At 40.7% G+C, this 288,358-nt stretch overlaps 1 protein-coding gene across 3 annotated transcripts; it reads left to right on the forward strand.

Moving 5' to 3' along the window:
• Nucleotides 1-29,471: 29,471 nt before the first annotated feature.
• LOC124610662 (dosage compensation regulator) lies at nucleotides 29,472-214,189 on the forward strand. Of its 3 annotated transcripts, XM_047140175.1 has the most exons (25): nucleotides 29,495-29,532; nucleotides 29,618-29,783; nucleotides 55,525-55,627; nucleotides 58,340-58,509; nucleotides 78,696-78,893; nucleotides 97,225-97,364; nucleotides 111,549-111,595; nucleotides 122,627-122,856; nucleotides 131,574-131,735; nucleotides 140,509-140,706; nucleotides 140,800-141,013; nucleotides 141,169-141,408; nucleotides 141,515-141,723; nucleotides 150,891-151,005; nucleotides 171,345-171,439; nucleotides 172,369-172,581; nucleotides 172,674-172,848; nucleotides 174,965-175,141; nucleotides 176,733-176,923; nucleotides 179,243-179,404; nucleotides 192,889-192,993; nucleotides 194,100-194,215; nucleotides 200,773-200,976; nucleotides 204,390-204,490; nucleotides 213,680-214,189. In XM_047140175.1, exons 2-25 carry the CDS (start codon nucleotides 29,727-29,729, stop codon nucleotides 213,802-213,804), a joined length of 3,747 nt encoding a protein of 1,248 aa, XP_046996131.1. In that variant the 5' UTR covers nucleotides 29,495-29,532; nucleotides 29,618-29,726; the 3' UTR covers nucleotides 213,805-214,189. The 3 variants fall into 3 exon arrangements, with proteins under 3 accessions (XP_046996132.1, XP_046996131.1, XP_046996133.1); XM_047140176.1 differs by lacking the exon at nucleotides 29,618-29,783 and having other exon boundaries at nucleotides 29,472-29,532; XM_047140177.1 differs by lacking the exons at nucleotides 29,495-29,532; nucleotides 29,618-29,783; nucleotides 55,525-55,627; ... (1 more) ...; nucleotides 78,696-78,893; nucleotides 97,225-97,364 and adding an exon at nucleotides 111,302-111,428.
• The last annotated feature ends 74,169 nt before the right edge of the window (nucleotides 214,190-288,358 follow it).

The raw sequence follows: 288,358 nt of genomic DNA on the forward strand, positions 1-288,358 counted from the left end.
TTGTCTTGTTCTCGTTTCGTTTGTAATTTCCAGTGTATTTGGATGGTTTAAATGTTTATTTTCTGATAATTATTAATTGGTTTTTCCGTTATTATTCCTCATGTACCATAAAGATGTAACAAAAAATAATTATTGATGCAATGTTGATGTCCAATACTGTATTCTAATTTTTACTGTACTTACACGTAAAATTTTTGGTGATCGTGGTCATTGTTCGGTCACCATTTGTAGGAAAATTATTGGTAGAAAGGATTGGGAAATGATAAGAGAAATGTTATTTAAAGGGATAAATGATTCTGTAAGATTATTGTGGAATATATTATCGGATAAGGGGGGGGGGGTTGCGTTAAGCTATCTGAAGTCACCGTCTCTAATGCAGAAAAAAATAATTAATAAGTTTTCGATATGAGCATGTAGATGTAAAAGTTAAAAATATTCTTATGTCCCTTCTTGAGATACTTTCTTATACTTTATGAACGCTGCGGTGACACGTCGGTGTTCCCCTCCATTAGTACTTGGTGTCCCTGCAGGTCGTTACGATCGTCCAAACATTTGTTACGATAGACTTTCTTGGACTAATGAATAAGTATTCAAACAACTTTTTAAAACTGTGATGAACTTATTTTCACACACAACCTTTACACGTAATACATTCACAAGATTAATAATACTTGGCGTGCGTAAATTTTTTACACATGCGTCCAGTTCCTTTCAGATCTCGACACAGACGGACAGAAAGCTACTAATTAATTAGTCCGCCCTCGATTGGTCATTAATAATCGTCTCTTGCCTCCCTGTATTTTATCGTTCTCACAGATGTTATCGCTATCTAGCGGCCAGAGAGCGCGTCTTTGAATCAACTTAAAAATAACTGCCACATCTGCCTCATGCAGTGTGATGTTTACAACGATATGCAGCACACAGTACTTACAGGTAGTTGCTCATTATCCTTAGATAAAGTTTTTGGTTATCACAAAAAATTTACGAATGCAGATATTTCGGGTGAGGCAGTGTGTCATCATTAATAATGTCATACGGGCAGAGCCCGTATTTTTCGGCCTTTTGTTATCTTAATGCTTGATCTGTTCACTCAGAACATCTGGTGATATGTTTAATTAATTATGATGGGAACCAAACACAGGGAAGATTAGGCTACTGTGCAAGTCATTAGAAAGGAAGTATCAAAAGATCTGTGTCTACGACTTACATTAAATTATGCATAATGTTAAATGCATTAGTGAGTATTCTATTACTCTAAGGCACAGGATTACAAGTTCTTAGGAACAAGATAAAACATGTATCAACACCAATGTTTGCTCAATGCAATAAAGTTGAATAACTTTTGAAGATGAACGTAGCTAGTAATAGTCAAAATCTAACAAGCAGTTTGTCTACTAATTTGCTTAATGAATTCCTTTCCTATCCTCTTCTCGTGGGTGGTGGAAATGTTCTTGTACGTATGATGACAGTAACATTCATGATTTTCAGATTCAGCTCGCGGGTTCTCTCTCTTGTAATGACATTTTCTCTTTTTCTGAAAGAAAAAACTGTGATCAATAAACGGAAAAGGGAAATGGTTTTTAGGAAGGAAGTTTACCTCAACACTACCTAGTAAGGTGATGCTAGCTGGAACCTCTAATTTAAATGTAAAAAATACGTAAGATTTAAAAAACTTTAATTTTTCGTAAAAATGTCTGTATGTAAAGCTTGTTTCCAACAATTTTGTACTTAGGTTTAAGTTTCATATGTTTATATACGTATGCAAATTTTCTACGTGAAGTACAAACATCACTGATCAAAACGTGTGAATCAGGAAAGTCATGAAGCAATATAGTGGTAAAGTGCAACGCAATTAAAGTGTTACATATCTCAAATCAATGAGGCACCCACATAGTGAAAAATTATGCGCTCTGTACTGTCAAAAGTACGCTCTTCGAGAGCACAAATCTTATCTGCAAACTGGGAGAAGGAGTCCCTTGAATAACGACGCCAAGACTTAACTAGCGGAACAGTAAGGCGTTGATGGCGAGGGCATGCGGTACTCACCTCAGATACTGGGACAATTACGTCGGGCGTGGATGTTCCGGCTGGTTCTTGAGGCGACGCTGCCGTCGGAGTCTGCGTATTACATAGACAACATTAAGAAGAACCGGTCTCGGACTCCGCGCTGTTACAAGAGCAGTTGGTGTACGGCCTCGCACGGTACCGTGTACGAATGAAGACAATGCCACGACTACTCAAACGGTGAATAACAGCTGGCCTTGGCAATGGCAGTCAAATCCAGAAGTGTACCCAACCAACGGCGCCAACAGGAACAATCGATTTTTTCCTTTCTCCTGCAGTCAATCTTTATTGTGTAATCCCACAATACTAATCGCGAAATTTACAAAACTTAGTAAAGAAAGAACGAGAAACACTTCCACAAGAATTGGATAATCTATTTAGGTAATTAATATCTGATTCTCATTTGTTTATTTTTGTCTTAGTGGTAGAAGCAATATTTGGAGCTAAGTTATGATCAAAGCGGTTCCCATCATAATTAATTAAACATATCACCAGGTGTTCCGAGAGGACAGATTAAGATAACAAAAGGCTGAAAAATAAAGGCTCTGCCCGTATGACCTTAGTAATTATGGCACACTGCCTACCCCGAAGTATCTGCATTTGTGAATTTTTAGTGATAACGAAAAACTTTATCTGTAAGTACTGTGTGCTGCATATCGTTGCAAACATCACACTGTATGAGGCAAATGTGGCAGGTATTTTTAAGTTGATTCAAAGACGCGCTCTCTGGCCTCTAGATAGCGATAACATCTGTGACAACGATAAAAGACAGCGAGGCCAGAGATGATTATAAATGAACAATCCAGCGCGGACTAATTAATTAGTAGCTGTCTGTCTGTATCGAGATCTGAAAGGGGCTAGAGGCATGTGTAAAAAATTTACGCGCGCCAAATATTATTAACCTTGTGAATGTATTACGTATAAAGGTTGTGCGTGAAAATGCGTTCAGCACAGTTTTAAGAAGTTGTTTCAATATTTGTTCATTAGTCCAAGAAAGTCTATCGTAACAAATGTTTGGACGGTCGTGACGACCTGCAGGAACACCAGTAATAATGGAGGGGAACACCGACGTGTCACCGCAGCTTTGAAGAGGTATAGGAAATCATCTGAAGAAAGGGCATAAGAATATTCTTAACTTTTATATCTATGTATTCATATCGAAAACTTATCACTCTTTTTTTCTGCATTAGCTACGGTGACTTCAGATAACCGAAACCTCTCCTTTATCCGATAATATATTCCAGAATAATCTTACAAAAAACTCATTAAATAATATTACTCTTATCATTTCCAATAATTTTCCTACAAATGGCGACCGAACCAGTGGCCACGATCTCCAAAACTTTTACGTGTAAGAACAGCAAAATTAGAATGCAAACTGACTGACTGAAATTCCGTGACGCTGCTTGCACAAACTTCACGTGTCTCTAATTTCGGACTGTGGCGTTTTTAAATTATTCTGAACTTCGGTTATACTGTTAACCCTGTCCACGGTTTCCTTTTGATCTTCAATTGTGGACAAAAACTTCTGAGCTAGCTTATTTAAGTCACTACAAGTCTGTGCATAAATCTCTCGCCAAATCTCCACGCAGAGCCGCGCGTAACTTAGCGTTCAAATCGTCAAACTTCTCTGTTAAGTCATTCTGCGAGTCTATGGGCAAATTATGCATGTCCGTATTTAAATCACAAATAGCTTTTAATATTACTGGCATTTCGGACATCGATGACGCGCTAGCGCCTTGCGTATCTTTAAGATTTTGTTCGCTCGTGATTGGGTTCTGTGTACGGTGACATCCAACAAATAGATTTTTCGGAATACACGCAAGCGCGTCTTCTGCTATTATCTTGGAAAAAATTCTCCCTGGGGTCGCTTGTGAGTTGATTTCATCTACTTTGATAATGTTACATGGCCCATCAGTACATTTCCCTTCCCACATGGGTTGAGTTTTAATAAAATTCATGACTAAAACTCAGTGGCAGGTACAGAAAATCCTCAAGGAGGGGGTGCTAAATAGATTTTGAGTTACTTTTACCGTAATAAAAAATAATCAAGTCACTTGCAAAGTTTAACCCTGCGGCAGGCGCGCTGAAGATTGTTGCGTCAGAGGTCGCGTGCGGCACTCAGTGCCGCCTACATTTAAATTCATAATAAAGCAGTTTTTTTGTATTTTTTGGTGGAATTAATTATTTATTGTTTATAACATTATTCTTAACAGCAACGTTTAATATGATCTGTGTACATATATCCAAGGTGCATGGGAAAATTGAAATTGTTACAGAATATGTGACATATGTTTCCAGGATATTTCCTACGTGCTACTTTAATAACAAATTCTAAATAAATTATAAAAACAGATATGATTCGATTGTTTACTATTGTTAAAGAAAGTTTTACAAAATCTGTAATATGTATAAAAACTTTGTAGTCATAATAAAGAATAATGCAGTCAGTAAATACATATCAAGAATCACACACTTTCTTCCTCCGGAGATGCTCTTTAATCATTGCGTGTGACAACATTGTGGCAATGTTGCTTGCAAACCAATCTTTTGCAGCTATTGCAAGTGACAGAAGTTTTATTATTATTTTTTACCACCACACCAAGATGGCACCTCCCACACCTTCTTACAGTCTCATCGTGATTGGCGGGAATTTATTGATGAGGTGACAGAAATCCTTGAATATCTCATGGTAGAGTAGAGAGCTGAGCCCTTTCTTTCAAATAGCAGTCCATCAGAGCCAAGGCCAGGTTTGTTAGGTAGGTTCTTCTTCTGCACCTTTTCTCTGGATTGTTTGCAAAAAACAAGACCTGGAAATGTATCCCAGCAATATCCAGATAACGCAAAAACAAATCTAATGGCCATCTTCTTGTGGTCCTTTGTGTAGAGTAGGATGTACACATATAATCCACAGTATCGATTCCACCTTTTGTTGCATTGTAGTCCAAATTTATAACAGACTTGCCTGTAGCGGTGTCGATTTCAGCAGTTTCATGCACTGACGACAGGAAAAGAACAGCCTTGTTCCTTTTTGTTTGGCACGAAACAAGACGGAAGTCATATTAAAATCCGAAGTGACAATTTCCAATTTTTCGCGATCTGTTGGGAAAAAATTCCGGAGGAATTTCCTTCTTGTTCTTTTTCAATGTCCCAATGAACGTTAGCCCATTTCCTAAAAGATGCTGGGTTACAGGGTAACTACTGTAGTAGTTGTCCGTTGTTACATTCCTGTGAGTTCCCTTGATTGGCTCAACCAATCTCTTGACAATATCCATTGGCTGGTTAGATGCAACATATGTTCCAGGATTGTGTCTGCCGCAGTATACTTCAAAATTAAAAGTATAAAATGTCTTGCTATCGCACAATGCATACAACTTCAATCCATACTTAGCGGGCGCTATTGGGTATGTACTGAACAAAACCACAACGTCCGCGAAATGGGACAAGCATTTCGTCTATGGTTGTGAACTCCCCTGGATTGTAGTTATTTCTGCAGTTCTTCAGAAATGCTGAGTGGAGATTGCGGATGGCAGCAATTTTATCAGTTGCTAGTCGTTCTTTTCTTGTAGAAGTATCGTCAAATCTGAGTGACCGTAGCAAGAACAGAAAGCGCTTGTAGCTAAATTCTGCCATTAGAATAATCATTCCTGTTCCATTTGATGCCCACAGTTCTAATACATTTGTGCGTCCTCTTTTTTGTACAGCAGTGGGAAACAGTGCTCCTAAAAGAGCCGTTATTTCAGAAGCAGAAGTAGTTTTGCAATCTCTATCCCTTGAGTAATTCACAGATGATCTCTTGTTATTTATGTACTTGTTTGTGTTTGCAACGACATAATCAATTATCTCAGGATCAAACAATTTGGGAAAACTTTCAATTTCAGTTTGAGCTTCTCTACGATTGCACTTCGGGCCAGGTAGGACTTTGATTATATTCTCACATTTTGGTTTCCCTGGTAGTGCTAACGGATTATTTATCCACAAAGTTTCTTGGTCCTTAACAATATAAAAGTGGCAGTCATCATGTGGCATTCCTTTCACTTCATTCCCATCAACGCATGACTGCTCAGACTCGCTGGAATGATCTGCAGTTTCAATTATTTCTGCTTCCTCATCGCTGTCAGAGAAATATGCGTAATCTTCTTCGTCACATGATTGCAGAAGAAGACGCTCAATTTCTTCTGGTGTTAGTCCTTTCCTTCGTGCGGACCTGGGAGACAATAAAATAATTCTAATACCAAAGCAATGTTAATAACTAAATCATCATTCACCCACAGAGTTGTAAAACAAAGCTTCTAATCATCAAAACATTCGACAGTGGTACCGCTACATGTACTTACATTACCAGGCGCGTGCGGTACAGTGCCGTCTCGGTGCAGTCGTCCACTTCACAGGTGAGTCACAGCTGTTATGGTGGGTATAATGACAGCGCAGTTATGCAGTTTGGCACGTGACTAAACAATTGAAGCATATCTAGCACCACTATTGTGTGCTCCCGCGCTGACGTAATTATTGAACGAAAACAAAATTGGCGGCACTGTATGCCGCCACGCGCCCGCCGCAGGGTTAAGAAAGTTTTATTTAAACTGATTATACACATATACACGACAACGCCATCTTATGGTATAAAAAAGTTACAAATATGGTTCTTTTCCTTAAATGATGAATTCTATGCGCCTATTCTTCCTGGCAAATTGGTTAATTACGGCGATGGTGGCAAAGCGGTTGACCCCCACACGTATCCGCCACTGCTAAAACCGCGGATATCCGACAGCTTGTGGTTCACTAGCATTTGTCGTCTGGCTATGCACAGCGACATTTTCTACATCTATGAGTATTTCACTACTCTGAACAACAACTTTACTGACTGGTTCCATATTGACATATTTAAAAAATTCTTCGTTAAAGTATATTACAAATGGCTCTGAGCACTATGGGACTTAACATCTATGGTCATCAGTCTCCTAGAACTTAGAACTACTTAAACCTAACTAACCTAAGGACAGCACACAACACCCAGTCATCTGCCTTCCCTGACCCCGCCGGGAATCGAACGCGGGAACCCGGGCGCGGGAAGCGAGAACGCTACCGCACGACCACGAGCTGAGGACTAAAGTATATTACAAGACTTTTAAAAACTATATCTGCAATTTACACGTTGTCCAGATGGCGACTAATTGTTGCCTGCCTTACGCTCCACGTAATATTGAAACAATTGTTTAGAACAACAATACTACTTCTGATAATAATAATAACCACAGTTCCACAATTTTTAGAACAGGGTATTGTCTGGATTTTGTACTGATAGAGACGCTGCCAAACGTAATCATGCCAGCTTAATAACTGGATGGTTCCTACCATTGTTGTAAAATGGTTGTCTGCATATTCGCAGTTTACCTCCAGTATATTATTAGGATAATTTTCCCCTGTAGCTTTTTTTTTTTTTTTTTCATGCTCGCCTTTACTACTCGTCTCATTCATCCATAGTAGTTGCAAACATGAATCACAGAAATGAAGTACAATTAGTACATTTGCATCGTATGCAATATTCACTTTTATCTACTCACTTATATGTTCATTCAGCACTATCCAGTCACTGGTAGCCAGATGAAGTTGAGGAGACGAAATTTATTTATTTTTTCCTCGCAGTTTGTACAAATAAGGAAGTCTTTGAGGATATGTGGAAAGGGCGACAGACCGAACAGCTGCTATTGTTACATTCACCTGTAACACTGTCAATTATGATAAATGTCTTGTAAAGTAATGTTCGCAGAAGTTACCGCTTTGCCTCATTTCTTCTTAATAGCAGGAACTTCGGAATCTTCTTCTGCGGCCTGCCTTTCTTCTGAACGGGTCACATCGATAAGCCATCATCTTCGTGATACACAATTTGTGAAGAAGGAATGATAATGGATGTTAGTTTCTCCTTGTACTAAATAAAACCCCATTCCAAACTTGTAATAAACACTGTATTAAATACTTTTTGATGAAAGCTTACACTTTTCTCCTCACATAAAAAACGGAGCGTCTCCAAAAAACATCCCACCATGGATGCGTCCGAAACAAGAGAAGTGATTAACGAAAGAAAACTGTTAACAAATGAAAATGAAAAAAATTGAAATTACTGAGATTACATTTATTCTATACCACATGTTATATGTATAATCTTGTTGGCTTGTTTTCCTATAAATAATGAGAAAGAGGGAGACAAACAATTTTAAAAAATTACAGTTTTTTGATATCCCAGTTTAGGTACACTACGAAACACAAACACATTGTAATTGGAGAAATGGACAAATGCCCATTTTGCAACGCAAAAAAATTCCGTAGAAAAACTCCAGGATTCTGTTGCATGAATGGAGACATTCGATTAGCACCACTGGAAGCTCCTCCGCAGGAATTTTTACGTTACATGACCGGTGAAACTCCAGAATCAGAACGATTTCTTCAAAATGGCATCGTTGTGTCACTTCAATCAGCACTAACAGAAACGAAATCGATTACTTTTTTTTTCATCCAAGGACAAATCTATCACAACTTGGTATATTACTACGACTACTCAACGAAGATCATAAATTTCTGCAACTACATTTCATCGGAAATGAAGAAACAGAAATTGACCAACGATGCACAAATACCAGTAGATTGAGATGAGGATTAGTCCAAGGTGTACAGAGGATCTTACCCAAATACAATCAACTGATTCACATTTTCAAAACAGCACTAGACCTAATGGTTTCTGATAACTCTAAAGTTATAATTCGAGACGACAAAAGACCACCTGGAGAACACGTACGTCGATTTAATGCACCTCAGATAGACGAAGTCGCCATCGTAATTGTAGACAATGAAAACACAAGCCGTAATATAATTCTACAACGAAGAAGAGAACTACAACGCATTGCACAATTAAACCGTTCATATGATGCTCTGCAATAACCATTAATATTTCCGCACGGAGAGAGCGGATATCATTTTAATGTGAAACAAATCCAACTGGAAACAGGAGTACAAATAATCAAAAAAGTCACCCCCAAGGAGTTATATGTCTACCACTTAATGATCAGAGGCAATGAAACATACAATTAAATTCTCAACACTCGCCGTTTATTCCAACAATTCTTGGTAGATACATATGTAAAAATAGAAGCGGACGGATGGCCATCTTTAGGTGAATGCCACTGTAGTAGTACTGACGAGTACGCGCTGAGCTCCGCTATTTAAAGCCTTCTGAGGTGACATTGCGCTTGCGCTGCTCAGTGTGCGCGTTCATAACTGCTCCGTGCGCTGCGCCTCGCGCCCTCCACTGTGGAAGCCTGGCGTATCGGTGTCAGGTCGATTTCCATCTTTATGCAGATAACTACGTCGACTACGAAGTTTCTCTATAACAGGATTCCAAGTAGAGTTCAGCTGATAACCGCTATCTCGATTGATGAGAGTCTCGTTGTCAGACAATCTTATTTCCACAGATTCATTGATAATCGAGCTCCAAAAGTTTGATGTATGGGCCAAAATTTTTGTGTCGTTGTAATTCATGGAATGGTCTGTGGAAATACAATGTTCGGCGATTGCGGACTTGGTGGGTTGGAGAAGGCGAGTATGCCGTTGGTGTTCCACAATGCGTTCCTGCACAGTTCGTGTTGTTTGCCCTATATTTGATTTGCCGCATTCACACGGAATTTTGTAAACACCTGGTTTACGCAGGCCAGGCCGTCTTTAACGGATCCCACCAGTGAAGAAATTTTGGAAGGAGGGCGAAAGATGACTCTCACTTGATACTTTCTCAATATTCTGCCTATCTGTGAAGAAATATTCCCAATAAATGGTAGATAAACAGTCGACCTGAAGGCCTCTTCCTCTTCCTTGTTCCGTCGTTTGTAGGTCTTCATCACTCTGTTCACTTGCCTAGGTGAAAAGCCATTCTTCAAAAATACTTTTTGCAGGTGTTCCAGTTCCGCTTGAAGACTGTCGGCGTCAGAGATAGTATGGGCACGGTGGGTCAAGGTTTTGAGAACGCCCATTGTTTGTGCTGGATGGTGGCAGCTAGTAGCTTGTAGATACAGGTCTCTATGAGTGGGCTTTCTGTACACCGAGTGACCAAGTGTGCCATCACTCTTCCGTCGCACCAAGACGTCTAAAAATGTCAGACAACCATCTCTCTCTATCTCCATGGTAAACTTTATGTTTTCATGTATGATGTGATGTAAAAATTCTTGGAGACGGTCCAGACCATGAGGCCACACTATAAAAGTGTCGTCAACGTACCGCCAAAATACTGTCGGTTTAAAAGTGGCAGAGTCGAGTGCTCTCTCCTCAAAATCCTCCATAAAAAGATTGGCCACCAGGGGAGACAAAGGACTCCCCATGGCGACACCATCAGATTGTTCGCGCACGCCTTTGTTCCAACCACAAGTTATGGCAGGACGCAGAGGCAACAAGTTGGCAGCCGCGCTGGATCACCTCATCACTGCCTTGGGGAGCTCCCGCGGCCGCAGGCGACGACAACAGAAGCCGAAGCACAAGCAGCGATCACTGCAACACGTGCAGTGCTACAAGTGCCAGCAGTTGGGGCATGTGGCGGGTGTCTGCCGGAACGCAGTCGCGTGTTTGAAATGCGCGGCGGCACACGACACCCGTAACTGCCCCAAACCACGTGGAGCATCCAACAGATGCGCGAATTGCGGCCGTCCTCACGCCGCCAACTCGCGTAGCTGTAGCTACCGTCGGCAGTACACCACACCAAGTCCTGTGGTGCCTGCCGCCAAGTCGGTCGCACTGCCTCCCCGCTCCGGCGAGGGGCGCGCGCCGTGCCGCGTCGAAGCGGCCACTGACCAAGCGCTGGCCGACTTACAAGCAGCCCTTGCGGCCGAAAGGGCCGCAACGAGGGACGAACTAGTGGCTGTCCACCGACAGCTTCAACAGCTGCGGGAGGAGCTGCGGCTTCTCAAGAACGCGCCGCCTGTGCCAGCTCCCCCCGCCCCTGTGAGGCGGCCATTGGGGGTAGATGCCGCCACCCAGACGTCCACCGACTCGCCTCCTGCAGCAATGCAGGCGGCGTCTCGCATGGAAGTTGACGTCGGGGCGCCTGCACTGTCTTCTCACCTGGAGACAGATGCAGAAGAAGAATTAACCGAGGAAGAGTTGCCGAACGCTTCTTCGCACGATGAAGAATCGGACACCGACGAAGGGCTGCCCCTTCCGCTCCCAGACGAGCGGAGTGTGCAGCCCTACCTGAAGAAGATCGCGGCGTCGCTGAAGGACGGGACGTACCCTCACGGGGACAACCCGTACCCCTTCACGCCGGCGCACGCGAAACCGCCACTTCCTCACGTACCATGCGACCTCCGCCACACGCGTGGCATGTTGCGCGAGGCGGTGGCGAGGAAGGAGCTCATACTGCTGAATAGCCCCCCCATATTCACCCCTTCGGACTGGGACCACATCTATGAGGTCACAGAGAAGTGGGTGAAGGAAGAGTGGCGCTCCGACAGGCGTCAGCCTGCCCCAGAAGACCAAGCAGCAATCGACTACTTCGCTAGACTAAACTCAGCGAGGTAGCCAGAGGCCCATTCCAACGAGAGGCCACACTGACGACAACAGAGCTGACAAAGGAGGCACTGCTGCTTAGCCTCCACCATCTCCGGACAGATCACGTCCGTGATTTAGACGACTGACCGACTGACTGTACTCGCCAGTACTACTACAGTGGCATTCACCTGAAGATGACCGGAAGACTCTGCGCCGATATATCGTGCCAGGAAGTTACTGATATCCGGCAGTTCTCCCGTGTTTTTATGGAACAATCAGTACGCCGGGAAAGCTTTAAACATCACAGAAGACGATCACCCGAAACGGTGGCTTCACAGCAAATATCCGAATACGAGGCAGCACTTAACTGTAAATAGATACTCAATGGATAGTACCATATAACACACTACTTTCCAAAAGGTTCCAGGCACACATAAACGTATAATAGTGCAATTCAGTGAAATCCACCAAATATGTATGTATGTGAACAAAGGCAGTGCCAGAACAGTATTTCAAATAGCCATGGACAGCGAACAACAAAAGAGAAATGACAAGATCCTTATGTACTAAACGGAAAGATACATCAACAGTAACGAAGCAGTGTGGTGGATTTCCTGTTTTCCCATACGCGAACACAAATCATCTTTGCAACATCTAGCAAAACATTTGGAGAATGAACAGAGAATTTACTTTGCAAAAGACGCCGCCAGAAAAATTGCAAGCTAACCACCTCAGAACACAACATTAACAGCTCTCTACCAACTGTGTCACACGGATCCGTTCGCGAAAACATTACTGTATGTCGACATCCCTAACTGTTAGACGCAAAACACAACAAGAAAAATCTTTCAACTGCGAAAACAAGGAATTCCAGTGGAAGACCATCCAGGAATCATGAAACCTGGCGCACTGGGCCGAGGATATACCGCACAGCCAAATAACGCCGAATGTTTCTATCTCCAGTTGTTGCTACACGAAATACGTGGACCAACAAGTTTCACTGATCTCAAGAGTGTTGACAGTTATCTATGCCTGACGTACAGAGAAGCATGCCAACGCTTAGGATTACTGGAAAGCGACAACCACTGGGAATTAACACAAGAAGACTCACTCACAGCCTCATTTGAACAAATGAGAGATTTATTCGCGATAATTCTAACAACATGTAACCTATCGAATGCAAAACAGCTGTGGGACTTCTTCAAAGAAACTATGAGTGATGACATACTGAACCAAATCCGATTAACTCATCCTAAATGTTTAACAATAAACAACCAGACTTTAGTACAGCTTGGGACGCAAGCACCACGAAAAGATGCCATCAGTATGTTTAGCTTCGAAATTCCAAAGGAAAAAACTACATCGACAGACTACTTCAATACATTGTTCACAACAAACCACTCCTGAATGGCAATCAAAAGGAAATTTACATCGTTATTATCAATCGGATCGACAACAACACTGTCGGAATTGCTCGAACAGTCCACGGGTATACTGCCGGTTCATAGTGTCCAACGGGCACAATATTTCGGCGATCTGACATATCGCCATCGTCAGGTGCGCTGACGAACAGAGCTCCTGAGGGCGGGCGGCCGATTTAAATCCCCTCCCCCCGTGTGCCGCTCTCTTCGTCGTCTGCGCCCGCGCGCCGGCGGTCGCGAAGACGTGGGCGTCGGAATCTGTCGTAGCATCGATGTGCTTGCTGCGTCCGCCCTGGTTGCCAGTTCGTACTTCTTGCTGAGAGTCTTGCCTGACGATGGCGACATGTCTGATCGCAGAAATATTGTAACCGTTGGGACACTATGAACCGGCAGTATACCCGTGGACTGTTCGAGCAACAAATACGCCGGGAGAAACTGAAGAATCACACTGTCGTAATTATTTATTTTTACGCACAAGGCGGCACCTGGAAAACGTTTCTAATAAATCTATTGCTGGCGGAAATACCTGCTAAACAACACATCGTTCTTCCACTGACATTATCAGGCGTTGCTGCCACATTTATGTAAGGAGGACGAAAAGCCCATTCCGCCCTACAACTACCGTTGAATATCCGGAGAACAATTTCCGCGTATGTAAAATCTCAAGAGCATCAGGACGGGGTGAACTTCTAAAGCAAGCTTAATTTATCTTCTGGGGCAAATGCACAATGGCACATAAAAGTCACTCAGAGCCATGGACAGAACATCACTGGATTTGCGAGGAAACTCCCAAGTAACGGGAAGAGCTCTACTCATACTATCAGGAGATGTTCGACAAACACTTCCATCTATCCACAAGTCAACACACGCAGATGAGATCAATGCATGCTTTAAAAAATCATATCTCTGGCCAAACACGCAACTACTCTGGCTAACAAAAGATATGAGAGCTGAACTATCGAAGGCGAAACAACAGTACATTTTTCTCAACATCTTCTACAAATAGGTGAAGGCACATATTCTACTGATCGGACGACCCGCCTCTTTAAATTCAACAGCGATTTCTGCAACATAGTTGAGCCGTGGCGCTTGTTACTGGCGCGCCAGTCTCTTGGATGTCCATTATCGATCCTTCGATGTTTCTTATCTTTGCTTGCCTTGTTGTTTCCGCATTCGCGGGCCGATTGGCAGTTGACGTTTGCTCTGGTTACCTGCTGAGACGCCGCGAGGTGCGAGGTGGGAAGCAACCACGTATATGTGGAGTTGGTTGAATGCGGTCTACCCGTTCAGGATGGAGGATATGTGTTGGCTGCCTGCCTGTCTGCTCTCCTGATTTTGCTCGCCATGCCTAGAGACCTCCTAGCTTGGGTTGCTGCCTGGTGTATCCTACACGAGCCATACCGGACGTCCAGCAGAAGTTAAGCAGCCTTGTATTTCTTTTAAAGAAAAGGAGCAAATGTATAAGACTTTTTGTAACCAATTTTGGTGGCCTCTTAAGTGTGTCCTTAGCGTTTACAATGCCTTTGCAGAGAGCTAATTCTTTTAAATTTAAATAGTTGGGGTTCCCTGTCCTTATAATCTTTTGGGGGTATTATTTGAATTTTCTCTTTGGGGTTCCTTCCTTGTGCTTCGTTAAATGTTTACTTGTATGGTGGGAAGTGACTCCTGGTCAAAACTCGGAGAAGGTGTTTGATGTCACTGCGGCCTCCGGCATTCGTCTTTTCAATTAAGTGTTGTCATCCCTTCGAGTGACCTGGTGTCACTCCTCGTTAATTAATGCTGGCTTAAGTGTACTTAATTTTGAATTGGCCATTTGAATTAATATTTTGGAGCGCAGTATAGCACTAAGGCAACCTCATTGTATACCACCTTGTGCCCCAGTCTAGTACCTTAATTTTCAGTGGCACGAGTTAGCTCCACTACCGGTTTTACTGATGTGCTCTCTTCAAAATCTTGTCTTGTATAAGTTTGCCCCAGGTGTGTCTGGGAACATAGAGAAGAGCTTTAGTGTGACTTCAGTACTAGTCAGTTAACGGAATCTTCATTTTGACTAGGCTTCCACTGAAGAGTTTGAGTGGAGCGTAGAGTGTTTGATTTGTTATTCATTTAATTACTGTAAGTTTGTTTAATAATGGGGAGCAAGGCATTTAAAGACTGTTGGTATTAACTCTCCTTGTTGCTGGGTGTTGCTAATTCGTTCCAAATGGCCTACTACATATTCAATGGCAAGGCTGTTGATTAGTTGGTTACTGTGAGTACAAAACCATGCTATTTATTTGTTGCCGAAATTGTTAAAGTGTCTGTGTCATGTTTGACCTAAATTGATATAAACCTTACATTGCCTCATTAAAATTTGTTGCCAGCAGAAACCCTTAAGAGAACTAAGTTTTGTCACTGCTTATGTTAACCTTTATTGGGAACAATATTTCATGTAGTTAAATTTTGTCTTAAAACGTGTATTTCTCTGATGTAATAAACGAGTGATAAAAGAAAAAAGCAAAGGTGCCTGGTCCTTCCTATTGTGTCCGGTTTGTAACACGTATCAATAGTCACTGCTGAAAACGAATTCATCGACCAAATTTATCCAGACACTGTTCACAACCATACCAATCCAGACTGGCTATATGAAAGGGTAATTTTGGCAACTAAAATAATATTGTCATGGATATCGGCTTTAATATTCAAATGAAAATTTCTGGTGAAGAGGGAATATACAAATCGATCGACGTGGTCGTAAACGTTGAAGGAAGTGTGCACTTCCCTATAGAATATCTTAAAAGATCGTAAATGTTCAAGAAAGTATGAACTTCGATACAGAATACCTACATTCTTTGCAAGTACCAGAAATGCCATTAAACTGTCTTCAACTTGAAATTGGCTCTCCGATAATACTACTCAGAAATCTCAACTCAACAAAACTATGTAAAGGAACAAGGATGATCGTAAAACAGTTATTGAATGACACAAAAAAATGGTTCAAATGGCTCTGAGCACTATGGGACTTAACATCTGAGGTCATCAGTCCCCTAGAACTTAGAACTACTTAAACCTAACTAAGCTAAGGACATCACACACATCCATGCCCGAGGCAGGATTCGAACCTGCGACCGTAGGAATCGAACGGCTCCGAACTGAAGTGCTTAGAACCGCTCACCCACCGCGGCCGGCATTGAATGACACAGTCAAAGTCAAACTTATGACTGGAAGGTATGAAGAACACATTATTTATATGCAGAATACCACTGATTGTTACTGAACTGCCATTCCAATATAAAAGACTGCAAATTCCAATCAAATTATCCTACAGTTTTACAGTAACAAAGTGCAAGGACAAGCTTTAAAATATTGTGGCATCAATCTTAAAGACTCCTGCTTCTCTCATGGTAACTATACGCAGCTTGCTCCTGAGTAGTAAATTCCTAAAATTTGTGCATACATACCCCAGATACAAAATGTTGTTCATAAACAGGTATTGTAAATACTCTGAAGCGCCAAAGAAACTGGTATAGGCATGTGTATTCAAATACATAGACATGTAAACAGGCAGAATACGGCACTGCGGTGGGCAACGCCTATATACAAGTTGCTAGATTGGTTACTGCTACTACAATGGCAGGTCATCAAGATTTAAGTGAGTTTGAACATGGTGTTATAGCTGACGCATGTGGGATGGGACACAGTATCTCCGAGGTACTGATGAAGTAGGGATTTTCCTGTATGAACATTTCATGAGTGTACTGTCAATACCAGGAACCTGGTAAGACTTCAAATATCCGACACCGATGTGGCCAAAAAATATCCTGCAAGAACGGGACCATCCACGACTGAAGAAAATCGATCAATGTGACAGAAATGCAACCCTTCCGCAAATTGCTCCAGATTTCAATGCTGGGCCATCAACAAGCGTCAATGTGGGAACCATTCAAAGAAACATCATCGATATGGGCTTTTGGAGCCAAAGGCCCACTCGTGTATCCTTGATGACTGCACGACACAAAGCTTTACGCCTCACCTCTGCCCATCAACACCAAAATTGGACTGTTGATGACTGGAAATATGTTGCCTGGTAGGACGAGTCTCGTTTCAGATTCTATCGAGCAGATAGACGTCTGCAGGTATGGGGACAACTGTATGAATCCATGGACCCTGTTTCTCAGCAGGGGACTGTTCAAGCTGGTAAAGGCTTTGTAATGGTGTGGGGCATGTGCGATTGGGGTGATTTGGGAAGCCTGATGCATCTAGATATGACTCTGATGGGTGACACCTATGTAAGCATCCTGTCTGATCACCTGCATTCAAATTCACGTCCATTGTGCATTCCGACGGTCTTCAGCAATTCCAGTAGTACAGTGCCACACCCCAGACGCCCGGAATTGCTACAGAGTGGCTCCAGGAGCACTCCTCTGAGTGTTACTCCCCAGACATGATCATTATTGAGCGTATCTGGAATGCATTGCAACATGCTTTTCAGAAGAGATCTCCACCCCGTTGTACTCTTCCTGATTTATGGACAGCCCTGCAGGATTCATAGTGTCAGTTCCCTCCAGCATTACTTCAGACATCAGTTGCGCCCATGTCACATTATGTTGCTGCACTTCTGAATCCTCGCAGTGGCCCTACACGATATTAGGCAGGTGTTCCAGTTTCTTTGCCTCTTCAGTGTAGTTAGAAAATGTTTTCAATAAAATTTTATTACCTCTTATACATTAACAAGCACTGTAAATAGTTAGAATATGTTTTCAATAATTTCTTTACCTCTTATACTTTAAATTTTATCCTTTTATTTCAACTACCACACAACCTTATATCAACTCCTTGAATGAAGACAGGTACCCCAGCCAGTTTGTTATAAAAAAAAGACACTTCCTACAACTTCTGCCTGTGCTGCCCATCTTCTGAGTAACCCATCCTACTCAAGTGTCCCACTTATAAAAGCTGGAGTTGTGGAGGAGGTGATCGATCCTCATTATTCCAGAGGGTAGGGGAGAGGGAGACGGGGTTTCCGCTATTTTTAGTACATGTAACACCTATAGAGTTATGTCATGACATTGAATATAAGTCTCACAGTTGCCTATAGGGATTCCCTTGGGTGATCTTGATTAATTCCTAGTGGTTCCATGAGGTAGAGAGAGTGGGGTACCAATGAGCCCAAGTGTATAATCTGACACCAGGCATGTAAAATGACACCAGATGTGATTAGAGTGTTATCTCATGCTGTATATTCATTGTCATCCTATTAACAGCTATCGTAGCTGTGATCACATTTGGTCAACAACTTTTACAAATACGCAATAGCACATATTCCACTGACCAGAAGATTGGCCTCATTAAGCTCAACATTGATTTCTGAAACAGACAAACAAAATAGTATTGTAAAATACCTTCTTTCGCAGTCTCTGTGTATAAGACAAATGTTCAAGTTATAATTTCCTGACAGAGACAGGATCGGATGCTTCCTTTTACCCTCTCAGCATCCTATGAGTTCGAAGGCAACCAACACCAGTACAGTTCTCTACTCAGTATTATGACGTTTGGCGAGAAAACTCTATAACTATTATTTCGACTGAGTAAGAAGTAACAATTAGAGATCAGAAATGATGTCTGTGTACTCGCCAGTGAGTCCTGTGACGTCACCTCGGAATTCGCCAACATCCTGTGCTTGTAAACTCGACTCATGAGTCTCTGCTGCAACCCAATTGTCACTAGAGTCTGTTGGTGGGTACAAATGGATTCCACTTGATCATAAAGGAGAGTGAGTACATGAGTTTGCAATTATAACTGCAGACTTACAGCATTCCCACTGCATATGGAACCGTTTTGAAAGAGATTTCCACCATTAGACTAAACGACTATTTTTTGTAATAGTAACTCAATTTCACTTAATACACTGCAGCCGGATACCAATCTAGGAAAGAAGGACAATTTATTTATTTAGTTGATCACATGTGCACTCCCACAAAATAAATCCCTATATCTAATTTGGTGAGATCTGTGAAATGAATGAATGTATGGTCGTCTGCTAACCGCAGATGGTGAATGTGCAATATATGATCGTCTCTGAGACGGTCCTTTGGTCACCTTTGGTGGAACCAAAGAGCTGAAATTTACCTGAGCTTTGAGCACCTGAAATGTGGCTGACCAATACGGTAGCAAGGTGCTCCCCCACCTTGGCAGAGGTGCGAGATGACCTGAAGAATGCCCATGTTTCAGCACTCTGGCGCTGAATCTTGTGTTGGTAAGACCTGTCTTAGGTGTGCTCCGTAAAGACGAAAGAATTGAGACAATGGTATGCATGTGAAATACTTAAGAGTAGTTTGGAATAATTATTTCTTTATTTCAGGAACTTTTGGGGGGAGAATTAAATGTCAGGCAGGTAATATTAAGGGGATCGTAGTAATCTTCAGAAGTGAGAGAAGTGAGCAACAGTCACAATGAAACCACGTGTAGCAATAAGTTGAAATACTTGCAATTGCCAGTACTAAGTTGAAATACTTCCGAGTGCTAAAGTTAAGCTGAATTACTGGCGTGTGTACTATCAGTTGGAAATATTTAAGAAATGGGGTGTACAGGACTTGAAATTAGAGACGAGCACTTCCACGTGGTGAGTACTGTGTGAGTCTCAATCTGTGTATGAGACAAAGGATAAAGATAAGTACTCGTCCAAGGTATCAGTTGAGGACTCACGTGTGTGACGAATATGTTCGTAATATTACTTTGCGTGTTATGTTTCCGTGTGATGTTAGATTCAAACTCTAATACTCTGAGAGAGAAGCAAGGTGAGTCAGCCGTCTATCCAGCAACGCCACTTGGCTTGCATTGCACAGGAAGACGTGCATATATCTTCCAGAGTTCGTAGTAGAAAAGAAAAGTTACGAAGTGGGGCAGTGTCGTGTGAAACTGGGTTGAATACTAATTGAAGTGGGAAAGCTGAAAGTGAAGTGATTCTAGCGTTGTGACTATTCTCTTTGATGTATTCTATGTTGCCAGTGTGATGTATTTCATGTAATTTAAGCATGTGTGGTTTGCATGGGAGAGTAGCAAGATAGGTTCAGAGGCAGTGGGTTATGCATGTTCCTTTTCGTACTGCTCGGTCTGGAGGAAATTTTCGTGATGATAGGTGTGAGAGTCAGAGCGTGAGATATGGCAAAAGATCCACCATCCTATCCAGAAAGTGCACTGTAGCGTTAGATAATTGCGAGACCATAAGATAGAGAACCACCAATGCAAAGCCATGCCCACTGGGAGGAGTTTCTCATGTGTAATTGTTGTTTAAAATGTAATGGTGTGTTTAGGTTATCTTTGAATCATAATAGAATTTATCCGAATAAAAAAGATAATGAAAAGAAAAAGATATGTGGCCTTGTTCTTCGAATAGTGTGTAGTAATGATATCCATAATTTATAATGTATGCGCCATTCAAATTCAGTGTGATGGCCACGTGTTGAACAAAGAAAATGTGGTATTGCCAGAGCGTAGTGGGCAATCAGAGTTGTGTAAATTACTAATAGTCAGGTTGCGTTATCCGTTTCCGTTGCGTAATATTCAAACAGGAGAATAATTTGTAGCTTAATTGTGGGTACTAGAGCTCATAATCAGTCATTGATATTACTCGAGAAAAAAAAATCCACTCGCTTGGCAGACCACTCATCTTGCAGACCTGACTGCTTGATGCCACAGTATGAGCAAGGCATGTCGGTGCCTCTCAACATATACACACTTTCGAGATGTTACCTAGTTTATTACCACTATAAAACATGACATGAGGATGAAATACAATCTCTAAGTGGTGGTTCACTATTAAAATAAAATATAGAAACGTATCATAAGCTATACAACTCGTCGTTAGTCCATAAAAGCAAGTTTGCATGACCAAATGAATATAGAAATAGTACACTTTTTTGTTGCAGTGATATAACAGTGACATTGCTCTGTGTCCACTATTTGCTTGCTGCAGCACATATGTTTTCTCGTGGTGGGGGTGGAATAAACAAGAATACAATTATGTTGTTTGCATTGGACGAAATTTGTAGGCTTTTCATCTGTATCAAGAACTATAGTGTGGAACTTATTCCGGATATCACTCCACCAGTTATGGAACAAATTTGAATTTGTGTACATTGTGTCAATTAATTTTCATCTTACAAACTACAGTTTTGCAAACCAACCAAATCTACATTACTAAGCCTGTAAAATTTGTGACTGCAGTTGGTACTGTAAACTGGGTGAACTTTACTCCATTAGGGCAACTTTGTGCCACACACAGGAAAGAAAATAAATTATCTTCCTCCAGAAATTATGCTGAAGATGCTTAAAATACAGGTGATCTTTACTCTTTGCTAGTAATCTAAGTCGGTCACACTGTTTTCCAACTGTGTTTTCGTGTTGGGAGCATTGTTACAAGTAATACTCCCTCTCTTGCCATGGTAAAGTAGTGTAACAACTTTCTTATCTGTGAATCACCTTTAAAATTCTAGTAAGTACCAGTTTCTTTCCGTTATTTGAAATAAAACAGCATTATCCCTTTAATAAAGCTTAATTTCTGTGTAGTTTTGTACAACATTTCGAACTTACATTTGATGTTATGAATATGTTATCTTGGATAATTTTGTCCCATGTCAAAATTGTCCCAAATTCAAATAAATACATTTAGGCACGTACTCATGGTGCAAACTTCAAGTGGAGAATATTTTAAGACACTGCTTAAGGATGTGTTTCCAAGCTTGCTTCAAGGCAACGAAGAAAACATTTTAGAGTTTAGATGTGGTATATATCCTTTTGATACAAAAGGAGTTCTGAAAAGATTGCCTGCTACTGAAATGTCTGTGAATGTTAAATGTAACAGTGAAGCACTCCTTGAAATGGTAATTAGTAAGAGAGCAAAGGATACACCTGCTGTAAGAAGAAAAATGATATTGGTAAGAGTGGAGTCTGAAAAAGAAATCACCCTTGCAAATTTGGAACTGCAAGCGCTTGACTCACCTGTAAATAAGAAGAGGACAAAGGTAAGAAGGCTAAGAAAAAATAACTGGTGTATCAGCTCCTTTAATGAGGAGTCTGACTTCAGTGTTCATAATTCTACAAGTGATGAAGTGGACTGTGGTGAGGAGGACTGTGACTGTAATGAGAACCCTACACAAAAAGCCTATGAACCATGGAAAGAAGACCTGAAAGAAAGTAGCTATATTGCTGTCAGAGGTATACTTAGTTGTTGGGTACCACCTGTCTGCTTTGACCCATGACTTAGTTGCACTGTGCCACAGTGTGTTGCACACTGTCATCGAGCCACAGTGTGTTTGTTTTCAAGTGGAAGTGAAATGTTGTAGAGTGCGCAGTGTACAAAGAGGTGGCATGGTCTAGCAGTTCAGTTATGTGGTGGCAATGTGTTTGGGAGATATGTTATTTTGTCACTTAGTATGCTACAGTTGTCATGATGTGGAGTGCACGAAATTGTGTGGTAGCACAATCGAATATATTGTGCAGGATGTTATTATGTAAAACAGAATATTTTATAATATTTTAAGTGTACTCTTAGGTGCCTGCATAATCACTGAGTAAGTGGATAAATGTTTTTAATTAAATTGTGGTAGAAGGTAGGTGGATAAATGTTTATTAATATATCAAACATGTAACTCAATTATTAATAAACAATGATTCACCTATCTTCATCCATATTTAATAGAAACATCAATCCCTCTAGCTTCTCCCATGTTTTAATTAGAAACATTGATCCACTTACCTTCTCCCATGATTTAATTAGAAAAATTGATCCACCTACCTTCTTCCATGATTTAATTACAAAAACATTGAACCATTTGTCATGTTTTATAGAAAACTGCTTTTTCCTGGGTTCTGCCTTCTTGTACTACCCGACTCATCATTTCTCATATTAACTTCCCACCATTAACCATACATACAATTTCTAACTGCAACACACAACACAAAAGCCACCGACACCATAAATGCACTTTTACTGTACAGTTAAGGTATACAGGTGAACTGGAAATTGGAATACCATTTTTAGTAGCTGGGTGGGGAGGGGGGAAGAGGGGAGATTTACTGGCATCCTGGTGTAGGATTGAGCTATGGAGGTGAATTGGAGATGGGGATACTGGCTTTTGTAGCTCTGTGTGTGTGTGTGTGTGTGTGTGTGTGTGTGTGTGTGTGTGTGTGTGTGTTGAGTGTGATTATTGGTATCCTGGTCTAGGATATAGCTATGTATGTGAACTGGTGACCGGGATACTGGATTTTGTATTTGTGGGGAGGGTTTATTGGTGTCCTAGTCTGTACTAGGGTTGAGATGTATAAGTGAACTGGAGATTAGGATACTAGATTTTGTAGTTGTGGAGGAGGGGGTTATTAGTATCCTGATGTATGGTTGAGCTATATAGGTTAACTAGAGACTGGGACACTGTGTTCATATAATGTTTTTGTATGGTTTGTCGTTTTTTTCGCAATTTCGAAAATTTTGTTTTTTTTTTCAAAATGTTGCATCTTGAAAGGTGTTGTTTCTGTAAGTGAATTTTTAGTTTTCCCCTGCCCATAACCCCATTTTTTCCTGCAGTTGTCCCGCAAATTCCATTGCATTTTGTCAGTGTGTTGGTTCACGTGGTATTTTTGTAGGTGTTATGATCGATGTTTTGATTGCCATATTTGATATTCTTGAAATAGGGGTTTTTGGCATGGTGATGGCATCATTGGTCAAGGCAGATGGATGGTTTTGTCACTGAAGATGGAACCAAGAAAGTTAGAGTGATATGCATTGACAAAACTACAGAGTTTTGGAAGTGGCCAGGAAAAGGGAAACAAGATGCAATGACAACGATTTTTCAGATATAAAAAGGAGAATAAATGAACCCAGACCAATTAGGAGAGGATATTACTCTGTTTTGGTACTGGCTAGCTTTATTCTTTACCAAACTCATAAAGATATTTCCCCTGTTTATGTTACAATTCTATGTATAACATTTTCATTCAATAAAATATTCAGTGAAGTACCTGCACATTAACATTAACTGTTCTTTTCCTGCTTTACCTTATCTTAAGGAAATTACATTAATGGTACTTCCTTATAGCTTATGAATAATTTTGATGAATAGATCAAAAAATATTTTCCAAAAAATAAAAGTGTGAAAGTGCTAAAGTTGTGCTACAGTGGGGCAGCATTTGCCCATTTAGGAAAACACAGGTTTTTTTCCAAACAATAATCATTAATCATGCCCTCTGTATCAATACATACACAGAAAACCATCATTTTTACGAAAGAATTTTTTGCATGTTTGGGAGTGAAAAGGAAGGACATAAAAACTTCACTATTTAAAAACCACAAAAAGTGGGCCAAAAGTCGCCTAGTTTATGGCACCAGTTCACAGTTGTCACCAATCTGCTTTGTTAATACAGGGTGTAACACAGAACATGTAGTTATTTTGTAAGTGACATACTATCAGAAACTTTATAATATTAATCAACTAGAGCATAAGTTATAAACTATGACTTCGTTTGAATAAAATATAGAGTGGTAAAAGTTACAATGGTTTAGTGGTAATTTAACATTGCCTCCTTCCCTCTCAAACTTAAGCGTTCTAGGGTTAAAGGCCATCTGATCCCAATAATCAATCATTTCTCCTTGTCAGTGCTATTTCACTGCAGCAAGATCGTGTACTCATCTACAATACTAACAATAAGTCACGACTGCAGTAAGAATGTGAGTCGACGAGTATGAAGCAACTGCTTCGCCGCAGTTGTCAGACGCATCTTTCTCGCAGACTGAAGGAAATGCAGGAAGCCTCTTCGCATTGCTGCAATAGCAGCGCCTTGATCTTTTACGTATACAGCCCGAACATCAGACTTGTACTCTCTCCCTTTCTGATCTTTTATAACTAGAGTTCGGATTTTGCGTATCATTTTATTACAGTACCTGGTGTTTTGTCTTTACGAATTATGATATTTTGGAGGTTCTAGGTTACTTTAAATTCAAATTTAAAAAGCATATATTTGCATATTTTTGGCGTTTGAGCATATTATTGTTATATTTAGAGGAAATGGCCGTAAAGATGCATATTTTTAACATTTAGAGATCATAATGAGGTTCATTTTGTTCCCTGACAACCCAAGGACCTGCCAGAATATTAGGCCAATAAATTCCCAAAATGAGATAGTATGGGACAAGCCATCAGAATAAAAGCCTTTCAGGTAAACGTGGGTAGCTTATGGAGGGACATAGTCTTGTTTTTCCACTTAGTTAGTCTCTTGGATAAGGATGCTAAAGACTTGTGATGGTTCACTGTTGCAAGATGGATTATCAGAGTAGAAACGTGCTTCGGTATTTGTTGCCCCCAGTTAATGTGTGTTCAGGTCGCTCATCTGATCTCTGCAGTGCGCCAACAATGTCCTACTAGTTACTGTTGACATTTCGGAATATGAATCATTCTTGCATGTGTTTCCGCGCTGTTCACATCGACTATTTTCTACCTTCTTCAAATTACGAATATACGCAGGCCAAAAACCAATAATTTATGGAAATGGATTGGGAGCGATTGTGCTTTCACAACAGACTGAAAAATAGTATTCTGCCAACTATGTGAAAAGAAGTAAGATCAATTTTGTTTTTTTCTTTTTCTATAATTTTCCAAGAAATTAAAACAATTATTAAGTTCCTTTGTAAATCTTCGTGCACGTTTCTATGTACAAAAGGGAAGGAACAAAAAAACCTTTAGGACTTACTTTGGGCGTTCTTGCAGATTAAAAAAAAGAAATGTTGAATGTTGTGAGAGGATCGAAGTTCCAATTTTCAGAAACTTATTTGCAGCCTTAATTCACTTTTTTGAGAGACTATCTTGCAGGTACACACTGTTCTCTTACGTTTTTGTACTTATTGATGTTTATTCACTTCTCCAACGCTTTAGGTTGGAAAAATTTTTAACTGGATGAGCATAAAAAGAACAAAGTAACCAAGACACGGTTAAGAACTTCACAGCAACCATTGACCTGCTCATTTTCGAAGCATATGGACGACAAAAATGAGTTCAATGGAGATCTTTGCGGGGCTTTAATAAAAGCAAACATCCCCTTGAATAAGCTGGAGGTCAATACACAGGAAAAGATATTCCTCAGGAGTCAACACTCAGAATGAACTATGTGGACCCATTCTATGAAAAGGTAAGGTTTTCGGTAATTTTTATGAATGTAGGCATGTGAAAGCCAATGGATATAATTTGGCATATACATGGGCCAAAATAATAGTCGTTTAATTTAAAAAAACTCGAAAAATAAATTTAAATTATGTTTGAGTGTTTATTTTGGTACTTGAATGTAAAAAAACTAGGTTTAAAGTGAGTGAAGTTTTTCAAGAAAGGAAAAGACAAATGAAGAAATGACTTGAGAAGGAGCACATCATAGTTGGAACACTCTGCTGACGAGGCTGCACGAGAACACCCACGTACTGTGCAAAGAAGTGGAATGAACGACACACACCACAACTGCATGCACAGCGCAGGAAGCGGTGTGTAAGTTACGCCAATATTGAATAGTTTCAAATAATAGTTTTTCACATCATTTCTCGAGCCAGTAATTAATTTTTCACATCATGTCACGAGCCAATAATAAAATAACAAAAATTTTTTAAAATCTTTTGATTTTCTTTCAAGGTGCGCTCTGGAGAAGTGAAGATCAGAAACGTGGGGAGAACAAGGATTTGGCTATTGTGACCGATTGTATTGTATTGTATTGTATGGTAACCGGGGACCTAGAAACAACGGAGAGGCTTTGACCCCACCGCAGCCGCAGTGGTCCACAACCCCATGACGACTACCACAGTCCAATTCACCCCTCCGCCACCCCACACCGAACCCAGGGTTATTGTGTGGTTTGGCCACCAGTGGACCCCCCCAGGGAACGTCTCACACCAGAAGAGTGTAACCCCCATGCTTGCGTGGTAGAGTAATGGTGGTGTATGTGTACATGGAGAACTTGTTTGTGCAGCAATCGCTGACATAGTGTAACTGAGGCAGAATAAGGGGAACCAGCCCGCATTTGTCGAGGCAGATGGAAAACTGCCTAAAAACCATCCACAGACTGGCCGGTTCACCAGACCTCAACACAAATCCGCCAGACGGATTCATGGACCAGGTGCTCCTTCCCGCCCGGAAAGCCATGCGTTAGACCGCACAGCCAACCGGGCGGGCTATTCTGACAGATAGTGCTATATATATGCTGAAGGCCGCAGAGTGTCTCTGGGTGTTTGGCCCTAAAATTATTCACCTCATGTGTCTGGCTCATGGCATCTATTGAGTCGCTGAAGAGTTCTGAGCCACATTGCAAGAGGTCAACAGCCTTATATCTTCGGCAAAGAAGGTTTTCATCAAGGCACTAAGTCGAGTGATAATCTTCAAGACTTCTCACCTGACTGTCATCTGCCAATGAACCAGTCTTGACGAGGTGGGAAACATGGATTTCAGTTGCAAACTATTATGCAGAAAACCACAGAAAAGTTGAAGAGGCATGGATGCGTCTGTAGTTCTGGATAAATTGAATAAGCAAAGAAAACAAACAACACAGAATTCCATTATTAAGCTTATTTCTCTGTACAGCAGTTTTCAGCTTGAAACCAACATTCACTAGATTACTACTTTCTTGTTCCAGTTCCTAAAGGGCTTTGAAGATAGCGTAAATGTAGCCATACAAAAAGCCAAGGATGCTCTGAAGAATTCCAGCCTATTTTTCATCCGAGTGCACTTGGGTGGCCTTCCAGACCTAATTGAGAAACGTGAGACTAGTAACATGGAAGGCAGTGGCTCTCGTCGAAGGAATCAGGACACAGAGGAAGAGTTGACCAGGTCCGATTGCTGAGAGACTTAGAAGAAAATTGGACGCAGTTCTTCATAGAAATCCTGGTTGGCCTACGATTCGGAAGATCACTCAGTTACTGAAAGGAGAGAAACTCTCCGAAAATCTAAATGGTTTCACGTCGTCTGATGCCGCTGCTCTTTAATTTCTATCTGTAGTGTCATGTGATGTTGAACGATCATTTTCAAGATTGAAAATATTATTATCCGACCACAGAAAAAAATTTCATGTAGAGAATATGGAAAAATGTCAGTAGGTCAAACAAATTCTAGTTTTTAGAGTTTACCAAACAGATCGTGGAAGTACATATGTTATACTTAATTTTATTTATTGATTTATAGCCATTATAGAAAGTAATTGATGATTATTCGTTAATTTTCTCAAGTAAGAGGCTTATTTTAAAGAATTTATCTAAGAGAAACTCATAATTAAAGGATTTTATCTGCATATTGAAAGGCATATACTGGTAGTAAGAGCACCTTTTAACAGCATATTTCGAGGAGTTTTGGCGCATATTTCGTGGGCGTTAAGTGCATATCGATTCGAACACTACTTATAACAATGCGAACTTACTGTAGGAGATAATCATTAGCAATATATCTAATGCTTATCTGAACATCAGCTGTTCTGTCTCATGAAACGATATGACACTCTCTTTCCTCCTGACTATCACAATGGGTCTTCCGCATTTTATTTTGAAAATGTTGGCGATTTTTCAGTTTCACCTTTGATACCTATGTCCAATAACGTTGATGATAACAGCAACAACAATTTTTTTCTAATGTCTGTGTTTTGTATTTACAGTCACTTTAAAATTTTGCTTTTACCAGAGTGTGATTCATACCTATGATCAAAAATCTGAATTTCGAATGCCATACTAAATCTGTGGTAGCTAGTTTGGATTTGTCATTCGATCGCTGTTAATAAAAAGGTGTATTGTACCTTGTGTCTTTTCTTGTGGGAAATTCATTTCGCTGATAAATTTTATTAAAGGAGATTTCGAATGACATAAAATTACAGTAAGGAAAGCGATATATTCGTCTTATTACTTCATTTCGTTCCGAAGACCTTCCTACGAAATTTTGTGTTAAATCTCATGATTTTCGACATTTGACTTATTTATTATGTTTTACATCATGATTCAATGTGAGAGTACGACCTATGTTCAGTTCTGGTGTTCTACGTTGATAAAGGTCAACAAAAACAGGCCTTACAAGGCGGGAAGCCGAATCTCGTTATCCCACTTTGCGACTATTGTTTCTGTTTCTATTCGTAGCTTCATGTGCCGTTATATTCATCAAGTTGCCGTGTTTACATGCCTCCAGAAATAAACAAGTTATGAGTGTACAGAAAATTAAAATTTTACTTAATCGTCGTATGTTCTTCGTAAATACAAAGTTACGGTAAAGAAGACGGGGTTACTGCGTTCGTATTATCGTTATTGTGCTGTAAGACTTTTGAACAAACAATTACTTTAACACTTGCACTACGAAATAAAAATAGGCGTTAAAGGTTTTCTCCTTGCTGTTTATCCTTGATTTCCACCAGTGATAGAGGTAGAGAACATTGGTGACGCATGCGTGTCATCTTTTTTTATGACCTCTTTGAAGTGTGGTGAATTGGTGATGATTGCTGTAGCGTTGTTGCTTGTTAGGTACTGCGGCTTAAGATTGTGATTTGTGTAAGTATTATGTAATTGATATAAACAAATACATCTTTGTGATGGAAGCGGTAGAATTATCATCTTATTAAGTTTATTATTTCAGCTTCTACCATATAAGTCGACAGGTTGTATTGTGAATAGCAGGATCTGCGGATCCGGTCTCCTGTACACTGCTTGATTATTGTTAAGTTACAGGTAAAAATAAACTGTAAATGAGTACATCAGAAGTAAGCAGCAATGAGGGTGCGCCCCAGAAACTTACATCTAAGGTAATTATGTCAGCATTGAGTGGAAGGAAAACAATTGGATGCTAGCCGCTTTCGTGGATTACTGTAGAGGCATTGGCATGACTAACCGAACCATAGCTTATTTTTTTTCTGCCAGAAATTGTATATCCTTATGCTGTAAAGATTTTCAATATTACCTGCCGTTTTTTAACTGTCAGACATTGTAAAAGGAAAGTCTTTCGCGTTGAAATTTAGAGATTTTTTACACTTTCGATACCAATGTTTTACTGTGTGCCAGGCCTTACATTTAAAATAATCAGCCATTTTGTTGTGTTTTTATTGGAATGGGTATATTGGTGTAGGGTACTACTTACAGGTTTTACCCGTTGGTCTAGTTCCAATTTGTACATAGGGCGAGGAAAAATGACTGTATATGCCTAAATCTCACGTCATCCTCCAGAAACCAGTCTAGTGTATATCGGACAAACAGTAATTTGTGCATAATTTCACCTGTTCTCCAAATTTTACGAAAATGCCACATTCTTCCCAAAGATTTTATCTATCCGTCTGTTCACATTTTCGTATGAATTATATTATCTTGGTTTGTTTTTAGAACCATACTTAAACATCTGCTATCATGCATGGTGGTTTAAGAATCCAAACACTGTAGTATTCTATAATTGGTAGCACGTGTGTCCAATTTGTGATTTAGCACTGATGCACTGCACTTTTCTAGAATATTCTCAACAAATTGAAGTCCTTGATTCACCTTCCACGCTAACAGTTTTACTCTTTCATACTATTCCATTTTTACTCTTTCATACAATTCCGTGTTGCGTAGCATTGCATATATGAATCATGTCAAAAGTTCGAAAAGTTAACTGTTTCCAGTCTCATAATCGTGTATAGTTGTCTTCCTAGATGAATAGTGGTTCATCAGATTAAAGGCCTTCACCTTGTTTTTTTGAAAATAAAATTATTTCTCACAAACATTTTCTATATAGACAATGTGTGTACTTGGAACATTTGCCGGAAGGTGTAATGTCAGATGTGGGCGTGTGTCTGCCAGCAACTATAGAATGCACTGAGTGGAACTGGATGCTTATTGTAGCTCTTGTTTGTATGAATCATGCTTGCCTCCTAGTTTCTGATACGATCTTAAATTCCTTTTTACCTATATTGGCAATAACAGTTATTAACAGATATTTGTTTAATGGAGAGCTACCACAGCAGCAAACAATAAGACGTAAGTTTGGCCGTGCCTTTTTGTGTTCAGTGAATTGTCATATCTCTCTGCTACCTCAAAAGCTGGTTACCATAGCCAGTTGCAGGCAACAGTAATGTAACAATGTGATTAGTTGTGATTGTGTTGTTTCTCTGTATGGTGTGTGTGTATTTTGTGCGAGGTAAAGCCTGAAGCTAGTTGCATAAATGTGCAACAGATTGATTTTGATAGAACCTTCCTGGCAAGCAAACTTCATATTGCGCAGTGACAGGAAGCATGTGAATTTATACAGAACTGAAATCACAACTGTTACTGCTGCAACTGTATTGTGCTTACTGGTCAAGGCGAATATCAAATGTCGCCCACTTCCATGTTTGACTGCCAATTACTTTCTTTTAAGCAAGGGATAGAAAGATGGTTGAATGGGTGATGGTAGCTAACGTCATATGGTTCACTGTTTATGGCATCACACTGTGTATCGAATACAGTCCTGTGGTTTGGAGATAAGTATGTTGTAAAGAGGTTCAAATGATCTTGCGATTATATCGGATGCAATTTCTCAAAATGTGTAATTTTGAAGATCAGAGAAAGATTTGCCCTGTTACTCTTGGAAAAGAATGTATATTCTTGCAGATTGATATCATGTTGCGTTCTGTTACTGAAGGTAAACATGTTAAAGTAGGGGTAAACTGAATTGATTTGATACAAGCCATTGGCTTTCACCAGTTATGTCGTAGTTTACTTATAGATATTAATGTCTTTATTCCCGAGCTGTAGATGATAAATCGTTCATCTTCTCTGGTATAGCGTCATCATTGACAATGTAAAAAATGAATATGTTTTTAAAAGATAGGGCTAGATGTTGTGTACAATTTTTGTTGCTTGTATTAAATCATTTGTTCCAATTCATTTGGTACTTATTTTCATTCTTCATGAGTTTGAGATATTTTGGAAGAATTGTTTTTCATTCTGGACAATTTTTACTTTTGTGTTTTTGTTTGTCAGTATGGATTTATCCATTCCTATGAATATGGAAGACTTTAGAAGCATGGTTTGTCAACTGCACTATGGAATACAAATTTTACAGTTGTCGCTTTTTTTTGCCTTCCCTAGCACTGCTATTGCTGAGATATCTTTCAGTTGATACTTGTACTATTGGAGGCGAAAAGACAAACATACTAAAAGTTTGTATCCCATACTTCAGTCAACCTATATAGATTGACAGAAGAATATGATACTAATGCTAGCAAAGATGAAAAAAGCGACATACGTAACATTGGCATCCTGTATCTTAGTTGAACTAAGAAGGTAGTATCCTGTTCTTCATTTGACCTATACAGGTTAACTGAAGTACGAGACACAAATCTTACGTATGTCGCTACTTTCACCTTTGCTAGCAAGATGTAGGTCAACTGAAGTATGGGATACAAATTTTTCTTGCGTCGAATTTTTCACCTTCACTAGGACTAGTATCCTATTCTTCAGTTGACCCCAACTCATATAAGTCAACTAAGGCACACCATGCTAACATTACTTCTGTCCCTATTTTTTTCTTTCTTATTTGCATTAATATCTCATTCTTAAGTTGAGCTATGTAGCTCAACTGAAGTATAGGATACTAGGACTCAAAGAAGCGATATACTTAGTGTTTAAAATATGAATGTACTTGATATGTTTCTACCATCTGATTTCTCTGTCCTGCATTCTTTTGTTTCTCAACACTCATCTTTGCTGTTAAATCTGTACAATACATCATCTGTGGTAACTTCTGACATCATTGGTAAAAGCCGATGGACTTTATCCAATTCTTCAGCAATCCACAAAGTAGGATAGCAGTCGGAAAAGAAAGCAGGCTGAAACCAGAACTGAATAGCAGGTCTCATTCTTGCATTTCTTGGGACATGCGTAAGATCCTGGTTGGATTGTGGCTTCCTTGTTTATGGATCCACACGAGCCTCATACCTCAAGATGCTAGAAGCTGTATGTCATGAGTATCAGGTTGTGACATGTGGCCCACAGACTGGCCCAGTTTTGAATCTGTGTGCAGCGGTTGTGTAATCTCCACTCCAAATGTAGTGATAGCTCCTCGTGGCAAGACAGGCCTCGTAGATACTAGCATTACTTTAGACATTGGTATCAGTTTGTCAATTATTTAGGCTTTGAGCAGTTAAGGAATAGGTCACATATCACCAAGCCATTCAGGATCCGTACTAAAGAATATCTTGTGGATCAGGATTCATCAGACCTCAGGGTAAGGAGCCTGGGGTCGACAGAGTGTCCGATCCGTGTCGGCTTTGACCCATGACGTAAGGGTGTTGTGGTGTGTGACGTCATGACGGTGCGGAGTTTGGTTTGTGAGTGTGGCATGTTTGTAGATGTCATCGTGTTGTGGTTTGTTGTACCCTCTGGTGGTATGTTCAGGGCTTTCGTTTGTGTGGTGTAATGGGCTGTTTGCTCTTTGCTCATTATCCAGAATTGTTCGAGCGTTGGCTGTGTTTGTAGTGGAATTCGTTTCAGTGAGTTAACGATTTTGTGGTTTTGTGTGAAGGTTAATGTAGTGTTGTTCGCTGTACGTCGTGTGGTAATTTTAGTAAAATTAATTGGTTGTTGTTTTTGTTCATGAATGGATATGACGGATAAAATTAATAGTGTGTGTCTGAGGGATATGATGGGGAACACTGCTTTGGAACTGAAAGTTTTTGCAGCTGTTTGGTTTAATTGCCGAGGTCATGACGTGCTCTATTTGTGGTCGAGAAATGAAGTTGGCTAAAGTTCCGGCATCTCGGACCAGGAGACGGTTATATGTGGCGCTGTCGAAAGGATGACATTTGGCGTTCCATACGGCGTGTTTCCTGGTTCGAGAAGTCTAGGTTGGGCATGCGCGAGATTGTTCTGGCGAATTATTTTTGTTATAGATCCCCACACAGTTTTTGCGCACATGAGACTCATGTGAGTGAGAGGAGTGTGCTTGATTGGTTTTCATTTTGCCATGAAGTGTGTTCAGAGTTCATTAAGTACAGGGGTAAGCAGGGGGGGGGGCATGGGGTTGTTGTATAATGTCAAGGGAAGTGTTCGATCCCAATTTATGGGATTGATAGCTGCTGTTGAGCTGTATAGGTCAAGGGAAGTGTTTGATTCCAGATGATATTGTGTTTAGTGGTATTTGGGGAGTTTTGTGATGTCGGTTTTTTCGTCTTTTGCGTGCTTTGGTATGGGGGTGGCTGTCAAAATTTGTTTATATTTAGTTTGTCCCCACCCAAAAAAAACCCGTTAGTGCCATTAGGCTTTTTGTGGAACGTGTGTGTGTTTGTTTTTAATGTATTTTTGTCCTCACAATGTGTACGTAACATCTTTACATGTGCCATATTGGAATTGTGGTTTATGGTCGTTTCCGCCATATTTGTGACGTCATGGGTCAAAGCAGACGGGCGGGGTCGGACCCTTCCGTATTTCCGTAGCCTGGGATGGAAAAAACTCTCATCTTCTTGTCTTCAGAGACCAGAAGTGATTTTTAAACTTGACGGGATGCAAGAAATTTCGTACTCCGGAATACATTTTTAAGCTACTTTTCTTCAATTGTAAGAGATTATCAAAAGTTAGTCACATGTACGGATGGGTCTAAGAAAGGGAATAGACTCATTTGGTGAGCTGTTTTCTCTGGTAGTGTTTTCAAGAGTTTCCTCCCAGAACAGTAACACATGAGGATTTGTCACAGTGCAGATAAGGAGTCATTACAATAGAAAGTTTCTCACCTTCTCTTAATTTTTCGGTACCCTGCAGTTTGTATTAAGATATACTCAGTAGAAAAAATTCAAACTCTCCAACTTGTCTAATGGCAGGTGCAAAACAAAGGCAAGGAGGTGGTCCTCTTCAGGGAACTGTGACTATCAGAATGTGAGGAATTGATGTAGAGAGCTGTGCAGAGAGCTGTTTGCAAGAGGATGTTGATACAGCATGACTGTGCACTGCCTCACTTCAATGAGGATGTCCACAACAATCTCAATGCTGTAGTTCCTAGTCACTAGATTGGAAGGGGAGATCCTATTCAGTGGCATGCAAGGTCATCTGACCTGAATCCCCTTGATTATTTCCTTTGGGAACATCTTAAGTCACTTGTGTATGATAAACCAGTGGATATGGAGATGGAATTAATTGCTGGTATGGGAGCTCCATGTGATATGATATGAAGCACACCAGGGATATTTGTCAGGGTAAATCAGAATCTTGTTTGCCAATGTCATGCTTGCATTGAGGTTGATAGCCATCAGTTTCAGCACATTTTGAAAGACACAGCACAAACGGTACATTCATTGTGTCAATGATGTTATTTGCAGTTAACTGTAACTAACATAAATAAAAAAGTACACAGTAAAGTGATTTTATTCCTATTATCTCTTTAAGTTGGCTGCTCTAACCCTTGGTCCCCAGCCTCAAATTGTTCAATGGAGCATCCTCTACATCCTGTTAAATTTTTGCATACTCTTACGGAAACAACCTGTATAGAGATAAATTAATGGCATTACAGTGTTTATAGCTTCAACTGGTAAACACCGCAGAAATGTGTGTCTAATGTACCCAACTGTGCAGAAAATTTAAAATTTGCCTACTCTTGACTGTCCAGCTGAAACCATTATCTTCAAGTATGATCTTTAGCACAATAGGTATTAGCCTAAGCAACTTGATTCAAATGCACACACCTCTGAGTACTCATCGCAAATTGGCTGTCATTTTATGGAAGTAGCTCCGTAGCAGTTCATTTCTGTGACATCAGAAGATTTTGCATATTTTGACATCCCCTTCCCTGCTTTGCCCATATTACGAGGTGGTTTCCTCCACCCTGTATAGTATCTAGTGATATACAGCATGTAAGAGATAAGTTATGTACAATGAAAAACCGTGGTGTAGCATAAATTGAGGTTAACAATTTGATACAGGGCACTTTTGAGATGCGGACATGGTGGAGGATGGAAAGAATAAGTTGGATGGACAGAGTAAAAAATGAAGAAGTACTGAGAAGAGTGGGAGAGAAGAGACAGTTACTAGATGTAATAAAAAGGAGAAAAAGAATTTGGATTGGGCATATATTAAGAAAGAACGAAGGACTGATAAAAAGAGTTTTAGAAGATTATGTAAAAGGGAAAAGGAAGCGAGTAAAGGAAGAGATTTCAGATACAGGATGACGTGATGGACGGTACAACATACAGCAGCCTTAAGAAGGAAGCAATGGATCGCAGAAAATGGAGACGCAAAGAACCTGCTAATATAGCAGAAAACTGATGATGATGACTACCTGCTACCTATTGAGTTGGGAAACAAGTCTCACATTGACCTGCAAAAGCCACCAAGCTACAGTGCACACTTGCCATGTGAGATTTTCATTATCCTCTTGCTATCTTACACCACCAGATTTTTTGGCTATTTCATTGACATTATTCATCTACAGGTTCCCTGAGTATAATGAAAGAAAACATAATGTTTGTAAATATTACACAAAAACTAATTACATTTACAATGCAATCCAAACATAACCGTGGCTTTAGTGGGCCAATTTTTGACAGTCTCCCTGGCTTGATAGAGCACAAGTATTCTGTATCAATGTGTTCGTCCTTATTTCACCTATGTCACAGTAGTACAGTGTCAACAGTTGTCACTGACACACTGTATATTCCAATATGAATTCAATATTTTGTTACTATTCACCTGATGACAGCTCTAGAGCATGGTCAGTGTCCTTACAGATATCAACAGACAGATCTTGTAGTTTAACAGTGGCTGTTTTCGCAAGCCAAATTGTTGTTGCGATTCCCCACAAGCACACGTAAGCTGTTTCCTTCACAATGCCATGCTATGTCGACATGAATGTGAGGTTCATCACTGATAAAACCAATTTGTCAGCTTGTCGTGTAACCACCAAACATTTCAATTGTATGTCCTTGTAACAATGAAAATATTCAGCTAACTTTTTCACAGTGGGTAGTTAATTAGTGCCTCCACTCACTAGTGTCTTTGTTGCCGAAGAAAACTGCACTGATCTGACATGAGATGCTACTTACTGGAACAAAAATCAATGGCATAAAATTGCTAAAACAACTTGTTACATGTAGATGGCTGTCCACTTAATAAAAAAACAGAGGCCTAGCCCCCTAATCATGGTTCTTGTACATCCTCTGTTCTGCACATTAAGTAGAACACTCAACACATCACAAAATTTTGAATTATTTCTTACACTATTCTGTTGTTTAGTATGGTAGACAGATCTCCAGGCAAGCTGAGGGTTGCTGTTACACCAGCATATGAAACAGTCAAAATATGTTATACAGGAAGTGTATTCCACACATTGGTGAATCACCCTACTATCAAAGGACAGAGTCCTACAATCAAACTGGTGAGCATCACGTCCTTCCATTGGTGTGGCTGGCTTAAATTCACCACATCCAAGTGGTCGATTGGACTGACTGCAGTTAGTGGTTTACCACCTCCAACCACGTTTCTTACCCCAACACATGATTCTTCTCTCAGAAAATGAGATGGCAGTGTCCAAGCAGTTGACACTGAATCACAAAAACCTTAACTACATGCTGTATCAACATCCTCTCGCAAACAGCTCTCTGCACAAACTTCAAGTACAGGTGGCCATTTAGATGGCCAGGTAGAAGATATGGCTGAATGAGATTGTTGCCTACAAGGCCGGGCCAGATATTCACAGCAAAGCATACTTGATGTTGTGACAAAGTGAGAGGGTTTTCCTTATCCACCACATGGATATTCCTGCTATTAGAAATACCGTCACTATCAAATGAAGCTTTGTTGTTGGGTCCGCTGCAACATGTTCCAGCACCACCTCTTCAAAATCGAGTGTGCGAGTGGACCATATATTGCCAGGTCCATTGTTTCTTCTTTCCGATGAACCAGTCTCCCGCATTTATCAATAGAGAGAAATAAAAACTTGTTGTGACAGATGACGCCTGTTAGGAAATCATTACCTGTGCACTCTTTCAGCAGCGAGAGCAGCCTTTCAGCAATGAGAGTGTTGCGATGTACTTCTCCATACACAAGGTGCATGTCATTGGGTTCTGTGAAACTGCGTCAGCACTGCTCCATCACATTGTACTCTACGTCTTTGAATAGCACTGAATAATAACTGGGTCTGTCGTTGATTTGTAGCATGCTCGGTCATGGATGTAATTACGATACAACAGACCACTTTATGGACAAGTAAAGTAAATGAAACGTGCATCATGACTTCCTAGTAATCAAGTCGTCTTCTTCTTTCTTGCGGGAAATAAAGAATGTACATGTAAATAAGCAGCACATGATGTGTTAACTTGTACGCTTGTTTGTTGTAAATAAGCTGGAAATCAGTAATGCTAGACAAAACAGTAGACAAGTTTACTTCCGTATCTCTTTAAGCTGGCTTTTCCAACGCCAGATTCCCCACCTCAGATTCCAGTGGCTCATTCTCTATGTTCTCTTATATTTTTATATGCTCTTGCAGAAATACACTGTATATAAAGGGCAATGTCCTGGACTGACTGACTGACTCACTCACTCACTCACTATCGCCAAGCCTGAACCACTAAGGATAGAAACTTGAAATACGGAGAAGGTCTGGATTTTATACTGCAGACATAGTTAAAGAAGGGATTTTTTGAAATTCGAACCCTAAGGGGGTGAAATAGGGGATGAAGTTTAAAAAAAAATGCTATTAAGGCGATTTTGAAGCTAGACCTACAGAAATTGGTGTTTGGTTTCTTGGTAAGAAAAAAAGAAATACACATTTCAGCATTTTTGGAAGGTTGAACCCATGGGGATGAAATAGTGGAGAAACCTTTTTTTTCTTTTTGAAATATATCATTATTAAAGAACTATTAAAGTATTTTTAAAGCTACATCTATGAACATTGGTTTTTACTGCTTGGTTACAGATTTTTTAAAAAATGTGTTTGTGATTTTGGGAACTGAAACCTGAAGGGGGTGAAATAGGGGATGAAATTTTTATGAAAATATTTTATTGTGAAAGCATTATAAAATCCAAATCTATGAACATTTAAATTTGGCTTCTCAGGTTGAAATTTAAAAAAAAGTGTTTCACTGTTTTTTGGAAATTTAACCCTTGTGGGGGTGAAGCTGGAGCTGAAAGTTTTTATGGAAATATTTCATTGTGATTGCATTTTTGAAGCTAAATCTGTGAACATTTGTATTTGGCTTCTCTGTTAGAAATAAAATGTACACTTACTGTATTTGGAAAGGGGTGAAATAGGGTGTGAAACATCTTATGAAAATATTTCATTGTGAAAGCATTTTCAAAGCTAAATCTTTGAAAATTGGTGTTTGGCTTCTCAGTTAGAGATGGAAAAAACTATATGTTCCACTGTTTCTGGATATTCGACCCCTAAGGGAGTACACTAGAGGGTGAAAATTTGTAAGAAAATATTTTGTTACATTAAAAAAAATGTTAAAGGTAAATTTATGAAAATTATTTTACTTCTCAGTTAGATATAAAGAAATATTTGTTACGAGAAGAAAGGTGCTATGGAAATATCTCCACAAGAATGCAGAAGGCATGATTAACAAAAAGTTTGTACTCTAGCTACCAGAATGGGATTTTGCTCTAAAGTACATTCTGGAAAAGACCGTGCTTATCATGGCCTTAAATAGTGAGGTGTGGCAATTTGTGAAAAACATAAAAACTTGATTAAATAAAAACAAAAAAACCTCTTCAGGTTATACAATCTACATGGCCGCAGCAGCAGGTGCCAAGATAGTTATGATAGGAAGTTGTATTGCAGAAACAATGCTCTAAGAAGATTGCTGACATTTGATACTGTAAGGTACAATGTAGTTGACAGTGAATTATTGTAATTTTTAGTGATGTACAAAGAGAATTAAAACAAGTGAAGATCAGTAAGTGTGAACTAAGACAATGATGGAAAAAGAAAACAAAAATTAAATTTTTAAACACATACTTTCTCAAATCACATTTTTATAGCAAATGCTTGAAATTCCTACATCCAACATTTCTACATCATTGAGAGAAATTACTGGCACACTCTCTTGGAAATTCTGCACTGTAACATGCACCCAAACATGTTTGCTTACTGGACAAACTTTTGCACGCTTGTTATTTTATGGCCATAGTTCCACAATGTTGCATTTCTAACCTGTGTTTATCGGAAAATTTTTCTTTCAAAGTCCTCTACTCTGCTGTAATCATTCTGTAAAGTTTTACATCTACATCTATACTCTGAAAACCACTGAGAGGTGCACGACAGGGGATGTCCCATTTTACCAGTTATTAAGGTTTATTCCTATTCCATTCATGTATGGAGTGTGGGAAGAATGATTAATTGAATGCCTCTGTGCATGCAGTAAATTACTCTTAATCTTTTCCTCATGATCACTGTACGAGTGATACGTAAGGGGTCACAATATATTCCTAGAGTAATCATTTAAAGCCAGTTCTTGAAACTTTGTTAATAGACTTTCTTGGGATAGTTTACATCTGTTGTCAACAGTCTTCCATTTCAGTTCCTTCGGTATCTGTGACTCTTTCCCAGGGATTAAAAAAATAACCTTTGGCCAGAGTGCTGCCTTTCTCTGTTTATGTTCAATATCCCTTGTTAGTTGTATGTGGTACAGGTCCCACACACTTCGGCAATATTTTAGGATGGATCGCACAAGTGATGTGTAAGCAATCTCTTGTTTAGACTGATTGCACTTCCTCAGTATTCTACCAATAAACTGAAGTCTACAACCTGCTTTACCCATGTGATCATTCCATTTCATATCCATACAAAGTGTTACACACAGGTATTGGTATGAGCTGGCTGATTCCAACAGTGACTCATTGTTATTGTAGGATATTATGTTTTTTTGTTTTGTGTAGTGCACAGTTTTACTTCTCTGAACATTTAGTGCAAGTTGCCAATATGTGCATCATGTTGAAATCATCTGACTGAATATTTATGCAGCTTCTTTCAGATAGTAATTGCATCATCTGCGGAAAGTCTGATTTTACTATTAATATTATCTGCAAGGTCATTAATATTCAGCATAAACAGCAAGGGTTCCAACACACTTCGCTGGGGCACACCTGAAGTTACTTCTACATCTCACAATGACTCTCCATCCAAGATAACATGCTGTGTCCTCCCTATGAAAAAGTCCTCAGCCCTGTCACAAATTTCACTTGATACCCCATATGATTGTACTTTTGACAATAAGCGTAGGTGTGATACTGAGTCAGATGCTATTCAGAAATCAAGAAACACTTAAATTACCGGGTTGCCGTAATCCAAAGCTTTCAGTATGTCAAGTGCAAGTTGGATTTCACATGATCTATGTTTTTGAAAACAATGCTGGTTGGCATAGAGGAGGTCATTCTGTTAAAGATACCTCATTGTGTTTGAGCTCAGAAAATGCTCTTAAGATTCTATAACAAATTGATGTGAAGTGTACTGGATGGTAGTTTTGTGGCCAGGGATTCAATTGGGGTGTGGAGTTTCATTCAGTTTTAATGATTTCAACTGTTTCTCAACACTACTGAAACTAATTCTTATTTCATTCATTTTTTCAGTGGTACAAGGGTTAAATTGGGGCAGTTGTCCTGGGTTTTCCTTTATAAAGGAACATTTGAAAAAGGAGTTAAGCATTTCAAGCTTTTGCTTTACTACCCTCAATTTCAGTTCCTGTCTCATTTGCTAGGGATTGGACCCTAACTTTGGTGCTGCTAACAGCCTTTACATACAACAAGAATTTCTTTGGATTTTGTGAAATGTCATTTGACAGTATTCTGGTGCAGTAGTCATTGAAGGCACCAAGCATTTCTCTATTGATAGCCAAATGTGTTTCATTCAGCATTTCTCTCTATAGCCCTACAGTTTGTTCTACACCTATTATAACAGTAATCTCTGTTCTGTAGAGGTTTCCTTACAGTGACTGTATACCGTGGAGATTCCTTTCCATTATGAGCTGTTCTACTGGTACATATCTGTCCAGTGCGTGGTCAGCTATTCTTTTAAACTTGCGCCAGAGTTCCTCTGTGCTCCTGACCTGTGCTGAAAGTTTCAAACCCCTCATTGAGCTATGGCATTACTGATTTTTTATTTAGTTTACTGAACATACATATCTTTCTGCTTGTTAGTTGACCTCCGTCATTGTTGCCCCAACTGCATCATGATCACTGTTACCAGTGTTGATGTGGACATCCTCAAATTTGTTACCATTAGATCCAATATATTTCTATCATGAGTTGTATTCCTGTCTGCCTGTTCTAGTTTTCAGAGAAGGCATTTAATAAAGCTTCGCAAGATGTCTTGTCATGCCCACCACTAACAAAATTGGGATTTTCCCAATTAATTGTAGGATGATTAAAGCCCCCACTGATGATTACAGAATGATTGGAGAACTTAGGTACAGGTGAACTGAAGTTTTCTCTGTCACTTAGTTGCGAACACTTCGGCAGTTTACCATTATGATTTTAATACTCTGATCTGTGGAAGGCGTTTCTTGCAATCTTACACCGATTCTCTTGGATTTTGTACAGCTATTGTTACATGAATTGGGTGGAGGGTCGCTTAATCTAAAACACCGTTGTGTGCACCCAGCACTCGATCTGCTACCTGAGTAGCAGCATCTGATGGGTAGTGCACACCTGACCTATTTAGGGGGCCCTACAGTTCTCAACTCTATGACACAAGTCCAGGAAGTTGCAGCCTAGCTTTTCACAGAACTTTAGAAATCTCTCTTTCAGTCCTTCTACTCATCTCGGAACCAAAGGGCGACGATCAGTTCTAGGGACAATGCTACAAATTTTGAGCTTGTTGAAACTCCACGCGCAAGGCTGATCTTCTCAAACTTCTCTGCCAGTCACTGGAATGACCCAAGAAAACTTTGGAGCCCAGATCCTTCTCTGTCAGTGGTTGCCAGAATAGCATCTTCAGCATGTTGAATGAGGGTGGGTGTACACACTGAGTGCAGCTGGTGTCCTTTACTGTCCTTGTGCCATTTTCTTAAGGGTTACCATCATTCGCCGTATGTTTGAACTGCCGACAATTAATAAACCACTACCTTTTTGCATTTGCCGCCTCCTGGTAGCAGATAAAACAGGTTTCCACTAACCAGGTGAAGTGAGTCCCACTGGCTCAGTTTCAGTGAAAGACACCACCTCAGATTTGTTGGTTAGGGGGTCGGTACAACACATTGAGTTCTCTCTGGTCCCTCTGCACCCTGTAAAGGACGCCTAGATCTACCAGTGACTCTCCACTCACAGTCAGTTGGATGAGCAATGACGGATCCTGTACTTTCTGCAGAGGAGACAGGATCCACAGGAGACGATAGTACTTGAGATATCCCTGGTACAGGTATCACAGGTACACGATTCTTGGGAGCTTTTCAAACATACTGATTCGTAGCAGCTGTCAATTGTCTGACAGTAGCCAGGGCAATTTCCAGATGCTTATGAACATTAACCAGCTCATTCCGTGTTTGAGAACAGCATTAAGTTCTTTACGATATACGTTGCTAACCAGTAGCATCTAGCCCAATGCTCAGTGAACATTCTTGCTCAAGAGCCAGTACTGGCATTGTAGGGTCGCACCTCATGCCACATGTGTACCACTCTTTATTGGTAACTGTGATAAATTAGTGCTTTATGAGCCCCCAATAGACGAGCTATAGTAAGGGCGCTCTAAGTTGGCCACTGACCCCCAAATGCTGATTGTTAAGTCAGCGCCATTCACAACACTTTGCAAAAGTTGTGATACTGTAATTGCTTGATGGTGTGTTATGTTGTTTGTGTGAGCCGATGGCTGATTAATAACAGTAAGTCTGCTTACATTTAAATCCATTATGAAATGTGACACAGAATTACATGTTCACTAAATGTTTTGAATGTCATTTTTCGTCTACTAATTGTGTTTTATTATATAACTAACTTTGTTTACAATTCCTTGGTATAGATAAGTACCACTCTTGAAGATGACCATCTCGGCAAAGTGCATTTATGAATCTACGAGGGTGATTTGTAAAGTTCTTAGAACGTAATAGGAAAAAAGTACTTACATCACTGAAACTTTTTTATTTTTCAATGTAGTCTCGTTGTAGATTAATGCCTTGGTGTCCAATGATGTTCCAGTGTCTTGATCCCACCTTGAAATGAGTTTCCTTCAGGCCTGCAAAATAGTTGTCAACTCTGGCCATCAATTCTTCGTTTGAAGAGAATCTTCATCCACCAAGAAGAAACTTCAGTTTTGGGAAGAGACGAAGTCTGACAGAGCCATATAAGGTGAAAACGGCAGGTGTGGCAACAATTCGTGCCTTAGTTCGTGTAATTTTGCCATGGCGGCATCATGTGCTGGCGCGTGTCAAGAGTCACGCACCCATCTTGCAGATAATTTTTTCATTTCTAATTCTTCAGTTAAAATGTGATATACCCTTTTAGATGACATCTGGCAAGTGTGAGCAATTTCATGCACTTTCAGTTTGTGAGCCTCCATGGCACATTTTGTGCACTCTTACAATGATTTCTGGAATAGTGGGACATCATGGCTGACCACTGCGTGGATCATCATCTAAGCTCTCCTGACCAAATTTAAATTCATTTGTTCACTTGGCAACAGTTGAGTATTAAGGAGCAGGGGCCTTCAGTGTATTCTGGAAATTGGTATGAATGTCCTTTGCTTTCGTACCTTTCTTTATGAAGTACTTAATCATTGCTCGAATCTTGATTTTTATTTTTTTATTTTATTTTTTAACAATCTTTGCAAATCACTACTTAGGAACAACAACAGAGCCAGGTCACTGCCACAGCTCTCTTCCAAGAGCACTGATGTGGCACGTGCTTAACAGGCAACAGTCCAGTGAATATCACATAAAGAACTCGTTGCGCTAGTGCTGACCTTTCATAGGGATTCTGAGAACTTTTCAAACCGCCATTTTATATTAAGTGCGAAATTTTATACCACAGCAGCTGAATACTATGATTTGCACACACTCGTGAATTATTGGTACTGGAAGACAAACAATAAAACATTCCCTCTCTCATATCCTCTAAGCTCGCTGTGGCTGTACTGCTTACCCTTCTGTCCCTGAGATAAATGGTTAACTTTACTTGGCTCATGGCTGAATTCACCAATGTCAATGAAAATTAAGCACGTCTTAAAATACACTACTGGAAAATGAAAATTTTATCAACCCGACAGAAATTGTATTGAAGATGTATACAGCAAATGATCACTCCGACATTCATATGCATCTGAATACAGTCAATAGTGCATATGAAATATCAGTGCTAGTAACCTGTGTATCCTCCTTTGCAATACTGCAGTAATGTGGGATACAGTTCTCCAATGGAGACAATCATAGCGTGACAAATGTAGTCTTGCATAATTGCTTGCAATGCTATTTTCACCTGGTGCCTCAATTGGACCAGATCTCGTCTGTCTTGTCTTGCATATGTTTCATGCAGTGCCAAACAAGCTCAATGGATACATGGATATGGGGATTGTGATGAACAGGGTAGTTCACGTACACCTTGGAGAGTATGTTGGGTGGCATGGAATACCTGTGGACATGCAATGTCATCTTGGAAAAGTATCTCTCCTTGTTGCTGCATGAATGGTAGCGTGATGGGTTGAAGGACATTTTTGATGTACCGTGCACTGTTCAAGGTTTCCTCTCATCACTAGAGGAGAGGGACCATTTTAAGATACGGCTTCTGATGCTGGGCGTTGACTCTTTGTGCTTCTGTCGTATACACTCCGGATGATGGTGCCACACACATGTACAGTCATTATGGCACCAAGGCAAGTAATGACTCTCATCACTGAAGACAACTAGTTTCCATTTGTCCTTCCATAAGCACCTATTGTGACACCACTGGAGGCGGGCTACACTGTGTTGGAGAGTGAGTGGAAGATGCCTTGATGGCATGCAGGATCATAGCCCTGCTTCATGGAAATGGTTGAGAATGCCCCCCCCCCCCCCCTGGTACTGTACAAAATGCACAAGAAGGCAGCATAGCTGTGTGTTAAATTACCATTTCCTGGCTGAATTTGCCCACAAAATTATGATTTATTGCTGGTTATAAATGACCTCTCCAATGAATTTTCTTCCATTTTAAAGAAGTACAACTGTCACCAGATGCATTTGAAAATCTAAACAATAATATATTATTATTCAGCACAAAAGCTGTGTAAGGATACACAAGCAGTGGCTTGTAAGTTAAGAATACCTTTCATAAAAGTTATCTGAAGTTCGAACTTTGGCTAGGGCTTAGGAGGTACAAACTTGGGGCCCATATCTCCTAGAGGCTGTATAAATAGAACCAAAGGAGATATCAAGCAGGAACTTTGTACATGTCCATTCAAGACATTGTGGAGCCTTACCATAAAATTTAATTAGTTTCAGAAATGGTCAAGTGGGAACCCCAGGTCCGCTTGCATGGAATGACCCTAATGCCACGATTTTGGGAAAACAAATGTAGCAAATTCAGACTTCTTAGGATTTCTGGTCAGATTAGTTAGTAAAATTTTACTTTTGAATTCACTGAACATTTTTCACACTGTTCTATGTCCCTAATTTGTTGTCAAGTCATCATGTGGCCTGATGGCAGTTGTGCCAAGTTGTGCTTTTTTTTTCATTTTCCAGTAATGTATCACTGTGTAGTGTATCACTGCAAGTATTTTTGTTTGTTACTGAGCAGGAAAACCACACTGTTACGAAGTTCTCAACATTAGTAGATGCTTATGGATTGAGCTGTTAGTCGCAAATATGGCTGCGAATTGTGGGTCGCTGTCTTGACAACCACTGTGGTAGCCAGTGGTATAGTGTGTAGTTGAGGTTATTTCAGAGTCTAAATGAAAAAGAATCTGAGTGTTGGAAGCATAAAGTGTGGGACAAACATAATAATCAGTTGGTTTTTGTAGACTACCTACCACAGGATCTGTAGTGGCAGAGTACTTACGAGGGAACTTAAAATATCATGGGTACATTTTGTGACAGTGCTGCTTTAATAGGGGGCTGTCCAGCTGACAAGCTGAAGAATGTACAAGCTGAAGAATGTGAGAGACAAGATCAGAACTGGTCCATGTGATGATATACTTTCTCCTGAAAAACACTTAGATCAGCTACACAACTGACTAGAAGGCAGCATCTTATACCTTTCATGTAACTGACAAGGACTTTTTGAAACAGTTATTACCTTTCATGTAACTGACAAGGACTTTTTGAAACAGTTATTGTAGATAATTAGTGTTCATGAGGCAGTTATAACATAATTGTGAGTATAGCTGTTACAAGAAATGTTGAGGTAGGTATTAAAATGTTTTGACTTAGCAAGAGTGGCAGGAAATAATTTGCAAAGTATCTGGGCGACACCATTAAATATTCAGTTGTGGTAAAGATCTTAAGAAGAAACAAGTAAAATTTGAAAGCTATGTGAAATGTGCTATAGCCTGGTATATGCCAAGCAAGATTATCAGGGCTTGGAATGACACACTGTGGTTCAATAAGCTATGTTAAAAAATTGCTCCAGTGCAGTGAGACCTGTGTCAGGCTTTAGGCAAATCAGTCTGGTTGACAAACAATAGCCAAATGAAAGCAAAGTAATCATAAGGAGAGCAGTGTGAAAAATGTTCAGTGAATTCAAAAGTAAAATTTAACTAACTAATCTGACCAGAAATCCTAAGAAGTCTGAGTTTACTAAATGTGTTTTCCTGAAATCGTGACATTAGGGTCATTCCATGCAAGTGGACCTGGGGTTCCCACTTGACCATTTCTGAAACTAATTAAATTTTATGGTAAGGTTCCACAATGTCTTGAATGGACATGTACAAAGTTCCTGCTTGATATCTCCCTTGGTTCTATTTATACAGCCTGTAGGAGATATGGGCCCCAAGTTTGTACCTTCTAAGCCCTAGCCAAAGTTCGAACTTCGGATAACTTTTATGAAAGGCATTCTTAACTTACAAGCCACTGCTTGTGTATCCTTACACAGCTTTTGTGCTGAATAATAATATATTATTGTTTAGATTTTCAAATGCATCTGGTGACAGTTGTACTTCTTTAAAATGGAAGAAAATTCATTGGAGAGGTCATTTATAACCAGCAATAAATCATAATTTTGTGGGCAAATTCAGCCAGGAATTGGTAATTTAACACACAGCTATGCTGCCTTCTTGTGCTTTTTGTACAGTAACCTCTGTCGTCTTCTGTGAAAATGTATGCACCTGCAGATTTGATGAAAACATTTTGCATGTTTCTGGGGGCCCATATCTCAACTGTGTGTTTTTTCATCTTATATCCTGAAAGAGAATGCTTTAAGCTTCAGTATATAGTTAAATTTTAAACACATGCCTCTGTATGGATGACATTACCCCCAAATGGTTTTGTAAATTCATTATTGAATTTTTTTACATTTACAGTGTTGAAAACATTGCCAAAACATTGTTACGCCATTGTTGAAGGAAAGTGTGTTTTCTTTAAACTTCCAAATCCTCTCTGGCGTTCATGTGATTAGATTGCATTTAGGAAGTTTTAAGTGTGAACTAATTTGTGTATTGTTGGTTTTGTAAAATGAATGGAGAAGTGCTGGATGCTTGTTCTTTGGTGGCCAAGATGGCACTGACTGTCATAAGTCTTTGGCATTTTACTGTGTTGCGTGAAAATGCAGAGGCAATTTCCAAAGTGAGTTGGATGTTGGCGTGCTATAGATTGAGGTGACAGTGGATGTTGTGCATCTCTTCTTCACTCTTTGAAAAGGTAACAAAAATGGCATCTACCTACTGAAGACAGTATTTGGGGCAAAACAATACGAACTGGTGGTGTACTGATCCTTCAGCTACTTCCCCAAGGATTTCTACTGCTACTGGTGGGAATGGTGATTCCATAGTTCAACCATTTCTCTGTTCATAAAAATTTTGTTTTCCACTTGAAATAGGTTGTTGCAAGGCAGTGATGCTCAATCTCTCAGATGTCAGAGGTCGTAAATTACTGTGGAGTATTGACAGTCTCCTCTACTGGTACATTTCTGAACATGGGTGTGATGGTGAAGCAAACTATCAGACCAGGATTATAGTGGAGCGGCACAATTTAGCAGATGAAAGCTGTGAGTTGGCAGGTGACACAGTGCTGCTTTGTGCCCAGTTACAGTGGGGTCATGGAGCAGTGTGGCAGCCAGCAAGTTCACATCACTGCGTGGATGGCAAATGTGCAAGCCGGCCAATCAGTGGCCTTTCTCAAACGATATTAATGACACTGCATGGTCAAAAAAAAATTAGTTTCTCATAACTTTATTCATTAGCCTGCACGATGAACTGTGTATCATTTTGTTAATCATCATAGTTACATTAAACTACTGCAAGAAAGCCAAATAGTTTGCATTGAAAAGTAGAGGTTGGTGTGAATTTGCGTTCGGTGCTCATTATGTCATATGTTGCCGTGTACCAAATGTATTTGAGATATTGAACCTATTCTTTATAAACTGTGGATGAAATCTACAACTCACTCCATTCTGGAGAAAATGGATTGCATATAGCACTCCATTCCACTCACATGCCCACACAGTAACACAAGAATGAAATAATCATAACACTTTTGTATCTCATAAATGGTTTGAGGTACTGAAACAAGATTTTGGCAGTAAGGAGAGTAGGTTGCCGTATGGTTACCATGTGTAACTTCCTCACCTAGTGCAGTAAAATGCAAGGTGCTGCAGATGTATGTCAGGATAATGCATTTTTCTAAGGGTCATTGACAGCTGGTGAAATTAAAATTGTTACAGGTTCTTAGAAAGATTCACAATAGGATTCACAGCTGTTGTAAGAATTGTGGAGTCAATTACCAAAGCTTGGGATTGCCTCCACCCACTTCACATGAGAGTGTCTTCTAAAAATTGTTTTCCAAGTGTTGTAAATTATTTATGTAGCATACAGAACTTTCCAGATACAGTCAGTGAAGTTGACAGAAAATACATTTGTCTAATATGCCCAGAAAATTCTGGTATAATGTTATATAGTTATAAATGCTTTCAGTCATATTACAAGTAGTTGCAGGTTCCCACAGGAAATTCATTATAATCGATGTTGGGGGAAGGAAAGCGAAAGTGGTAGATTTCAGTTTAGTGTGTATCATGTGGTGCAAGAAGGGGAACTTTTAATATAAAGCCAGCCTCCCCACTACCAAAGGCATCAGTTGTGTTGCCTTTTGTATACATTAGAGATAAGGCATATCCAGAGATTAGGCAATCCATTGTTGAGGCATTTGTTTCAAATATTACAGTCGACATGGTTTAGGTCTATGAAAGAACATCTCAGCAAATGATTTTCCATACTCCTATAATTAATTGAATATCCCTTTGGACTAATGAGCACTAAGTGGAGCATATTTTGGAAGCCAGTAGAAACTTCACCAAATTTGCTGATGATATTGTAATTCGTGCATGTTCTCTATTACACTGTCATTGACCTAGAAGGATCTGTCAGTGTTGATGAGCAACATACAGTTGAAATCGAGCATGCTATGCAAGGCACTTATCAGACAGAATGAAACTTTTAACAGGGCTTCTATGAAGCTGTCGGAATGAGACGATTTTGAAAACTTTTTCTCAGATAATGAAACATGATTTTCATGTGCATATCAGCTATGTACTGCAACTTTGTTACCACCTCTCGTTTTAAAACAATGAAAGAAAAGAGAGAGTAAGGAAATGTATGTGATTGTAGTTTGTAATTCTGTTGCACCTCATTACATAACTTGTCCAGAATGAATTAGTTGATAATTTTTTCATGGGTTGCACAAAGGATGCCAAGTAAAAGCAGCTGCTATAAAGGCTTCTGCTGATTGCATTTTTTTCAGCAGTACAAGAAAAGAAACACGAGCGCCACAATGGTACTGACTTCAGCAAGAGCTGAATGCTGCCGTTGTTGCGCAAATGCAACCAGAGTAGCCCGAACTCTCTGATCACCACTCTCAGAACTGCACTGCTCTGCTTACAGTACTACTGTAATAATGCACACTTAATAGCACTGATTTGTTATGCCAGTGCTGCTCTGGTAGTGCCATGCCTCTCCACTATAACCACAGCGTAAGGTCCATAGAGGTGACATGCTAGTCTTGTAGAATTAGAATGCAGTGGAGTCCCTAACAAAATGACTTTGTCACTTACAGACCAAGAAATGCATTTCTGCAGGGAAGCATCCATCGTATACACTCCAATAATGATGTCAAAAACAGATGCACTTTTTCATCACAGGAAGATGAAGCAGCAAAGTACTAAAGTTAGACAAGCATTGGACAGTGGTGTTAACATTTCTAGCTATACTCCTAGTGACATTGCCACAGAAATCCTGTCCAAGGGTGAGAGTTTCACCGTAGCATCTAAATGTTTTTCTAAACATGATGATACGTTACCAACTGAATCTTCAATCTTCATTAAACCACCTCTATAGCTGAGGTAGAAAAAGTTCGTCAAGACACTGTGATAATCGTGACTCGCACAAATCTACCAAAGCTACTCTCACAAAAGGAGGCCAAAATGATTATGTGAAACTGACAGACAACTGTGAACAATATAAGGAAAAGATAAATTGCCACTTACCATAAAAATGACGTGTTAAATTGCAGTCAGTCACAATGAAAAGACACTCCCGCATCAGCTTTTGGTGGAAGTCTTTGTCAGAAAAGGAAACACACACACACACACACACACACACACACACACACACACACACACACCCACACCTTCATTCACATAAGCAGGGACACCTCACGCACACATGACCGACATCTCCGGACCGGAATGCATTCTGGTCCGAGTTGCTGGAGATAGCGGTCATTTATGTGTAATGTGTGCTTACTTGTGTGTGTGTGTTCTCATTGTGCCTGTTCGCAACTTAATCTGCCATCTTTGCAGTAAGTAGAAATCTATCTTTCCCTTATATTGTTGATATTCTGACCTGTCATTTACATTTTTTGATATACAACTGTGGTATAGTTATGATACAAGCAGACAAGGGCAACTCTGCCATTGTAATGGGCATGACTGATTACAACATAATTGGGCCTGGTGGTGTAGTGGTAGTGTGCGCTGGAAACCAAAAGGTCTCTGGATCGAATCCCAGTCGGACCACTTTTTTTTGTCTGCCTTTAACCTAGCATTCATTTCTCAATAATGTGGAGATTTGCCAGAAAGGACATATGGTTCAAATTCCATGTTAAAACTGCAGGGCCTCTCTCCTCAAATGGTGACTGGGGTAGATTAGGGAAATGCAAGTCGCAAAAGGGAGACTTGCAACATGCCATTGAAAGTTTATGTTCTAAGCCCATAAGTTTACATCTGCATTCATTGGAATAGAACATGTCTTAACAATCACCGCGCTGATGGTAAAATTTAAACTCCATTGCTGGATCAGGAGGCACCGTGTAGAATATTGAACTAAAATCCAAAAACAAGAACACAGTAAGGTATTGGTGGCAGAATGATGTTTTAAGAGAAATTCTGTAATATTGGGCTTGAAAAAGAAACAGATTGAACTCATGTTAGGTCTAATGACAAGCCATGGGCACTCGACACTTTAGAGAAATAAGCTGGTAAATGCAGACTATGTGGTGTGGGGGGTGAAATTGCACCACATGTAATCTTCCAATGTCAAAAACTGGAGGTCAAAAGACAAAGGAATATTTCGGTCACTAATTCCTGAATAGAATGTGTCTAATAAAGACCTAGTATTGGGTTTCTTACTACTATTAAAGGATACTGGCTGGTTTTAGTAGAATGGCAGAGTGAGATACCGTACAATAAACATAATTTTTGTGCAGGCAACATGGGGCAGGGACCACTGACGACTGTTTTGTGTCCATGATTAAATTTAACCAAACAAATCTATCACATACATGTGGAGACCTACCTGCTGATGATAACACTAACTAAAAAACTCTATCATCTGGTAGGCCTCAATTATTTGTCTGGAACTCGGTCTACTTCATTGCACTTTTGTGATGAAAAGATATGAGAGGTGTTAGAAATTGTAAAGATGCCTCTCAGCAGAGTCTTGTCAACTGGTATTGGCACCAGTCATCTTGGTTGCCAGCAGTAGCACGCCTGTGGACCAACAACATTCGTGAGGTGCCCCACCAATTGCAGTAGTATACGTAGCATCCAAAGGCACATAACATACAAAGTTGTTTCGGATGCCAGCTGCCACCACATTTGTAACACAGTAGTTCAGTGTGGTTGTAGACTTGCGGCTACCAGCCGATAAGAATTAAAATAAAAGTCACTATCAATTAAAGTTGCCAATTCCTGCCTCTGTACAAGTCATCCAATCAAAATAATCCAGTGATCTTCCTGACAAACTGACTCTACCAGAGGAATGAAATTACTCCTATATAAGATGAGCCTGGCACTGACCCAGCAGTAAAAAATACCTGATGAAGGCCACTTGCATGAGTGGCCAGTATGTTAGTTTTATAGACGTGACATAATTACCTACTTGGAAATGTTTTATTCAAGGTAACACATAATTTTGTGCTGGAGGTCAAGGATCTGTTTCTCATCCCTAATCTTCATGTTGACAATGTGAACTCACCAGTCGTTATCAATTTTTTCTTCTACGTAGATAACAGAGTATTCCAAACTGCGTAAAATACGCCATTCTTTGACCTCATGCATGTTGCGGGGTCACTAGAAAAGAAATTATTTCGAAACAGCATCACTTTAATGAAATGTTCTTTCATGGCTGTAGTTGCCCTTGTTTATGTAAATACATACCTTCCCAAATTCTAGGAGGATCATTTTTTCACTCCAGTTAGAATTAATGGAAAATGGTCTCTTGAACATTTTAATATTGCAACCTGTCAATAAGATATGAGCACAATTGCTGTTTCGTAGACCTTAGCATTGCTGCCTTTTTCTATGCTTTATAATAGATGCCTGTTTCTAAATAAATAAAGATTTTTTGTGGCATGAGTTAGGATCTTGTTGTGGTATTTTTTAAGTTTTTATAAGTCTATGAAAATTTTAAGGTTTACAGTTTGAAAAGTGTTCTTCGGAGTTGGATATTGTATTAGTAAAGTGCCTGTGTTTGCCAACAATGTGTTTGATTTAAAGCTGTGACTCTTTAAAACGTTAATGTATTAACAAGTTCTCTTACGGCCATTACAGATTTTTATGAAGTTTTGTATGAACAATCACACATGTTCACTATAAACATTGGTAAAGTTTCATGATCATTAATTCAATACTCATGGATACATAGGCTGCACTATGGGGTCAAACAAATGACTATCAGCATTGAACCCACAAATTTTTAGCCACTGTGAAACATAATGTCTCCAGTAATTTTTTTTATAAATAAACAAAACTAGGTAGTCTTTTACAACTTTTTACACTCTGTTAAGCAAAATAATGACAAATATTCCCTGAGCAATGTGCGTATGGATAATTTGAAGCAAAGTAGGCCACGAAATAATCACTTGGTGGTGGTCTTTTTTTTTTTTTTTTTTTTTTTTTTTTTTTTTTTTTTTTTTTTTTTTTTTTTTGGGGGGGGGGGGGGGGGGGGGACTTCCATTCTTGCATTGCAAAACCAAGTAGCTTTTTAGGTGGGGTAGAACATGGTCTTTCTAATGAAAACTGTTTATAAGAGTTTCCAGAAGACTATTATTTGTAAAAAAATGGGCTAAAAACTGTCATTTGTGACAATTTTTAGAAAACTGTCATTTTTGCCTTCCAGTTTGTAAACTATTGGAAAACAGTAGGAGAATGAAATTTTATATTCTAAGACCTTGTATCAGTAAGTTATTATATACAAAGTTTCATGTGTCTCCCACAATGACTTCCAGAGATATAAAAAGGTAAAGTTCTCAGGTTTTTAGAATGTCTGTTTTTTTAGCCGACTTTGCTTCCAATTATCCGTATGCAAATTGCTCATGAAATATTTAATATTTTGCTTAAGAGAGTGCAAAAAGTTGTACAAGATTACGTAATTTTGTTTCAAGAAAATACTACTGGAGATATTATGTCTCAAAACTCATGGGGGCACTGCTGATAGCTGCGTTTTATAGTAAAAAAAATGGCTGTATCTTAGCTGATATGAAATTGGTGAATGTAAAACTTTCCAATGTTCATTGGGAACAGGTGCGAATGTTCATACAAAATTTCATCAAAATCTGTGATGGTTATGTGGGAACTTTCCCGAAATTAGATCACTTGTCATGTAATGGCCCGGTTGGTTGATAATGATAAGTCATTTGTGTCACCAGGCTTTAGACATAATTCAGTTTGAAGACTGCTAAATGTCTCACTCTTTAGAGCATTTGCTATGTTCAGCAGTAGACAGATTAAAACTGTGATATGTATGCTTATAGATATTTAAAAATCACATTAGTGCTAGTATTGAATATCAACTTGGTGAAAAATTATTTTCTGTGTTTAAGGTTACATTCATTTATCTGTATGATGCATGTTTATGCATGTTAGTGTATGTGACATATAAGAACAGCTGCTGGAACAGCTACATAATTTGGGTCATGACCATTACTAATTGTGCTTTCTCTCTTTTAGGCACTTAAGGCATCTGCAATTGCAACAATGGACATAAAATCCTTTCTTCATCATTTGTGCAACAAGCGAAAAACTGAACCTCAGTTTGAGGTTAGGTTAACAGGTACATACACTCTTTTACACTTACGTTGCTTGTTGAAATTTGCAGAATTACTTTGATTTGATATACTGTAACAAAACAGATCATACGTTGCGTTTTACAGGTAAAGTCTCCTTGCTGCCTAGTAGTTTTATGTAATATCTTTGTTAATTTGAATCTGTTATATTGGTGTAAATCTGAGGAAGGGTTGCTCTTAAGCAAGTTGGGTGAAGGACACAGGTGATTGCTTGATTTGGACGTTAGTGTTATGTCTATACTAGTGACAGAAGACTGAGAATGCGTTAAAACAACTACTGCAAATAAAATGAAATTTGGGAAGAATAACGTTCAAAATGCAGAAAAACATGCATATGTTTCATAAATACAGCGGTACTGCGACCTCCATGTCACCAGATCAGAGGAAACATTGATGCCAACTAAGGACCGGAACAACCATCCCACTGACCATGCCTTAAAGTAAAAATGGCAAAAAACATCTGGGAAAATAAAACAAAGTACAGCGAAAAAATGCGTTTTTATTTCCAAACAAGCAACAATCAAATTTATACCATAGAGCACAAGCTGGTTTGGTTTGTCAGTTCAGTTTGAGGGCGCTAACTATTTGACGCCCAACAATATGATAAATATAATTATAAATTTTCTCACAAAATTTACCCCGTCAAGTGCGCTGTACGCCTCCGTACCTTCCCCCCTCTCCGTACCTTTCCCCCTCCACACCTGCCCCCCCCTCCGTACCTCGCCGACCCACTCCCCAACCCCCCCCCCCCCTCCATACCTGCCCTGTACCTACCCCTTGCTCGGTACCTCCTCCCCCCTCTGAACTTCATCCCTACCTCATCCCTCCATCTGTACCTCCAACACCCTCCGTACTCCACCCCCCCCCCCCCATACCTCGACCCCCATCTGTACCGGATCCCCTCAGTACCTTATCCCCTCCAGTACAGGTTCCCCTCTCCCACCCTGTCTGCACCAGACCCCGTCTGCTGCCCAGTCTGCACCGCCCCTCCATACCTCCGTCCCCCCTCCACCATCACTCCATCAGACCCGCGCCCTCCCCCCATGCCGTCCCTTGCGCCCCCCATGCTGCATCCTGCTCCCCCCACATCTCCCCTCGCTCCCACGCCCTCCTCGCTCCCCCCAAATCTCCCCTCACTCCCACCCCAAAGCCCCCATCACCCCCCAAAGCCCCCATCACCCCCCAAAGCCCCCATCACCCCCCAAAGCCCCCATCACCCCCCAAAGCCCCCATCACCCCCCAAAGCCCCCATCACCCCCCAAAGCCCCCATCACCCCCCCAAAGCCCCCATCACCCCCCCAAAGCCCCCATCACCCCCCCAAAGCCCCCATCACCCCCCCAAAGCCCCCATCACCCCCCCAAAGCCCCCATCACCCCCCCAAAGCCCCCATCACCCCCCCAAAGCCCCCATCACCCCCCCAAAGCCCCCATCACCCCCCCAAAGCCCCCATCACCCCCCCAAAGCCCCCATCACCCCCCCAAAGCCCCCATCACCCCCCCAAAGCCCCCATCACCCCCCCAAAGCCCCCATCACCCCCCCAAAGCCCCCATCACCCCCCCAAAGCCCCCATCACCCCCCCAAAGCCCCCATCACCCCCCCAAAGCCCCCATCACCCCCCCAAAGCCCCCATCACCCCCCCAAAGCCCCCATCACCCCCCCAAAGCCCCCATCACCCCCCCAAAGCCCCCATCACCCCCCCAAAGCCCCCATCACCCCCCCAAAGCCCCCATCACCCCCCCAAAGCCCCCATCACCCCCCCAAAGCCCCCATCACCCCCCCCCCCCCCCCCCCCCGAAAGCCCCCATCACCCCCCCCCAAAGCCCCCATCACCCCCCCCAAAGCCCCCATCACCCCCCCCCCAAAGCCCCCATCACTCCCCCCCCCCCAAAGCCCTCATCACCCCCCCCCCAAAGCCCCCATCACCCCCCCCAAAGCCCCCATCACCCCCCCCCCCCAAGCCCCCATCACCCCCCCAAGCCTCCACACCCCCCTCCCCCCAAGCCGCCATCCCCCTCCATGCTTCCAATCACCCCCTCGCTCTCAGCCCCATGCCCCCTTCGCTCCTCCCCTGCAAGCCTCCCCTCATTCACTCCTCCCCAGCAAGCCTCCCCTCATTCACTCCTCCCCAGCAAGCCTCCCCTCACTCCTTCTCCTCTGCAAGCCCGCCTTAAATCACTTACTTTGGTCCAGAAACGGGTTCAATATTCAGGAGCATACTTTTTCAAAAAATTGGCAGCAACCATTAAAAACTTAGTTTCATGTAAAGCACAGTTTAAACATAGTTTGAAACACTTTTTGGTAGGCAGCTCCTCCTACTCTATAGATGAATATCTTGACAGCAACCCTTAGACCAACTTAAGTAAAAATGTCTTTTGGATATCAGTTTTGACAGCCCTGGTCACAACAGTCAAGATTAGGTATTTTGTGTATGATAAATTTATTGAAAGTGCATAATGTGTTTTATTCTGATGATGTATTACCTCTGTAAATATTAGCAGTTCCAGTTTATGGTAATGTATTCACATATCTTTACTATCTCCTGATCAATGATCAGGGAAGTGTGTATTATATTCAGATGTTTTAAGTTTCTTCTGTTATACTTTCTGATGTTCCACGACCATGCGAATCATCTCACTTTTGGGTCTATAGAATTGAAAGTGAATCTGATCTAATCTGCTTGATGTTTGATGTCTTCCAGGACCTAGGCACCGGCAAAGATTTCTTTGTGAAGTCCGTGTTGAGGGATTTGATTATGTTGGTGCTGGAAACTCAACAAACAAGAAAGATGCACAAGTTAACGCTGCAAGAGACTTTGTACAGTACTTAGTACGTCAAGGAATTGTAAATGCAAAGGATGTCCCTGCAGATGTAAGTATGAGAGCTCACCATGATATTCTTATAAAGAAATAATGAAACAGAGATCAGAGTTTAACAACAACGTTTAAGAACAAGCACACGCATGCCATTCAGGAGGTGGTAAGAATGAAACTAGAGAAGCATTGGTGCAGTGCCTTATTATAATGTGTGTAAACACCACCATTCCTCCAAAACTAAAGTAGCATTAGATAATACCTGGCAAAAGAAATTGAAGACATGGTGTGTTTACACTCTCGAAACAGGGAAGGGAACTAGTAATAGCATATGAGCCCACATTTTTACGAGTGGAACAGTTTTGCATGCACACATTTACATGCCAATTCTGTACATAACTAATTGTAGATGGATACTCACAGTTACTTTGTCAGCATTTGCTGTGCATTAAGTGGGAATCCACATTTTGTCTGAATAAACCACTGACAATTTTAAATCTTACGCTAAATTTTTGATACAAATCTGATGTAGTTTGCCTTCTTTAAAACTGATTCCTCATTCATACATGAAAAACTGTGTATTCCGGCACCTTTAAATAATTTTTTCTTACAATGTGGGGAAAACAACTCGATTCAGGGGATTAGAGGAAGAACTTATTGGTGGTTAGTTTAAAGTGTTGGCTATCTCTCAGTAAAACCATTTACTGTGGTGGACCTTCATACAGGGGACATTCTGAAAAAGCAGACACAATGGTTTACTGACCATCCGTTAAAATGTATTGATCTTTGGAAAGATGAGATAGCCATGAAAGCACGGTATTAGACTGGCATGCTAGGGGTGTTGGGTTCGGCACAAATCGTGTGGCAATTTTTACTTCTGTCAGTTGTGAAGGTATAAGGGCATTTGATGAAATACACAAAATTTTGGACAGCAGTAGTTCCCTCAGCAAGTGTACAGAGTTCAAATTGGGATTCATCACAGTGAAGTTACTTTTTATTAATCGAAATAGTAGTAAGATTCTGGTTTCAGTTGGTCGTATATTTTATGTTTGAGGTATTCCGGGAACTTATTGTGACAACGCAAAGTTTCTATTCGACATGCTTGCAACATCACCAGTACTTCCTTAGTCTGCAATGCCTTATGCTTTGTCATGGAGACCCTGGTGAAATTCTGTGGTTTGGGCTTCCCGACAATAATCAACATGTCTTTGATGTATGTCCCAAGACATGAGACAGTCTGCATAGAGACTGTACAGAATCACCAGATTGTAAAATCTAGTGTAATACTATAAATGAGTTCTCCTGCTGATAGTAAATCCAGTCAGTGTTTGACATTTGGCCTTTCACATTGTAGTCAATTTTATGCTATGGAGTCTGTTCAAAAAGTTCTGGAATATCCGTAATTTTGCACCAGTGGTGTGTTGGAGGGAAATCCGGTTGGCATCCCTGCACACGCCTGTGTTTAATGTGTTAGTGCTGGAAATTTCATTGTTATATGCTGTTAGTTATTGTTCAGTGCTGTATTGAGTAGAATGTTGTGTTGCACTGTTTGTGAATTTAGAGTTGGCAGAGTTAGAGGAGCAGTGCGTCTGCATTATGTTTTGTGTAAAACTCAATAAAACCTTTACAAGGACACACCAAATGATGCAGAAAGCCTACAGTGATGAGTGCTTAAGCTGTACTCTGTATTAAAGTGGCTGGACATACGTTACAGATGCTCCTCATTCAGGACCCCCCTTTAGACATCTACCGATGATGCTTATTCAGGAATATCAACAAAATTGAGGATTTCACTGTCAGAGAGATTGCAGAAGAATGTAACATTTCAGTTGGATCATGTCGTGAAATCCGGATACAGCATCTAAGAATGCATTGTGTTGCTGCCAATACAGACTTTTTTTTATTTCCAAAGTTGGAAAGCATGAAGATTTGCAACCATAGACGAGATAAAAGAAAATTTGCGTACAGTGCTCAGCATAATCCAGCAAGAGGTGTACCAAGACTTCTTACGGAAGTGGAAATGGCATTGGGAGTGGGATATCATTTGTAGAGGAGATAATTTTGAAGTAGACTATGCACAGTAAGTAAAAGGTGAGGGTAGAAAAATTTTATAGACAAAGTCCCGGAATTTTTTTAACAGACCTCATATGAAGATTATCTGGTATTTGCGGAGGTCTTGTCCGACTCAAGCTGCAGTCAGACTTCAGGAAATTTTAAAGGAAGATGGGACTCGTACAGTGTTAAAAAGCATTGGTGTATATGATCAAAAAGAAGGCAGAAGACAGTTGAATGTAGAGAAGAGTCTGGTTTGTGGCAGCAGAATTAATATATGGAAAAAATTACAGAATGTTAATGACATCTGTTTCATTTTAACTGTGACAGCTGGCACTCTAAAAATTACAAGTTACGATATAATAAATAATTAGTCACCTGCTGCTAATTCAATGTGAAATAAATTGTATTTTATTTCTGTGTCAGTTATTTTGTAACCAATATTATGAAAGTGATTATTAGCTGTTACCAAAAGTGAAAATAGAGGAAGAATAAAGATAAAGAATAAAAACAAAATTTTCCTTAGACAGTGTGATTTTACGCCCCTGATAATCCTTGTGTTTGGAGTTTGGGGGGGGGGGGGGGGGGGCGCAGCGTGCATGCCCTTGTTGTGTAGGCTCAGCAAATTGTTGAGAGCACATGTAGTACTAGGCCACAATGTCTTGCTGCAAGTTCACACAAAAGTTCAATAATATTCATTTAAAGCACTGAAATGCAGTAAATAAAATTTACAACCATTGGTTTATTTCGCCAAATATTTACATTCATAAATGATGGCTTTTACAAAACATAAGTTGCTCTGCACTGGTATGTCCTAATACTGACTATGTCCTGCCATTCACTGCTAAAGCCATGCTCCAACTCGGTTGCAAATTATAAATGTAGTAGAATCAATACATAAGAGGGGTTTTGATAAGCGTGGTGAAAAGTAAGAAAAAAATGTTTGTTTCATAAACAACTCACCATACTTCTTGACATGGTGTTTAAGGGATCTGCGCTTAATGCAGTGATCCTCCGGCTTTTTCATCCCATCTGAAAAATAGTTTCTGTTAAACTCGCAAAATACTCATTGGTTGCTACTATCACTAATTCATTTAATGCAAATTTCTTCCCAGGAAGCCAAAGTTTCAAGTTTGGGAACACAAAGTAGTCACTTGGCGGCTGAGTGTGTTCAGTTCAGTGGGTGAGGAACCAGTTCATGCACTTTTCACCATTGTTATTGCTGATGTATGGGATGGTGCATTATCCTGGTGAAAAGTACTTTTTTGTGTGCCAACCTTGGTCCTTTTCTTCCCCTCCAGCCAGTGCAAGTTTCAAATGATCCAACATTGTAGCTTAATAGGGTCCAATAATTGTTCTATCTTTTTCCAAGGAATTTGTAAGGATTATTCTTTGGGACTCCCGAGAAACAGTGGCCGTCACCTTACCAGCTGACAAAACGGGCTTTGCATCGGCCTTTGTCCGTTGTTTTGATTGTCGTTTTGAGTCTGGTGTGTAATGATGGATCCAGGTTCTACCAACAGTCACAAATTGGCTGGAAAAGTCCTGTGGATCGCAAGTAAACATTGCTGACCAGAGTGTTGAAATGTTGTCCTGGATGAGCATTTGGTTTACTGTGAGCAAACACGGCAGCCACATAACGCACACAGCTTCTTTGTAGCCAATTGTCTGTGCAGGGTACTATGCACTTGGATTAGTTAAGATGCCTACTTTCTTAATAATCAGGCAAATTTTTATTCGATGGTGTTGCATTACCATATCATGGATTTTGTGAATGGTTTCCTACGTGGTGACCGCAATTGGATGGCCAGTATGGGCTTAGTCTTCAGTCCTTGTCTGACCTAATTTAAGTTCATTAACTTAAAAGTAAATGGTGCAGAGTTGCACAAACTTCATCCAATTTCCAATTAAAATGTTAAATAACAGCACGAAACTCTGTTTCCTCCATTTTCACTTGCAGTCGACCCACTGACCATCTCATATGGTTGTCAATGAACTGTATGCTGTACATTGTTGAAATTCTTTATACTATCCTAGGATTAATCAAGCTTGCAGAACAGAAGGCGCAACAAAAATGCTCCATTCTTTCTTAACACAATTATTGAGCCATCCTCGTGACTAAAAAGTCCACCTCATGAAACATAGTTACACAGTTCCTTCACCAATGAAGTTACGTTAGTGACAGACCTAGGTCTGGAACCTTTAATTGCATCACCATTCAGTCTGTTCTCCGATTCCCATGCTCAGTGTCATGTGCTCCCGATGTCAGAGTTTATTTGCTAGCCTTGAAGTCATGTTCTATATGACAATCTGTGCATTTTTTGCAAAGTTAATATTTCCTTGCATTGTTATAATATCATAGTAATTGCTGCCTAGTAACACATTTATTTTTCTCATCAATGGCATATTTATTGTGTGCACTTAGCTGCTTTTCAGTTCTACTCATCTCAGCACCATGTCTCTCCTACTGTAATTTGAGGAACATCAACTTACTCAGGTTTAAAATTTTGCTTGCATGTTCCACTTGGATTCACATTTGCATTGTCATTGTTTTCTCCTTACAATTACCAATAAATTTATGTTCATTATCAGCAGGGGATGGGTCTTGGATTAACTGACCAAACCAGAGGTTGTACAGAGTTTTGAGGAGAGCATTAGGGAACACTTGACAGGAATTGGGGAAAGAAGTATAGTAGAAGAAGAATGAGTAGCTCTGAGAGATGAAATAGTGAAGGCAGCAGAGGATCAACTAGGTAAAAAGACGAGGGCTAGTAGAAATCCTTGGGTAACAGAAGGAATATTGAAAAGAAGACAATATAAAAACGCAGTAAATGAAGGAGACAAAAAGGAATACAAACGCCTCAAAAATGAGATCGACAGGACGTACAAAATGGCTAAATGGGGATGTCTAGAGGACACATGTAAGGATGTGGAGGCTTATCTCACTAGGGGTAAGATAGATACTGCCTACAGGAAAATTAAAGAGACCTTTGGAGAAAAGAGAGCCACTTGTATGAATATCAAGAGCTCAGATCGAAACCCAGTTCTAAGCAAAGAAGGGAAACCAGAAAGGTGGAAGGAGTATATAGAGGGTCTATACAAGGGCGATGTACTTGAGGACAATATTATGGAAATGGAAGAGGATGTAGATGAAGATGAAATGGGAGATACGATACTGCGTGAAGAGTTTGTCAGAGCACTGAAAGACCGGAGTTGAAACAAGGCCCCAGGAGTAGACAACATTCCATTAGAACTACTGATGGCCTTGGGAGAGCCAGTCTTGACAAAACTCTACCATCTGGTGAGCAAGATGTATGCGACAGGCGAAATACCCTCAGACTTCAAGAAGAATATAATAATTCCAATCCCAAGGAAGGCAGGTGTTGACTGTTACGCAACTATCAGTTTAATAAGTCACAGCTGCAAAATACTAACACGAATTCTTTACAGACAAATGGAAAAACTGGTAGAAGCCGACCTCGGGGAAGATCAGTTTGGATTCCGTAGAAATATTGGAACACGAGAGGCAATACTGATCTTACTACTTATCTTAGAATCTTAGAAGAAAGATTAAGGAAAGGCAAACCTACGTTTCCAGTGTTTGTAGACTTAGAGAAAGCTTTTGACAATGTTGACTGGAAAATTCTCTTTCAAATTCTAAAGGTGGCAGGGGTAAAATACAGGCAGCAAAAGGCTATTTACAATTTGTACAGAAACCAGGTGGCAGTAATAAGAGTCGAGGGGCATGTAAGGGAAGCAGTGGTTGTGAAGGGAGTGCTACAGGGTTGCAGCCTGTCCCCGATGTTATTCAATCTGTATATTCAGCGAGCAGTAAAGGAAACAAAAGAAAAGTTCAGAGTAGGTATTAAAATGCATGGAGAAGAAATAAAAACTATGAGGTTCGCCGATGACATTGTAATTCTGTCAGAGACAGCAAAGGACTTGGAAGAGCAGTTGAACGGAATGTACAGTGTCTTGAAAGGAGGATATAAGATGAACATCAACAAAAGCAAAATGAGGATAATGGAGTGTAGTCGAATTAAGTCGGGTGATGCTGAGGGAGTTAGATTAGGAAGTGAGACACTTAAAGTAGTAAAGAAGTTTTGCTATTTGGGGAGCAAAATAACTGATGATGGTCGAAGTGGAGAAGATATAAAATGTAGACTGGCAATGGCAAGGAAAGCGTTTCTGAAGAAGAGAAATTTGTTAACATTGAGTATAGATTTGAGTGTTGGGAACTTGTTTCTGAAAGTATTTGTATGGAGTGTAGCCATGTATGGAAGTGAAACATGGATGATAAATAGTTTGGAAAAGAAGAGAATCGAAGCTTTCGAAATGTGGTGCTACAGAAGAATGCTGAAGATTAGATGGGTAGATCACGTAACTAATGAGGAGCTACTGAATAGAATTGGGGAGAAGAGGAGTTTGTGGCACAACTTGACTAGAAGAAGGGACCGGTTGGTAGGACATGTTATGAGGCATCAAGGGATCACAAATTTAGCATTGGAGGGCAGCGTGGAGGGTAAAAATCGTAGAGGGAGACCAAGAGATGAGTGCACTAAGCAGATTCAGAAGGATGTAGGTTGCAGTACGTACTGGGAGATGAAGCAGCTTGCACAGGATAGGGTAGCTTCGAGAGCTGTATCAAACCAGTCTCAGGACTGAAGACAACAACAACAACAGCAACAACAACAACAACAGGCTACTGCAATTGCCGATGAAGGTATTTTCCCATGATCACTTTTCATACTTACAGTGTCACATACATAACGGTGCACATGACTTTGAACTGGAATGAGGCTGTTGAGCAACTGGATAAGTATCCACTACAGCTGAATATTCAGTTTGCTTTATTGAGTAATGCAGGATGTTCATAAATTGCCTTTACATACGGTTTTAGCTTTAAATAACTTTAAGACTATACTAGGCGCCAACAAATCAGACATCTTGTCCGAAAACTTGTCATTCAGAAATTGATTCTTAGAGACCAGTGGTGTGGTCCCCATTCGGTCTGAATATGATGTCAGGTTGCTCGTGTTAGTTATGACACAGCAAACTCTTGTAAGGTAGACCTGCTGTAAAAGAATGGACCAGTGATACTGTACAAAAGTCTAACAACGCAAGGATCTTTGGACTATTTTTCCATGTAATGAGTAACATGAGAACACACTGGTCCGCATATGCAGACTTCGAGGGCTGAGTTTCCTGGTTTCCTGGATACTTGAAAATTGACTCATCGGAGAAACTTATCTTCCCTAAAAGTTATTGTTCTTATTAATTGTGGCTAGCACACTTTTTGCATTGAGTCTTACCTGTTGGATTTAGTGCACGCTGCAGCTGCATCTTGTAGAAATAAAAATGTGTTACTTTGTGCACTGTTCCTTATCACATTTATAATACTGTGGCTGCCATATACACTGATTTTGATAAGCTGCACTCAAATCTCTGCTGCATCTTGTCCACATTGGCATCCGAAACATTTTCATGCTTGTTGTTCATGGAGAACACTACCTGTTTCCATAAATGTTGTGTGCTAAGCTTGAATAGTTGGCTGGGATTGGGGTCTCCATCCTTTCTCTGTCTCAATAATGTGAAGTGCTTAGGTATCAGAGACTTTAACACTGGACACTTGAGCTTCCTCCTGTGGCATCCACCTTTTTAGTCAAATCCATGGTACCTCTAAAATAAAAAAGTTCCCACATGTAACCCAGTTAATTCCTTCCCCTCCCCTCTTTTTCCTTCCCCTCCCCTCTTTTTCCCTTCCCTTCCCCTCCCCTCTTTTTTCCTTCCCTTCCCCTCCCTTCTTTTTCCCTTCCCTTCCCCTCCCCTCTTTTTCCCTTCTCTTCCCCTCCCCTCTTTTTCCCTTCTCTTCCCCTCCCCTCTTTTTCCCTTCTCTTCCCCTCCCCTCTTTTTCCCTTCTCTTCCCCTCCCCTCTTTTTCCCTTCCCTTCCCCTCCCCTCTTTTTCCCTTCCCTTCCCCTCCCCTCTTTTTCCCTTCCCTTCCCCTCCCCTCTTTTTCCCTTCCCTTCCCCTCCACTCCACTCTTTTTCCGTTCCCTTCACCTCCCATCTTTTTCCCTTTGCCTCCCCTCTTTTTCCCTTCGCCTCCCCTCTTTTTCCCTTCGCCTCCCCTCTTTTTCCCTTCGCCTCCCCTCTTTTTCCCTTCGCCTCCCCTCTTTTTCCCTTCGCCTCCCCTCTTTTTCCCTTCGCCACCCCTCTTTTTCCCTTCGCCTCCCCTTCCCCTCTTTTTCCCTTCGCCTCCCCTTCCCCTCTTTTTCCCTTCGCCTCCCCTTCCCCTCTTTTTCCCTTCGCCTCCCCTTCCCCTCTTTTTCCCTTCGCCTCCCCTTCCCCTCTTTTTCCCTTCGCCTCCCCTTCCCCTCTTTTTCCCTTCGCCTCCCCTTCCCCTCTTTTTCCCTTCGCCTCCCCTTCCCCTCTTTTTCCCTTCGCCTCCCCTTCCCCTCTTTTTCCCTTCGCCTCCCCTTCCCCTCTTTTTCCCTTCGCCTCCCCTTCCCCTCTTTTTCCCTTCGCCTCCCCTTCCCCTCTTTTTCCCTTCGCCTCCCCTCTTTTTCCCTTCGCCTCCCCTCTTTTTCCCTTCGCCTCCCCTCTTTTTCCCTTCGCCTCCCCTCTTTTTCCCTTCGCCTCCCCTCTTTTTCCCTTCGCCTCCCCTCTTTTTCCCTTCGCCTCCCCTCTTTTTCCCTTCGCCTCCCCTCTTTTTCCCTTCGCCTCCCCTCTTTTTCCCTTCGCCTCCCCTCTTTTTCCCTTCGCCTCCCCTCTTTTTCCCTTCGCCTCCCCTCTTTTTCCCTTCGCCTCCCCTCTTTTTCCCTTCGCCTCCCCTCTTTTTCCCTTCGCCTCCCCTCTTTTTCCCTTCGCCTCCCCTCTTTTTCCCTTCGCCTCCCCTCTTTTTCCCTTCGCCTCCCCTCTTTTTCCCTTCGCCTCCCCTCTTTTTCCCTTCGCCTCCCCTCATTTTCCCTTCGCCTCCCCTCATTTTCCCTTCGCCTCCCCTCATTTTCCCTTCGCCTCCCCTCTTTTTCCCTTCGCCTCCCCTCTTTTTCCCTTCGCCTCCCCTCTTTTTCCCTTCGCCTCCCCTCATTTTTCCTTCGCCTCCCCTCATTTTCCCTTCGCCTCCCCTCATTTTCCCTTCGCCTCCCCTCATTTTCCCTTCGCCTCCCCTCATTTTCCCTTCGCCTCCCCTCATTTTCCCTTCGCCTCCCCTCATTTTCCCTTCGCCTCCCCTCTTTTTCCCTTCGCCTCCCCTCTTTTTCCCTTCGCCTCCCCTCTTTTTCCCTTCGCCTCCCCTCTTTTTCCCTTCGCCTCCCCTCTTTTTCCCTTCGCCTCCCCTCTTTTTCCCTTCGCCTCCCCTCTTTTTCCCTTCGCCTCCCCTCTTTTTCCCTTCGCCTCCCCTCATTTTCCCTTCGCCTCCCCTCATTTTCCCTTCGCCTCCCCTCATTTTCCCTTCGCCTCCCCTCATTTTCCCTTCGCCTCCCCTCATTTTCCCTTCGCCTCCCCTCATTTTCCCTTCGCCTCCCCTCATTTTCCCTTCGCCTCCCCTCTTTTTCCCTTCGCCTCCCCTCTTTTTCCCTTCGCCTCCCCTCTTTTTCCCTTCGCCTCCCCTCTTTTTCCCTTCGCCTCCCCTCTTTTTCCCTTCGCCTCCCCTCTTCTTCATTCCCTTCGCCACCCCTCTTCTTCATTCCCCTCGCCTCCCCTCTTCACACCCAATAAACTCCGTGCCATTAAGGAGACGACGACTGTGTGGCGGTCATCCATGCGAGCCAACCGCAGGGACTCAGTCGTCTTTTGTCGGCTCCGCATTGGCCACTCCCGGCTATCACACAGTTATTTACTCCGCCGGGAGGACCCTCCTGTATGTCGCTGTGGGGCGGCTTTGACAGTGGCCCACATTCTGTTGGCCTGCCCCCTTTTAGCTGTGGTCAGCCAGACATTTGCGCTGCCTGATACGCTCCCTGCCGTTCTATCTGATGACCGTGTTATGGCTACCTTAGTTTTACGTTTTATTAGGGAAGGGAGTTTTTATTCTTTAATCTGAGTGTTTCTGTTTTATTTTATTGTTTTGTGTTGATTCTGGCCTTTGGCCTACAGTTTTAAACTAAGTTTTTAATGTGTTTTTGGTGGTTAGCTTTTCCATTTTTTTTTTGTTCCTATGGTCGGCCAACCACCATCACACTCCGTGTGATTTTATTTTGTTTTGTCTGGTCCTTGTCGATGTTTCTTTTGTTCTGTGTCGTCTGTCTCCTATTCTGTTGAACATATTTTATTCTCTGTGGGTATTTTTAGTATTTTGGAAAAAGGCACCGATGACCTCTGCAGTTTGGTCCCTTTAATCCTTAAACCAACCAACCAACCATCTTTCTTCCCCCCCTCTCTTTCTTCCCCCCCTCTCTTTCTTCCCCCCTCTCTTTCTTCCCCCCTCTCTTTCTTCCCCCCTCTCTTTCTTCCCCCCTCTCTTTCTTCCCCCCTCTCTTTCTTCCCCCCTTTCTTTCTTCCCCCCTCTCTTTCTTCCCCCCTCTTTCTTCCCCCCTCTGTTTCTTCCCCCCTCTCTCTTCCCCCCTTGCTCTTTCTTCCCCCCTTGCTCTTTCTTCCCCCCTCTCTCTTTCTTCCCCCCTCTCTCTTTCTTCCCCCCTCTCTCTTTCTTCCCCCCTCCCTCTTTCTTCCCCCCTCTCTCTTTCTCCCCCTCTCTCTTTCTCCCCCCTCTCTCTTTCTCCCCCCTCTCTCTTTCTTCCCCCCTCTCTCTTTCTTCCCCCCTCTCTCTTTCTTCCCCCCCTCTCTCTTTCTTCCCCCTCTCTCTCTTTCTTCCCCCCCTCTCTCTTTCTTCCCCCCTCTCTCTTTCTTCCCCCCTCTCTCTCTCTTTCTTCCCCCCTCTCTCTCTCTTTCTTCCCCCCTCTCTCTCTCTTTCTTCCCCCCCCCCCTCTCTCTTTCTTCCCCCCCTCTCTCTCTCTTTCTTCCCCCCCTCCCCACTCTCTCTCTTTCTCCCCTCCCCACTCTCTCTCTTTCTCCCCTCCCCACTCTCTCTCTTTCTCCCCTCCCCACTCTCTCTCTTTCTCCCCTCCCCCACTCTCTCTCTTTCTCCCCTCCCCACTCTCTCTCTTTCTCCCCTCCCCACTCTCTCTCTTTCTCCCCTCCCCCACTCTCTCTCTTTCTCCCCTCCCCCACTCTCTCTCTTTCTCCCCTCCCCCCTCTCACTCTTTCTCCCCTCCCTCCCCTCTGTCCATTTCTTCCCCCCTCCCCTCTGTCCCTTTCTTCCCCCCTCCCCTCTGTCCCTTTCTTCCCCCCTCCCCTCTGTCCCTTTCTTCCCCCCTCCCCTCTGTCCCTTTCTTCCCCCCTCCCCTCTGTCCCTTTCTTCCCCCCTCCCCTCTGTCCCTTTCTTCCCCCCTCCCCTCTGTCCCTTTCTTCCCCCCTCCCCTCTGTCCCTTTCTTCCCCCCTCCCCTCTGTCCCTTTCTTCCCCCCTCCCCTCTGTCCCTTTCTTCCCCCCTCCCCTCTGTCCCTTTCTTCCCCCCTCCCCTCTGTCCCTTTCTTCCCCCCTCCCCTCTGTCCCTTTCTTCCCCCCTCCCCTCTGTCCCTTTCTTCCCCCCTCCCCTCTGTCCCTTTCTTCCCCCCTCCCCTCTGTCCCTTTCTTCCCCCCCCCCAGGGGGTCCACAACTCTTTCGTGGATACGTGCGTGGCGAGCACGGGGCCCCGAGCCATTGCAGCCTTCTTTCTCTCCCGGGCTGCATTTCCTTTCCCTTCCCCTCCTTTCCCCTCCATACCCCTTTCCCCTCGCCATCTCCTCTCCCTCTATTGGTGTCCTTGCTTATGTTGGCCCCCGCTATCCTCCTGGTTCTGTTGGTTTTACACTCTGGCTTTGTTGCGTAATCATCTCCTCCTTTTGGCATTCCTTGGTCCCCCTCTGGGGTTTGACCTCCATTCCAAAATTTCTCTTCCGTAGTGTGAGCCATTTGGGGAAGAGCACCTTACCTAGTGTCTCCGACGTGTGCCCTCCTAGTATATTCCACCTTTTCTTCTACGTCGTTGTCTGATGCTAGGGTGCATAGCCAGCACGGTAGCCAGCCCGTGTGGTGGGGTCGCTATGTACCCTTTTGGTTGAGCCCCCTGAACACACAGGGATCACACTTCTGATACCTGAGCTGTGACCTCCTCATGCATGCCTTGGAGTGGTTGCTCGTCATCCTGGAGCATCGGAACTCCCGGCAATGGCCGCCGTGCCAGACGGCCCTTGCTGTGGCTGGGTGGCGCCTGTGAGGAGAGCCCCTGATCGGAGTGGGTGGTATCAGGGCGGACGCTATGCAGATGAAACGCATAAGGGTCCAAACCTCTGGCCGCTCTTCTGCGGCCGTCTCTCTGCGTGGTACTGATTCCTCAAGTGCTGCTTCTCTTGCCCCTTCGGCCTTCCCTTCCGTGGCTACCCCCTGGGAGGAGGGTCAGGCCCGTCGTCTAGGGGCAAAACCTTTCCCCCGTTATCTAGTTTGCACCAGGACTGATGGAGATACTTTCACCAGTGTCAAACCTTTATTCTTTGTGGAACACATTGAAGACAAGTTCGGCGAAGTGGACTCCCTGAGCAAGATGCGGTCGGGTTCATTACTGATAAAAACTGCTTCGGCTGCCCAATCTGCGGCCCTTCGTGCCTGTACCCATCTTGGCACAATTCCCGTGTCCATTACCCCTCACCAGTCTCTAAATATGGTACAAGGTGTGATTTTTCACAGAGACCTCATCCTTCAAACCGATGAGGAACTTCGGGACAATCTCGGACGGCGGGGTGTTCACTTTGTTCGGCGTGTTCAGAAGGGTCCTAAAGATAATCGTATTGATACTGGTGCCTTTATCCTGGCCTTTGAAGGGGATACCCTTCCTGAGAAAGTTAAGATTATGGTCTATCGCTGTGATGTGAAGCCGTACATCCCACCTCCTATGCGGTGTTTTAAGTGCTTGCGTTTTGGCCACATGTCTTCTCGCTGTACCCAGGACCCTCTCTGTGGTGACTGTGGACGTCCACTCCATGAGGGGAGTCCCTGTGTTCCCCCTCCTGTATGTGTAAATTGTCATGGTAGTCATTCTCCACGTTCAGCAGATTGCCCAGTCTATAAGAAAGAAAAAAAGATACAGGAGTATAAGTCTCTTGATCGTTTAAGCTACACAGAGGCCCGTAAGAAATACGCACGATTGCACCCTGTGTCCATGACATCTAGTTACGCCTTGGTTACATCTTCATCCCTTCCTCCCCCTTCCTTACCCCCATCCCGGACCCCTCTCCTTCCCCCCTCCCCTGCGGCTCCCACACCTTCTCCTCTGGGCGCCGCTCCTCCTCCCCAGCCGGAGAAGTGTCCCACTCCTTCGGCGTCTGCCGGTCAAGGGCGCCTCTCCCGGGATGCCCCTCCCCGGCACCTTCCAGGTCAAAGGTCTGCTGCAGCGCGGCGACCGCGAGAGCCGCGGTCTCTCGGCCCCCAGGTCGCCCGGTCTCTTTCTGTTCCTGATCTTGCTGCAGCTGGCTCCATTATGCCACACAGCCCTCCTCGATCTCAGCCTGAAAAGAAGAAGAAACATAAGTCCCGGGACAAAGAGCCTCTGGTGTCACCGGAGGTCCCTTCCCCGGCTTCACAACCGGATTCTGACCTGTCGTTTATGGATGTCGCCCCCTCCTTGTCGGTGACGGGTGGGGACCCGGCGGTATGACTGGATTTAGCGTGTTCAGCCCTCATTTAAACCATCGTTCTGTGGTTCTCCAATGGAATTGTAATGGCTACTATCGTCACCTTCCGGAATTGAAATCCCTTCTTTCGTCCTACTCAGCAGCTTGTGTGGTTCTCCAGGAATCTCATTTTACTGATGCTCACTCACCGACCCTCCGTGGGTTCCGTGTTTTCTGTCGAAATCGGGTCGGACCCTTGCGGGCTTCTGGCGGCGTTTGTACGTTGGTCCGTACAGACATTGCTAGCACGTGGATTCCTCTCCACACTACATTGGAAGCAGTTGCTGTTAGGGTCCACCTAGACTCTGCAGTCACAGTATGCAATCTTTATCTCCCTCCTGATAGGTCTCTTACACCTGCTGCCTTAACCACCCTTCTTCAGCAACTTCCTCCTCCCTTCCTCCTCCTTGGGGATTTTAATGCTCATCATCCTTTGTGGGGCAGTGCCTTTCCATCTAGACGAGGTCTTCTTATCGACCAATTTATTGCAGACCACGACCTGTGCCTTCTTAATGATGGCTCCCCTACTCATTTCAGTGCTGGTCATGGTACCTTTTCTGCCATTGATCTTTCTCTTTCTTCTCCCTCTCTCCTCCCTTCATTACACTGGTCGCCACACGACGACCTTTGTGATAGTGACCATTTCCCGTTGATTATCACGCTCCCTTCCCGCTCCCCGATGGAGAGGTTACCTCGTTGGTCTTTCCACCGCGCCGATTGGCCTCTATATATTGCACAGGTCGAGTTTTCTCCCTCTTTGTCGGGTTGTATTGATGACGTCCTACGTGACGTGTCTGACGCGATTGTTCGCGCTGCTAACCTTGCTGTCCCGCGCTCATCTGGACAATTTCGTCGTCGGCAAGTCCCGTGGTGGAGTACGGCCATTGCCATTGCCATCCGTGATCGCCGTCGAGCTTTGCAACACTTTAAGAGGCACCCATCTGTAGCCAGCCTTTCTACCTTTAAGCGCCTTCGCGCTAAAGCCCGTTATTTAATCAAACAGAGCAAGCGGATATGTTGGGAACGATTCGTTTCTTCCCTTGGTTCCACTGTCCCTCTGTCACGGGTATGGGCTACACTTCGCTCTCTCCAAGGTTGCCATCGGCAGTCCACCCTCCCAGGCCTTCACCTCCCAGATGGCATTTGTACGGACCCATTAGTTCTCGCAGAACATCTTGCGACCCATTTTGCAGTGGCATCAGCGTCGGCCTCCTATCCAGCTGCTTTCCTTCATCAAAAACAGCAGGCTGAAGCTGTCACCTTATGTTTCCCCACTTGTGAGTCAGAATCTTACAACGAACCTTTCACTGAATGGGAATTTCTTTCTGCTCTATCTGCTTCTCATGATACGGCTCCTGGCCCAGATTCCATTCATAACCAGCTGCTTCAACATCTCAGTGCTCCACAACGGCACCATCTTCTTCGGGTGTTTAACCGTATCTGGCTCCAGGGTGACTTCCCTTCTCAGTGGAGGGATAGCATTGTGGTTCCTGTCCTTAAGCCTGGTCAGAACCCCCTATCTGTTGACAGCTATCGGCCAATTAGTTTGACCAATGTTGGTTGTAAGTTACTTGAACGGCTGGTAGCCCGTCGGCTCACTTGGGTCCTCGAATCTCGGGATCTATTGTCCCCTTACCAGTGTGGCTTTCGAGAGGGACGATCTCCAATCGATCATTTGCTTCGCTTGGAATCCGCAGTTCGGCAGGCTTTTTCCCAGCGCCGCCATTTGGTTGCAGTGTTTTTTGACCTTCGCAAGGCCTATGACACGGCCTGGCGCCATCACATCTTACTAACCCTTCATCAGTGGGGTCTTCGGGGCCCACTCCCGATTTTTATCCGCCAGTTCCTGATCCATCGGTCATTCAGAGTTCGAGTTGGTACTGCTTTTAGTTCTCCACGGACCCAGGAGACGGGCATCCCACAGGGTTCTGTCTTGAGTGTCCTTCTTTTCCTCATTGCTATCGATGGACTTGTGGCCTCTGTCGGTCCCTTGGTCGCCCCTGCCCTGTATGTGGATGATTTCTGCATTTGGGTTAGTTCCTCCTCGATGCCATCTGCAGAACGGCAGCTCCAGGTGGCTATACGGCGTGCCTCTGCATGGACCCTCTCCCACGGGTTTCAATTCTCTCCTTTAAAATCGCGGGTGGTCCACTTCTGTCGCCGTACTACGGTCCACCCTGATCCAGAGCTCTATCTCGCTGCACAAAGATTGCCTGTGGTTCCACAGTTTCGTTTCCTAGGTCTTCTTTTCGACAACAAGCTCACTTGGCTGCCCCATATCAGACTCCTGAAGGTAGGATGTTTCCGTAAACTCAATGTCCTTCGCTTCCTTGCCCACTCCTCCTGGGGTGCGGACCGTTCCCTCCTCCTCCGTCTTTATCGTGCTCTAGTTCTGTCACGTTTGGACTATGGTTGTCAAGTTTATGGTTCAGCTGCTCCTTCCACGCTGCACGTGCTGGATCCAGTCCACCATCGTGGTATCCGTTTGGCCACCGGTGCCTTCCCTACTAGCCCTGTTGATAGTCTCCTGGTTGAAGCTGGGATCCCCCCCCTTTCTGTTCGGCGGTCCCAGCTTCTGGTGTCTTATGCCCTTACTATCCGTTCTTCTCCCGCTCATCCTTCCTCTTCTATCCTATTCCCAGACCATGGACGTCGCCCGCCTGACTCCCGCCCTCGGGCGGGTTTACCGGTTGGGCTGCGCCTTGCGTCTCTTACCCGTGATTTTCGGCTTCCTTCTTTGTCCTGTCTTCCTCGCTCCCTCCCCTCCACCCCTCCTTGGTTAGTTCCTCGGCCTCGAATTCGGATGGATCTCCGCCGCGGTCCTAAAGATTCCATCCCCCCGGTGGTGTTCCGTTCCTTTTTCCGCCAAATTTTATGGGAGTTTCGGGATGCTGTTGTTTTTTACACTGATGGTTCTAAATCTGCTGATCATGTTGGGTATGCCTTCACGTCCTTTGTTGGAATGGAAAATCATCTACTGCCACCCTCATGTGGGGTGTTTACTGCGGAATTGATGGCAATTTCCCGGGCCCTTACCTTTATTAAACAATCCCAACACAACCGCGTTTTGTTATGTACGGACTCGATGAGTGGCCTTCTTGCTATTGACCGGTGTTTTTCGCGCCATCCCTTGGTCTCTGCCATCCATGACCATCTCGCTGATCTTCACCGTGCTGCTTGTTCCATTGACTTCCTATGGGTCCCGGGCCATGTGGGTATCCCGGGTAATGAGCTCGCTGATCGTTTGGCTGGGGGAGCAGTTACTTACCCCCCGTTTTCTGTAACCCCTCCTGCAGCGGATTTACGGCTTCACATCAAATCCCACTTTGCACAGTCATGGGCCAATTCTTGGGAGGCTACTCCACTGTCTAATAAACTTCGTGCCATTAAGGTGAATACAGGCCCATGGCGTTCTTCCTTTAGCCTCTCCCGCAAGGACTCGACCACACTGTGTCGTCTCCGCATTGGCCATACCAGGCTGACCCATGGTTTCCTTTTGCGTGATGAGCCACCCCCGCTATGTGGTTGTGGAGCCTTCCAGTCAGTGGCCCACATTTTGGTTGAATGCCCCCTTCTTTTGGCTCTGCGTGCTAAGTACAGACTCCCCCACACTTTACCTTTGATGTTGGCTGACGATTCCCGGATGGTCTCTCTGGTTCTAGGTTTCCTCCGGGAGAGTGGTTTTTATTCTCAGTTTTAAAGTTTTTAACCTCCCTCTGGTGTTGGGGCAGGGCGGTGAGTGTTTGGGTGTCTCCCACTGTAGGCAGTGTTCAGAGATTCCCGATTCACCTCCCTGACCGGAATTCTCTTTTCTTTCCCTTTTACTCTGTTTTTACCCCTTCTTTTTAAGGCTTGGTTAGTTTTTCTATTCCCATACATACTTTCTGCATTATAGCAGTTGTACCTTTTAAGTCACAGGTGGTCTTGCCTATGCTGTTTCAGCATAGTGTTGGGTTCGTTCTCTTGCCAACTTCCCTCATTTGTTTTTACTAATGACAACGTGACTGCCCTTTTACGTTTCCCCTTTATCCGTTTTATTTTTCTGACTATACTGAGATGTCCCGTTAGCAGAATGGAGTCTATTTGAAACAAGGGACTGATGACCTTGCTGTTTGGTCCCTTTAACCTCAAACAACCAACCAACCAACCAACCCTTTCTTCCCCCCTCCCCTCTGTCCCTTTCTTCCCCCCTCCCCTCTGTCCCTTTCTTCCCCCCTCCCCTCTGTCCCTTTCTTCCCCCCTCCCCTCTGTCCCTTTCTTCCCCCCTCCCCTCTGTCCCTTTCTTCCCCCCTATCTTTCTCTTTCTTCCCCCACTCTTTCTCTTTCTTCCCCCACTCTTTCTCTTTCTTCCCCCACTCTTTCTCTTTCTTCCCCCAGTCTTTCTCTTTCTTCCCCCACTCTTTGTCTCTCTTCCTGCCCCACTCTTTGTCTCTCTTCCTGCCCCACTCTTTGTCTCTCTTCCTGCCCCACTCTTTGTCTCTCTTCCTGCCCCACTCTTTGTCTCTCTTCCTGCCCCACTCTTTGTCTCTCTTCCTGCCCCACTCTTTGTCTTCGTTCCTCCCGCCCTCTTTCTCGTTCCTCCCGCCCTCTAACTCTACCTTCGCGTCCCCTCCCCTCTCTAACTCTACCTTTGCCTCCCCTCTTTCTCTCTCCTTTGCCTCGCCTCACCTCCCCTCCCCGTGTTTCCTATCCTTCCCTGCCTATCTCTTTCTTTTACCTCCCCTCCTCTGCCCCTCCTTTTACTTTACCTCCCATCCCCTGCCTCTCCTTTTACTTTACCTCCCATCCCCTGCCTCTCCTTTTACTTTACCTCCCATCCCCTGCCTCTCCTTTTACTTTACCTCCCATCCCCTGCCTCTCCTTTTACTTTACCTCCCATCCCCTGCCTCTCCTTTTACTTTACCTCCCATCCCCTGCCCCTCCTTTTACTTTACCTCCCAACCCCTGCCCCTCCTTTTACTTTACCTCCCAACCCCTGCCCCTCCTTTTACTTTACCTCCCAACCCCTGCCCCTCCTTTTACTTTACCTCCTCTCTCCTGCCCCTCTTTTTCCTCTACCTCCTCTCTCCTGCCCCTCTTTTTCCTCTACCTCCTCTCTCCTGCCCCTCTTTTTCCTCTACCTCCTCTCTCCTGCCCCTCTTTTTCCTCTACCTCCTCTCTCCTGCCCCTCTTTTTCCTCTACCTCCTCTCTCCTGCCCCTCTTTTTCCTCTACCTCCTCTCTCCTGCCCCTCTTTTTCCTCTACCTCCTCTCTCCTGCCCCTCTTTTTCCTCTATCTCCTCTCTCCTGCCCCTCTTTTTCCTCTACCTCCTCTCTCCTGCCCCTCTTTTTCCTCTACCTCCTCTCTCCTGCCCCTCTTTTTTCTCTACCTCCCCTCCCCTGCCCTGCCCCTCTTTTTCCTCTACCTCCCCTCCCCTGCCCTGCCCCTCTTTTTCCTCTACTTCCCCTCCCCTGCCCTGCCCCTCTTATTCCTTTACTTCCCCTCCCACGCCCCTCTTTTCATTCCCCTGCCCCACCCCTTTTTTCCTTATCATCTATTTTCCTCTCCCTTTCTCCCTTTTGTGAGTTAATGCTATGCAAACTTCCACAATTGATAAAATGTTCAAATATATTATGCCATGTTTGAACGGATTTTGCTTAAACCCCAACATTTCGTCCTCGTCTGTTGAAAAGGATAAAATGTTGAGTTTTAATGTGAAATCAATTTAATTGTGACATTTGCGATGGTGCAAGTTTCCATTTTATACGTAATTTTCCTGCATTAATTCATTGCCTCAAGGACACCTCACTTTAGAACACAAAATGTTGGTATACTCATAGAATTCTTTATTTCTCTTGATCTCTGTGATAAGCATGATTTATGTTTGTTGTGCAACATGCATGTCAGTTCACAATGCATGAGAAAATTAAGGAACCCAGAATACAGAAAATGACAAATATCTTACACCATAAGGCTGTCACTGACAAATGCTTAAATTCTAACAAAATCTACATGTGTGGTTTTTTACTACATTCAGTTATATGCTAATATTTTCCCCCTTAAAACATTGCCAGATTACTTGGTTCTCAATATTACATACATAATAAAAATCAAGGTTTTTCATTTTTCTTAAAGTTAGACGGTTTAGAAAGTTCGTTGTAATTTCTGAATTCACATTTTAATATTTTCAGTAAAGTAGAAACTGCACACAGTACTGATTACCACAAAGTTAATTTGGTTGATGACATATAAACTACCAGAATCATCTTCAAAATTTATTTTGAATGGAAAATTAATGTATTCAAATATTAATGGGGGACACTTTAATTGGTAAAGACATTTCAGAATAATTCTTTAAATTTCACACACCAGAAATACCATCTACTTTTTTATTACTCGTATGTCTCATTTCAAACACTTAAAAATATAATGATGCTCTTCAATGGACTGTAAATTTCATCATTTAACTTTGTTTTCTAATAGCTTTGACAATTTATTGATCAACTTTAGGTTGGCCTTCCTGCAGCAGCAGCAGCTGCAGAGGTGAAGGATGAGGCTGATGGACAGAAGCAGCCTGCTGGTCCAGTTCACCAAGTTTTCCAGCCAGGAATGGGTCCAAGTGAGTTTGGAGAGGCTTACAGGCCGTACAACAGGGAAGGTCCTTTCACTGTCATTGACAGGATAGCTGAGCAGAAAAAAGTTGAAGAGGTGAGTTCATTTTCTCCATTGTCATGAAATAATTTTCAAGTGTCGCACACAATTTTATAAAAACCATTATTATTTTGACAAAAGTTTACAGCACAGTTATTCTACACACATTGCAGTGAGTGATAATGTAATGATAGTTACTTAACAATGTGTGGTCACTATTGTGTGTGGAGGATGAAAAGACAGAGGATTTGCCAGCTTATGTGGAGCATGCGTCAGTTTCAAGTAAAAGAGGCATCATGTTAGAGGAGTTAGTATATATGATGGTAAACAACAGTCTTACAAGATTGTGAGGGTGTCACAGGCTAGGTTGTGCTGAGAAATAATATTACGAAAAAAATTTGATACATTGTGCCATTTCCAAGCTGAAGTTGCTTAGTTACATGTGCAAATTCGAGTGGCTCTCCAGATACATAAGATGTCAGGTGTTATCATAGCATAGATGATAGCATACTTGACTTTTCAGCATCTGGTTCAGGTGTGATCCTTGTCACCGTCCACTGTCCAATTTTTGTATCTTTTCTTGTTTGGTTTTAGAAAGCCAAGTACAGAACTTATTTGACGACACTTTCTCTGATAAGTTGCTTCTATCACAAGAGTACAGTCCACCATCCTACAATATCTGTCAGACCGTTAACAAGAATGGCTATCCAGATAGCAAGTACAATGTGTTCTCCTGACAAATAGAAGATTACAGTGTAAGGCAAACATAACATTAAGATCATATTCTTCGTTAAAGACCTATAAAGTCAACTGGCAACTTACATTTACAGTATTGGATACAAATATGACTCCCAGTACATAGGCAACACAAAACACTTCTGATTAGTAGTGCATCAGTGAACAATATGGTTTGCAGAAACACCCCTCTCACCCACTACCACATCCCAACCACTGATTATGCCAGTAACTTTTGAAATCGAGGTATACTCCATCTGCAACTCCCTTGGAAAAGAAGGGATGTGATCCAGAGTCCACATAAATGACAACCCACAGATTCAGCTGAATGTAACAAGTAAAAAAAACTTACTGGAATAGTGCTCGGCAATGATACTCGCTTGGGTAATATCCAGAGTGATTGCATCAATTGTTATTTGTTCTTCGATCAGACTAAGCTTGATGCTTCAACAGAACATGAACATAGAGATGATATTTTTGTTGTGCAACTGTAAAGAAAAGTGTAGGTAAGATATTGACATGGAAGTTACATATCTTGAAATAGAAATGTGGCTTGTTATTAAAATACAATCAGAAATATCCATGAAAAATGCATTTCAGAACTATCAATTCCAATGAAAAACAAATTAAAGAAGTCATTTCATAAGAATTAATGGGTTTGGAGGCACAGGTAATAGTCACTCGTTCTCTACCAGTAGTCCATGTTAAGTGTTAGCTCAGTAACTTTAAATCATTTCATTACTTCAGTGAAATGAGAAAAATGAAATGAGTCTCCTTATTCAAGATCAAATCAAAACCTGAAAAAGAAAAAAATTAGCAGTTATTCACTGTGCATTGGGCTTTTAACTTCACAGTCTGTAGTGAACTGGTTATCAAAAGTTATAAGAGGAACTCAAGCCAGTTGTTCCCTGCTACATATACATGAGTTTTTATAAAAATATGTTGTTGTTATGTTGTTACGGTCTTCAGTCCAGAGACTGGTTTAATGCAGCTCTCCATGCTAGTCTATCCTGTGCAAGCTTCATCATCTCCCAGTACCTACTGCAACCTACATCCTTCTGAATCTGCCTAGTGTATTCATCTCTTGGTCTCCCTCTTTGATTTTTAACCTACACGCTGCCCTCCAATACTGAATTGGTGATCCCTCGATGTCTCAGAACATGTCCTACCAACCGATCCCTTCTTCTAGTCACGTTGTGCCACAAGCTCCTCTTCTCCCCAATTCTATTCAATACCTCCTCATTAGTTATGTTATCTACCCATCTAATCTTCAGCATTCTTCTGTAGCACCACATTTCAAAAGCTTCTATTCTCTTCTTGTCTATACTATTTATCGTCCATGTTTCACTTCCATACATGGCTACACTCCATACAAATACTTCCTGAAACGACTTCCTGACACTTAAATCTATTCTCGATGTTAACAAATTTCTCTTCTTAAGAAACGCTTTCCTTGCCATTGCCAGTCTACATTTTATATCTTCTCTACTTCGACCATCATCAGTTATTTTGCTCCCAAATAGCAAAACTCCTTTACTACTTTAAGTGTCTCATTTCCTAATCTAAGTCCCTCAGCACCACCACCTTTGAAGACACTGTCCATTCCATTCAACTGCTCTTCCAGGTCCTTTGCTGTCGCTGGCAGAATTATGTCATCGGCGAACCTCAAAGTTTTTATTTCTTCTCCATGGATTTCAATTCCTACTCCAAATTTTTCTTTTGTTTCCTTTACTGCTTTCTCAATATACAGATTGAATAACATCAGGCCTAGACTACAACCCTGTCTCACTCCCTTCGCAACCACTTTCATGTCCCTCGACTCATAACTGCCATCTGGTTTCTGTACAAATTGTAAATAGCCTTTCGCTCCCTGTATTTTACCCCTGCCACCTTTAGAATTTGAAAGAGAGTACTCTAGTCAACATTGTCAAAAGCTTTCTCTAAGTCTACAAATGCTAGAAATGTAGGTTTGTCTTTCCTTAACCTTTCTTCTAAGATAAGTCGTAAGGTCAGTATTGCCTCTCGTGTCCCAATATTTCTACGGAATCCAAACTGATCTTCCCCGAGGTCGGCTTCTACCAGTTTTTCCATTCGTCTGTAAAGAATTCGTGTTAGTATTTTACAGCTGTGACTTCTTAAACTGATGGTTGGGTAATTTTCACATCTGTCAACACCTGCTTCCTTTGGGATTGGAATTATTATATTCTTCTTGAAGTCTGAGGCTATTTCACCTATCTAATACATCTTGCTCACCAGATGGTAGAGTTTTGTCAGGACTGGCTCTCCCAAGGCTATCAGTAGTTCTAATGGAATGTTGTCTACTCCCTGGGCCTTGTTTCGACTAGGTTTTTCAGTGCTCTGTCAAACTTTTCACGCAGTATCATATCTTCTATTTCATCTTCATCTACATTCTCTTCCATTTCTATAATATTGTCCTCAAGCACGAGGGCTATCCACAAACTACATTTTGTTTTCGTTTGTGTCCGTTAGGGGCGGAGCTAGTGCGGCCATCTTGGTGTCATGGCATTCTGCCGCTCAGTCGGCATCCTGCCGTGCTAGTGAGAGGTTCGTGCTGTACTCTGTTGAGTTTCTGTGACAGTTTGAAATGTCAGCATTAATTGAAAATGTCGTGAAGTGTGAAGTGCGTGCTGTAATAAGGTTTCTGACTGCAAAAAACTGTACACCGATAGAAATCTATCAGCTGCTTTGTGAAGTGTATGGGGACAACATAATCACCGAAGGTGGAGTCCGTCAATGGGTCATAAAATTTAAAAATGGCCGAACTAACGTTCACGACAAGGAGCGAAGTGGAACACCCAGCATAGTGACTGCCGAACTTGTCGAAAAAGTCGATGCCTCAGTCCGTGAAAACCGTAATTTCACAATAACGGAACTCTCTATGAGTTTTCCACAAATTTCACGAAGTTTGTTGCACGAAATCATTACCGAAAAGCTTGGTTACCACAAGTTTTGTGCAAGATGGATACCAAAAATCTTGACAGAGATTCACAAAAATCAGCGAATGGCTGCAGCGTTAAAGTTTTTGGACACTTACGAGAAAGATGGCGACTCATTACTCGATCGCATCGTTACTGGTGACGAAACATGGGTTAAGCATGTGAACTGCGAGACAAAATTGCAGTCAATGCAGTGGGGACACACAAATTCCCCCCAAAAACCCAAGAAATGCGTGCAGACAATGTCGGCAAGGAAGGTGATGGCGACTGTCTTTTGGGACAGAAAAGGTGTGATTTTTGTGGATTTCCTGGAAGCGCAGGGGAAAGTTGGGCTCAAAGATCTTGCTGATTCACTACAATGCCCGGGCTCACACGGCAAATGCCACTCGTGAAGTTCTCGAATCTTTTAAGTGGGAGTTGTTTCCTCATCCTCCGTACAGTCCCGACCTGGCACTGAGCGACTTCCACTTATTCCCAGCAATGAAGAAGTGCCAGAATGAGATTTTCACTCTGCAGTGGAGTGTGCGCTGATATGAAACTTCCTGGCAGATTAAAACTGTGTGCCCGACCGAGACTCGAACTCGGGACCTTTGCCTTTCGCGGGCAAGTGCTCTACCATCTGAGCTACCGAATTACGACTCATGCCCGGTCCTCACAGCTTTACTTCTGCCAGTATCCATCTCCTACCTTCCAAACTTTACAGAAGCTCTCCTGCAACCTTGCAGAACTAGCACTCCTGAAAGAAAGGATACTGCGGAGACATGGCTTAGCCACAGCCTGGGGTATGTTTCCAGAATGAGATTTTCACTCTGCAGCGGAGTGTGCGCTGATATGAAACTTCCTGGCAGATTAAAACTGTGTGCCCGACCGAGACTCGAACTCGGGACCTTTGCCTTTCGTGGGCAAGTGCTCTACCATCTGAGCTACCGAAGCACGACTCACGCCCGGTCCTCACAGCTTTACTTCTGCCATATCCGTCTCCTACCTTCCAAACTTTACTGAAGCTCTCCTGCGACCTTGCAGTTCTAGCACTCCTGAAAGAAAGGATACTGCGGAGACATGGCTTAGCCACAGCCTGGGGGATGTTTCCAGAATGAGATTTTCACTCTGCAGCGGAGTGTGCGCTGATATGAAACTTCCTGGCAGATTAAAACTGTGTGCCCGACCGAGACTCGAACTCCGGACCTTTGCCTTTCACCGGCAAGTGCTCTACCATCTGAGCTACCGAAGCACGACTCACGCGCGGTACTCACAGCTTTACTTCTGCCAGTATCCATCTCCTACCTTCCAAACTTTACAGAAGTTTACTTCTTTCAGGAGTGCTAGTTCTGCAAGGTCGCAGGAGAGCTTCTATAAAGTTTGGAAGGTAGGAGACGGATACTGGCAGAAATAAAGCTGTGAGTACCGGGCGTGAGTCGTGCTTCGGTGTCTCAGATGGTAGAGCACTTGCCTGCGAAAGGCAAAGGTCCCGAGTTCGAGTCTCGGTCGGGCACACAGTTTTAATCTGCCAGGAAGTTTCATATCAGCACACACTCCGCTGCAGAGTGAAAATCTCATTCTGGAAACATCCCCCAGGCTGTCTGTGGCTAAGCCATGTCTCCGCAGTATCCTTTCTTTCAGGAGTGCTAGTTCTGCAAGGTCGCAGGAGAGCTTCTGTAAAGTTTGGAAGGTAGGAGACGGATACTGGCAGAAGTAAAGCTGTGAGGACCGGGCGTGAGTCGTGCTTCGGTAGCTCAGATGGTAGAGCACTTGCCCACGAAAGGCAAAGGTCCCGAGTTCGAGTCTCGGTCGGGCACACAGTTTTAATCTGCCAGGAAGTTTCAGTGAAGAAGTGGTTGGCTATGCAGCGTTTTGATGACGACGCACAGCTTCAAGAAGAGGTATCCACGTGGTTGAAGGCGCAGGCGGCCGAATTTTACAGCGAAGGAATTTCCAGGCTCATCCATCGCTACGATAAGTGCCTTAAATTAAATGGCAACTATGTAGAAAAGTAGTATTTAAGTGTGGCTTTCATCTATATGTGATAAAAAATTTTCCGAACTTTATTTATTTTTAATTCCAAAACGTAATGTACTTTGTGGATAGCCCTCGTACATCGCCCTTGTATAGACCCTCTATATACTCCTTCCACCTTTCTGCTTTCCCTTCTTTGCTTAGAACTGGGTTTCCGTCTGAGCTCTTGATATTCATGCAAGTGGTTCTCTTTTCTCCAAAGGTCTCTTTAATTTTCCTGTAGGCAGTGTCTATCTTACCCTAGTGATACATGTCTCTACATCCTTACGTGTGTCCTATAGCCATCCCTGCTTAGCCATTTTGCACTTCCTGTCGATTACATTTTTGAGTGTTTGTATTCCTTTTTCTCTCCTTCATTTACTGCATTTTTATATTGTCTCCTTTCATCAATTAAATTCGATATATTTTCTGCTACCCAAGGATTTCTACTAGCCCTCGTCTTTTTACCGAGTTGATACTCTGCTGCCTTCACTATTTCATCTCTCAAAGCAATGCCTCTAGTTCTGTGAGTTTATGCAGGTCCCATCTCCTTAAATTCCCACCTTTTTACAGTTTCGTCACTTTTAATCTGCAGTTCGTGACCAAAAGATTGTGGTCAGAGTCCACATCTGCCCCTGGAAATGTCTTACAATTTAAAACCTGGTTCCTAAATCTCTGTCTTACCATTATATAATCTATCTGAAACCTACTTGTATCTCCAGGCCTCTTCCATGTATGCAAACTTCTTTCATGATTCTCGAACAAAGTGTTAGCTATGATTAAGTTCTGCTGTGTGCAAAATTCTACCAGGCGGCTTCCTCTTTCATTCCTTACCGTCGTTCCATATTCACCTACTACATTTCCTTTTCTTCCTTTTCCTACTACCGAATTCCAGTCACCCATGGCTACTAAATTTTCGTCTTCCTTCAGTATCTGAATAATTTCTTTTATCTCATTATACGTTTCATCAATCTCTTCGTCATCTGCGGAGCTAGTTCTCATATATACTTGTAATACTATGGTAGGTGTGGGCTTCATATCTATCTTGGCTACAATAATGCGTTCACTATGCTGTTTGTAGCAGCGTACCCGCATTCATATTTTTTTATTCATTATTAAACCTACTCCTGCATTACCCCTATTTGACTTTGTATTTATAACCCTGTATTCACCTGACCAGAACTCTTATTCCTCCTACCACCGAACTTCATGAATTCCCACTATATCCAACTTTAACCTATCCGTTTCCCTTTTTAAATTTTCTAACCTACCTGCCTGATTAAGGGATCTGACATTCCACACTCCGATTTGTAGAACACCAGTTTTCTTTCTCATGATGACGTGGTCCTGAGTAGTCCCCACCCGGAGATCCGAATGGGGGACTATTTTACCTCCGGAATATTTTCTCCAAGAGGACGCAATCATCATTTAACCATACAGTAAAGCTGCATGCCCTTAGGAAAAATAACGGCTGTAGTTTCCCCTTGCTTTCAGCCGTTTGCAGTACCAGCACAGCAAGGCCATTTTGGTTAGTGTTACAAGGCCAGATCAGTCAATCATCCAGACTGTTGCCCCTACAAAAACAAATAGGAATAAAACTAAGGAGCATATAGAGTGGTGCAATCAAAAGTTATTGATAAATCAATAATCACAAGACATGCCATGTGAATATATACTGGGTGATCAGAAACAGTCTTAAAAGCTGATGAGTGTTGCAGGCCTGGTTGTGTTGAGAAGTAATTGTTAAGAAAAAAAATGTGGTGTGTTGCACCATTTCAGAGTTAATTAGCATTGAAGTTAGCCTATCAGGTCATTGTGTACTCAAATACAAGCGACCTGCCAGACACAGTGTCGCCAAACATGTTCTGTAAACTCCATCACCACCACCAGTTGTGCACCCCAACACACCTACAGCACCTGTGTGAAACTGGTGACAGTAATGATTGTGTGGAGATAACAGTGTAACGTCATAGCCAAATAGTACTGTCATTCTTGTTGTATACAATACTATGGAAGAACAAAATTGCTAAGACCCTGGATTAACACATCATTGACAATATTTCACAGAAAGTTCAAGATCAAGGACAGCTACACCAGATGCAACACTGGGAGGGGGAAGGGAGTGGTAAAAGTGAGGAGCACAGAAGGGTGAAAGATCGACGGATGTGTTGGAAGGGAGCAATGTACAATGAGGGTGAGGGGACATGAATTGGGAGGAGGTGATAGGACAGAGGGGGTGGAAACTATTGGATGGAAATGATGGGGATTGTAGGTTACTCTAGGTTGCAGCTGGGATAATTTCAGGTACAGGGATGTGTCATAAGGATCAGTCCTGTCTGCACAGTTCAGAAAAGCTGGTAGTGGAGGGGAGGATGCAGATGGCCTGGGTTGAGAAGCAGCCATGGAAATCAAGCATGTTGCAGTTAGCTGCATGTTGAACCACAAGTTGGTCCACTTTGCATTTGGCCACAGTTCAGCAATGGCCATTCATCCTGGTGGACGGCTTATTGCTAGTCTCTTCAGTACAAAAAGCTGTGCAACGATAGCAGCGGATCTGGTATATGATATGGCTTTACATGTGGCACGGCCGGTGATGGGGTTCGAAATGTTAAAATTTATTTGTAGTTCTTTTTATGAATCTGTGAAATTTAAATAATAAACTAGGAAGATTGTGTCAGGACTGGAATAGGAAGTGCTGGGTGGATAGATTGTGCAGGTCTTGCACGTTGGTCTTCCATAGGGATATGATCCTTGTGGCAATGAGTTGGGATTGGGGGTGGTGTAGCAATGGACTAGGATGTTATGGAGGCTGCTTGGGCAATGGAAGACCACTTTAGGGGAGGCGGTAAGTTTCTTTGGCAAATATCCCCCATGTAAATCAAAGCCCTGATGAAGTGTGTGGTTCAGTTGTTTCAGTGTGGTGTGTTACATTGTGTCATAGGGGGCGCTCCTTTGTGGCTGGTTCTTGGCGGTGTGTGGGGACTATGTTTGTGGACTAGATCTGGGGTATAGTGCCTGTCTGTGAAGGCCTTGGCGAGACCTTCAGCATATTGGGTGAGGGAGTTTTTGTCACTGCAGATTTATTGTCCCTAGGTGGACAGACTGTATGGGCGGGACTTCTTTGGTATGGAAGGAATGGAAGCTGCCACAGTCCAGTTACTGTTGATGGTTGGTGGGTTTAATGTGGACAAAGCTGTGAATGGAGCCATCAGAGTGGAGATGGTCAACATCCTGGAAGGGGGCACACTGGGTTGAGGAGAACTAGGTGAATCGGATGGGAGAGCAGATGTTGTGGTTGTGAAGGAATGCAGATAAGATGTCTTTTCCTTGAGTCCAGATCACGAAGATACCAGTAGACCTGAACAAGATTGGGGGTTTGGGGTTTGGGGAGGGTAGGAAGATTTTCTCTAGATGGCCCATAAATAGGTTGGTATAGGAGGGATTGCTGTAGGGTGCCCATGGCAATACAGTATGGTGTACGTGAGAAATGATGTAGTGGCTTTGGAGTCTGAAGGACATTGGCAGAGGTATTGTTCAACATTGTGAGCATGAACAGTGTTGGTGTCCAGGGAGTGAAGGGGTGGAGATTCAGTGGAGGAAGTTCTTGGAATATTTGGCATATTTGTGCGTGTTCTTACATATTTGTGCATTTTTATGTATTTGTACATATTTCTGCATGCCTGTACGTATTTTTACATGTCTTTCTCTGTTATCCAGCTTCCCTCACAACCACCTAATTCTTTCATTTGCACATTTCCTACGTAATTTCCCTTTTCCCCGGTGCCATACCTGCCACAATGGACGTCTGCTCCAGCTTTCTGCAGAATGACCCGCTTCCTAATTCTGTATGTATGTCACAAATACTGACTTGTAGCTATCAAGCTTTTGTGCTTATTGCTAAGTGTATTAACAGTAATTAGCATGGTCCTAATGGTAAGAGATAGTAGTGAATTCAAGTTGTTAATATTTGAATACAGCAGAGCTGCCACACTCTCAGTTCACTTTTACTCTGCTACTACCCTCGCCATTGTGCAACATTAACTATGTGCCACTTGGACCTTGCTGTTGTTGTTGTGGTCTTCAGTCCTGAGACTGGTTTGATGCAGCTCTCCACGCTACTCTATCCTGTGCAAGCTTCATCATCTCCCAGTACCTACTGCAGCCTACATCCTTCTGAATCTGCTTAGTGTAGTCATCTCTTGGTCTCCCTCTACGATTTTCACCCTCCACGCTGCCCTCCAATACTAAATTGGTGATCCTTCGATGTCTCATAACATGTCCTACCAACCGATCCCTTCTTCTAGTCAAGTTGTGCCACAAGCTCCTCTTCTCCCCAATTCTATTCAGTACCTCCTCATTAGTTACGTGATCTACCCATCTAATCTTCAGCATTCTTCTGTAGCACCGCATTTCGAAAGCTTCTATTCTCTTCCTGTCTAAACTATTTATCGTCCATGTTTCACTTCCATACATGGCTACACTCCATACAAATACTTTCAGAAACGGCATCCTGACATTTAAATCTATACTCGATGTTAACAAATTTTTCTTCTCCAGAAACGCTTTTCTTGCCATTGCCAGTCTACATTTTATATCCTCTCTACTTCAACCATCATCAGTTATTTTGCTCCCCAAATAGCAAAACTCCTTTACTACTTTAAGTGTCTCATTTTCTAATCTAATTCCCTCAGCATCACCCGACTTAATTCGACTACATTCCATTATCCTCGTTTTGATTTTGTTGATGTCTATCTTATACCCTCCTTTCAAGACACTGTCCATTCCGTTCAACTGCTCTTCCAAGTCCTTTGCTGTCTCTGACAGAATTACAATGTCATCGGCGAACCTCTAAATTCACTTGCGTGTACTTTTCGACCGTTACTTGCCAGTATTTACCTAAGGATTAAAGCACACTTCTAACCAGACTATGACCCAAAGAGCTGTGATGATTGAATGTGTTTGATCCACGGCCTACAGCGCCCTACAGTTCACATGGAAACACTGCCTACCTGACCCACTTAACTTTGTAGTGAGCTTCAGTATCCAATGATCACTGCTAGCAGCAGTGGGTAATCCTTCCAGCACGACGAGAGCAGCAGACTTACCGTCAAAGCCTCCTGAAAATATATAAAACTATGGTCGCCAGCTCTGAAGGAGCAAAAGAATAAATCAATTTTGTGCTAGTTTCAAAGTGAAACGGCTTGAGTTAAATTTAAACTTAATTTTGAATATTTCTATTACTGATCAGTCAAGATGAATCAACAAAGCAAATACTCTTTCAATTTCTGCTTGTTGACTTGATAATTACTACCATGGAAATTTATACAGCTTGGCTTAGCAAAATTCTATCTTTCAATATTATGTAATGATTTTGGATATTACTCTTGGAACAGTTAATATAGAATTATTTAAGAAAAGTTGCTTGAAAAGTTACTCAGAAAAATTTAAGTCAACTATAAAGTGGTGACTACGGTTTACCCTTCCACAAATTTATCAAAATCATTTAGTGTTTAAGCAAATTATATCTATTACCCTGGAGTTAATACCAGTCGTAATGATTCACCAACTAGTGCTTAACAACATTAAATTATACAGTAATAACTTACAATTAACAACAAAAAGAATACATTTGAGTCTGAGAGCTTACCGTACTTACTCGAATCTAAGCCGCACCTGAAAAATGAGACTCGAAATCAAGGAAAAAATATTTTCCCGAATCTATGCCGCACCTGAAATTTGAGACTCGAAATTCAAGGGGAGAGAAAAGTTTTAGGCCACACCTCCAAATCGAAACAAAGTTGGTCCATTGTAATATGACACACAATTTAGGTCGAACGAATGACGATGGAGCTACAGTAGTTTGCTTAGAGTCGTAAGCTTAGCAGTTAAGCTTTACCAGGTAGCCATTGCTATGCGTCAGGCGCTCCATCTGTATTTTTACGGGTACCCTTCCTTTTTCACATGCTTCATCTGGTTTGAATTGATTGCTTATTTTTCTTCGATCTGATAAGTGCCGTTGTCTTTATTATAGGTGTTTGTCACTCTAAGCTGAAAATGCATTACTGTACTGTGTCATGCATTGTTTGTCGCATTCTGATAATGAGTGTTTACGGCCTGTCGCCGCTCGCGGCATGGCTTGCTTTTGTGCGCGCTACCATCATCATCATCTTGGACAGTTTCCAGCCACTGGCTGGGTCTGTCGGGAACACAAGCCTCTCCATCGTGTTCTGTCTTTCCACCATTCCCCCTCTTCCACCTTCGTCCAGTTCTCTCCTCTTCTCGTCACACATTCCTTCACTCCCTTCACCCATCTATCTCTTGGTCTTCCCCTGGGCCTCTTCCCCTCCAGTTGCAGATCAAACATCCTCTTTGGAATTCTTCCCTCATCCATTCTCTTCATGTGTCCATACCACTGCAGTCTTGATTTTTCTATCCTGTCCTGTACTGGTTCCTCCTTTAGTCTTTCCCTCACATACACATTTCGCAATCTGTCTCGTCTTGTTACACTCAACCTGCTCCTCTGGAACTTCATTTCACTAGCTTATATTCCACTTTTGTCGCTTTTGTGCATTACCCATGTCTCACTTCCGTATGCCAATATGGGGACAAAGTAGGTTCGGTATATAATTCCCTTGGATTTCTGTGGCACCTCCTTGCTCCAAATAAGCCCCCTAATGCATTTGAAGAACTGCCCTGCTTTTCTGCACCTTTCATTTATTTCCATTGCGTTTCCCCCCTTACTTTCAATCATGCTTCCCAGGTACTTGAAGTTCTCTACCACTTGTAGTTTTTCCCCTCCACAAGTTATATCCACATTTGGCCTATTCTTCTTCCTTGTTGTGACAATTATTTCACTTTTCTTTGCAGAGAAATGCATTCCATATTGTGCTGCCGTTGCCTCCCATACATCTAACTGCTCTTGCACCTCCTTCTCGCAATTTCCCCATAACATCAGGTCATCGGCAAAAAGCACTGCTTTCATTTTATGATCTCCAATTGCATCTGATACTTGCTGTAGGATTTCATCCATAACAATAATAAACAATAAAGGCGAAAGTGCACTTCCCTGTCGCAGCCCATTTTCCAGCTTGAACCATGCAGTACGTTCCCTCCCCACTTTCACACAACTCTCACTTCCCTCATACATTTTTCTGACTTTTCGTGTTATCTCTTCATCTATCCCTTTTGCGTTCAGCACATCCCAGAGCTTGTCCCTATAGATACTGTCATACGCCTTCTCAATATCTAAAAAGGCCATGATTAAGTCCTTCCCGTACTCATAGTGCCTTTCCTGCAGTTGCCTTACCGCAAATATGAGGTCCATTGTTGATCTTCCCGGTCTGAAACCATACTGCTCCCCTTGCAGTCTACTTTCAATACTGCTTCTTATTCTCTTCTCCAGGATCTTTTCATAGATTTTTCCACAGTGGCATAGCAGGGTGATTCCTCTGTAGTTCTCACATCTCCTTTTATCCCCTTTCTTGAAGATCGGGACTATAATTCCTTTCTTCCAATCCTCAGGAATTCTGTTCTCCTTCCACACCACCCTCAGCACTCTGTATAGCCACTGGGTTCCTACTTCTCCTGCTGCTCGTATCATATCCACTGTTACTTCGTCCCAACCTGGTGCCTTGCCCCCTTTCATCCTCTTTATGGCTTCTTCCACTTCATTCCAAGTTAGATTATCAATTTCCCCACTATTATAATCATCTGCTGCCTTAGGCTCTCCATCGCTGTTAGTTACTCGCTTGACGGCATTCAACAGATCTTCAAAGTACTCCTTCCAAATCTTTTTGAGCTCATGCATTTCCTCCGCAACTCTTCCATTATTATCCATGATCCTCAGGCACTCGCTTCTGTCGTTCCTCTTATTTCTTACCATGGTGTAAAGTACTTTTTTGTTCCCTTCACTGTCCTCTTCTAACATTCTTGTCCATTTTTCCATCCACTTCTTCTTCTCCGCCCTTACTATGGTCTGTGCCGCTTTCTTGCTTCCCTTATATTTTACCCTAGCTTCCTCTGTTCGGGTCTGGAACCATTCTCTGAAGGCTTTGTTCTTTCGAAGTACTGCCTCTTTACATATGTTGTTCCACCATGGGGTTTCCTTACTTCTCCTCTTTGTGCTAGTTCTTCCACACACAGTCTCAGCTGCCTCAACTAGAGCCCTCTTAAAATCTCCCCATTCTTCTTCCACTGTTCTCTGATCTTCGTTTGGCAGCTTCTTCCTGGTCAGTGTCTGGTACTGGGTCCTCCGTTCATCCTCTTTCAGCATCCATGTCTTCAACCTTTTCTCCTGTATGTCTGTTGTCCATATCTTTTTTCTCTCTCAGGGTGGCTACCAACAGCCGATGGTCACTGTCTAAGGCCTCAGATGGAATGACCTTAACATCTGTGAGGCTGCTCATCATCTGCCTATCCACTAGTACATAGTCTACTACTGAAGTTTGGGACCAGTCTCCACTGTACCAAGTTATTTTGTGGCTACTTCTCGTCTTGTACCAGGAATCTGCGATCGCCAGCACATTCCTCTTGCAGAATTCCAGCAACAATTTTCCTTCTCTATTTCGGTTCCCCCAGCCCTCTGGTCCCATTATCTCCTCGAATCCTTTCCTGTCTGTGCCAACATGTGCATTGAGGTCCCCTATTATAATCTGATTACCTCCATTTAGCTGCTTTTGCATGTCATCTTCAAATTTCTCCTTCTCCTTTTTTGTACACCCCACCTGTGGGGCATATGCTTGGATGATTTCAATGCTTTTTCCTTTCACTCGTACTCTGGCTTTTATCATTCGATCATTGGTACCTTCCACCTCCTCCTGCAGACCCTCTCTGACCACTATTGCACTCCATTTCTTCCCCTCTCATTCCCTATCCAGTACAGTTTACATCCTTTACTTAGTGGTTTTTCACCAACTCCTCTCCACCTAGTCTCAGCAAGTCCCAAGATGTCCAATTTCCTCCTTTCCATCATTTCTACAATTTCTTCTAACTTCCCAGTTAGAGTCCTTATGTTTAAGGTGCCCAGTCGTAAACCATCTCATAATCCTTTTCCATTGCTTGGTCGGTTTCCTTTAAATCCGTTCCGTGATCCGAGGCATGTTCCCTTTTTGAAAGCAGTTGATTTATCCACTACTGGCTTGCTAGGCCTATCGCAGCTTCACCAGAGCCCCGTTAGCCGTCACGTTTCAGGGTTCCCATAGGGCCTTCCCAGCTACCGTAGCGGTCCTGGGGCACACGAAGTCCCCGCTGTACATCGCCCCTATAGGCAGTCCCCTACTTTGTGTGCGCACTACCGCCGCTTACAATAAAAAAAAGAGAGGAATTGTCTCATGAGCGAAACAATGGCAAGAGACTGCTATTTGTTGTTACTTACACTGCTGCTTTCTTTGATAATGATCAACAAGAACCAAGTAATAGACTGCATATGATAGAAGATGTTCTGAATGAGTTCAGAGAAAATTTTTCTCTGTTTGAAAATCTTTGCAAACGCCTCTTTAGTACATTACATTCTACACAGGAATTAGTGTCATCTCAGATTTAAAAATCTTGTCAATTGCCGTGCTTCATTTCTGGCTGTATCACTATTAGGCATAAGAATAATATGAATATAAACATGACATGATATGTATATTCTTCCACGTTTGATGTTGTCTCACTCTACTATAGTTTCGTAGCTTATTAGGCAGACAGGATTTAAATGAGATAGCAGCAAACACGAAAGAATACATGGCAAAATGTTTATATTCGTATTATTCTTATGGTGAAGAGAATACTGCATGTGCTTCACAATTCATAAAATTTCCTATTAGCAACCATCTCTTCTCACAGGTAGGAAACAATTCAGAACGTAAAGTTGGCCATATTGACAAACATCCCAAACGGTCTTGCCAGTCGGATTTTCGTAGTACATTGAAATGCTGCTACGTTCGAAGATGGACAATACAGAATTTGTATTTACTTCTTTGGATAATGTATGAAAATGCAGTGGTCGATACTCGGGGCGGAGAAAAAAGCTCGTCTTCCACCTTCATATTTTTTTTTACCGATGCAGAGGTTTTGGCGCCAGTATTTATCTTTGTGCTTGCAAAGCATGCCTGTGTAGCGCTACATATATTCGACGGCAGAAGTTAGGTGTGGCGGCACCTACCAACATTTTTCAGAACTTTCGCTTACTTTGCACTCAATTCTAAGCCGCAGGCGGTTTTTTGGATTACAAAAACCGGAAAAAATGTGCGTCTTAGATTCGAGTAAATACGGTAGTGTGTTGGCTGACAGATAGCGTGGCAATGCTTTTTTGCTCGTTCTCGCTGGCCTCAGCTCGCACTAATTCCAGGTTTCGCCAAGAGATGGCATCAGGATGCACGCCCTGGCCATCTCATGCCAGCGCACTCGCTTTCGACGCGCGAGACTCCAAATTACTGGCAGTCTACGATCATTTCAGTTCTGTTAGTCACTTCATAAGAATGCCAACCTTTCAGTACAAGAAAGAACAGTCATACACAGCCTGAAAATAGATCCTGACCCAATCATCCTAACTGTAGACAAAAGTTCCAGCACTGTAATTATGAATCACAGTGTAAGAATATTTTAACTTTGGTGATTAATATCAGTTTGGTTGCGAACTTTAAAAATCACAGTGCCTGCAGTTACAGATCGTTTTATGGATATTCGAACTCAGGTTTACTTTGTTTACTCTTTCTTTCTTTCTTCTCAATATTAATTTGTGGATCTTTCTTTTATTCTTCTCGTTGTTTATTTTATGATGTAGGCTCTCAATTTAAAATTATTCAAATCATTAATAATTCGAATAGAGCCACACTATTGATATTTGCCAGCTAATTTTATGTTTCTTGGGAATTCAAACTACCATGGCAACACAGTATTCCCCCATCCCACCCCTCCCCAAACAAAACATATAAATTTGGCTGCACAAGTTGAAATACAGTTCCTTTTCATTTTAGCTACAGTCTTCAACTAGATTTTTTCTGAAAAATGAATAATAAAAGTATTCTATTCAAATGAATAATAAAAGTATATTATTCAACTGGATAATAACAGTATACTATTCAGAGCACTACTTTTGCCCTACTAAACAAAAATTATACGAGGGCTATCCACAGAGTACATTACGTTTTGGAATTAAAAATAAATAAAGTATTGGAAATTTTTTTATTATATACAGATGAAAGCCACACTTACATACTACTTTTCTACATAGTTGCCATTTAAATTAAGGCACTTATCGTAGCGATGGATAAGCTTGGAAATTCCTTCGTCGTAAAATTCGGCCGCCTGCGCCTTCAACCACGTGGTTATCTCTTCTTGAAGCTGTGCGTCGTCATCAAAATGCTGCGTAGCCAACCACTTCTTCATTGTTGGGAATAAGTGGAAGTCGCTCGGTGCCAGGTCGGGACTGTACGGCTGATAAGGAAACAACTCCCACGTAAAAGATTCGAGAACTTCACGAGTGGCATTTGCTGTGTGGACCCGGGCGTTGTCGTGAATCTGCAAGATCTTTGAGCCCAACTTACCCCTGCGCTTGTTTTGTATTGCTCTTCTGAGGTTGTGCAGAGTTTGGCAATACCTTTGAGAGTTTATTGTAGTGCCTCTTTCCAGGAAATCCACAAAAATCACACCTTTTCTGTCCCAAAAGAGGTAACCACATGGTTGAAGGTGCAGGCGGCCGAATTTTACGACGGAGTAATTTCCAAGCTCATCCATCGCTACGATAAGTGCCTTAATTTAAATGGCAACTATGTAGAAAAGTAGTATTTAAGTGTGGCTTTCATCTGTATATAATAAAAAAAATTTCCTATACTTTATTTATTATTAATTCCAAAACGTAATGTACTTTGTGGATAGCCCTCGTATCTGTTACATTTCAACTTTGATCCGGCTACTCTCTTTTCAAGCAACATGACTCTTGTTCAAATGAAATTTCTCTTGTGTTATCCACTTAACTTGGGCTTGGAAAAATGCTGTTATTTGGTATAATTTGTCCTAAAATGCAGCTGCTTTCTGAACATGTGCCAGTTCTGGATGGCAGATAAAAGCCAACTCTTTGTGTTACTAAACAAAGGAACAACACTTTTTTTTCCTCTTTACAATGGCAGACATAATTTCATAAGCATTTACAGTGATGTTTGAGGGCAGCTTTATTATTATTGTTATTTTTCTTTTCATAGCAGGATGAATTATTCTCTGAAACTTGGAGGCTACCGTAATTACAGCTCACTTTTCCCTACTTTAGGTGGCTCTGTTGCTAGTCAGATGATGTCATCTCGTGTGCCGCTCTGTTCTTGTTTTCATCTCTAATGAAATACAAAAGTAACAAATTACGTAAACATTTATACATACTTTGAACATTACTGAATCTTTCTGCATTCTTTTTCCATTACTGACAGTGAGATAAAAAAAAACATTAAGAGCCCTTTTAAAACATGAAAATGAGATGTTATAACTTTCATGCAGATAAGATACTGGTATTTATCTGCCCAGCACACTTAAGCAATGAAAAAATACTGAAATAATGTTTAATGTTAGAATTTTACACTTTAATGGCTTCGGGAAATGTTTTATTTGCCAGCTTTTAAGTCATCAGTTTTTAAATTATGTAAATAATATTTTTATTTTTATTGTTAGGTATATTTGTTGGAAAACTTATTGCATTGAATAGTGCTGAAAACCATATTTGTATGTCACAGGCCGAGGAATTGGATGTCAATGCCAGCATACATGGGAACTGGACTCTGGAAAATGCAAAATCAAAACTTCATCAGTTTTTGCAGATGAATCGACTTCAAGCAGACTATAAATATACTCCTGTAGGACCAGATCATACAAGGTAATACATACATTATTTCAAGTGTTTCCCTACATAGTGTTCAGCAGGTTCAGGACTCCTTAATGACTAACTGCAGTGCAACACCATGATAACGAATTTATTTAAACATAATCCAGCAAGTGTAGAACTGCTGGGTCATGTTGCAATTTGTATGACATACTCATTGCATTTCCAGCCCTTCAGCAGAGTCGCTGGAGGGATGGAAACAGTCTCATAGATGTGTTAATTCTGTTTGTTAGCATGCAATGTAAATGAAAATTTTTCAATTGACACATGATGTTAATCGTACACAATTTCTTAGCCTATAATGATCAGCTGTGACCATCTTTTAATTTTGTAGACCAGATATTAGTTCATTAAAAATTTGTGTTTGATTTGTCATTTGCTTCTCTCTCTCTCTCTCTCTCTCTCTCTCTCTCTCTCTCTCTCTCTCTCTCTCTCTAGCATTACTCAAACACCGTATCACAACACATTGATAACTAACAAATAAATAGTAGGTGTGTCATGAGAGTTTGTTTTATGTTCCTGCAAGAGTAAGTTTCTTTTATTTCCTGGCCTATGTCCATAAGTTCCTTTTCAAGAGTCTTACGTACTAAATTTGAAAAATTTGTTTATCATACTCATTCCACAATAAAAAATGTACATAATTCATGTGTTTGCTTTTTGCGTCTAGGGAAAAAATCACATGTAGGGGTGTCGAGAAAATTTGAATCATACTTTCGTGTGCCTTAAAGGGGAAAAATTGAGAAATTTGGCTCTAACTATTGCACTAAAAAATAGGAAAGAAATCTCCTACTAACAGACTTAAGTAGAAGCTGATTAAGGACCTTTGCTAATGACATTACAATGTTTACATTGGGTCAGTAGCTTAGTGAGTAATAAATGCAACTCTAATGGAGTGTGTTTTAATCTCATGTAGGTGCTATGATTTTTTGGTCTGTTATTGCTTCTTTGATATGACAATAATTTGTTAATACGAAAAAGCCAGGTTGCACAACGGTTTGGACTTCTCTACTTGTAGGTGGGTGAGCAGTCAGTTCAAAAGATTTAAAGGAGAGATGGAGGCAAAAGCATACTATCTCCAATAGGATCATGTGTAGTAAAACTCTGCATTGTTCAAAAAAGTATTGGATTTAGGTCAGCTTTGCTGTTACTTAATAGTAGTCAATTTATTGAAGTGTAGTTCATTGAACATAATAAAACTTTGACAACCAAATAATTACATTTCAGCAGTATATGTGATCACTATTATGTCTCATACAGTTTATTATACTGCCTACCATACAATCACAATTAACAAAAGCATGAAGTAGTCCTTAAACAATGTGTGTATATTTCAAAACCACTGGAACTGATTTGACAGCAGTTGAGAATGTTGTATCATCAGTACTTGCGTCATATACAAAGGCCACATAATTACTTGAAATCACCTTTATGCATTTTAGGGGGCTGATGTGACTCTAGCCACATATCACAATTCAGTGCTCATATTATCTGTTATTTTTCACTTTTCTTTGCAAAAGGTTTCACTTGTAGCGGAACAGCAGAGAGAAAAACTTAACAGAAAACAGCATTCGCACTACCTTTTGACCACTAGCTTTTTTCTAGCAATAGTGGTACACACACACACACACACACACACACACACACACACACACACACACTACCATGGCCATGATAAGACTGAAGTACATGTATTTTACTAGTAGTGCCTACAGAAATTGAGTTTTTTTATTGTTGGTAGAAAGCAGTCTGGAAAGTTTCTTGACTCTGCTCAGTAGTAAGTTGAACAAGCAATCACATTAAATAATACAAAAACATGAATCCTAGGTCTTTGATGATCTACTTGGGAGAATTATTCATTGTAGAATATTTTGACAACTCTGGTTTTTCCTGTACAGTCCTTGTTTTAAACTGGCTATAGTTTTTGACTTTTTCATGTTCTTTTCTGCATGGAATAGTTGCTGTTGGATCATAAATTGTGTTTGATACTTTCATATGTTGTTGCCTTTGTGATGTGTAGTCTCCAGAGTACTAAATGTGCACCCATCCAGCAAGAAGCCTACATAAAGTTGCTTGGTTGCTTGATATACGATATGTAGCTTCCAACCATTGCATACTTACAGTTTCTTTCCATTCCCATTATTAGAAAAAAAATGATTGCATTGAAATGAAATTTAGCTGGCCATTAAATCTGTGACAAAGTTGTGAAGGATATCATTGGTACAGTCTGTATGTGTTCATAACTACCCGTAATCTTTCCACTGCTTCATGCCTTATGTGAAATTCATCACCACAGAGCTGGATATATACTGAGATATCAATTATAAAAGTGCTGCATGCTGTTGCACAATAATGGTTTTATATTGCAATTATTCCACATGGATTACAGCTGCAAAATATTTGTGTACAAGTAATCAGTAAAATATTTGCTACAGTTTATCTTCACTATCAGTATTTTTGCTTGGTGAAGTGGTGCTATACTTCATTACTCAAATCTACACTACTGCAATTTTTGCAGTTCTTGTGCTTAAATGATGTATTTTCTTTGCTGTTTGGTAGTTAATTTTCTTGTTATTAAATGATCATCTTTGTGAGGTAGTTCTCTCTTAAATATGTTCACATGACTCCATAAAAAGATCTTCTGTTGTCTATATTAGTTTATTTCAGTTTCTCTTCCCATTTTTAAGTGAGTATTTTTCCTAGGTAATTCCATTGATAATGATTGTGGTATTGAGGATTTTGATCAGTGAATGATCTTTGAGCCAGCAAAAATGTTGTCAAGGAGTTTGACATTGATATAAAAACTTTTCTTTTTGTATGTTGCCAAAAAATTAGGTAGTTCTTTGTACAAGATAATATTAACACGGGAATGTAAAGCAATCGTCAACCTGAACATCTGTTTGAACTGTGCAGTGCTTTACTAGGTCTAATCCCATTAGAGGTTGTGATGCTACCGCTTCTTTTCTGTTGTTTCATTCATTCCAAATTAGTAATGATGTTGACTAGACCGTGGGGCATCAGATAGAAACACCAATAATCACAGGTTGAAATGTCATGCTGCAGTTTGTATCGTATGTTAGAGTATAACAATATTGTGAAAAGGAAAATTGCATATCACCATATAGTGGAGATGCCAAGTCACAGAGAGACACTCTCAATATAAGCTTTCAGCTAACAAGGCCTTTGCCCATTCAACAATGCGCCCCTCCCCCCACTCTCTCAATGCGCCCCCCCCACTCTCTCTCTCTCTCTCTCTCTCTCTCTCTCTCTCTCTCTCTCTCTCTCTCTCTCTCTCTCTCTCTCTCTCTTTTTCTCTGAGTGTGGCTCCAGCTGTCAAAGGCTGTAGTCGTGTGTGTGTGTGTGTGTGTGTGTGTGTGTGTGTGTGTGTGTGTGTGTGATGTCACATTGTCCTGCTGGAATTGCCCAAATCTGTAGGAATGCACAATCGAATGAATGGATGCAGGTGATCAGACAGGATGCTTATGTATGTGTCACCTGTCAGAGCCATATCTAGACGTATCAGGGGTTCCATATCACTCCAGCTGCACACTCCATGCACCATTACAGAGCTTCCACCAGCTTGATCAGTCCCCTGCTGACACGCAGGGTCCAGTGAATTATGAGGTTGTCTCCATAGACATACATGTCCACCCACTCGATACAATTTGAAACGAGACTTGTCCAACCAGGCAATATGTTTCCAGTCATCAACAGTCCAATGTCAGTGTTGATGGGCCGAGGCGAGGCATAAAGTTTTGTGTTGTGCAGTCATTAAGGGTACACAAGTGGGCCTGTGGCTCCAAAAGCCCACATCGATGATGTTTTGTTGAATGGTTCGCATGCTGAAACTTGTTGATGGGCCAGGATTGAACTCTGCAGCAATTTGCAGAAGGGTTGCTCTTCTGTCACAGAGAACAATTCTCTTCAGTCGTCTTTGGTCCCATTCTTGCAGGATCTTTTCCCACCTGCAGTGATGTCGGAGATTTGATGTTTTGCCAGATTCCTGATATTCACGTTACACTGGTGGAATGGTCGTATAGGAAAATCCTCATTTCATTGCTACCTTGGAGATGCTGTGTCCACTGCTCGTGCGCCGACTATAACACCACGTTTAAACCCACTTAAATCTTGATAACCAGCCATTGCATCACCAGTAACCAATTTGACAACTCCACCAGAAACTTGTCTTATATAAGCGTTGCCGACCACAGTACCGTATTCTGCCTGTTTACATATCTCTGTGTTTGAATACGCATGCCTTACCAGTTTCTTTGTTGCTTTAGTGTAGAATATAGTCCAGGCGGAGGATTGAGATTAGTTCACTAATTGAAGAATGCAGTCTGTTAAGTAAAATCGTGGTGAGATTAATCTATAGAAAAAATGTATTCGACAACAAACTAAAATGTATACATAACGTCATATAGGAATAAAAGAAAAATACAATCACAGTAAATAGTAAGTCCAGTCAGCAGCAGCATCAATAATAGCTGACACCTCTGAGGGGTGCTTGAAACCAAGTTTTCCCCGTATTTGCATGGAAGAGACCTTCAAATGCCTCAAATTTACAGTGACAGCAGTTTCATAGCGAATTTTGCTTGTGTTCATTTTTTCCACATTTGGAGTCAATTTACTGATTGAGCCACATTCTTCAAAAAATCATCCACATTTTTAACCAATTTATAGCGTGTTACCAACTTTTATACAAATGACTTTGATTCCCCATATGTTTGGACACGGTGGCATGACTCAATTTTGGATCTTTGGGGTGGTTACAGAGAAACACAATCTCAAAATGCAATGCATAAGGTGCGCTCGTATGTTTTCTTGTGTATCTCAGTCAAGGATTCAAAGTAAGCTAATGCTTTATGGACATTGCAAGAACAACAAAGTTTCCCTCTATTGGACTGTGAAAGAACTAAGACGATATCTTTTACCATCTGTGTGTAATACCAACCACACTCTTACTTGACAGGTTGTAAGAACACATAGCAGAAGCACTTTTCACATAAATAACAGTGGTCTGTAAAAAAGTTAATTGGCTCTATCATTTACAAAAATAGTTTCAACCAAATTGTCTGTTGTTTTAGTGCGTGTTAGATATAGTGTGATTGTGTGTGTGTGTGTGTGTGTGTGTGTGTGTGTGTGTGTGTTTTTGGTCAGTTTGAATGCATGAGATTTTATCCGCATTCATTTGTTTCAGTGCATGTAAGGGCGCTGATAACATCGCTGTTGTGTGCCCATAAGCTTTACACACACACACACACACACACACACACACACACACACACACACACACACCAAATTGAGGTTGAAAAATGAGAATATGACGCCAGGAATTGTGTGTTAGCTCTTGGTTCAAAATCATTTATATTTACACATTCGTGTTTATAACATCTTGCCTTGGTCTCTTACCTATTTAGTTATTCACTTGAGTGTTTCTGTGTTTTGTTTTTGTTTGTAATCTACTTCTGAGACATCTCTTACAACATTCCAACATGTCTGCTCGTGTAGGTGAGTTCCAGTTGTCTTGATATCCTCTTCCCACCAGTGAAATGTTGTGACGAAAGTGCTCTTCATGCGCATTTTTCACAACCTACAATTGCATGGAAAGAAGTCAAGATGAGAGTTCAAGAAGTGGATCTTGAGTGACTTATTACAACCTAGCTCGTGGTACATCCTCAGAAGTTCATTAATAGCTGAAATGTAATTTTCAGTTCTTCGATTTTCCAAGAAATTGTGAACAACATTTTTGAAGGCTTGCCGAGCTGCTTCATTTTGTCCTTCAGTGACCCTATTAAAAATTCTATCTTTAGATAGTTCTCGGCTCTGTGGTCCAACGAAGATTCCCTCTTCGGTGTTATCATCTCTGAAATTTGGGAATTTTCTGTTCAGTACTTAAGAGCATCTCCTTGATTCATCACTTTAAGTACATTCTTCGAAGTCCTAATTGCATGTGTGAAGGTGGCAAGAAGATTTTTGTCATGGGAAAGGGAGTGTAGTGTATATTCTTTTGCCCAGACTCCATCATTTTCCTTTCAGGCAGATTTTTTGTTTGTGGTGTGATTTTCTGTCACTACTGTCCCACTTACGAATTAATCAGGAATATTTGGTATGTCCTAACCACATTTTGAGTATGATATTAATGACCTTTAGATCCGCACATTTCTGCTGTTGATAGATTTTATAATTTAATTTTTAAGAAGCAGTTTTACATTTTCATAGCTCTTCTTCCTATGTACGGTTTGATGTACAGGCACAGGTGTCACTGTTTATCCATTGTGTTACAAAACAGCTTTTAAGCTTCACTTAGAGGAGTCAGTGAAAAGTCTCCAGTCTTTCAGATTATCCTCCAGTCTCAAAGATGCTGTAAGACCATTTTCATCATGTCACGCAAAAAGGTTGTTTTCCACTTCAAAGAAGGGTGTTACATCTCTCGCTCGATGTCTATATACAAGCATTTCACATTTTTTCCTAGGAGTTTCCACTGCTGACACCTGGAGCCAAGAAGTTTGACCTTGCTTTTTGGTAACTCCAGATCATGAATTAAATCATTAAGTTGTTTTTGAGAAATTTTGTTTGGTCTACGGGGCAAGATCGATGCTGATCTATAGTCCGGATTTTGCTGTAGACTCAGACTGTTATTTGCATTTACCCTGCACACCTTAATCATATTCTTGGACATAACATCACAGAGGGATGGAAAGAGAGATCTGCTCCATGTGGTACTGATCATGTAGCTTATGTCAAACTTGGATATGCTGTGGTCCACCTCTTATTTCTTGACATCTCATTTTAAATAAGAGGCACCCCCACTCAAAAACAACATTCACTGATACGGTTTGAAGGTTCTCACTATGTCATGAGTACTGTGAGTGGCACTGAGTTTACCGTTTTGTTTAACTAACAACAGAGATTTGAGGCCCATGTATTACAGCAAATATTAGGTGCCCAGGATTTATCCTCATTTATTTTACAGTAAAAATAATAGTAATGTGCTGTTTGTATTGATGGAGTAAATTCACGTAATTGAGAAGCAAGTCACTTCTGTGCACGTATAGCAAAAGTTACTTGCACTGTTAACATATGTATGTGGCATGTTAAAGTTGAATTAACCTGAAATGTTAACAAAGTAAATTTGTTTAAGAAAATTAAGATTATGAATATGCACCCATGAAGGTAAATGAATGTTTGTGTTTTAGTTCTTACTTAGCAGTGGAAATTTAACTGCAGACGCAGAAAATAGCTAGAAAGTTGAGCAGATAGATTCTTGAAGCACAACAAGAGATATTTTTGTAAACGCTGTGGCTTCTCTAGGAACAAAATATGGCACACTCAGTATTGACAGCCTTTATATGTAACAATAAAGAAATTACCAACATTGCAAGTAAACATTTCAAAAATTATATTTGTTCATTTCACATCAAAATGAATAATTCTATTTTTAACTTGGATAGATTTTGAATTTAACCAGTGTAATTACTGAAACCAGGATACACATGTTAGAGCGAGCTTGGCTTTACAATTCAGGAGTACTTAACTTTGCGTAGTAATATTCCGTGAACAATTCACCTTTCAACACTATTTTTATTATAATAATACTGGAGACCTGTTACATTTTTATCTTGCACTACAAAAATCTACCTGCTGCATCAGCTTCAACATTTATGAGTCCAGTATATGTGATTCCACAAAAGTCAATGCTTCCTTTGTATGGTTAACCAGTAACTTTACCAGCACAATCTGTGGCGTCCATATCAGCATTGTGGAAGTTGGGTATTAAGTAATTGTGGGATACTTGGTCACTGTTATATGCAAGGATGACATAATTCTGCATCACTTCTAGTGGTACGAAAGTAGCATTTTACGCAACTGTAGGTAAGATGATTCCTTCAAGAGCCATCTCCATAATTGCATATTACACACACAGTGCCTGCCCTGCCCCTGCCCCCCCCCCCCCCCTCCCCTCTCTCTCTCTCTCTCTCTCTCTCTCTCTCTCTCTCTCTCTCTCATACATTTAGGTGTTTTTACAACACAATATTTGTTTCCACCACAATTTAAGTACTAAATCATTTCTCAGTTAATAAACATACTTTCATGCATAATAGTCTTTATGTAATAACGTTAATTTTAAGATGTGTACCTAGACTCAAAATTGGCAGTTTATCATTTACAGCAGTCGCTCATAGATGTCACCAGCTTACAAGAGCTTAGAGCTCTCGTTTCAGACATTTGCACATGGTGTCTCTATTGTGGTACAGTAACTCGGTTGTTATGAATTTTATAGCATTGCAAATTTCGTATATTATTAATGGGCTATTAAGTATATTCTTTTAAGGTGGTATGCCATTGTCCTTTATCTGACTCAACCATCCATTTACAGGGACCTACAGTTCAACATGGACTCTGAACCAAGGTGCAAATACAAACACCCAATAGATTGCTGAAGTGGGGGCTATGGGGCACAATCTTCCTTCGGATTTAGAAAAACATTAACACACAAGGAGAGTGCAAGGGTGTGATGGGGATAGGATAGTGGGCTGCTAGGTGCATTGTTGGCAAGCAGGCTGTACTGGGGGAGGGGGAGGGGAGGGCCCCTATTCTGTATCGTTCATACCGATCGGTGTAGTTGGTTAGTCTCTGTAGTGACGTAATTTTTGGTTCTTTACCGAAATATCCTATTCAGTAAGCTTCTGAGACCCATTACGGAACAGTCCTCCCACCGATTTTACGACAATTGTACCGAGAGGTTTTGGAGTCAGAAGGTGTGTGTGTGTGTGTGTGTGTGTGTGTGTGTGTGTGTGTGTGTGTGTGTGTGTGTGTGTGTGTGTGAGAGAGAGAGAGAGAGAGAGAGAGAGAGAGAGAGAGAGAGTTAGGAAGAATCTGTACAGCAGGGGCTGTGAAGCAGTCGGTCATTGAAGTGAAGCAGTCGGTCATTGAAGTGAAGCACACTGTGACACCAACTATTCCCTCTACTGACTCTCCACAGTTCCCATCCCTGTACGTTCCGGTGCTTTGCTTGTCACAGTTGATACCATGTCTCTTTGTCCTAACGTCTATAATATCCATGGCGCTGCCACCCTAAGCACTGCCTTTCCCATGCTAGTTTAATGTATGTGTAAAATATACAAGTAACTGGTAACCAAACATTGCTCAGTGTTGGCATGTATTTGATTTCAGTGAATTCAGTAGCATCATATAGTCTTGAGGGGTACTTCAGCAATATCTGTCTCTGCAATATGTGAGGGTTATTTGGATAGTAAGATATGAAACCAACCGAACGTCGCACACACATTGAAATGTGCATGCGCACAGACTCCCGGCATGCCTTGCTCGTCAATGCCATCTGCATTGGTATTGTAGCAGTGTGCTGTTCACAATGTCAGTTCAGTATATTTAAAACTATTGATCAACCCATTGACTGTGAAATTTGCTCAGTAATCTGGGTTTTGGCTGTGGAGAATGTTGCAACAGCAGAAATTGACAGATTAGTTAGGTGTATGGCACCATTGCGATGACGGAGCAAAGTGCTTAAGTGAGTGAGAGTTTCCAAGGGCAGACAGGAAAATGTGCATGATGAACAGCAATCAGTGACCTCAGAATATTTGGTCAAAGATGTGAAAACAGACAATTTGCAATTTCAGCTTCAGCACTGGAATATCTGAATGTGGGTAGAACAACATTACACAAAATTGTCTCAGAAAAGTTGCATTTCCACAATTGTGTGCACTTCGTGTTCCCAGGCTACTTATTGAAAAACGCAATATGGAAAGAACAACTTGTGCTCTTGATTATTTAGACCCAAATCATAAGGAAGGTGATAAATTTTTAGAGAATATAATCATAGGGGACAAGACGTCAGTTTCCCACATGACTGCAGAGTCTTAAATGCCATCAGTGGAATAGTCACACAACGTCGTCAAAGTCAAGGTCAAGCAAACAATCACAACACACAAAGTTATCACAATGAAGTTTTGTGATAGACATGGAGTCTAGTTAGTAGAGTTTATGCTGCAAGGGATAACAATACCATTTTCCTTACTGCACTGCATTGATTAAACTTACTTGTGCAATATGGAATAAGCAACATGGCCTGCTGATGTCTGGAATTTGTTTGCTGTATGAAAATGCCAGATCCCATTCTAACATTAACACTCAAAATCTTATCAGATGTTTTGGATGGGAACAGATTGTTCACCGATTGTAGAATCCAGACTTGGTGTTGAGTGATTTTCACTTGTTCTCCTGCTTAAAGTAGGTTCTCAGCAGCAAGTGCTTTGCAACAGATGACGAATGAAAGAAGCAGTTACAGACTGGTTATCCTCACAAGAGAGAGACATCTATGACTTACAGATGCAAAAGCTTGTAGAATGCTATGACAAATGTTTAAGCAATCATAGAAATTGGAACTACGTAGAAAAATGAAGATGTAAGGCATTAAATAAAAACTTTTTTTAAAAAAATCTGTGGTGGTTTATGTTTTATAAGAAATTGGATCTTACTTTCTGAATAGCCCTTGTAGTTTATTATTATACTCTGCCAGTGGTTTGTTTTTATCCAGCCCCACCCCCACCCCCTCCTGCATAGCATTTTCAGATATTGTGGTCATGGGGCTGAAATGAGAGGTGAGTTGTTGAGATTAAAGTTAATTCTTCACAAGAACATTGGTCTGGCAGGTTCATTAAAAAATTATACATTGGATCTGTATTATAAAATCTGTTTTAAATAAACACTGTTGTGACCCTGTATGTCAACCAAACTTATAAGTACAGAAATTTACTGCATATAGCAATAGTAAATGCTGTATTATGCTCATTTCTGTTTGCAGTAACACGCTAACCAGGTCAGAATTTGTGACAGATTAGTAAGACAACTGTGTCTGGTTAACAAGCTACTAGGAGGAACACAAAGTATGGTAAATAGCTGGCTCTATTTTTATGTAATGCAAATAAGACCTTTGAGTGGATCTTTCCAGTTAAAAGATGTAATAATGTTAGCTCATTTTGTGAATTCAATAAATGTCTGCTGCTCTTGTTTGCCTGTATAAACATACATTACAATTGCCTGTATAAACATGTGTTACAATTGCCTGTAACTGTAATAGGTTCCATTCAGCCACTTGTGTATGTGCAGTGTTACAGGTAACACAAAGAAGATAGCAATTAACATTTTTGTTCATACCAAAACAACAAACAAACAAAAAAGTTACCTTGGAGCCAGTAGATAACACTAAATAAGTGTCTAATAAGTGTATAATGAAAATGGCACTTAAGAAATGGACCAATAAAAGTATATGACCCAAAGGTTTTGAGCAAACTGACTTCCAAAACAGTTTAGACTTCCATTGTGAGCTAAAGATAATGGCTGGAAAAGAGTGGTAGTGTACTGCATAATACTAGAGTGAGTGAAAGTAAATTAGAGCTTGGTCTCGACACCAGTACAAGAAACACAATTTTGGAGAGAAGAAAGATTGCTTCTTGTAATAGTATCCATTTGTGTGTGAGAGCTATAGTCAACATCTACCCAGTTAGTGCTCTACACTCTTGTGAGACCAAGTTAGGGAGACATGGCTCTTCCTCTAGAGCTATATTTTGCACTAAAGCCCTCTTACATAATTGCTGTAAAGCAGTCATTGTTGCTACCAGTGCTTCAAAGTTTTTGAAGTCTGTGTCTCACACATTGCCAGTAATGACACACATTTACATGGTTCTCACTTCGTAATTATGTGAAATTTTTTCATACAGCCAGTCATAAAGTGTAATGGATGAACTCCACTAATAGTGGAAACAGTATGCCATTCTGTGGTATTTATGAATTACTTAGTTAGTTTTTTCAAAGATAAACATTTACTTCTCTGAAATAATCACAACCACCACCACCACCTTTGTGTTTTTAAACTTTTGTCTGTTTTCACAGATTTTCCATGAACTTCTCTAACCACAGTTTATTATTATAAAATTTTCCTACCAAAATTTTTTCACATCTTATAGTTCAATTTTCTGGTGAGCAATTCTTGCTCACTCATTATATCTTCTCTTCACTTGTCTGTAATCATGATTTTCATTAGAATTTTTCTACTTTTCCCATTTTTTTGCTTGGCTTCCTTTTTTCACCTTCTGCTTTAGTTTTGCTGCTGCAACCATCTCTAATACTCCAAACCTCCTCTCTTGCCACGATAGTTCTTCCTTCTCATCCCATCTGGTTAGTGTCCTTTTACCTAGAGTTCTGGGTGACTCTTCCAAACTCTCTCCATTTCCGGAACCTTGCCAGTCTTCTTCTTCTCCCTCCTTGCTTCAACCCTCGTGCCAGAAAAAGAAGCCACTGGCTCTGAAAGATTGCAAATTTCCTTAACTTTTATACACTGAAGCGCCAAAGAAAGTGGTACATCTGCCTAATATTGTGTAGGCCCCCTGTGAGCATGCAGAAGTGCCACAACACAACGTGGCATAGACTTGAGTAATGTCTGAAGGGACACCATAGATCCGTAAGAGTATGAAGGGGTGGAGATCTCTTCTGAACAGCACATTGCAAGGCATCCCAGATATGCTCAATAATGTTCATGTCTGGGGAGTCCACTCTGTAGCAATTCTGGACGTGTGGGATGTGATGCAGGTGATCAGACAGGATGCTTATGTATGTGTCACTTGTCAGTTGTATCTAGACATATCAGGGGTCCCATATAACTCCAACTGTACACGCCCCATATCATTACAGAGCCTCCACCAGCTTGAACAGTCCTCTGCTTACACGCAGGGACCAGGGAATCAAGAGGTTGCCTTTATTCACTTACACGTTTATACACTCAATACAATTTGAAACGAGACTTGTCCGACCAGGAAACATGTTTCCAGTAATCAACAGTCCAATGTCAGTGTTGATGGGCCAGGCAAGGTATAAAGTTTTGTGTCGTGCAGTCATCAAGGGCACAAGAGTGGGCCTTTGGCTCCAAAAGCCCATATCAATGATGTTTTGTTGAATGGTTCGCACGCTCATACTTGTTAATGGCCCAGCATTGAAAACTGCAGCAATTTGCAGAAGGGTTGCACTTCTGTCACATTGAACGATTCTCTTCAGTTGTTGTTGGTCCCATTCTCGCAGGATCTTTTTCCGGCCGCAGTGATGTCAGAGATTTGATGTTTTACTGGATTCTTGATATTCATGGTACACTCGTCAAATGTTATGCGGGAAAATCCCCACTTCATCGCTACCTAGGAGATGCTGTGTCTCATTGCTCGTGCGCCGACTATAACACCGTGTTCAAACTCACTTAAATCTTGATAACCAGCCATTGCAGCAGTAGTAACTGTGCCAGACACTTGTTGTCTTTGGCATTACTAACTGCAGTGTCATATTCTGCCTTTTGACATCTCTCTGTATTTGAATATGCATGCACATATCAGTTTCTTTGACACTTCAGTGTATATGTGTGTTTTTTCCTGCTGCGGCTTTGTGATTTTTTATCTATCCAGTTACATTTATTTTCACTGTATCATGAAATATTTGGTATTGCAGCAATGTTTTGTAGCAAGTGTGTAGGATTCACTTCAGAATAATCACTGTAGCAATGCGAAAGATACTAGAGAGTAAGTATTGTACTTAATGTCAAAAGAAAAGAATTTCTTGAACAGCTAGTACAGATTTTTTTGTGTATTAATAGTAACAGTGCCCAGTTTTGAATTTAGAATGCACGCTTGCATGTGCGCGCGCGCGCGCGCGCGCACACACACACACACACACACACACACACACACACACACACACACACACATATTTTGCAGCATCTTAAATTAACCAGTTGTCATACATTTGATATGAATCTGACAAGTTACATATTGCAGAAACCACACAGAATATTTCTTTATAAGTAAAACTTGTACCAATAAATGTTATTTTGAAATTGCAGTTAACTTGTAACTTCATTCTCTTTTTAAGTACAGTTAAATTTTCCAATGTTATCCGTATGAAGATATACCAAGTATTTTCATGGTGTTGCACTGCAGTGATCAGGAGCTTCAGTGCTATACAGCCTGAACCTGGCTACTGATAACCACTCCAAAATTTATGGTAAGTGTTTTGTTTTCACTATATTTCTTCAGATGTTGATTCTTTCTTCAAAACTTTATTTCATCCCATTACAAATTATGAACCTGAATAAAGTATTAATTGCATTTTTCTATTTTTTAGGAGTTTCGTTGCTGAGATGAGCTTTTACGTGAAGCAGCTTGGCCGAAGTAAGTTCATTAAATTCTATTGGCTTATCTGTGTTTGCACGTAGGAGTGAGGCGCTTTGGTTGGCTTATCATTATTAGTCAATGCGTAATTGGGGTTGGTAGCATATGCACTGCAGGTCTGAAAGCATTGACAATGTGATGTGTTTTCCTTGTTCACCACTGTGCTTGTTTACTGTAACCACAGAATGTTTCCGAAAATGGATGAGGGGGAATAATATCATGGTTGAGTGGTAAATGACACCTATTTTGTTATCAACTTTTGTTGATACTGCTAAGGCAGTTGATATTTCTGTGGTGTTACTAATAGGTATTGAGTCTGAAGCACACTTTCATTTTAAGTGGCTTAGAAAGTTTTATGTTGAATTTTTACATTTCTTAATACAAGTAATGTTTGATGGAAAGTTCAGACACATTGCCACAACACATTTTGAGTTCCAACTTTCCAATATGAAACCTGAAAAACTTGCTATTGAGTAATGTCAGTGATAGTGGTGAACCATATTAAGACTGGACTATAGTGAAAAATCCCCTTTTTACACTTTTCAAGGAACTTTTAAAAATGGTGTAAATATAGGAACATATGATTGGTGGAAATTAATTTTTAAGCATGTCCTTTTTAAATTATATAAATTGGGTTGACATTTAATTTGAAACCCGTGGTCTTATATAAGTGTTACACTTCATGACTACATGGTTAGTTCATACTTTTTTAACAAAAATCCTAGACATGTAGTTTTTCAATTTCCTGTGGTAATTGTATTCCAGTTTGTGTTTGTCGAGATTAGAAGTGTGGCCTTATCTTCAAATACCTGCATGCCTTCACCGAAGGTGCATACCAAAAGTTTTTGGTACTTATGTCTCATGTGTTACCTACAGTTCCTAAACGTATTCTAAAGATGCCTCAATAAGGTGGAAGGTGTCAATAAAGGTTCTGCTGTAATTATTGCAACCTAGACTGTTTTTCCAACTGAAAACTTAATGTTTATCATTGGCAACTTACCACCTGTTCAGACTAAGCCCTACCCAACACCTTGGTCAGTGATGTAACTACGAACCACACTACACACAACAGTTGTTGCCAATGATGCAACTATGATCCACGCTACACACAACATAGTTATTGTTAGATATACAGTGTAAGAAGACAAAGCACTAATGACATGAATTGTTCTGACGTTTAATGACTTCTTATGGTTCAGAACTAGGGAGCCCAGGGTTCAAGAAAGTTAATTACATGATGTTTGTAAACACTAATTGAAAGCCAATATCTTGCCACTGTCAGTTTAAGTCAATTAGATTGTTCTTGTTTTCCTATCTCTCCATTAGAATTGTTTCATTAAGTGTAAATGGCAGCAAATTTATAATTGTCATAATTCTGAAACATGTATGAATTAACATTATGAATATAGATGATTTGAAGGGACTGCTAGAAGGAAAACATCAGTTTCAACATTGTAAAAGCGAGTTCATTCTATCCTTCATCTAAACAGCTGGAAGGCATTGACTATTACCAAGCATCCAATTCATTAATTTGTTAACTTATTTTGTAGCATTACGGATATGAGAGAACTGCATAATTGCAGCAAAAGAATCCATTAGCAGTAACAGTACTTCTGCTTGTTGGTGGGGCTGGGTTTTCTGTGGGGCAGGGGAGAGTGCTAGCAAGTACAAATCAGTTGAATTGGACTGTGTCAGTGGTACAACTGCTAAGGCTGTTTTCCTATGAAAAACTTCTATATGTGTTATATTGTAAAATAAGTATAACTGCTCAACCTGTAGGTATGTTGTTTGTATTTCACAGAGCTGTACTAGGGTGGTTCTATTGGAGGTAGTATGCCATTGTCTGCCTCAGTCATTAGAACTGACTGATGCAACATAAGTAGGGGTGTCTACAGTTTCACATGAACATGGAAAATTAGTGCAACTAGACATTTTTCATGTTAAAAAAAATTACTGTAGGCATAGTGAATAGAAGAGAAAGTGTGCACACCCCTAGTTCACCAGTTCTACTGTAAGATGTCAGTTATTCTGCTTGTGACCTGTGTTACGCAGCACACAGACTGACTCATTCTTGAAATTTATATAATGAAATGAAAAGTATGTGGACTTAATTAGCTTACCACATGGACATCAGTTGTCAGCTAGTTTAGATAATTTCTGCACAGTTTTGGAAATTTTTGAAGATTTTGGCTCCTTTTGAATTTTTTTAATGCCCGTGAAAAAACAGAATTTCATGTAATGAAGAATCGGTTCGGGAACAGTGTCCGATATACGATCTGTGCAGCATCCAATGTTTGATATTTCCAAACTATTCGAATGTTCATAAAAGATGTTGCCCCATAAACTGCCATCAAGGAGCTTACAGTGCCAATATTTTCCACCTGCCTAAGAACATGGAAGGTGGTTACATGAGCAATTTCTTTCATGTAGAATAGCCATAATATCTAACAGATGTAAGCAAAGATGTTGGCACGTCAGATGAATTGCCACTTCAAAGGCACGAACATTTGGGGCATTTTGTGACTCATAATACTTTATGTACCACATAACCTGTCAGATATAAAATAAATATTACATTGCTGAGATGCTTCCAAGACTCTGCAGCATCCATTGGGTTGAGCCTGTGTGATGTTATGTTGGCCACAGAATTTTTTCAATTAGGTCTTCCAGTTCCAAAACACTCTTCTTTTGGTGCAAATCTCCATCTAACACAGCGTTTGGCTTATGTATGATGTCGAGGAAAATCCATTTATGTTCAGAGTTTCCATAGAAGATAATGAAAGTTTAACAGGAACGTAAACAGTTTAACAAGAACGTAAACACACTGTAACGTGCAAACTGAGGAAGTCTGTTACTGATGGATGGTCATTGCAACTCAGAGATTTTGTGATGCTGAAGTGACATTCAGGTTTCTCCTGATTAAATTTTTCTGAAACCTCTTTCCCCACTCGTATTCAGATATTACTAATGTACTTTCAATGGTTAGTTTTAGAGACTGGAGAGTTCTTTTGGAAGCAAAGCTGTTAGTTTTCTCGGCATGAATGCATCTCCATTTCAGCAGCTTGTAGTGTGCCTTTGAGTTTTTGTGCAAAATACCCTTCGGAAATTAGGAGTTAAGTCCATCCACTAAATTGTTCATACATCTAGAAATGATTCCACTGATTCATTGCCTTTGCATTCTATCCCTTAAATTTTTCTGAAAAATTTTATTCCTTTGGGTACTGTGTTACTGAATAACTGCAGAACTAATCTTACATTCATTTGTTAAAATGACATCAGATCCAAGCGGGTGGAAGTTAACATGTGGCAAAATTTTAACCTGGTTACTTCTGGAGAATTATCTAGTTGATCGGCTTTTCTGTAAAAATTATAGTTGATCTCATCATTATAAAATACAGCATGAGTTTTATCACAAACATTATTTCTTATTCATTTTATTACATGGATTGCAACTGAAAGTGCCCAAATCCTTGAGGTTCGTCAATTGGATTCGATTTAGAGCAAGTAACTTGACTTTTATGCCACTAATTCCTAGACATTGCCAGACCTTTATATTTGGTGGTCTGCGATAATTCTTGTTCGGGCTTACCCAAGCTGGATAATTGCTTGAGATATCTGCGAGATGGTGTCACCAGGAGTTGTATTGCAAGTTGCACACACAGCGGCAGGTTGGATCCAGTTACGCAGCAGAGGAACAAACATAAGCACAAGAGCATGGTTTGCAAATTTATTCTTTTTGTCTGGAATATATTTTCCTAAATAGATGAACCCATCAACCTCCAGTGAAGTGTTATTGAAATGCAGTTCTTCTTGGAGCTTAATTATCTACATCAAAAATCAGCACACCTAATTGTTTTTTATTTTGTTCATTCCAAAAATAATTATTAATTGCTTTTACAGTGTGCATATTCATTCCACATGAGCATTTGAGGTTTTTATTAAGTTCGAAAATTTTTCGGAAGGAAATAGCAATAATCCACACTTTATACAACAACAGTATCCTTTGGATGACTTAATTTTTAAGAGCACATTCTCCGTAAGAAGCTTGTTAGTGTACCACATTCCTCTATTATTTTTCAATGGGCATTTCTGTATCATAGTGTCTTTTACTTTTATCTGTTTCTTACTGAGTTGAGTGATGTGGGGGATTTGATCAAACTCGTACAGTTTTTGTCTGAGAGCTGCTTTCACAGCAGATTGATTTCATAATTTTCTGTTCTTCATTTATTATGTAATTACACAATTTCCAGTTTCTTACAACTCAATGCTCTCTTCAATGAAATTACTGCTGCATCCATTATAAATTAATTTCGTACATTTTCCTTGACAGAAGAAACACTGGGAGATGATGTAACTTTTTGTTTGTCGTTTTCTTTGTCAGGACTTCAGTGACTGCTTTACTGGTGATTTTCTTTCTTGTAATATTTTTAATCAATATTTTGGTAAATTGGGAAATAATAACAAAACCACTATTGCATTGAGAGACCACACTTCTCTTGGAATTTTAACTTGTTCATCATTGATGACAAACAGGTCTGCTCACCGAAATGTGAATGGCACAGAAAACAATTGAGTCAGATCTCTGTCTTTCCAAGGAATTGCTGTCACCAATTTTTAAAATTCTACTTTGTTTTTATGGAGTTCTAAAAAATGGTTATTGCATTTATTGTTGTTCTTATTATGCCTTAAATATTAGTCATACTTCTCACTGCAGGCTTCAACTCTTCAAGATTTACCCACATTGTCATAATCAAACTCACAAAATAAACTAAGACAATAGCAACACACACCTTCCGATGCAGCAAAATCATGTCAAATTGAGTCTCAAATGACAGTGCTGTTCATAGTTCGTGGGAACACCACCTGTCCTATGCCATCTGCATTAATATGTCAGGCTTCAGCACACTTTGTCTCCTGCTTGCTATGCCATAAGTGAAAGAAGTGATAAGTGACAGAAAAAATGTGCACCAACCAGAGATCGGACCACAGATATTTCAGTATGTAGGCAGCCACTTGCACAATGAGCCACCAAGCCACAGTTTCGTGTAAAGCATTATTAAATTATTTATGAAACAGAAACCACATTGAGCGACAGGAACAAACAGTCCTTACACGCAAGAGAATGCCAATCAAGAAGTAAACAAGAATGTGCAGTGGTAGTCTGCATTATTCATTAGTTAAAATTACTAATAAAGAATAATAAATAATTATGTTCATAAAGATGAATAAGACCTTTATTTTTGAATAAAGTTTTTAGATTTAACTATTTATTCAAATAATCTCCTACATAAAATTTTATTAGGATAATGCCCCTACCGGTTGGTGTGCCGTTGTGTATACAACCTGATCATTTTTGGTTTGCTTAGCTCTTAGTTTAAATAGCAGCCACTTCATTTGATGTTTTGAAGGCCATTGGATGTCCTCTATCTTACAGGCAGGACTCTGGGCCATTACCTTTCAGCAACATAACACAGTGTTGCCTGTAATGTCCTGACCTATCTTAACACAATGTGTGTTTCACTGTTACCCTGGCAAGCAAGTTGTCCAGATCGCTCGCCCATTGAAAACATTTGGTCATGGATTGCTGAGAGACTATCGCACCACGCCTACTCACTACTGCATGTGAAAAACTCTGGCACGAAGTGGCATGGATTAATTCAACAATTTGTCATGCAAGCTCAGTTTTACTCAGTGCCAGGTGGGCTAGAGGCATTAGTGGTGCCTTAGGTAACAGCTCTGTGTACTAAATTTCATACCTGGTCTACTTTAAATCACCTACAAATTTAATCATGTATTCTTCCAACTATAGTGTATATGCACAGTAAGTAATATTTTGTTACTTGCTATCCTTCCTGGTGTTGTAATTTTAATATCCAGCAGTGTACTTTCAGTAATTACTCAAAAATATTGCAGTCCATGTCGTAAAAATTAAGAAACACAGCTATCTGGGTTTATGACCCCCACATACGTACTCTTCTCACAGGCTATTTGAAAAGCTTTAAATTTAAATAATTTAGCTGTTTCCAGAACGAGATTTTCACTCTGCAGCGGAGTGTACGCTGATATGAAACTTCCTGGCAGATTAAAACTGTGTGCCCGACCGAGACTCGAACTCGGGACCTTTGCCTTTCACAGGCAAGTGCTCTACCATCTGAGCTACCGAAGCACGACTCACTCCCGGTCCTCACAGCTTTACTTCTGCCAGTATCTTGTCTCCTACCTTCCAAACTTTACAGAAGCTCTCCTGCGAACCTGTAAAGTTTGGAAGGTAGGAGACGAGATACTGGCAGAAGTAAAGCTGTGAGTACCGGGCGTGAGTCGTGCTTCGGTAGCTCAGATGGTAGAGCACTTGCCCGCGAAAGGCAAAGGTCCCGAGTTCGAGTCTCGGTCGGGCACACAGTTTTAATCTGCCAGGAAGTTTCATATCAGTGTACACTCCGCTGCAGAGTGAAAATCTCATTCTGGAAACATCCCCCAGGCTGTGGCTAAGCCATGTCTCCACAGTATCCTTTCTTTCAGGAGTGCTAGTTCTACAAGGTTCGCAGGAGAGCTTCTGTAAAGTTTGGAAGGTAGGAGACGAGATACTGCAGAAGTAAAGCTGTGAGGACCGGATGTGAGTCGTGCTTCAGTAGCTCATAGAGGAAGATCAGTAGATGAATTCAGTAAGCAGATTCAGAAGATAGTGGGTTGCAGTAGTTTTTTGGAGTTGAACTGCTCCCACAACTATCAGACTCAATGATATTCGTTATCATACTACACTAATTATTTTGATAGATCACCTGTGAACAACAAGGTCTTTTGGGAGTGTATAAAACATTATCTCATGGCACTTTTTTTTTTATTTAGTGTATCTATCTTACAGCAAGGATTGACTGGACACTCCCCACTCTGTAGTTTGGTAACTTGGTTCTTTTTTGATGTCATACAGCTTTCAAAATCTTCCTCTTTGTCTTATTTTGACTGTTCATTGGAGGTGATTTCTTTGCAGTACTTGCCATAGTTATTTTCCTCATTCTTATCATTTTTTATCTCTCGCATTCTCAGAAATACTCTTCATTCATCACTCTGTCAGTCCATTTCATTTTAAACATTTTCCTCCACAACCACATTTCAGAATTACCCAAGTATTTCTCCTCTTTCTGTCAGTGTATGGTTCACTGTTGTATAATACTAGACAAAATATTCACAGAATGTTTTTCTTATTTCTGTTGGAATTCCTTTTGCTGTAAACAGATCTCTCACACCCTCAAAAGCTCCTTTATCCATATATAGAGGGTGTACAAAATACGGAAACACCAAAACCGCAACACAACACATGACCATGCCTGTTACAGTGTAGGAAACCCGCTAGCATTCAAAACAGCTTCCAGTCATCTTGGAATGGATAAATACAGGCACTGTATGGTTCTCAAGAAAATCTTACACCATTCTTCCTGAAAAACAGTGGTAAGTTCAGGTAACAATGATGGAGGTGGATAGTGATCGCACATCTTTTTCTCCAAAGTAAACCACAAAGGCTCAATAACATTGAGATCTGGTGACTGAAGGCTGCGGTAGAAGCAACAATGTACACTCGTTCTCACAAAGTCAGTATGGTACGATGTGAGCTGTATGAACAGAGGCCATATTGCCTTGGAAGACTAGAGTCACAATTAAAGAACAAACATCGTACCATGGTATAGACCTGATCAGCCAGAATGGTCACATAATTGATGGCAGTAATGCAACCTTGCAGTGCAACAATGAGGCCCATAGAATACTGTGATATGGCTACACAAATCATCACCGAACGCCCACAATGCTTCACTCTTGGGACATAAACTCAGCCAGAAGTTGGAAACAGTGTGGAACAAAACTCATCCAACCAAATATGACTTCCTTCCATTACTCCACAGTCCAGGTTTTATGGCTTAGGTACCACATTTTCCCATTATAGGCATTTTCATCACTGGTGAGTTGTTTTGGGATTACAGCTCGTCCTGCATTTCCCTGCTTATGGAGGTTCCTGCATGTTGTTTTGGTGCTGACAAGGTTCCATAGTGCAGTATTCAATACTGCAGTGACTCTTGCAGCTTCCATCCCCTTATTTTTCATTACAATCCTCTTCAATGTCCAACCCTCATGCTCACTCATAAGAGACTTCCGTCTGTGTTGTGGCTTAGTAGATGTTTTTCTGCTTTCCGTGCATGTAGTTTAATTCTTTGATTTAGTGCCTCTTGAAACACCAAACACTTGGGCTACCTTGGTTACAGAAGCACCCCCAATATTGGCTCTGACAATTAGCCCATATTCAAATTCAATTAGCACTAACATAATGCACTCACAAAGACACAGAACACTATTCCAATAATGAATGACACTTGCAACGTCTTTAGGGCATTGCACAGGTGTCGTTTGTGTTGTGAACAGTGAATCGGAAGGCTTGGCTTGCATCTGTATATAAAGTTCAGTCACAGGAGTAAAAGGGAACATACTACAGCCTGTTTGAAATCACTGTTTTATTGAGAATTGCAGTTACATGGAGATATGCACGAGTCCACACATGACAACATTCTTGGCTGATCTGGGCTTTTTCTCCAGTTGTCCTGAAAATCCAGTTAGCAGACGAATTAAGCATGGCTGACAGTCAGACATTTGTTGGAAGACTGGAGTGAAAGAGATGTATTCATGGAACAAATTTCCACTATTCAGTTCTTGAGTGTGCTTAAAGCTATATATTATTCATTAACCCAGACCCAGAGAAACACAGCCAGCCTTCTCAGTCTGAGAAAGGCTAAGGACAGAGTATTGAGATGTGTAGAAATTCAGTGAAAATAATTATGTGACAGCTAATGGATAGTTTGGAATCCATGTTGTGGTTCAATTTACTGTCCCTCTAAATGCAGTGATATTGCTGTTGATGTGTAGGGCCATGTGTCATTGGGAATGTGAGTTGCTGAAAGTATGGGACTGAAGGCTGAAGATGATGTGAAGCTAACAGCCCAGCAATGACAAGCCTTCTTTCAGGCCCCCTCTGGTGAGATTAAATGTCTTATCTCAATAGGTACTGTACCTTGAAGTCTGTCTCCCAACAAAAGGATCCACCAATGTACGAAGTTTGTATAACACTTTGGTATGCTAAACTTTGGTTGAATACAATTGGGGATCAAAAGTATCTGGGCACGTGGCTGAAAATAACTTAAAAGTTCATGGTGCCCTCCATTGGTAATGCTGGAATTCAGCATAGTGTTGGCCCACCCTTATCCTTGATGACAGCTTCCACCCTCGCAGGCATACATTCAATCAGGTGCTGGAAGGTTTCTTGGGGAATGGCAGCCCATTCTTCACAGAATGCTGCACTGAGGAGAGGTTTCGATGTCGGTCGGTGAGGCCTGGCTCGAAGTCGGTGTTCCGAAACATCCCAAAGGTGTTCTATAGGATTCAGGCCAGGACTCTGTGCAGGCCAGTCCATTACAGGGATGTTATTGTCGTGTAACCCCTCCGCCATAGGCCGTGCATTATGAACAGGTGCTCGATCATGTTGAAAGATGCAGTCGCCATCCCCGAATTGCTCTTCAACTGTAGGAGGTAAAAAGGTGCTTAAAACATCAATGTAGGCCTGTTCTGTGATAGTGCCATGCAAAACAATAAGGGGTGCAAGCCCCCTCCATGAAAAACAAGACCACACCGTAACACCACTGCCTACAAATTTTTCTGTTGGTCCTACATACACTGGCAGATGATGTTCACTGAGCATTCATCATACCCACACCCTGCCATCAGATCGCCACCTTGAATACCGTGATTCGTCACTCCACACAATATTTTTCCACAGTTCAATTGTCCAATGTTCACACTCCTTACACAGAGTGAGGTGTCGTTTGGCATTTACTGGCATGACGTGTGGCTTAAGAGCAGCCAGTCGACCATGAAATCCATGTTTTCTCACCTCCTGCCTAAATTGCAGTGGATCCCGATGCAGTTTCGAATTCCTGTGTGATGGTCTGGATAGATGTTAGCCTATTACACATTATAACCGTCTTCAACTGTCGGCGGTCTGTCAGCCAACAGATGAGGTCGTCCTGTATGCTTTTGTGCTGTACATGTCCCTTCACTTTTCCACTTCACTATCACATCAGAAGCAGTGGACCTGGGGATGTTTAGGGAGTGTGGAAATCTCGTGTACAGACGTATGACACAAGTGACACCCTATCACGTGACCCCGTTCGAAGTTCGTGAGTTCCGTGGAGCGCCTCATTCTCGTCTTTCACGATGTCTAATGACTACTGAGGTCGCTGATGTGGAATACCTGGCATTAGGTGACAGCACAATGCACCTTATATGAAAAACGTATGATTTTGGGGGTGCCCGGATATGGTGTAGAAGAATCCTAGGCTGTCACACTTACATGGTGTATAAGAATCCTAGGCTGTCACACTTACAGGAGCTGCATGAACAGAAATACAATTTTTCTTTATACATCATGATGTGGCCTCACACCAAGAAGGATGTCAGGAAATGCCAATTGGTGGCCAGTCCATAGTTACTTAGGGACTAGTTATTTCAGATGGCAGCACAGTTATGACAAGTATGTTATAAATAGAAAGTAATACAAATATAACGGCATGTAGGGTTTTCTCTCTTAATATCATTTTTAATAAAGGAAGAAGAAATACATTTATAATAACAACAACGGAGAATTCATGTAGAACATATTACACGTGTGAAGATAGATTGATCCTTCTCACCAAATAGAAAAAGTTCTGTGTGGTGGATGGACAGCAATGTTTGTTTTGTTATTGGGCAAAAAGTTGTCTTGAATCAAATTAATTTATTGTCATTTGTACAAACCGGGTGTCTCTGCAGCAGTTCTTCAATTGCGTGACTGCTGATCTATCCTCACACACATTACAGTCATTAACAATTGTGTATACTCATTATAATTCTATTAAATTTTTTAGTCAACATCTTTATTATGAAATAAGTCAAAATAACATCAAGTTGTTGTGCAAGAATGTAAAAAGGGTTTTAATAAACTGATGTGTATTTTAGCTGTTACAGGAAGAGAGACAGGATCAAACAAACAGTCGGCTTCCAAAAGCTGTGCCTTGTCTATTGTGCGGCAGCTATTCCATTTGGGTGTGATCGAAGCATTCAGTGGGACACTTAAAAGAAATAAAGAAACAGAACAATTACCACCATATGAAGTTAATATCAGTCCTGAGCTGGAATCTCAGATCTTTGATGTTCTTGATGGATTAAATATAAAACCAGTTAATTTAGTAAGTACGCATTATTTATTCGGTGACCAATTAATTACTACACAGAAAACTGTGAACTAGTATGAGCAGCATTAAAGCATTATCTTAGTCAAGATAGATACAAGTTGTCAGTAGTAAAAGCTTATACACTTATTAGCTCCACAGATGAAGAAATTGAAAGAAAGTATGACAAGATAGAAATAAAGTAGTCTGCCATGGTGGTGTACAGCATGTACTATGAGCAGGGATAAGTGACACAGAGGAGAAACTTGTAAAAGAAATTAAAGCTGGGGGAGAAGAAATGAGTCATTATACAGCAAATAACTGCTTTTATATCTATTTTTATTTATGCTGTATGCATTTGGTTGAATTGGTGAAATGCATATTTAAATCTTCAGTTAGAAAATCATTAACAACATCTGACTACAGTTCAATGTTCAGCTGCTTTCATATTCTCCTGCCCCAGTCTTCAGTGTTTATAATCGTGGCACAAACCCTTTTTCTTTGTATGTTGTGCAAAACCAGCACAGAAACTGTTACTGAAAAGGTGTAAGGTTCCAGAATGAAATTTTGACTCTGCAGTGTAATTAAAGCCATGAGGACGGGGCATGAGTCGTGCTTGGGTAGCTCAGTTGGTAGAGCACTTGCCCACGAATGGCAAAGGTCCCGAGTTCGAGTCTCGCACACTCCGCTACAGAGTGAAAATTTCGTTCTGGAAACAACCCCTAGGCTGTGGCTGAGCCATGTCTCCGCAACATCCTTTCTTCCAGGAGTGCTAGTTCTGCAAGGTATGCAGGAGAGCTTCTGCGAAGTTTGGAAGGTAGGAGACGAGGTACTGGCGGAATTAAAGCTATGAGGACGGCGTGAGTCGTGCTTGGGTAGCTTAGTTGGTAGAGCATTTGCCCGTGAAAGGCAAAGGTCTCGAGTTCAAGTCTCGGTCCGACACACAGTTTTAGTCTGCCAGGAAGTTTCAGGTGTAAGGTTTTCCAATTGCATTCCATCCTGTCAGACAGTAAAGGATTTGGAAAATTAGTTGAATAGAATATAATGTGTCTCGAAAAGAGATTATAAAATGAAGATCTTCTTTCTTATTCTTTTACCTGAATTTAAACCCATGTCTTCACATGATTCGCTTGTTATTCTTGGTTTTTCCTTTTTAGTGGCCTGTTGTCCCTTCTATCAGAACAAAGTGAGATAGTGCATGCATTGCTTAAGAACCTGCACTTACATTCAGGAGACTAAGGGTTCAGATCCATTTCTGCACATACAGTTGTAGGTTTTTTGCAGTTTCCATTAATTGTTCTAAGAACATTTTTTTTATTTTACAACTTCAATAGATTCTATTCCTTTCTTGTCTAATAAACGATTAGGATGAATACATAACTGGGCACTATTGCATAAGCAACTAACCTGTGCTCAGACAACCAAAATTACTATAACTTATCTCAGAAAAAGATATTTGTGTATCCTGCATAGAATGTGGGTGCAACTTTTTTATTTGTGAACCAAATTTAATCAATTTGGTGTCATTGAAAAGATAAAATGGTCAACTATGATATAGTGTGATTAATATAATGGAAGGAAACATTCCACGTGGGAAAAATTATATATAAAAACAAAGATGAGGTGACTTACCGAACAAAAGCGCTGGCAGGTCGATAGACACACAAACAAACACAAACATACACACAAAATTCAAGCTTTCGCAACAGACTGTTGCCTCATCAGGAAAGAGGGAAGGAGAGGGGAAGACGAAAGGAAGTGGGTTTTAAGGGAGAGGGTAAGGAGTCATTCCAATCCCGGGAGCGGAAAGACTTACCTTAGGGGGAAAAAAGGACAGGTATACACTCGCACACACGCACATATCCATCCACACATACAGACACAAGCAGACATATGTGTCTGCTTGTGTCTGTATGTGTGGATGGATATGTGCGTGTGTGCGAGTGTATACCTGTCCTTTTTTCCCCCTAAGGTAAGTCTTTCCGGTCCCGGGATTGGAATGACTCCTTACCCTCTCCCTTAAAACCCACTTCCTTTCGTCTTCCCCTCTCCTTCCCTCTTTCCTGATGAGGCAACAGTCTGTTGCGAAAGCTTGAATTTTGTGTGTATGTTTGTGTTTGTTTGTGTGTCTATCGACCTGCCAGCGCTTTTGTTCGGTAAGTCACCTCATCTTTGTTTTTATATATAATATAGTGTGATTAAATTTTTTCCAAGGAATTTTTCACCAAAATCAAGTTTCACCCTCTTAATTTGTGTGTCACTTAATCCATATTATCATATTATTCAACATTAAAAAATGAGAAATTTAGTAGAATTTTTGTTAAAGAAAAACTCCACAAATACTTAATGTTAGCACCAACATTAGCATCAACTGCATAGAATATAGAAGAATCCTATATTTTTTAATCCTACTGAATATATGATAAAGAAGTTGCGGGAACTACTAAAAAATAAGATGATGGTATTTTGTCAAAAAGAAACTATAAAATGCGGAGCAGAATAGGTAAGGCTGCAGAAACAAATATCCAGACTGTTATTAGTGTGATGATAATATAAGTTGAATTTCTGTTAATAAAACAGACATCTATCTGTCCCTTCAGAAAATTGCAAAAGAGTGTATGAGACAAAAAGATTAAAGTTTCCTTCTGATAAAATTGGTTTATGAAAGTTTTGTGAGCCTCGCCCAGAAGAATGTCACAGTAAGCAGTCACAGATTGCATAGCATATGTGTATGCATTTTTTGCTAAAATGTAAAACTGATTTTGCACGCTGTATATGGAAAAGGATCATATACTGACTCTTTACAGAAATTTGTTTGCAATCTGGAAAATGAGGATCATATGCTGCACCTCTGTTCTGACAAGGGAACCTCCCCATCGCACACCCCTCAGATTTAGTTATGAGTTGGCACAGTGGATAGGCCTTCAAAAACTGAACACAGATCAATCAAGAAAACGGGAAGAAGTTGTGTGGAACTATGAAAAAAATAAGCAAAATATACAAACTGAGTAGTCCATGTAAAACATAGGCAACATCTAGGAGAGGGTGAGCTCAGGAGCGCCGTGGTCCCGTGGTTAGCGTGAGCAGCTGCGGAACGGGAGGTCGTTGGTTCGAGTCTTCCCTCCAGTGAAAAATTTTATTTTTTATTTTCAGACAATTATCAAAGTTCAGGCACTCACGTAACTTCGCTCTCCAAAATTTCAGGACATGTTCAGATTTGCTTGGACATATGCAGGGTTTGACGGTCTACACACGGAAAAATTTGAAAACGTTAAAAACATATGTTTTGACAGAGCACAGGGAAAACTGTGCGACTGTGAAACTGTTGCATTCATTTGTTGCAGTTTATGTGACAAACTCTTATGTTTTCATCACTTTTTGTGAGTGATTATCATGTCCACAAGAAAACCTAAATCGGGCAAGGTAGAAGAATCTTTTTACCCATTCGCCAAGTGTACAAGTTAGGTGGGTCGACAACATATTCCTGTCATGTGACACACATGCCGTCACCAGTGTCGTTTAGAATATATCAGACGTGTTTTCCTGTGGAGGAATCGGTTGACCTATGACCTTGCGATCAAATGTTTTCGGTTCCCATTGGAGAGGCACGTCCTTTCGTCTACTAACCGCACGGTTTTGCGGTGCGGTCGCAAAAGACAGACACTAAACTTATTACAGTGAACAGAGACGTCAATGAATGAACGGACAGATCATAACTTTGTGAAAATAAAGTAGGTAAACTTTTCACTCGAGGGAAGACTTGAGCCGAGGTCACCTCGTTCCGCAGCTGCTCACGTTAACCACGGGACCACGGCACTCCTGAACTTCCACTCTCCTTGATGTTGCCTATGTTTTGCACGGACTACTCAGTTTGTATATTTTGCTTATTTTTTTCATAGTTCCACACAACTTCTTCCTGTTTTCTCGATTGATCTGTGTTCAGTTTTTCAAGGCCTATCCACTGTGCCAACTCATAACTAAATCTGAGGGGGGTGCGATGGGGAGGTTCCCTTGTGAGTGCCGCAAATAATGTGAAATGCTTCAGTTTTTACTGGAGCTGAAATCCTTCCAAGATTTTGAAAATGTTACTGTCAAGCATTGGACCTTCATTACGCATAAAGAATAAATGTTCATTGCCGCTATCTGCAATAACCAATTCTGCTGTTGGAAATTTCTTGAGATGCAGAGATCAAATCCCTGAGACCAAGTGGACTTTTATTAGTTTGTGGTTATTTCCTGGTGATGGGTGCTGGATTCCATCTGAAAGTATTATAATGACCTTGCCTGATCGTAGCACAAGCACTAATCATTTATATACTTTCGGATCAGATTCTGTATTCTCCATTGATAACTTCTTTAAAACAATGAACACTTCTTAGGATGTTACCGGTATATTTTATGTGAACTGAAAGTAATTTCTTGTACACTAGCTAAGAGTCACAAAATGAAATGAATATTCTTTTATGTTCTTTGTTTGAAATTACTAAACAGAACAAACCACTTTCTCATATTTCTATGTTGAAAATGGCAGTAGGCATTATGTGAAACAGAAATTAAGATGGTGAAACTCGGCAAAAAAATTCCTGAAATTTGAAAAAAAAGGGGGGGGGGGAGTGCAGAAAGAAATTTTAGAAACCAACCCACCTTTGCTACCAACGCCAGTTCATGAAGACAAATTCAGGAAAAAATACTTTTAACTTTCATTACTTCTTACACCAATTTTTCAAAAACATCTGTGGCGTGAGGGCAACAAGATTTCCTTATATGCAATGATTTTATATGGAATGAGCTGGAATGGAGCATGGCTCCCATTGTGGTGCCACATTACAATTCATTCTCCTCTTTCTTAATAAGTCCCCATGTGCACATCTCTGTTGCTCACTGAAGAAACCTCGGTTATTTAATATTTCTTGCATTTCCTCGGTTATTTAATATTTCTTGCATTTAAATGTTTTACAACCACAAATCAAAACTGCTTACACTAATAATGTAAGCTTTCTTTTTCAACCACATCATAAACTTAGCTTTGAAAATAGTGTTCAGTTATCCAAAAGTACTGCATGCTATAGTTACTCTTCCAGTTAACTCTGTAACTGCCCCTGTAGGGGCTGAGTTGAAATGACATAAAAGTAGATGCTCATCAATTTATCTATGAATACCTTGTTAACTTGTACATATTTTATTTTTGTGTGTTAGCTATAAATTACTTTAATGTTACTGTAATTGATTTTCAGATATGCTTTCAAAACTATTTTATTGAGTTATGGATATATTGTTGAAAGTTTTTCTGCAGTAGATGTAAACAGTAAAATGTTACCAGCAAAACAAAGGTAGTTCAGGCATATTCCATTAAGATGAATTCCTTCTTTTTTTCCAGCTAAAAGGTCTGCAAAATTCATTTACAACTGCTGCAAATAGTTTTCATGGTGGAACCCCTTAGTCTGACTGCTCTTTCAGTTCTAAATTTCACATAATTTTTTCATTTATCAGTGCAGAACAATACAATATAATCTTAAAACTATGATCTAATATTAATGATGAAGAGAATTCACACTTTGTGAGTCAGATGTTCAGCAGTCAGAATGACATGGTCATTCACTGAAAACGATTCTTCCACATCATAGGCTTCCCTTTGATTACTCCAAACCAACTAGTGTTCACAGCCCTGCCTTGCCCCACATTCACAAAGTTCATTACTGATACCCCATTACTTCAAAGTTAATTTTACACTTTATCACTGCTATTGTCAGTCTGTCGAGGCTCTTTCGAGTCCCTTATTACAGATGACAGCTGGTTGGTTGCTTCCTTTTTGCTGTCTGTAATCCTTCACAAGACATTGTCTCCACATCTCAGTTTGATGGAGTTCTGCTATAGTTGGAATTAGTGCTGTTGTAAGAAGGAAGCTTTTTCTGGGTTTCAGGCATGATAGGAAAGCAAGAGTGCCGCTGTGAATCTGTTTCTTGCTACTTCCTTTTGATCTCTAATGCTATGTGACATCATACGTCTTGAAGTGCTACCACCAATTGAAAGATATTATTTAGGGGACTTTGTCTTAGGCACTCTGCGACTATGTAGCCTTTCTCATAGAGAGCCATAACAACTTGACTAGAATGTGCAGAGTTCCTCCAGACAGGAGCGACATACTCATTCTTATTGTTTAATGAAACTCTTGCCATCTGTTTAATAGCTGCCTCGTTCTGTTCAGTATTTTATTTTACTTTGCTCTCTGTATATGTACATCATTTTTGGCTGTTTGCACCAATGCAGGGTATTTATAAATTACTTATACAAAAGTAACCATTAATTGTGGAAAAGGTAAATAACTTGCAGAAATGTTTGGTACAGCACTGAATGTAGCATATCTTCAAGTTTTATTTACAAATATTGTATGTGGCTACATTTTGTAACACAATAAATATCCAGTCTGTGATCAGTTTCCTTCCATATCCCAAGAAGCAAGTTTTGATGTATGATAACTGCTTGTGTTACCCATTGTCACAGCCTATCGATATTTTCCGGAAGTTGAGGAACAAACACACTGTCTTTAATGTAACCCCCTACACAGAAGTCAATTGGGTTTAAACCAGGTGATTATGGTTGCCAGGATATTATTCCACCATGTCCAGTCAAAGTTGGCACATCCCTGTGGAGATACATGACAACTTGATGATGACGTCATTAATAACAGTGTCTTTGAGCTGGTGGCTTGTATGTAGTCCTGAATCGTCTATAAACTGTAGTAGTGGATTTGGATTCATGAAACTATAAACAACACTGAGCACCTCTGCATCATACCTATTTCTCAATTAAAGGCTTCTATTGTGTAACTAATGTAGAAACACACTGTGCTTCTGTTCAGTAGTAAACCTTTTGTTGTGTGTCTCTCTCTAGATATTGAACTTGTTGTTGAATATAATCTAGTACACCTCCCAACATTTAAATTCTTTTCTGCACTTCTGATTTCCCAACTGATGAGTTTGATCTTTTGCACTTTAAAAATGATTTGGGATCATCTAATTTTGTACAGTTTCTGTATTATTTGAAAATATATATTAAAACAAAGGGGGGAAAAAAGGACAGGTATACACTCGCACTCACGCACATATCCATCCCGGCATGTTTGCGGAGGGAATGTAAATAAAACTTAAAGGGGTCGTTGTGGGGGTGACATGGTATTAGAAGGTGGAAAGTGTAACATGAGGTGAAATGAAAATGAAAATAAAAATATATGGGGAGAGATAAAGGTGAACCGGAAAGTAACTGGAGATCTGGAATGAAAAAAGGCGAAAAGGTGTTGGTTACAGCTGGGCTATGTTGGACTTGGGTTGATAGACAATGATGTGCATAAAGGTTAGGTGGTTGTGTTGCCGCCAAAACACGTTAAAGGACGGAGAAATTCGGGAAAATTTCGAAAAAACTGCGTGTAGTATATTAAAAGGAGTGGTATTGTGGTGGCAGATTATGAAAATGAGGCTAACAATTGTCTGACGAAGAAATAATGACGTTAAAACCTGTGGGAAGCGGCTAAAAATTATAAGTGATGTGGGAAAAACGGAAATGGAAATAAAGCGAAAGTTATTAGAACTGGCCGAAATGGTTGTTTAAAAGGTGAAAGGAGTTGTTTGTGAACTAGAAACGGTGGATATTATAGCGGTGGTAGTGCTGAAAGCGGCAAAAAAAATTTTTTTGGTTATGGTTTGGAAGTGGGTTACGTATTATTTAGTATATATAGGCGGGATAAAATAGTATAGCAGATTACGGTAAAAAGGAGAAGGTGAATACAAAGTGAAACTACTGGCAAAAACAGAAAGAGGAAAATAAGACGACAGAAAAGATTTCGAAATGCAACAGTGACAATAACAAACGTAATTGTTGGATTCAAATTAATGATATCAATATAATAGAGGGAAACATTCCACATGGGAAAAATTATATATAAAAACAAAGATGAGGTGACTTACCGAACGAAAGCGCTGGCAGGTCGATAGACACACAAACAAACACAAACATACACACAAAATTCAAGCTTTCGCAACAAACTGTTGCCTCATCAGGAAAGAGGGAAGGAGAGGGGAAGACGAAAGGAAGTGGGTTTTAAGGGAGAGGGTAAGGAGTCATTCCAATCCCGGGAGCGGAAAGACTTACCTTAGGGGGAAAAAAGGACAGGTATACACTCGCACTCACGCACAATGGATGGATATGTGCGTGAGTGCGAGTGTATACCTGTCCTTTTTTCCCCCTAAGGTAAGTCTTTCCGCTCCCGGGATTGGAATGACTCCTTACCCTCTCCCTTAAAACCCACTTCCTTTCGTCTTCCCCTCTCCTTCCCTCTTTCCTGATGAGGCAACAGTTTGTTGCGAAAGCTTGAATTTTGTGTGTATGTTTGTGTTTGTTTGTGTGTCTATCGACCTGCCAGCGCTTTCGTTCGGTAAGTCACCTCATCTTTGTTTTTATATATAATTTTTCCCACGTGGAATGTTTCCCTCTATTATAAAAATATATATTAAGTTACATTTGTAGTTCTATTATATCTTTACGAAGTTCATGTGCGTAACATATGACCTCAGTTATTTCTGGTGTGATATATAAGTTTCCCACTGAAATATCGTTCTCACTTAAGTATGCACAGTAGAAATAAGCACCAAGTGCCAGCTTCAGTTACAACTAGAAATAGAATAATACTATATTTCATAACTTTCTAGGTCTGAATTTAATAAATCTGTAATAACTTACAGCCTGCAAGTTCAGAAAATCCTGTGTCCTTGGTTACTGATCATGTTCTTGAAGAATTCATTACTGCAAAACCTCAGTCTGCTGGTGTAGTGCCTTGGTCTCCGCCACAACCAAATTGGAATGCCTGGACCAGCTGTAATATTGATGAAGGACCCTTAGCAACTGTAAGTAGTGTTGTTAAACTGTTACTTTAAGCAAAATAGAAATAATGAATTCTGTTCTGACTAAAGAACTATTTTGATGTACATTTACAAGCATTTACTCGTGCATACCAAGGTTTTCATTCATCTGCATTATAAATTCCTTATAGTCACGACACGAGATGGTGCACAATCAATCTGCGCGATCACATAGCAGATTGTGTCTCACAAATGAGACTGTTGATCCAGTTTGGCTTGGAAATCAGTATGTGCTATTTATAAGGTGTCAGTAAAACACTGGAAAGAAGAGAAAGAAAAGGATGACATTGAGTAAAGTAATGCATTAGAGAATAGAAACAAAGGAAAACTGAGAGTTTATGGAATGGAGGAAAAAGTGTTAGACAAAATCAAACCTCGTACAATAACTAAATTTATCACACCCTCTGAAACTCACTCCCACCAACATCTAAAGAGACCTGAAACCCAGTCATGAACCTGTCCTCCAAATGCCTCAGTCCCACAGAAGGGTCAGCTCTTTTCAAAGGTCATACCTTTTGCCCCACTCCCAAATTCAAATATGCTTAGAGACTCTGTCTCTCCTTCTCCCTGCAGTGGAAACACTTTTTTACCACCAACTGTCAATTGGATTCAACCCAAAGCCAATATTGAACCCTGCCTGACTCGGTTCACTCCTCCATCCAACTGTAATCCACCCTTTGTGTGCACAAATCACTCCCTGTTAACATTCCAAAATTTCTTAACTTCAAACCTTGCCTCACCATCATTCACCAAACATCTGAAGAAAGAAGTACACTCCACCACTTACATACTGATCCCAACCTTGTAATCCTACCTGCCAACAAAGGCTCCACCGTTGTGGTTATGAACAACAGGGAGTACATGGCAGTGGGACTCCGCCAGCTGTGAGATATGTCCACCTACAAATCCTGCTACAGTGACCTTAAAGCCCATTAACCCTACCACTCAGAACACCCCATTGTGGCTGGCTACAGTGATCCCACTGAGAGAATCCCTCCTCTCATGGATCAACACCTTCAGCCTATTGCCCATAACTTATCCTCCTGCATAAGAGACTCCAACTATTTCCTCCACAGATTCTTCACAGTTCTGTTCCTTTACCACCTGGCACCATGCTGGTCACTATAAAAGCAGTCTCCCTCTACACTATCATCCATAATGCCCATGGCCTTTGTGCTGTTGAACACTAACTTTCACAGTACCAACTGACTCCAAGCCTACAACCTCCTTCCTGCTCACCATAATGAGCTATATCCTAACCCACCGTTATTTCACCTTTGAAGGCATCACCCAAAAACAAATCTATGGTTCCGTAATGGGCACCAGCATGGCACCAACTTATGCTATCCTCTTCATGGCTTATCTACAGGAATCCTTCCTAACTACACCAAATCCCAAACCCCTCGCCTGGTTCACATTCACTGATGACACCTTTGTGATCTTGACCAAAGGTGAGAACACCCTATACACTTTCCACCAGAACCTCAACACCTACTACTCCATTCACTTCACCTGGTCCTCAACCCAACATGCCAGCTTCTCATTGTTAACCCCCACCTCAAGGATGACTACATCAATACCTCTAACCACATCAAACCTACTAACCTCCAATACCACCTCCACTTCAACAGCTGCCATCCATTCCAAAGTCCTTACATACATTTTAGCCATCCGAAGTTGTCACATCCGTAAAGATGAGCAGTCCCTGCCCAAATATGTCGGTGGGTCTCACTGAGGCCTTCACAGACTGAAATTACCCTCCCAACCCTGTCCAGAAACAATCTCCCATGCACTACCACCTACCACCTCCCACATTCACACTGTAAGTAACAAAGGGCATTCCCCTCGTGACTCAGTACGACCCAGGACTGGAGCAACTGAAACACTTTGTGCCAGAATTTCGACTACCTCTTGTCGTGCCTTGAAATGAGTAATATCCTGCTCACTATCCTCCCCATCCCACCCTCAGTGGTATTCTGTCGTCCACTGGATGCATGCAGTATGCTTATCCATCTCTATTCCGACCCCGTTCCCAACCCCTTGACTGAGCAAGGTGGCGCAGTGGCTAACACACTGGACTCGCATTCGGGAGGACGGTGGTTCAATCCCGCATCCGGCCATCCTGATTTAGGTTTTCCGTGATTTCCCTAAATTGCTCTAGGCAAATGCTGGGATGGTTCCTTCGAAAGGGCACGGCCGACTTCGTTCCCCATCCTTCTCTAATCCCATGAGACTGGTGATCTCCCTTGTCTTAATAATTCCAAAGTACACGGGTGAGTTTCTTGGATTTTTATATATTATGTACTGCCAAATATAGACTTTTTACTTATTCTCATGACCATAATGGCTACTGCCAATTTCGCTGTAAAATAACGTGTGTCTACCTTCATTCATTAACAGAGAGCGAGATCTTTCTCTTACCGAAAAACAAGAAAAACATCTAAAGTTTTTTAACATTAGAAAATCAAAACTACATTGCTCTACGCTGGGCTACCGCTTCACCTTTTCTCTTTGCTTTTGAAAAAAAATGAAAACAGAAGCAAGGAATGCAAAAGATACGTCATAGCTTCCTGTGCAGGAAGCACAGTTACCCTGTTATGCCTGCATCTAACAGCTACAAAATAAAGAGAGGATCCCGTACTTAGGATTCTTTATTAATTCTTAATTACAATTTATGTATTCTTCCAACTGAATTCAAGCTGCACTTCTGTAACCTTTCTTCATGTTTGACAAGAAATCGGAACATTTTTAGTTCAGATGTTCTGTGTCTGTTCTTTCCACAGTTCATATACTTGCAGGCACTCAGCATGATGATCCGATTCACAGGTCCCACTGCCTCAGAAACAGTTGTTCTTCACAGATTCGAGACTGTGGCAAGACACTTTTGGCTGCTTGTAAGAGGAATTGGACAGGCAGTCTGTTTCTGATGTGATCTAGAGTACTAGTCTTGAATCTATTATTTGTTGCAGTATGTAAAGCATCATGATGCTTGACTACAGAATCAGTAGCTCTGTAACTTAAACTGTCAGATGCTTTCAACATTGTAACATGTCTCTATGTCACTGATTTTTGTCTAATTTGCTGAAAATGTATTTTGAAGCGCACAAAGATAATCTGTCACTAAATTCAGTTACTAATCGCTATCAAAAAATAATCAGTTCTGTGAGTGGTTTTCTTGACTCACCATTGTTCACAAAATGCAAGTGATACCCTTTCACAATGTTTTCATGTTGCTTATACATGCAAAACTACCGACCCAACCCAGCTTCACACAGGTACCACTATCTATCTGTGGCCAGACAACTTATCTGGTGTAGCATATTTTGTTTGCAGGACACTGCTTAGAGTTATGAATGAAATTCAGAGAACAACTTCAATTAAAGGAATATCACCATTTCCTAACAACTTAAGGCGTCTGAACAGGTCACACCAGGAAATTTGTCCAGTGGCATGAATGTTTCGTGTTCTATATTGGTTAAAAATATTTGATTATTTCAAATTACAAGTCTTAAATTACAGTGGAATGATGAGGTGGTTATCTTTTCATTATTGGTCATATTTATTACAATACTTCAAAATTCAGTAACTCACTGTCCACTGTTCTAAGAATCTGCAGTGAATTGAGAGTGTGAATAGAGATTGTTAATCTTAGGGAAACAGAAATTGGCAGTCGTAAATTGTCGTCATATTTCAAAATGCGTTACTCTACTGTCTGTGGAACCATTTTGAAATCCTGTCTGTTCATCCGTAGTAAATATCTGAGTCTCATTCAGAAAGATTGTGCCCATGTGTTTATGATCTTTAAAAGGCCTAAATGCCTTTCTCACCAAGTGGAGATTCATTTACCAATCTACTGTACAATTTGGAAGTGTCTAAACAAATAATCTGTTTCCCCCACCACACAATGAATCACATTCACCCCTATGTTTAAAGGAAAGCAGGAAGTTGAAGTCATCTGTCACACTGCTTTGAAACTTTCTTTATATAAATGAAGCAAACCTGCATCTCACACTGACGTACATTTTCGCAAAATTATTTACTTAATGCATAAATTTTTGCATTATTTACTTAATGCATAAAGAATTGCCCCCCCCCCCCTCCCCCAATGAACCATGGACCTTGCCATTGGTTGCGAGACTTGCGTGCCTCTGCGATACAGATGGCCGTACCGTAGGTGCAACCACAGCGGAGGGGTATCTGTTGAGAGACCAGACAAACATGTGGTTCCTGAAGAGTGGCAGCAGCCTTTTCAGTAGTTGCAGGGGCAACAGTCTGGATGATTGACTGATCTGGCCTTGTAACACTAACCAAAATGACCTTGCTGTGCTGGTACTGCGAACGGCTGAAAGCAAGGGGAAACTACAGCCGTAATTTTTCCTGAGGGCATGAAGCTTTACTGTATGGTTAAATGATGATGGCGTCCCCTTGAATAAAATATTCTGGAGGTGATATAGTTCCCCATTCGGATCTCCGGGCGTGGACTACTCAAGAGGACGTCGTTATCAGGAGAAAGAAAACTGGTGTTCTGCGGATCGGAGTGTGGAATGTCAGATCCCTTAATCAGGCAGGTAGGTTAGAAAACTTAAAAAGGGAAATGGATAGGTTAAATTTAGATATAGTGGGAATTAGTGAAGTTCGGTGGCAGGAGGAACAAGACTTTTGGTCAGGTGAACACAGGGTTATAAATACAAAATCAAATAGGGGTAATGCAGGAGTAGGTTTAATATTGAATAAAAAAATAGGATGATGGCTGGGTGTTGTGTGCTGTCCTTAGGTTAGTTAGCTTTAAGTAGTTCTAAGTTCTAGGGGACTGATGACCGTAGCAGTTAAGTCCCATAGTGCTCAGAGCCATTTGAACTATTTGAAAATAATAGGAGTGCGGGTAAGCTACTACAAACAGCATAGTGAACGCATTATTGTGGCCAAGACAGACACGAAGCCCACACCTACTACAGTAGTACAAGTTTATATGCCAACTAGCTCTGCAGATGATGAAGAAATTGATGAAATGTATGAAGCGATAAAAGAAATTATTCAGGTAGTGAAGGAAGACGAAAATTTAATAGTCATGGCTGACTGGAATTCAAGAGTAGGAAAAGGGAGAGAAGGAAACATAGTAGGTGAATATGGATTTGGGGGAAGAAATGAAGGAGGAAGCCTTCTGGTAGAACTTTGCACAGAGCATAACTTAATCATAGCTAACACTTGGTTCAAGAATCATAATAGAAGGTTGTACACATGGAAGAATCCTGGAAACACTAGAAGGTATCAGATAGATTATATAATGGTAAGACAGAGATTTAGGAACCAGGTATTAAATTGTAAGACATTTTCAGGAGCAGATGTGGTCTCTGACCACAATCTATTGGTTATGAACTGTAGATTAAAAATGAAGAAACTGCAAAAAGGTGGGAATTTAAGGAGATGGGACCTGGACAAACTGATTAAACCAGAGGTCGTACAGAGTTTCAGGGAGAGCATAAGGGAACAATTGTCACAAATGGGGGAAAGAAATACAGTAGAAGAAGAATGGGTAGCTTTGAGGGAAGAAGTACTGAAGGCAGCAGAGGATCAAGTAGGTAAAAAGTACGAGGGCTAGTAGAAATCCTTGGGTAACAGAGGAAATATTGAATTTAATTGATGAAAGGAGAAAATATAAAAATGCAGTAAATGAAGCAGGCAAAAAGGAATACAAAGGTCTCAAAAATGAGATCGACGGGAAGTGCAGAATGGCTAAACAGGCATGGCTAGAGGACAAATGTAACAATGTAGAGGCATATATCACTAGGGTAAGATAGATACTGCTTACAGAAAATTAAAGAGATCTTTGGAGAAGAGAGAACCTCTTGCATGAATATCAAGAGCTCAGATGGAAACCCAGTTCTAAGCAAAGAAGGGAAAGCAGAAATGTGGAAGGAGTATATAGAGGGTCTATACAAGGGCGACATACTTGTACAATATTCTGGAAATGCAAGAGAATGTGAATGAAGACGAAATGGGAGATACGATACTGCGTGAAGAGTTTGACAGAGCACTGAATGACCTGAGTTGAAACAAGGCCCCTGGAGTAGACAACATTCCATTAGAACTACTGACGGCCTTTGGAGAGCCAGTCCTGACAAAACTCTTCCATCTAGTGAGCAAGATGTATGAGACAGGTGAAATACCCTCAGACTTCAAGAAGAATATAACAATTCCAAGCCCAAAGAAAGTAGGTGTTGACAGATGTGAAAATTACCGAACTATCAGTTTAATAATCCACAGCTGCAAAATACTAACACGAATTCTTTACAGACGAATGGAAAAACTGGTAGAAGCCGACCCCGGGGGAGATCAGTTTGGATTCCGTAGAAATATTGGAACACGAGAGGCAATACTGATCTTACGACTTATCTTAGAAGAAAGATTAAGGAAAGGCAAACCTATGTTTCTAGCATCTGTAGACTTACAGAAAGCTTTTGACAACGTTGACTGGAATACTCTCTTTCAAATTCTGAAGGTGGCAGGGGTAAAATATAGGGAGCGAAAGGCTATTTACAATTTGTATAGAAACCAGATGACAGTTATAAGAGTCAAGAGACATGAAATGGAAACAGCAGTTGGGAAGGGAGTGAGACAGGGTTGTAGCCTCTCCCCGATGTTATTCATTCTGTATATTGAGCAAGCAGTAAAGGAAACAAAAGAAAAATTCGGAGTAGGTATTAAAATCCATGGAGAAGAAATAAAAACTTTGAGGTTCGCCGACGACATTGTAATTCTGTCAGAGACAGCAAAGGACTTGGAAGAGCAGTTGAACGGAATGGACAGTGTCTTGAAAGGAGGATATAAGATGAACATCAACAAAAGCAAAACTAGGATAATGGAATGTAGTCGAATTAAACCGGGTGATGCTGAGGGAATTAGATTAGGAAATGAGACTCTTAAGGTAGTAAAGGAGTTTTGCTATTTGGGGAGCAAAAAACTGGTGATGGTCGAAGTAGAGAAGATATAATATGTAGACTGCCAATGGCAAGGAAAGATTTTCTGAAGAAGAGAAATTTGTTAACATGGAGTATAGATTTAAATGTCAGGAAGTCGTTTCTGAAAGTATTTGTATGGAGTGTAGCCATGTACGGAAGTGAAACATGGACGATAAATAGTTTGGACAAGAAGAGAATAGAAGCTTTCGAAATGTGGTGCTACAGAAGAATGCTGAAGATTTGATGGGTAGATCACATAACTAATGATGAGGTATTGAATAGAATTGGGGAGAAGAGCAGTTTGTGGCACAACTTGACAAGAAGAAGGGACCGGTTAGTAGGACATGTTCTGAGGCATCAAGGGATCACAAATTTAGCATTGGAGGGCAGTGTGGAGGGTAAAAATCGTAGAGGGAGATCAAGAGATGAATACACTAAGCAGATTCAGAAGGATGTAGGTTGCAGTAAGTACTGGGAAATGAAGAAGCTTGCACAGGATAGAGTATCATCAAACTAGTCTCAGGACTGAAGACCACAACAACAACAACAACAACATTACGAATTGAAAACCAAAGGTTTTGAATGCACATTTTACGCTATCCATTTGTGTTCTGAAATGATTGCAGTCAACTGGCTGTCACTTGGGTGGCTTCCATATCTCTCATCAGTTATCCAACTGGGAAAGGTGGTGGTATAGTGTAATGTGGAATATGAGTCACATTTAGTTTCTAGCGAGTCTCCACATCCAGCCACATACTGTATCCTTAGAGCACCATACCAGTTGCAAATCTGGTCATACTTGAAGCATCTGAAGTCACTGCTGTTCTCTATAGAGTTAGGACGACTGTTTGCTAGGTGGCAATGGCATTATTTTCACATTGTAACTTCAGTTCATTATACTTCAGCCAATTTGTGTAAAATGTTACAGATTATGCACACAAACCTTCCTCGTAAAACAGTGTACCTATTAGTGAAAAGGTGACTTCAATTTATTTATGTAGAAATAACTCAAAGCAGAATATATACAGGACCATACACAATGGAGCAGCTATTGGTACACAAGTGTGATCAAGATGCCGATTGTGAAATCGATACAATAATATAAAGCTGGAAAAAGAAAAAAAAAAAATTCCAGAATATTTGTGTAAATTTTATGTGGTAACATATAACTAGTGAATACATTGCATATAAAACTTGTTAAAGATACTGGTGGAGCATCTGCTTTTGATAAACTATGGCAGTCAAGAGTAGTTCATAGACGTCACATGTTGTGCTACAGATTGTAAACAGGATATCATAAAAAAATGTACTGACAGCGTAACTTCACCAGTTAGTCCAACTTTGTTGCAGCATGATTGGAGGAAGAAATGGATCAAATCGGCAACTCTGTGTGCTGTAGGGTTAAGCCCCTGCACTGTGTGTGTGTGTGTGTGTGTGTGTGTGTGTGTGTGCGCGTGTTTGCGCTTGCTGTCCATCAGTCAGCTATATGTGAGTGTCTGTTATTCCGAACTTATCACCATCTTGGAATGACTGTATTTTTTGCAGTATAAAACCACACTCATGTGTGCCCCAAATCCCTGTTCACAATGGATACTGGTTTTGGCCAAGCAGCTGACACAAAATTTGTTGAAGTTTTTATTTTTCTTCTCACTAGGATACCGAGACTCAGTCTGAACCCCAAACAAGGAAGCAAATTCTGTGTGAATTTTTTTAGTGATTGTGCAGATTACAATTAAGTCAAGTTAATTTCTGTTATTGGCAAGAAACATAGGGTAAATTTTATGTTCTTGACATTACAGGCTAACATGGATGGAGTGAGTGAAGACCTACAGAAAAGTTTTCGGGAAAGAATGCAAAATGATACTGCTCTACAGAATATGGTAAAAGAACGCAACACATTGCCTGTTGCGTCATGTAAATCTCAGATAATGGAGGCCATTAATGAACATCCTGTGGTCATTATTAGGGGCAACACAGGTTGTGGAAAGACCACACAGGTGAAACGTTTTTTACTTATTGTCGCATTCATAAGTTTTTTCCTTCTAATTTAATATTGTATAACAGGTTTCCCCATTACCATTTTATTTCAGGTTTGTCAGTATATTCTGGATGACTATATTCAGGCAGGTCAGGGAGCATATTGTAATATAGTTATAACCCAGCCACGCCGAATTTCTGCTGTTTCTGTAGCAGATCGTGTTTCTAATGAACGAGGAGAACCGTTGGGAAATAGTGTTGGCTATAGTGTGAGATTTGAATCCTGTCTGCCTCGTCCATATGGTGCAATTATGTTCTGTACAGTTGGTAAGTTTACTTCACTGAGTTTCAGCAGTGTTAGTGTTTTCATCTACATAATAGCAGTATTTACCTACAATGTTTAATATAACATTCCATCCTGGTTTTTCCATTGTTTGATATGCAATATATGTAATATTTAAAGACTCTGTTTCCATCAACAGGAGTTCTGCTAAGGAAGCTGGAAAATGGCCTGCGAGGTGTATCTCATGTAATTGTTGATGAAATTCATGAAAGAGATGTCAATTCAGACTTCATAATGGTTGTGTTAAGGGACATGATCCATACATACCCTGATCTCAGACTTATTCTCATGTCAGCAACGATTGATACAACACTTTTTAGCGAGTATTTCAACAACTGTCCAGTAATTGAAATTCCTGGGCGAGCTTACCCAGTACAAGGTAATGTTAAAATATGATAGGATGGCTGCTAAGACATTTTGAAATAGTTTGAACTCGTAGAACCTGTGGGGGAGACAGTTTCTGATAGTTGCGTTGCTTTTTTCAGAGTATTTCCTTGAGGATAGCATACAAATGTTAAATTTTGTTCCACCACTGGACAATCGCAAGAAACGTAAAGACAAAGATGATTCTGAATTAACTGGCGAGGATCAGGATGAAAACTTAAATAAAGTGATATCAAATGAATACTCACCACAGACACGGAATGCTATGGCACAGCTTAGTGAGAAGGAAATAAGTTTTGAACTTATAGAGGTATGTTGGTTCTTTCATGATGTAGTTGTAACTGTATTTAATGTTTCTGTGAACTGCTTAGAAAATTTAGTACTGCTTTGAGGATTAAAGGGTAAGTGTAAGCTTATTGCTGTGTGAGAACTGCAGAATGATAATTACTGTCTGCCTACTGACTCACTTTTTTTCACTTGTAGGAACAAAATTATACATTATTATACTGTTATATGAGGAGAAGTCAAAAAGTGAAGGGACCTTTGAGAAAATGAATATTTATTCTAATGATAGAAAACTGAAATGTACAGTATTTTTCTAAGTAATCTCTCTGCATTAAACGCTCTCCAGTGTTTCACAAATTTTTGATCTCGTCTGAACAAAAGTTTTTTGGTTTCACCTGTAACCAATTTTAACTGCATCAGTGATTTCTGCATCGGTTGCAAATCTTCTTCCCCCGAGTGCTTCCTTCAGTGGTCCATACATGTGGAAATCGCTTGGAGCCAGGCCTGGACTGTATGGTGGTGTTCCAGCAATTCGAATCCCACCTCCTTGATTGTTTCAGCCATACCTTTGGCAGAATGTGGCTGAACATTATGTTGCTGCAGGATGACACCTTTTCACAGTTTTCCATGACATTTGGATGTGATTGCAGGTTTCAGATTAGTTTGCAGCACATTACAATAGTTCTCACTGTTCACAGTGCCTTCTGGAACCAAAAAGTGAATCACTGCCCTCATTTCCTTCTTTTTGGTGCAAATTGACAACGGAGCTGCAGTGTTTTGTGGTCTGCTACAGTAGGGTGACTAACATGGGAATAAGAATGATATGTTACATAGAATTGTTGTAGACAACTGTACTTCAGTCTTGGATACCAGCAGTGTTACCAAGCCCTACAGGGAGAAATTGCCAAAGTCCCTTTACATTTTGCTTTCCCCTCATATATTGGTTGTGTTTTCCATGCTGCATAGATTTTACTTTTAGTTCATTGTTCATCCTTTGGTAGTGATATGTATGACTTGCAAGACCCACTGTTTTGAGGGCTATCTTGTCTTCAGTGTATAATGTTGGATCCACTCTGTAGTCACATGAAGGCACCAGAGATGCTTTGGATTATGCTTTGCCTTTTCCAGGCACTGCAAATTCCTTATGTGGTGCAAGACCTCAGATTCGTTACTTGGCAGGAGGTGGCAGCTAGAATTTGTGGCTTGTATGTATTGGGGGGGGGGGGGGGGGTATTAATCTTTGCAGCGGACTCATGTTGTCATGCATGTGTTTAGTTGTATCTGCATAGAGAGGTGTGGTTTGAAATTGATAGGAATTATACTTTGAAGATAGCAACTTACAGTCCTGATAGATGAGGAAAACTATGTTCAAGAAGGAATTTTTGGGGAGGTCAAGCAAGGAATGTTTGAAAGAAATTAGTGGGCACTTTCATTCAAGTTTTAGTTGAAAGTTCTTTCAGTGTGCCAGTTCAAAGTAGTTTTGTTTTCAAACAAGCTTCCATTGTTGAGTCACTGTGTTACTTCAAGGACAAGGAATGATATCATTGCCTTGGATATCACATTTCAGTGCAGAAGACTTAGGATGAGGGCAGACTGAAGAAGTCTGAATGACCACAGATCATATTCCAGATACTGATGTACATGAAGAAGAATCCAAACAGAACAACATGTAATTGTAGATGAGAACATTTCACCTCAAGAATATTATTTGTTCTTTCTAACATATTCTGTGATGAAAACATGAAGAAACAAGCTAATCTGTATTCCCAGTATTGCATAAGGAAGTTACGAAGCATGGAATCCCCTTTCCTTCATGTACATTGAACGCGCTTTATGCTTCGTGGTGAAACATTTTGTGAAAAAGAATTGTTGCTTTCTCACAAATTTTGTTCCTGTAGACCAATTTTTCTTCTTTTTTTTAAAAAAATGAGGTTATATGAACATTGCTTTATCAAAGTATATATTGAGTTGAGAACAAGATTTTTAACCAGTTCACTTCACCTGCTTCATTGCTTTCAGCAGTTGATGCCTCTTCCTTTGATTGTTGTAACTGGCTGAAAATGAGATGCTGATAGAAGGATAATTCCATTAATGTAGCCCACACAGTATATAGAGTTGAATTTTTCACTTTTGATGTGATTAAAAGTTATTGTTAATGGCTAGTTACAGACACACTAGATTCTTTTAAATGCAAGCCAACGAATAGTTGCATACTGCACTTATTCATAGTTATTGCTGTAAAGTTATAGTGTAGTAAACCTAACCTCAACCACATAACTAGTAATGTTTAGTATGGAATGACGATGATGATGATCATCATGATCATGATCTTCATAGATCCAGAGTTAAATGCTATGTAAAGTGGCAGCACTGCCCCACTGGAATAACACAGTGATTTTCAAGTTGAGCAGACACACCAAAATTAAAGAATATTACACTGTAAACATATGTTCTCATTGATTATTGCTGTCCTGGTAGGTCATTGTTGAGATCTAACACAGTCAACCACATGACATGAAGATTCACAATAAGAAGTAACTAGAATGTAGTGTCATTGAGTTACTAAGAAACAAATGACTGGACATACCCGACTTCGGCATTGTACATTCTGTTGAACTGTTCCCTCTACTGGATGGGCTGTAGTGAACTTTGCTGTACCAATCAACAGAGTTGTAAGAACAAACTGTTTTATGTAATACTCTCAAAATGGGCTTGATTGGTTTTGATTGAACTGCAACCCTTAATTAAAATCTGGCTTATGAAAATGTTACTGGTTAGAAATTTAGAAAAATTTATAGATACTATTATGCTTGTGGGGTGTGAATCGCCTTGTTTGGATGTATGAGTGCCATATTGAAAATCATAGTAAATTAAATGAAACTATTAATTAGTGCCATGCATTATATTGTACAGAAAAATTAAGTTAAAAGTAGGTACTTAAAGAGTAGAATCTAACAGTGGTTAGGGAAAAACTGCAATGAAAATTGGTAACAGCTCAGAACTTAAAAGTTTAATTATTTCAGAAGGTAATTAGTTTCAGGTAATTTAAAATGTTGCTGGAAGATTGAAATTTTGAATGGTGTTGGCCATTGTATTGGATTCTGCTTATTAGGCACTTACTGAGATGTGGTATTAATTTCAGTGATCTGTAACTTTTAATAAACATAATCTATAATCAAACTAAATGATATTAGTGGAATCAGTACAGTGAGAAGAATAAACTGAACAATGAATTTAAATTCAACCTTGCTTGATAATTGATTTGCAGGTTTTCATGTACCTGCAACATCTTACATAAACTGTATCAGAGAGATAACGAAGTTCAAAAAAGAAAAAAAAATTGATAGTTATTGGAAGCCGATGACATAACATAGGGAGGTACCCACTCATTTCATCTTAACTTTAAAGAAGGAAGTACAAACTGTTCCTTAACGTAAATATTATTAATTACTGTAAACATGCTTAAGATTTTCTGCAGCTGGAAATGTTGTTAAGCAGCTGATTTTCTCTGTAACAGTTTAGAACTATTCAGTGTTAACCAGAGCTGCTGCAATTTTTTTCAGTTGGTGGAAATTTTTGCATTTCCTCTTAATTATCTGCCAACAATACTTTCCCGTAGTTCATCAGCGAGCAATATTATGGTGCTACCGACAGCATCTGATAAATAAGTTAACGTATTTCGAGACTCTAGGGGGATTCTACTATGCTTCCTCTGGGTACACTCAGTAACAGAGCATTGGTCATCCAGTGTAACATACTATTAGCCAAATATTCACTGAGCCAACAGCATAGCTGCAAAGAGACTTTGTGATCATAACTTGGCTGTTAATCAAGAATGTGTTACTGTGGTTGAATGCCTTTCGGAAATCTAGGAAAATGTAATTTAAATTTCACATGCCTCTACTGTTTGCAACATATATATAAAAAAAGGCAATCAGTGTTTTGCGTAAGTATTATTATTATTATTATTATTATTATTATTTTCCACTCTCAGGCACATCACAATATTTGAACTTAGAATATGCTCAAGGATCCTGCAGTGGGCAGATTTTAGTGATTTTATTCTGCATGTCCGTGACATTTCCCAGATAATTCTTTTCATATTTTGAGAAACAGGAGAAGTGTACTATTTTTTTTTCAGTAATGTGGGACTGTTTGCTGTTTATGCGAGATACATGCAAACTTGGAAAGTGGCCAACTCCAGAGTGCAACCAGTATAAAATCTAAATGGAATTCCATCAGTGCCTCTTTCGCTTGTTCACTTCAAATAGTATAGATCATTTTTCAACATCAGTCATGCTTATTACCAATATGTAATTTTTTGGTCTGTGTAATGTTCACATTGCTTTGGTGGTATTCAAATACAGGTTTTAAAAAGTTTTCGATGGTGTTGAGCCACAGTCATGCAGTACTTCTTAAAAGAGTAAACTGTCGTTTGACTTTGTGTTACTATATTTATCTGCTTTACTATTCAGATTTTTGCTTGTATGCCATTACCAATAACTTGGTAGATCATAATGATGTCATATCTGTTAAGGCAGTCCAAAGCAGGCGAACTAGACTAACACATCTTGATCTTGGACTACCTTAACACATATGACGTAATAGTTGTCTAGTGAATTTAGCATTGTACTTGGTACAATTACATTACATCCTAGATATGTTAGGCTTGATTACCTGCTTTGGACTGCCTTAACAAATATGACATAATAATGGCCCAATAGCTTTTAGCATTGTTCTTGATAATGGCAGAAAAGCCAAAAATCTAAATAGTACAGAAATGTAATAATACACAGTCAAATGGCTGTTTACTCTTTCAAAGAACATGTTTTAAAGTGAATTTAGTATGTCTGCCTTCTGTCTGCAGTTTTATCACCACACTGTGATTCACACTCCTTACCTGTATAGTGCAACTTTCCAAGTCTCCACTGAATAATATATATTGAGGAGTCTACAGCTGAACTTATTATAGAATCAGTGAAATCTCTGGTTTAGATGCTCCACTCAGCTCCAGGTCAGAGGGTTCTAATCAGTGCTTAGAATGATGATGCAAATCGACAGATGTGCTGAGACTGCACAAATGAAGCTAGCTGTCATCACCAATTCTCTGGATAGAACCAAGAATGACATCAGAACGCAAGCAAACGTCACTGGTGATGACATTAGCAACTGATGGCAACCAGTGCTTCCAGTAGATCATGGGATGGTCTCTTCCAATCAGTAGGCACTCCTCCCGAGATACACACTGAGTACATATTTGATTCATCGTCCTCTCATGGCACAATTGCTGTAGGAGGGCCCATAATGGGTCGGACATTGGTACAGTCTACTGCTAAAAGCCCCTTTCTCCCATCTTTTGGTGCCCTGTCTTTGACAGAGGAGAGACTGTTACACTAGCAGGAGATGCAAATCTAAATGACTCTGTCTCATCTTTGGGAGACAATGCCTCAGATCTGTTTGTTAAAAGTGTAAGACTGTCTTGTTGGTCATTGGCCACATCCTTACTTGCAAAATAGCTTCATGTCTTGGAACAGTTCACCACCCACTATTGGTGTGATGACTTGGTGCCAGACCAACGTTCTCTGTGGAACATGACAGCTGGCAAGCTCTCTGGCATATTCGCAACAGGAGTTTGTTCTTTCCATCACCAATACAATTGGCCAATGTAGCTTCCATCTATTTGCGAACAGCAAACGAAGCTTTCATCACAATCCCTCAGTGGCCACAACTGTAGCTATATCTGCTTTTGCACTGTGCTCTTTCAAAGAGAAAAGTAGAGAATTTAAAGCCAAAACCAGATAATGCTTAAAAATTAGCACTACTAATAAATATTTCACCACGTAATGCTAAATTATCCTGTAGGCAATAATTTTTGTTCTTCGTGACACTGCTAAACAGTATGTAGCAACAACAGTAATTTAAACCTGTTAAACTTCCACTGAGGCTCTGCCATATGTCATACCTCAATTTGACATATGTTTCAGCATTGATTTGCACCAATAAATAACCAAAGTTCCAGCAAGTAATGGTGTGGCATGGTTTCTTGGTTCCCATCATGTAATTGTAACTGCAAATCAAAAGGCTTATTATTCATTTTTGACTGGTTACTGAGGGTTTACTGCATACATAGCATGCGTTGGATGTCACCCATGATTCAGCCTGGTACTAAGATTACTTCTAGACTGTAAGAAATACACACTACGTACTCAAAAGTGCCCAGACACAGCTATATAATGTGGAATTTAGCATTATGTGTCATGAGAGGTGTAGCCAGCAATATAAATGGAAGTGGAGAGTATTATGTCATTAATAGAGAAGCAGTAACAGCAGAATAAATTGGTCCACAGAGTTCAGTGACTTCGAACATTGACTCGTCTTTGGATACTGCCCGAGTAACATATCCATAACATTTTTGAATCCTTCTAAAACTATCCAAGTTGACTGTTGATAGTATGATTGGGAACTGAAAATTAAGGAAAAACCACACGTAAACCAATACCAGGCAGACCTTACGTACAGAAGAAAGGGGCATGGAGGTTCTAAAAAATATCACATGAAATCAGGGGGAAGAATCACTCATGAGTGCCAGAGTGTTACCACCAGTCAATCTAGCACAGTAATAGTGTGTATGGTGTGAAAAATACTGGGGTACCAAGGTCAAGCAGCTCCTTAAAGAGCCACAAATTTCCTTATTAGTTGTAAGCAAAGTTTGAGAGGGTTTAAAGGGTGATGCCACTGGACAGTGAAGACTGGAAATGAGTGATTTAGAGTGATACCATGTCACAAACATTAATAATTTAAGGTATATGAAAATTGCAGTTGAAGTTGCTGTTAAGAAATGTTTTAATTTTTACTGCCAGTTACATTCTGTGAACACCCGTAAGTGGCGAGTCTTGAGGACCTTGCCGAGACTGTTGGTACATGTGAACAGTTTCAGTAGCATGTGGTTTTTGGAAGGGAATAGTAGCACTGTCTTCCCCAATTGTTGATCACAATGCTGTTGAACTGTTGTCTCAAAAACTAACATTCCTTTCCATTTTTATCAGTTAATTCTGGTCACTTCTGGTAACATGGATGGGCATACTCTGTAGGACCTCTGGAAATGTCATGTGTTAAAGACAGTGTGTGAACCAACCATTATACCATGATGTCCGATTTGAAGACTGACGAGATATTTTCATAATTCACTCTTTGTCAGCTGGTGAAATGGTTACATAGTAGAGTCAGTGAAAGATCACCTCCCACAGCTGGCAGCTGTGTTGCCAGCTTTCAGCTGTGTTGCCAGCTTTCAGCTGTGTTGCCAGCTTTCAGCTGTGAAGCCAGCTTTCAGCTGTGAATTGCAAATGGGGGCAAGCAAGGTGAAAGAATAGTCTTACAGAATTATGAAGATACTGAGGCCGTGCCATAGGGACTTATACAAGTTTGGTTGATGGCTTAAGGTAGACACAGGAAACTGCCACTTCAAGCCCACTGCTAGTGTCATTGATCTTCTTTCACCACCTGTGCTACAGAAAGCTTTAGTAGAGTTGAAGTAGTAGTAGTAGTAAAGATCAGTAAAATAAAAAATAAAAATAGTTGAGGCATTGGTCTCTGCATTGACAAACCCATGCTTCGAAACAGTTTCTTACCTGCCCTTTTCCATAGATTCACTGCTGTATAACATTAGCAAGATTCTGCCTCCAGTTCTTATAAAATTTTTGGGCAGAAGAAATTTTTGTCATATTAAGATTCTGTTTTATTCATAGTTACAAAAACTGTAAAAGCTTTTCTGAAGTAATAAAAAATTTGGATGTTGTAGAACCAAATGCATTGAGCTAAAGGATCTTTGGAGAAATTTTTGTTTTTGTAAAAGATATTTTCCATACTTTACAAAACTTATCAATCCATTTTCGCACCAGCACAGCCATTAAACTACATTTTTATAATGAGTTTTTCTTGTATTACAATAAGAACCCTGATTGGAATATTGGAATGGGTATACAAGGGGTCCTAGGAAGGATAGTCAATATTCAGGGATATGATACAAACAATAATTTGAAACAGAAAACTTCATATGGCATATGCCCTGTTCCTAATGGTTTCAGAGATAGAACACATTAACTGGGATATACGTTTTTGTTTATTTTTTGTATTCCTCAATACATTTTCAGGTGTACACATGTAAATTAGTGAGTAAACATTACAGCGTGTGTTTTGCAAAGTATAAATAGAAAAATACGAATCTTCAACACATTCACCTCAAAGCATTATCATACTCTTCACATTACAGCTGTTGTACAGTTAATGATAAATGTTCAAATATCCCACTGACAACTTCAGTGAATATGTGCACTCTTGTGAGACGATGTTGCATTGCTTGTGTGAGGGCCTCTGGACATTCCCTAATAAGGGCAGCACTTCCATGATGCGACCAAGTGGTTCATCTTGCTTATTCACCTTTCATTTGTATGTCTTGGACTTTATCTGACTCCATAAACAAAAATCAGATGGCATAAAGTCTGGCGATCTTGATGGTTAGTTAATTATACTGCAGTGACCAAGAGGTAGGGTGGGTAACACACGAATGTGTGTGCCAGTAGACAAAAAACAAATGTACATTAAATGTGTTCTATCTCAGAAAGCATTCAGAACAGGGCATATGAACATATGAAGTTCTTTCCTTCAGTTGATCATTCGTGTCAGACCGTCTGCGGTGGCCGAGCGGTTCTAGGCGCTTCAGTCCCGAGCCGCGCAACTGCTACGGTCGCAGGTTCGAATCCTGCCTCGGGCATGGATGTGTGTAATGTCCTAAGTTCTAGCGGACTGATGACCTCAGATGTTAAGTCCCACAGTGCTCAGAGCCATTTTTAGCATTCGTGTCATATCCTTGAATATTGACCATTCCTCCTGGGATACTGTGTAGAGACAAAACACAGACAGTATTATTGATCAAACAGTGGGCACATAAATAAGGAGGGTTTGTGTACTCAGTGCTCTCAAGAAGTAATTTAAAACTGAATCTGTGCTTTTTTGTAAGACTGTCATTTGCTTAATATTTCAACAGAAAGAATTTTCTTCTCTTATGACATACAGTTGCTGATTGAGTGTAACTTGGTACCAATGAATCCTCACAAAGAAATTTAAATTAATGCTTTGGATTGTATGATAATGTCATGTTTTGTTAAAAATTGCTGTTTCACTTTTCACGAACAGGGACTGCTGAAATACATTAAAGGACTGGATATTCCTGGAGCTGTATTAATTTTTCTTCCTGGATGGAATTTAATATTTGCTCTGATGCGGCATTTGCAGCAGCATCCTGTGTTTGGTAAGTGTCTTGAAATAAGCATTACATTTTAATGAATTTACAGTAATTAAAATGTTTCACAGTAAACATTTTTACAAGTACAAATAAAAACGTCAGTGGCAGAAGAGTAATGTGATAAAGGTGCAGAAACCTATGTTAACTTTGACATCTCAGAAATTGATAAATTTTCTTAGAGTTCAGAAGGGAAAGCTAACCTGTGGAGCTGGTCAAGCTAGAACACACGGATCTGGTGTGGTAAGCGGCTAAGCACAGTAACTGAATATTTATTGGTTTACTTAGTTTACACTGGTGTACAGAATATTCATATTTTCTTTTTCTTAAAATATTAAAACCAATAATCCTTAAAACATTAATATCATGCAAAAATATTATAACATCTTTTAAAATATTTAAAAGTAATTTCTGAAATTCTAAATTAACCAAAATTTCCCTTCATTTTAACTTTAGAACTAATAACCTTTAAACAAAATATTATAGTGATCCAAGGTATTTAGAATAATCACCAAAATTGTAGATTGCCCAGGTTTCATTTTCGTTTAAACATTAAAGCCAATATCCTCAAAAATTTTAAACCATCCAAGGTGTTCTTTCTAAACCTAATAAGCTTAAGTTCAGAAACTCTTTCACTTAGTGCCCCATAACTGGTCACAGGGATATTCAGTTGTGAATGACTTCATGCCAGTCAAGCAATCTGGTTGTGAGAAAGCAAAGGTTACAGTAGTTACAGAATAACTAATAACAAATTTAATTGTAATTTTCTGAAGCATACACATCTCCTTTCATCAGTACATGGCTCACTTTACTGCAGTCCCAAGCTAAGGACAAACTCATAAACAACAAATTATCACTTTCAGTCTTAACTAACTTTACGGTCACCGTGCCGCTTGAACATGAGGCAATTTGGAGCAAATACAGTTTAACACCTTGATAGGATTGATTGTAATCACAGAAATTAACTAACTCCCTCAATTGCAAATTTCGGCCAGTGGAACCTGCAAACTTGTACCCTCATCACTAAGTGCCCTGAAGCTCACATCACTTCTCAAGAATATCATGCACACAGTTCAGCATGATTTACACACCCGGAAAGTCTAAATCAGAAAGGCATCCAATTAACCACACATACATGGAAATTTGCAGATCAGTGCCACGGTACAATTTTGTGACACTACAGTCAATGAGTAGCCCAACTCGCTCTTCAGCACAACATCCCACATGATGTGTCCCATAGGAAATAGGAAAAATGCTCCCGAGACTTGCTAACCGAAAACAGCTCAATTTACAGAATAAACCTGCATACAATTGGAGTCGATCAGACAGATGAATTGCTACATCTAGCCAAGGCGAATGGTCCAGTTTAAATTCAAATTTGAATGCTGACACTGGCCAAAATCTGAAAGAGTCCAAAGCACTAATACCAATGTGATGTGCTCCTTGCTATCCACTGAGTAAACAGCAACTGGGCCGCTGACCCATCATTCGGACAATGCTGTAGCATTCCCGCGCTTGCAATCCACAACTAGCATGTGCCCAACTGTTGCTACATGGCTTACTCTGCCCTCTGTCATCCAGTCCAACAGTCACCACAGGATCGCCTGGTGCACACGTAGAACTGCTATCCACGTTTGGCATCTCTGACCACAGAACAATTTTTCTTTGTGTAAAGGTTTGCTGATGCCAGAAATTGACACAGTCACAAGTATACTTCGCAGAAGTACAAACTGAAAATCATATGGCCGTATCAGATAATGTGCATTTGACAGCGTTGTATGCATTATTTATCTGGTGGATTTTAGTACCACCTTTTATGCGTGACGTTCAGTTGTGTCAAAAATCTTAGCAACAAATTAATGTTAATTGTGTTGACTGATCTGTGATCTGTGCAATACTGGTAGTGTCCATGGCAAAGCTTTTGGAATCATCACAAGGTCTTCAACATGTGAGAGAACGAGTGTATAGGCTACAGAATAATAGATATACAGTAACAAAAAGCGGTATGAAAATTTTGAATGTTTGAAGTGGTTAGACATTCTCTAAAGCCCAACAGGTTTAGTGCTGATCACTCTGTAAAAATAAATGGAAGATTATCTTTTTAAACAAATGCTCAAAACATTCTGTTTGCACAACCAACCATTTTTCTTAAATTGACGACAAAATGCTGTGCCAAGTAGAGTGTTCTTTCTGACATTCTTTTCTATGTGCAACTGCCGCTGCAACATTGCTACTTCTCAGATCATCAGTTCACTCCAGCTTTTGGCTAATAGTCAAGTTTCTTTGTATGTCTCAAATATTTCTCACATTAGAAAATAAAATAAAAAACTACCCAGGCGCGAATAGCGCTTGCGCACTGAGGGTTCCGTACAAGCTTGATTGTACACATACACAGTTCATCCATTCTGGGAATGGGAGAATGGAAGAATATCCTTCTGTTTGGCCTATTATTGATATTTATACTGGCAAGATATCGGTCCCAGAGTTTTCAAGACTTCAGAATGTATTAATGTCAATAATACAGATAAAGTCATGTGAAATGCAGGCAACACTTATTATTGTAATCAGTAGTTTTGAATTCAGTTGGGACCCAGTCAGCCTGAATGCAGAACTACCGATTTTTTTATTTCAAGTGTGTGTGTGTGTGTGTGTGTGTGTGTGTGTGTGTGTGTGTGTGTGTGTGTGCGTGCATGCGTGCGTGCGTGCGTGCGTGCGCGCGCGCGCATGTATGCAATGGATCTCAACAGATGGACAAATTCAGTCAGTTAACAAAGGACCACCCATGTGCGATATAATTACAGATTTACAGTTTTCAGATTCTTTGCCTTTGGTTGTAATGTGAATCCTACTTTTTGCCAAATTTCTTGATTCTAGACCAAAGGGAAGTACTCTACACGTTTCAATGAGTGAGTTTGCGAGTATCAAAATATGTGACATAAATGGCCATATCCTTTGATTGCATTGATTTAGAAGCTTCAGTTTGTTACACCACCAAGGGACTATAGACATCAGAACATGACACAAATGTCAACTTGATATGTCTATCCATTCATGAGAAAAGGATTTTTAAGTTGGACAGAAAGACAGGCAGACAGGCAGATGGACAACAAGGTGATCCTATAATGGTTCCATTTCTTTCCAATTGAGGTTTGCAACACTAATAAGTGAAAGTTGAGTGTCTGTCTCTAATTCTCACATTGTTCAGTAATGAGGCGTGTTACAAATGTTAACACCTGTTACAGCATGCCTCGTAGGCATTGAGCAGGATTGAGAAGGGTAATTGGTCAAGTACACACACACACACACACACACACACACACACGAGCACACATATATGTGCATGTTTCTGTACCCGTATATGGTGCTGGCTGGACTCAAGATTCCAGCATTCAGCAGGTGGTATGGATTGAGATTGGTAGAGGGGAGAGAGGCAAGAGACAGGAAAAAGGATTGCAGATGGGTAGATGGAAGCTCAGAGAGAGGCAGCCAGTTTGCTGGCTAGGAATGTGAGAGGGAGGGGTGGCGGGTGCACAGGCCAGGCATGTGATGCACTGGTGTAAATGCCATTGGGGAGCAGTGCACAATAAAGGTGACACAGAGGCATGAATTGATAGGGATGATGGGACACGGAAATGGGAAACTGTTGGGTGGAGGAACAGAGGGTTAAAGGAGATTGAGACCAGGAGAGTTATGGGAGCAAAGGGCATGTGCAAGGATAACTCCCATCTGCATGGTTCAGAAAAGCTGGAAGTGGAGTGAAAGATCAAGATGGCCCGGGTTGCAAAGCACTCATTGAAACTGAGCATCTTGTGCTCAGCTGCCTGTTGAGAGTCTGGGTGGCCATCCACTCTGATGGACAGCTGGTTGGTTGTCATACCGACATATAAAGCTGTCCAGTGACTGCGACAGGGTCAGTGTATGACGACTGCTTTCGCAGATAGCCCTATCACTGATGGAGGGGGATAAGCCTCTGACAAGGCTGGAGTAGGAACTGCTGGGTGGGTGGATTAGGCAGGTCTTGGGCCTTGGTCTTCCACAGGGATATGATCACATTGGCAAGTGGTTGGGAGTGGGAGTGACATGTGGATGGTCTAAGAAGTTGCATAGATTGGGTGGGGAGGATAGTGTTGGATCTCAGTCATTTCGGGGTATGATGATACTAAGCTCTGGCTAAGGATATGATTCAGTTGCTCCAGCCCAGAGTGCAATACTGGGTGATGAGAGGGACGCTGCTTTGTGACTGATTCTCGGGAGTGATGGGGTTATTAGGAAGTAGTGCCTGTCTGTGAAGGCCCTCGTGAGACCTTCAGCATACTGGGCATGATAATTCTCATCACATGCTGTTCCCAGGTGGTCAGGCTGTATTTAAGTGATTTCTTGGTGTGAAAGAGATGATAGCTGCCAACATGCAGATAGTGTTGGTGGTTAGTGGCTTTAGTGTAGACAGATCTGTTGATGAAGCCATCTGAAAGATGGAGCACAGTGTCCAGAAACATGGTGTGGAGGGATTGAGGAGGACCGGTTGAAGCAGATATGAGAGAAGGTGTTCAGATTGTGAAGGACTGAGTAGAGGGTATCTTGGCCCTGAGTCCATATTGTGAAGATATCAGTGAACCTGATTCAGACAAGTGGCTTGGGTTTTGGGAAGCTAGAAAGGTTTCCTCTAGAAGGTCCATATAATGGTGCATTGTGGGTGCACATGGTATGGCAGATTGAAAAAGAGAGAGAGAGAGAGAGAGAGAGAGAGAGAGAGAGAGAGAGAAGTGATGATAAACATTTCTCTTTTTCGTACCTTGTTCTCAATGGAGAAACGTATACAGACGTTAAAGTATCCTCTGGCGTGCCACAAGGGAGTGTTATGGGACCATTGCTTTTCACAATATATATAAATGACCTAGTAGATAGTGTCGGAAGTTCCATGCGGCTTTTCGCGGATGATGCTGTAGTATACAGAGAAGTTGCAGCATTAGAAAATTGCAGCAAAATGCAGGAAGATCTGTAGTGGATAGGCACGTGGTGCATGCAGTGGCAAATGACCCTTAACATAGATAAATGTAATGTATTGCGAATTCATAGAAAGAAGGATCCTTTATTGTATGATTATACGATAGCGGAACAAACACTGGTAGCAGTTACTTCCGTAAAATATCTGGGAGTATGCGTGCGGAACGATTTGAAGTGAAATGATCATATGAAATTAATTGTTGGTAAGGCGGGTGCCAGGTTGAGATTCATTGGGAGAGTCCTTAGAAAATGTAGTCCATCAACAAAGGAGGTGGGTTACAAAACACTGGTTCAACCTATACTTGAGTATTGCTCATCAGTGTGGGATCCGTACCAGGTCAGGTTGACAGAGGAGATAGAGAAGATCCAAAGAAGAACGATGCCTTTCGTCACAGGGTTACTTGATACGCGTGATAGCGTTACGGAGATGTTTAGCAAACTCAAGTGGCAGACTCTGCAAGAGAGGCACTCTGCATCGCAGTGTAGCTTGCTGTCCAGGTTTCGAGAGGGGGCGTTTCTGGATGAGGTTTCGAATATATTGCTTCCCACTACTTATACCTCCCAAGGAGATCACGAATGTAAAATTAGAGAGATTCTACCGTGCACGGAGGCTTTCCGGCAGTCATTCTTCCCGCAAACCATACACGACTGGAACAGGAAAGGGAGGTAATGACAGTGTCATGTAAAGTGCCCTCCGCCACACACCTTTGGGTGGCTTGCAGAGTATAAATGTAGGTAGATAGACAGCTCCCCAAACATAAATACCTCCTCTGTGCTATCACAGGTGACGTGTCACTGATCTCATTTGTGCTAAGATTGCAGTACACTTGAGGTGCCTATTCGGTAAGAAACTCTTAGCATAGAACTGTTATTTTAGAAATAATTAAATTTCCAATCAGTTTGTTTATAAGGGATGCCACTCGCTTTTTATTGGCAGAACACGAGAAACTGCAGAATTACATTCCGCTTTAGAGCCACAGATACTTTCCATTCTTCAACAAAATAATTAACTGTGTATTTCTGTAATTACAGTCACACTGTTCTCAACCAGACATTGTAAGTTAAGTCTTAACGGATACAGCGGCAGACAACATGTTCATTCTCAGAGACTGCCGAATGAGCTCTAATCAAGGAGCCGAACCATTTCACCCGCCATCCAAGTTGGACACCATCTGAAGATCACCAATGTGCTTAGTCTGCATTTTTGTTTTGCAGTTTATTATTTTGCTGGTTATTAATACTTATGAAATAATGGAATGGTAACACACTATTGAAAGATGCTTTAATTTGAAATTCAAGTAAATATGCTGTTTAATTTTTCAGATATTAATAATAGAAGGTTGCCAATTTGGTGCCCAACTTCCGAACACAGCAACCAATTGTGGAGCAGGGCGACAGTTTAGGCAGTCTTTTCTCACTATACCTGTACCGAACAAACCATATGTCATTAGTACCTCACACCAACTGCTGCCTTCTCAGCTGCTCTAAAAAGAGCTGCTTGTGGCCGAATATGATGGCTGCAAAGCCAGAAATATTACAATGCTCGAAGGAGAATTTTTCAAGATAGAGTCGGTAAAATGTATGAAGAAAGGGTGATGTGGTTTGGTGTCTGAAGTGCATTGGGGAGGTAGTGTTCGATTGTTGCAAGTCCATGGCCACGAGGGATTTCCTAGTATAGGGAGAGGCAGGGTGTATACATGGAGAAGGAAAAAAAATTCCCGGATTTTCCGGTTGAAAATACACTTTCTCCCAGTGAAAATACACTTTTTTTCCGTTTTAAGTGACAGTATATTTTTCCTCGGCACTGTAAAACTTATCAATCCTTAGAATGTTTATGGTTTTCTACACAGAGGTAGAAATTGCTGGCATTTTAGAAAACAAAACCCAGGTGGGAAAAAACACGTTTTGGAAAGATCTTTGATGTGCAGCAACATCTACGATGCATTTTTTTCGTGTTACGGAGGTATAAATTTGAATTCCACCAAACAGTGCATGTTACTTTCCCAAGCAATGAAATAGAGATTGCGATGCGCTTTTGTAAGCCAGTCATGGCTCATGTCACGTGATCTCACCAGCTGATGACAGCATAGGACACGTGATGTAGTCAACCAATAGCAAGATCACTCTTACAGGGTGTTTCAAAAATGACCGGTATATTTGAAACGGCAATAAAAACTAAACGAGCAGCGATAGAAATACACCGTTTGTAGCAATATCCTTGGGACAACAGTACATTTTCAGGCGGACAAACTTTCGAAATTACAGTAGTTACAATTTTCAACAACAGATGGCGCTGCAAGTGATGTGAAAGATATAGAAGACAACGCAGTCTGTGGGTGCGCCATTCCGTACGTCGTCTTTCTGCTGTAAGCGTGTGCCATTCACAACGTGCAAGTATGCTGTAGACAACATGGTTTATTCCTTAGAACAGAGGATTTTTCTGGCGTTGGAATTCCACCGCCTAGAACACAGTGTTGTTGCAACAAGCCGAAGTTTTCAACGGAGGTTTAATGTAACCAAAGGACCGAAAAGCGATACAATAAAGGATCTGTTTGAAAAATTTCAACGGACTGGGAACGTGACGGATGAACGTGCTGGAAAGGTAGGGCGACCGCGTACGGCGACCGCGTACGGCAACCACAGAAGGCAACGCGCAGCTAGTGCAGCAGGTGATCCAATAGCGGCCTCGGGTTTCCGTTCGCCGTGTTGCAGCTGCGGTGCAAATGACGCCAACGTCCACGTATCGTCTCATGCGCCAGAGTTTACACCTCTATCCATACAAAATTCAAACGCGGCAACCCCTCAGCGCCGCTACCATTGCTGCACGAGAGACATTCGCTAACGATATAGTGCACAGGATTGATAACGGCGATATGCATGTGGGCAGCATTTGGTTTACTGACGAAGCTTATTTGTACCTGGACGGCTTCGTCAATAAACAGAACTGGCGCATATGGGGAACCGAAAAGCCCCATGTTGCAGTCCCATCGTCCCTGCATCCTCAGAAAGTACTGGTCTGGGCCGCCATTTCTTCCAAAGGAATCATTGGCCCATTTTTCAGATCCAAAACGATTACTGCATCACGCTATCTGGACATTCTTCGTGAATTTGTGGCGGTACAAACTGCCTTAGACGACACTGCGAACACCTCGTGGTTTATGCAAGATGGTGCCCAGCCACATCGCACGGCCGACGTCTTTAATTTCCTGAATGAATATTTCGATGATCGTGTGATTGCTCTGGGCTATCCGAAACATACAGGAGGCGGCGTGGATTGGCCTCCCTATTCGCCAGACATGAACCCCTGTGACTTCTTTCTGTGGGGACACTTGAAAGACCAGGTGTACCGCCAGAATCCAGAAACAATTGAACAGCTGAAGCAGTACATCTCATCTGCATGTGAAGCCATTCCGCCAGACACGTTGTCAAAGGTTTCGGGCCCCCCTGCGGGTTCGGGGGTTAGAATAGGCCCGTGGTATTCCTGCCTGTCGTAAGAGGCGACTAAAAGGAGTCTCACATGTTTCGGCCTTATGTGATGGTCCCCTCTCGGGTTTGACCTCCATCTTTCTAAATTATTCCGAAGAGCGAGCCAATTGGGGAAGGGCGCCTTATATGGTGCACTGTATCCGTCGTGCAATTAGACCTTTAGCCGTCTTTCTCGTCGTTGCAATGGTGTCCTGCTCGTTTTCGATCTCTTGGGCGATTACCACGCTGCACTCTGCAGTGTTTCTTTTAACTGCGACGACGACCTTGGCCATTTTTGCACCTAAGATCCAGCACGGTAGCCAGCCCGTTGTGGTGGGGCCGCCATGTACCCTCTTGGTTGTAGCCCCCTGACAACACAGGGATCGCTCTACTGATGCCTGCGCCGTTAACTCCCCACGTATGCCAAGGGGTAGGTGCCCATCTCCTTGGGGCATCAGGACTCCCGGCAATGGCCGTCCTGCCAGGTGGCTCTTGCTGCGGCTGGGTGGCGCCCGTGGGGAGGGCCCTTGGTCGGAGTAGGTGGCATCAGGGCGGATGACCCGCAATGAAGCGTGGTACATCATCTCTCGCTGGCGGCCAGCCGCCAGCAGTCTCTAAGCGTTCTCGGGCTCAATTTAATGCTGAAAAGTACAATCCGAAAACGTTCCCCTCTCTGGCCACGCCGTGGGAGGAACGTAAATCTCAGGATGGCAGTAGCAATTATTCGCCCCGATTCTTAGTTTGTACGAGAGCTGATGGGGAGTCTTTTCTCTCCACAAAGCCTCAGTTCTTCGTCGAGCATTTAGAGGACAAGTTTGGGGAGGTGGAGGGCTTGTCAAAAATGCGCTCTGGATCGGTCCTGATCCAAACGGCATCCTCTGCCCAGTCACGACGGTTACTTGCTTGTGACAAGTTGGGGGATGTTGCTTTTACGATCACACCGCATAAGAGTTTAAATATGGTCCAGGGAGTTATTTACCATAAGGGCTTTCTTTTGCAGTCTGATGACGAGCTGCGCGCCAACTTAGAGCGCAGAGGTGTACATTTCGTCCGGCGCGTTCATCGGGGTCCGAAGGAAAACCAGATAGCTACCGGTGCCTTCATCTTGGCCTTCGAGGTGATACGTTACCGGAAAAGGTCAAGGTGATGGTCTACCGATGTGACGTCAGGCCCTATATTCCTCCCCCGATGCGGTGCTTCAAGTGCTGGAAGTTCGGCCATATGTCTTCCCGCTGCACTTCCAACCTCACATGTCGAGATTGCAGACGCCCGTCTCATCCCGATACTCCATGTGCCCCGCCTCCCATCTGTGTCAACTGCGGGGAGCACCATTCACCTTGCTCGCCAGACTGCAGAATCTTCCAGAAAGAACGCAAAATCATGGAATATAAGACCCTGGACCGACTGACTTATACTGAGGCCAAACGGAAATATGACCGATTACATCCCGTGCGAATGACGTCATCCTACGCCGCCGCTACAACACCTGTGCTCGCCCCATCAGTTTCACGACTTCCGGCCGGATCGCTGAGTGGTACAACTCCTCCTGCCCCCTTGCCAGTGGGGGGCTCTACCCACCGGGTTGCTCCTGCGCCACCATCCCCCCCATCAGGGACGTCTGTCCCTGCTTCGGCTTCTCACGCTCGCAAGGGGTCCCTCGGGTCCCTCCCTTCCCAGGTTTCCACCAGTGGGAAGGCTGACGACCGACAGTGGCGTAAGTGCCCGCAATCAGCTGGTCGACGGGCTTCACGATCCTCCTCAGTCCCGGAGACTGAATCGGTGAAGCCCTCCCAGCCAGTTAAACCCAAGGAGCAGCGTGAGAAATCAAAGAAGAGGAGCTCTAAGCCCAAGGAACTCGCGGTGGCAGCCACCCCACCGCCACCTTCCAGCTCTGCGTCTGAGGACGAGGTGGAGATCCTGGCGTCCGCTGAGGACCTAGATCTCGCCGGTCCCTCAGACGCCATGGATAGCACTAGCACGGGTGCTCAATCGGAGGCAGCAGGTGACCCAGCGGCGTAATCTGCCTTCCCCGTCCTGTCACGCCTTTCTCCGCCATGGACAATACCATCCTCCAGTGGAACTGCGGCAGTTTCTTCCACCATCTAGCTGAGCTCCGCCAGCTTATCAGCCTTCATCCTTTCCTTTGCATTGCTCTGCAGGAAACTTGGTTTCCGGCAATGCGAACCTCCGCCCTCCGTGGCTATCGGGGTTATTATAAGAACCGAGCAGCTTATGAAAGGGTGTCTGGTGGCGTCTGCATATATGTCCTTCACACTCTGCACAGCGAGTCTATCCCTCTCCAGACGCCTTTAGAGGCTGTCGCTGTATGCGTGTGGACGCCACAGGCTATTACCGTCTGCAGTCTTTACCTTCCACCGGATGGTGATGTGTCGCAGCATGTCCTGGCTGCACTGGCCGCCCAATTGCCGCCACCTTTCTTGCTATTGGGCGACTTCAACGCCCATAACCCTCTGTGGGGTGGGTCAGTGGCCACAGGTCGAGGCGCCATCGTTGAGCATTTCTTGTCGCAGCTCGATCTCTCGCTGTTAAATGATGGTGCCTTCACACACTTCAGTGTGGCGCATGGCACCTACTCCGCCATTGACCTTTCCATCTGTAGCCATAGCCTCTTACGGTCTGTCCAATGGAGTGTGCAAGATGACCTGTGTGGTAGTGACCACTTTCCGCTCTTTTTGTCACTACCACAGCGTCACTCTTCTGGGCGCCCTAGCAGATGGGCTATGAATAAGGCTGACTGGGATTTGTTCTCCTCCACTGCCGCTTTTGAGCCTCTCTCTACTGATGACATTGATGCGGTGGTTCAATCGGTCACCACCGGCATCGTTACTGTCGCCGCGTCTGCCATTCCCCGTTCTTCTGGGTCCCCTCGGCGGAAGGCTGTGCCTTGGTGGTCCCCTGAGATCGCTGAAGCGATTAAAGATCGCCGGCGGGCGCTCCAGCGTCACAAGCGACATCCCTCCTTAGCCCACCTTATCGCCTTCAAACGGCTGCGTGCGCGGGCCCGCCTCCTCATCCGCCAAGGCAAGAAGGAGTGCTGGGAGCGGTATGTGTCCACCATTGGCCTCCATGTCACTCCCTCGCAGGTCTGGGCCAAGATTCGACGCGTCTACGGCTATCGGACCCCTGCCAGCGTCCCTGCGCTCTCACTGAATGGAGCCGTTTGTACTGACTCCGACGTCATTGCAAATCGCTTAGCAGAGCATTTTGCTATGAGTTCCGCTTCTGCGAATTACCCCCAGGCCTTCCGCTCCATTAAAGAGCGGATAGAACGTCGGAGCCTTTCGTTTCGCACCAACCACCTGGAATCTTACAATGCTCCATTCAGTGAGTGGGAATTTCGCAGTGCCCTAGCTGCTTGCCCTGATACCGCTCCTGGGCCAGATGGCATCCACTGTCAGATGCTGAAACACCTTTCAGTGGCCTGCCAGCGGCGCCTTCTCGATCTTTACAACCGTCTTTGGGTCGAGGGGGAGTTTACGTCGCAAAGGTGGGAAGGCATTGTCATCCCCGTTTTGAAACCTGGAAAGACCCCTCTGGAGGTGGACAGCTACCGTCCCATTAGCCTCACCAACGTTCTTTGCAAGTTGCTTGAACGGATGGTGAGCCGGCGCTTGCATTGGGTACTGGAGTCTCGGGGCCTTCTGGTTCCGTCTCAGGGTGGGTTCCGTAGAGGCCGCTCCGCCACCGACAATCTGGTGAGCCTGGAGTCGACCATCCATACTGCTTTTGCCCGCCGTCAGCACCTGGTCGCTGTCTTTTTCGACATGCGGAAGGCGTACGATACGACATGGCGTCATCACATTCTTTCTACGCTTCATGGATGGGGCCTTCGGGGTCCTCTGCCGATTTTTATCCGCAATTTTCTGTCGTGTTGTACCTTCCGCGTGCAAGTCGCGGCCTCGTATAGTTCCTCCCACGTCCAGGAGAACGGTGTGCCACAGGGCTCTGTTTTAAGTGTCTGTCTGTTTTTAATAGCCATTAACGGGCTTGCTGCGGCCGTGGGAAATTCTGTCTCCGCTTCCCTGTATGCTGACGACTTCTGCCTTTATTACAGCTCTACTGGCATTGCAGCTGTTGAACGTCAGCTACAGGGCACTATCTGTAAGGTGCAGTCTTGGGCTGTAGCGCATGGGTTTCAGTTTTCGGCAGCCAAGACCCGCGTTATGCATTTCTGCCGGCGCCGAACAGTCCATCCTGAGCCGCGGCTTTCTCTTGCCGATGAACTCCTTGCTGTGGTGGAGACCCACAGGTTTTTGGGGGTGGTTTTCGATGCCCGGTTGACTTGGCTGCCTCATATCCGGCAGCTTAAACAGACGTGTTGGCGGCATCTAAACGCTCTGAGATACTTGAGCCACACCCGCTGGGGCGCCAACCGCTCTACCCTGTTGCGGCTCTACCAGGCGTTAATCCAGTCCCGTCTGGATTATGGGAGCCTGGCTTATGGCTCAGCATCCCCATCTGCACTACGGGTGCTGGACCCAATTCTCCACAACGGGATACGCCTTGCCACTGGTGCTTTCCGCACCAGCCCTGTGGACAGCGTACTAGTGGAGGCAGGTGTACCTCCACTGCGGTTCCGACGCCAACGTTTGCTGGCCGCTTATGCTGCCCATGTTCTAAGCTCGCCCGGGCATCCAAACTATCGTCTCCTGTTCCCGCGGTCGGTCGTCCGTATGCCAGAACGTCGGCCCCGGTCTGGTTGTACAATAGCGGTCCGCGTCAAAGAGCTTCTCTCTGGGCTTCGGGGTTTCACTGTTCCACCTCCTTTCCGGGCTACTTTGCATACACCTCCATGGTGTGTTCGTCGCCCTTGCCTTCGGCTCGACTTGGCACATGGCCCTAAGGACTCAGTCCCTCCAGAGGCCTTCCGCTGCCGCTTTTATTCCATCCTGGCCACGTATTGGGGCTCTGGTGTTGTTTACACTGACGGTTCGATGGTTGCTGGTCGTGTCGGATATGCGCTCACTCTAGGGGACCATTCCGAACAACGTTCCTTGCCGGATGGCTGCAGCGTTTACACTGCTGAACTGGTCGCCATCTTTCGTGCCCTAGAGTATATCCGCTCCTGCTCAGGTGAGTCCTTCGTTATCTGTAGCGATTCCCTGAGCGGTTTACGAGCTCTCGACCAGTGTTTCCCTCGTTCTCGTCTGGTGATGGCTATCCAAGAGTCTCTACATACTCTTGCCCGTTGCGGCCGCTCTGTGGTCTTTGTGTGGACCCCCGGTCATGTCTGTATCCCGGGTAACGAACATGTTGACCGCCTGGCGAAAGAGGCCACCAGTAAGCCATCTCTGGACGTTGGCCTCCCAGAGACTGATTTGCGGGCAGTCTTCTGCCGCAAAATCTTGGCGCTATGGGACGATGAATGGCGCGAACTGACAATGCGCAATAAACTCCGTGCTGTCAAGGAGACGACGGCTGTGTGGCAGTCATCCCTGCGAGCCACTCGCAGGGACTCAGTAGTTCTTTGCCGGCTCCGGATTGGCCACTCCCGGCTGACACACAGTTATTTACTGCGCCGGGAGGACCCTCCTCTATGTCGCTGTGGGGTGGCTTTGACAGTGGCCCACATTTTGATGGCCTGCCCCCTTTTAGCTGTGGTCAGGCAGACATTTGCGCTGCCTGCTACGCTCCCTGCCCTTTTAGCAGACGACTCCACTATGGCTGACTTAGTTTTACGTTTTATTCGGGCAGCGGGATTTTATCATTTAATCTGAGTGTTTCTGTTTTCTCTTATTGTTTTGTGTTGATTCTGGCCTTTGGCCTATGATTTTAAACTGCTTTTTTTAATGTGTTTCTAAGTGGTTGGCTTTTCCTTTTTTATTTCTATGGTCGGCCAACCACTGTCACACTCTGTGTGGTTTTAGTTCGTTTTGTCTTTTCTTTGTCTCAGTTTCTCTTGTTCTCTATCATCTGTGATCTATTCTGTTCCTCGTTTTTATTCTCTGTGGGTGTTCTTTGTATTTGGAAAAAGGGACCGATGACCGTAGCAGTCTGGTCCCTTTAATCCCCAAAACCAACCAACCAAAGGTTTCGGGTAATTTCATTCAGAGACTACGCCATATTATTGCTACGCATGGTGGATATGTGGAAAATATCGTACTATAGAGTTTCCCAGACCGCAGCGCCATCTGTTGTTGAAAATTGTAACTACTGTAATTTCGAAAGTTTGTCTGCCTGAAAATGTACTGTTGTCCCAAGCATATTGCAACAAACGGTGTATTTCTATCGCTGCTCGTTTAGTTTTTATTGCCGTTTCAAATATACCGGGCATTTTTGAAACACCCTGTATGTAGCGCGAACACACAAAAAAGAAAAGTTAATGGTTTAAATTAACATACATAGTGTTGCTACAAGAAAAACAAAGCTTTCACAAATGATATTGGTCTCGAAGATTAAGCTGCAAGAGAAGCTAAGCTTCCACATGTAATGCTGATCTTTTTGCGTGTGTTACACTTTAAGATACATCACACAAATGCGCCTGTAAAATTTTTAATAACAATGTAAATGTCTGATCTTCTGGGCTCAAAATTCTTCTAGATGGTTTTCCTCAAAGAGTTGATTTTTAAATGAGAGTTAAACGCTCTGTGATTTAAGAAATTCATCGTACATTCTCACGCATAGTTCATCTTGTGTAAAAGGAAATTTACTTTGAAAGTATAACGTTTCAAGCCACCATTCGCAATATTTACCAGTGACATGTTAGAAATTGGTTCGTTTCAGCAGTTGCCAGAGAGCGCCAGATAACAGGTGTCACTGCGCCTACGCAGCTACGATGACGCAGGAAGCCCGCATCTTCGTACATGTAAAATGTTAAAAGATCTTGCATTATGTCATAAAAGAAACAAGACATCTAAGGATACTTCAAGAGCATCGAAATTTCATGAACCATACTAAAATGCATAATTCAGCTTAAAGTCCACAATCGTTATGTCCAGATTCGGATGTAAATTTTCTTGAGTACCAGTACTGTATTATCTCATGTTTGGTTCTTTATTATGGCATAATGCCATATGAGCTAGAAGATGGAAAACGTGCTCTTGAAATGCAGCGAAGAGTTGAAACTAGCCAACAGTGTGAAATTAAACACTTTGTTTCAAATAAATTGATTTTGTCTGCGCAAAAGATTAATAAAAGCCAAATCTCTTTAGCAAACCGACAAAAATAACTTCATTGTTCTGCAAGGCGATTAATGCTTGACTGTCAGAAAGGTGGAAATAAAATCTGAAACTAACAACATATTTTAGCCTTTCGTAATTATGCGAATGTATTTTAATTCATGTGGTAGCTCCCGGCCACAGAAGTCTGTTTTGTTTTCATTTAATGTGAGAGCAATAATCGAAGAGGAAGCAGCAAAATCACTAAACGTAAACACAGGTCACATGGAGACTACCCACCTCCCCACTACATCTCAGACTGCTCTAGTGCTCTGTGGATCAGCCCTGGATCTACGATATTTCCGAACCGGAGAAATTTAGACAGTGGCGCCCAGCCACACATCTGTAGCCAGAAGCGGGAGAAGGTACTACTCATACACAACTCAACTGCGCATGCACAAGAGCCCGACCGCAACTGCTCAAATGAATCTAATGTAAACAGCTGTCACGTCACGCTCATTGGAGGCAATTTGTTGTTAGGAAGCACTGCATATTCTTCCTAAAGCCTTTGACACACTTTGGTTGACAGACGCTTGTATGAGCACTGTATTTTGTTGTTGTATATGGCGCATTTCCTTTGTGACTTAAGGTCCCCCCCCCTCCCCCCCACCCCCCCTCCCCCCCCTGCAGTGTTATTCTGCAGAAGCAAGATACAGTAATATCCTTCGTTAGAGTATTGGTTCTTACCAGTCAAGATCACAAAAATTTAACTGGTAACTAAAACAATGAAAAATTCCCGGGTCGTGTACACCCTGGAGATGGCATCAGCAGTATTGAGAAGGGATCCAGATGGTAAAAGCTTCAAGATGGTGTAGAGTTGGCATTGCAATATGCTGGACCAAGTACATTAGTGTAAATAGCTGCAATCACTGAACCGGTTTTCATGTGGATATGATAACTAACTATCTGTCCATCTGAGTGGATGGCCATGACCAAACTGCAGTCAAGAACAGAATTGACCAGCCAGTCACACAATATGTACCTGAGCACAAGATGCTCTGTTTCAGTGAGTGCTTTCCAAACTGGGCCATTTGAATCCATCACCAGCTTTTCTGAACTACACAAATGAAAATTATCCTTACAACACATTCTTTGCTTCCATAGCCCTCTTGACCTCAATCTCCATTAATCATATGTTCCTCCACACAACTGTTTCCCATTCCTGTGTCCCACCACCCCACCCAATTTGTGTCCCCGTGTCACCTTTATTGTGCGCTGCTCCCCACTGGCATTTACACCAGTGCATCTGTGCATCTGCCACCCATCCCTCCCACTTTCCTAGTCCGCAAACTGGCTGCCTCTCTGTGAGCTGCCATCTACGCACCTGCAATCCATTTTCCTATCTCCTGCTCTCTCTCCCTCTACCAATCTCACTCTGGTTCACCTGCTGAATGCTCCAACTGTGAATACAGCCAGCACCATATAGGGACATAGGAATATGGATGTGTGCATGCGTGTGTATGTACTTTAGCACAAGAAAGGATTACTTCCAGAAGATACCAAGTTTTTTTGTGAGCCTGTCTACGACTCAATGCTTCTGCTTTTTGGTGACTGGTTCAGTTGCCATCTTTGCTCCTGCATTCCTAGCTGGCAAATGGCGCCCCACCCTCCCTCCAACCCACTAGTTACCCACCTCAAAGCCCTTCTTCCTGCCTCCAACTGCTCTTCCCCTGTACCCACCGCACCCCCAGCCCACCTGCCAAACTGCAATTCTGGTGCTGGGGAGTTCAGCTGGCACCTTGTGTGTGTGTGTGTGTGTGTGTGTGTGTGTGTGTGTGTGTGTGGTTTTTCCCATTGTGTGGTCTCCTTTGCTTGTAAATTATTGAAAAGGGTAGTGATTATGTCATAACCGACCTGGTACTGTCGTTATGTTGTCACATGTCTAGAGGTCCTTAAACCGGTATTATGTGACACGTCCTTTACTCTCATAACCTTCCTGGCTTCAGTCTCCATTAACCCACTGTCCTTCCTCCCCAACAGTTTCCCCTTCCTCTGCCCTGTCTCCCCGTCCTACTTCACATCTGCGTGTCACCTTCATCATGCACCACTCATCACCTGTTGTGACATCCATAAATCACATACCTAACTGTTGCAGTTGCCACCATTCCTCATGCATTCCTAGCTACCTAATAGGCTACCTCCGTCCAACCCACTAGCTGCCCACCCCAAACCCTTCTATCTGCCACCCACCACTCTCCCCCTGTACACACCCAAACCCCTTCCACCCCAGTTCACCTGCCGAAGTTCAATCCTGGCACTGAGAGTCCAGCTGCCACCACAAAGGGAGCAAGTGTGTGTGTGTGTGTGTGTGTGTGTGTGTGTTTTACTTTTGTTTTTCAGTGAGTAGTCTTCTTTACTCCTAAATTATTCAGAAGGATATTGATTCTGTCGTAACTGACCTGATGCTGTCATTATGTGGTCACATATCTGAAGGTACTTAAAGCCAGTATTAGACAACAGACTTATTGTATACAAGTCTACACCAGCACCCCAAGAGTAAGTACTCGGAACCACAGACCAGTTTACATTGGTCACATCATTGAGTGTGAAGGTCGATATTTTTGTAAAACCAGCGCCTCAGGAATACGTACTTGGAACCACAGGCTAATTAGTTTACATTGGTTATGTCATTGGGTGTGAAAGTTGATTTTTTTTTTTTAAACTGCTATTTACTCACATTGAAACTTCTAAGATCTTTACCGTCTTACTTAAGCAGTTATTGTTGTTTTTGTGTAGTTATAATGAAATTATGTTATGATTGTACAGAATTATTGACTGATGTATTCATTTTATGTCATACTGGTACAAGCAAATTAGTATCGAATTTTACATTGCACAGTGTTTTAGACATGGATGTAATTATTTATGCTGCATTTGTCATGACAGTGTCTGCCTTAGTTGTTAGGAGAACGGAAGAGTGACGACGTAATGCCAGGAAGGAATTGGATGACCCTGGCTGAAAAAAAGGGACAAAGGCAGGGACGTATACACGCCATTAATGAAAGAGTTGAGGCTTGAAGATCCACAGGAAAATAGGAAGTTCATCAGAACGATTGCGCCTTGCCGATCATATATGATGGGTTATGACTGTGATGACACAGTAATGAGGGAAACTGTTTCACAGTCGTGTGACTTCAAAGATGGAAAATTGATTTTACAGTCCTCACTGGTCGTGGCCGACACAGCTGCCCTGGCTCTTGCAGCTATTCTGTCAATGCTATATAAAACAAAAGATGCAGTCAAATCAAGCACATGCAGTAATTTCACCAATTGAGCTGATACATACACATAATGAAAGTAAAATTGTGCACACAAATACATGAAACATACAGACTCAGTATAAAACATTTGTAGACATACTTTATAGTGGAAAAGAGTATCTAAAGGATCTGATTTAAGATTAAACATCTTTCCTTGCTGTAAATCTCAATAAGCACATTTGTACTTTCTTTGTTTTATTCTATTTCTAAGATAAGTACCTATCATCAGATGGACAGCTTTTCTCACAGGCAATGCAAAAAATGAGGATTTTTGTTTTTTTATTGCCGTGTTTATAAAAATTTACAGAAAAAATGTAGATTATATCTGTCAATAGCCAAAAGTGTCTTCAAGACTTGTCTGCTGAGTATAAGTAAAAACAATAACAAACAGAAAGCCTGCACGAAATACTGCTTTCTGGGCATGCACTCACACACCTCTTCTACTGGTCATGCGCAGATCCACGACAGAATAGAATGGCTTCTGTTTCTCGCCAATGGATAAACAGTCTGCTGAAATGGCAAATTTTCCGGTTCACTCATTCTGCCACCAGGTGCCAGAAAATCTACACATGACTTGTACATTATAGGTGTGTCATGTAATACCAGCTTAACCCCGTATCTGACTTCAGAAATATTCTAAGTGGTGGTATTATTGTTGTTGTTGTTGTTATTATTATTATTATTATTATTATTATTATTATATCATATATAATACTGTAAGAAAAAACAAATATATTCACAAATTTCTGTGTGTTTTCTTTCTTTTCGTGTATTCATTGTTAAGAGATTTTTACTGTGTGGTATTTCCTGAAGTAAGGTGTTATCCAAATAGGAACGTTGGAGGCTTCACACAAATTGTGTGTTTCTCTCCTTGTACATTTCTTGTCAAATTGTCTTGCGTTTGAACAAGTATTTCATTGTTCCATCAAGTAAGATATTTTCTCCATTGACAGAATGGTTTTTGGGAGATGACATGCCGATAGCTAAATGTGTTGCAGATTTCGTTGTAGCTGCACGTAGGAGAACAGTAAGTACAATCAAGCCAATTACTCTCATCAGAGAACAGCCCAGAAATGTTTCTTCAACAATCATGCACTTTAAATACCAGCATATTTTCCAACAGTATGATGAAGACAGTAATGGTACAGTCAAACATAGGTATGTTGAGTTGATGAGAAACACTAGCTCAGAAAATTGCACAAAAATTGATGTGAACGAAATCTATACGCCCAATATGGAAGTTAGGTGAACTGCAGATGAAAAAATGGCTGACAGATTACGAAACACAGAAAGATAGATCTGTGCACTAGTTAACCAAGGGGCTTAATCCTTTGGTATATGAGATATGTATCCTTCACAGCAAGGCTGACCCTGTTGTGACATGCTACATATAATATTTTGTTGGAATATTGCATTAATGTCATAATATTTTGTTTTCCAGGCGGCTCTGCATATTCAATAATACCGTTGCACTCACAGCTGCCAAGAGAAGACCAGCGGCGTGTATTTGAGCCTGTTCCAGATGGTGTTACAAAGGTAAGAAAAACATTTTCTGTGCCTAATTTTTGGGGAGCTTAGAGAGAGGTGTGGAGGCTGCAGCAGATAGAGTGGGTTTTACAATTAGTGTTTAACAGATCAGTTCATTGTGAGTGAAAGTGGCTAAATAACTAAAGAAGCTTTTTAGGAAAAGCATAGATAGCTACTCACCATAAAGATGACAAGTTGGTTTGCAGATAGACACAATGAAGAGGCTGTTACAGATTGAGCTTTTGGTCAAAGCCTCCTTCAGAAAGGAAACACACATACACGTATGTGCGCGTGCCCACATAAGCACATGCACACGCAAGCAAGCAAGAACACTTCATGTGTCTGGCCAGAAGCCGGCCATAGATAGCAGTCGTGTGTGTTTGCGTGGGTGCGTGTGCTCGTGTGTTCGCACGAGACCGCGATCGCGTGTTAGAGCGCGCGCGTGTTTGCGCGTGTTCTTCTCATAATGTTGTTGATATCCCAACCTGAACTTTTCATTGTTTTAAGTAGCTCATTAACAGTTAAATTGGCTGAGAAATTGTAGTCAAGAACAACAAAGGACATAGCGAAATTAAAAACTAGTGCAGTAACAGACAATAACAAATATGTGAAACTAAGTCCCCATCAAGTGGCTTAATTTTGATGCAACATACCTGTGCAACCTTGTGGACCCCCTTCCTAACCTAGTCCAAGGGTGGAATTACATTATATTAAATGATGCTTGTTATGATTTCTCTAGGATGACTAATTATTTGTCCAGTGAGCTTAATAATGTGAAAAGATACACCCTGAAGAGGATACAGAAACAACAGTTCATTGATAAAGCTCATCATGACTATTACTCATACTGTAAAGTGTGTGTAAGTATTTATATCAACCATGCAGGTGCCATCAGGTCACACACACAGTAAATAATGTGTTCTTTTTTCTGTCTGCAGATAATTCTTTCAACGAACATAGCAGAGACATCAATCACCATTAATGATGTCGTATTTGTGATTGACAGTGGCAAAGCAAAAATGAAGTTATTTACGTCACATAATAATATGACTAACTATGCAACTGTTTGGGCATCGAAAACTAATTTGGAGCAACGAAAGGGAAGAGCTGGCCGTGTTCGACCTGGCTTCTGCTTCCATTTATTGAGCAAGGTAATTACTAAATTTTTCTGCAGAATTTAGTCTCATTCACTAATTGTCAATATTTTTGTTATTAATTCAGTTTCTTTTTTAAAATGATAAAGGCTCGCTTTGAAAAATTGGATGAGCATATGACACCAGAAATGTTCCGTACTCCTTTACACGAGTTGGCACTGTCAATAAAACTACTACGTTTGGGAGCAATAGCACAGTTTCTTAGCAAGGCAATTCAGCCTCCACCTATTGATGCTGTAATTGAAGCTGAAGTCTTGCTTAGAGGTTGGTAATAAATATTATAAATATAGTATAGGAAAAATATGTTCAGAATAATTTAATAACTGTCTATGATGTAGTTCCACAAGGCTATGAACTTCTCACTGTAAGTGCAGAGATGATCTTGTTTCTTTAACTAATAAGTGAAATGTTCACCCTTTCATGTTTTGTCATTGTTCACATTGTTTTGTGAAGTCTTTTCCATATTATCCCCCGGAGAAAAATCTGAGGAATACTGACAAAAGCATATCATCTGATGAGCATCAAAATTGTGAAAACTTCCAGTTGTGAATTATAAGAATTGTATTACTACCACCATTGTAGCTAGTATGAGGGGTAATCATAAATCTTAAATGATGACCTCAAAAGAAAATAAACATATATAATTAAGTTTTTGTTTGCAAGTACATGCCTGCAGTCCTGGTAACATTGAAATCTCCATGCCACAGTACCATAGCACACTTTTACAGGGGCAAAAACAAAATGGCACTACCCATTGATAAAGTGGATTATCGTATGATAGCTCATTTTTGGCAGCAGCAGAAATGTTGTAGTCATGTTATTAAGGCCAATCTGTTTGGGTAAAGGCATGATTTGAATTGACCTAACTCAGTTACAACGTTTTTGCTCCTCCTGAAAACTAATTGCTCCACAATACAGCACTATATCGGTAGGTTGTGCAGTTTTATTTTGGTTCCTTGAGTGGCATGCTTCGTACTGCAGCATGTAGGATTCATTGTGCAGCAGGACTACAAAAGTTAACTTGAAACAAACAAAAAATTCATTGTGTAACTTCAGTTGTTCATGTGATAATTAAAACATTTGAGAAGATAAACTTCTTTGCCAAGATCTCTAATAATAACGTTTATTCTTGATAACCGGTTTCGGTAATCAGTGTTACCATCTTCAGATCTGGATAGTTTTTAAACAGTGTGACTACATACAAAGCAATTGTAATACACAGTATTAGATACAGTATGAAAGAAAACAACAGAATAACCTATACCTATCTCATGAATTGGCAGGTATGTAACAGATGAGAAGGCTGATGCACTGGCATGTCAAAATTAAAACAACTATACACACAGTTATTAATCACATACAACTATATTGTGTCACTTACAACAGAATACACCATTGCAGCCAGGGTGCTGTTGGACTGGCAAGCGGTTATCAGTGAAGGATAGGCATTGACAAGTGGACTGACAGGTGTCGCTAGTGTAACATGTATTCCTTACTTAAAATCATTTACGTGATTAGCTTACAATGTGCTAGCTAGGATAAAAATAAATCTAAAAACACGTTTATAAAATTATTGCCAATTTATAATTAAAACAGACTAAAACTTACTCCTGTAGCACTAGTTTTACAATGTCCCTATGTAGAAGCTGCATTTGTTTGGTACAGTTACCACAAACTGATATACAATAGGTTCCTTAACACAAGATTTAAGAGTTTACAAAAACGACAGACGCAAGTACAAAGCCATTAAAATATTTAAATTTTACATATCTTAAAAATTTAAATGTAAAATTCAATCTGTAGCAGTGTATGCTATGGTTACATTCAAAGTAATAGGAGTGTACTCAAATAGCAATGTAGTAAAAATAAAAATACAAAGTTTTAAAAAATTATAAAGAGCAGTTATCAGAACGGCTTACTCACTTCTTTTGGGTAACCATCCATGCTGTAGAAAAACATGAATGAAAACCACATGAATCAAAAAAGTAATGATAACAGCAATAGTGGTAACACATTGAATTCAGCCACTGAAATTACATTATTATGTGAATGCTATTAATGTGGAAAAGGTTAAAAGGCATGTTTAAAAAATATGTATATTGCCAAATATTTATTATTTTCAGAAGCTAAAAGATTATTCTTATTGCACTTATCAAGTAATGTATCTATTAAGAGGCTGGATTAATATTTGATGCAGTTACTACGACTGATATCCAATTGATTGCTCCTTGAGATGAGTAAATGAAATGATAATTAAAACTTTGACTACTTTCGTAGCCAGTGTAGTTTTCACTATACTATTAAGTAAAAATATGTTGTAGCAAGTCCCTTATTTCCTCACATATGCTCATCTTAAAAAGAGACCATATTTTTGTTCCAGAAATGAAGTGCTTAGATAAAAATGATGAACTTACTCCATTGGGCCGAATACTGGCTAAGTTGCCTATTGAGCCAAGACTTGGTAAGATGATGATACTGGGGAATATGTTTTTCTGTGGTGATGCACTAGCAACCATGGCTGCCAACAGCTCGACCTTCCCAGAAGTGTTTGTTACTGGTGAGCCCTAATTTATTTATTTATTTATTTTTTTATTTTTTTAAAGTGTTAACTGATGTTACCTGTTGATGTGTTGTTTAAGGTAACATTAAAGTTTCATTATAACTTACATTCTCTTCTAATATTCACTAGAACTTCGTCTAGCTTATTCAGAAGATTAAATTTACAAATCCTTGTTCAGTTATACTAATGTAGATATATTACAGTTTCCTCAAATCAGCGAAAAATGCCAGAATTACTTCTCCATTACAGACCTGCCAATTATCTGCTCGTCCAGTTGAGCTGTTTCTGTTGACTGTGATGTTGAGAGTCTAAGATTTTGTCTTTAATGCTTTCTCTTGTATCAAGTTCATTGGGAAGCTGAACGAGCATTGGCTCTACTTGGCTTTGGTTAAATCTTAATTGCAGCACTGTTACAAAGAAAAAAACATTGTGCATGTAAGAGAGTGAGGTCTTTGATTTCATTATGCAAGTTTTAGGAATGGTGGAGAGCTGTATAAAATGTGGAGTTCCAATGGGGAGCCCTTTGCCACCTATTATTGCCAATCTCTTTATGGAAGATTTCAAAGACTGTGCACTGGAGTCACTGCCATTGAAACCTATGTGTTGTTTGACATCATGGAAGTGAGAATTTAAACAGACTTTTGGAAAATTTGAATTGAATCCACCCAAACATTCACTTCATGATGCAGGTGGGAAAGAATGGCTGCCTTGCCTTCCTTGTAGTGTTGATCAGGGGGAAGGTTGACAGGCCATTTATAAGAATCTATCTCACACTGATTTGTATCTTCTGGCCGATAATTGTCACCATCAAGCTCAGCATGACAAGATAACTACTATCATGATTTCTAGCAGAAAGTGGTTTTCATTGTTTCTTGTGAAATTTAGTCTATAGTTTGGGATTTACTATTCAGTGTAAATGTCTTATCACAATTAATTAAAATTAAAGAGGGAATAGGTTTACATATGTGACAAGTCATATTTTCACAACTCTAGCTTGTGGATGTTCAGTTAGCATCACTGTGACAATGAGTCCACAAGAATATAAGACAAGAATGAAATTATGTATATCCTGTATAGTAATAAACTTGGCTTTACACTTGTTGCAAAGAAACTGCAAAATTTATTCAGGAAGTAATAAGGTGACTTCTGTCTGTATAGATGTTCGGTTGAGTAAGAAGTTAGTTCAGTCTGCACAGTTGAAAGAAAACTATTCAACAGAGTTTTAGAAAGAAGTGGATGACGATGCCAAACTCCATGAAATTTTAGGGACTAGTTCAATGAGTAACAACCTTTATGAAGTGTGTGCTTATGTTTTGTTGACTTTTGTGCCTCACAAGTAATTAAATAGCTCTAAAAATTTGATGAAATTACATGTTTCTTGTATACAGTAATAATTTAGAAAGGGGATGCAACAAGTACTTTTTAATGCTTAGTATTTTTTAATGAAATGTTTCTGTTCATGGTAGTTGGTAGAGAAAGTATGAGTTGTTATGTATTACAGATAAATTTTGTATGCTGTAAAAGTATTAAATAATGTGCAGTTTCTTATTACTGGCAGCCTCTCAGATTAATGGTCTTTTACTTTCAGGCATGGACAATCGCCGTTTGACATACCAACAAAAAGCATTTGCTGGTGGTAGGCATTCAGATCATATTGCTATGCTCAATGCATTCCAAGCATGGGAAGATGTACGCATGAATGGTGAACAAGCTGAAATCGCTTTTTGTGAGCACAAGTTGTTGTCAATGCCCACATTACGTGTAACGTGGGAGGCAAAGGTGAGTCTCTCTCGTGTGTGTGTGTGTGTGTGTGTGTGTGTGTGTGTGTGTGTGTGTACTTGAGAAGCAGATCCTTTGCCCAAAAGCTAAAATGTATAGCCCCCCCCTTACACACACACACACACACACACACACACACACACACACACACACACGACTGCTATCTCAGGCAACTAAAACACACACTGCCATGTGTGTGTGTGTGTGTGTGTGTGTGTGTGTGTGTGTGTGTGTTGTTGATGAAGGCTTTAATTGTGAGAGTCTTCTTGTTGTCCTATCTGTGACTTAGCATCTCTGTTATATGGTGAGTAGAAACTTTCCTTCTTGTAATATTGTTATTTTCCATCTTAGATTTTCCTTTGTTTGACTTTATTCAGTTAATTCATTTAAATAGTTTTTTATTTTTCTTTCTTTGTCATGTAATTATAATCATTATATTAACTTTCCATTTGCTCTCATTTTTCTTTTTCCACATGGAATTTTTGTTCATGTGATTTTAATTATTTTTATGTATTAACATTGATTTAATTTTATTTATTTCATCATCTTGTATTTTCATCCATGTAATTGCTTTATTTATTTCTATTTCTCATATTGCTTGAATTTCATTCTGCTTATAATGCATTCTTTTGGTTGAGTATTCATCTGCATTATTTTGTCCCCAGTGCAATAGGAATTTGTTTTAAGTGTTTGTATGATGATTACTATCCAAAAAAACATACATATTGTAACTAAAAATAAATTTTGTCACCATTGCTTTGTCAGTATAGATAGGTTATTTGATCGTTGTGTTTTTGGCTGATAGATCAGCATTATTAAGTGTTCAAATATTATGATAGGTAAGTAAAAATAGTGAAATTCACATGCACAAAACTTCCAAGTGGAAAATAATTCTAGGAATAAAAATGAGGGCAGGTGAAAAAGTTAATATGATGATTAAAATCATGTGCTAGTCAATAGAAATAATTTAAACTAATTAACTGAATAGAAATAAGGATCATTGTCATTTCGATAAAAGTTTTCAAATAAAAAAATTGAAAGCACTTGATGAAATTCAAACCCACAATATTCTGCATGCAAGGACTGTACTCAATCCATTACTCTATACAATCCATCCTTACAGCATTCCTTTTTTTAAAGCTGTAGAGCATCATGCAAAATTCTGATTTTTTTTTTTAATTATTTGTAAATGAGGGCCCACGAGAATGAGCAGCTGCAGGATGTGACACATGGGGGCCTTAACCTGCACAACTGTAAAGATGGTTTCAAAACATGGATGGCACCACTGGGAAGTTCCCTGTTTAAGAAGGCAAGAAGAAGCAAATGGCACTGAGGATACAATTATTGTATGAGGGAAGTGTAAGTTGTTTATGATTGTTGGAGGGAAGAGAACAGGATGGTGGAAGTGGACAAATGGTCTGAAACAAGGAAGTGCTCTATCTTTATTACTTTCCATAGCCATAGAGTATGGTGTAATGACACAAGGGGGCAAGAGAGATGGGAAGCAGCTTTGTTTTTGCTTAATTTATGGGTCAGTATAGAAAAAATTGATGTTTGGTAAGAAGTGCAAGGGTGTGGCCTAAAATTTAACACACAGAACTGTGAGCTGGTAGGCACGACAAGGAAAAAAGGACAGACCTACAGTAAACATGACTTTGAAGGCGAGCAGCTGAAAATGGTGGAAAATTTAAAGTACTTGAGTAAGATAAAGTAGGAAAACGAAAGAAATGGCAAAAGTGAGTGAGTTTGCAAGGCAAGTTGAAATCTGTATGAAGAGTTTGAGAGGAATTACATGGGACAAATAAGCGAAGTAAAATATTCAAGAAGTCAGAAATGTGTAACAAAATAGAAAAGATGAGACATGAAAATGTTAGGAAGGGAACACATAAGGATCACCAGCAAGGTAATATTAAGTGAAAAAGTTAAAATTATTTGAGGATGTAAAGAGTGTTTGAGAAGAGGATGGCTATAAAAATGTGTAAGATGAAGATGGAAGGCAAGAGACCAAAGGGAAGGCCAAGTTGTAAAGTGAATGAAAAGAGTAGAAGGGGAAGCATTCATAAGAGAGAGGACTGGGCCATAAGATTGTTAAAGATGTGGTCGTAAGGGCAGAAAAGATGTGGTTGTGAGGGCAGAGAAGGTGGCGAGTCTTGGGTTCCCAGCAAGCTCCCCCACTATTGGGGAAATTTGTTAGGATGATGTAGGTTTGACTTTTCTATTACATGTTTGTTTGACTCTAAACATGCCAAAACATTTTTTTTAGAATTCTAATTTACTTCAGTGTATTTGCTTTTCATCAATCACTTACTAAATTTCCAGAATCAGCTTAAGGATTTACTGCAGTCAATTGGGTTTCCAGAGGAATCAATGGCCCCTCAGCCTCTGAACTTCAGTGGACCAGACCCAAAACTTGATATGGTAACAGCCCTGATGTGTATGGGACTGTACCCAAATGTATGCTATCATAAGGATAAGAGGAAGGTATGTTTAATTTGATTCACTTTCTGATGTCTGAAAAAAAATTTAAATACATTGTCTAGATAAGAGGAAAACTACCAAATGTGAATTCTCAATATATATATACACATTTGCTTGAAACAGTATTAGTCCTAGTCCATTAAACTTATTGGTACTATTGTATTTCTACATTATCAGTAGCTTTATATGTTCCTGGAAGTTTGAAGTAACATTGAAATGGATTTAGAAATGAAAAACTTGACACTTCCAATGTATTTTGTAATGATTCTAATTATCTTACTTCAACCAGTATCTCACCAGGATTTAGAGTTCCTGATTACATTTACATGGGATGCAGTAAAGGTACTGCAATCCACTATTTGTGATTTGATACTTGTTTTTCTATAGGAATAAAATGTGTCCTTTAGTAATTAAAATACACCATCATAGGGATACTCCCACACAAAAAGTTTTCTGTGAAAAATGTGTTTTTGATTATAGACCCTTAAAGCTTCCACAAGGTGTTTTGTTTTCTCTCTGTCTCTTTAAGTATTGCTCATTTAAAGTGCCTTTTTGCCGCATGGATGTACTGCCTCTTTGTCACAAGTTTACATGAAGATTCATATGGGTAGAGGACCAATGACCGTGTAGTTTGTCCGCTTTAACCCCCACAACCTAATCTTTACTCTTAAAATAAGAGTTCAGAAAACTGTGTTGCCAAACAAACTTGTATTTTATTGCACTAATTAAACTAATTTTGTATTTATATTACTTATTGCAGAAGTTGCTGTAATGATGCCAGAAATTGCTTCCCATTTAAGACTTTTCCCATTAATACATTCCTTACTCATGACCACCTCAAGAATGTTTTGGCAAGATGTTACAATATTGCTCATTCTTGTATTGCCCATAGTGCTCACACACTTCTGGTTATTTAACTACATTAATTCTGATAGTTACCTTACACTCCAATTCAGATTTTTAAAGTACCTAAAAGTTCATCATGAGCATTAATAAAAATAATTTCCGCTAATACAAATAATAGCTGTCTAAGCTCGTTTACAAAATAATTGACATTATTCTTATGGTCACTTTTACAATCTTCATATTACATTTGAGTCTTCTCATGGTGAACCTCCTTTGTATTCTCTTTCTTCATGGGTGTGTGTCTCCACCTTCATCACTGTGTTCTCTTATCTCTGTCACACAGAGGCTTTATTTCATTTCTGTACACAATAAATCCCATTAATCTCACTCTGTTGACAGACCATTCCCACTCCAAGAGGGACAACACATTCCAGACTGGGCAGGCAATTGGTTCCATCCTAGTTAGTAATGCTTTTTGTGCAACGGTGTGCCAGTGGAATAATGACACTAGTTTTATTTTTATTTTCCTAGTAATCCATCTTCCTCTTACATATAAATACAACCTGATGCCACCATGTTCTCATACTGAAGCCACTGTTACTCATTTCCTCCAACTATTTGAGGTCATCCTCTGTTCTTACAGAATTGCTATTAAGGAACATTGTTTTACTACATCTGTGGAGCACTCAAATATTATACACTCAGTAGAACCAATCTCAGGATCACAAATATATGGCACTGTACCTAATCCCATATATGTTGTAAATGTGAAAGTTTGTGTGAGAATGTTTGTTAGCCCTTCACCCAACACCCAGGCTACCTTTTATTCGAAAAAGAAAAACTGTCTCTGTGAGAAGGGTAATACGAATAAAACATAATCACTGAAACTTAACTGCCAAATGAATGCATTAGCGAAGAGATAAGTTTTTAAAAGTTTTGACAAATAAAATGTATTGGATTGATATTATTGTGATTCTTAAACAGTGACTTGGCTTTTCTATTTGCATTTGAATAATTCATAATTTTTTTTTTTTTTAGTTCAGAAGAATTAATGTTGAGAACTTGGATTCTGGAAGTGTATTGGATTGTGATACTATCGTGATCGTTGAAAATTGCTTTTTTTTTTCATTTGGATTTCAGTAATTTGTAGTTTCTTTAGTGATTTCAACTTTTTCTACATATCGAAAGTGAGCTTTTCATGCATTGAAGTGGCTTTTCTGTTACATTTGAGTTATTTGCAGTCTTTTTGGTGATTTTGTTGGTTTGTAGGATCTCGGTCTATCCTTTAAAGGAGTTATGTTTTGGCAAGTCTGATGTGTCACTGAGGTTCCTAGCTTTATAATAAAATACAATTTATTTTTTCACATGACCTCCTGAGAGACTGGTAGAATTTTCACCATGCTTGGGTTTTCACTGACCTTTGCAGTGCAAGGGTAAGTATACCATGAAATATGATCCCCCTCCAAACCATAGACCTTGCCGTTGGTGGGGAGGCTTGCATGCCTCAGCGACACATATAGCTGTACCGTTGGTGCAACCACAACGGAGGGGTATCTGTTGAGAGGCCAGACAAACGTATGGTTTCTGAAGAGGGGCAGCAGCCTTTTCAGTAGTTGCAGGGGCAACAGTCTGGATGATTGACTGATCTGGCCTAACCTCGGGGGAGATCAGTTTGGATTCCGTAGAAATATGGGAGCACGTGAGGCAATACTGACCCTACGACTTATTTTAGAAGCTAGATTAAGAAAAGGCAAACCTACGTTTCTAGCATTTGTAGACTTCGAGAAAGCTTTTGACAATGTTGACTGGAATACTCTCTTTCATATTCCGAAGGTGGCAGGTGTAAAATACAGGGAGCGAAAGGCTATTTACAATTCGTACAGAAACCAGATGGCAGTTATAAGAGTCGAGGGGGCCTGAAAGGGAAGCAGTGATTGGGAAGGTAGTGAGACAGGGTTGTAGCCTCTCCCCGATGTTGTTCAATCTGTATATTGAGCAAGCAGTAAAAGAAACAAAAGAAAAATTCGAAGTAGGTATTAAAATCCATGGAGGAGAAATAAAAACTTTGAGGTTCGCCATTGACGTTGTAATTCTGTCAGAGACAGCAAAGGACTTGGAAGAGCAGTTGAATGGAATGGACAGTGTCTTGAGAGGAGGATATAAGATGAACATCAACAAAAGCAAAACGAGGATCATGGAATGTAGTCAAATTAAGTCGGGTGATACTGAGGGAATTAGATTAGGAAATGAGACACTTAAAGTAGTAAAGGAGTTTTGCTATTTGGGGAGCAAAATAACTGATGATGGTCGAAGTAGAGAGGATATAAAATGTAGACTGACAGTGGCAAGGAAAGTGTTTCTGAAGAAGAGAAATTTGTTAACATCAAGTATAGGTTTAAGCGTCAGGAATCATTTCTGAAAGTATTTGTATGGAGTGTAGCCATGTATGGAAGTGAAACGTGGACGATAAATAGTTTGGACAAGAAGAGAATAGAAGCTTTCGAAATGTGGTGCTACAGAAGAATGCTGAAGATTAGATGGGTAGATCACATAACTAATGAGGAGGTATTGAATAGAATTGGGGAGAAGAGTAGTTTGTGGCACAACTTGACTAGAAGAAGGGATCAGTTGGTAGGACATGTTCTGAGACATCGAGGGATCACCAATTTAGTATTGGAGGGCAGCGTGGAGGGTAAAAATCTTAGAGGGAGACCAAGAGTAGAATACACTAAGCAGATTCAGAAGGATGTAGGCTGCAGTATGTACTGGGAGATGAAGCAGCTTGCACAGGATAGAGTAGCATGGAGAGCTGCATCAAACCAGTCTCAGGACTGAAGACCACAACAACAACATGATCCCTTTTACCTCCAACCAATGGTCAAGCACAAGTTCTGCAGGTTAACTTTATTTTACTTTATGGAAGATGATGAGGCGGAGACTGATAGACATTACCAAATTACTCAGGGAGTTGAATGGGTAACAGTACTGAAAATACACAAAAGTTCTGCATAATCACATTGTATTGATGTATGAGTTTAATACAGCTCTTGAGAGCATGCCCATGAGAGCTGCAAGGTGGTGATCCATGAGGATCACATGCCGAGTGAACAGCACGCACGCCACTACAATGTGCCAGCCGCAGCTGAAGTCGTGGCTGCGTTTGCGAGTGTCGACTAGTATCCCATTATGTTTTGGAAATGAAAAGGAGGATATCATTTCTCAAACACACATGGGCACTGGGCAACCAAACCTGAAGAGAAAAGTGACGTGCAGGGATTTCTACATGTTTCACCTGATGGTCTGTGAACACTGTTTCATCTTACGTCCACGAATATATGCAGGATGCATTCTCCTTTGTCTGACGCTATGGCCAATCAGACTTAATCATCTCCACATACAAACCAGCCTTTACCAATATCAGGGAAGGACTGATGGACATGCAGAAACAGACTGACTGCCATATCATAGTGCGACTTTGAGCAGCAGTGAAGTGGCATGACGGATATTGAGCTTGCTGCTTCACTAGAGGCATGGAACAGTGACACATCTTATTTATTTACAGCCAGGATCGTGTATTGTATTCACAGCAGAGCTACTAGCCATCAGCAGGGCCCTACATTTTGTTTCTCAGGCCTCCTCCCACAGTTTTTTAAAATGTACCTGCTCAATGAGCTGCCTGCAGGCTATCAAGCAATCCTACTCTCGTCACCCTTTGGTCTCTGTTATCCGTGACTTCTCTGCCCTTGGCCATGCTGCCTGCTCAGTTGTCTTTCCTGGGTCCCCTGTCACGGGATCATCCGAGGGAACGAATTGGTTGACCATTTGGCTAGAGATTCAGATACTTATCCCTATTCCCTTCCATGAATCCAACTGCAGATATGCGGACCTACGTCAGATCTCTCTTTGCCGAAAAGTGACATGACATTCGGTGCACTACCGCTCTCAGTAATAAAACTCCACACAATCAAGGAGTCTACTGTGATTTGATGCTCTTCTTTCCACTCCTCTCGGAAGGAGTCTACTCTCTTATGCTGTCTGTGCATTGGTCATACCAGGTTCACTCAGTGTTTCCTGTTGCATACTGAACCACCCCTACAATGTGGTTGTGGAGTCCGACTAACAGTATCCCATATATTGGTGGAATGTCCCCTTCTTTTGGCCCTTCGTACTAAGTGTAGCCTTCCAGATTCCTTAAATTTAATATTAGCAATGATTCACAGATGGTTGAACTGGTCCTCAGTTTCCTCCGTAAAAGTGGTTTACATTTAAGATATAAGATTTGCTTTACTCCTGAAATGGGGTCAGTGTGGTTGTGGTTGGGACCTCTCGGTCTGGGACCCATCACAACTCCCCCTTGCAAAGACCGCTTTTTTATCCCTCTGTTTTCCCAGTTTCTAACGTTGAGCTACCCTTTAATACCTTCTACTGTGTGTATTTTAACTCACTCATTTTATAGTTTGACTCCTCTGATTGGATCTGTCCAGTTTTAGGAGACCCTCTTTCTTCTGTGTGTAACTTTGGAATTGCGGGACTGATGACCTCGCTGTTTGGTTCCATAACCCCTCCTCAATTAATTAATCAATCAGTCAGTTCCCAATGGTGAGTACATGTACTGTATGGAGGCCAGTTTACGCACTCGAGTAGTGGCACGACTCTGTCATCCTCACTGCATTTTTGGGCCTGTGCCAGACGGAAGACTTTACCGAAGCCGTGTTGTACGGAGAAGTGCAAAAATACAGCGTGTGTAAATAAAGTTTCAACACTGATTTTTTCCTGAGTAGCAGTGCGCACGCACACTGGTCTTATCGCCTGCACCAGGTGGTGGTGGGTGTTGGCTAAGCGAGCCAAGCATCGTCATTCGCCAGCAAAATGCTGGAGTGGAAACATCACGAGTGCAGGGAGTGTCTGTTCCTAAATGTCATCAAGAAATTGGAGTGTCCAAAATGCAGTGCCTCTTGGAGCAGCGGTGTTCGATTAAATTTTGTGTAAACTGAACAAGACCAATAAGGAAACATTTAAAATGATTCAAGAGGCCTATAAAGAATACGCCATGTCACGTGCCATGGCTTTCATGTGGTGCAAAAGGTTCAAAAATGGCCGCGAGGACTTGTAGGATGATGAGCACTCTGGAAAACCTTCAGCGGGCAGTACTGATGAAAATCCGGGCAAAGTGCATCAAGTTTTAAACAGTGACCGACATCTCAACATCAGGATGATTGCGGATGAGGTGAGTCTGCCCAGAGAAGAAAGACAACTGGGTGCTCCACCATGACAATGCAACCGTTCACACCTGCTTCACCATAACTGAAGTGTTGACCCGGTTCAATGTGACAGTGCTGCTGCAGCCACCCTACAGCCCTGACCCCACACCCAGTGACTTCTTTTTGTTGCCCCGGATGAAGAGAGACCTGAAAGAGTAGCGGTTTGATAGCATCACAGTGACCCAAAAGGCTTCAACGAGGGTTTTGAACAGCATTCCAGTTAAGGAGTTCCATGGAGCTTACCAGCCATGGGAATCTTGTTGGCAGCAGTGTGTAGATTCTCAAGGCACCTATTTTGTAGAATTTTAGTCTGATATATGAAAATATTCAATAAATTTTGTTTTCTGAGACCAGCCTTGAAACTTTATTTACTCACCCTGTATTATGCATGAAACATGTCACGGAAAGAGTGGAAGCTTTGTGTGTAGGGCTTCCGTGTCAAAGAGAGACTTGGGCAGAATTTACACTGTGCATTGCTGTGGTATACGGTTGCTGTTGACCTGTGTCAGGACAGTTTTCAGGCCCTGAAAACAGTCGATGGATAGGAAAAAGCCATGTTCCAGGAAGTACATGGGGCAGTAGGACTTTTTTAAGATGGCCACTCAGATGCTACGATGGAGATGCCATATAGTGTTGGTCGCCAGCCAAGATGAGAGAGCACTTTGCTATCATGTTGAGCATCTGCAGTCTCTCAGATCCCATTACACTTTTGGAACAAATATAAAACCACATTATCTGAAGAGATCATACACCAGTACTGAGGGACAGCACAAGCCAACGACGACATACACTGACCAACCAGAACATTACGACCACCTACCTAATAGCTGGTACGTCTGTCTATGGCATGGATAACAGTGGTGACGCATCGTGGCATGGAAGCAAAATGTCCTGAGTTTCCTCTACAGTTGTTACCCTCTACAGCTTCCTCTAGTTCCATGGAAGTTAACCTCTGATGTCTTAATAGATGTCCTATCATGTCTCTTCTTCTTGTCGTCGATTCTCTGAAAACCACCTCATTCCTTACCTTACCAGTCCATCTAATATTCCAACATTTGTCTGTAGCACCACATCTCAAATGCTTTGATTCTCTTCTGTTCCAGATTTCCTGTACTCAGACTCACTGCCATACAATGCCGTGCTCCAAACGTGCGTTCTCGGAAGTTTCTTCCACAAATTAAGGCCTATGTTTTATACTAGTGGACTGGATCAGGAATGCCATTTTTGCCAGTGATAGTCTGCTTTTTATGTCCTCCTTACTCCATCCATCATGTGTTATTTTCTCCATCCATCATGTGTTATTTTGCCTAGGTGGCAGAATTCCTTAACTTTGTCTACTTTGTGATACCCAAATCTGATTAGTTTCTGACTATTCTCTTTCATCTTTCTTTGATTTATTCTCAATCCATTTTCTGTGCTCATAAGACTGTTCATTCTGTTCAACAGATCATGTAATTCTACTTCACATTCACTAAGGATTGCAATGTCACCAGCAAATCATTGATGTTCTTTCACCTTGCATTTTAATCTCACTCTCCAGTTTCGCTTTTATTTCTATTGTTGCTTCTTTGACGTATAGATTGAACAGTAGGAGCAAAAGGTTACATCCATGTTTACACCCTTTTTAATCCAAGCACTTGTTCATGGTCTTCCAGTCTTATCGTTTACATCTTTGTTCATGTGCATATTGTATATTACCGGCCTTTCCCTGTATCTTCCCCTATCTTTCTTGGAATTTTGAACATCTTGCACCATTTGCATTGTCGAACGCTTGTTCCATGTCGACAAATCCTCTGAACGTGTCTTGAATTTTCTTTAGTCTTGCTTCTATCATCAACCACATCATCAGAACTGCCACTCCGGTGCTTTTAGCTCCCCTAAAACCAAACTGATTGTCATTTAACATATACTCAATTTTCTTTGCCAGTCTTCTATATATTATTCTTGTTAGGAACTTGGATATGTGAGCTGTTAAACAGATTGTGCAATAATTATAGCACTTGTTGGCTCTTGCAATCTTCAGAATTTTTGTGGGTGATGTTTTTCCAAAATTCTGCTGGTATATTGGCAGTCTCATACATTCTACACTCCAACTTGAATAGTTGTTTTGTTGCCACTTCCCACAATGACTTTAGAAATTCTAATGGAATGTTACCTATTCCTTATGCCTTACTTGATCTTAAGTTGTCAAAAGCTCTTTTAAATTCTGACTAATGCTGATCCCCTCTCTCATCCCTGTTGACTTCCGTTTCTACTTCCATCACTTCATCTGACAGCCCTCACCTCGTAGAGGCCTCTAATGTACTGTTTTCACCTATTAAGGCAAAATTGCATAAGGGAACAATTGACAGGAATGAGGGAAAGAAATACTGTAGAAGAAGAATGGGTAGCTTTGAGGGATGAAGTACTGAAGGCAGCAGAGGATCAAGTAGGTAAAAAGATGAGGGCTAATAGAAACCCTCGGGTAACAGAAGAAATATTGAATTTAATTCATGAAAGGAGAAAGTATAAAAATGCAGTAAATGAAGCAGGCAAAAAGGAATACAAACGTCTCAAAAAATATCGACAGGAAGTGCAAAATGGCTAAGCAGGGATGGCTAGAGGACAAATGTATGGATGTAGAGGCTTATCTCACTAGGGGTAAGATAGATACTGCCTACAGGAAAATTAGAGAGACATTTGGAGAAAAGAGAACCACTTGTATAAATATCAAGAGCTCAGATGGAAACCCAGTTCTAAGCAAAGAAGGGAAAGCAGAAAGGTGGAAGGAGTATATAGAGGGTCTATACAAGGGCAATGTACTTTAGGACAATATTATGGAAATGGAAGGGGATGTAGATGAAGATGAAATGAGAGATATGATACTGCGTGAAGAGTTTGACAGAGCACTGAAAGATCTGAGTCGAAACAAGTGCCCCGAAATAGACAACATTCCATTAGAACTACTGACAGCCTTGGGAGAGCCAATCCTGACAAAACTCTACCTTCTGTTGAGCAAGATATATGAGACAGGCGAAATACCCTCAGACTTCAAGAAGAATATAATAATTCCAATCCCAAAGAAAGCAGATGTTGACAGATGTGAAAATTACCGAACTATCAGTTTAATAAGTCACTAACAAGAATTCTTTACAGACGAATGGAAAAACTGATAGAATCTGTCCTCGGGGGAGATCAGTTTGGATTCTGTAGAAATGTTGGAACACGTGAGGCGATACTGACCCTACGACTTATCTTAGAAGCTAGATTAAGAAAAGGCAAACCTACGTTTCTAGCATTTGTAGACTTAGAGAAAGCTTTTGACAATGTTGACTGGAATACTCTCTTTCAAATTCTGAAGGTGGCAGGGGTAAAATACAGGGAGCGAAAGGCTATTTACAATTTGTACAGAAACCAGATGGCAGTTACAAGAGTCGAGGGGGCATGAAAGGGAAGCAGTGGTTGGGAAGGTAGTGAGACAGGGTTGTAGCCTATCCCCGATGTTGTTCAATCTGTATATTGAGCAAGCAGTAAAGGAAACAAAAGAAAAATTCGAAGTAGGTATTAAAATCCATGGGGGAGAAATAAAAACTTTGAGGTTCGCTGATGACATTGTAATTCTGTGAGAGTCAGCAAAGGACTTGGAAGAGCAGTTGAATGGAATGTACAGTGTCTTGAGAGGAGGATATAAGATGAACATCAACAAAAGCAAAACGAGGATAATGGAATGTAGTCGAATTAAGTCGGATGATGCTGAGGGAATTAGATTAGGAAATGACACACTTAAAGTAGTAAAGGAGTTTTGCTATTTGGGTAGCAAAATAACTGATGATGGTCGAAGTAGAGAGGATATAAAATGTAGACTGGCAATGGCAAGGAAAGCGTTTCTGGAGAAGAAATATTGTTGACATCGAGTATAGATTTAAATGTCAGGAAGTCGTTTCTGAATGTATTTGTATGGAGTGTAGCCATGTATGGAAGTGAAACATGGACGATAAATAGTTTAGACAAGAAGAGAATAGAAGCTTTCGAAATGTGGTGCTACAGAAGAATGCTGAAGATTAGATGGGTAGATCACATAACTAATGAGGAGGCTTTGAATAGAATTGGGGAGAAGAGGAGTTTGTGGCACAACTTGACTAGAAGAAGGGATCGGTTGGTAGGACATGTTCTGAGACATCGAGGGATCACCAATTTAGTATTGGAGGGCAGCGTGGAGGGTAAAAACTGTAGAGGGAGACCAAGAGATGAATACACTAAGCAGATTCAGAAGGATGTAGGCTGCAGTAGGTACTGGGAGATGAAGAAGCTTGCACAGGATAGAGTAGCATGGAGAGCTGCATCAAACCAGTCTCAGGACTGAAGACCACAACAACAAGGCAAAATGAGTCTGGGTGCACAAGATAAACAATAAAACTTAATGTGCAACTTGCAAAAGGTGTTTTTCCTTTGAACTACTGTAATTTATTTTTTCTCCACATTTTGCATGCAGCCATTTCACATTAGCTTCTCTGCCCTTCCTATTTATTTCATTTGTAAGTTTCTTGTATTTCTGTATTCCTGAATTTCTCTGAACATTTTTATCTCCCTCTTTCATCAGTCAGTTGAAATATTTCTTCTGTTACTCATGGTCTCTTTGCAGTTACCTTCCTTGTACCTATGTTTTTCTTTCCAACATCTGTGACTGCCTTTTTAGAGATGTCCATTTGTCTCATATTGGTCCACCTACAGAAAATTCATTATCTCAGTATCTAAAATCTACGAGCACTTCAAGCGTCCCTCTTCATCCCTTAGTACTTCCGAATCCCACTTCTTTACGCAGTGATTCTTCCTGACTAATCGCCGGCCGCGGTGGACGAGCGGTTCTAGGCGCTTTAGTCCGGAACCACACGACTGCTACGGTCGCAGGTTCGAATCCTGCCTCGGGCATGGATGTGTGTGACATCCTTAGGTTAGTTAGGTTTAAGTAGTTCTAAGTTCTAGGGGACTGATGACCTAAGATGTTCAATCCCATAGTGCTCAGAGCCATTTGAACCTGACTAATTTCTTAATCTTCAGCCAACTCTTCATCATTACTAAATTGTGACCTGAGTCTATATCTGCTCCTGGGTACACCTTACAATCCAATATCTGACTTCAGAAACTCTGCCTGACCATGGAGTAATCTAACTGGAATTTTCCCATATTTGCTATTACCAGCTGAAATTTATTGCAGAACTCACTTAGTCTTGCTCCTCTCATTCATGCTACCAAACCTATATTCTCCCATAATCCTTTCTTCTACTATTTCCCCTGTAACTGCATTCCAATACCTCATGACTATTAGGTTTACATCTCCATCTATGTGCTGAATATCTGTTCGATATTTTCATATACTTCCTCTCTCTTTTCATCTTCTATTTGAGACATCTGCATGTATACCTGAAGTATTGTTGTCACTCTTGGTTCTGATGAGAACAACCTATCACCGAACTGTTCACAATAATTCACTCTCTGCCCTACCTTCGTGTTCATAACAAATCCTTCTCGTGTTGTACCTTTTCTGCTGCTGTTCATATTACCTTATATTCATCTGACCAGTAATCCCTGTCTTCCTTCCATTTCGATTTGCTGACCACCTCTATATCTAGACCGAGCCCTAGCCTTTCCGTTTTCGGATTTTGCAGTTTTCCTTACCACATTCAGACTTGTGACATTCCATGCCCAGATTCATAGAATGTTACCCTTTTGTTGGTTATTTAGTCTTTTTCTCATGGTCACATCGCCCTGGGCAGTCACTTCCCGGAGATCCAAATGGGGGACTAGTCTGGAATCCTTTGCCAGTGGAGAGGTCATCATGACACTTCTTCAGTTACGGGCCACATGCACTGTAGATACACATTATGTGTCTTTAATGCAGTAGTTTCCATTGCCTTCTGCATTCTCACACCATTGATCATTGTGGACTCTTCCACCTTTTAGGGGCAGTTGTCCATTCCAAGGACAAGTGTGTTCTGTGAACCTCTGTCCACTGCTCTACCCTCTTTGACAAGGCTGTTGGTAGAACAGGGGTGAATTCTTGTCAAAAGTCTTCAATCACCTTTACTGGTGATTTTTATTCAAAAATTAAGCAGTGGCAGGTTAAACCCATGACCCAGGAGGTTTTGGTTAACAGTCAAAGATGCTACCCCTAGACCATGGATGCCTGTCACACTGATGCGTAACCTGGGTGCACCAAGGCTGTGCTGTGGCGCCAGGTTACACATGACAAAGCTGAGAAAGCATATTGCGCAAGCCACCATAACCATCAGTGGACCCAAAGGAGAGATGATGCTGATAATACCATGAATTATCATCATTCCAAAAAACTTGCCTTTTCAGTTCAGATGCTTGGCATTCCCTTTGAAAGTGGCCTTCTCGATCACTGTAAATAAAGAGTCAAGGACATGTTAAAAGTGGCAGGTATTCATAAGGCCACACCATGTTTTTTGCACAGGCAGCTCTACGTTGGCTTCTTGCATGTATAGAGATCCAGAAATCTCTACAAATACACAAAGAACAGGAAGTCTCAGAACTTTGTTTACAGAGGCTTATTTACAGTAGATTTCTGGCTTTCCATACACCAGAAACTGGGAAAATTATGATCTTTTCTGTGCTAGGTCTGTCAAAAACAGACATGAAATTATTTACTCCCTTTCCTTAAGTAAAAGATTGAGTTGCGAGTGACATGGATTGTGTCAGCTTCTCCCATCATCTCAAAATTTCGTGGTACATCCCACCCCCAGACACACACACACACACACACACACACACACACACACACACAGTCGTGCAGTTTGGTGTACCATAAGTGGGCCTGCCTCAATACCTCAGAGAGATGACTTTTGAGATGGTGCATACACATGGATAGTGAGTTTCAGCATTAACGTTGCGGGGCACAACTAGTTCTTCATAAATTTCCGTTTTTGGTCTTTGAGTAAGTGAATAGGACACTCTTCCCACTCATCTGGCTGTTAAAAATTTATTATTTGTGATCTTATTTTCATGTCTGGACATGCACTAATTGCTTTCTTACCAAGTTTCAAGGATTCTATATTGTTGACCAGGTTATTGTTTTATTATTTTCCATATCAACAAAACATTATGGAAATTAAGTAATGGATGTAGCAGATTGTTGACACACAGACGAGAGATAGAATATTGAAATGAGAGTCTTTCACTCCTTTTGTAAGAAAAAATGCTGGTATGAGGTTATTATTTTGTGTATAGTGTTTCAGGACTCCCAGCCAGTGTGGACTTGCATATGCTTTACAGTGTTAGTATAGTGCTAAATTCTCACTAGTCATGTCATTAAGATTCTGTAATGTACTGTTTTGTATTTCACATGATCATTAAATTACATTGTTCTCATTTATTTTGCAGGTACTGACAACTGAATCCAAAGCTGCTCTTATCCATAAGACGTCAGTAAACTGCAGCAACTTTGAACAGAAATTTCCTTTCCCTTTCTTTGTATTTGGAGAAAAGGTATGTGAGTGCACTGGCATTGAATGATTTGTTTCTAAATACCATTGTACCTTACCATTGATGATCTGAGTTAATCTTGCATGTAATCATTACAGCATATCAATCATTACATCAGCAAATCATCGTGAGTGGTCCAATTTACTTTTGCTTCCATGAGAGTGCTGATTAACTGACCAATTGGTACAGCCAAGTATTATTTAATTTCTATATGTTAAACATATATAAGAAATGGGTATTTTAATAGAGTATGGCCAAATAGTGAAAAATGGAGGATCTACAATGCCAGCAATTGTATAGCAACAATAGGGAATGGATAGCATTTGTTCTCTTTGTACCTCTAAGTGGTGAATAGCGATCTTTCCATACTGTTACCCCATCCTGGATTTTACCTTGGGATGGTTTTCATAAACAGATTCTCAATCTTTACACAATACAAACAGGCAGTTAACCAATAATTCTACTTGCAGTGTTATGAAAAGGATAGATTGCTACTCACCATATAGAGGAGACGTTGAGTAGCAAACAGGCACAAAAAAAAAGACTGGTACACGTTTAAGCTTTTGGCAAAAAGGCCTTCTTCTAAAATTGAAAATACACAAGCGCAACTCTCACATGTGGCCACTGTCTCAGGCCGCTGAGGCCTTTGCAGCTAGAGACTTTACTTTACTTTACTTCCCCCCCTCCCCCCCCTACTTTAGGAGGAGGCCATTTGGGCGAAAACTTAAGTGTATAGCAGTCTTTTCAATGTGTGTGTCTGCGATTCAACATATCCTTTATATGCAGAGTAGACAATCTATCCTTTTCATAATGTTGTCACTATTCCATCCTGAATTTTCCGTTGTTTAAATTTACTTGCATTTTTACTTCATGTAACAATTAAACTGTTAGACTTAATAAATAGTGCTTATGAAATCATGTCTCATTATTTGCGGAAACTTCGTTTAAATATAAATTTTGATGCACTTTTCATCAAATGGAACTGGTACTTCCTGCTTTAAGTTGCCAAATCTGATCTTTTCTCTTAATAATTTCAGTATTGCTGGAAGAACTTGTAGCGCAAATAGAAAATAAAATTTAATAACATTGTATTTATTTTTAATTGGCAGATTCGAACAAGGGCTGTTTCATGTAAACAGACGACCATGGTGACACCTATTCACTTGCTGTTATTTGGATCCAGAAAGGTTGAATTCGTCGAGAACATCATACGCTTAGACAACTGGTAAGTTTTGTGTCCATCATTGTAAAACTTCCTGACAGATTTCAACTGTGATCTGGACAGCTACTTGACTGTGGATCCAGTCCTATCACAGGTAATTCTGTTAGAACATCTCTTCTATTTTTCAAACTTATAGGTGATCTCAAGCTTATCTGTGAAGTTTGGTGATGGTGAATGCAATGACGAGCTTGGCATATAATTTTAATCAGTAGCACACACCCAGCTGCATAGTAAGGATACATTCTGGAAACAGTTTGCAGTGCAGATGTTAATCATGTTTATTAAACTTTGACATCAAAATTTATTTCTATTAAGTATGTAATGTTAACATAATTTTTTCTTGAAGATAAAATAAATATTGTTTGGAACTGTTTTCTTCTAGCATTATAGTGGGCATCATAAAGATTTTCTTTCTTATATTTAATATTGTGCTGTGCCCATGTAGTATTTTGTCTCCCATTGGAAGCTCGAAAGAGTCAGATGATGGCAAACCTATAGCAGTAGATGCTAGATTAATGGAACTTCATGGATTGTGGTAATTACACAAATTGTGCTGGAAGTTGTAAAAAAAAATAGCTCACCCACATTCCAAAATATTTCATTGGCTTGCAGTCTTTAATCTACATATCCCGTATAATTCTTTTAGGAGATCCTCATTAATTCTTCTTTGATTATTTTATTACACCCTGACATGATAAATGCTGTAGTTGTTAAAGTTGGTTTATCCAACACAGTGAAATTTCAGGTTTATTCATATGTAATACTGGTAGTATCATTTGAATGTGTTACATTATCTACATTTGTACTGCTGTATAGGAATAATCGTTTTTTTTAAATTTTTTTTTTTTATTTATTTTTCATTTTTGTATACTACTCTCAAGACATGACTTGTACTGAAGAATGATAGAAGCGGTGTCATATTTCGAGTGACTGTATAATCTTCTAATAACTTGCATTATAAGCAAACCCGTGCCTTTGCCTAACAAGGCTTGGCTTTATTGATGACTGCACAGAACTATACTTGATGCACCGGCAGATGAGAATGATTGACTAATGTAAGCTCATCATTAGGTTGAGGGGTGGCTACATATCAATTTCCGTAAATTTGATGCTGAAGTTAAAATTATAAACAGTTTATGTCACCAAAAGTGAATGCCAACTTCCTGACTGAGGAATGATGACAATGAAATAGTTTAGTCTCTCATATAAATAACTTAGAAATATGACTGCTTTGTCACATCATAAAACCCTGTAAATCAAGTCTCATATCATAGTTCAGAAAGTCCCCCCTAAAGTTTTGTAACAATTCCAATGGCCAATGCATGAAAAATGAATCAAGTTTGTAACACTAATTAATAAATAATAAAATTAAAATCTCCACACACAAAAATAATCAGTCCAGTGGTGAGCTGCCCAAAACGTATAATTCCAATCTTCGCTCCAAAGAATCATAAGTTCATGTTGTTTGTTGCGAAATTTTCTTAGTCTGTAATCAACAAACCACTCTTTTTCCGAGTATTCTGAATGCGCTGCATAAATAAATGAATCACTGTACTGCCAAAGTGCCATTCATGCCTACAGATTTCACGCCATTAAATGATTACTATTGTTCTACAGGACGAAACTGTTTTGTCATTGGTCCCTTTGACTGTGAAGTGCTCAAAATTTGTTGATGGTGTGAAGGAAAAGGACTAGCTATTTTTCATTCTAGGAAACTGCCTGTGGTGGCTATATGTTTGAAGCAGGTCCACTGAGCAGAGGGATAAGTAGGATGCCATAAAACTGTGAAAACTGAACTGTCATAAGTGTTATCTTCCACCTGTTACTATTTACAGTGACAATCCTCGTCAGTTCACTCAGGTTGTAACTGGCCAGTCAAAATTTTAGCCCAATCAGAATTCATTACCTGAGAAGTCAAGTGCCACAAGTCCTATTTCTTCAGATTTCATGTAAAAACATATTTTTAATAGTCAGATACTACATCATTTGTAAAAGTAAGACTGGTCCTGCTCCAGCCATGGCCAATTTAGACATGTTCAATAGACATGTACTCCCTTAACACTCCGTAAATCATACGTGAACTAGTGCAGGACTGATACCCATTTTCCATCAATTAAGCAGTGTCTTTATATTTAAAATACACTTTAAGTCAAAATTGCAGAAATTGAATTTTGCCCCTTTACTTTACATCTGAGGTACGGAATTATTTCTTGTAGCTCAGTACATTTTTGTAAAACAAGTAATACATGTTGTACTCCTTTCGGCAAGTATTAGTATGTTAAATAAGAAGCTTGAAAACAAACATCAAATGTATGTCATGTCATTCTGCGTTGTTTCTTCATGGTTCCAGCACTACTTAGCTCGAGTTAGACATACAGTATTATAGTTTCATATAGGAATTGCGCAAGTCTGTGTTGTGCTGCTGTGATTTTACTTGCAAGCATATTAATTGTAGACTAATTAATTAGTTTTACTGACAACCATAATAGCTTTATGTGAGAGAACTCCTAATACCTTGTTCGTCATACCTCATGACTAAGGACCAGAAAAATTCACATTTTGCAATAAATGCTAAAGGGATGCGAATTCTGCCTCAAAATATGAAATACCTAATATATGCTATATCACAGCGAATTGAATCCAGATGAACAATTTTTTCAGGGATAGAAATAGCTTTATTTTTTGCTTATAAATATTGAAAGTGTAACCAATTGTTGATTACTGGTACTGGTTCGCCCAGTTTGGAAAAATAAAGTGCATAATAACCTGTTTGCAAAATGAAAAGTGTACGAACACAGTGACACATCTGTGCATTCGAAGCTCTGGTAGTGCCACACCAATTGTGTGTGGTTGAATGATCTATTTAAGGTTCTCACAATGCGATAGAAGTAGTACTCAGCTGTGGGACCTTACATTTTATAACAAAGAAACACGTACATCTGTTATCTACAATTAAAAAGTTGGTATAATGTGGATACTTCTAACATGGGGAATGTTTTGAACTAGGGTTGTCTAGAATGCCACTAGATTCCTGAATGCTTTGTATTGCATGTTTCACATTGTTCTCTTTTCTTATTTTGAAATGACTGAAGAGACATCCTGAACCTTCATGAATTTTGGTTATGACCATAAAACAACGGAAAATAGCAGTGATTCATGTGACAGTGTGTCAGTTCTGTTTTCTTAGGACACAGTTGGAGTAGGTGCCCTGCGAAAGGGAAGCATGACTTGTGTCACCACACTGCTCCTCACTCCTCTGATGGTTAAAAGCCTACTTGCAACTGTCTGCCACTATATAGCACTCTGTGCTGTAGCAATTTGAAACTTAAAGTTCTTTCCCTAAAATTGCAAGAATCACTGTAGACATAGTGGAGATGTTGAGTCGCAGATAGACACAACAAAAAGACTCGTAAAAAATTAAACTTTCATGCAAAAAGGCCTCCTCCTGAAATAGCGGGCGAATGCCGCCGCCCCCCCCCCCCCTTCCACACACACACACACACACACACACACACACACACACACACACACAACCTGTTTCAGTGGCCAGAGTGTGTGGTCTCGTGCACCCGCACATTTTCGTGTGTGTGTGTGTGTGTGTGTGTGTGTGTGTGTGTGTGTGTGTGTCCCTTCTCATAAGATTGTCATTATTTCATTCTGATCTGTCCCTTCTCATAAGATTGTCATTATTCCATCCTGATCTGTCCCTTCTCATAAGATTGTCATTATTCCATCCTGGATTTTCCATTGTTTAATATTCACTTTAGGTTCTACTTCTACACTAAATGCCTTTCCAGTTGTGCCTGTAGGCTGTCGAGCACAGATCGCACAACAACAAATGCCCACAAAAGGTTAAAATTAATGTTTTGCAGATTCTGTGATCATTGGATTGGGTAGGAAAAGACAAATGATGACCAGAAACATCTTAAATCAATCATATATTTGGTTCAGCAATGGGAAAATTCAGAACATTGATTTGTTGAAAGTGTAAATGCAGCTGAACAAAAATGCAAAGATCATTTCGGGCTAAAAGAAGCTGTTGAAGCTCCAGTCAAAAGTTCCCACTCAGCACTTTTTTTAACAGCCAATTTCAAGGAGCTAAGGCGTCTTTCATCACTCGCATAGTGTGACAATCTTTGAAATTTGCGCTTCTAATCATTAACAATAAAAATAGTGTGTATTTCAACAAAAATTTATGCAAATTTTGCAAAAAAAATACACACAAATTTTACCAAAAATATTGCTGAATTTTCTGGTCCCTGCTCTTGTCATTACTGAGAAATATCAGTTCCACTGTTTTGTTAATTGCTCTATCACTGATGATATTTATAGTAATTGTAGCACAAAATAGACCAATGCAGGAAAAATCTTTAAAATTATATATTTGAGTTTTCAGTAGCTTATATGGATCTGTACATGTCTTTGTCGTGAATAGTTATTTAAGATCAATTAGCCATCTTTCCCACCAAGCTCAGCAGTCATCTCTTCAGTCATAATTAATGATACAAAATCTCTTCGCCATATGATGGTGCGCTCTTCATGTCTTGTGTTGCATTCTTTACAACTACCCACAGAGCCCACTTGAGGTGACACTCATACCTATCGTGCACTAACATGCTGTGTCGCAGAGGCACATACCACCTTTATCTGCCTAAATCCTCCATAATTTCAGACACCCAGTAACAGTATTCTGGCCATGTATAATCTAGTGGAATAGAAAGAAAGACACAAGAAAGCTGTCATAGGATTGAAACAACACTCTGATAGGTTTTTAAGAAAACTTTCTTGAAGGAAATAAAAGAAACTTTACCAGATTTTTATCATTGAGAGTAGCTGCATTTAGTTAAACCAGTGACCATTGTGATACAGATTTTGAAGGCCATGGACAAATTTCATTCATACTATGTTGAAATTATGCAAATGCTTGCTCTGAAATACTTAAGCGTCCGGAAGTCTAATCCGGAGACTATATGGTATTCTGGTAAAATAATAAGGATGATCAAAGGTTGTTGCTGTTACAGTTGAGAAGTGGAATGTAGAAACACAATGATGTTAAAAGAAATACACCTTTCCATGAAGAAATCTATAGTTACTTCCATATCTTGATAAGTCAAAAAGTTAAGAGTATTAATCATATGGCAAAATACACACCTCATTGTGTGCTATCATTTGCAAAAAGCCTTATTTTGTTATCTTTGGCCAGAACACTAGATGCACTGCATGCAACCCTCCCATATATATAAAAGTAAATCTTGAGATCAGTGATCGATATTGTTCTGCTCTCAGCTTTCAATACAATCTTTATTTGTTGACTACATTTCATACACAGCAGTGGATGTCCTAAAATGAACCACATGTACAGTCTATGCATGTTTTTGTCACTGCAAAATTCTTTAAGTTTTGTGCACTGCTTCACTTAATTTGATGCAGCACAATAAATATAATGGAAAACAAAAAAAATTCCTGTGACTCATTGAGCAAAGATATCAGGCTGTAAGATGTGGAAGAATCAATTTTTTTTCACAAAATAATTTCTTTAAAATCAGGGGATAAGTATTTCATAGCAGCCAATATGTCTGCTCCGGCGCTTCACTGACAGTTCGAATGACACGGTTGTGCTGCGCACACAGAACAGCGTTATCATATCACACCTCTTATCATTAGATCATTTGGCAATCTGACCTCCTGTGACCAAAGGTTCAGTTGGTTATTGTATACGAAACAAATACATGAAATTATCAAAGCCGTCTCACAAACAGAATCAACAAACTTGGAGCAAAGAAAGTTATTACTACCTTTTCCAACTACTATCAGCATATGAGAGCTATAACACAGATGATTCAGCCTTCCCTTGAGTTGTTATGGTTTTGAATATATGGAAGACAGCAGTTATAATGGAAGAGTAACTATTAAAGAACCCATTAATTTACTGAGGTGATTCCAGAGTGGCACCTCGCTATTGTCATAGGCTTCTGAAATGGTACTAAAAACTCCTGGAAAGATGTAAATCTTGATCGTGAAACAATATTTACATGACTGTGCATTTGTCTACGCAGTAATTCATTTTTAGCACAGCTTTAAAGTAAAACAAAAACTTGTCAGTGTAACTGTATTTATTTTCTGTGGGGGTGGTGAGACCCAGAGCAGCAGATGAAGTCGTCACACACAGCGCTCCAAGAATGTTAAGGACAGGTGAGGCTAGGCAGTGAAGCTAAACAAATACACAGATTGCAGCCGCTACTTCATGCCTTGTCGCAGGTAGTAGTGTAAGGTGGTGGTAAAGCTGTGGTCACTATGGAATGGGGTAGCAGCCAGAGGGTTAAAATTGTGCTTTTCCAGGATTGATGTTACAATGATGTATTCATTCCATAGTACACTCAAGTGTGTCCACATTTTGCCGTTTGTTACTGTATTGTTCAAAGAGAACATAAGGCCAGTTTGGAAAATTGCTGAGTTACAGTTGAATTGCGAAGATACTATTACTGTAATGTAGCAGGTCTGTGATTGATTGATCTTTATATATTGAGTATAGTTTTTTTTTCTTTTTGTCTCTGTTCTAGGATTAATTTGAAGATAAAACCAGAGATAGCTGCTGCAATTGTTGCACTGCGGCCGGCATTGGAAGCACTAGTGGTAAGAGCTGCTAAAGATCCAGAAACAATTACAGAATTGTCACCACTTGATGAGAAGGTGATGAATGTACTTAAGCAGCTCTGTAGGATGAATGCTGGTCGTCACAACATGGATCAAGTGTCAACTGGCGGGTATGTTTATCCTATTTTTCCTTGCCTCAGACACAGACGTGTCAGCTTGTATTCATGGATAATTAAAGGAAAAAATTCGAGTTCGTCTTCATGCAGTATTTTGCAGTGAACAGAGTAAAAGATGTGATTTCACTTTTCTGATTCTGTAATACAGTTTTAAGATTCTGATGTTGAACCGTGTTCTCTGTCTCCCACACATTATTTTAAAATCCTGTATTGTAAAGCAAAACTTGTATTGCCCACTAGATCTTGAGCTTATCCATGAAACAACCATGCCTGTTTGGAAGATCATTGTAATAGTTGTCAAAAATAAGTAATTTCCCAGTGCATTATACAGTTTCTGGTGGATGCATACTGTTGACACTGGCAATGCCCAAAATCAGTCATGGAATCATGGTAATAGTTTTTCCCTTTAAAACTTACTGCGCACATCCTTTCCCCCTTCCAACTATCGTTCTTTGATACCTAGTATGAGGGAAACCATTCCGGATGTGATGTGATGTGGTGCGATGTGATGTGTCCAGTTCTGTGTTGTAACTGTCAAAATTGAGGATCAGCACTTTTGATGGTTAACCATACTAGTTGATTCATTGTTAGTCAGCTGTAAATTCCATTACATTTGCTTTCTTCCAGAAAGTTTGTAGTAAACCAAGACATTTCGAAATCCACTGTGTATAATGCCTATCTTGTGCAATACTTAATTGAGGGTTTTTAATAAACTGGGCAGTAATCACAATATCGCATCTTAATTCACAATGTACTGCTATTTTACATGGATGTCCGGGCACTCTGGAAGCTGAGTATGTTTACATCACAGGTAACACTTAACACTGTATCCAATTGCATTTCACATCATTTGTAGCAGTTTGTTAGTTCTCCCTGCCTAAATTACGGTACTGTACTTGCCATCTAGATGTTTGTGGTGTTTAGTGTGTTGCAAAAAATTTTAAGCTCAACCAAATCAGTTAAATATGATGGCCGAAGGCAAATTTAACAAAAGGATTAAGAGAAACTGAACATGATTTTAGGAAAGGCTCCTCAAAATCATTTGCCATATGTGATATGGAGCATAGACCCTACAGTATTAATGAAATTGTTCCTATATCTATCACTGTATTGGACGAATCTCATGAACTGATAAGTGATAAACAGGAAACTCATGGTTTCAGAGATATAACTAAAAGTATCTTACAGTCATACCTAAAGACAGGTATCAGACTGCAAAAGTCACACATGGCATGATGTGGTCTGGTGTGATTCTCATCTGTGGTTATCATTGGTGGAGTACGTTTTCCATAAGTTTTACATCATTCATACATTTGAGTCATTCAAAGGTTTTCTTCCTCAAACTGTGTGCAGACCCTCATGAAAATTTCTGAGGGTTTGGTCCTTGTTGCACGAGGAACTTTATGAGTATGTGCAGTGCAACAGACTTCTGTACTTCTTGCTAGCACAAAATGGCCTGACTATAGTGTTCGCATCACACTATAGTGGGCTGATACCGTTTTAAATTTTATCCGTGGTAGTCCGTTTTATGGTTCGATTTAGGGAGGTCCTGCGCCTTTCCCTTTCTGTGTCTATTGTCCTTGTGTCTGTTGCTGTTCTGGTGTGCCGTGAGATGGTTGACTCTTTCCCATTTTTGATCTCGTGGTCAGTCAACCAGTCTCCGGCCATCTTCCTTTCTTCTGTTTCTTTCTGTCTGGTGTTCCTCTGTCCTGTTCTTGTCTGTAGTGTTTGTTGCTGCATTTGTGTGCTTTTAGCGCCTGGGGGGAGGTCTCCTCCCCCTTTGGTTTTTATCTGCTTCGTAGATTTTCGGCTCGCCTGATTTTGGAATGGGGGACTGATGACCTTCGCTGTTTAGTCCCCCTTAAACATCCAACAACCACCACCACCACACTATAGTGGGGTACAGGCAAGATGGCGGCTGAGTGAAGTGTTCTGTGCAGAGAGAAAAAGAGAATGCTTGCTACACTGCCAGTTTGCCCTTTCAATGCTGTCAGCAGTAAACTGTCACGTTTAAGCTGAGTGAGCTTCTAAACATTCACACACCTAGCGGTATTGTTATTTGTAAGAGTTTAACCATTCCAGTACATGTTGTGCACCTGGTAAGGAATATTCTACTTGTACTTTAATTGCACATTTCTGTAATGCGTTCTGGGTTGAACTCACTATTTTCATGGATTCCAGTCTGTTTATGATCTACTGATTTTGATACTGTCTTCATGATGATAGAAGTAATGCATTTGTCATTCGTATATGCGATGATTTTTGTTGAGACAAAACAGTGTCAGTGATGACATTTTCCAAATGAAGAACCACTGTCTTCAACTTGAGGTAGAGATGAACTGGAAATATTTGACAAGACATCATTAAATTTTTCGTTAATATTTCATGAATACGCAATTGCTGCACAGATCAATGCGTGTAGCAAATAAATGAGGAATATACTACTGATTTTGTAGACAATGAAATTGTCTGCACCACTTCAGAAAGAGCGTGGACAGCTCATACATATATACATAGTTTCATTTAGCTTCAGTAGTCTGTTGGAAGATACCCACTAGTTCCATAGTCGATAGAGCTTTGTGTACCCACACTATGGGCTTTATGTCATACTTACCTAGAAGGATGAAGACAGTGTGACGCTTCTTGCCAGTAGGCACAGCTATTCCAGAGTCTTCACTAATCTTTTCAGCTACATCACTAGCTCTGTACTCTTCTAGATCCCCTTTGCAATGGTGTCTCCTTTAAGATTTGTCTTGCTTCTCTGATCGTATTTGCTCCACTACATACACATAGTGTAGTGATGATAATAACAAATTCATTACAGAATATTTACAATTTACAAAACTTTATAATGTAAATAAACAAATATATTAATTTCTAGTGAAAATACACAATACCTGTGTGTCATACATACAAATTTTCTTATATTCATATAATGTTTCAAAATCTCCTTTACGAAGCTTGTATTTACCTCCAAACTTCCACAAATATTGCTGTGTTGAATTTACTTCTTGATGTCATATTCCAAGAGAGAACACACACACACACACACACACACACACACACACACACACACACACACACACAGAGAGAGAGAGAGAGAGAGAGAGAGAGAGAGAGAGAGAGAGAGAGAGAGAGAGAAATTGTGTTAAATCTGTTGATGCAAAATGAATAAGATTCAAAAAGGTCAGTCAATCTAGATTTGGTCTGGTTAACACGGCATGACAAGATATGAGAATATAAATATGTTTCTGGTCTCAGCCAATATTAAAACATTACCAACAATGTCTTCATTGGCTCATATTGTTAACTAGAATTCTGGGTTCATGTGGAATGTACTCATAACAAGACACAAGCCTAATGTTATGCAGAGGAAAAGCCTTAGTAATTATTTTTCTTTTTTCCAGGGTGCCTTCTAGAAGACCACCTCGTGGTCACACATTTGGTTTTGATGGGCCACCACCAAAAATGATGCGTGGTAATTTCAACAATGGTGGCATGTCTAGAGGTAGGTTTCAAAATATAGTTTGTTTACATGCTTTAATACAACATCCATCTGAATCCATAAGAATGTATTACCTACGTAGACTTCTTCTGTTGTGAAATCCCAAATTCCTTTATCTCGTCTCTCACACTGAAACTCTTGAGGAACTAAAGCAGCATACACATCACCATCTCAAAAGTGTCTCCAAACTGTTCACCACCTGTTCCCACCTTGGTCTACCACTGTCCGTGTTTTCAATAGCCTTATTACATTTATCACACTCTCAGAAACACTCTCCCACCACCATAGAGAATCCAGTACCTAAACAGACCCAAAACACAGTTATGAACTTTTCCTGCAAAAGCTTTACTCCCACAGAAGTATCAGTCCATTCTAAAGGCCTTATCTTTTGTCCCATTCCCATATTCTATCATACTAGACTTATTAAAGACCTTCTCTCCTCCTTCCAGTCTCTACAGTGGAAACACTTTCCCACTGCAAACTGTACTAATCAATGCAATCCAAAGCCAATGTTAAAGTCCAAAGTTTCACTTCACGTGGTCCTCCTCAACACAAGAAGCCACCTACTTCAATGTAGACCTCTACTTCAGAGATAGCTACATCAGTACCAACATTTGTCTCAACCCTATCAACCACCAGGAATACCTCCACTTTGACAGCTGCCATTCATTTCATACCAAGAAGTCACTTCATACATCCCACCCACCTGTGGCCATTGCATTTGTAGTGACAAACAGTCCATCTCCAAATATATCGAAGGTCTCACCGAGGCCTTCACAGACCAAAACTGCCCTCCCAACCATGTACAGAAACTGATATCCTGTGCATTCTCTCTCCAGTCACCTACTATGTCCCCCATTCCCACCACCCAATATCCTTCCCACCCCTCCCACTTTGGTAGTCTGCATCCCACTGATTCTGTATAATATCCTTGTCCACCCTTACTCCACTCCTGCTCGTAACCCCTTGCTTTATAGCTCACATTCTTGCTATAGACCTAGATGAAAACCTGTCCCATACATCCACCCTGTCCCTGAGTGGCCCCACAAGCAGCACTACACACACACAAGCAATTAAAACAAAGGGGTTTCTCATTGTGGCAGGATCTTCTGACTAAGTTTCAATCCCCATCTTTCTCCTCCAGATGTGAAAATATTTTGTTGATGCTGACCTACATAGGAAGAAGCGATCATCACAATACAATAGGGAAATCAGAGCGCACGTGGAAAGATATAGATGTGCGTTTTATCTGTGTGCTGTTCGGGAATAAAATAATAGAGAATTATTGTGAATGTGGTTCGATGAACCCTGTGGCAGGTGCTTGTGTGTAGTTTATAGTGTGTCGATGTAGGTGAGTATTGGTTTAGCTGATAATTTACATTATTTTTTAGGAGATGAGGTACAAGTAGTGGGAAAATATCACATTTCAGAAGAGGATGTATGCTCTGTTGTAAATGAATCTGCTGCCAAGATGTTAGTTCTCTGGCTTGAATTCATAATGCTTTGCTATTGCTATTTGTAAACTAGAAAATCATACGAGAACTGCTAAGAATCAAATGTGCGTCACTTACAAACAAATTGTTGCTAATTCTCTTTGAGAGAACTGTTATGTTTCCTCTTCTCCATTAATAAATTGTTGATCAGAAAGATAAATGATTAATCATTATATCAAAAGTAGTATGAGGGTACTTCAAAAATAAGATGTGCGTTATTATGGCTGGCCAAGAAACTATTATTAAATGCTGCACTGAACTCCAAATTGACACAGGCACGTAACACTATTTTTCAGCGGATTCACAAATTCTCTTTAAACAACAGTCATTCATCAATGATTGATATTTGCATCTTGGTCATTGAGCCACTGAGGAACTATTGTGTGAATGTCGTCATCTTCAGAAAATGTGATTTTTGCAAACCAGTTCACCGATTTCATGGACATTGTTGTCTGTGTTCAATGTTGATGACCTTTTTTTCCCAATCAGCATCACCCATGTCTGTGTAGCCATGATCAAATTGTTGGCACCATTTTACTATGCCTGGATCTGACATTGCAGTTGATCCCTATGCCAACTGAATTTCATGGTGAATGTGTGTGCAATTCTGACATTTTGCCCACAAGAATTGTACTGTCTCACATACTTTAAAACTGGAGTAAGTTTCCAGTTGCTACATTGTTTTATCACTTATTGTGAAGTGCCTTTTAACCGTAACACAGCACAACTGTGTCTACAGGAAACTCGGAACACATACTTTGTAATACTAAAAGAGATTCCTGTTTTTATGAATAAATTTACTGTACAGTTCGATTATCCGAACAAACCAGTTTTCTGAACACCCATGTCCCCCAATTACTTCGGATAATTGATGCTCTACTGTATTAATATAAAAGAGAGATTGCCTTGAGGTGAAAGAAAATCCCAAGTATAGAAAATACTTACATCAAAAGGTGCGTAGCGGCAAACGCGACACTCACATTTCAAACAACAATAGCGACCAAACTGTTAAACGCATGAATAGCGCAAATGTAGTAAGTGGTGACATCCGTTGAGAACAACAGATATGTATCTGGATGTGGACGCAACTGTAACGCTATCTGTGATACTAATAGAAAACTACATCTTGCGGCTATCTGCCACAGGGGCGCCCACTGAAGGGGTTAAAAAAAAGAAAGAAAAAGAGAGAAGCCATGGACTATTTGCTCAGTATAATTTTTTTTTTTTTTTCCCCCAAACATTTTAGGTTAGGCTTTACTGTGACTGTTATTGACATTAAATGAAACAACATGTTTACTGTTACTAGTCACTGTTTATTTATCCCCACAATGCATTCCAAGGGTTTAAACCTCCATCATCAGGTGGATTTACATTTGTTAGTATGACGTGTGTGTGTGTGTGTGTGTGTGTGTGTGTGTGTGTGTGTGTTGTGTTATGTTAAGATTTTTTGAAGATACTTGTGGCACTGTCTCCAGTCACAGTGAAAGGAACCTGTGTCCACTAGAGGAAGTACCACAAGTTCCTCCAAAAAATCGTAACGTAACACACACACACACACACACACACACACACACACACACACACACACACACACACTCTTCATACTAACAAGTGTAAATCAACCTGATGATGTAGGTTTAAACCTTTTAAATGTGTCATGGAGATAAAAAAAACAGTGACTGGTTACAGTAAATTTGTTGTTTCATTTAATTACCAGTTTTTAGTGTTCTGTGATCAATTCATGGCTGCACATTTGATTATCACCATTTAAAACAATGCATATAGTTCTGTTTGTACCCATCTCATTCCCTATTATACCCCAAATTTTCAATATCATTGCAGGGCTTTGAAATCTAAAATATTTGAGGTTTCGTGATTAGATTACATAATTCTTATAAAGTTGTTCTCTTACCAGCATTAGAAGCTATTAATCCCTAGTATCACATTGTGTGCCTGTCCCAGTGTAAATACGTTGAACTTTTTACCTTATTAGCTAGCTCCAGGAAGAGGGTAGAATGCTTTCAATTGATGGCCTATCCTACTTGATTGAGTAGCACCTGTGCATGGTTTTAAGGATGAAAAAGAAGATTTTTGCTGTTTCCAATATCTTGTACTGCTATTTGAGTTTACCTCCTGAAGTGCTTGTGAGAATCACAGTAGCGCACAGAAAAAAAGATATAAAGATCACAATGAGTGGCACACAGTTATTGCATTCAAGTCATATAACTTACACACTTGGCTAGACTGTCATGGGTCAGTGGAAACTTTGCACTTCTGTGCAAGATCAGTTTCTGCAACTGTCCGATACAGCACAGCATTTCACAGACAAATCTGGAATTGTGTTTCTTGGAGTTTTCTTTGCAGATGGGATATTCCATCACCTTTTGAGTAGGAATCTGGGACAGCAGTATTTCATCTTGTGATATTTCAATTGATTACCACGACTGAAATACAACCAGTAGGTGCGGTGGTATACTACGGAGTAAGTGTGCATACATAAGACAGTTACCACACAAGTGTCAGTCATAGATAAAACTTCATGCATCTGAGAATAAAACATTGCAATTGCTGTGTCAACAAATCCACAGTGCTTAACAATTACGTGGTTATACCCAAGTCATTGAATGTATCATTTGACAGCTCAGGTGTAATTAGCTACACTGCAGTTGTGCAGTTGAGGCTACAATACCTTTCGCTGCACACACCCACAACTGATAGCTCCCATGTTTGTTTTGTAAATGTAGGATATAGTCACCATGTACACAGCTCGTCACATCACAATGTATATCTAAGCATAACAAAATACGTGTTCTGACTGTGGAGAAAACTACTACAGGGAAAAATAGGGCAAAATAGCTGCATATAAAACCTCATAACATGAATGTAAACCTAACATGCTATTGACAGTTGTAGAATGAAATAAACAGTTAGGCATATACTCTGTTGCAGAGTAAAAGAATTAATTCTTGAAACATGCTCTGGACAATAAGCAAATTTGTGGTGACAATGGCACAATTCCATCCAGTTCCCCATCACCACTATCATCCAGATCACTGCCAAAACTCGACTTCACCACCACCACCACCACCACCACCACATCATCATCATCATTGTCAAGAGAAATCATTAGTTGTTCATTCTCATTTATAACGCTATCTATAGTCTGCCTTTCTCTAATAAGCTTACAAACATAGTCTGCTCGCTTCTCCCGTGAGGTGACGTCTACAGTAGGAAGACCTTAATGTAATAGTCTTTTCTCTTCTGTTACAGTAAAAGGCTTGTTATTATTTTTAAAGTTTTCCACACTGAGCCATGTACACAAATTTTGTCTCTGTGAACTGACACTTCTCAACTAATTTTCTAGATTTTTGTTTAAAGAAGTCATGAAAAAAAATATAAAAACTGTTTACATTAAAGGTTGGACCTTCCTTGTTCTAATGCTTTTATTCACTTTTTTCTGAAAATAAATGGTATTTTCTCTACAGTTTTGAAAGTGGAACACTTTTCCAGAAAATAAAAACTAAACTTCCAAAACTCATTCCTATGAATATTTGCAAGAAATAAGCATTTTCAGAAGAACATATTTTATTGAAATAAATATAAGCATACCAAAAAAATTCAATACAGAAATGCAGTTTTTGTTTTATCAAGCAGCATTTATTCGAACATGATACTCCTTGAAACTGTCGTGTACACAGAGACCCACCTCACTCTGTTTACACCACCATTGCGTTTCTTTTCTTACTAATTTTCCCAGTTTCTTTTTTTCCCCTTATCTGCCCACAGACTTTACAGCACCAAGCTACATTTCGTTCAAATGCTGTAGCTGGGATCTTTTCTGGGAAGTGCCTTTCAAACACTGTCTACTCTTGGTGATGGTCCAACTTTTGAATACTGGAGCCCCTCCACACCACCACGACTATCTAGCTGTTTACCTAAGGCCGTGATAAAGTGCACCAGAGACTTTTTTACACACACACACACACACACACACACACACACACACACAACTTTTGAATACTGGAGCCCCTCCACACCATCACGACTATCTAGCTGTTTACCTAAGGCCTTGATAAAGCGCACCAGAGACTTTTTTACACACACACACACACACACACACACACACACACACACAACTTTTGAATACTGGAGCCCTTCCACACCACCACGACTATGTAGCTGTTTACCTAAGGCCTTCCAATTACAGACAAGACAGTTGTCTATGTTGTTGCTTTACTTGTGTAAATTTCATAATTAAAAGCATAAACTGTTGTTCAGTCGCATAGTAAATGAAGTTCGATTACATATTTATTTGGTTTGTTTTTCATATAAGCTCTAAATCCTCTTCAGCCTCTACTTTGCATATTCCTTAATCAGTTGTGAGATTCAAGTATGGTTGAAATTATTCATACACTTTGTGACAAAAGAATGAAGAAATGTCTGATTTCGTGCAGGGGTAATGTCCTAGCTGACCTAGCTTTATGAATTTCATGTTGTCGTTAAAGAGCAACATAAACAAAATGGAAGTGAATCTGTCTCAACTCATCAGCCTGTATGCCACTGAAGTAATGAATCCTTTGACCAATAGTCACTTATTTTTGGCAGCTTCACTACATTCATATGCAAAATGATAGGAAAAAAAGTATATTTCTTGTATCTTTACTATTGACCATTGATGCTACACAGAATTTCTCTTCGTAGGCTACTACCTACTCATTTCAAAAAATTTTAATCCTGCATTCATGTTTGTTTCAGCTTTTTTTGTTTTGATCTTCTCATTATTGAAAAATGCTGAGAATCATTCAAATTCAGTACACAGTGTTCATACAGTTGCAAAGTTACACTACTAGCACTATTGAACACTGGTAAATCAAGCTGATTGTCAACTCTGGACCATTTGGTCACACCAGTAATCATGTTTGGTGATGTGTCAGAACAAGCAGCAGTACTCGAACCCTCACCTTCGTCTGTTCATGTATTTAAAAAAAAAAAAAAAAACCATATAAACAGTCAAAAGAACAGTATAAAATATTTTTTATAGTAACATACATGTAATGTTGTAGCGCTATTTTTCAATTATATAAACCCATGTTTGTTGCCTGAACTGTTGGAATGTTCACAAAATACGTCTGAAGGTTTGTAATCAATGTAGTCTCAGTTTTCCTCTTCTTATCCATAAGAACCATCAAAAAATCCATGTTGCTAAAGCAAAACTTAGCCACAAAGTGAACTAAGCCCAAGTCAGAGGTCATCGATCACGGTCACACAAATTGATTGTGTGTTTGGTACACTCAAGCTACAGACTTGCAATGATCTCTTCTGGAAAGTACATAAACTACGCTTGCTGCCAGTTTGAATGAAGAAACGTATAGCGTACCTTTGATTGTATTAAAAAGTGTGGGAAACAGAGGAATGTACGGAATACGGGCTTTGTTCAAAGGGCTGTGTTTGTAAAAATGTATTGTGTACTGTCTCGGTGTAGAAAGTGTTAACAGTACCCCCAAACCAGTTCAGTTTGCTTGAAAATGGTAATTATAAGGCAGTAGTGTAATTACCATGTGAACCTGTTCGTTTGCAACTTCACTTACAACATACATAGGTGTCATAGGCTTATTTTGTTTCAAAAAATGAATGTCTGCAGCATTGCCTTTTGCCAACAATCACTGGACCATTATTTCTTTGCGGTCATTAGTTATAAGAGTTCATTATCCAGTAGAATCACTGTTGGAACCCTAAACTGGAGCAACAAGTTTTCAAACCATTGCAGAAATCGTGGATGGTCCATATCTTCATGACAAATGCAGCTCTTTTAAATTGAAAAACTAGAAATCCATCCTGCCCAAGACCATTTGAAGAACATGTAGAGGCCATAATTAATCTGGCTCCTCTTCCCATTGGCTGACAACCACTGCTGTTCGGAGTCTCCACTTTCCAGCATTTATCATCTCTCTCTCTCTCTCTCTCTCTCTCTCTCTCTCTCTCTCTCTCTCTCCAGCATTGACCCAGGTTTCATGTAACCATGTTATTGAAATGATATCTTTTCCTATAATTTTATTTAAGAAGGTACTACAAGCAATACCAACATGAACTTTTTTGAACAACAGTCATTGTCTAACTTTTTAAAGCAGAAGTCCATAGTTTTTGACACCATTGTAAGCTATATTTTCCGCCTGAGAAAAGTTTAAAGAAATAACAAAATTAACAAACAACTTTGCTATCTTTCCTACTGTAATATCCATAAATATGCTGACAAAATGAATTGGTTTGGAAAGAATAAAGATCTGTAAGTGGGCAAGGCAGCTTTTTTCTTTCCAGGAGTATTTAAAAATACTCAGTTTTCTCTGCGGGCACCACTTTCCTTATTATAGTCACTGGGTCGTAGAGTTTTTGAGGTACACGCTAAAACTTATTTGTGGACATGGAAACCGGCAACATGAAAATGATGTTGGAACTGACTTACGTTGCTATGCTGTAATTAGTTCAAAAGATGCAGCACATCGTGTTCCTTGTTTTTCAATCATAACGTGAACTTAAAGTCATTTGTAAAGTGAGCTTGAAATAACGTGTTTCAGTGGCCCAGCTATAGTAATCAAAATTGATGACATCTTGGTATGACAGGCAGTGAAGACACAAAACAACAATTGCACTGAGAGCATGGACATGAAATGAGTAGTTTATATGATTAGATAAGCTGGAAATACTCGTCTTGATTGAGAAAGTAGTCTACTGATTTCCACAGCTTCTTTGACCACTGTATCCCAATAGGATGAGCCAGTGGTTTGTATCTTGAACTTTCCCATAATCCATGGAATGGTCAGCCACTGCAAATTTGTTGTGGAGGTGTTAGAGGAAGGACTATAATATGCGCAAAGAATTATTGGAGGTCTGCCCAGTGTACAAACCTCAGATTAAAGAAAAATTAAAACATCAGATTTTCCCAACCATGCCAGTTAATCAGTTTACTTGTTGTACGAAACCCCCTGAAACTGATGTTAAATTTAATTTTAAGGAAACAGTAAGAGCTCTGGTGCGAAAGTCAGTCTCCACAGAAGTACTTCTGTGTACATTAGCTACTCACTGAAAGCTGACGCTGCCCTTTAGCAGCTTCATTTGTGAAGTTACAAACTGACTAAAAATAGAATTGAAAGATGTTTTTAAATATCTAGCATACTTTGACAAATATTTGTAATATGATAAGTGTTCTTCCAGAATACAAAATTTTAGAAGAAAGTGTAAACCGTACATTTGAAACTGCATGCAGTAAAACAACGGTAAGTTAGAAGTATTAATGAGGAATGTAATTACATCTTTTGCACGGTAATATTTAATAAAGTAATGAGAGACCTTGGGTTGAGTATAAACAGTGGTATGGTGAAGCAACCATTCATCATATAGAGGCAGTGTTAAGTAGTAGATACTTTGCATGGGTGTGGGTGTTTGCAGAATTTTATCTATAATGATCAATTCTTTGTGCATGTGCTTCGTTTCTGTTCAGATCTTACTTCTGTACTGTGAGTAGTTTTCTTATCGACCTTTTGAAGCATTGTTTGTGGCCCATTGAAAATGATAAATGTTACATCTCCCGGTGTGCAAAAAGTATTAAGTTTTGCTAAATGTTTCTACTGTAAAAACTATGCAGTTTTCATGTGTTGGTGTGTGTAAATAAATCGGTTTGTTCACTTTCTATTTATTTTCATAGGTGGTCCGTATGGAGGTGGCTACAGAGGTGGCGGTGGTGGTTTCAGAGGTCGTGGCTATGGGTTCCAAGGCCCAGACAGAGGGGGCTTCAGAGGCGGCCGAGGAGGATATTTTGGAAATCGCTGATCAGACATCTGATGTAAACCAGCCAATCCATGTTCTGAAAATCAGATGTCAAGAATATTCTAAAATAAACATTCCCATGGATTCTTCCTCCCTCATGCTAATGCTGTTAAAGCCGCATTGCCCTTCGGTGAGGGGAAAGTGGCTTCCAATCATCATTGTGTTGTCTGTATACAATAATAGTGTAAATGTTCATCATGACATTTCAAGAATTAACTGTGCTGTATCTGAACTTTAAGTTAAACTAAATTGCTCCATTGTGATGTAGGTTACTTAAAAATAATTTTGAACTGCAAGTTCCCATGAAAATTATATTTTATTTATTGACATTAATATCATGTAATATGACATTTAATTGTAATAAAAAACTACCTAATTTCATATTGTACCAAGTCTATAAAATTACCAGATTTTCCACTGAGGGTATGTAACACAAATTGCTTTTAAACTATATATAATGATTACATGCTGTATACATGTTCTTAATTACAGTCTGTAACACACACCCGACACCTATTTTGACAAACTAACAACTGTTTTTGCCTCTCAATCTCCCCATTTTAGACTTTATTTATTCAATCCACTACTACTAAATATGTAATATGCATATATTTGTACTATTCTCACAACATTATTTCATATTACTAGACCATTAACATATAAATAATATTTTTTCAGCTGTTGTAGCGGAATGATAAACCAAAAGAAATTGTTATTGCCTCATCTTTGATGATTTATGTGAAGCTTGAACAAAGGATAGTTGAACGTGGGGTAAAATCTCATGCAGAGTAAGATTCATTGTAAGCTTGCTTTCTGGGTTTCGTGGTGGTTCTGTTGCGGGCTCTGTCATCTGCTAGCTGGTTGTGATATCTAGAGTGCTGTTTTCTTTGTGAGTCTTTGTAAAGTTCCCTAAATGCTACATGTACTGGCCAATCAGGAGTTCTATTTGGCATCTGATGTCAGTCTGCTGGGCAGGAGCTCTCAGACAACTCCAATTAACTCTAGAGATGAAATGGAATGTTACATGCCTGCCAAGCGATGTGCAATCTTTCTCATACAATTTTAAAATCTGATTCTCACACATCTTGTAGCTTCATTCGTCAACTTCATGAAGAACTACCTATCATTTCATTAATGGTCATAGTCACTGTTATGTTTTGAGACTTTCCAGTACTGCCAAAAACTGTTGAAGTTTGCAGTGGAAAATAAGGGTCGCTATGAATTTGTGTTTGGTGCATGTTAGGTCGTATGTCGTCGTGTATGGAACATAGCCAACATACAGAATTGTTCTTTAAACTTGGAAGGATATTGCTGTCTGTCTCCAGTCTTGAGAAAATGGATAGTGTGTACAGCACCCCAGTGAAAAATTAGTAGTTTCTTGGATATCACGCTAAATGTGGAAGTTTTGCATATTACTCGTATCCCAAAATATTGTTTAGATATCTTAAACCATTTGAGATATGAGGAATGGTATGAATATTTCATTCTGAATTTTTCCCTGGTGCGTTAGTTTGGAATAAAACGCTTTACCTACAAACCATTTTTTCTGGAGACAAGTGATAGTGATATCAGTCCAAGTTTAAAGAATAATTCAGTATGTTAGCTACATTTGAGACATTACAACATATGACCTGACACACACCAAATGCAAAATTCATAGCGACCCTTATTTTTCACTGCAAGCTTTAAGAATTTCTTGCATGACTTAACTGATCTTTCACAATAACAATGATCGTTAATGAAATGATAAGCAGTTCATCGTAAAACTGATGAACGAAGCTACAAGCTGTGTGACAACCAGATTTTATTGCTGAATAGTTTCTTTACAATCGTTTTAGAAGATTGCAGATCAGCCAGAAGAGGCACCTTGTCATCCATGCAATCAAGTGAGCCTGCTTTCCTGTGCCAACCTATACACCATGTGAGAGGTTCAGCATGCTAGGTAGCCATCACCCCACACTGCTAGCTAGCAGGGAAGCTCGCCATCCCACAAACTTCCAAGAGCTTCCAAGAGCTTTCATGAGTTTTGGAAGAACAACATGGTGTAAAAAGCAGCAAGTACCAGGTGTAGAAGTATGAAACTGGAATTTCCCTATAGATGGTGCTAGCCGTCAGTGTAGAGCCCGTGAGACTGCAACACCATCTGCTTCCTGTGCTGACAACAAATGTCACACACAGTAACATGAGTTCCATATATCGATAATCTGTGTCAAACCTGTAAATTGGTAGAGTTTTGCACCTACAAACTGCAATTTACAAACAGCATTGCTTTTCTGTTATCATTTGAAGAAAACTGCTGAAGAATCGCATTGAATACTCATCAAAGCTTTCAGTGAACATGCTATTGGGAAAAAAGTGTTTAAAGTGGTTCAAAAAATTCAAAAGTGGTGATTTTGACATGAGAATTGACGACCCCGGGAAACCACCGAAAAAGTTCGAACACAACGAATTGTGGGCCTTGTTGTATGAAGATGATACTAACTCAGCAGAAACTGTGGAACAATTGAATGTGATGCAGAAAGCCGTTTCTCTTCCATTGAAAGCTATGGGAAAGGTGCAGAAAGTGGGGAAAATGGATTCCGCATGAACTGATTGAAAGACAGCAAGCAAATCGAAAGACTACTTGTGAAATGCTGCTTGCCAGATACAAAAGAAAGTTGTTTTTCCATCGAACAGTGAGAGGTGATGAAAAATGGATATATTTTGAGAATTCTAAGTGTTATAAATCATGTGAATCCAGACAAACCATCAACATCTACTGCAATACCAAATCGCTTTGGAAAGGAGACAGTTCTCTGGTGTTCCATGGGATCAGAAGGGTGTCATCAATTATAACCTGCTAAAGCCTGGTGAAACTGTTAACACTGATCACTACCAACCACAATCAATCTCTTTAAATCAAGCATTACATGAAAAATGACCGGAATATGGAAAATGGCAGCATTAAGTTATATTGCTCCATGATATGCCCCATCACACTCAGCAAAACGGGTCAGGGAAACGATCAAGGCATTCAGTTGAGAAATACTAGGTCATGTGGCTTATTCTCAAGACTTGGCTTGGACTGATTATCAGCTGTTTGCATCACTGGTACATGTTCTCACTAGACAATGCTTCAGTTCGTATGAAAATGTATCGAAAGGGCTTGCTGACTGGTTTGCTTCAAAAGAAGAACTGTTGTTTTGGTGTGGCATTCATAGCCTGCCAGAGAGGTGGTAGAAGTATATAAATAGCAATGGGGACCATTTTGAGTGAAATATTGTTTGTCAGTTGCAAACAACATACGTGTAATTATTGCAACCAAATTTCGGTTTCGTACTTCTACTTCTACACCTGTTGTAGTATGGGGCAACCAATTTCTACCAAGAAACAGGAAAGTACGAGATACATTAGAGTAAGTCTGTGAAATGTAATAATTGAAATTCAAATTATAGTTGATAATTTTATGAAATAAGATGAAAAAACAAAGTTCTCTGCAGCATCAATGTAAGGAATTTCCAAAAACTGCTAATTAAAAAAGGGACAAGATGATAGGTTTATTTTATTTATTTCTCGTGTTGTGATGCATTCTAAATACTTTATACAACTAAATGTATACATGATTTCATAAGAATCATACTTATGGGTAGATTACCAAAAATAAATTAATTAACAAGACAAAGGAAATGACCAAATCTGTGTTCAGATAACATTTCTCCAAAACTGAGCCACACTTAGGGCATTTTCATTGGGAAGCAATAAATCTCGTTCTGAGCATGAAATTGGACTGAGAGGGCATTGGCACATACAGCTGACTGTCTGTTCTTGGCAACAGTCAGACTTATGTCCTCTGATGTGAAGCAGCGAGTTAGCCGTGCTGCTTCTAGTTCTTATTCAGTTAGGAACCTCTAAACATCCCAATCCTTGTTGTTGACAGGTAGGTAATGTGTTACGACATGAGTGATTAATTTCTGTATTAGTACAAGGAGCCATAGATAGAGGCCATAAATTGTAGGGGAAGACAGACTGGAATATAAACAACAAATAACTAAGGATGTTAGGTGTGTTACTCTGAGATGAAGACATTAAGAAAGTAGAGGAAATCGTCTTCTGGTGCATCAAACCAAATATAAAATGTATTAAAAAAAGATGCTGTGACTTACCAAACGAGAAACCAGCGCTTTCCCATTTGGTAAGTCACAGCATCTTTTTTAAATATATTTTTCCCATGTGGAATGATTCTTTCTATTATATTCAATTATAAAATGTGATATTTTCACAAGTTGAATCAATCTAGGTCTCTGGGCAGGTGGGGTCATGTATATTAGGACCCCCTTCAGTTTAAGCTCATTTCAAAGCCTTTCTTTCAACTTCTTTGGCATAATTACTTAGGGTCACCTTTCAGGGTGTGACCTTCAATTTTCTAAATTTCACACAAGTGCAGGCCATTCGATGAAGGACACCTTACATGTTGCATAGTCTATCCTCCATGCACTGTGAACTTCTGCATGTACTATTAGAGAGGACTTGTGTTCACATCCAAGTTCAGCACAGTAGCGTGAACGTTCATGGTTTTAGTCCCTGAAGACACACGGTTTCCACTGCTGGTGCCTGAGCTGTGACATCCCTAGATACACTGAGATGTAGGTGCCCGTCCAGTCTGGGGCACCGGAATGCTGGCAGTGGTTTGCCAACACAGCCATCTCATTGGATAGAAAGCTCGATTTTAATGCAGGGGCGTACAACCCCATAGCGTTTCCGCCTTTGGACACACCATTGGGTGTGAGTCAGGCCAGGAGACTCGCTGAAGATATTGAGGATGCTACGGAGAAGTTGCTGCAATAGTGAAGATGACAAATAGAACTTTGTTGATCAAAACATAGAATGCTAATCAATCACAGGCATGACAGGCTCAGCCCCATATCTATTACCTTATTTCTTGTAGTGTATTACATTGTGTGTTTAAGTATGTTGCATTCCACACAATACACAATCTGTTAACCTGCTGATATGTATGCCAATTTTTACCTTATAAGTACCTTGCAGTTGCCTTTCTTGGAAGTTATGTGCCTCAGTGGACATGCCATGCAGTGCCACTAGACGGTGACGCGATTTCTTCACCTTTTATAATGGGTGGGTGCTGAAAGAGAGCTCTGACCTATTCAAGCTACCAAAATGACATAATCAGTTTTGCGATAACACTTCTGTAATACAGTCACAATGTTTCCTCCATGCAATTTTGTTTACAACTGTGGGGTGATCACATCTCTCATAACTTGTAGCTCACAATAGATCATAACATGCACTTCTGTACTCATTTGACATTAGAGAATGACCCTGTTCTTCTACCAGCTTCAAATGTTCTGGTATTGACATTCTCACCTGTGCCCTTTGCCCTAAGGCTTCCAAGGTTCCACTATGCCGAAGCATAAGCGAGCTATCACAGCAGGTAGAGGTACTTTCTCAACATTGCACTTTGTCAGTGTTCTGAGCTGACCCGTTTTACGCCACATCTGTGCGTATGGCAAACCAGAGCATGCACCCGGGGATGTTCCACACTTAACAACTACCTAACTTCGTTTCCAGTTCCCACAAACGTACAAGTTTGGCATAAGTGGTTAGAAGAGGAACTTGTTATTCAGTAGAAATGAACATGTTACATCACATATTCCCCCACCGAGATGGAAGATTAAATGTAACCCAACTTAATTGACTAATTATAGAAATCTCATAACATTAAAAATTGTTATTAAATAACAACAGTTTTAACTTTCATATTATTATTATTATTATTTCTTTCTTTTCTCAGGCGTTATGTCTGTTCAAAAATGGAAAGTGACGCAGACCTTGATCAAGCGTGACTTCCTTTTAACTGTACGGTATATGTTATATTGCATTTAGGAACTTTCGGGTAATTAAACATGTATCAATAATTACGGATTTCTGTTGTTGTATATATAAGTTTGGATGTAGCTGTATTGCATTGATGTACTGGTGGATATTGTGTGGTATGATTCCTGTAGTTGATAGTATAATCGGTATAATGTCAACTTTATCCTGATGCCACATGTCCTTGACTTCCTCAGCCAGTTGGATGTGTTTTTCAATTTTTCTCCTGTTTTCTTTTGTATATTTGTTGTATTGTGTATGGATATTTCGATTAGTCGTGTTAATTTCTTCTTTTTATTGGTGAGTATGATGTCGGGTTTGTTATGTGGTGTTGTTTTATCTGTTATAATGGTTCTGTTCCAGTATAATTTGTATTCATCATTCTCCAGTACATTTTGTGGTGCATACTTGTATGTGGGAACGTGTTGTTTTATAAGTTTATGTTGTAAGGCAAGCTATTGATGTATTATTTTTGCTACATTGTCATGTCTTCTGGGGTATTCTGTATTTGCTAGTATTGTACATCCGCTTGTGATGTGATCTGTTTCTATTTGTTGTTTGCAAAGTCTGCATTTATCTGTTGAGGTATTGGGATCTTTAATAATATGCTTGCTGTAATATCTGGTGTTTATTGTTTGATCCTGTATTGCAATCGTGAATCCTTCCGTCTCACTGTATATATTGCCTTTTCTTAGCCATGTGTTGGATGCGTCGTGATCGATGTGTGGCTGTGTTAGATGATACGGGTGCTTGCCATGTAGTGTTTTCTTTTTCCAATTTACTTTCTTCGTATCTGTTGATGCTATGTGATCTAAAGGGTTGTAGAAGTGGTTATGAAATTGCAGTGGTGTAGCCGATGTATTTATATGAATGATTGCTTTGTGTATTTTGCTACTTTCTGCTCGTTCTAGAAAGAATTTTCTTAAATTGTCTGCCTGTCCATAATGTAGGTTTTTTATATCGATAAATCCACTTCCTCCTTCCTTTCTGCTAAATGTGAATCTTTCTGTTGCTGAATGTATGTGATGTATTCTATATTTGTGGCATTGTGATCGTGTAAGTGTATTGAGTGCTTCTAGGTCTGTGTTACTCCATTTCACTACTCCAAATGAGTAGGTCAATATTGGTATAGCATAAGTATTTATAGCTTTTGTCTTGTTTCTTGCTGTCAATTCTGTTTTCAGTATTTTTGTTAGTCTTTGTCTATATTTTTCTTTTAGTTCTTCTTTAATATTTGTATTATCTATTCCTATTTTTTGTCTGTATCCTAGATATTTATAGGCATCTGTTTTTTACATCGCTTCTATGCACTCGCTGTGGTTATCCAGTATGTAATCTTCTTGTTTAGTGTGTTTTCCCTTGACAGTGCTATTTTTCTTACATTTGTCTGTTCCAAAAGCCATATTTATATCATTGCTGAATATTTCTGTTATCTTTAGTAATTGGTTGAGTTGTTGATTTGTTGCTGCCAGTAGTTTTAGATCATCCATGTATAGCAAATGTGTGATTTTGTGTTGGTATGTTCCAGTAATATTGTATCCATAATTTGTATTATTTAGCATGTTGGATAGTGGGTTCAGAGCAAGGCAGAACCAGAAAGGACTTAATGAGTCTCCTTGGTATATTCCACACTTAATCTGTATTGGCTGTGATGTGATATTATTTGAATTTGTTTGGATATTAAGTGTGGTTTTCCAATTTTTCCACTACTATGTTTAGGAACTTTATCAATTTAGGATCTACTTTGTATATTTCTAATATTTGTAGTAACCATGAGTGGGGTACACTATCAAAAGCTTTTTGGTAATCAATGTATGCGTAGTGTAGCGACCTTTGTTTAGTTTTAGCTTGATATGTCACCTCTGCATCTATTATCAGTTGCTCTTTACATCCTCGTGCTTCTTTGCAACAGCCTTTTTGTTCTTCATTTATAATTTTGTTCTGTGTTGTATGTGTCATTAATTTCTGTGTAATGACGAAGTTAATATTTTGTATATTGTTGGTAGGCATGTTATGGGGCGATATTTAGCTGGGTTTGCTGTGTCTGTTTGATCTTTAGGTTTCAGATAAGTTATTCCATGTGTAAGTGTATCAGGGAATGTGTATGGGTCTGCAATGTAACTGTTAAATAATTTAGTTAGATGTGAATGTATTGAGGTGAACTTCTTTAGCCAGAAATTTGCTATTTTATCTTTTCCAGGGGCTTTCCAATTGCGAGTAGAATTAATTGCTTGGGTGACTTCATGTTGCAAAACTATCACTTCAGGCATTTGTGGTATCATCTTGTATGTGTGTGTTTCTGCTTGTATCCACCATGCATGCCTGTTATGTTGTACCGGGTTTGACCATACGTTGCTCCTTGCTCCTGAAGTGTTCCATTTCTGTTATGTTTGGTGGATTGTGTATTTTAATGTGTGTGTTATCTATTGTCTGGTAAAATTTCTTTTGGTTTGTGTTGAATATTTGGTTTTGTTTCCTATTTTCACTTTTTTTGTATCTTCTAAGTCGTTTGGCCAATGCTTGTAATTTCTGCTTCTTTTCATCTAAATGCTCTATCGCTTCTTGTTGTGAGATTTTACCTAACCTTTTTCGTTTTTTTTCTGACATTTCATTTCTTATAAATTGTGTTAGCTGTCCGATGTCTTTTCTCAGTTTTTCTATTCTGATCTGTAGCCTGTGTTGCCATGCTGGTTTTGTGGGTTTCTTCTGTGTGTTGGTTGGTTCTGATCTCTGCCTAGTGTGTATATTTACTGTAGTGAGTGCTCCTATATAAACCAGTAGTTGTAACTCTTCCATAGTTGTGTTTTCATTTATTTTGTTGTGTATGATTGTGTTGATAGTTTTTATTGTTGTTTTGACTTGTGGGTTATTTGGTGGTCTATGCAAGAATGGTCTAATGTCTGTATTTGTGTCTTTGTATTCTATATATGTCAGCTGAAATTTTTCTTCTATATCTAACATGTGTGTCACTTTGTGTTCTATTTGTGCTTGTTCTGGTGGCTGTCTTAAGATTTCGTTTTCCTCTGATTGTTTAATTGATGCGTGTTGTCCTTTGTTTGTTTGCTCTGGAATGTTTGAATCCATTACTGTATTTTCTTCTTCTTCTTCTGATTGCACATTATTTTGTTCCAGTATTTGTTGTACTTGTTGTTTGATGTTTTCTAATTCTGACTGGGGTATCCTGTTATTTTTGATTATTACACGGATCTGATCAGCTAGTCGTTGTTCTGTTAAAAATTTTAATTCTGGGTATCTGGTAATAAATGTTGTGTATACTTGTGATCTGTATCCAGTTGTGTTGGTTCCTAGGTTTGTTGCTTGGTAATAACAGAACATGAGGTGTCGATTAACTTCATCTGACCATCTCATCCTCTGTCTTTGTTTTCCTTCTAGGGTGGTTGCAGGAAGCATATCCTGCAAAACACCTCTATTTGGATTTAAATCATTTTCCAGTTGGCTAGCAGTGTCGTTACCATTGTGGGTGGGCATAGGGTTCAAGCATCGTCCCGACCATGACGGCGCTTGTCTGAGGCTTCTTTAGTTCTGTCCTGAACCAACTAATCACACTAAAAGGGGGGTTAGCCCTATTAGTGGTTTGTTCTTTTCGTCGCCTTTTACGACTGGCAGAACATACCGGAGGCCTATTCTTTTCCCGGGCCTCCACGGGATTTATTATTATTATTATTATTATTATTATTATTATTATTACTAGGTTTATACACCCTGGGACAGCCAGGAAATCTGGGAAAAACCCGAGAATTTTTCATCCAGGAGAAAACCAGGAAAAACCCGTGTATTTTTTTAGAATTCCAGGAATTTTTCTTTGTTTTTGTTTTCAGTTATATTTTTGTAATTCTGACTGGTAAAAACCGATACTCTAACAAAGAATTTTACTGTAGCCCACAACTGCAGCAATAAAACATAAACTAGAGAAAATAAAACTTCAGTTGCGAAGGAAATACTCCATTTACAACAACAAAACACAGTGCACACACAAGTGTCTGTCAACAGCAGAATGTGTCAAAGGCCTTAGCACGAAGACTATGCAATACTCCGTAACAACAAACTGCTTCTGATGAGCATGACGTCACAACTGTCTACATTAGGCTATTTGAAGTATGGGTGTTAGCTGTATCAGAAGTAGCAACAAGCAGCCAGATGCTACCCAACAAAATTTTTCTGGTGCACCCAAGCTGCCATATTCATGCGTTCACATAGCCGTCTGAGTTGTATTGGGTGCATAGGTGGCACATTTTTGTTTACAGCTCTCACGTCAAATGGGGGGGGGGACTGATTTCTATGGCCAGGAGCTATCAAGTGAATTAAAATACATCCACATAATTGTGGAAGGCTAAAATATGTTGTTAGTTTTTCTGGTTTTATTTTAGTTCCTCGTTTTTGGCAGTAAAGCATTAATCGCCTTACAGAACAATGAAGTTATTTTTGCCGATTTTCAAAAAACTTTTACACAGAGGCAGTCAATTTATTTGTAACGAAGTGTTTCATTCCACACTATTGGCTTCTTTCAACAGTTTGCTGGATTTAAAGTGCACATTTTCGTTGTCTGCCACGTATGGCTTTATGCCATAATAAAGAATGAAACGAGATGATACAGTACTGGTACTCGAAGAAAATTTTCATCCCAAAAACCACACTTAGAAGCTTAGTATAAGGTTGGGGCCTACTTTTTTTTTTAATCTGGGAATATGAATGTGCACTTTAAGCTGAATTATGCATTTCAGTATGGTTTACAAAATTCCAATGCTCTTGGAGTATCCTGTGATATCCTGTTTCATTTGTGACGTAATATAAGATGTCTTAATGCTATATAAATACGAACATACAGGCTTCCTACGTTATTGTAGCTACATGCGCAGTAACGCCTGTTTTTTGGCACAGTGACAACTGCTGAAATGAATTCTAACAGGTCGTGGGACAATATTGCTAGTGGTGGTTTGAAAAGAATTACATACAAAGTCAACTGCATTTTACGGAAGATGAATTACGTTACGTGTGAGAATGTGCTTCGAATTTCTTAAATCGCAGAGTGTTTGACTCTCATTTAAAACTCAACACTTTGAGGGGCAGCCACTGAGAAGAATTTAGAGACCAGACATTTATGTCATTACTTAAAATTTTACTGGCACTTTTGTGTTATGTATCTTAGAGTGTAACACACACACACACACACACACACACACACACACACACACACACACACACAAGAGACCAACATTATACGTGAAAGTTTAGCTTTTCTGGAAGATACTCTGTGTATATTAATTTAAACTATAAACTTTTCCTATTTGTGTGTTCATGCTACTGAACACTGATATCGCTGTTGGCTGACTACACCACGTGTCCTATGGTCTGAATATGTGCTACCATCACCTGGTGAGATAACATGACATGAACTATGACTGGCTTACAAAACCCCATCACAATCTTGATTTCAGTGCTTCAGAAATTAATGTGCTGTGTTTGATGGAGTTTGAATATACACTTTTGTAATACGAAAATATCCAGGGGACATGTTGCACATAAAAATTTTTTCCAAAAGGCACCCCACCCACACCCCGCCCCCATGATCCGGGATGTTCTATACCGGTGTATTAAACCTTAACCATACAAAGAATTTATAAGTTTTACAGTTCCGAGGGAAAGTATGCTGTCACTTAACATAGAAAAAGTGTATTTTCATCCGGGAAAAAGTTATTTTTAACTGAGGAACATGGGAATTTTTTCCGTTGTCTGTGTATACACCCTGTATTATTATTATTATTATTATTATTATTATTATTATTATTATTACTACTACTACTACTACTACTACTACTACTACTACTACTGCTGCTACTACTTCTACTACTACCACCACCACCACCACCATCAGTCCTTGTAATCAGTGATTATTAGGTTTCCCATGATAAACTTGACAGTTATCGCCCAAAGTGCTTCTTCAATATCTATTTGTGCGCACTACAAGAATCACTTTTATCATTCCTTTTCTACATAACATATATTTTGACTCATCATTTCTTACGTACACTTTCTTTTTTCAAAATAGCTCTTGCCTTTGCACTTTCTCTTTAGAAAAATATTTATCACATCAGTTAGCATGTTTAGATGAGACAGTCTCTCTTTAATCGCCTCGTTTCATACTTAACATATTTCATTCAAAATAGTTGTGACAGTATTTACCTGATTATAAGATGAAGTTCTCCCAAATTATCATTCAAAAAATACAGGGTTGTCATATATTCGCAGATTAAACTATCGCTGCTGAGGTTAACATTTTTACATTGTTTAATATAGTATATAGGGGCCAACTTACATTCATAGATGAAGCTTTGGCAACTGAGGTCATGTGTATATTTATTTTGAAAAATTCGTAAGGGCTGGGCAATTGATATTCCTGTTTGAAGAGGCTCAATATGCCAATATGTTCAATACAGTATCAGCATCTCTCTAACAGTCGCATGACATTTGACTCACATGGTGCTAGTGCAAGGGATATGCAAGTAGCTATGAACTAGTCACTACAATAACCTATTGCTCTGCTTAAAATTTCAGAATTTGTGAAACACAGGAGGAAATAGCACTAAATTCTATCATCTTGTTTAGCTGTGGGAGACTGTAATGATTTACTAAGTGGGTTCAAATAAGAAATTTGATCACCATTCATGTGTTAGAATATCGGGCAAAAAACTTTACCAGCTTTAAAACTCGATGGTGACATTCAGGTGAAACAAGAAGGAAAAGTAATCCAGTATGAAATGTCCCTCAAATCAAATAAATCATATTAAACTGAATGTAATTGTTGTTGTTAGAATAAATTAGTGCAGCAAGACCCAATCTGAAGCCATTTTGTTCCCACTAATGTACAGGTGCTGTCCATCGAATGTAGGCTCACCGTTCTGCCCACAGGCCGGATCTATTTGTGTGTGGCGTAATGTAGCAGATTTTCATGATTTATCCTTGGACGCAGGAGTGCGGTACTCCTCAGCAGGCCGGTGGCCATGGGCGATGGATTTCAGAAATTGCGACTATCTTACTGCAAGAATGTTGTACAGTGTCGCATTTTATAAATTTTTTATTTGTTCTAGTACATTTTGGCACTTCAAAAGTAGTTCATATGTTTGAAAATATGAATGACAAGAAGAAGAAAATCGTGTCAGTCGCTGGCAGTTTGTACGCTAGGTCCTCATATATTCCTCAAAAGGAAAATCACAAAGTACCTGTAAAATAATAGATATACCACAGTGTTCTATAATAGATATACCACAGTGCCTAGCCCCATGAACCATGGACCTTGCCGTTGGTGGGGAGGCTTGCGTGCTTCAGCGATACAGATAGCCGTGCTGTAGGTACAACCACAACGGAGGGGTATCTGTTGAGAGGCCAGACAAACGTGGTTCCTGAAGAGGGGCAGCAGCCTTTTCAGTAGTTGCAGGGGCAACAGTCTGGATGATTGACTGATCTGGCCTTGTAACACTAACCAAAACGGCCTTGCTGTGCTGGTACTGCGAACGGCTGAAAGCAGGGGGAAACTACGGCCGTAATTTTTCCCGAGGGCATGCAACTTTACTGTATGGTTAAATGATGATGGCGTTCTCTTGGGTAAAATATTCCGGAGGTAAAATAGTCCCCCATTCGGCTCTCCGGGCGGGGACTACTCGAGAGGATGTCGTTATCAGGAGAAAGAAAACTGGCGTTCTACGGATTGGAGCGTGGAATGTCAGATCCCTTAATCAGGCAGGTAGGTTAGAAAATTTAAAAAGGGAAATGGATAGGTTAAAGTTAGATATAGTGGGAATTAGTGAAGTTCGGTGGCAGGAGGAACAAGACTTCTGGTCAGGTGACTACAGGTTTATAAACACAAAATCAAATAGGGGTAACGCAGGAGTAGGTTTAATAATGAATAGGAAAATAGGAATGCGGGTAAGCTACTACAAACAGCATTGTGAACGCATTATTGTGGCCAAGATAGATACTAAGCCCATGCCTATCACAGTAGTACAAGTTTATATGCCAACAAACTCTGCAGATGATGAAGAAATTGAAGTAATGTATGATGAAATAAGAGACATTATTCAGATAGTGAAGGGAGATGAAAATTTAACAGTCATGGGTGACTGGAATTTGTCAGTAGGAAAAGGGAGAGAAGGAAACATAATAGGTGAATATGGATTGGGGGTAAGAAACGAAAGAGGAAGCCGCCTGGCAGAATTTTGTACAGAGCACAACCTAATCATAGCTAACACTTGGTTCAAGAATCATAAAAGAAGGTTGTATACATGGAAGAATTGTGGAGATACTAGAAGGTATAAGACAGATTATATAATGGTTTTAAATTGTAAGACATTTCCAGGGGCAGATGTGGACTGTGACCACAATCTATTGGTTATGAACTGTAGATTAAAACTGAAGAAATTGCAAAAAGGTGGGAATTTAAGGAGATGGGACCTGGATAAACTGAAAGAACCAGAGGTTGTACAGAGTTTCAGGGAGAGCATAATGGAACAATTGACAGGAATGGGGGAAAGAAATACGGTAGAAGAAGAATGGGTAGCTCTGAGGGATGAAGTAATGAAGGCAGCAGAGGATCAAGTAGGTAAAAAGACGAGGGCTAGTAGAAATCCTTGGCTAACAGAAGAAATATTGAATTTAATTGATGAAAGGAGAAAATACAAAAATGCAGTAAATGAAGCAGGCAAAAAGGAATACAAACGTCTCAAAAATGAGATCGACAGGATGTGCAAAATGGCTAAGCAGGGATGGCTAGAGGACAAATGTAAGGATGTAGAGGCTTATCTCACTAGGGGTAAGATAGATACTGCTACAGGAAAATTAAAGAGACCTTTGGAGAAATGAGAGCCACTTGTATGAATATCAAGAGCTCAGATGGAAACCCAGTTCTAAGCAAAGAAGGGAAAGCAGAAAGGTGGAAGGAGTATATAGAGGGTCTATACGAGGGCAATGTACTTGAGGACAATATTATGGAAATGGAAGAGTATGTAGATGAAGATGAAATGGGAGATATGATACTGCGTGAAGAGTTTAACAGAGCACTGAATGACCTGGGTCGAAACAAGGCCCCAGGAGTAGACAACATTCCATTAGAACTACTGACAGCCTTGGGAGAGCCAGTCCTGACAAAACTCTACCATCTGGTGAGCAAGATATATGAGACAGACGAAATACCCTCAGTCTTCAAGAAGAATATAATAATTCCAATCCCAAAGAAAGCAGGTGTTGACAGATGTGAAAATTACCTAACTATCTGTTTAAAAAGTCACGGCTGCAAAATACTAACACGAATTCTTTACAGACAAATGGAAAAACTGGTAGAAGCCGACCTCGAGGGAGATCAGTTTGGATTCCGTAGAAATATTGGAACACGAGAGGCAATACTGAGCTTACGACTTATCTTAGAAGAAAGATTAAGGAAAGGCAAACCTACGTTTCTAGCATTTGTAGACTTAGAGAAAGCTTTTGACAATGTTGACTGGAGTACTCTCTTTCAAATTCTAAAGGTGGGAGGGGTAAAATACAGGGAGCAGGGAGCTATTTACAATTTGTACAGAAACCAGATGGCAGTTATAAGAGTCGAGGGACATGAAAGGGAAGCAGTGGTTGGAAAGGGAATGAGACAGGGTTGTAGCCTCTCACCGATGTTGTTCAATCTGTATATTGAGCAAGCAGTAAAGGAAACGAAAGAAAAATTCGGAGTAGGTATCAAAATCCACGGAGAAGAAATAAAAACTTTGAGGTTCGCCGATGACATTGTAATTCTGTCAGAGACAGCAAAATACTTGGAACAGCAGTTGAACGGAATGGACAGTGTCTTGAAAGGAGGATATAAGATTAACATAAACAAAAGCAAAACAAGGATAATGGAATGTAGCCGAATTAAGTTGGGTGATGCTGAGGGAATTACATTAGGAAATGAGACACTTAAAGTAGTAAAGGAGTTCTTCTATTTGGGGAGCAAAATAACTGATGATGGTCGAAGTAGATAGGATATAAAATGTAGACTGGCAATGGCAAGGAAAGCATTTCTGAGAAGAGAAATTTGTTAACATCGAGTATAGGTTTAAGTGTCAGGAAGTCGTTTCGAAAGTATTTGTACGGAGTGTAGCCATGTATGGAAGTGAAACATGGACGATAAATAGTTTGGACAAGGAGAGAATAGATTCTTTCGAAATGTGGTGCTACAGAAGAATGCTGAAGATTAGATGTGTAGATCACATAACTAATGAGGAAGTATTGAATTGGATTGGGGAGAAGAGGAGTTTGTGGCACAACTTGACTAGAAGAAGGGATCGGTTGGTAGGACATGTTCTGAGGTGTCAAGGGATCACCAGTTTAGTATTGGAGGGCAGCGTGGAGGGTAAAAATCGTAGAGGGAGACCAAGAAATGAATACACTAAGCAGATTCAGGAGGATGTAGGTTGCAGTAGGTACTGGGAGATGAAGAAGCTTGCACAGGATAGAGTAGCATGGAGAGCTGCATCAAACCGGTCTCAGGACTGAAGACAACAACAACAACAACAACAATACCACAGTGAGTAATAACAGACAATAACAAACATAGTAGAACCAACATTTTATTGGTGGTTACCTATAGTGTTGGTTTACACAATTCTACCCCACCTTAGACACTTCTTTCAAGAGACCTACTTTTTCCTCAGGTTATTTCTGAAATAAGTGAACGTATTTTAAGTTTGTCTTGCGACTCCAAGCAAATGGGTGTTTTTGTCACCAAGTGTGTTTTGTTTTGTTGAAATAAAATAACATCAGTGATCTTAATGAAACATGCATATCATTTGGCTTGCTTTCTCCATCTAAAAACAGTTCATTACAAAAGGTGTTGGTGTTAGTACTTAAGATTTTTGCTCACATAAGGAAATGTCGTTTGCTTCAAGTTTTTTTTAGATACTTCCTCATTTGCACTATTGTTGCTTGTACCATAGCTGCAAAGACAGATTGTCAACTTACATCTCAAAATGTGCTAGGGAAAAATACTAAAACTTGTCTGGAAATCAGGGGATTTCATTTGTGGAAACTTGTGGCAACTCTGTTAAGTGTTTCATGCTGCAGTGTTGTGGACACTCACCAGTGACATGATGGGAGTAAAAGGTGGTGTGCCGACAATATGCTTAGAAGCAAGAGACAGTAACATTTTTGGATCATATAGAAGCAAACTATGATATATATAAGGGGCATTCAAATGAAACCCAGTCACTTGTGTAAAGTAATGGTAACGATTTTATTAACTCAAAAATGTAGTCATACACAGTAGACATACTCAAAAATAGTCACCAAAACTGTTGGCACATTTATCCCACTGCGACACCAGCCAGTCGATTCCATCCTTGAAGAAGCTAGTAGGTTGCTGTCGGATCCAGGCCTGAACTCAGTAACACACTTCATCGTCCGTTGCGAACCAATGTCCGCAAATAGCTTGTGTTAGAGGTCCACAGTGATTCTGCGGTTGTCCAAGACTAAAGCATTCACTTTCGCAACCATTTCCCGTGTGATGACTTGATGAACCTGTCCAGGACGAGCTTTGTCTTCCAGTGACTGATGTCCCTCAAGGAATCCTTTGCACCATTCCACAACTCTTGAACAACTCAGACTTTACTCACCGTACACAGCCTTCATCCGTCGATACATTTCACGGCCTCCAACTCCCTCCACCGCCAAAAATCGAATCATTCCTCGCTGTTCCTGCTTACTCACCTGCATGTTTGGTAGTGGACAATAACTTGTGTGACCACCTTCTCTTCGGCGTGAAACCACACTGGCACTATGCAACATCAAACGGTGTGCACGTGTCAGTCTCTCTACCAACAGATGGCGCCATCATACATGCAGCTTCATGGTCCCACCTTACGTGTAAGGCAAAGGTAGACGCACTGACCAGGTTTCATTTGAATGAATCTCATATTTGTATAAAAACAGCTGTGGTCTCAGGTCCCATGGTAACCACAACCTCAAAAATCGAAATGTATTTGGAAGAAACAGGCAACTGTTCGTGACAACAAAGATAAAAATTTCACAATGGTGCTTTTAGGATGATGATGATCAAAAATAGTGATACCACAGACGAAAGGGTTGGTAAGCAAAAAATATAGAAAAGGAAATGGTCTGCAAATTTATATAAACAGTTTATTTTATTTCTGCATGTATTATCAAAATGTAGACAATCAATTAATGGCATAAATTTACAATAGGGGTAATGTTAAACTTTTTTAGGCAGATACTTTCTGGGTAAAACAGTTTGAAATTTTGATTGGTTAAGAGAATGTTAAAAATATTTTTTTCTCAAGAAGCTTCTTGATAAAGAGGAGGTTACTCACAAAGGAGGTTGTCTTATACTCTGGTAAATACAGTATTCAACCATACCATTGTTCATTACCTGCTATAGTCTAGTACAGTGGTCATCAAATAAAAGTACTGACTGTGGCAGCAGCACCTCTGGCCTTGTACGTTACAATCTTATTATAATTGGTAACCTACATAAATTGGTATGTTATGAGCCCCTGATGGACTACCTGTAAGAAGGGTGCAATAAGCTGGACACTTGTCCCCAAGTACTGAGTGTTAAAATATGTTGCGTTTTTTTTTTTTTTTTACCGTGCCAGCTACTATTTCGCTATCCATGCACGACTCACGACCAGACCCAAACTTCCATATGTCGTCGAACATACATCTACAATCTGTACTCGCACATCCATTATGTGTGTTCCCTAACAGGTAAGTCCCGGTCCGGCACAAATTTTCATTGTCGTAATTCCATTCTACAGTCAATGGTAATCATTATTCGCAACTGCGAATTCATCTGATATATTTTGTAACACCGCAGAGTATCGTCATCAGAATAACACAGGCACTGCAATATCATATTTATCTGCCAATACCGGGCATGCAACTTCCAAGCACAACGTCTGATCTGTACGGCAACACACGATGGGTGTAGAGTACAGATCATAGATGTATGGTTGCTGAAATATGGAAGTTTGGGTCTGTCCGTGAGTCGTGCACGGATAGCCAAATGGTGCCCTCTGTAATAAAAAACTGAGTTAACTTGAACAGGTGTCATGGGACGTCCGTCCTGAACAGATGCAACGAACATTCTACAAAATGAAATCAGAAAGTCATTCAGAGGGTTAGCTGCTCTCTCTAATAAAAAAACTGAGTGAGTGGATCAACGATGAACATGAGCAAGCTTCATGGGACGTCCGGTGACCGCTCGCAATAAGCGGGAAATCTGGCACAAATTTTCATTGTCGTCATTCCATTTTACAGCCTAGTGTTAAAAGCCTGGAACATTTGGAATACTTCATGTAGCCTAGTCACCGTTTTAGACCTTCAGCGACCACAATTTGGCACTGCAATTGCATGACAAAGTTTTGACATATTGTCTTTGAGAATGAGAAATTAACTGATTAATGAGAGTAATTGTAGGCTTATTTATTTTTAAACCCATTATGCAATATGATTCATAATCAGAAATGTTTATTAAAAGTTTTAATTGTAATTTTTTCTGTACTCACTTTGTTGTGTTGCAAACCCTTCAGTTTTATTTTCTATTTCTTGGTACAAATATGTATTGCATTTGAAGATGGCCATCTTTATAATGTGCATTCGTGAATCCATTATACCATAATAACTAATTGATACGACTCGCACATGCCCATGAGGTGTCAGTGCTGGAAGACAAACAATAAAGCATTCCCTCTCTCACATCTCCGAACTCAGCAGTGACTGCTACTTACCGTATTTACTCGAATTTAAGCCGCACTCGAATCTAAGCCGCACCTGAAAAATGAGAATCGAAATCGAGGAAAAAAAAATTTCCCGAATCTAAGCCGCACCTGAAATCTGAGACTCGAATTTCAAGGGGAGAGAAAAGTTTTAGGCCGCACTTCCAAATCGAAACAAAGTTGGTCCATTGTAATATGAGACACAATTTAGGTTGAATGAATGACGATACAGCTTAGCAGTTAAGCTTTACCAGGTAGCCGTTGTTATGCGTCAAGCGCTCCGTCCGTATTTATACGGGTACCCTTCCTTTTTCACGTGCTTCATCTGGTTTGAATTGATTGCTTATTTTTCTTTGATCTGACAAGTGCAGTTCTCTTTGTTATAGGTGTTTCCGTCACTGAAAACTGAAAATGCATTACTGTACTGTGTCATGCATTGTTTGTCGCATTCTGAAAATGAGGGTTTACGGCCTGTCGCCGCTCGCGGCATGGCTTGCTTTTGTGCACGCTACCGCCGCTTACAATTTAAAAAAACAAAGAGAGGAATCGTCTCATTAGCGAAACAATGGCAAGAGATTGCTATTCGTTGCTACTTACACTGCTGCTTTCTTTGATAACGATCAACAAGAACCAAATAATAGATTGCGTATGATAGATGATGTTCTGAACGAGAATTTAGCGAAAATTTTTTCCGTTTGAAAATCTTTGCAGACGCCTCTTTAGTACATTACATTATGCCCAGAAATTAGTCATCTTCGATTTAAAGATCTAGTCAATTGCCGTGCTTCATTTCTGACTGTATCGCTATTAGGTATAAGAATAATACGAATATAAACATGACATGGTATGTATATCCTTCCGCGTCTGCTGTTGTCTCACTCTAGTTTCGTAGTTTATTAGGCGGACAGGATTTAAATGAGATAGCAGCAAACACGAAAGAATACATGGCAAAATGTTTATATTCGTATTATTCTTATGGTGAAGAGAATACTGTATGTGATTCACAATTCATAAAAGTTCCTATTAGCAACGATTTCTTCTCAAAGTTAGGAAAAAATTCAGAAAGCAGAGTTGGCCATATTGACAAATATCCCAAACAGTATTGCCAGTCGGATTTTCGTAGTACATTGAAATGCTGCTACGTTCGAAGAGGAACAATACGGAATTTGTATTTACTTCGTTGGATAATGTATGAAAATGCAGTGGTCGAAACTCGGGGCGGAGAAAAAAAGCTCGTCTTCCACCTTTTTTTTATTTATTTACTGACGCAGAGGTTATGGAACCAGTATTTGTCTTTGTACCTGCGTAGCGTTACTTATATTCGACGACAGAAGTTAGTTGTGGCGGCACCTACCAACATTTTTCAGAACTTCCGCTTACTTTGCACTCGATTCTAAGCCGCAGGCGGTTTTTTGGATTACGAAAACCGGAAAAAAAGTGCGGCTTAGATTCGAGTAAATACGGTAATCCTCTGCCCCTGAGTAAGTGGTCAGTTTTACTTAGTTCATGGACAAATTCACCAGTGTCAATTAGAATTAAGCTCAGCCTAAAAATTATTGTATGTATACATATTTTGTTTGTTACTGAGGAGGAAAACTACACTCTTAAGTAGCTCTTAGCGTTAGTTTTTGACAATGTTATGTAATTGAATAAATAAAAAACCTACTCATCCAGTTGTGGCAGGAGACTGCACGTATGGAAAAAGGTTTTGCGTATTCAAACCTTTGGAGCCAGTGGCTCCTTCTTCTGGTGGAAGAGTTGAAGGGGAAGGAAGAGGAGTGAAAGAAAGTAACTGGAAAGGTTTAAAAAAATGGGTAGAGTTCAGAAAAGTCCCCAGCACGCTGGGTGAGGGAGACTTACCAGATGGGACGAGACGGAAAGACTGATGGCTGGGGACTGCATCAGGTGAGACTTGGTGCAGTGGTTGAGAGAGAGGTTGTTTAGATTCGTCTTTACGATAAGGAGTTACATGATAGCATTTTAATCCACACCAATCTAAAATTTCAAATTTCAGACGTGTAATAAGTCAAATTGCGGGAACGTAAATGCAAAGAATCATCAGTGCCTAGGTAAGTCTGTTAAACTATTTTGTAGAACACAACTACACTGTAACAGACATTGTACAGCTTCCTACCTCTGTAACAGCTCCACCTGCACCTTCTCCTGTCAGCAGATACTATGTAAATAACAGTTAAGGCCATTCTGTGTATGGATTCATCTGAACAGGAACTGGGCCATCTCTTCCCTGGGTTGCCTTTCCTTCTTCTCTGCAATACCTGTATAAAATAGGGTACACCCCATCCTAAATATTTGACAGTATGTACAGCCTCTTACCCTTATCTTTATACTTCTCAACAACGAAATGTCTCTGCAGCGTATCGATTCTACCCAGTTATTCCAAATGTATATTTACTTACACATTCATTTTTGCACCTTTTAATGTATGCTACTCGCTATGCCATAACTTACATATATTCTATTAAATCACCTAATGATAATCCTTCTTTTATGTTAGTAGACCCAGAGTCTGGTCAAGAAAAGGGATTACACAATAAAGAATAGCAAACGTTCTGCAAGAATTTGCATTATTTGTTGAAGAGTTAACCTGTATGTTTTGTATGAGGGATTTTTGTACATTTTCTTTCCCTTTAATATAAATAGTGGTTGGGTTTATAAAACGTTTATAGGGGAGGTTGGGTACTACCACTAGTTAATAATAACATTCCTGCATGCCTCTCCAAGTAGTATTCACCTTCCAATAATTAATTGTTGCCAGGGATGTACTCACTCCTATTATATTTATTATCAAAGCGGTCCCCTTCCTACTACAACCAAAACAAATTACAAAAGCACAGTGCGACGCGGGAAAGCAGTGTCTCAAACATACTTTTTCTTCGTTTCCTTAGATGAATACACGCTATGGTGTATGTATTAAAAATTAGCTTCTCGAGTTCTGTTGCGAATAATTCTAAGAGTGCTCTTAATCTCTCCAATCTACTTAATGGCTCATGAGTCCGATTTTATGTCTCTTAAGCAAATACAGGGTTGCCACAAGTTATGGAAATCAGGGAATTTCAAACGTGTCAGGGAAATTTGAAAAAAAAAAAAAAGAAACACTGGAAAAATGTCGTTTTTGTCTCAGTGGATGAAATCGTTTGTTTACTGATATGTCACGCATAGTCGCAGGCTGGTCGCAGCTGAGTACGTGCGCCGCTTTCCTAGTTCCTCATTCTTACCACATAGACATGCTCTTCCTGCTTCTTCCCTTCCTACCACTCCCCTCAGCTTGCAGTCAGCACTGCCACCACTTCTTGCCGCTAGCGTAGCAGCCGCCGACCAGCGGGTCGCGAGACGCAAGTCCGACGAGAGGCAGGGAGTCATTGTATTGAATCATATTAGTTTTCTTTTCCTATGTGTGAACTGAATGAGTTATAAACCAAAGACAACGCCAAAAGTAAATTAACGAGTTGTTTTGTGGAAAGGATAATGTTTTGATACATCATTAAATATCTGTATGAAACAAACTAAAAAATACGCTCTTCAATTTATTAATTTGTGTATCTTCACCCTTTTGTTTCGGGAAGTGGTAGCGTACGGACGTATGCTTGGACCCGTCGTACCAGCATTATTAAAAATGTGTATTTTAACCGTCCATTAAAAGTATTATAAAAAGTTATTAGGGAATATTTATTCGCACGGTTATAAGTGCAACTCCTATCTGTTCATCATTTCACTCGCCGCCGAGATCCTGCATCAAGGCGTTCGGTACAGACAAGAATAATTAATGCCGTATTTGGAAGAGCGTTCCTGCCTCGACATTGTGACACTCTAAACTAAACACCACGGGATTAATGTGAAGGTAATGACATAAACTTGATAGGCACCTATTAAACTTGGTTTACTTATACTAAAAATATTGCGCTTCGTGTGTTTAAGAACGTATAGACAGATCGACAATTTCAATAGTTGCGGTGATTACTTGGTACCGCACATTACTGGAAATAGCAGTACTCAATGCAAATTATGTTTATGGACCTTGAGCGTAATGATATTAAAGATCTGTTGATAATGGTATCAGTTAAAGTTCACCCACGATTGTGCACAGATTCATAAATTACCTTCATAATTTTCTCGACTATTCTTTCCAATCAGTTTTTCCAATTATTCAAGCAATTATTAATCCATTTCCACGTCCCTATACAGCACGGGGAGTCGTTTGTTTGGATCTGATTCTCAGAGACTGTTGACGCAGCAGTCGGATACGGCGGTCATGTACGCATGAGTTGTGTTTGAGCGATTGTGACAATGCCTGTGTGCTCTTATTTTCTGACAAAGGTTATGGTCAAAAATTTAGATGTGAGAGTGTGCTTGTGCCTGACCGCGCGGCTCAGCAGTCATCTTCACAGTGAGTTGCTACATATCCTCGTAGTATTGATTCTCCGAGTATTCGAGCAAGTTATCTGTTGCATGGATTGATCACCAGTCTCGTTTCATCAACATGGTGTCTGTGACGTGAATAGCTGACCTCACGTGTGGATTTCCATGACTGGCCAGAACTGCAGGCTATTTCTGTGGGTTTCTCTCAACGGATCGGGCCTGCCGATCTGAAGCCTATCGTTTCACGCTAAAGTACGGGCCCTGCCCGTCAGATCTGGTCTCTCAGATCTGCCCACAGTCCAGGTATGTTTGTGTGTCACGTAATGCGGCGGATTTTTGTGGTTTATCCATGGAACCAGGACTGTGGAGCTCCACGACAGACCAGTAGCCACGGGAAATGCAAATGGTTCAAATGGATCTGAGCACTATGGGACTTAACTTCTGAGGTCATCAGTTCCCTAGAACTTAGAACTACTTAAACGTAGCTAACCTAAGGACATCACACACAGCCAGGCCCGAGGCAGGATTCTAACCGGCGACCGTAGCGGCCGCGCGGTTCCAGACTGAAGCGCCTAGAACTGCTCGGTCACGCCGGCCGGCCGCGGGCAATGCATTTCAGAAATTGCGACTGTCTCACCGCAGGTACATTGTACAGTGTGGCGTTTTATAGACATTTTATTTATTCTAGTACATTTTAGCACTTCGAAAGTAGTTTATATATTAGGAAGTATGGACGATCAGAAGAAGAAAATTCTGGCTGTCGCTGGCAGATTGTACACTATGTACTCACGTATTTCTTGAAAGAAAAACCACACAATAGCTGTAGAATAATAGACATAACACAGCGGGTAATAGCCGACAATAACGAACATAGTAGAACCAACATTTTATTGGCAGTCACCTATAGTGTTGGTTTATACAACTCTTCCCCATCTTATACATTTCTTTTAAGAAGCCTACATTTTTCTGAGGTTATTTCTGAAAGCAGTGAAGGTATTTTAAATCTGTCTTGTAACCCCAACAAAATTTTATCACCTAATGTGTTTTGCTTTACTAAAATAAAATAACGACAGTAGACTTAATGAAACACATATACCATTTGGTTGCTCTCTCCATCTAAAACCAGTTCATTACAAAAGATGTGGATGTTAGCACTTTCGATTTTTGCTCACACGTTTAGAAATATAGAAGTTGCTCATGAAAACCACACATTGCATTTTGTACTACCATACAGTGAGACCTTCAGAGGTGGTGGTCCAGATTGCTGTACGCATCGGTACCTCTAATACCCAGTAGCACGTCCTCTTGCATTGATGCATGCCTGTATTCGTCGTGGCATACTATCCACAAGTTCGTCAAGGCACTGTTGGTCCCGTCTACCCCACTCCTCAACGGCGGTCCGGCGTAGATCCCTCGGAGTGGTTGGTGGGTCACGTCGTCCATAAACTGCCCCTTTCAATCTATCCCAGGCATGTTCGATAGGGTTCGTGTCTGGAGAACATGCTGGCCACTGTATTCGAGCAATGTCGTCATCCTGAAGAAAGTCATTCACAAGATGTGCACGATGGGGGCACGAATTGTCGTCCATGAAGACGAATGCCTCTCCAATATGCTGCCGATATGGTTACACTATCGGTCGGAGGATGGCATTCTCGTATCGTACAGCCGTTACAGCACATTCCATGACCACCAGCGGAGTATGTCGGTCCCACATAATGCCATGCCAAAATAGCAGGGAATCTCCACTTTGCTGCACTCGCTGGACAGTGTGTCTAAGGCGTTCAGCCTGACCAGGTTGAAAGACGTCTCCGACGATTGTCTCGTTGCAGGAATATGTTACATTCATCGGTGAAGAGAACGTGATGCCAATCCTGAGCGGTCCAATCTGCAAGTTGTTGGGCCCATCTTACGCGCTGCATGGTGGCGTTGTTGCAAAGATGGACCTCGCCATGGACGTTGGGAGTGAAGTTGTGCGTCATGCAGCCTATTGCCCAAAGTTTGAGTCATAAAACGACGAAAAGCATTATTCAACATGGTGGCGTTGCTGTCAGGGTTCCTACGAGCCATAATCCGTAGGTAGCGGTCATCCACTGCAGTAGCCCTTGGGCGGCCTGAGCGAGGCATGTCATCGACAGTTCCTGTCTCTCTGTACCTCCTCCATGTCCGAACAACATCGCTTTGGTTCACTCCGAGACGCCTGGACACTTACCTTGTTGAGAGCCCTTGTTGCCACAAAGTAACAATGCGGACGCGATCAAACCGCGGTATTGACCGTCTAGGCATGGTTGAACTACAGACAACACGAGTCGTGGAGCTCCTTCCTGGTGGAATGACTGGAACTGATCGGCTGTCGGACCCTCTCCATCCAATAGGCGCTGCTCATCCGTGGTTGTTTACATCTTTGGACGAGTTTAGTGACATCTCTGAACAGTCAAAGGGACTGTGTCTGTGATACAATATGCACAGTCAACGTCTAACTTCAGGAGTTCTGGGAACCGGGGTGATGCAAAACTTTTTTTGATGTGTGTATATTACACTTTTCCCCTATAGCTTACCCCTATTTTTCTGATAATTTCGAACATCCTGCACCATTTTACATTGTCGAACGCTTTTTCCAGGTCGACAAATTCTATGAACGTGTCTTGATTTTTATTTAGTGTTGTTTCTCTCGTGCCTTTCTTTACCTTTCCTAAAGCCAAACTGATCGTCGTCTATCACATCCTCAATTTTCTTTTCCATCCTTCTATATATATTCTTGTCAGAAACTGAGATGCATGAGCTGTTAAGCTGATTATGCGATAATTCTTTCACTTGTCAGCTCTCGCAGTCTTCGGAATTGTGTGGAAGATATTTTTCCGAAGTCAGATGATATGTCGTCAGACTCACACATTCTACACACCAACGTGAATAGTCGTTTTGTTGCCACTTCCCCCGATGATTTTAGAACTTCTGATGGAATGTTATCCATCCCTCCTGCCTTATTTGATCTTAAGTCCTCCAAAGTCTTTTGAAGTCTGATTCTAATACTGGATCCCTATCTCTTCTAAATCTTCCCCCTCATTCAGGCTTTCAATGTATTGTTTCCATCTATCCGCTCTCACCTCTGCATTTAACAGTGGGTTTCCTGTTGCACCTGCTTTTAATGTCACCAAAGATTGTTTTGACTCTCCTGCATGCTGAGTCTGTCCTTCGGACAATCATTTCTTTTTCGATTTCTTCACATTTTTCATGCAGCTATTTCGTCTTAGCTTCACTGCACTTCCTATTTATTTCATTACTCAGCGACTTGCATTTCTGTATTCCTGAGTTTCCCGGAACATTTTTGTACTTGCTCCTTTCATCGATCAACTGAAGCATTTCTTCTATTATCCACGGTTTCTCAGCAGTTACCTTCTTTGTATCTATGTTTTTCTTTCCAGCTTCTGAAGTGGCCCTTTTTAGAGATGTCCATTCCTCTTCAACAGTACTGCCTAGTGAGCTATTCCTTATTTCTGTACCTATACCCTTAGAGAACTTCAAATATACCTCGTCGTTCCTTAGTACTTCCGTATCCCACTTCTTTGTGCATTGTTTCTACCTGACTAATGTCTTAAACTTCAGACTACTCTTCATCACTACTATATTGTGATTTGAGTCTACTTCTGTTCCTGGGTACGTCTTACAATCCATAATCTGATTTCGGAATCGCTGTCTGACCATGATGTAATCTAGCTGAAATCTTCCCGTATCACCCGACTTTTTTCAAGTTTACCTGCTCCTCTTGTGGTTCTTGAACAAAGTATTCGCTATTACTACCTGAAATTTATTACAGAACTCAATTAGTCTTTCTCCTCTCTCATTCCTTTTCCCAAGTCCTTACTCTTCTGTAATCTTTTCTTCCACTCCTTCCCCTACAACTGGATTTCGGTCCCCCATGACTTCATCTCCGTTTAAATTCTGTGTTATCCTTTCAATATCCTCATATACTATCCCTGTCTCTTCATCTTCAGCACGCGACGCCGGCATATATATTTGAACTATCGTTGTCTATGTTTGTTTGCTGTCAATTACGATAAGAACAACCCTATCACTGATCTGTTCACAGTAACACACTCTCTGCCCTACCTACTCCCAGTATACCTTTTTCTGTTGCTGTTGATATTACCCCATACTCATCTGACCAGAAATCCTTGTCTTCTTTCCATTTCACTTCACAGACCCCCTACTGTATCTAGATTGAGCTTTTGAGTTTCTTTTTTCAGATTTTCTAGTTTCCCTACCACGTTCAAGCTTCTGACATTCCATGCCCCGAATCGTAGAACGTTATCCTTTCGTTGATTATTCAGTCTTGTTCTCATGGTCACCTTCCTCTTGGCAGTCCCCTCCCGGAGATCCAAATGGGGAACTATTCCAGAATCTTTTGCCAATGGAAAGATCATCATGACACTTCTTCAGTACAGGCCACATGTCCTGTGAATACCCGTTACGTGTCATTCCGGAATCGTTTGCCAATAGAGAGATCATCATGATAGGCCCCATGCCCTATGGATACATGTTATGTGTCTTTAATGCAGTGGTTTCTATAGCCTTCTGCATCCTCATGCCATTGATCATTGCTGAGTCTTCCGCCTTTAGGGACAAATTCCCACCCATAGGACAAGAAAGTGTTATTAATTAGAATTACGGAGTCCGTCTGTTAAGTTAAACTTCCCATATCATACTGTGTTGACGTTATTTATTTGTTTAACAAACCTAAACAGGACTTTCTATGAAATTACGCAGAGCCAATGAGATTTTTTTACTGTCAAAACGTTTTAACTTGTTAAATACGCAATGGAACTCGCCTGTGAGTGAGCTTGATGCATTTAGAAGTTCAGCGTTACTCTATGGAGAGCATGCAATGGCTATGTTAATATCATAGATAGACTATATTTTGTCTTGGGTTTTGTTGAGATAGTACGTATATTTGTAATAGTCTCATTTGGTGTGATAATCGTATTGTTGCTGGAAGCCATTAAAGGTTGCTGAAAGTTTTTTAGTTTCAACAGCGAAATTAGTGTCAGTGAGTTAAAGCTTCACCCTAAAATGTATGTAAAGGACTAAGGATAGATATTCTTTAGTGAGAATGTATAAAATCAGTTTGTTTCTTTAAACAGTGACTGTTACACTATTATGGCTATAGGCAACACCTGTAGTATTTTCGGAACGACGTTTGTTGTGTGTTTCAACGGCCGAATCTGCGTGGACACACATTTATTCCTTGGAAAACGGCATTATCAGCTTTTTATTTTTATCAAATCCTATGCTGCCATAAAGTTCATCCAGTCTCATTGTAAAACTATAATTTCAGATTTGCAGTCTCCATTGATTGTATGAGTACAAGTAAAGCAACTTTGTAGACTCAGGGGACCGGAGAATTTATTTAGCGGAGTTGCTGCTGAACTACAAAATCTTCAGAACCAAGCACGGCTATTTCTAACAAGTTCTCATGTACGTGAGCTTCATCCAAAGCAATTCATCATTCATGACATTAGTACATTTAAACTAACAATAAAGAAAGACTTAAATTATAAACTTAACTCTAAACTAAACGTCCTATAACAGTAGCAGTAAATAATAAAGTGCAACACAATTTTTTGTAATACTGCTACTATATACTGCTCAATTCATGGGTTAAAAATTACTCTGTTTGTTTTGTGTTATTGTTTACTTCTTTACCTCGTTCTTGACTAGATCACCTTGTTGAATTATCTCTGTCTGTAACTCCTTGGACAGAGATTATGTGGTCGTTTATAAACTTTTTAAAGCTTCCCCTATGATTGTAACACTATTAGATAGTTCGTCTAATTTTTTTAACTTCTCTTCTCGAGCTTTAGTAAGAGCCGCTAATTCCTGCCTCTTCCTAGTCCAAAGTGGCATACAACTTCAACTTAGGTACGGTATTCCCTCGTTCATATTTAAATACTGTTACTATAATCCGTTCTTCATAAAAATAAACCTGATGTATAAAAACACAAACGCTATGATTGATCAGAGGCCGTAGCACACGTACACTGGTGTTGTTAAGCTCTTGGAAGAAGGTCCTACTTATGTATTAGATATCTTATTACTAAGTTACGTAGAATGAAACTTTAAGACATTCAGATGTATTAACAACTATCAACGTTTTTCTTAATCACGCCGTAGCTACGTAGTTTTTATTTCAAAAACCGTGTACAGTCACAGCCTCTACAGCGTTGTGCTCTGATTGTCGATCTGGTAATGCGCAATATGAAAATGGCTGAGGCTGCTTTCTGTTCCGTAGTGAACACGTGAGTGGAACACGATTAAAAAGTGCCGAGAAATAGGCTGTTCTTAATATTTTTCAGAAATTTACGGACATAATCGGCTTTGAAGTTTTCCCAGTACTGTATATACTGAAGTTGAATATCAAAACCACAGTGAACGTGTAGCGCTGTCGGTAGCGAAATGGAGTATGAATCAAATACTCGTGCCCTGGTTCAAATCTCCCAACATAATTTTTTTCCTCGTTCAATCAAAAAATCCCTACATCTCGTAATTATAAAACTCATCATCATTTTTATGAATAATGGACGTCTTCTTGTTTCCATTTCAAATACAAATTCTTAATTATCGATGTTTCATGAAAGACTGTTCATAAAAGTTGTTTAAATTAACAAAACATAACAATTTAATTTTTAAGGCAAAAATGAACAACCAAATCTTCTTTATTTGGACTATGTCCATCGTTTGATACCACAGAGGTAAATAAGTATCATAGAAAAATGAAAAACAATCATTTTCACACCATCGAGCACATCATACAAATGCGAAATTTTTACATTTGCTGCTGTACCATTCTTCCTCCCATGAACCATGGACCTTGCCGTTGGTGGGGAGGCCTGCATGCCTCAGCGATACAGATGGCCGTACCGTAGGTGCAACCACAACGGAGGGGTATCTGTTGAGAGGCCAGACAAATGTGTGGTTCCCGAAGAGGGGCAGCAGCCTTTTCAGTAGTTGCAGGGGCAACAGTCTGTATGACTGACTGATCTGGCCTTGTAACACTAACCAAAATGGCCTTGTTGTGCAGGTACTGCGAACGGCTGAAAGCAAAGGGAAACTACAGCCGTAATCTTTCCTGAGGGCATGCTGCTTTACTGCATGGTTAAATGATGATGACATCCTCTTGGGTAAAATATTCTGGAGGTAAAATAGCTCCCCATTCGGATCTCCAGGCTAGGACTACTCAGGAGGACTTCGTTATCAGGAGAAAGAAAACTGGCGTTCTATGGATCGGAACATGGAATGTCAGATCGCTTAATTGGGCAGGTAGGTTAGAAAATTTAAAAAGGGAAATGCATAGATTAAAGTTAGATATAGTGGGAATTAGTGAAGTTCGGTGGCAGGAGGAACAAGACATCTAGTCAGGTAAATACAGGGTTATAAACACAAAATCAGGGGTAGGTTTAATAATGAATAAAAAAATAAGAGTGCGGGTAAGCTACTACAAACAGCATAGTGAACGCATTATTGTGGCTAAGATAGACACGAAGCCCACGCTTACTATAATAGTACAAGCTTGTATGCCAACTAGCACCGTAGATGACGAAGAGATTGATGAAATGTATGATGAGACAAAAGAAATTATTCAGATAGTTGAGGCACACGAAAATTTAATAGTCATAGGGGACTGGAATTCGATACTATGAAAAGAAAGAGAAGGAAATGTAGTAGGTGAATATGGAATGGGGGTAAGAAATGAAAGAGGAAGTCACATGGTAGGATTTTGCACAGAGCATAATTTAATCATAGCTAACACTTGGTTCAAGAATCATGAGAGAAGGTTGTATACATGGAAGAGGCCTGGAGATCTGGAAAGTTTCAGATAGATTGTATAATGGTAAGACAGAGATTTAGGAACCAGGTTTTAAATTGTAAGACGTTTCCAAGGGCAAATGTGGAATCTGACCACAATCTATTGGTTATGAACTGTAGATTAAAACTGAAGAACTGCAAGAAGGTGGTAATTTAAGGACATGGGACCTGGATAAACTGACAGAACCAGAGGTTGTAGAGAGCATTAGGGAACGATTGACAATAATGGGGGAAAGAAATACCGTAGAAGAAGAATGGGTTGCTTTGAGGGCTGAAATAGTGAAGGTAGCAGAGGATCAAGTAGGTTAAAGGACAAGGGCTAGTAGAAACCCTTGGGTAACAGAAGAGATATTGAATTTAATCGATGAAAGGAGAAAATATAAAAATGTAGTAAATGAAGCAGCAAGTGCAAAATGGCTAAGCAGGGATGGCTAGAGGACAAATGTAAGGTTGTAGAGGCATATATCACAAGGGGTAAGATAGATACTGTCTACAGGCAAATTAAAGAGACCTATGGAGAAAAGAGACTCACTTGTATGAATATCAAGAGCTCAGATGGAAACCCAGTTCTAAGCAAAGCAAAAAGCTGAATGGAGTATACACAGGGTCTGTCTATACAAGGGCGACGCCTTGATGACAACATTATGAAAATGAAAGAGGATGTAGATAAAGATGAAATGGGAGATATGATAGTGCGTGAAGAGTTTGACAGAGCACTGAAAGATCTAAGTCGAAACAAGGCCCCGGGAGTAGACAACATTCCGTTAGAACTACTGACAGCCTTGGGAGAGCCAGCCATGACAAAGCTCTACCATCTGGTGAGCAAGATGAATGAGACAGGCGAAATACCCTCAGACTTCAAGAAGACTATAATAATTCAAATCCCAAAGAAAGCAGATGTTGACAAATGTGAAAAGTACCGAACTATCAGTTTAATAAGTCACAGGTGCAAAATAAAAATGGCTCTGAGCACTAAGGGACTTAACATCCGTGGTCATCAGTCCCCTAGAACTTAGAACTACTTAAACCTAACTAACCTAAGGACATCACACACAACCATGCCCGAGGCAGGATTCGAACCTGCGACCGTAGCAGTCGCGCGGTTCCGGACTGCGCGCCTACAACCGCTAGACCACCGCGGCCGGCGGTGCAAAATACTAACGCGAATTCTTTACAGATGAATGGAAAAACTGTTTGAAGCCGACCTCGGGGAAGATCAGGTTGGATTCCGTAAAAATGTTGGAACACGTGAGGCAATACTGACCCTACGACTTCTCTTAGAAGCTAGATTAAGGAAAGGCAAATCTACGTTTCTAGCATTTGTAGACTTAGAAAAAGCTTTTGACTCTCTTTCAAATTCTGAAGGTGGCAGAGGTAAAATACAGGGAGCGAAAAGCTATTTACAAGTTGTACAGAAACCAGATGGCAGTTATAAGAGTCGAGGGACATGAAAGGGTAGCAGTGGTTGGGAAGGGAGTGAGACAGGGCTGTAGCCTCTCCCTGATGTTATTCAATCTGTATATTGAGCAAGAAGTAATGGAAACAAAAGAAAAATTCTGAGTAGGAATTAAAATCCATGGGGAATAAATAAAAACTTTGAGGTTTGAAGATGACATTGTACTTCTGTGAGAGTCAGCAAAGGACCTGGAAGAGCAGTTGAACGGAATGGACAATGTCTTGAAAGGAGGACATAAGATGAACATCAACAAAGGCAAAACGAGGAGATGGGATATAGTCGAATTAAATCAGGGAATCAGATTAGGAAATGAGAGGCTTAAAGTAGTAAATGAGTTTTGCTATTTGGGGGGCAAAATAACTAATGATGGACGAAGTAGAGAGGATATAAAATATAGCCTGGCAATGGCAAGGAAAGCGTTTCTGAAGAAGAGAAATTTGTTAACATCGAGTACAGATTTAAGTGTCAGGAAGTCGTTTCTGAAAGTATTTGTATGGAGTGTAGCCATGTATGGAAGTGAAACATGGTCGATAAATAGTTTGGACAAGAAGAGAATAGAAGCTTTCTAAATGTGGTGCTACAGAAGAATGCTGAAGAGTCGATGGGTAGATCACATAATTAACAATTCCTCTAGAGGAGTGGGCAAACTATCAGTTGAATTATACTGCAGGGATCTGGTATCATTTAACTGGGGCTAGGAACACATTGATGCTGGTTTATACACTGCAGTTGATGGAATGTTCGTCCTGAAAAGCTGGGGCTTGAATAGAAATACGCATTTATCCACACGGCAGAAAACAGCTGTCTAATCCACATGTGTGTTGAAGAAATACTCTAACATACACAAACGATAACCCATACGCACAGCACTCAAATATTTGATGTAAAAGTGTTACACAGTCTCGACATTTGTTGAATGCTAACAGAAAAGCTCCAATACTTTGCTACTAGGTACAAAATGTGCTAATTATGTTAATATTGGCTACCATTTTTTAGATTTAGTCAAACATACAGTTTGCCTGGAGGACCAACATTTTTTGTAGAATTCATACTTACCGTAATGTCACAGTAAGTTGTGTTAATATTTACCACCATTTTGCAAAATATGCTATGGTAAAAAACAATGAATTGCATTAGTATGATGTATCTGCCCAATCATACGTTACTAGTCATGTATGTAAAAAATAATTCTTCCATATCTCTTCGAATTAGTGTGTCTTTGCAATCAGATGCTGTTTGTCATGTATAAAAAACGATGAATTGTATTATTATGACATATCTGTGCAATGGGACATTTGTAGTTGTGTATTAAAAATGAATTGTATAAAAAATCGTTCTGCTGTCCCTTAGTGTTGCTATGATGTATCTCTGCAATCAGATGCTTATAGTCATGTATAGTGTGATGTCTCTCTCTGCATATAAATAGCCTATTTTTTTGAAAATTTTAAAAAAATATTGTCAATGATAATAAACCACATGTTAATTTGTTACATCGATGTTATCATTTAGAAAAGACCCTAATCCTTTCGCTATGAAGGTTACTGCACGGTAGAGGTAACTAAGAACAATTTTTCCTTGTAGGACATTTTTGTTTATTTACACATATATACACACAATCTCTCAATTTTTACAATATTCTCCAAATAATAATTTTTGATATGCCTTTAATTCAGCCTGAATCATGTCCAGGTCTATAGGTGCTATTACATACATAGGCATTTCTTCAGTAAATTAAACCTCCACAGATTTTATAGGGTTTCCAAATGCATATTTTGGTGTTGGATGAACACAGTCATCCACATACCGTTTCAACTGATTTATATTTACATTGTGTGCATGCAATTAGTCAGTAAAGTCCCTTATGTGGCTCTATTATACGGACACCATCTGCTCAGTCTGTCTGCCACAATCAGTAAAGTGTTGTACAGGTTATTACAATTCACCACATTTGAATGTTTAATGTATGTGACTGCATCTTCAGATCTCAGCTCAAGCACTGCATTTCCATACATATCGACAACTGATACCTTACCCTTTAACATGTTAATGTTAATAGGATTATGTTTTAAAATGAGGCCGCGTTCATTGTCAATACGTCCCAGAGATGGCAGCATCGTACGGCAGATGGAATTTTACCGCCAGTGGCGAGAATGAGAACTGTTTTAAATACTTAAAATGGTGACGTTTTCCTTACTTGAACAGCGTGCAATCATTCGTTTTCTGAATTTGCGTGGTGTGAAACCAATTGAAATTCATCGACAGTTGAAGGAGACATGTGGTAATGGAGTTATGGATGTGTCGAAAGTGCGTTAGTGGGTGCGACAGTTTAATGAAGGCAGAACATCGTGTGACAACAAACCGAAACAACCTCGGGCTCGCACAAGCCGGTCTGACGACATGATCGAGAAAGTGGAGAGAATTGTTTTGGGGGATCGCCGAATGACTGTTGAACAGATCGCCTCCAGAGTTGGCATTTCTGTGGGTTCTGTGCACACAATCCTGCATGACGACCTGAAAATGCGAAAAGTGTCATCCGGGTGGGTGCCACGAATGCTGACGGACGACCACAAGGCTGCCCGTGTGGCATGTTGCCAAGCAATGTTGATGCGCAATGACAGCATGAATGGGACTTTCTTTTCGTCGGTTGTGACAATGGATGAGACGTGGATGCCATTTTTCAATCCAGAAACAAAGCGCCAGTCAGCTCAATGGAAGCACACAGATTCACCGCCACCAAAAAAATTTCGGGTAACCGCCAGTGCTGAAAAAATGATGGTGTCCATGTTCTGGGAAGCGAGGGCGTAATCCTTACCCATTGCGTTGCAAAGGGCACTACGGTAAAAGGTGCATCCTACGAGAATGTTTTGAAGAACAAATTCCTTCCTGGACTGCAACAAAAACGTCTGGGAAGGGCTGCGCGTGTGCTGTTTCACCAAGACAACGCACCCGCACATCGAGCTAACGTTACGCAACAGTTTCTTCGTGATAACAACTTTGAAGTGATTCCTCATGCTCCCTACTCACCTGACCTGGCTCCTAGTGACTTTTGGCTTTTTCCAACAATGAAAGACACTCTCCGTGGCCGCACATTCACCAGCCATGCTGGTATTGCCTCAGCGATTTTCCAGTGGTCAAAACAGACTCCTAAAGAAGCCTTCGCCGCTGCCATGGAATCATGGCGTCAGCGTTGTGAAAAATGTGTACGTCTGCAGGGCGATTATGTCGAGAAGTAATGCCAGTTTCATCGATTTCGGGTGAGTAGTTAATTAGAAAAAAAAATCGGAGGCCTTAGAACTTGAATGCACCTCGTAGTTCAGACAGGAACTTCTATGCGCTCCCATCTGTCACAATAACAACAAAAACATCTGTAAAATACACATACATGGGAGCAGTATAATTTGGAGTGATGTGACATGTGCACTCCAAACAATCAAATTGTTACAGCAAAAAGAATTGACAAATACTTACAGATAGGCTTCTTCTTCCTAGCCATTCACTGCGGCTGCTCGGAGACGAACAGATGGTAAATAATGGCACTCACACAAGTGAACTATAAAAATTAAAATTGCTCAAATGATGGGGGCTCGAGCCTTCACGCCGTTGGCCACCCTATGTTTTTGCAAATTGCATAACGCCATTGGCTACAGGGTATTATGAACTGCTACGTCGTAAAGAAAAATTAATTAACTCGACCTCTGACTTTGACACAGATCAGACAGGTACTCCGTTTAAACTCTCTTTTGATTTTTTGCCCGGATGCATAGATTTCAAAATTTTGACCTGTCTAATATGAAAGTGTGCGAAAAAATTTGCCTGTAGATGAATATGTTTCCTTTGTGGCTGTTGAAAGGAGAGAAGGGGTTAGGTACCGGATGAGTTCGCGTTCGAAGGTTCGTGATTCTCCCTTTCTCAGAGAACGCAGGCAAAGTCGGAGAAATGCAACTCACGATGAAAACTCCGCCTCTCGTGGCGGCTAAAGTACTCACAGTCGCCATAAGATTTTCTGGAAACGCTTTCAGAATGGGAAGGTTGAACAACAGTGGCAGTATGATATCTTCTTAGTAACAAACTGGTCGCTTAGGGAACGTCTTTAACACACAAACTGACAGCGAAATATTTCGCGTCGTTCGAACCTCGATAGTAGCAGATTCGCCCAGTATTGTTAATTTGCGAAGAAATCACTAAGTACTGGATTGCTAAATATACTAATCGTTTTGTGAAGGTCCGGGGATCCAACATCGAATAAAAGTTCGTAGACAATGTTTACCTTCTTTTTCACAATATTCTTCATAATTGCGATTACCAATTGTATCTCCTCTGTACTTCAAATTACGTCTATACGCAAAACGCGTATGTGACCCCCCTTCTCTCCAAAATTACAAAGGCCACTGATGCTCTTTTTCGCAGCAAAGAGCGTTGTCGTCTCAATTACGATAGCGCTGGTGGTACTCGCAGCCGGAATATTACAATAATATTAGTTGAATGCACCGCTGCGTTATTAAGATCTATATACGTCTTTTTCATTCACAACAATAACAAAATTATGAGCCAGTGTTGCATACGCACATTGAATAAATAAAGCATCCTTTATGCATCATACAACAGATACGACGCAAATAACAAAAGCACATTACTATACACCATAGAACCGTCAGTTCACATTATGTAGGGACATTACATGCCCCCTTTTGGTCGCAAATTTTTTTTTTTCAGATGTTTATGTGACTACAACATCTATTCAGAAAGATAAATTGGCATAACATAATTTTCAAGGTATTGAAGTTTCTAAACGGCTTGTTCATGAATATTATGGTTAGAAATTAAATCGTTAATGAATATTATGGTTACAAATTAAATCACTAAGTTGTATGTACTTTCTTAGCAACTCTTATTACTGGTTGGCATACATAATCATACTAACTTTCTCGGGAATGGATTTTACAATTGAAATGAGGACCACCAATTCGGGCGCGGTTGATGGAGGAATCCCGAAATCAAGACTCCTCAATGGGTCTCTCCAGACCAGTTATAATTATCATATTCACCAAAAACACCGGAACTTTGAATCAAATATATTGGTTTTCAGCATGAATATTGAAAAAAAAAAAATGTTACTTAGTTTGTATGGAACAAAAACACAGAAAATCGTTTAAATGTCCGCAGGACTGTTTATAATAATTGAAAACGGAGTTTTTAACACAATACAAGATTCATTTAACAGACAATCATGTTCTGGATATTACGTTGACGATGCGGTGATAATGGTACGATATCGACGGTGCGATGCTATTGGTACAGCAGGGATGGTGAGAAGCTGCAAGACCTTGGGATGTGGTGATGGCTAGTGAAGTGGTTAGATGCGAAGCTGTAGTGAAGGACTGGAGGCTGGAATGGAAAGACTAAGGTATCACAGCGCCAAGATAGAAGTTCTCGCGACGTACAACAAGGTACAAAGGAATGAGCAAGGACAAAACAGCTAATTGCAGCGCCTATCTGAAGCGTTCAATTCTACCCAACTCGCTCCTGTATATAAACAGTCCACAATGTACACTGAGATATCTTCGCAACACCAGATACGTTGTCCCGAGCATGCACAGCTACATTCAAAAATGTCGCTAGAACTCTTCAGAGAAGATTGGTGCAAACAGTCACAAGCGTACTAGCGACTGAGCAGCTCGGACCACTGCCTTTCCATAGTAATACAAGTCTGCCTAACACAACAAAAACAACATCACTGTCAACCGACAACACTTTCATTGAAGTTTCATTGCAAGACAAGTCACAGGAACAAAGTTCACTGTCTTCATACCGCTGAAGGCGAATTCACACAATTCCGAAGAATACTGTCCAGAACAGTCTCTAGTTAGCATGAGACACAGTAATCGCAGCAAAATACAACACATAATGTTAGAGAACTATTAGAAGTACATAATAATATTTTCAAGTTTTACCTTTGCAGTCAAACAGCAACAATGTTACCATCTGTGACCTAATATACATATACTCATAATCTGAGCAGAACGGAAAAAACCCGTCTAACGATCTGAAGGGTTAAAAAAAACTAGAACACTAAACTAATAAAGGACAAAAGGTGAGGAAAAGAGATAGGATATCCTATTCAGACGAAAGAGTCCACGAGACTCACTTAACACTAAGACAAAAAATCAGAAACTTGCAAAAAATGGAATAACCTACAGCATAAAAAAACAATATGCAAATTATCCTACAAGTACTGACAACCGAGAAGAAAATCAAGCATGGAGTTAGTAACCATACATAAACCACATAGTTATATCCCTACATCTGGAGTGAAATTCACTCATTTTAGAGCACCAGTTCATGGCACACGATGGCGATACACACATCATGAGAAACAAATTATGTAACTTAAATAACTACCATTTACAGATCATACAGTTACACAAATCATGACATATATATATAAAATACACAGAATTATTTATAGAACGTTTTTAAATCCTTATGAGGATACACACCCTTTATTTTCAATGTCTTAGGATATGCCAACATATACGCACCTGGAGGTGGCAGTTTTATAATAACGTACGGTTCATGGTATATTCTTTGCCACTTTTTGGTACACTTCTCCTGAAGTGAAGATCTTGAATGAGATCTCAATAGTACCAAATCTTCAACATTATAATAGTGTCTTCTCTTTAGTCCCTTGTTGTGTCTCTTCTTTCTCACAGGAGCTTCCTCTTTCATGTTGAGGTAAGCATCACGAATTTTTTCTTCCCATGGGGAATTATCGAGCCATGTCTTTCACCTTACAGCAGTGCACTAGCTTTGGTGGCAAAAGCGGCAGGAAAAATTAGATTAGTTCTGGACGCCACAAATATCAATAAAATCATACAGGTAGTACCAGTATGTACCATACCAGAGAACCTGGAGAAACAAAGCCAAAAATTCTTCGTTGTTAAGTATTTAACATCGATCGGCTTAAAATCTTCGTTCTGGTAGATGCTGTTATCTTAATCATGAAAGAAATACGCAGCTTTCATTTTTTCTGGAAGAAGATACCAGTTCCGAACGTTTCCCTTTGAACTCAATGTGAACGCAAGTGTATTCATTACTGCATTAGACGCAGTGTTAGGCCCAGAACTCTTGGAAAGAGTCATTCTGTTTGTGGGTGACTTGTTAATAGCAACGCAAACATGGGAAGAGCATATCCACATACTAGAGAGAGTTCTGCAAAAATTCGCAGAAGCAGGTGTGACTGCCATCTTAGAGAAGTCGAAGTTTGGCAGAGAACAAATAAAATTCCTGGGTCACGTAATTTTACCCTTGGGAATAGCGCATGGTCAAAAAAAAAAAAAAAAAAAAATCCAAGGAATTGAGAAATTCTCACAGCCAAGGACTAAACAACAGTTAAGGCTTTTATAGGATTAGTATGCTTCTTCTGGCATTTTGTGCAAGAACAGATACTCAACAGTGATGTATTATTATGTCTATTAGGCAAGAATGTGCCTTGGGTTTGGTCAACGGAAATATAACATACATTCGAAACAGTTAAGCAGGCATTGTTGAAGTCAAAATTCTGTACCATCCGAATATGTTAAATTATTTTTGTTTGGGAATGGATATATCCTCGTACAGTTTGGGATCATATTTATTCCAAATTGAGGAAAAAGGTATTCAGGAAGAGATAAGAATTATACATTTTGCAAGTCATGTACTTTCGAGTTGTGAAAGATCTTATTCTGTGACCAAACTGGGAGCTGAGGCCATCATGTCAGCTGTGAAAAGGTTCCACTTTTATGTTTATGGTATACAATTTCAAATCTTCTGCGACTATCAGGCCCTGAGTTTCTTGCTCATCTTTAAACTGCTACATGACCAGCTGGTGTAGTGGGTACAGACCTTAGAGGAATATTGGTTACAATGATCTATGGCAAAGGAAAAGATAACGTGACCCCTGATGAATTATCACGTCTTCCACAAGATTTGTCTGAACTCACACAGTTGACTAAGCAAGCCTCTGAGTATAAAATATTGTTGGTAAAGAGCAAGTACACAGACAAAAGTTTTTGAGTATGTGCAGCAGCAAAATGGAGATGCAAAACGTAGATCCTATTTAGTCTTATTATTGAAGCAAGTGGGCTACAACCACAAAATTGCAACCATGGCAATCTACTCATATTTACAGATGCAATTAACTGTATTATCTTGTCCCTCCAACTGTGGAAGACGAATTTGATTATTAACCTTCTCCTTCAACAATATTGTCTCAAATTTAAGAATCAATACATTAAATAGTATTAAGTAATATATGTAAAAGCTCTGGGGAATAGATAGAGGACTTAAAAAGAAGCAAAAAAGTTCATATAAACATGTGGTCAATTTTTTAATATCTTCATTACAGACACTTTTTTATTGTTACACGTTAGCTTTGTTTTTTGCCGCCTCCCTCCAAGCTTGGTTCTACAGGTATTTTTTATTTTCAAGCATTGTCTTCTGTTGGCTAAATAAAATGCTCAAAATGTCTATCAACAGCTTTAGTACAAGCTTCTAAATGCAGCATCACAGATTGTCTTAGTCACTCCCATATTGCAGTTGTCTGCTGTATCTGCTGGAACCTTTCTTGATCATGCTGTTGAAGAATCTCAACATTTGCAGTAGGTCTTGAATACACTATGTCCTTCAAATGACTCCAAAAATAAAAATGGATTGAGATCAGGAGATACAGCAGGCCAATATATTCCTGCCCCACCACCTATCCATTTATTTGGGAAATGCTGATTTAAAATTTTTCTTGCTTGCAGAGCAAAATGACGTGGTCCCCCATCATACATGGACCATATGTTCTGACATAAGTATAGATGAACGTCTTCCAGCAAAACATTTAAATGTAGCATTAAAAATCCCATGTGTGATGCTCCAGTGAGTATTCCACGCAAAATGAAAGGTCACACTAATCTGCCTCCAATTATGATAGCCCATACACCAGTGCTTAACTGCTGTCATCTTGTTTTCAATACTACAAATGGATTCGTTTTTACCCATATGAGAGTGTTGCAAAAATTCTGTACTCTGTTCCTCGCGAACTTTACTTTACCAATGAATATTGAAGAGACAGAGAGTGTTGTACCAAAGATTGCAACCCCAGAAAATCAAGTACTAAAAGCTTTTCTGGATTGAAAATTGTTGCAGTAAGGTATATTAAGACAGTACTCAATTTCAAAAACATTGAGACGAGGTGATTGTATAGTGATGAGCACTTAGAAGTGTGTGGTACAAAAACTTCTCAAAATTACTAAGAAAGGGTATTTAGAAAATCAAAGAACATGCACATAATGTCAGAAATCAGTAATATGGACAGCAGACTTATGGCTATATGGAATTTAGTCAGATGACAGACAGGACAACCAGCCACAGAACAGGATAACATCACTATTGAAGTGAATAGAAGGACTATAAATGATGGTACACAGGTAGCAAATGTATTTAATAAACATTTCTTAAATATAACAGAAAGAATAAAAGCAAACAGTAACTCTCATAAAATTCAATCATATCAACATATCATCAACTTTTCCTTCTGAAATTAAAAGAATTATACATTCTCTCAAAAATAAAACCTCATCTGGCTATGATGGTGTTTCCAGTAGTACTAAAGATTTGTTCCCATATAATAAGCCTAGTCTTATCTGAAGTATGAAATGCATCACTAACTCAAGGCATTTTTCCAGAGAGACTGAAATATGCTATTGTTAAACTTCTCTTTAAGAAAGGTGATAAGAGAGATGTCAACAGATACCAATCTGTTTCCTTGCTGACATCATTTTCCAAAATTTTTGAGAAAGTGATGTATTCTAGAGTGGTAGTTCACCTTAGCAAAAATAATATTCTTCATAAATCACAGTTTGGGTTTCAGAAGGGTTTCTCTACTGAGAATGCCATTTACATGCTCACTCACCAGATTTTCCAAGAATTAAATAATAAAATAGTGACAGTTGGTATTTTCTACGACCTATCTAAGGCATCTGACTATGTGGATCACAGTATTAATCTAGATAAATTGAAGTTTTATAGGATTGATGGTACAGTCAATCAATGGATAATCTCATATCTAACCAAAAGAATGCAGAGAGTTGAACTTAGCAGCTCAACCAATATAGACTGGGAACATCACTCTGACTAGGGAGAAATCACATATGGGGTTCCCCAAGGCTCAATCATAGGTCCACTATTGTTATCTTATATGTAACCATTCTTCCATCTAATACACAACAAGCAGGATTAATTCTTTTTTCAGATTACACTAGTATTGTAATCAATTCAAGCATAGATACAGAAACAGAAGTATTGGCAAATCGTGTTCTTAGTAGTATAATTGACTTTTTTTCTTCAAATGGTCTCATACTCGATTTTAAAAAGGCACAACATGTTCGGTTCTGCAGTCTAGTGTTACTAGATCAATGATTAGTATAATACATGGTGAGTAAATAGTAAACATGATGGAAACTTGAAAATTCTTAGGTGCCCATATTGATGAGAATTTAAATAGGAAAAAGCACATTTTGGAACTCCTAAAACAATCATTGCAAATCTTTGGGACTGACAAATCAGTAAGCTGACACATTTTGCTTATTGTCATTCAGTAATGTCACATGGGACAATGTTCTACAGTAACTCACCTCTAAAAAAGAAAGCCTTTATTGCACAAAAAAGTGCTGTAAGCATAATATGTAGTGCTCGCCCACAACTGTCTTGTAGACATCTGTTTAAGGAGTTGGGTATTCTGACTATTGCTTCAGAGTATACTTATTCCCTCATGAAGTTTGCTGGAAATAATCCACTACAGTTTGAAAGGAAAAATGATCTACATAATTAAAATACCAGAAAGAAAAATAACATTCATTACTCCGCATAAGCTTTGTCTTTAGCACAAAATGGGATGCACAATCCTGCATCAACATTTTTTTGATCACTTACCCAGTGATATAAAATGTCTAATAGACAGTAAAGTAAACTTTGAAAACAAACTGAGAAAGTCTCTCCTTGACAACTCCTTCTGTTCTATAGAAGTATTTCTGTTACTATATGGTGTAAAAGGTGTTGGGTAGGACTTACTAACTCACAATATCTGTATATCTTTTTTCTTTTTGTAAAAAAAAAGGAAAAACAATTTAGAAATACTTAGAATATGACCATATGTACTAATTAACTTGGAATGTGAATGCAAAATGATTTGTTCGACATTATTACGATTCATGGTGCAAAATGATCCATGGAACATGAAACTAATTAACTAAATAACTAATGTTGCTCTCTCTGAAGATGGCACAGATAAAGTAGTTGTTCTCACAACACTTTCACGCTGTCACATTCTCAGTTTCTACTATTTCTTTGGCACTGCTGTCATTATTGTGCTCAGTATGACGAAGTACTCGATATTCTACATTGTGTTCTAACAGCATTTGCTCTATTCTCAAAAGGGCCTGTCCGTACAAGACATTAATGTAATCTTCAAAAGATAGTATTTTGAAGTAAATGTCTATTGCGAAATTTTTCAGCATACAAACGTGTGGCCTCAGATGCAGTATAATCTGCAACCTCATAAATCAGGTGCATGTCCACCATGTGCTGAAGGGAATAGATTTTATTCATTAACATACAACACTACACTATTTCAGTAAGGATATGGCTAAGCAGGCATCATGCACATGACTGGAAATGAGACACAACACAGTACTGTTTAACTGACATCGCTAATTCAAGCTTGTTCAACGATATCCCACTCGGAAACAGTTGATTTGATTCCTGATGGAGGAAGAAAGTTCAGTACACATTAAACACTAGTGAATAAAAGCTGTAGAGGATGCTTCCACCGCTGATTGTGTATTCAGTACTAGAAGAATTTTGTTTATTTACTAGTACAATGGCTACCAAGATAAATATGAGAAGGCTTTGACTTAACACCAGTAGAAGTGCAAAGTCTAATTTGGTGCAGTTTTAATTTATTCAAGATGGCGAATCCTGCCCCTGAGGGAAAACTCCAACCTATTGGTGGGTCTCTCCCCCACCCACTCTGGGAAATCCCCCCTCTAGGATATCCCCTGTCCCCCCCCCCCTCTCCATGTCAGGAACTCTAGTATATGACAAAGGACTTTTAGAAGCAAATATACTAATACAAAGCTCTGTTTGCACTTGTTAGTATGTTTGCTTCTAAAAGTCCCTTGTCATATACTGGAATCCATGACACACTGTACACATGAGACATGGCCATTATTTAAGTAATGACAGATGTAATGTTGTGGCTTGAACTGTTTTAATCTTAATCCATGTAGATGGTCTGTGACTGCAACCGATCGATATTTGGGTTTGAAATAAAAGCAGCTAATGGTCAAACATGCATTTTGTACGTTACTTGATGACTGTTGATAGTCACCTCTCAAGAATGCTTAGGATAGTACTTTTAGAGGAAAGAAGTTGCATCCAAAGGGCACTACACGACATCAACAAGAGGCCTTCAGTGAGTGTGAGGGCAGTTGGTGGGCTCTCGGAACGCCACAATTTTCAACCTAGAACAAAATTTTAAGAACAACTGTGAAACTGATGAAATCACCTAACATAGAATCTAGGGATACTTAAATAATATTTATTTTTAAAAAATGGTGGCACTGTGAAATGAAAGTCAATATTTTCGACAAAAAAATCGTTATAAAAATGCGCACCAAACATTTAAATTAAAATATATCACAAAAATTGTACTACTACGATATAAAAAAAGCCGATTCCAAAGTTACAAAAAGGAATAACGTAATTACATATATATTTCAGTAGTTATTACTCCTACCAAACTGAAAAATGTTGTGGGAAAACAAGTGTTTAAAGTTTCAGCTTGTATTTTTATTGAAACTGCATAAACCTTTAATTGGTAATGCCAACACCTCACCTCACAGTTGGTCTATTTTTTGCCAATATCGAAATCATTATGATGTTCCAAATTATATCGATTGACTGGCTTCCAGTTACCAATCTAAGCGTTTTTTGCGCAGCTGGGATTTTTATTTGAACCTTTTCTAAGCATATAAATACGTGTATTTGTCATTTTCATGCACTTATGCTTTAATTCATATAAAAAACAAGCAAAATGGCAAGTTAAGCAGACGCAAGACATGCGTGTGCTTTCTGAATGTTTACCGTTAATGAAATGTTGATGAGAATATGTTCTAGTTGTTATTAACGTTCCCTGTGATAGCATACGAAAGTAACAGGATACCTATTTCAGTCGGTAGCTGCAGAAAATATCGCAGCACCAAAAAGGAATAAATGTGGAGTAATGAAACTTCAGGAATACATTTGTCTAGGTAACATATTTAAGTAACATTGCAAGACAGCAGATTGATGTAAGCACGAGATAAATCATGGCAAACGTGAAAGGCTGGTACATTAATAACCGGAGTAACCACTAGACTGCTGAATGCAAGCACACAGATCTGCATGCATTGTGTCGTGCAGGAGCCAGATGTCAGTTTGTGGGATTTGGTTCCATGCCTGTTGCACTTGGTCGATCCATACAGGGACCATTATTGCAATTTTTGAATGATGCTGGAGTTGTTACCTGATGACGTCCAATATGTGCACGACTGGAGACAGGTCTAGTGATTGAGCAGGCCAGGCGGCAAGTGGGCGAGTGTTATCCTGTTGGAAAATATCCTCTCAAATGCTTTGCTCCTGCTGTTACTCGAAATCTCACCTCAGACCATGACTCCAGATGTAGGTCCAGTGTATCTAGCATGCAGACACAGGTTGGTTGCAGGCCCTCAGTTGGCTTCCTCCTAGCCAGCACACACTTATCACTGGCGCCTAGGTAGGACCAGTTTTCTTCGGAATACACCACAGACCTCCAGCCTGCCTTCCAATGAGCTATCGCTTGACACCACTGGAGTCGCAAATGGTGGTGTCGTAGAAGGAACATCCAGCTTCTCATAGCCCTATTACATGACATTGTTCAAACCCACTGAGTTGTCGATATTGGCATATTTGTCGCCTTAAAGGCATTCTTGATTAACATCATCTCATCAAGTCCAGACTCAAAGGTAACTAATGCTCACGGCCGTTACAGCGCGTATTTACAGCAAACCTGATTTGCATCCTCATAGGGGGTGCTATTAGTGTCACTCCTATGCGACTGGCGCGAAATTTGAATCGAGATCATCTTTGAGAAGTAGTAACATGTCTAGTATGTTTCGTTTATGTCGCACAACTCCCTCTTGGTGTTGTGATTTTTTTCCCGTCTGTCTACTGTAGTACTAGTATCACATCGATTGCATTAGAGTGCTCGGATGCGCCACACCCTCACGCATTAAAGCGCGGTTTAAACATATTTCAAGATTTATGACACACTTTATATGCATAAATCTTAAAAATAGACTCTCTCTGAAACATTTTAAGCCAATAGGAAAAATTAGGCTTAAAAATGAATTTCTACCCTGGTCTACCCCCTTCAGCAAGGCTGCAACGGTTACTAACAGATGATCAACTGGGAAACAGATCCTTCAACAAGCTATTACAAAAACTTCTGTCATTAGGGAGAAAATTCGTGACAGATGCTGGACTAGAATGCCTTCCAAAAAATATGCGAATTGTTTTCGCCACAGATACAGAGATGCCTCTCACGGCACCAGAATATACGTCAGAAGCTCTTTCAGATTGCATGTAGTTAATGTTGATAGCGCCATAGCTAGCGTCAGGTGGTGACAAACTGCACACACTAGGGGAGGAGCCAACTGGAAGCCCGTCCACCCTAGTAGCTGCACGGTCAGCAGGGTGGATTCCTAACTGAACAGGCATATGTTCGATCCCCAGCTGGTTCGGAGATATTCTACATCTACATCTACATGTACATTTATACACCGCAAGCCACCCAACGGTGTGTGGCGGAGGGCAATTTACGTGCCACTGTCATTACCTCTCTTTCCTGTTCCAGTCGCGTATGGTTCGCGGGAAGAACGACTGCTGGAAAGCCTCCGTGTGCGTTCTAATCTCTCTAATTTTACATCAGTGATCTCCTCGGGATGTATAAGTAGAGGGAAGCAATATATTCGATACCTCATCCAGAAACGCACCCTCTCGAAACCTGGACAGCAAGCTACACTGTGATGCAGAGCGCCTCTCTTGCAGAGTCTGCCACTTGAGTTTGCTAAACATCTCCGTAACGCTATCACGCTTACCGAATAAGCCTGTGACGAAACGCGCCGCTCTTCTTTGGGCCTTCTCTATCTCCTCCGTCAACCCGATTTGGTACGGATCCCACACTGATGAGCAATACTCAAGTTTAGGTCGAACCAGTGTTTTGTAGCCCACCTCCTTTGTTGATGGACTACATTTTCTAAGGACTCTCCCAATGAATCTCAGCTGGCCGGTGTGGCCGTGCGGTTCTAGGCGCTTCTGTCTGGAACCGCGTAGCCGCTACGGTCGCAGGTTCGAATCCTGCCTCGGGCATGGATGTGTGTGATGTCCTTAGGTTAGTTAGGTTTAAGTAGTTCTAAGTTCTAGGGGACTGATGACCACAGATGTTACGTCCCATAGTGCTCAGAGCCATTTGAACCATTTGAACCCAATGAATCTCAACCCGTCACCCACCTTACCAACAATTAATTTTATACGATCATTCCACTTCAAATCGTTCCGCACGCATACTCCCAGATATTTTACAGAAGTAACTGCTACCAGTGTTTGTTCCGCTATCATATAATCGTACAATAAAGGATCCTTCTTTCTATGTATTCGCAATACATTACATTTATCTATGTTAAGGGTCATTTGCCACTCCCTGCACCAAGTGCCTATCCACTACAGATCTTCCTGCATTTCGCTACAGTTTTCTAATGTTGCTACTTCTCTGTATACGACAGCATCATCCGCGAAAAGCCGCATGGAACTTTCGACACTATCTACTAGGTCATTTATATACATTGTGAAAAGCAATGGCCCCATAACACTCCCCTGTGGCACGCCAGAGGTTACTGTAACGTCTGTGGACGTCTCTCCATTGAGAACAACATGCTGTGTTCTGTTTGCTAAAAACTCTTCAATCCAGTCACACAGCTGGTCTGATATTCCGTAGGCTCTTACTTTGTTTATCAGGCGACAGTGCGGAACTATATTGAACGCCTTCTGGAAGTCAAGGAAAATAGCATCTACCTGGGAGCGTGTATCTAACATTTTCTGGGTCTCATGAACAAATAAAGCGAGATGGGTCTCACACGATCGCTGTTACCGGAATCCATGTTGGTTCCTACATAGTAGATTCTGGGTTTCCAGAAACGACATGATACGTGGGCAAAAAACATGTTCTAAAATTCTACAACAGATCGACGTCAGAGATATAGGTCTATAGTTTTGCGCATCTGCTCGACGACCCTTCTTGAAGACTGGGACTACCTGTGCTCTTTTCCAATCATTTGGAACCTTCCGTTCCTCTAGAGACTTGCGGTACACGGCTGTTACTTGCGGTACACGGCCGTTCTCCTCTTGGGGACTGGTTGTTGTGTTGTCCTTAAGTTAGAATCCTCATAACTGAAATTCCACTGTTGAAATGACTTTAGGGGCATATCCCAAAAGGCAATTAGGTATGAAAGAATACTGGCAGTCCTGGGCCAACCATTCCGAGCAGCACACCAGCGACAGCTACAGATCAGCTGGCAGAGCGTCAAGTGGCACTACAAAAAGTACAGTGTTAGGAAGCCATAAACAAAGCACATGGTATCATGTATTTAACAATCAACAGGACGAAAATACAAGTACAGATAAATCCTATGAAGCCTATTGGTGCTGGTACCACCATCACTTTTGAGTAAGAGCGCAAAAGTGTGTAGCTCCTTACAATTACCTAAATGCTTTCAACAGCTATTAAATGACACTAGCGGCTGTCATCCTGCGCATAAATGTCGGCCACCCTTGCAAACACTAGCCACCTCCATTGTGCCACTTTCTCAGGTGTAGCCCAAAACAGTAAATGCCCGCAGTGATCATTTGGGAGCACAAAGCACAAAGATTTTTATGATGGCTCGTCTCTCAAATTCCTTTCCTTCAGAATGGTTGCAGAATGGTTTATTGCAACCATTCAGAGTCATGGATGTGTTCAACTGCAACAGCCACTGATGAATCATCAAAATTAACTGCTATGCATGCAAGAGCATCAGGTCTCTTCTCTGGACAAAATATAGCCAACAGATACTTGACAAAGTTTGTGCCTGGGGTGCTTATACGATAAAAACGAGACACCACTGCATAAACTTAATACTAGTTTGCGAGGATCAAAGTTTGTAGGAGATGTACTTAGAACTTCAGACAAATTCAGATGCCGCACGCATTTGGTAACAACAAATACAGAGAATAGGTTGTACAAAATCGTCCAAAAATTCACAAAGGCTTTTGTTGTGGACAAGGTATGAGGAGTAGTAGGACAAACTACATTGTAGTGCACATTGCAGGTTACCTACATCAGGAGCAACCATATATTCAGGGGCAAAGCTATTGTTCTCTTTTGACTGACAGCTGCTAAACCTACCATTCTGCTAAGTGAATTGTGATCCCCTGGAGATAAGCCTTCCTTTTGATTGACATGTCCTTAACGTATTCTTCCCCCACCCTTCCACATCTGCCTCCTCCTCCCCCACTCCCTATCTCTCTGGGAACTCGCCTGGCCGATGCAGGCACACTTCTGAAATCAATTTGACTGACTAATTAAATATATTGATCAATTAATTAGCCCCTCCTCCTCTGGTAAATCACTCAACCCTCCACTCGCACCCCCACCCAAAAATTGGTGGGAAAAAGACTCTGTTGATAGACCATTGGAGGGAAATCGATTGCAGTGTATGGAATATTGTTTAAACAATTTAGACACTGTGTGGAAAACTGTTTATTTAAACAATTTATGGGATGGCAGGTGATATATGGAACATTTGAACAATCGCGATGCTTTTTCATACTGATCGCGTAAGGAATACTGTCATGAAACACCCATCACACTGTTAAAAGTCTTTCGATCGTGAAATACGCTCTGTCTGCCGTCTCCTGTCCACTGAACCGCACCCAATGCCTGCTCATGTTACTGCACACACAGCTTGCTCGCGGTTCAGCAAAGCGATGTTCCACAACAATATCCAGGAGTGACCACTCGTGCCCTGCAACTGACAGACAAGATGTCAATCTAATTCCTGACAAAAGAATCTGAGAAATTCCCATTGAAACATGCGCCCTTTCTGTATTTCTCCTTCTGTAACGTGCCACTGCTGGGCCTGCATGCACCATTGGTCACACTCGAGGCAAATTCCTGACTGAGAATGGATACCGCCATGGGCTCTAATCTGCAGTCTGTGATGGATAGAAACGATCTCATGACAAGACATTCAATTGTATAGCACGGGATATACTGTTTATTTATAAAATTCTATTTATATGGGGTGGATCTCACTTTTATTTGGCGGGAAAAGCTCACGTCCAGCAACTGCATGTACTGATTATATAATTACACTGTGGCAGATTGGAAGTGTCGTCTTAATGAAAAATTCTTCTGTGTGCACTCATCTTCAAAAGCAGGGATCGACTGAGCTAATGCACAGTGCCTACAACCAGAGGACCCTCCACCCCCTTACCTCTCGCCCTCTCCTTCCCCACTTGTCCCAGAAGAAATTGGTAGGAAAAAGACTCACTCTATCCTGGAGAAGAAGGATCTCATGACATGAAATTCAAATCAAAGTTGATAATATATTGATACATATTCTTTATTTAATCAGTTTGAGAAAGATGGGGGTCCTACACTTAAGTAGACATCATGACTGCACCCCCCCCCCTTGCTCCCCATGACACAATAACTGTAATCACAAGGGAATGGAAAGGAAGCAGCCACCATTTGGGATCTGCTGCATCTCTGTCTATCGTCAGGCCGCTGTTAGCAAGGTCAATACAACCCAATGTCCTATTTACAGACCACATTACTAAATACCACTGACCATGGATGGGATATCGGCTTCCTTTGATCTTGCAGAACACAAAAAAAGCATCAAGTGGAAGCGTTCTGTTGATCGACGAATTCCAGACTTACTTCCTCTCCCTCTCTCTCTCTCTCTCTCTCGCTCTCAAGAAGCCACTCCCTGCTTGTCTATGTGAACCAACGTCTCGAGAAACGATGATGGGGGTTTTCATCTCTCTTCAGAATGCTCTATTCCTATTGGCTAATGCTGGAGACAAAGGGAAAGCTGACGCAATTTGAATATCAAAAATAGCGAGAAATAATCCATTTGGACTATCCTGTCAACTTAATTGTTAACAATTTACAGGAGGCAAATAGATCATGTAAAACACTCATTTACATCTTACGATGATTCTTCATAACAAGACAAGTTTTCAACATTTGACTATCATATGCAAACATTAAGCAAATCAAGTAATGACATTTCCGTCACAGATTGTAAAGCTAAATATATCTGGGGTCTTGTACGTGAAGTCCTCCACCACAACGTTTTCACTAAACAAATCTAGTGAAAACAAATCCTGCCGATCACACACTCGCTATCACAAAGCAAGTACTGCCGACAGCAGGATAACCTCATCTGCGCCAGCTGGGAGAGACAGACCCACACCCAAACGCATGTGTGCACGCAGTACAATTATCAGAAACAATAAATTGATCAGTTGGGTATTTGAAGCCGCGACTGGTTTTTTAAAAGTACTATGGACTTTCTAAACTGATTCTCTCCTCTACGAGTACATTCGGAAGGAGGGAGGAAGGTTCTACTGCGTGAGAGTACAGAAACGGCAAATACCACTGCAACACAGAGTCCATGCCATGGAGAAGCGCTAAACATTATACACTTAATTCACGATCCAGTCCGTAGCAATAAGCTGACATGGCTAGATGTCGAAGACAGCTGAAAACACTCGCACATTCCCCTCACCCACTTCCCAGACGTCCACACACGGCGCGCCAAACCGCTCAAACGCCGCCCTCACCAACATTCAGCGCAAACGTCCATCATTTTTAAATCTTCTCTCACGCAACACACATACATCCGCTTCTGTCGCGCTCACATGGCACACTGGTCACATCGCCACCCCTCGCTGTCGAGGGCAAGATCAGACAGGTAGGCGCATTCTTTGTACAAGTCAAAGGCTGAGCTAATCCATTACTTCCGGGTGCTGACTCCTTGTGACCGCCCTTGCAGGCAGCCACAGTGCACTGCGAAACAAGCAGCAGCAGCTTGTGTGTATACAGTAGTTGAAAACAATTCCACCCTGACATAGACCACCCAGTTTAAAAAATCCACTTTACCCAATCCGAAGAAATGATGATCACCACACACCTTGAAATTCTCACGCAAAATGTAGTATCCTCCCGTTTATACGAGTTATTTTCGAAGATACATGAAATCGGACAATACACACATTTTCACAGCGGTAAAGTGTCGTTACTTGTTGCGAAACTCCTGTACAGGACTTTAACATAGGACATATTCCCTCTAAGTATTCTTTAATCATGTAGAAAAACATCTTTTCTTATCTGTCACGTCTTGCATCACACGATTAGAATATCAAACTCATTTTTGGCTCATGTTGGAGCTCTAAGATCTACCACTGTCACAGAACGCCCTCTCACTTTCGAACTCTCTCTTAAGGTAATCAAATGCCTTGCCACATACGAAGTCTCTTAAGGAAACAGCACAGAGAAGTTGTAAATATAAGTGGTTCAAATGATTCTGAGCACTATGAGACTTAACTTCTGAGGTCATCAGGCCCCTAGAACTTAGAACTACTTAAACCTAACTAACCTAAGGACATCACACACATCCATGCCCGAGGCAGGATTCGAACCTACGACCGCAGCGGTCGCTCGGTTCCAGACTGTAGCGCCTAGAACCGCTCGGCCACTCCGGCCGGCTAAATATAAGTTTTATACTTTGTATCACGTAATAAATTCGGCAAAGCAACTGATTTTATTACAATGGTTGTCTCTCCCTGTACAGTTGGAAGATTGAAACATCGTTAAAAAATATCGCAGCCATCGTGTATAGCCGCGGGCAGCATGTCACTGATATCAAATTGTTAGGCTAATTAATTAAATTGATCATGAGGATCACTTTGCATGGAGAGTAATTTTTCTTTTTCAGTGGTCGGATTACACTCACAGGTTAGTTCAAATGGGAATCCCTGGAAGGAAGACGATGTTCTTTTCTAGGAGTATTATTGAGAACCGTCATTTCTAGGTGATTGCGGAAGAATTGGTTGGTTGGTGTTTGGGGAAGGAGACCAGACAGCGTGGTCATCGGTCTCATCGGATTAGGGAAGGAAGGGGAAGGAAGTCGGCCGTGCCCTTTCAGAGGAACCATCCCGGCATTTGCCTGGAGTGATTTAGGGAAATCACGGAAAACCTAAATCAGGATGGCCGGACGCGGGATTGAACCGTCGTCCTCCCGAATGCGAGTCCAGTGTGTAACCACTGCGCCACCTCGCTCGGTCCGCGGAAGGATTCTACTGGCGACTACATACTCTACGCGTAAACAGCGCGCTATTAAAACCATGATCACAATGACTATGTTACCATCACTCTGCATAAAAAGTGGTCTCGATTCTACAGGTACACACTAGAGTCGCTGGTAGTGTTACGTTTTCTGATAGAAATGCTGTACGCGATTTGGAATCAAGCCTTTTCATTCAACCACGAACCTGCGTTGGATCCTATGGAAATGTCTTTCGATAATTACACCCACTAGTAGGTCATATTCGTGGCACTCTCATATCTCGAAACGAGTCACCTTTTTCGAATCTATCTGCTACAGTGAAAATCCAACGTGGTTTTAGACAGTTCCTATGCATCTTGTAACTGCTTCTCAGTCTCCCCACGCCATCCCTGCAGCTTTGCGCATGTGATCGTTCCAATTTAAGTCAGAACAGACATAAATTCTACAGTAACAGGGTAAGAAAGTTATCTAGAAATGGGAACATGTTGTTGTAGCTCCACCAACAGTGTACGATGTGTAAGGTCAGGGCCAAAACGAAGCTTTCTCCTGCAACACGAGGTAGTATAAAAGACAGTAAGACTAGTTATGGTGGTGTTTATTATCGGGAAAATTAGGAAGACAGGAACTGGAAGAAGGACGAGAATTTTGTTACTGCATTGCAATGCGTTTCCAAACTACGTATGGGTACATTAGTCCGAAAGAGATCTGCATCCCTCAGGGCGCATTCACGTCTGTCAAACAAACATTCTATCATCGTTATTTTGTACCATCCAACAGAGGAAAAATACGAACTACAAAAGCTCCGCTAAATTCATCCGACAGAGAACTCGATAAGATTTTTACTGCATCTCTCTCTTTCGATACAATGAAAACAAATACTGTCTGCATGCCAGCATCGAGCATATGTGGTGATCCTATTAAATATACAGGTATTGATCCATTGCAGCATGTGACCAGTGATTGAAGTCTCTTGCACAGACTAGTGTAAAGTTTCATCGCCTGTACTGTAGGAGGGCTATGTCCCACAGACTATCAGTCGCAAAGAGGGTCCTTGTTTGTTCTATGATACGTATTTTTTTCCCTGCTGTAACACTCTTTGTACACTGCCATATGTTTTGTTTTTTCCATCACGACTTCAAGGTCTGTGTCAAGTTCTAAACTGACTTTAACTTGTTTGGATCCACTGACTCTCGCAGAAACTGGACATTACATGGTGTAAATCATGTTGCTGCTGCTCCCACAACACACACACTGAATGGTTGAAATAAAAGACAGTCAAAACATAAGGAAACTGGAATAGTTTTGCAGCATTGTGGAACGGTTCCAAACTGCTGTCCTAAGGTGACTGACGACCTCTACATTTAAACGCATCTTTCACAGTGATAAGATACCTGATGTCTCAGTGTTCCATTTCGATTGATTCCTCATATTGCAGTCACATACGCGATCACTGTTTCGGTGTTACATATCCCCAGAAGGTGTTACCCTTCCACCAAGACTCTTTCTCCATCTCAAACGAGTGATGTCAGTCAATCATTATGTGGTAATCAACAGCGTACCAGTGGATAGATGGGATGGGAAAGACACCACTAATGTACTGTAATATGTGTCACAGTTGATAGTGCGGTCAATTTCAGAAATTTTACCAGTTTTTTTACAACGCCAACCAGTGACACGGCAGCATGCTTCCCAATTTCAGTATCAACGCTAAACTGCCGCTCCTCTACTTTGCGAGTACCATCGCAATGTAGATGGATGACTGTGCAGTACATCCATTCATTATTAATCCTCGAACATATACACCAAAGTATACCAGACAGCAACCTACATACACCACTGGCCATTAAAACTGCTACACCAAGAAGAAATGCAGATGATAAACGGGTATTCACTGGACAAATATATTATACTAGAACTGACATGTGATTACATTTTCATGGAATTTGGGTGCATAGATCCTGAGAAATCAGTACCCAGAACAACCACCTCTGGCTGTAATAACGGCCTTGATACGCTTGGGCATTGAGTGAAACAGAGCTTGGATGGCATGTACAGGTACAGCTACCCATGCAGTGTCAACACGATACCACAGTTCATCAAGAGTAGTGACTGGCGTATTGTGACGAGCCAGTTGCTCGGCCACCATTGACCAGACGTTTTCAGTTGGTGAGAGATCTGGAGAATGTGATGGCCAGGGCAGCAGTCGAACATTTTCTGCATCCAGAAAGGCCCGTACAGGACCTGCAACATGCGGTCGTGCATTATACTGCTGAAATGTAAGGTTTCGTAGGGATCAAATGAAGTGTAGAGCCACGGGTCGTAACACATCTGAAATGTAACGTCCACTGTTCAAAGTGCCGTCAATGCGAACAAGAGGTGACCGAGACGTGTAACCAATGTCACCCCATACCATCATGCCGGGTGATACGCCAGTATGGCGATGACGAATACACGCTTCCAATAGGCGTTCACCGCGATGTCGCCAAACACGGATGCGACCATCATGATGCTGTAAACAGAACCTGGATTCATCCGAAAAAATGACGTTTTGCCATTCGTGCACCCAGGTTCGTCGTTGAGTACACCATCGCAGGCGCTCCTGTCTGTGATGCAGCGTCAAGGGTAACCGCAGCCACGGTCTCCGAGCTGATAGTCCACGCTGCTGCAAATGTTGTCGACCTGTTCGTTAGATGGTTGTTGTCTTGCAAACGTCCCCACCTGTTGACTCAAGGATCGAGACGTGGCTGCACAATCCGTTACAGCCATGCGGATAAGATGCCTGCCATCTCGACTGCTAGTGATACGAGACCGTTGGGATCCAGCACGGCGTTCCGTATTACCCTCCTGAACCCACCGATTCCATATTCTGCTAACAGCCATTGGATCTCGATCAACGCGAGCAGCAGTGTCGCGATACGATAAACCGCAATCGCATTAGGTTACAATCCGACATTTATCAAAGTCGGAAACGTGATGGTACGCATTTCTCCTCCTTACACGAGGCATCACAACAACGTTTCATCAGGCAACGCCTGTCAGCTGCTGTTTGTGTATGAGAAATCGGTTGGAAACTTTCCTCATGTCAGCACATTGTAGGTGTCGCCACAGGCGCCAACCTTGTGTGAATGCTCTTCGTTGTGTGGCAATTTTAATGGCCAGTAGTGTATTAATGATGATATACACCCCATTAACTCGCACATTGGAAATTATACTGATGATACCTCTGTTTTATTTCATGGCAAAGATTGTGATGGTAAAGATTGTGAGGAACTGAAATTTTCAGCAAGTATTGAGATAGTACAGTTATGTTCATATTTTCATGCACAAGGATTAAAGGTCAACGTAAATAAATCCCAGACCCTAGTATTTAGAACTGACAGCTCACACCACACAAGTGTATATGAGGTATACGGCATAGTGCAGAGGAAGCAAACGAGTTTAAATTTCTAGGGGTCCATCTGGACTCAAACCTTCGGTGGATTAGCCACATTAACGCTGTATGTAAAAATGTCAGCAACAGGCTGTATCTTCTTAGCCAACTGTCCAAAATGATGCGCACCCACACATTTAAAACGGTGTATTATGGCACGATCTATCCCCATCTTAGCTACTGTATAGAAATGTGGGGTTGTGATGCAGACATTCATCTTAATAGACCACTACTGCTACAAAAAAGAGGGTTAAGGAGTATACATGGACTAGGCTATAAAGACTCTTGTGATGTTTTCTGACAACACAAGTACTTCACAATATACTCTTTGTATCTTTATAAATTAATTACTTTTTTGTCCCCAAGAAAACCGAAGTAACTAAATTTAGTGATATACATGACCACAACACCAGGACCAAAGACAATTACTACCAACAAAGAACAAGATTAAAAATGATGGACCAGAGCCCATATGCTAATGGACTGACATGGTGTACTAAACTGCCAGAGTTCATGAAAAACAGCAGTAAAAAGCAATTCAAATCAAAACTAAAAGATTTCTTAAGTAAAAAGTGTCTCTATTCACTCAAAGAATTTTAAATGGTTAAGTTTAAGAACTGTAAAATAACGTGTAAAAAAATTAGCTGTATTAATATGTGTAGAATGTAATATATTTTGGCAAGCGTCAATTTACTGTTTAATTACTATCTGTAAGGCTAAGATCTAAACGTATTTTATGTCTGTAACTGTACTTGACGTTTGCAAACGCCATCATATTGACGACTCCACACAAAAAAATCTAAATAAATGAATAAAACCACCAAAACACGAGGCACACAATGCACGCCTGAAATAATTAATCGATTTATCGTGTACTGCACGCCAAACAATGAGCCTGTTGGCCCCACACAGTTGCTACATTCGACACTAAACCGCACCACCACACAGATATTGGACTTTCTTATCCTCGTGAACTCTGGAAGATAAATTTATATGTCAGACACACAAGGTTCACTGGTCACAAAAAGGTTAATGTTTAGTGATACAGTTAGCTGTGAAGATAGTGGCACTACTTGTGGCTGATAGTGTGTTCATATGACTTATGAAACTGTCTAGTGTTTGCCGTTCCTTTGTTATCTGATGTTGTACTAAGGTGTCCAAATTTGTGGAACACTTTGTCTAATTTTTCTTGTTCACAAATTACATGTGTGAAAGTATTCATACATGGAATGCAATTTACAATACCTGATTGGATACAAATATGTGTAATAAATCACAACACAAAAATTACGTTTATTACTTTTAGGGCTAAACATGCCATTCAAAGTGATAATTGAAATGACTGAAACTGACTAGTTTCCTTGTGATTCTCAAACCTGCAGACAATGTGGACAAGGAACATGGTAGAAGGAAACATGTTGGAATTTCTGCAACACATGTCAGCTGAGGTTGCAACTTTGCAAGTTGACAGAATTAAACTTGTTGAAATAGAGTTAGGGTGGAAAAGGTAGAGATGATAATGGAAGAGAAATATTGTGCTCCTCTATGTCAAAGGAAAACCTCCTTGGGAGGTGTGTGAAAGTGCATGAAATGCCAACAGCAGTGCAAGTCTCATTAATTTTTATGAGGTCAAAATTGCTTTGCAATTGTAGAAAAAAGTGGTTGAACATGGAATTTCAGTTTCAAAGAAAAGATTGTAACCACTTCGTGAAAATGTTCTGAATCTGTGTATTCAGTAATTGTTACTTAAGTCGTTATGCTCTACAGCTTTTAGTGTGAAGGAGGCTGGAAAACCACTACAAGAGAAATGTGCAAGTACAGCCAGAGATGGATGGGACAAAGTCGCAGTACATGTAACAAATAATGTGCATTTGTGTACCCCAGTTGGGGCAGTAACAAATATGTCTCGAAAGGCGATGTCCAGAATCCTGGTTTTGGGGGGAGGTTCTTGTAGCTCAGTTCCTATTTGAGCTAGGACATGGGGTGAAAACCCTTCAGTTTAGCCTGGACCAGAGGCTGTTTGTATAGCTATTCCAACGGCTGTATTACTGTAGCTATTTTACACTATATTCAAGCAAGGTTTGAGTGACAAACTGGGGCTGGCGCCCAGGCAAATTGCCTAATTCTATTAATTCATTTTGCGAAAGATTTTAATTGGGCTGAAATTAATGCTCAGGCAATGGCACCATTTGTATTCACACCATTCGGATTCTACATGCAAGAGATACGTTTCCTGGGAGGCTTTTGCAGAGCCCTGCTTCTGTACTTTAAACTTGCAGGAATTGGTTAAACCTTTGCGCAAACGTAGATAAATAAGTAAAGTCAAATACGAATTTTTTATCCAATAATCATTATCCGTTGTCGAGGTACGATGGTTTAAAGTCGAGCTAAATGTAGCACGTAAAATACAGGGTGATTCAAAAAGAATACCACAACTTTAAAAATGTGTATTTAATGAAAGAAACATAATATAACCTTCTGTTATACATCATTACACAGAGTATTTAAAAAGGTTTTTTTTCACTCAAATACAAAGTTCAGAGATGTTCAATATGGCCCCCTCCAGACACTCGAGCAATATCAACCCGATACTCCAACTCGTTCCACACTCTCTGTAGCATATCAGGCGTAACAGTTTGGATAGCTGCTGTTATTTCTCGTTTCAAATCATCAATGGTGGCTGGGAGAGGTGGATGAAACACCATATCCTTAACATACCCCCATAAGAAAAAATCGCAGGGAGTAAGATCAGGGCTTCTGGGAGGCCAGTGATGAAGTGCTCTGTCACGGGTTGGCCTGGCGGCCGATCCATCGCCTTGGGTAGTTGACGTTCAGGTTTCATAACTAACCTTTTTCGTAGGACTCTCCATACAGTTGATTGTGGAATTTGCAGCTCTCTGCTAGCTCTGCGAGTCGATTTTCCTGGGCTGCGAACAAATGCTTGCTGGATGCGTGCTACATTTTCGTCACTCGTTCTCGGCCGTCCAGAACTTTTCCCTTGGCACAAACACCCATTCTCTGTAAACTGTTTATACCAACGTTTAATACACCACCTATCATGAGGTTTAACACCATACTTCGTTCGAAATGCACGCTGAATAACTGTCGTCGACTCACTTCTGCCGTACTCAATAACACAAAAAGCTTTCTGTTGAGCGGTCGCCATCTTAGCATCAACTGACTCTGACGCCTAGTCAACAGCGCCTCAAGCGAACAAATGTACAACTAAATGAAACTTTATAGCTCCCTTAATTCGCCAACAGATAGTGCTTAGCTCTGCCTTTTGTCGTTGCAGAGTTTTAAATTCCTAAAGTTGTGGTATTCTTTTTGAATCACCCTGTATGTTCTTACATGAACAGGATGTGCAGAAACAGTTTAAAGTGAATCAAATAAGTAAAAAAATGCATTCTTATGATAAAATTGAAAACTCACTTTCAAAAATCTTGTTGCATTCGGATTTTACGTGCAAAAAACATGCTTTTGTGAGTTTTTTCATGCTCGCCACTTCTATGTTTCAAACATGTGCAAATAAAAATAGGACAGTGAGCTGTCTCAGCTCCGAGGTGTTGGCACACCTGCGTCTTGCAATTTATAGGCTAAGTCCCTGATCCTGTGCCCTAAATCCAAAAGTTCACCAGTCACAGTAAACAATATTGTTTATATAATATCATATAGCTGTAGAGCCTACATGTAATTCCTAAAGAAGTTCATCTGGGACGGGGGGCAACATTTATGGGCTTGGTATTGTTTCTCGTGGGACATTTAAACATTTTTTTAAGTTCATTTCTAGGTCGGGAGGGGGGTTGATCTTTTTTCCCCCCCTGAGGGGGCGATTTCTCCCCAAAACCTACCCCCTGTAACATATATGGTGAGAGGTATAAGTGTAAGTAGACACTAGGTTATGTGCCACTACAATAGGAAGTACCTGAGAGAGGAGGTGCATGTATAACATAAAATATCCCAGAGTGGGGACACATTGCGTCATACTGCATGACATGACAAATGCCATTTTGGAACACATGATGGCATGTGTCCTGTTATACATGACATCATGTATCTTGTCACTTTACTTGATACGATGCATTATACCACATGACATGTGTACTAACACTGAAAAGTAAAGAATCCCGAATATGTCAAGATCTTTTGATTTAAATGTCTTTCAAGCTGCCAGATAACTCGAAAAGCTAATTTCCTTCTTTTATATCCGTAACTCTACCCAGGAAATATTCGCCTTTTTTGTGATGTGATAGGAACATTTTTAATTCTGGTAGAAATATGAATGTATTGTAAGAGCACCTACAAAAAATTTCCCAAACGCTTGGGTTTTTCAGAACATTTCCACTTCCATCAAGATGATGATCTCAGACATATGGCAGAAACTGTGCTCTGTGACTGGTATTCCATACTGCATATACTTCCTCACAGACGACTCTACAATCCTTGGTGAAGCATTTGTGTGCATAACTCGACAGGCCACTTAAGATGAACGTAGTAATGAGCGATTCACAAAAGAAAGAGGTCTTTGAAAATGGAGAATTATGAATCTGGATGTCAGACACGTCCTTGTGTATTACCTGCCAAAAGAAGGAACATGAGTAGGTTAGAATCTAACACATCACCTATATTGCCAATGAGTACTCTAATTCATTTGTATAAAGAGTTATATTTCAGTGAACTATTATGACAACTACCTAAAGTTATGCCAAAATATATTAAAAGAAATTACACACAGAAGATGCATACAAAGCTTAGCAGGTGTATTTTGAAGAGATTTTGATGGATTTATATGAATATTATCTCCAGAGAATATTCTTGATTTTTGTCTCACGTTCAATTAAGTTTTTCTGTTTTGGGATCTGTTTATGAAAGAGGCTCAAGTCTTTTATTCAAAATATTATGACAGAAGCTACTGAATTCTGAGCAAAACTTACAAGTTTATGAATACTTTTATCAGATTTCTGTGGTTGGTGGTATCATAAAGAACCAAACAAATGTCTATTGCTAACATGATTTAGGTAGCAACAGGGGACCTGATTCACTTGTCTACATGGTACGTTCATGTTGAACATGGAGCTCTTGCTGCTATGTTGTTTATGGTATTGTATATGTCAATCTAAATCTACATCTACATCATACTCCGCAAGCCATCTAATGGTGTGTGGCGGAGGGTACTTTCGGTGCCACTATCTGATCCCTCCAACCCTGTTCCACTCGCGAATAGTGCATGGGAAGAATGATTGTCGATAAGCCTTTGCATTGGCTCTAATTTCTCGAATTTTCTCCTCGTGGTCAATACGCGATATGGATGTGGCGGTAAGCAATATGTTGTCCGACTCCTCCTGAAAAGTGGTGTCCCAAAATTTCAATAGTAAATCTCTCCGTGATGCACAATACCTCTCTTGTAACGTATCTTCTCTATCTCCTCTATCAGTCCTACCTGATCGGGATCCCAGATAGATGAACAATACTCAGGAATTGGGTGAACAAAAGCCTTCTTTCATGGATGAGTTACATGTCCTTAAGATTCTTCTGATGAATCTGAGTCTGGTATCTGCTTTTCCCACTGTCTGTTTTATGTGGTCATTCTACTTAAGATCGCTCTGGATAGTTACACCTAGGTATTTTACAGCAGACGCTCTTTCCAGCTGTTTGTCATCAATAGTGTGGCTGTACAGTAGTGGATTTCTTTTCCTATGTATGGGCAAAATGTTACATTTATTTACATTCAGGGTCAACTGCCAGAGCCTGCACCATTCATCAATTCTCTGTAGGTCGTTCTGCGAATTATTACTATTTTCAGGCGTTGCTACTTTGGTATAGACAACTGCATCATCTACAAATAGCCTCAAAGAGCATCCGACGCTTTCTACTACATCATTTATAAATGGTGTAAACAGTAACGGTCCTATCACACTTACCTGTGGTACTCCAGATATTATTACCTTTATACCTGTAGAATTTGTTCTGTTAAGACGACGTGTTAAGTTCTACCTGCAAGAAAGTCTTGAATACAGTTGCAAGTCTGGTCCGATACTCCGCAAGCTCGTATTTTTTTCATTAAACGGCAATGCGGGAATGTGTCAAGTGCCTTACTGAAACCAAGGTACATGGTATCAACCTGAGCGCCATTGCCCACTGCAATGTGGATCTCATGGAGGAACAGAGCGAGCTGAGCTTCGCAGGATCTGTGTTTGCGAAATGCATGTTGATTTTTACAGAGGAGAGGTTCATTTTCCTAAAACGTCACAACTCTTGAGCATAGAACATGATCCATAATTCTGCAACAGATTGACGTCAACGATATAGGTCTATAATTGTGTGGATTTGTCTCACAGTCTTTCTTAAAAATGGGAATGACCTTCGTTTTTTTCCAGTCGATAGGTACCTTTCGTTGCTCAAGCGATCTACGAAAAATTACTGCTATAAGGGGAGAAAGTTCTTTCGCATAATCCCTCTAGAATCTTATAGGCATGTCATATGGTCCTGACGCCTTTCCATTACTAAGCAATTGTAGCTGCTTTTCTATTCCGCGATCGGTTATCTCAATATCTGCCATTTTGACGTTTGTACGACGATTGAAAGGAGGGACGCTGTTACGATCTTCCGCGGTGAAAGAACTTCGGAAGACCGAATTCAGTATTTCGGCCTTCTCTCTGTTGTCTTCCATTTCGGTGCTGGTGTGGTCGCTGAGAGAATGAATAGATGATTTTGACTCACTTGCTGATTTTACATACAACCAAAATCTCTTAGGGTTTTTACTCAGGTCGGTCGACAAAGTCTTACTTTCAAAATCATTGAACACATCTCATTGCGATCCTTATACTCATTTTCGTTTCGCTCAGCTTTTGTTTGTCAGCTAGGTTTTTACTTCTCTTGGATCTGAGATGAAGTTCTCTTTGTTTTCATAGTGCTTTTCTAATACAGCTATTAAACCATGCTGGATCTTTCCCATCCCTTGGAACCTTACTTGGAACATACTTGTCTAGGGCATATTGAATGATGCCTTTGAATTTTTTCCGTTTGTTCTGCACATCTTCTTCCTCATCCCCAAATATTTGATGCTGACTTCTGAGATATTCTGAAATTTGTATCCTGTCACCCTTGCTGAGAAAATATATCTTCCTACCTTTCTTTACATTCCTTGTAGAACCCATTGTCATATATGCTATCACAGCCATTTGATTACTGATATCTTCCTCTATGTTATCTGATTCGGTAAGTTCAGGTCTAAGACGTTATCCTCATGAGTTGGTTCTCTAACTATCTGATCAGGATAATTTTCAGACAGGACATCCAAAACAATGCCACTCGAATCCCTGTCTCTGGCACCAGTTTTGATGGCATAACACTCCCACTCTATACCTGCCAAGTTGAAGTCACCCCCTATTACAACGGCATGATGAGAAAAATTACTGACAATATTCTGCAAGTTCTGTCTGAAGCGCTCTACAACTGCAGATCCTGACCCAGGTGGTCTATAAAAGCTTCCGATCACCATTTTAACCGTTCTTTGATACTCAATTTCACCCAGATTAATTCACACTCGGAATCCGTGATAACCTCGCTAGATTTTATCAAATTTTTTACTGCCATAAACATGCCACCACCATTGGCGACCAACCTATCCTTACAATAAACATTCCAATCTGAATTTGAGATTTCGTTGTCTGTGCCGTCTGGTTTCAACCAGCTCTCTGTCCCCAATACTATCTGTGCACTATAACCTTCAGTAAGTGATACTAATTCTGGGATCTTTCCGTGAATGTTGCTGCAGTTTACTAAAATCATATTAATCTTTTCTATTTCTGATCTGCGTGGACCAAAATACTCTGAGGTCACTGTGGCCGATTTAACAGGTAAATCGTCTTTTATCCCAAGAATAACAAAGTGAGTGAGAATTGGCTGTTTACGGGGCAGCTACTACATCCAATAATAGAACCTCCCCCTCCCACACCTTTCGCTGGAATCTGGAGTACAGAGTTTGAATTCATTGCAGAATTCTCTTACACTTCTAGAAGGGATTCCATTAAACTCCTCGTTTAACCAGTTTTAGCATTATGTGACTCATCACAGTGAGACAATGCTATGGTCTCTCGAAACTGACCGACTCATCTATGTAAGAAATGGCAATTTTATAGTCTTGCCTTCAACTGGATAATTTTCTGCGGACACACGTGGTCGCACCTATTTGTGCACAGATGTCATACCGCTCTGCTACCTCAGTTGCCGGTTACTTGTACACACCTTGCACATCTACGACACTGGCTCCCCTCTCAACAAAAAACCTTGCAGTTGAGGCGCTTCTGACTCCCCTCTCAGCTTTTCGCACCAAGAGGTGGCTTGTGTCGCTTGGTCCTTAAACCGGCCCTGACCGCACAGCTGCTACCAATTTATTATTGTTGTGTGCTGCTACCAGAGCCAACAGCGCGGGGAACCGAAAACACACTTCGTCCTTCCATGCTCGACGTCAACGACCTTGTTATTCTGATCTAGGTATAGGATGCCAAATGTCGGAGAGCGGGTGTTGAAGGAAGTACAGGATGCAGCAGAACCGACTGAGCAGTTTTGAGGAGCAAAAAATAGTAAATCTGGATGTATGGAGAAAAAATGTTTTTATTTTCTAAATTAATACAATATACCATTTTACATTCATTTAGTTTTGAAAATAATGTCCTCAAGATGCATCAATACGTTGTTGTAGACGATCCCTGAAGTTTAGAGCAGCTCTTGCACACGTATCGTGGAGTATGGCATTCACTTTGTCAATAATCCGCTCTTTTAACTCTGGTTTGGTGTGAGGGCGGTTTTTGAAAATCTTTTCTTTCAGATAACTCCAAAGAAAGTAGTCGCAAATGCTCAAATCTGGTGAGCGCGCAGGGCACCCGACATCATCCCTCAAAGAGACAAGGCGTCCCGGAAACATTTCTCTCAAAACATTAAGTGAAATTCGAGCTGTGTGAACCACAAGTCCCCCACTCCATGTTCTTCAACAATCTCGTCCATTCAGAAAATTTTGCAACGTTGAAACATAACGGGTGGAATTCACTCCTTCCTCAAAAAAGTAAGGGCTTACCGCGCCAAATTGTGATATGACACACCACACTGGCACTGTAGGAGAATGTTGCGGTCTTTCATGAATAATTCGGGGATTATTTTCAGTCCAGTAGCGAAAGTTTTGCATATTCGTGCACCCACTAAGATGAAAATGTGCCTCGTCACTACTGAAGAAAGCTGCATCCGGAGGGATCTGAGCAAGCATTTGCTTACACAGATTTTGACGATTGCCATTGTCTGCTGGGCTAATTCTTGAGCAATCACTACTTTGAAAGGATGGAACTTCAAATCACATTGCAGCAAACTTCTCAAACTGCGGTCTGAAATCCCCAATACAACAGCATGTCGTCGAGCACAACACTGCGGAGATTGTTGAACTGCTGTTCTCACCCGCTGCACATTTTCTGCGTCGGCCATGCGTATCTATTCTTAGTGTTCTACCACTTTCCTGCAACTGCCGAACCCAGGACCAAATTATGTTTGCATTAGGAACGGCGCTGTTGCGTGGAATGTTGAATTGTCGCCGAAATGGTCGTTGCGTAGCGATCACAGATCTGTCATTTTCATTATAAGCGCGAACGGCAACACCACGACGTGCACCGGTCTAGACCATGTTGGCTACTGAAATGGGGCCAACGACTGAACAAAGGCAGACCACTGCCTACCCCTATAACAGCTCCAGCAGTAATCGATAGAAACTGCTCAGTCGGTTCTGCCGCACCCTGTATGTTATTTTACCTAAGGTTTTTGGCTTTTGCAGACTTCTGCTGACTTGAGGACTGCAGCGAAGCGCAACAGTGGAGGAGCAGGCAAAAAGTTTGGATGGGATATGCAACTTACTTGCCCTTCCAGTGGTGCCAAATATAGCTCAAATATCGATACAGCGAAGCTATAGTCCAATGAAAGTTAATTGATAGTTGACCTATGTCACTTGCCGCTACATTGTTGCTACATTCAGTGTTGCCACAACCGCTGCCGACCACTGCTCGGTTATAAGCGACACGCAATCACGGCAGATCAGATCACAAATGCTGTCACTATGCAACGTGGTGCAATGTTGGAAACGGCCGCCGCGAGGCACGACGCACAGAAATGGGAGATGCTCTGTTGACAGCGGATTGTAAGTGACCAGTAACCGAACTGCCGCAGAAGACGCGAATTGTAGCCACAAATCTAAACTCATGTCCTTATCTAAGCACAATCTCCTGATGTGTAGTGTATCTGTGAAAACAGCATCAACAGCTTGTGGCGGAACTAACATCACGATCGCTTTGTTCACGGCGATTAAAGCCAACTTCGCCGGCCGGGGTGGCCGAGCGGTTCTAGGCGCTACAGTCTGGAACCGCGCGACTGCTACGGTCGCAGGTTCGAATCCTACCTCGGGCATGGATGTGTGTGATGTCCTTAGGTTAGTTATGTTTAAGTAGTTCTAAATTCTAGGGGACTGATGACCTCAGAAGCTAAGTCCCATAGTGCTCAGAGTAATTTGAACCATTTGAAAGCTAACTTCCATGGGCAAACACAAGATAGAAAATTTTCAGTTTCAGCACTAAAAGCGAACTACACTACTGGCCATTAAAATTGCTACACCAAGAAGAAATGCAGATGATAAACGGGTATTCATTGGATAAATGTATTATACTTAATAACGGCCTTGATATGCCTGGCCATTGAGTCAAACAGAGCTTGGATGGCGTGTACAGGTACAGCTGCCCATGGAGCTTCAACACGATACCACAGTTCATTAAGAGTAGTGACTGGCGCATTGTGACGAGCCAGTTGCTCGGCCACCATTGACCAGACGTTTTCAGTTGGTGAGAGATCTGGAGAACGTGCTGGCCAGGGCAGCAGTCGAACATTTTCTGTATCCAGAAAGGCCCGTACAGGACCTGCAACATTCGGTCGTGCATTATCCTGCTGAAATGTAGGGTTTCGCAGGGATCGAATGAAGGGTAAAGCCACGAGTCGTAACACATCTGAAATGTAACGTCCAAAATGTTCAAAGTGCCGTCAATGCGAACAAGAGGTGACCGAGACGTGTAACCAATAGCATCCCATACCGTCACGTCAGGTGATTCGCCAGTATGGCGATGGCGAACACACGCTTCCAATGAGCGTTCACCGGGATGTCGCCAAACACGGATGTGACCATCATGATGCTGTAAACAGAACCTGGATTCATCCGAAAAAATTACGTTTTGCTATTCGTGCACCCAGGTTCGTCGTTGAGTACACCATCGCAGTGCGCGCCTGTCTGTGCTGCAGCGTCAAGGGTAACCGCAGCCATGGTCTCCGAGCTGATAGTCCATGCTGCTGCAAACGTCGTCGAACTGTTCGTGCAGATGGTTGTTGTCTTGCAAACTTCCCCATCTGTTGACTCAGGGATCGAGACGTGGCTGCACGATCCGTTACAGCCATGCGGATAAGATGCCTGTCACCTCGACTGCTAGTGATACGAGGCCTTTGGGATCCAGCACGGCGTTCCGTATTGCCCTCCTGAACCCACCGATTCCATATTCTGCTAACAGTCATTGTATGTCGACCAACGCGAGCAGCAATGTCGCGATACGATAAACCGCAATCGCGATAGGCTACAATCCGACCTTTATCAAAGTCGGAAACGTGATGGTACGCATTTACACGAGGCATCACAACAACGTTTCGCCAGGCAACGCCGGCCAACTGCTGTTTGTGTATGAGAAATCGGTTGGAAACTTTCCTCATGTCACCATGTTGTAGGTGTCGCCACCGGCGCCAACCTTGTGTGAATGCTCTGAAAAGCTAATCATTTGCATATCACAGCATCTTCTTCCTATCGGTTAAATTTCGCGTCTGTAGTACGTCATCTTCGTGGTGTAGCAGTTTTAATGGCCAGTAGTGTAATTTCTCGCTGTCATTTGTTACCTGAAAATTTCCTCATTTTGGCTGCACAAGCTGCCGCGTTACCAACTGGCGAGCAGTCCTGGTTGGCACTTGGTTACAGAAATAGGCGACACAAGCAGATTGCAAGCGAAAAAGAGAATGATAGGAAGAAAAATAAGAGCAAATAAAATAGTCAATACGATTCTGAAAATGACTCAGTGCAGTATTAGAACTTAAAAAACTGCGGTTAGTCAATCCACTGATAAAAGTAATACAGTCTTTTGGTTACCTTTAGAAACTAAGAAAATGCACTACTTTTGACAAGATTTGAACCAATGGCCTGCTACACATCGGGTTCATACGCTAATCACTGCGCCACACCACCACACCATGGAAGAATCTTATACAGGTTGCCCGACGGGATGCCCTAGTCACACGACATTTATTTATTCGGAAATTCCCGATACAAACTTGTGGGAGTCTTATAAGGGTGTGAGTAGCTGGAGCCCAGGTCTGGAAACGTATCATTTCCGTGGTACAATAGTTGGAAAACGTTGGTAACTCAACCACTTTTACGAGTAATTGATTGGGCGTGACCCAGTACGCCACTGTTTTACAATTCCACTCATTAATAGGCAAAGAAATTGGCTCGTTAACGGGTTCTCTTCAACCTGATGCAGTACGGCCTATTCTAATTCGTGTGTGTGGCATATCGTTGGCGCACCACAGTCATGTCTGCTGGTGGTCTTCACCCTTTCTTGAAGGCGTTGCGTAATTGTGGCGAAAAGGGTGTGCGATGGAGTCGAACATTGTGGTAAACGACCTTGCTAAACGCTACGAGTAGCTCTTCAATTACAGTGAGATTCGCCAATCAGAAGGTTCATGCGGATGTGTTATGCAAACGTGTACTCAACCACGCTGGTCTAACGCTCACAGACACGTTAATGAAACTGGAACCAGGTCAGAGAGGTAAGAGAGACATCAAATGAGATCAGTCGAACCGACATAACCACCCCTCCACCCCCCCCCCCCCCCACAATGGCTACCCAGTTGCATACCTACCTAGCAACTATGTTTCCAAATGGGAATGTTATGTACTCACACCCTTCTACAAGTCGTAGAAGTTTGTAATGGGTACTTCCGAATACCCTATATTTATGACTCTGGTGACCTCGTTGCAACAGTTAATTGCAGCCTTCAAAAATTCGGCTTCATGCAATGTCGTGCAGACCTTATCTAACGTAGGCCGGTGTCTGTGATTATAATGGCTGTAACGTGGCGCTGAATCGCGTCTTGTGTGGAAGAATCCAGTAGTGTTTGGTTAGTGTTGTACATGAAACGTGTCTACTGCATTTCGATGACATTGTTACGTGTGCTTGCGTGAGTGCGTGTGCGTGCGCGTGTGCATGGGCGCGCGCCTGCGTTTGTGTGTGTGTGTGTGTGTGTGTGTGTGTGTGTGTGTGTGTGTGTGTGTGTGTGAGTGATGTTTTGGTTTGGTTATTATATAGCCATGAAATATGAAATAAAAGGGCCAGAACAGAATTCGGGATCCAAACACATCAAGAAAGAAAGGCGGACAAGGAACTGGACGTGAAGTGACTAAACTGTTGTGGCAGTTTGGCAATGGCGAACGGTTCGAGCGCGAACTTTAGTGCTCTGATTGGAGGACACCGGCTCCAAAGCGTGAAGCGTCAACTATCATGTAATTTAAATCGGACTACAGTTAACAATGTGGCTGCTTTAAGTTCCATGTGAGAAACCGGATGATGTGCACTGACATGGCTTCACGTTTGGATCTTATGAAGGTTTTTTCAAAGTTTGGGTTAAGACATGCTTATCTGTATATCGAAGTACATAGCTTTGAGGATACTTGACGCTTCCAGTGACTTTAACAACTTGTGCAGTCTAGTATGGGTTAAAGCAGACTGTCGAATTTAGTTATCTTGTCTACAGAACATGACAGCCGCTAAACTTGACTTCAGTGATATAATCGATGAGTTTGCTTCGCCCAAAGCAAGGAAATGCAAAATAAAATGAAAATGAAAACACGATTCCTGCAGAGGAACGTGTTCTCAACTTTAATTATAGTCTTTTTTCTTTTATTTCTAATTAATAATTGATGAACAGCAAATATATGATCTTTTTTATAGATTATACTTAAATTGTCATAAACGGTAAGATATAGATTTTGTTTCCCTTTCAACTTTTTAGAAGCTTTTTCAATTTGTGATTTATTTACTGCACTGACATTTAATTTGTTGTGCTTAACAATTTTCATCAATATGGTTCGTTTAAGTATACTTTTCAATAATGCTTCATTTTTATTAAACTTATAAAATTCGCTGGATTGCAGAAAGGAACTTCCACGAGAGAGAGTAAGACGCAGAAAGAAGGAAAGCAAAACGGTAAATAGGACTGAACTTTACCGTAAGACCTACTTTTCCCTGGTCCTGGTATAGAGAATCTTGTTTCTTGCTGTCGACTACCACAACCAAAGCAAAGAAAAAGCATTCTTGTGTTTGTTATTTTCCTTGCTAAGAATTTGCATTGATCGATACTGGAACAGCGAGACGTTGCATTGTCGTAATCATTGCTAGGTTGGACGGGTTGTTGTCCCATGTTTTTAACTGTGTATTCAAAGATTAGCTATCGAAATATGTACCGTACCTTTTTTCTTCACTTTGGAGTCATGTTGACCTGAAAAATGGGCTAATGGGCTACGAGATTATGCAGACAAATAGAGAGACAGCGGCAGAGAGGTGGACAAAGTCGAAGTTTTGGCTTGGGAAGTAGTTATCTCCCGCCGCCCTCTCCCCCCCCTCTCCCCCAAGCCCACCGTATGTATAGATGTTATATGGCCAGTGCAAGAACTATTCTTATGTACTGACAATTTGCAAAACTGCAGTGCGACGACATTGCTGTGCGCGGGTGGAGGTCAACGTCCTCCGTCCCTGCTCAGCTGTGGCCGGTTGCGTGCTGCCATGTGTTGTACGGCGCGCTACGCTGGCATCTGGCAGAAGCGGCTGTGAGCGTGCGCATCACGCCATCTGCCTACTCCGTGGCCAACACGTTCTCGTGGGCCCGGCCCACTCAGCGTGACGTGTAGCGGCGGTGAGAGGTCGCCGGTCAGAGTCTGCTGCGAGGAACGCGCTTTTTAACGCTTTGACTGCCGCTCGCTTACCGACGGATGTTTCACCGCCACGCCAAGCACGGCGCATGGAGTTAATCCGGATTTCCAAATGCCATTCAGGGGCGCCACTTATAGCCACGTCAAAGTTAAAAGACGGTTAGCGTATTTCGAACTGCCATATAATTATCATCATCATAAGTGTTCTGCCTAAAGGCAGGAAGGTGGAACTCTCCACACTCTCCTGCCTTCTGCCATCCTCTTCAGGCCCGCGTAGTTTCCGCTTCCCTTCACGTTGTGTATCATTTTTCTCGTCACTTTGAATCTCCTCCCACAAACTAGTTCTTCCAAAGCGTCTCAACGAATGTCCCTTCCACTTCTTTTCTCTTCTCTTATAACCTGCAGCAGCCTTCTCCCCTCACCAGCTCTCCAACACACTGCCGTCACTCACTCTTTCCATCCAACTTATCCTCCCCATTCTCCTTCACATCTATTTCCATCCAGCTTAAGCTCCCCATTGTCCTCCACATCTCAAATTCTTCTAGCCTTTGTGGTGTCACAAGGCTTAGGCCTGTCCCACCCCTCATTAAATCGACCAAGACTTATACGAATAATTGTAAGAACAGTTATTATTATTATGTTCTTTAAGTTTGTTTTTCGGTTTTCAGAAATACTGTGGGAAGAAAGTTTATTTATGTAGCAGATAACGTGGAAGACGTTGCCCAACGATCGCCACGAAAGTTCGACCTAGCGGCAAGTGGGCAGGGAATAAAACGAATGCTGCAAACCACCGCGAGCCATGGAAGAGCCTGGGCCGCGAGGGCGTCGAGCTTCATAGGTCGTTGTTGGACAACGTCAAAGGAAGAGATATTCTGCTTCCTCTTTGTAAACACATCGATCGAGTCTTGAAAGGTTCATGTAAAACGTATAGGCGGGTGACACATTAGGTGGGACCCGATGCCTGTAATACTTCCACAGTTATTAAAAAGGTGATAAACGGCAAAACCAATAGTTCATCATTTATACAGATAAAAAGTAGTAAAGATATAGGAAAGGAAGAGTTGCGGCGTCAGAACGAAAAGTGATACATCGCTCAGCAATGAAGAAGGACGTAAACAGCGGGCGTTACGTGGCGAAAACAAATCAACTGATAAAATAGTAAGTCTGTAATTAAGCATAAAGCCACGTAACACTGCACCTTCTTTCACCCTCTCGTCAAAGTGTCGATGTTTCTGCCCATAGAGTCCCACACTTCAC

Source organism: Schistocerca americana, chromosome 1 (assembly GCF_021461395.2).
Source record: "Schistocerca americana isolate TAMUIC-IGC-003095 chromosome 1, iqSchAmer2.1, whole genome shotgun sequence".
Lineage (NCBI taxonomy): Eukaryota > Metazoa > Arthropoda > Insecta > Orthoptera > Acrididae > Schistocerca > Schistocerca americana.

Excerpts from the sequence above, each read along its gene's own strand:
- LOC124610662 (XM_047140175.1), top strand. The coding sequence starts at position 29,727 with ATGAGTACATCAGAAGTAAGCAGCAATGAGGGTGCGCCCCAGAAACTT. Across the intron at positions 141,724-150,890 it reads TAAGTTTTGAACTTATAGAG|GGACTGCTGAAATACATTAA; the intron begins GTATGTTGGTTC and ends TTTCACGAACAG. Across the intron at positions 172,582-172,673 it reads GCTTCCATTTATTGAGCAAG|GCTCGCTTTGAAAAATTGGA; the intron begins GTAATTACTAAA and ends AAAATGATAAAG.